General features: G+C 39.5%; 1 protein-coding gene across 1 annotated transcript; it reads left to right on the plus strand.

Annotated features, from left to right (window-relative positions):
• Window positions 1–7,654: 7,654 nt before the first annotated feature.
• Window positions 7,655–218,494, plus strand: RORB (RAR related orphan receptor B). Its single transcript, XM_062207085.1, has 10 exons — window positions 7,655–7,711; window positions 154,954–155,039; window positions 162,086–162,227; window positions 169,704–170,105; window positions 187,760–187,881; window positions 189,167–189,299; window positions 194,793–194,900; window positions 197,616–197,726; window positions 202,402–202,514; window positions 218,267–218,494. The coding sequence occupies exons 1-10, from the start codon at window positions 7,705–7,707 to the stop codon at window positions 218,420–218,422; spliced, it is 1,380 nt and encodes a 459-aa protein (XP_062063069.1). The 5' UTR covers window positions 7,655–7,704; the 3' UTR covers window positions 218,423–218,494.
• Window positions 218,495–261,331: the final 42,837 nt, after the last annotated feature.

Genomic DNA, 261,331 nt, shown 5'->3' on the forward strand with positions numbered 1-261,331 from the left:
CTTCTGTATACAAACAGAATTGAAAATGAATCTTTACATGAATGGAAGGGGAAAGGGAGCGGGAAAGGGGAGGGTTGCGGGCGGGAGGGAAGCTATGGGAGGGGGGAAGCCATTGTAACCCATAAGCTATACTTTGGAAATTTATATTCATTAAATAAAAGTTTAATAAAAAAAAATGTTGGGCATCATATTAAGCATGGACAATGTAATACAAGAGAGAAATGGTTTCTGTATCATAGAACTAATAGTATACGAATTACAAAGTATCTATTTATTTGACTAAATAATAGGAAAGTAAACAAATAAATCATCATAAATTCCATTAGGTACTATAAAGAAAACAAAGGTGCTCTTGTAAAGAATCGCAAATGAAGGCTAGATGGTGTGGTGAGGGATGACTCCCCAAAGAACACAGCATTTAAACCAGCAGGTGTGCCGAATTAGGGTAACTCTGTTAGATGTTACCTAAACTAGATCACATTTGAAATTGAAGTGAGCCCTTTTAATAATTATTCAGGGTTTCAAAAACAATATGTATTCAACCTAATTCTAAGGAAAGGTAGAGAATACAGGTTATTTTACAAATGCAATAGGAACACAGTAAAGTGCTTTGGCAGTGGAATAATTATTATTTGACTGTACTTTTAAAAGTTCTTTATAACTGAGAAAATTGAAGGAATAAGGGTAAAGAATGGAAGTAGAGGGACAAACTAAAAATATTATACCCATCTAGGCAGGACAAGGCAATAGCTTGAATTAATGAGGCAGTGAAAGTAGTGCTAATTAAAAACAAATTGAAGGGGAACTGTGAGTGGCACAGCAGGTGAAACCACTGCTTGGGACATTGGCATCCCATATCATAGTGCAGGTTTGGGTCCTGGCTGCTCAGCTTCCCATCCAGCTTCCTGCTAATGTTCCTGGGATGCAACAGAGCATGACCTAAGTACTTGGGCCCCTGCCACCCATGTGGGAGACTGCCACCCATGTAGGAGATCTGAATGGAATTCCAGGATCCTGGCTTTGGCTTGGCCTAGACTTAGCTGTTGTTGGCCATTTAGGGAGTGGACCAGCTAATGGAAGATATCTCCTTTCTCTCTCTCTGCTTCTCTCTGTCCCTCTCTTCCTTCCTTTCTCATTCTCCCTCTGACATTTTGCCTTTAAATAAATAAATCTTTAAAAAAAAAAAAGTAAATTGGAAAGCATCAACAAAGATTATACTTGCATATCAATTTATATCTTCATCAACATGCAAGGAGTTACTTTAACATTTTCTCAAGTGATCTGGGAAAGAACTTTCTAGCAGCATGACAGAGCTATAAACATGAAGGAGAACTATTCACCAGGAGCAAAAATAATACAGTAAAAAAAAGAATCCACTAAATTATCTCCATTTTATCCCCTACCAATCTACAGTTTTGAGGTTTTTTTCATTTGTCTACTTCTTGTGAATTTAAAAATTTGTATACATTGCTTACAAAAGCTATTAAATTTTTGTCAGTCACACACGCTACAAATAATTTCTTTGGCCTATTGACTGTTTTTGCATCTTCTGCCATTGAAAATGTGTACTTTTAAATTTGTATGTATAAAAAAAATCTAAAATTTTCTTTATGGTGTCTGGATTTCCTGATTAGAAGAGTTTGTCCTTATTAAGGCTATAATATGAATATATACAAACATTTAGTCCTATTATTTTGTAAACTTATTTATTTAGACAAATTTCGTATTACTTCTCTTCTACTTAGTTTTTGAAGATGCCATAAATCATTGCTCTCACTTTTAACTAATTTCCAAATCTGCACCTTTACATAACCATTTGATGCTGTGCTTTGTCATTTATATGCACCAACAAGAAAAACAGATCTCAACCTATCCCGCTATTTGATCTAGAATCTACTCTTCCTTGTGTACTCATGCTTATTAGTGAGATAATCACACCACTAGACTCTGACTCATGAAGCTCCGGTGTTGATGAAGCGCCGTACCTCAGAACCACCATCTAATCATTCAGCAAACATCACAGTTTCTGTCTGCAATGCGTGTCCTGCATGCAATCTCTCCAATTTTTTTTTTTTCATTTTTACTGGTGCAAATTTAATTCTGGCTCACATCATCCCTGGTCTGAAATATTTATTACAAAAGTATTTTCCTAAATTCCATGATGGAGGAAATCAGGCCATCATTGTTTCATAAATTTTTCATGGTATCCTTTTATTTTAAAAGTCAAAATTCATCATTCTTTATTTAATGTCATTTAGCGAACAGAGTGTGAGTATGGAATATTATGCAGTGACTAAGGATTCCAGTATCCATGAATTCATTCTCTATTGTATTCACCAGGCAAGATTCTGGAGTTTGTGAATTCAGCACTGAAAAAATAAAAGCAGGAATGTTCTTACAGCCATAAAACGTACATTTTAGTGGCTGTATCCTGGACAGTGCATTTTTAGATCTGCAATCTCAGAGAAGTTCTTTCTAGACTTTTGTTGCTTTGTCTGAGAAAGAAAAAATGCGTTGAGGGGTAGTGGTAATATAATGTATAACATTTAGGCTCTTTTAAGAAATAGAAATCAGATAGGCTGACAGAACATGTGATTAATCAAATCAATGTTAGCTCTCTCCTGACATGTAGAGGAGATATCTTAACAATGTTCATGGAAAATACATATTATATAAAAAAAGTGCATGGCTTCAAAAAAATTTTAGCACCAAAATAATGTATCTCTTCATTTCATTTTTCCACTTTCCAAACTTTTTAAAATACTTTTGTATTTTGTCTTTTTTCTAAAGCTAGCAATACTAACCTCCATCTTACACATTGGGGTTAATTTATGTTTTGGTCCTTACCACTTTCTTGTCCCAATTTATTGAATAAAGCATTTTTAACATGTTCTTCCATTTTCATTTGAAAAACTTCAACCTGTATCCACACTTTAAAACGAAGCAGAACTTAAAGTAAAAAGAGTATGAAGGTTTTCTGCCAGGGAATAAAATTAAGAAAGTAATAAATACGAAAGTAACTAGGTTTTTCTTTCTTTTATAATTATGTAACAAATCCCAACCAACATTTTTTTTCAAGAATTAAGAGAATTTAAAACTTAGAGTATCTCTCTCTTTCTCTCTCTCTTCCTCCTACTCATTACAAACTAAGAAAAATCTATTTTATCTAATTCTTAACTCATTTTTTGGTTCACATCCAGTAGATAAAAGAGTGGAAGCATTTTTTTCCACCAATAATTACAATTCCCGCATAAAGTACTAGAAGCTTTTCCAAGCCCTAGGGAGACCCTGGATCCTGCTCTCACTGAGCCTGCACTCACTCTCTGGTAGGAAGCAGATCACTTCTGGACAGTAGTAGCTGCCTGTATTTGAATACACTGAGAGCTTCAGTCTCGGAGATAGACTAGGAAATGTTCAACTTGTTATAGAAGTTTTTATACTAGAACCAGGCATTTGACTTGATGGTTAAGACACTTCTTGGGAGGACCACACCCCATATTCCATATTGCAGCTCCTGCATTCAAGTTCTGGCCCTCCTTCCAACTCCAGCTTCCTGCTATTGGGAACCTTAAGAGGCAGCAGGTGTTGGCTCAAGCAGCTGAGTCCTGAGTCTCCACGTGGGAGAACAGGACTGAGTTCCTGGCTTCTGCCTTCAGCCTAGCCAAGCCCCAGTTATTGTGGGCACTCAGGAAGTGAAAAGTGGATTGGGGATCTCTTCCTGTCTCTCTCTGTCTCTGTCTCTCTGCCTTTCAAATGATTTTTTTTTTTTAATCTCTACACTACAGAATCTTTACTGGAAACTTTTATTCAACCTTTTCTTAGATGCCTTCAGCCACAGGGAGCTCAGTACTTCATGCTTACCAGTTTTAATAGGTTCAACTGTTAAGAGTTCTTCTATTTTTTCTAGCTTCTCCAATATTTAGAGGTAGTTTTATGTCTCTTTCTCAACTTTCAGGATCACACAGCCCGTAAACTGGGCTAAATACACCTAGTCTTTCTATCATAATATTGTATCAGTGTTGCCAATGTCCAAGAACCATAACTATGTAAAATACCCTCCATATATTGACTAGCCTGCTCAGAATATAATGAACCATGACTTCCTTTTTCACTTCAAGCGTTTTAGGATTGAAATGATCGCAATCACTCTACCTGGTGTCTCATATGAAAGCTTGGCTTCCTTGAGGTTATTTCACATCACTAATGCTTCATGACCTTACAGCTTACATGTGAGGGAGGCAGGTAAGCAGGGAAATACAAGTGAAATCATATCAGTTCCTGTGGCTGAGTACAGTGCTATATGCTATTTAAGTTAATCAAAATTTAACTGTCAACTTAAAATATCCGTCAGGCCCAGAGCCAAAATCAGAGTTTCAGGATTATAGGAAGCCAGAGAGTTCTATAACCATTCAAAGAAAATTATGAAACCGTAGTTCTTCATGTTATCAAGAACCTTGTATTAACAGTACGCGACATGGAATAAGGATATTTGCTGGCAGATAAATTATAAAATGATAAGACTATATATAAATAGTATGTTGACTTCTTTCATTATGTCCTGAAAATTTATTTTATATAAATGGGTTCCGTTCAGTAGAAATATATGTGTATGTTATTAGAAACACTCAAGGACTCAATTTTTTAAATTTAGGAAGATCCAAAATGACCCAGATCTCTACACTATAACCCAGATCTCTAACAGTATTTATTCCACTCTGAGATAAGTAATATATTTCTGCATCACTGTAAACATATACATTATATATATATATAATTTTGAAAATGAAATAACATAACATTTTTAAGTAACAATTTTTTTTCAAAAATGTCCAGAAGGGAGTAATAAATATGTTCTCAACAAAATTATGCAATTGTGTATTGTTGAATGCACAAAGCAAAGGGCATCTACAACTGTGTAGAATGGGGGAAGTACTTTCCATGTGTGCCCTGACTTTGTCAAGGATTATATATATTATAGCAGTAAAAAGGAACCTCAGAATTCAGTAAATGTTTTAAAACATAAGACCACTAAAAGAGTCAAAATCCTTGAATTTTGAAACTCCTGTTCACTCTAATAGGAATTAGAAATCTAAAACAGTAACAACAGCAATAACAATTACAATGTTTACAAAGGATTTGGAATTCTCAATATTCCTGTCTATGATTGAAGCACATAAAATTAAAATGATGGAGTCACAGTTTGTTTCTTGACTATTTTATATTCAGTAATTTTTAATGAAGCAACTAAATTAGGCATAGCTTAGTGCAGCTTTAATGTAGTTATGATGAATATATTTTACTTGATTAAAAATGATAAAACCAGAGAGCCTTAAATATTATCTTAAAAGATTAACTACTGTGTCAATTACAAATCTAGGAGAAAGGTATTTATAAGGGAATAGCTATTCTGTACAGTAACTTCCTCCTTTTGTTCATTTCACTTAATTAATGACTCCATCAAATTCCACTCTTAATACTGAAATTTCCCTAAAATACACATGGGCTTGCAGGTGGAAGGGCAGACAGCAAGGCTATGCCGATTTAAAAACTGGAGAAGATTCAGCAAGTAACCCATTTTTTATTTAATTGGGGGAGGGGAGAGGGTTACTGGGCAACTTAGAGTAATCTAATTAACTAATCTCCAATTCTGCGTTGTATTTTGTGTTACATGACATTACATGAATAAATGCCAGTAAAAATCAAATTATTTGGGTGCCTAAATGAGGATGAGGCCTGCTCTGCCAACAAGTATGCTAATGAGTTCATCTTCCAGTGCTTCAAGACTGAGTAAATGAGGCAAATTTTTTCACCTCTGTGTCTTTTAGGGAGGCCAATTAACCAAAGCATTTAACAAGATCTCTACTACAGTGAGGGAAGCAAACGTAACCATCTATAGGATGTGTTTATTTTGTCTCCCGAGAGGGAAAAACTTACCAAGGACCAGTTTTGTCAAATGTGTTAGGTTCTTATCATGTAAGCGGGCCCAGAGCAGAGGGATGCAATTCACTTTACCTTGGATTCATTGGCAATCTCCTCTGCACAGGTGAGCGTCTTCCAGGAGCAACTACACATCAAGGGCGCTCCCCTAGAACCCTGCACCTGCACCTTGGGGAGCACCACACCGCCAACAGCGAGGAGGGCCGGCGCCCACTGCGACCACCCTGCCACCTTGGGCTGCCAGCTTGCAGTCCTGGCTCCTAATGCTGATCGAAACCCACCTCCTGGACAAAGGAGCGTGCGCGCACACACACACACACGCACACACGCGGGAGAACCGGAGGTCTGGGAGTGTTTTTGTTTTGTTTTGGTGTTTGCGTCCGTTTTACTCCTGAGGCGCAGGGAGCCTCTGGATGGCGTGGAGGGCCAGGGAGCATCGGAGCGGTGCCGGTACAGCTCCGGGCACGGGACTGCCTTTCACTTTCGCTCAAAGTGACTGAAGTGGGTTTGCATTATTCCACCACCGAAACGGAAGCGTCCCGCCCGCGGAAACCCCTTGCCAAAGACGCGGACTTGACCGAAAAAAAAAAAAAAAAAAAAAAAAGCCTCGGCACAGCACGCTCCGGTGCACAGACCCAGAACTAACTCTGCGCGGCCCGCATGGGTTGCAAGGCAGAGATAGGAACAGGACTAGGGACCCAGGGCGACCCTCGCGCCTCCGGCCCCGCGAAGGGCCGAACCACGCGTCCGCGTCCCTGCGGCCGCAGTGGGGACACGGATGCCGCCCGCGGCGCCGCGCGCCTCCCTCGGGGGCTCGGGCCTCCTCGGCTCGGCCCGGTCGGCACCGGCTCGGATTCCCAGCTGCAGCCCCAGCCGCCGCCGCCGCCGCCGCCGCCGCCGCCGCCGCCGGCTGGGCAGTCCCTCCTCCTCCCCGGAGCCCAGCCTCTCTCGGAGCGCTGCCGGGCGCCGATTGGCCGCAGCGCTGACAGGAGGCGGGGCCTGCAAGTCCCGGCCAAACCCGCCCTCCCGTATAAGCCCCTTCTGGGCTCTGGCTCTCTCCATCTCGGCCCGCTCTCTTTCTCTCTCGCTCCCTTCCCCTCCGTAACTGAACAGTGAAAATTCACGTTGTGGATCTGCTAACAGGCACAGATGTCATGTGAAAACGCACATGCTCTGCCATCCACACCGCCTTTCTGTCTGTTCTTTCTGTTTCCTTTTTCCCCCCGCCTTGCTCCTTCTCCCTCTTCTTTGTAACTAACAAAACCACCAACTCCTCCTCCTGCTGCTGCCCTTCCTCCTCCTCCTCCTCCTCCTCCTCCTCCTCCTCCTCCTCCTCCTCCTCCTCCTCCTCCTCCCCTTCCTCCTCCTCCTCCTCCTTCTCAGTCCAAGTGCTCACAAAAGAAATCTTCTGAGCCGGAGGCGCTGGCATTTTCAAAAAGCAAGCACACTGGAGAGAAAGAAAAACACAAGCAAAACAAAACCCAGGCGCTAGCCAGCCAGGACATTTTCGTTCGCCCTTGCTGAAAACAAACAAACAAACAACCATCCCAACAGTCACCACCAACAGCGTAACTGTTAACCTAGCGGCGGCGGCGGCCAACGGCACCCAGCGGCCACGGCGTCCGCCTAGAGGGATGGTTTCCTGGGCAGAGCGGCTCGTCGTCGCCCGCCGCATCCTTCACGCGTGCTGAGCGGGATTTCTGGGCTCTCCGGGGATCGGGCTGGCGACAGCTTCATGACTACGCGGAGCGGGACAGCGGCCACACCATGCGAGGTAAGCGAGCCCGCGGGCGCCGAGGGTGCCGCGTCCGGCCCGACGGGGAGGTGGGGGAGGGGCGAGAGCCCGGCGAGACCCCCGCGCCCGAGTTCTGGTTGGCAAGGTGGGGCTGCAGATGGCCTGGGCGAAGAAAGTTGTGACAAGGTGGTGCCGCCTCTCTCGGAGTTCTGGAGGGACGCGGGAGGGCGCTTTTTTGGAGAGAGGAGCAACGCTAGCGGCTTCCTCACAGTTCCTGACTGAGTTGCATTGAATCTCTCGCTCGCGCTCCCTCATTTTTTTTTCTTTTTTTTTTTTTTTTTTTTTTATTCTTTTGCGCGTCTCTCGCGAGTGCGGCGGGTCCGGGATAGATGGAGAGCGGAGGGAGACGCGTGCTTTGTGGGCAGAAGCAGCTGGAAGCTCCCCTCAGCCAGTGGTCGCCGGCAGCGGTTGGACGTGCAGGGCGCACCGGCGGGCTGTGGGGCGAACATGAGGGGACACACACACACACTGACCTGGGTAGGAGGCCCACTGCCGTCCCGGGGCCGGACACGTCCCTTCCTGGGAGTGGGAGGCCGAGGGGAGCGTCGCGGGACCGGACGCTGAGGCGGAAGCGGAGACGGGCTCTTTGCGCGCTTTCCCGGGCGCTGAGTCCCGGCGCGGTCCCGTGCTCCGTCCCGCGCGGCTCCGGGACGAGCGCGAACCACAAAAAAAAAAAAAAAAAAAAAGTACGGAGAAAAGTTCCGCAGGCGAAGGGGAGACCACGCTATGCGCGGCAGGGACACCGAGGGCTCTGGCTGTTTTGTCAGAGAAAAAGGCCGCTGCTGGAGTTGCCCCTCGAGCCAGGAGTCTGGTCGCCCGAGGCCGCGGTGGCCGAGGGAGCCCTGGGCGAACCGACGACTGCGGGGCGGCGCGCTGGAGATAGGGGCGAGACACCTGCTCAGGCCGCCCTCCGGGCCTCCTAAGCAGCTGGTTTGCGGCCTTTGCGACCCTCTCCCGCACTACTGTGCTGGGGACTTTGGGTTTCCCGGGCCCTGTGCCCAGGCCCCCTTTCCCTCACTTTCCGGTTGGCCACAACTTCACTCTTCTCTTGAAAAGCCGGAGGAGTGCCTGCCTGTCCCGGAGATCTGCGCGCAGCTCTTCCCCGCAACCCCGCAGTTTTGGGGTGGGAGTGGGGGGCGCTTCTCTCCCGGTCACACATCCCTCAACAGAAAGTTGGAAAAGGCCATCTCAGGGCCTTCCCGCACCCCTGGACCCTGACCCTGAGAGAGAGGTGGTCGAGGCAGGTGGCACTGGGGAGAATATGGGTGCAAACTCTGCTCACCTTCCATTGGGCTGTGTTCCTCTCCCACTGCCCCTAAGACTCTCAGAGATAACTCCCCTTCCCCGGTAGGCACAGGGTCTCTCTCTCTCTCTCTCTCTCTCTCTCCCTCCCTCCCTCTCCAAGCGAGAGGCGAGCCCGAGTCGGGACCCAAGGACAGTCCCTGCTGCTGAGTTGCACACTGCTAGGTGGCCGAAAGGGAAGGAGGAGGAGGGACGTGGATAGGCTGTCCCGGGGCTGTGGCGGTGGGGGGCGGGGGGACTATGGATAAGGGACAGGGATGCCCTGGAGGCACGATCTTGAGGGACTGACTGGTGCGCTGGGAGTGGGGAACCCGTGTGAGTGCGCTGGCTCCAGCTGATTGTCTCCTTCAGGGTTTGGCCGCGCGCTCCACTCTCGCAAGAGGCGAGTATAGAACCTTTACTTACTGAGAGACGCTCATGGCTTTCTACCTTTCCACCCCTTCCACTTTCTAGTTTCCCTTGTTCCTGTCTGGGGCTACGAATTAGTCCTTCCCCTTCTTCTCCCCTTCCAATATCCCTTACAGTGAGTTGAGTTCCTACTTTCTGAAGATCCAAAAGTAGGCACCGCCTCATCTCAGCCCTCCCCCACCCCCGCCCGCGTCAGGGCCTCGGCATAAAAGCCACTCACTACTCCTTTCCAGGTTGGAAATGAGAGTGGCGCGGGGCGCGAGTGGGTTGTTGCCTGATCGCTTTGCGCCTGAAGGAACAGTTTGCAGACCACAATCCAGATGCCCCCACATTGGTCTCTTGGGTTGCTTCAGAGCTTGAGGGTTAAAACCAGGGACGGGTCCTGCGGCTCACACCCCCGCCCCAGAGGGCGCCTGCCTCTCCAGGATGCCAGGACAGCTTACCACTTCCAAGTGGAGGCAGGGGAAGGGGGTAAGGCGCCGGAGAAAAAGTAAGCTTGAGAGGTGGCCAGGTCTCTCCCTCCCTCCCAAGTCCGCTCTTCTTTCCTAACCCTCTCCCGTGTCTCCTCCACCGGTCCTTCTCCCGGCGGACCTTGCCTAGTGGCCTCTTCTGGAGCTGTTCCTTAGGGATCCAGGCTACTCAGATGCCTTGTGGGAGTTGGGGTTGAAGTTGAGAAGTAGAACGGGAAACGAATCAGCTTTCCCTTGGTGCAGGGCTGCTGAGCACCCTATGCTGGGGAAAGGGACAGTTTTTCAACTTGGCTTTACTCCTTTTCTCTTCCCTCCACACAAGCGCCCCCCACCCCCACCCACGCACACGCTCCCCCTCCCCCGGGTGGTTCGGTCCCTGCCTTGGCCCCACAGTTCGCGACTGGCTACTGTCCTGAGTCACAAGGACTCCTTGCCGGAGGCAAATGTGTGCTAGGATGCAGAGGTCTCTCTCCCGGGCCAATCCAGCAAACCCCTACCCACCCCCACTCCATCTCCACCTGCTCTGTGGTAAGAAAGGGGTTCAGGGCTCTGAGCTTTGAGGTCCTCACCGTGGCCCACGGCCGAACTGAGTCACAGCTTGGTGGCTTTCTTTGGCCTGGGGAGGACACGGAAGGTTGTGCTTGGTGGCTAGGACAGTATTCACCCTTTGTCTGCTAGAGGGTGTCACATGAGGTCTAGAGAGGCTTCTTTCCGGGACTGCACGACGGAAAGGACTAACTCTGGAACGCAAAAGGGAGGACTTAATTGAGTCCACCCATAGGTGAGAAGTGAGAGAGCCGAGGTGTTGATTTCAAGACTCCTTCGTGAAAGACCTGTCAGCTGTTGATTGCGGCACCAGCACAGTTGGGTTTTTCAGTCCTGCCTCCGCAGACAACCCTGCTTCCAAAAACAGGAGCACAGATGTCATCGCAATCAATAGGTGATTGTCGCTTGTGCGGATTAGAAATCTGGTTTTATGCTTGCTGTAAACAAGGATGAGGCTTGGCTTTTCTAATGTCCGGTTTTGATCTGTTATTCGCCAGTGGTTAATTTTTATTAACTGCTCGAACTTCAGGAAAAAGACAGCTTACTCTCAGAGGTATAGTAACCTCTCGAAGTATGGAGGTCTGAGAGTGCTGCTGGTGGGGGCCTTGGATTTCCCATGCAAATTCTTGCTGTCAGTGCTCCTACAAGTTTCAGTGAAATACATCAAACCAACTTTCCACTTTCCACAGTTACAAAGCATTGCTGCAAGTGCATCTCTGTCACTAGACCATTAGTAATTGCTCATTACATAGTCATCAGTAATCTGTCATTATTCCAAGAAAATTAATAATTCAAGTAGTTTGAAGAAAAATCCTAGAGCTGTTTTTTCAACTACTTTTGAAACATTATATAGCCAGAAAAACAAAATATTTTCTTAGGTGGATGCATTTAGTGAGACTTGCCTCCTCCCTCCCCCAACACCCTGGGTGAATTTGGAGCAAGTATTGGAACCTGAAAGTGCTTCACAAACTCAGCTTCTGGGATAGGCATTAGAACCACCAGGTATTTTTTTTTTCCTTTTCTGTATTTTCAGATAATCAGGAAATGGTCAACCAGGATGGAAATGTAAAGGAAGAAATTTTGAGCAGCAGATTCACAAACATGAGGGGTACAAGATTAAAACGCTTTTGTTAGCATTCACTAAAGACTTAGAGGTCCGTGGGTTACCCATCAGCAACAGTATAGCTTTTCTCATTAAGCAATCCTTCTTGTAACATTATTAAAGTGGTTTATGTGGTAGTTTATCTTTGGCATAATTAACACATTATTTTATACTCTTAACCAAATAGGTATGTCAAAATTTATTGTGGTAGCAGTTAGTTAAATATTCAACTATTAACAGCCTTAAAAGCAACTCTTTAAGTGTCTATTTGCATATATTATATCTTAAATTTAAATGCTTCCAGTCATGTAGCTTAATTTTATAGGGAAAAAAATAACTTTATAGCATCAAGAAAATATGAAGGTTCAAGGTTGGTCTTCATGAAAATGACATTCAAATTTTGTGAAAAATAACTACTTTTTTTCAAAGTAACATATACACAATTGTCCCCAGGATTTTAAAAGTATTTAACACGGAGGTTTTTCTACATAAAAAGATGAAAATGCTTTTTGGACAATGACTTCATATTTAACAAACTTGTGTACATCTTTTAGGAATATTAAATGGCCTATATAGTTTTAATGCTTTTCACCACCATAGTTCTAAGCAATAGAAGTGTGAACACAGCATAGTAACTAGATTTTTTCACCACATTGAATAATACATATACCTCTAAATTAAACTACATATTATAACCTTTCATTTAAGCAGAATTCAAAATGTCTCTGATAAATTATTGTTTTAAAACAATATAAATAGGTCTACTGGGATTCTGCAAATCCAAATATAAAGTGAGGTTGAAAATTATGAACAGTAACAACAGTGCTACTGTTCACTGGTGAACTCCAAATTTTCCGGATCAACATATTAGCAAATAAGAAAATTAAAGCCAAAATGAAGACTGTCAAGTCCTGAACTAATTGGAACAAATCAAAGGTTCATGAGAACAGATGTAATGACTGCAAAAGCTACTATGGATTGAGATGACATATATTTATATATATTAATCATTCTGGTAATATTAAGAGAATTTCTTAAAGCTTAAATCACTTCCGTGTTTATTCCACAACAGACAAAAAATGATAACTATCTCTAATTACATTGGCATTAGTTTAATTGGCATTAACAAAACATTTTATTTTGATGTGCTGAACTATATAGAAAAGTAGATATTAGAAGATTACAGATTATTTAGTAATTAATATGATTTTTTATTCTAGAATCAGTTCTGATAGTCTGTCTATTCCCATCTAAATGATAGAAATTAAGCAGAGAAATGAAATGTATCCTTTGTGACATAATCAGTGATGACCTTTGGTAACACGAGCACCCTACACAAAAAAGTATTATTCCTGTAATTTTGTAATCGTCTTCCAATTTCAGCTTCTTACAAATATTTATATTACTTTGAATAGACTGTCTGACTTAACAGAATCCTTAGCAGATAATAGCAGTCTTTGGAGGCGTCTGTTGATACACACTGATATGCAATTGTATATGTATATGCCTGTAGCCACCCACTCAATGAATATTTGAGAAAATCATTCTTATCTTTGCTTTCACAATCCACACTTCAAAACTTCGACATATTTAGAGAAACAGAAGCAACTTTCCAGAACATTCAAAGGGAAGACATGAACACACATGGTACTTGAATCACCCAGAAAACAACTGTTAATAGCATCTATTTATAAATAATCCACACAAAACTCTATTATACTACCTAATGATAATTAGAGGGAAAGAGAATCAAAGAATTCAGGACTGCCAAATAAATAAAATATTCCCTCTCAAATTAAGCAACAAATTCATAGATAACAAGGCTTATGCCACGAATTTGAAGGATGTCTCCTTTGTAGCACAAGACAAAGGAAGCATAGAGGAATAAATATTGATTGAACTAATCATCTGATGAATAGAAATGAGATTCACCAGTGCACCAATATAATAGGCAATGTTAACTCGTCCTTTCATAGTGCATATGCTGCCCTTTCAACCCCTGACCCCCACTATTCAGTTCTTAATGAGGGAAACCACAGGTGTTATAACGGTATTTATAGTGAATCAAGCTAAATATAATATGCTTGGGGTTAACTAATGGCATGGGGGGGATTCTTATATTGCAATCATACCGTCACAAAATTATTATGCATTTCAAGTCACTAAGAATTTTGGTTTGCATAGGTAACCTTTAAAATATAACTGTGTGGCCAATGATATTTCAAGTCTGAGATTTGGTGCCTCTACAATAAGTGCAGTTTTATTAATGAATATCTGGGAAGCTAAAAAAATGTTATTCAATATATCTTTCACCCAGATTGTTGTACACTTCCCATGGTAGACATTTAAACATTGTAACATTTAGCAAGTACAATATCTTTTTTACTTAACATGGCATGCATTTTCTTGGTATGCTCTTATTTTATAAGTATTGAAAATATACTATAGCTGTATAATAATTATATGATAAATTTCATCTTAAAATTAAATTAGGATGTTCTTGGCATACGCATGTTCTTACAAAAGCCAAAACGAACATGTTACCTTTGCCAAAAACATAAAGCTAAAAACTTATTCCAAAGCATGCCTTTATAAAAAAGCAAAAGTAATTTGCTTTGATTTAAGAATGTTCACCTGTGTATAATGAGAATTTTATTAATTGGCTGAGTATGCTGACTTTATAAATTACCTTATTCAAATAGGTATTCATTAATGTCTTTTGTGTGATTAGTTGTCTTATCATGCAGTCCTGGGTTATATTTCTCTAATTTAGAAGAATCACAGACATTAGCAAATAAAGAGAAAATTAACCTGATTGTTTAGTAAATTATGCTTTTTGTTACCAGCCTACTTATTACTTTGTGCTAATATAAGCCAAATATTCAGGCACTCCAGAGCCCATGAAAGATGTAGGATACTTATACAAAACTGTTATATAGATTTTTTATTTCATAGGAAAGTTTTTTATAATAAATTTTATAATTTGTTCATTTTAAGTGATATAGATGTATTAAACTTTTGTATGACTGTCAATTGAAGGATCATTCTTTTAAAGACTGCTACACCATTACCTGAAATTCATTAGATTATGTTCTAATCATGTGACAGCGGTAGATACATAATATTCTAATGTTAAATTGGAAGCACAAACCGTACTTTCTGAATTTAGTTACAAAATTATCCTTAATAAAGAAATAGTAAAGCATTTCTAAAGGCTTTGATGTTTATAACCAGAACTGGGAATAAGAGAAAGGAGCATTATCAACTGCAAAAAAAAAAAAAAAAAAGTGAATATTTATTTTAATTTTCTTGCCAATTTTTTATTTTTAAAAACATTTTCAAATACAAATTTCCGTCCTTATTAGGAACTAATTAGGCTTGATTATCACCTGTTCTTAAGACCTTTCAAACTCATTGATCCACTCATTTTTAGAATCACAAATTAATGCACACTCCCAAGTATGAGAATGAGATCACCTTCCCCAAAATGTTTCCATTTCATTTTCCATTAGTACATATACTAATAGAAATGTGTGCTATTCATACATTTAATTATTCAAAATTTAGTAAGCATCTGCCCAAATCAAGGTACAGGACAAAACTGAAGTTGCTGGAGTTGAAAAAGCACAGACAATTGGTGTGGTCAGAGCTGCGATCCAAGTGAGAGCAGAACAGAATACAGCCGAGATGTTCTCAGAAAGTCAGGATGGCTCTCATAGGGGAAGAGATATCTGAGATGGGCCTCAAAGGATGAGTTAAAATCCCTCTTTTGGTTAATTTATTCACCATAAGCAAAGTCCGTTAAACTATTGTTAGTTGTATTCCCAACTGCCTTATAAAGTTGGGACATGGTTGGTACCAGGGTAGAGCTATCCAGAAGAGACTATCACCTGATGCTGAACAAGTAGCAAAATTGTTCTCAAATATATCTTTTACTGTAAAATTATGCTCAAGTAATCATTAAGATTAAAAATGAAAACACAGTGGAGATAAATGTGCTTTTAAAAAGCATAACTTGTTAAAAAATAAGCAAAAAAATTAAAAACATTTTACAACATCCCTATACATTTATTTTTACAAAGGAAATTCTTATTTTTAAAATAAATAATGGCTGACATATATTGAGTTTCATGTTTGTTAATGTTATGTTATCATCTGAAAGTAGTGATATCTGCTCTGGAGAGTGTCTTAGATTTTAGGGAAAATAAAATCAGTTGAAGTAATAGAGTATGTAGGGAATATCTGAGGGCCGCAATGATAATCTTCAAACTCTTCCATCCTAAGAATTTGAATATAAGATTGTACTCTGAAAATGAAACTATGAAGTCAACACATAACATCAATTCATAATGATCTTGCTGACCTTTGAGCTGTTCTCTCAAGAGAGAGAAGAAAATTCTAAGTCTTTAGTAATAACAATAGGAGTCTGTGAGACAAATAGCGGCCAAGTCCATCTCACACTGTCTATGGACAAATCACTGATGAGGCTAAAACAAGAATCTTCTACGCAGTTTGCAGATAAAGGTCTTCATTTTGAAACAATAAGTTGTCATTCTGATCTCGTAAATTAGCTCTTGTGAGCTTAGTTAACTAGCATCTAATCTACTCTAAAGCAGTGGTGAAATCAAGTTTCTGAAGCTACAAACTGACTGACAGACTCTGGGCTGGGGGAATTTACCTAAAGAAGGCATCACTGTTTGAAATTTCTAGGCAGCCAAATTGTCACTCAACCATAACTCATGAATCTTCAAATTTCTGCATGATGAGCAAGACCACGAGTCATACTTTCTCATCCCTAAAAAGCAGATACATTTTTAAACACTGAGTATTAATTAGAATGTGTTACACTAAAGATTAGACTCTTCTGTACAATAAATCTGCATAATATAATGGCTATTGTACTTGATCCGGTTTATTTCTTGAATCTAGAAAAATTCAAGAAGTAGTTGAATGACCACATTTCTTGGGACTTTTCTGAAAAGGTGAAGTGTTAGAAGGCCTAACTGTCAGTAACTTTGACTGAACAGTTATTTAATAAGATAAGCTTTTTCTGGACATCCCTCCCCAACTACACCTTGAAGCTTCTCCCTAATGTTCCTATGTTGTGCGATACTAGAGACATGCAGCCACTTCAAGTTATGTCTGGGCCAGTGTACTGTTCTGGAAGGTAAACGTCAACCAAGCAGTTGGAGAACTGTGGTTCTCCTTGAAGTGTTATATGTAATATGAGGCTGGCTTTCTTACCCTACTTTTATAGAAATATGCCTAGTACCTAGTAAATATTATGCCATTATTTTGATCTTTCCATTCAAATAATTATTTAAAGAAATTCTGTTCAAAAGGATCAGCATTTATTGCCTGTGATTAACTCTGAGAACATGAAATGTAGAAAGTCATACTATTTTTATTTGCCTAAATATTGTAATGAAAAAAAATGAAACTAAATATTTTACAAACAACAAATAGAACATTTCATTTCACGTGTCCAAGAAACGGATCATAAAAGTGCTTCATATGGGTTTTGTAATACTGCAGTAGCAGGAAAATCCATATTGTAAATTTCCCAAGTTAAAAATTTCATTATATAGCTTGAGCCAGAATGAACACTTGAATCATATGCTTCCAACCAACAGCTGTTGGCTTATAGATTCCAGAATCAAATAATAACACACTAGTTTATTAGACATGCTGAGTGTCTAATGAATAATTAGCTATCATTATCATTGTCAGGTCAAATAATAAAATTATTACACAGAGCATTTACTGTTAATTTGTACATAAGTTGTGCCTGGCACATGCAAAGGAATTAAACACTTCTAAAGAAAGGAGAAGAAACCTTGTTCCAAATTTCTACAGTTGTTGAATATGAGCAAATGCCACACAGTCTGGTAGGATAGAGGAACATTTGTTCAGGAAAAACACGTTGTATCATTAAGGTACAGTATGTCTTGGCAATAATTTTTTTTTACAAAAACAAAATATTTTAAATAAATTATTTAGAAATGTTTAAGATTCCAAACTATTAATCCTAAGCCTTTTAATTGCTCTAAAATTAAATTTTAAAAAACAGTCCAAGATTCTGTTTTCCTTTAAATATAGACTATTTTTTAATAGGTTTAATTCTAAGAACTTTTTTCATTGCATATATATTTTCACTCTGGTCATAAAAGACATTGCTAAGCACCAATGGAAAAGAGCTTTTGGCATAAATCTTTCCAAGGACAACTCAGAAATATCAATAATAAGATAAGTAATTAGCATTGTTAGCCTTCCAGTTGTGTTTTTGTTTTGTTTTGTTTACTAATACTACTAAAGATCAGTTCTGGCTGCCACTCAAGTCAGAATAAAGTAATATTGATGTTATTGGCTTTAGAATGTGTTATTTTGCAATGAAATAAATTGATTCTGAATGTCTTTCTACTGAAACTTTGGTTGTATTCTCTTTTTTTGGGAGGGGTGGTTTTCAGAGGTTCTCTTGCATGATTGGCTTGCATGTTGATTTAAAGTCAAAAGAAGACCTTGGTTCTTATAATACAATGATAAAAAAGTAAAATAAAATATATGACTTGGCACCTTTAATGGTGGATCTGATTTAAATGCAAGGTATAAGAATCCGTGTCTTCCAAGTTTCAAACACAACAAAAGTAGATGGTTTCTGGCTTTTGCTTTTTGTAGAAGTTCTAAAAAATTCCTTAGATGAAAATTGTTTCACATGAATGTTCAATGTTGATTATGTCTTTTTATTTATTTAAGGTAAACAAATTTCATGTATTTCACATATACAGATTTGGGAACATAGTGATACTTCACTCCCACCCTCCCTGCCACCTAACTCCCACCCCTCCTCCTCCATCTTACCTATTCCATGAGAAAAGTAGATGATGTCTCTATAGCTATTTTTAAAGAGAAGTTGACACTATAATTTGACTTGAAACAGGGGCTTCTGACTTTAAGTTCAGTTCTACTTTCATTATTCTATGCTTTCCCTCTTAAGCCACATTAACTTTTGACAATCTGGCATGCAAAGTAAGTATCACTAATCAATCATGGCATTAATACTTGTTAAATCCAGATGCAGCCTTCACTACCATTTGGCCAATATAAGACTTTAAGATAAAGCTTTTCCCAAAACTTTCCCTAGTGTTTTGACTCTATAAAGAATAGAGATTAATCTAGTAAAAATATTTATTCAGTCTAAGATTAAAACATTTTCCAATTTCAGGAAAAATCAAAATAAGTGTTATGGGGAAATCTACAGTTCTAAAATTGTCCACTTAAAATAATAGAAATTTCAAAATACAATTTCAGAGAGAGACTTTGCATTTCCAAAAATTTAATGACAAACTCAAATACATCTCCTTTTATGTAGGATTCAAACTTTTGGTAAAATTGCATATTTACAGACTTTTCCACCCCTAAGAATTACATCAACTTTGAGGAAGCAATTTTGGAGGAAAATATTTATGAAGACTTTTGATGACTAAAAATTCTTCATTCAGTAGCAAGGTGTAGTTTTAGTTTATGATATGAAAGCACTCATTTGCCCCTAGCTTATCAATTCTCTCCTTAGTTTCTATGTCTGTCAAGAGGAGAGTTATCTATTTTGGGCCACAAGCATTTCAAATAAAGAAATGGGTTAAATAGCCTAGCATACTACCATTTACTCACCTGAGTTTAATTAATTTTGCCTATTTGACTGGTATTAAAATTCCCATCAACATTTTATTTATATCAAAATTCTATTATCATCCTTCCATGTTTTGTACAAGCATACAATATTTTCTTTAAAAAAAAAAGATTTATTTATTTATTTGAAAGTCAGAGTTACACAGACAGAGGAGAGGCTGGGGGGAGGGGGGGTCTTCCATACAATGGGTCACTCCCCAATTGGCCGCAACAGCTGGAGCTGTGCCCATCTGAAGCCAGGAGCCAGAAACTTCTTCCGAATCTCCCACGTGGGTGCAGGAACCCAAGGACTTGAGCCATCTTCTACTGCTTTCCCAGGCCATAGCAGAGAGCTGGATCTGAAGCGGGACAGCCAGGTCTTGAACCAGCATCCATAAGGGATGCTGGCGCTTTGGGCTAGATATTTTCTTAAGCAAAGAACCTTAACAGCATTAAGAAATTGCCTTGACTAATTGGGTCCAACAATATAAAGGAAAAAAAAAAACAATTAAATACAGCATTAGTACTAAAGAAATGCAGAATTATACTACTCCCTAACAATATCACAATTTAATTTAGTTTACATTTTGGTTGAGATATAGTCTTCTTCCCATTGATCTATCATTTATGTAGTTACGTCTTATGCTTTGAAATTAAATCTATTTGTATTTCTTTAAACACACAATTATTAGTTCATAGTTATTGATTTTTCAAGCCTCTTCAGTATAAATGGTGTTGCAGAAACCATAGCATGAAACAACGACCTTACTGTGTGTTTAGTCTCTAGAACATGAATTGATCTTTTATGTAATGGCCCTGACTCCACGACTTGACAAAATTTGACCTCTACAGGTAGTGTTAGAAAGAAAATGGACTGCATTGGGTTCTCTTCATCTCATATTTAGTATCTTCTGTCTTTAACAATATCAGGCTGCAGAGACTGTAGGCTTTTCTCAGGTTTTCCTGTTAATTTTACTTTATGTAAAATACCTTCTATACTTACTCTGTTTTGAAAATAGTGCTGTTTCCTAATACTCATTCATTCTGTCAGTCTTTGTGCTGCAGCTGCTCTTAAGGAAAATTCTGAAAACATTTAAGAAAGGAGCCATGTAAACCTAAGAGGAGTTGACAGATGCACTCTTATGTCTTTACAAATGGAATAGCAGGTAAAGTTCATAATATCTTCCCTGTGTTTCATGCTCCGTAGATCTCAACAAGCTTTGGCAAACCCTGTCTCAGTGATACACTCAGTCTTCCTGTGAGATATGCAGGACAGGGATGAATAGGAATGTACTTGAGCAAAAGAAACCCCAAAATATACACAAAATGCTTTTAAAACAATTTAAAACCATGGCTTCTACACTTCAAATGGTCTTAGATCAAAGCATAAACATTTTGTTTATAAAAGGAGGAAATATAAATGGCCAATAAGTGTTTTTGAGAAAAAGAGCTCTACTTCACTTATTAAAAAATTACAACAATGGAGTGGTACGCTCACTTGTCATGATAGCAGGTGTGATGAATTGAACACTCTGCTATTTTCTATAGTGACAGTTTATATTGTTACAGTCTTTAAACTTAAACCCTTAAAGTTGTCATACTCTGAGGCACAATAATTCACCTTCTGGGAATCTTTCCAAAGGAAATAAACTGAAGAACCAGCAAGACTGTGTACCAAAGAGTTTGTACCTTTGTACCTCCAAACTTATGCCTAAAGATACATTGTAGCCTCATTATGATATTGTCATTATAATATAGGGACACATTTTTGTAATTCATTTTACAATGCTCTTTTACTCAGTAAGTATGTACTGTCTCTACTATTATGTATTTGCCATGTATTCAATTTATTTCACTAGGATTAAGTGTGTAGGTGTACCTGATAATGTATTTAGATAATGAGGATTAAACAGTGAGCAAAGAAAGACTTCATCCCTGACCTCAACAAGCCAAAAAAATAATTGGTTAAAAGTCACCACTGGATATTATGAATTTAGATTAGTTTGTGACTCATTTTCTTCTCTGTACTTTCAAAATTCCCACACAGTCTGTGCAGATTAGTTTTAAGTGTCAAAGTGAATGCACAATTACTCTGGCATAGTAGTAAGGCTGTACTTTATCTATGACCCATTGTATTTCAGCTTATCCATTTGCCTGAGGTCATCTGTGATGATAGGGTTAAGGTTGAAAGTTTAATATCTCATTGAGAAAATTAACTTATTTGATATTTAAACAACTACTCCTCTCATTCATCACCAAACATTTATCAAGGACCTTTTATGCACTAGGCACTAACCTAAGTGGTGAAGGTACAGGGTGAATAGGATTAGGCCCTGTGCTCTGATGAGTTTGCAGTCTAATCTTCTTGTAAACTCTACCAAGCTCCTCAAAAAGCTAATAGAAAAATGTGTGTTATGAAAAAGCTGTGCATGGATTTCAAAAACTTTTGCACACCGAAGTATGTTTATCTTTTAATTTCATTTTTCCAAGAATATTTTGAAGTACCCTTGTATGCTGTAGTTCACAACAAGTAATAGAAATAGCAATGACAGAAAAGAAGAAAGGAGAGGGGGTGGTGGAGGACAATGAGGAGGACAAAGAAGAGGAAAGAGTTAGAAAAATAAAACTCTTTCTGCAAATTGCACAAAGAAGAAAATTCTACCTTTGTAAGTTTGTATTAAGAGTGTGTTAATACTTCTCTGAGTTTCTGAAGGTTCATATTATTTGAGAAATACATATTTCAAATGCTAGAAGAAAGATCAGGATATTCTGATACCTCTGTTAAACTAGTCCATATCCAGCCCCAACAAAACTGTGAGACTTTGCTACCCTTAGAAATCTTAAAGAAACCCAAAACATATACCAAGGTCTCCACATATAAGAAGCCAGATAACAATTTCTATTGATGGAGTTATGGAAACATTTTAAACATTGCTGTGTTCTGAGGTGAATGAGGAATCTCAATTTGCCCTTAAGATTGTTGGAAACTCATTGATATATAGGACAGAATTCAATATTTTGTTCACTGCTAAGGTAGTCTTCATGCCTCTAGAAGAGTGGTTCAGAACAGGTGGTGATTTTGCACCTAGCCCCTTGGAGATATGTGGCAATGTCTATAGAAACTGTGAGTTGTAACCACTGGGCAGATGTTATTGGCATCCCATAGGTAGAGAGCAAGTGTGCCAATGAAGATCCTATAATGTACAGAACCTTCCCCACCCCACCCCACCCCACTCCACTCCCCAAAACAGGAAATTCATCTGCCTAAAATGCCCATAGTGCTGAGATTGAAAACCTCTGCCTTCGGAGTTTGTGAAAGTTTTCCGAACGCAGTCACTTCCCAGATCTTCAGTTTTCTTGTGTTTTCTCTGAGAAAGATGCTTCCTCCTTTCTACACTCCCTTTCACAACAATACCACTTCCACTTCACAAATGAAAGACTGAATCTTACTTATTTCAAATCTTATTGTGTTCATGGTTTCCAAGATGGAAAAACTATCCATTACAATAAGAAAGGGACAATACTGATTTTGATGCTGGGGAAAAAACATTTATTTTAATGAATGAACAAAACATCCTTTTGCAAGTGAGGTAGTTTACATTTCTTCCCTTTCAACAAAGTTGAAGGAGAGAATCAATTTATAGATCTGAAAAATTTTTTGATAGAGTGTTAGATGATGTGAGAGTTTATAGAAGTAAGTTCAACTGCAGTGGTAAAATTAGTTTGATGTTCATGTACATATATATGTGAATAAGTTTTTCAATATGTATATTTTCAAAAACAAAAGTAAGGATAAAATTAGGCTAAATTCATCACATTCAATAGTCTATAATAATCAAACAAAATCACCACAATTGAACTGAAAGGGGGAAAGCTCCATCGGGCTTATTAGATGAATTACCTTTAAATATCTATTTTTATGTTTAGTAAGTATTAAATTTATAATATATTGGTAATTTTATCAGTTATATTCTAATGATTAAATAATAAGTCAATTCAGAGTAAAATTAACTTGAACATGTGTTAACAGGGAAAATATTAAATTTCAATATATACAGATTTTTATTATATTTTTATTGATTAATAATAGACTTTCAAACATGAAAATTTTGACAGAATAAAATTCTGTGGAGAAAATGAAATTGAAATATGAGTTCAAAGGAAAGTAGATATTGTAAAATCTCAGTTAAAGAAGGCCTTTTTATGCATTTTCTTTTCAATTGTATAACATGGATATCAAAATATTGACATTAGATACCATTGGTATAGAAAACAGTTCATTAATTTTGTTTTATAAAACAGAAAATCTAAAATGCCTTGGAAATGGCATCCTTTGCAGTGGTATTACTGAAAATACTGTGTGGCCTGCTTTTTCCAAAGTTTAGGGGTGAAAAAGAATGCCCTGGGACCCATAATTCCTGTCCTACAGTGGTCTGTACTTTTTTCATGTCCATTTTAACCTAGTATCCTAATTGCTTGGAAACTGTGTTAGTTAAGTACCTGGTCAATAACTATTCAAAATGAGTCCAAGTGTGTTCATGTGGTGGCATTGCCATAAAAAGCCAATATAGTCAATATTTTAGACTTTGAGATGCATATGGTCTCTGTCAACTCTGACCTGGAAGTACAAAAATGCCAGAGTAGTACAAAAATGGCCATAGTTGATGTGTAAATGAATGATCATGGCCGTGCTCCAAGGAAGCTGAGATACAGAAGTGTTAGTTAACTTCCCAAAGTCACACAGGGCTTTAGACACAGGCATCCTAGCTCCTGAGTGTGTTTTCTTTCCAATTGCAAAATGGTGTCACTATTCTTGAGAAATGAATCCCTGAGGTTTCAAAATGACAGATGTAAATTGTTAACTCAGAGTACAACCCAAAATGGCATTTCAAGTGACACCTTTAACTGATAAAAGTTAGAGTAGTTCAGAAAGAAAATCAATGTTACAATGATTAGGAAGAACTTCATGGAATTCACTTGAACCAAATTTTCACATTGTATGAAATTTTACTGGCAAGGAGTCACAGAAAAACTTTTCTAGTGCAAGGACAGTGTGAAAAAAAGCTGGGAGGAAGAAATTGCAGTGTAGACCCAAATGAAGCCAAGTGTAAGAGAAGAAGCTAATTGTTATCTTTACACTGTGTCAGGTATCATTTTGGGTCTTTGATCTCCTAGGGGGCTAGTTACAACCCCAGACACTGAAGTGAAACAGTCCAGGTTCCAGTCCCACCTCTACTACTTGCTGTGTTACTTAACATGCTGGGTCTCTTTTTTCTGGGGAAAAAAGAGGAGGGGGGGAGAATAAAATGAAGATTAAAAAAATACCTGTATCCTAGGACCATTGTAAGAGTTAAATTTCATGACATTATAAAGTGCTCAGCATAGTGCCTCATATTTAGTTCCTCACCAGGTGATATATTATTGCCCTTGAATTTTTATTGTTACACACCAAAAATATGAAGTGTTGAAATTTCCATATTGTAAATCAAGAAGCTAAGGCTCAGAGAGTCACAGAATAGCATCAATAAGATAGATAATAGATAAATGTACATGGTATAGATATAGATAATTTTCCAAGTACAAATATTCAAAGGGAGTTCTCACTGGGAAGCAGAGATCCTCTTAAGTCAAAGAAAGAAGGACTGATGCTGATAATTGAAATAAAATACAATATTGAAGACCCAGTGTTGAACTTGTGGAAGAAGGAAATATATAACTGCTCATGTGTTCAAAATTTAGATTTTAGGATAAAGAAGGGAGTCAAACATAAAGCAGAAAGGAGGTCTTGAGACTTGGTTTGGCACACAGTGTCAGCACGCTTGGTGGACCTATGAGTAGACCCCGGAAACCTGTCTCATAACAAGTGTCCCAACTTACACCTCACATCCCTAAAAATACCTGGTGACTTAATTCAATCTGGCATTTTCTCTTTATATTTTTTACATTTGTTTATTGTAATATGGTTGAAAATATTATAGTTATGACATTTATCAGCAATGTTAAAAAAATTTGCAATGTTTCCCTACATATCGTCTCACTGAATATTGTTAAACCCATTGTGGGTTTTCTTCATAGCCACGAAAGGTGGATTTATTCTTTGGAGGGAGTGTTTTAGGAAAACACTCATCACTTTTTACATGGGAGCCATCCAATATTTTTGTTGTATCATACTTTACATATAACTTTTGAATAACCTGAAATAGTTGGGTCATTCTTCACATTAAATTTTTTGTTTTCTGTTAGAAAAACTCCTCATAATCTTATCTGGGTCTACTTTTAAATACACACCTGCAAAGTGCATGTACTGTCTTTTAAAAAAAACTCAAATTCAAGTCATTTCTTCTTAACACAAGTCAATGTTTTCATTCATTATTTCATTTTTAGGATTCCCTTTATTCCCATGATTTTGATGGTATTTTCTGCTGTAATGAAATGTATAGACATCTTGAGACCGAATTGTGAAATGTATGTAAATCACATGTATTGTGGTCTAATTAAATACAAACAAAGTCAGTGGTTTCAATGGTGTGGTGTGATAGTGCAGGTATTAGCGCCTTGTTAGCAGCTAAAAACCTACTTTCTCAAGCAGAACCTATTTCTGAATGCAAAGTTTTATATAGAAAAAAAGCTATAATGTTTGAAAGGCATTTGATGAACTTGTTTTTATAGCCAGGGAAGAAACATTTTCTTACTAAGCAATTTTAATTTTTAAAAAATGCATAAACTAGCCCCATACTGTTTGTTTGTTTAAGATTTTGGTTATTTATTTGAGAGGTAGAGTTACAGAGAGAGAGAGGGAGAGACAGAGAAAGAGAGATCTTCCATCTGCTGGCTCACTCCCTAGATGAATGGCCACATTGGCTGGAGCTAGGCAGATCTGAAGCTAAGACCCAGGAACTTCTTTCAGGTCTCCTATGCCCAAAGGGGCCCAAAGGAGCCCAAAGACTTGAGTCATCTTCTGCTGCTTTCCCAGGCCATATCAGAGAGCCGTATCAGAAGAGAAGCAGCCGGAATATGAACTGGTGCCCATATGTGCCATAGTGCCAGCCAAAAATCCCCCAATCATTGTTTTATCTTCTGGGATTCAGTTTCTAGAAAAAGAGAAAAAACATATCAAATGTTACTACAAGATAAATGATTTTGTGAAAAATCTCATAACTGGGTAACATAAATAAAAATTATAAGATCCATATTCCCCTACCATTAATCTAAATTTCTTCATCATCGTAATTAATTCTTATTGAACACTTACTATGTAAAAGGCACTGGGTTGAGTACCTTCTATGAATTACTCCCTGTTAATCACAGGAAGAAACCCTTGAAATTAGCAGTGTGTTTGTCTTTGTTTCACAGACGGTGGAAATGAAGCACTGAGGTTAAATAACTCATCCACGCCTACACAGACAGTACCCAGCAGAGCTGGAGTTCAAATCCATGTCTGTAATAACAGTCCCCTCCTTATCCCTCACCTATGGCTGCAGGATGCTTCAAGCTGATCTCCTGTTGCTGTGTCTTGTCTGTCTCAGGTGCTGTTCACGGAATACATGACCTTCAGACAGCTCCCTGACCCTAGCCAAGCTAAACCTGAGGGAACACTCAGGGAGAAATGCTCTGGTTTATCTTCTTTACATCATGTGTGATATCAAAGCTTCCCTCCTCAGTACCATTCATTGAGCATCTGGAATGAAGAGGATAATCATTCAAAATTTTCGAAAGTGTGTATTTCTATTAAATGTGCATTTTTTAAAATTGCCAATGACCACACACTGCACCTGGCCCTGAGACAACCTGTCTTAATGTGAAAAAGTGTGGCTCACACCAAGTGCAAACGCCCCAACACAGTGGTAGTCCACTGTCTCACAAAAGGGATTCAGTGGAATGAGTTCTAGAATTTAAATCAGGATGCATTTTGCTGCCCTTAACCATATACCCTGGGCAAGTCACCTCTTGGATCTTGCCTCCTCATTTCTTTTTTATTTGTTTAAGATTTGTTTATTTATTTGAAAGGCAGAGATACAGAGAGAGAGAGAGAGAGGAAGGGAGAGAGAAAGAGAGATTGTCCATCTGCTAGTTCACTCTCCAAATGGCCACAACAGAACTCCATGCAGATCTGCCACATGGATAGTAGGGACCCCAGCCTTTAGGCTATCTTCTGCTGCTTTCGCAGGCCCATTAGTAATGAGCTGAATTGGAAGTAGAGCAGCTGGGACTTGAACCAGTGCTCATATAGGCTGCTGGCACTGCAAGAGACAGCTTAACACACTGTACCACAATACTGACCCCAGATTCCTCCTTTAAAGGGCAGACAGAACTATAAACAAATTCTGGAAAAATAGTTTGAAAATAAAGCTTGTACCAGGCATTACAGTATCACAGAGAAGAAAAAATAAATGACTCTTATGATTTCATCCTTGAGAGCTTTTGTTAATCTGGCTTACTGTGAAATATCACTTGCTGGATAAAAAAAAAAACAAAGACCATATTTTAAGACTTAAGTATTTGAATAATTTCTATCAGTTTCATTGCTTAGACAATTTCAATTCATTTTGGCAACATCTCAAAGTCTTATAGTGGAAGATAAAACACTGCAGGCCCCAAAAATACATATAACTAATTATTTAAAAGAGCTATAGGGGCAGATTAAGCCTCCAGTTGGGACACCTGTGACCCGTAGGAGTGTGTCTGGTTCATGTCTTGGCTACTCCATGCTTCCTCTTCTTTTTTTTATTTTTTCAGTTTCTTTTTAATATTTCTAAATGAGAATGTGGGATGAGATTGTTACCAGGGTCCCTTCCAGGTTTCAAAGTCCATAGGTTCACACCCTTACAAAAAAATACTTTTGTTGTATTTTTACCAGAATTGGTGTTTAGTTGTTGTCGTTTTTGAGGAGGCAAAGGCTTTTACAGATTGAACAACCTGTTCAAAATCAAACAGGTATAGAATTTGCACAAGTCATTCAAACACCTAAACTGGATTATTCTTTGTGATTCTGAAATCCAATTAATCTGTCCCCTATAATACAGTGAATTTCTACACAGTCCCATAATCTTACAATATAGCAATATTCATTAAAACTATAGTAAGGTCAGGATTGGTCACAGATGTTAAGAGTCTGGTGGTCCTTGATTGCTTCTTCAAGATATATACTACAGAAAAATGTTGCCTTAATATCATATACACCCTGGTAAATGAGGTTACCAAATCCTTCCCCAAGAACACGTTTCCATAGAGATATAAAGGGAAAATTTGAGGGGGTCTGAAAAATTCAAAGAGCCTTCCATCCCCTCTTGACACAGTTAAGATGGGGAGAGCATAGAAAGGTTGGACTGATTTAAGATAAATATTGTACCTACTAGACGATTTTGCTGAGGGCTAGTGGGAGCGTGCGCCTGCATATGCTCACACGGGAAGTATTCAGGGAAGTCGGGGTGGGTATCTTGTGTGGGAGACGGGGATTCAATGGAGTGAGATACTTTAGCCTTTCCTTCAAGTATATCTCCCTCCTGAGTACATTTACTTCCATCACAATGGACTAGAAGAGATCCTTGCTTAGTGGTGCAGAACCCTGGAGACCTAATTTAGCTTTTATAGGAAAATCAAAAAGAGAGAGACGGCACAAGAGCAAGAGAACAGAACAAAGATATGAGTTTGTACAGGGAATATTGATACTTGTGGACTGCTTCTGTAACTCCTTTAAAGAAAATTTTCTAAGTAAATGCTGACTTAGACTTTTCTGTTAGCAGAAGGCTGAGTTCCTCCTGCCCAACAGTGTGCAGTCCGAATCTTCTTCACAATTCCCGACATTCTGTGTTGTCTCCGAAGCTCAGGTTCATTGGTTTTTATTGCTGTGAAGGTCAGGAAACATTTTGGGAAAATAAAGTCTCTCTTTTAATGTCTTAAATGTGTCCCCCCCCAAGGATGCTCAGAAATAGGAGTTACATAAATGCAAATTAAATACATGCCCGACCAAGCTGTGCCCGCTGGTGCCTGGGATCATTTTTTTATTCACATTTCACAGCAGTTTCCTAGAGCATCACCACATGCTTTGTTAACTACATATCAATTAAAATACCTCTGAGAGGCAGGTGCAATCCTTCACTATTTATTGTCCTTCTTGGAAAGTGAAAGGGCGACGTGCATTACAGAGAGACTCTGTAGAGTTGGGGGGATGTGGGGAAGTCTGCCCTTAAGGATTTCACAGATGATGAAGAAAGATGTTTTTTTCCAATGCTGTAAAAAAATCATAAAACAAAAAACAAACAAACAAAAAAACCCGCAATCAGTGGGAAGGATAAGACCTGAACCTGGACATTCTTTTCCTTTCTCATCTATTGCATCTACAAAGTCTAATAAATTGCCACTCACAAACAATTTTGCCACACAAATGTAAAGTTATTAGTGCAAAGAGCACAAATTACTTTTGTGGATGGCTTTAGCGGTATAGTAGTGGACAACAGACTCTAAAAAAAGAAAGAAAGAAAGAAAGAAACTTTGAAAACCTTGAGCTATATAATCATTTGTCTTTCTACGCTACCCACATTCTGAATCAGCTGGGATCATTTACCTGCCCAACTGCATCTCAGTGTGCTCACCTGCACAGGAGGAGAATGAGACCTCCTTCACCAGGTAAATAAATCAATAAACATCAACTCTAATATGTAGTTAGCTTGTTGTGTTATTATCTGTGAGACAACAATGATATATAATATTTGTATTTTCAAAGGTTGCCTTCAAGCAGCTACATTGCATTTAATATGCTATTTGTATTTCTGGCAAAGGCTTCCTTTTCTGCACACGAGGAAGCTGCCTGTGGTTCTGTTGATCTTGCATCTTGCTTGATAACAAGCTGAAGCATGATCACCAACCTCGAGTCTTTCATATCCAATGGTCTATTTGCTAGCTACAGCTCTATGCCATTGCAGGCCTGCTAGATATGAATACAAAATAAATGACAAAATTCTATAATTTGACAGAGTAATTAAGTGGATAGATGTGTTAAATTGAGGCAGTGATGTAACTTTATATTTAGTTTATTGGGTAACTGGATGCTAACTGGCATACCCTATCAGGTAGAAAAATACATAAACAGCTTCTTCCCAGTTTCTAAATCTTGCTGTTAACTAAAACTTGATTGTACCACCACATTAATCACCAAGCTTTAGCTGAAACTCTCATTTTTATTCTGGGAAGATGATTTATTCAAAATACTGTTTCACTTAAGGGTCTAATCATGAGCCCAAGATGATTCAGATGGCGAAGCCCAGCTGTAACAACAGCAGTATCATCCAGAAAAATAACCACATGTATATTGAATCCCTTGGAAGTGTTCCACAACAGATCTAGGAGTGATAAATCATACAAACTCATTCTATAATTAACTAAAGTGTTCCTTTTGCTTCACCATAATCTAAAAGGATTAGCCCATGACCTTTAGTTGGATAAATCAGGGGGCCATAGATTTACTCTGCAGTGCAAAACCAAATTCATATTTTAAAATCTAACCCTAGTAATCCAAACACACATCAAAGCAAGCCTTTTCCAAACTTAAGTAGTTTAAGATTTATTTATCTAGTTGAAAAGCAGAGCAACAGAGGGAGGAGGAGAGACAGGGAAAGAGGGAGGGAAAAATCTTCCATCCATTGGTTCATTCCCTCAAATGGCTGCAATAAGCCACTGTTACATGTTCCCAAGCCGGGAAACAGGAATTCATTCCAGGTCTCCCACACAAGTGGCAGGGGTCCAAAAACTTGAGCCATCATCCATTGCCTTCCCGGGCACATTAAGAGGGAGCTGGATCAGAACTGGAACAGCTGGGATTCGAACAGGTGCTTCAATGGCAGATGCTGGCATTGCAAGCGGCAGTTTAACCTGTTACACCACAGTGTTGGCTCCATCCAAAACTTTACATGTTTATAGCAAATAAAAGTTTAAACAATAAACAATATTTCTGTAGTAAAAAGCACAATTTTCAATAAACTTTTCCATAGGAAACTCTTGAAACCTCCTGATTGTGTCATCTGGGAGAGTTATTGAGCTAGTGAATAAACAAACCAACAGAACCAGTATTCCAGAGTTTATTATTAATCTTAGATGCTCACAAGGCTAATTTTTCACCACTTATCCCTGATGCCCAGTAGAGTACCTGACATCATGAATATTCATAACCAAAGAGATGAAACCATACCTCACTTCATAATCAGTAATAGTATGGAAATACAGTTTCCCTCTTTTGGATGATTTACTCTAAAATTATAAAGACTGGTAAAGCGATATTGGTGCATTTATCCAATCTTTCACAAATACATTGTTGTGTATTATCTTTCGTGACTCACATTCTTGCTCTTGGGTGCAACAAGCCTTGGTTCTGTTCTTGTTGGCTTTTGTTTTCTGTTGTCAAATCACTGATTCATTCAATAAGGATTTGTTGTGCAGTCATTTAAGATCTATTTGTAACCAAGCAAAAGATGAATGATGGATGGATGGATGAATGGACAGATAACATTCTTCAGAGAATGTTGTAATTAGTGAGCATTAGCATAAATTTAGCAAACTTACTGAATTTTAGCATGTCTTCCATTTCAATTTTAGAGTTTTACTCCTCATGAAAAATTGACCTTCTTTGGAGAATTGCATTATCCTGAAGTTACTGATTTCCATTGAGCATGTTGGAAATGCCCACTACTTTAAACATCAATAATATAACAAGCAGTAACAAGATGTTGAGACCCAAAGTCAGTAATATCAAAATTTTATAAACACTAGAAAATTAAATATATAATTCTCCTTCTCTCCAGGAAATACTGCCCAAAATTATTCGATGCAGTGATTTTTAATATAAAACTTTTACTTAATAAATATAAATTTCAAAAGTACAACTTTTGGATTATAGCAGTTCTTCACCCCATAACCATCCTTCCACCCGTAAACCATCCCACCTCCTACTCCCTCTCCCATCCTATTCTTCATTAAGATTCATTTTTAATTATCTTTATATACAGAAGATCAACTCTATACTAAGTAAAGATTTCAACAGACTGTACCCACACAGACACACAAAGCATAAAGTACTGTGTGAAGACAAGTTTTACTGTTAATTCTTATGGTACAACACATTAAAGACAGAAGTCCTACATGGGGAGCAAGTGCTATGCAGTGATTTTATTATATTCTGAGTTATCTATATGTAGGTCAAATAAAGGCTGAGAAATTGAACTCACATTATTAACCCAAGAACTGTTCAAAAACTGGTAATACAGCAGTAGATGGGTGTTTACTTCAGTAAGGAGAGAGCTTAATTCTCTGATTTGGCTAAAATAAATCATTTACAATGTAGTGCATTGTCTGCCACTTGCTTCCCTAGAGGGTGGTATTGATCATCAGGTCTTAAAAATGGTTACCAAAAAGAGGTAAAGCACAAATCAGAATCAGTGTAGGTCATTCTTCACAAGGAACAAACTGTATACTGAAGTCATTATTTTGCTCTCCACTGTACGCAAATAATAAACTAATGAATGGAAGGAAAAGTTTTGATGAATAGGGGCATCACTACAAATTACTATTAACTTTTTTTAAAAAAAGAAGAAACAAAATGTAATATGCATATGTGCACCTCTTTTTTAGCTTCTAGCTCTGTTGAATCCTTATTAACCTGGCACATCACAGATTCATAGGATAGAGTTGGTGCTATTTGAGTTTAGGTTCTTAAGAGGCAGTAAGCATTTGGTAGATATCTCTTGAGACTTGACTCTAGTTGCATATATGCTTCCCTCAAATATTGTTCTCTATATGTCTTTTTTTTTCCACAGGCAGAGTTAGACAGTCAGAGACAGAGAGAAAGGTCTTCCTTCCGTTGGTTCACCCCCCAAATGGCCGCTACGGCCAGCACACTGCGCTGATCCAAAGCCAGGAGCCAGGTGCTTCTCCTGGTCTCCCATGCGGGTACAGGGCCCAAACACTTGGGACATCCTTCACTGCACTCCGGGGCCACAGCAGAGAGCTGGACTGGAAGAGGAGCTACTGGGACAGAACCGGCACCCCAACCGGGACTAGAACCTGGAGTGCCGGTGCCGCAGGCGGAGGATTAGCCAAGTGAGCCACAGTGCCAGCCTATAAATCTTATAATTTGTTACAGTTTTATGCTTTCATCATACATTGCCTTACATATTAACATCTTCTTTTTCATTTTTTATTTCTTAGTTTTTCCATTATCTCCTAGCTCTCCTCCCTGGAATTGATATTTTTTTCTCTTGTTATATGCCTTTCATCTTTTTTCTTGTTTTCTAGTTTCTGTTCATCTTATCCAAATGATTTTAGAGTTTTTTTTTTTCTATTTATTTCTTACAACTTAACTTCTCCTTTCTTTAATCTACCTATTTTCATTCTTTCATTTGAACATCTCCAATTTGGCAAAAGTTTATCAAACCTGAGATTGGATTAGGGAAGTGAAGATTGCAAAACATGCTTCTTGTGCCTTCATAAACTGGGTCAGATGCAAAGCATAAATCTATTTACAGAACATAAATCTGATTTAAAAGTCTGTCCCACATCTGTGTTGTTGTACATATATGAACATTTTACAGCTAGAGAACTCCAGCCAGAGCTTTCAAAATAAAATTACGGGCATGATGGTTAGTACCCCATAACCAGAATGTTTCAAGAAAGAAATCACTTGTGATAATTTCAAATTAGCTATCAAACTAAACTCTTTGTCCAAAGACTATTAAACCAAACATTAAATTCATTTTTTATTTATTTGTTTTAGAGACAGAGAGCAATAGAGATAGAGAGACAGAGAACTCCCATTCATGGATTCATAAAATGGCAGGGGCTGGATTGAACCAAAGCTGGGAGCTAAGAACTCAATCTGGGTCTCCCTCATGGGTAACAGGAACCCAGTCACTTGAGCCATCATTGCTGCCTCCTAGAATTAGCAGGAAGCCAGCGTCAGCAGCCACAGCCAAGGTATTGAACCCACGTTCTCTGATATGCAATGTGTGCATCTCAACCAGAGGCCCAAATGCTAGGCCAAATGCCCTCCTGTAATTGTTTTGAAAACTGAATTCCTTTGATAAAGATAAGTAATCTTTTGTTTTCTGTTGCATCTTTGTTCTATAATCAATACTAACTATGGCCTATTTTGACAAATTGATAATGCAACTGAGGCTGTTTGGATGAAAGGCTCCGTCTTTAGTTTCTGAGCTGTGGATTACTTTAGAGAATGACTCAATAGTACTCTGTTCCAGAGTTTGAAATCTGCATTTGAAAATCATTGCCATAACTTCAATCACTGGATTACCCAAACATTTTTTAGGAAATATTATGTGCCGAGACCTGTGCTAGTTCTGAATGAGGAAGGGGAATATCTCATCATATACAGAAAGCCAGAAATAGGACCAACCAGTAATTCCAGTGCAGTGTGAAATGCTAGTGTCAGGTTTTATGGAAGTTTCTAGGAGGCACCTTCATTGGCTTTGGGTGGCAGGTGAAGCGAAGTTCATGGAAAGCCTGAAGCAATGTGGGATTCCCTTAGAGGAAGGAATAGTAAAGCCAATCTAAATGAGAGCAATGTCCAAAAAGTGATTAAGATATAGTGGATAATAAAGTCAGGAAAACTCTTGTTATGAATGATTGCTACTGCAATTCTATTGTTATCATTTCTTAGATTGTAAGTCTTAAGAGATCTTGAAGGAAATCTGAAGGTTTTGGCTTCTGCTAAAGAGCTAATTAACTATTTTTTGCTGACCTTTTCATTTCCTTCCTATCAGATGAGCTGTTGATTTAAATACATGCATGAAAAGGTTTAACTAATTTCCAAGAGAAGATAATGTTTAAATATTTATCCTGTTGTTTGCTCAAACTACTCCTGTGGTCTCCTCTCTATTTGCATAATGTAGATATCTTTTTTTTTCAGCCACTATTGATTCTTCTCTTGTTTGCTAATCAAAGCTTAGATCAACTATCATAACTCAAACATGAAAAGTCAATTCAAAATTGTATGTTTGTCTTTCTTTTATATTCAACAATGAAAAAGAAAAAAATGCATTATAAAGCCTAGAAAAACCACATCTGGAAACCTAATGATCTTTGTTTAACTTTTTAAAAAAATTGGAATATAAGAGCTGGCTCTGTGGCACAGCTGATTAGGCCACAACCAGCAGCCCCGGCATCCTATGTTGGTGCTGGTTCAAGTCCTGGCTTCTCTACTGCCAATCCAGCTCCCTGCTAATGTGCCTAGGAGGGCAGCAGAGGATTGCCCAGTTCCTTGAGGCCCCACACACATGTGGCAAACCCAGAAGGAGCTCCTATCTCCTGGCTTCAGCATGGCCCAGACTCCAGTCCTTGTGGCCATTTGTGAAGTAAACCAACAGATAGAAAACCTCTCTCTCTCTCTCTCTCTCTCTCTCTCTTTCTCTCTCTTTCTCCACTCCCGTCTCCTTCTCTCTCTAACTCTGCCTCTCAAATAAATAAGTGAATCTGTAAAAGATGGAAAACATATATTTAATTCTAATTACCGAATACCTAAAAATTTAATATTCTAACAGTCTAATAAGGAAGACTTTTAGAAAGGGAAATTATTATTTTCATGTTAGATTTGATATATGTAACACAAAGCTAAGAATATATAAGGTATTTTAAAATTCCATATAGAATTATATTTATTTTCTCTAAAGCTAAATCTACTTAATGATCTGCATGCCTAATGCTATTGAATAAACACAATATATTAACCCAAACCCATATAACTTTAGGTTAAGAATTATGTTAAACTCCTGATTTTCAGAAAGCAAGCAATATTTCATTTTTTCAACTGAATTAAGAAAGATGAGTGTGTTTATGTGCCATGTAACCTACTGTGAATTATGAAATCCTTTGTAAGTAAGATGTATATGTTATATAGAGTTGGAGGTTATATTGGTTTTTCATCACTAGTGAAAGGCTTTCATGCCATATAAAATGGATACCAACATCACAGCAGAGAGAAGTCATGTTTCCAAGTTCCTTTTTTTAAAAGCCAGTAGGAAACCAAATAGTTGTATAGTCTAGTTAATAAAGTTAGGCAGTAGGGTGATATAACTTGATTTTTATTCTTTCTTGGAGAAAGTTACAGTCTTATCTTGAAAACTGGCCAAAATAAGCTACTTCCCATCTTACAGGTTGCAGTTTATTAAAACAGCCAGAATTTTCTTCTGGGTCCCTCTTAAAGGGACAAAAGTATACCAGGTCCACACATCAGAATTTTCCCTCTATGAAAAGTTGGCAGTTAGTGGGAAACCTTACTTAAGTTCAGATGTTCTTACAAGGTGAGTAAATTTTAAAAAATACTTGGCTTCAGTTTTTTAAGTATAGAATTCTGTTTTTGCTTTCCATCTAAATGCAGACATACTGAACTTTTATCTCTACAATTTTTTAAAATAAAGGCCAAAATATTTACAAAGAGACCAGATTAAAAATGTAGGGGTGGAATACAGCAACTTTAAGAAAAATCAAGTTTGCTCCAATAAATTTTATTTATGGCATACTTATACATGTTCCTTTCCACAATAAAAAAAAAAAAAAATGGACCATGAAAGACTCACCTAATTGGTAGTCACTCAAGTTATGGCCTGTACCTGGCTTGCTTCAGAGCCACCAGGGAATTTATTAAAAATGCAGGTAATCAAAATCTCCATCAGAAAGACCCAATACTTTAACAAACATCCACTTTAACAAAGACCCCAAAATAATTCTTCTGCTAAAGTTTAAGATTCATTACTCTAGGCTGACGCTTCGGCTCAATAGGCTAATCCTCCGCCTGCGGCGCCGGCACCCCGGGTTCTAGTCCGGGTTGGGGCGCCTGATTTTGTCCCGGTTGCTCCTCTTCCAGTCCAGCTCTCTGCTGTGGCCCGGGGAGTGCAGTGGAGGATGGCCCAAGTGCCTGGGCCCCGCACCCGCATGGGAGATCAGGAGAAGCACCTGGCTCCTGGCTTCAGATCAGTGCGATGCGGCGGCCATTGAGGGGTGAACCAACGGCAAAGGAAGACCTTTCTCTCTGTCTCTCTCTCTCTCTCCCTGTCCACTCCTCTGCCTGAAAAAAAAAAAAAAAGATTCATTACTCTGGCTCAACTGACACTTCTACTTTAGGAAAACAATGCTTACATTTAACTTTGCACCGCAACAAACCAATGAGAATAAGTCGGAAAAGACTTATCTAGACGCAGTTGGTGATGGTGATTGTGGCTTAGAGCTAAGGTTCCTTCCTCTGTTCAGCACTTCCTCTCTTAGATGTTTCTCCTGTCTACCACCTATGATGCCAGCATTCCATATGAGTGCTGCTTCAAGTCCCAGCTGCTACATTTCTGATCCAGCACTCTGTAAATATATCTGGGAAAGTGGTGGGAAATGGCCCAAGTACTTTGACCCCTGCCACCTACATGAGATACCCAGATGGAGCTCCTTTCTCCTGGCTTCAGTCTGCTCCAGACCCAACTGCTACAGCCATCTGGGGAGTGAAACAGCAGATGAAAGATCTCTCTCACTCTCCCTCTCTGTGTAACTCTGCTTTTCAAAGAAATCAATAAACCATAAAAAAAAGAAAAGAAGAGAAAGGAAAAGAAAAGAAAAGAAAAGAAAAGAAAAGAAAAGAAAAGAAAAGAAAAGAAAAGAAAAGAAAAGAAAAGAAAAGAAAAAGAAAACAGGCTGCTCTTCATACCAAGACTGCTGCAATAGGATGGGTCCATTTTCATCAAATGTATTTTTCGGAATTCCCCACAGCTTTTTCCAACTAATGAAAGTGTTATGTGAGACATCCAATATCAACTTACTGTCCACTACGAAAAAGTGAAGTTTATGCCAGAAATTTGGGCAAGGTATATTTTCTTGGATGCACAATGAATCTCATTTCTGGCCTTGCTGCTATGATTTGTGTGGTTTTTTTAATTACATAAATATAACCCACTTCAGAATGCATTAGGCATCTGCATTCATGTCAAGGAAACACTTAGGGCAAAGGTGAGAGACATCCAAGGCTAATAAGAAGAGAAGGGGGCTAATGTGCTTTTCAGAAATTTACCATAACAGTTAAAAAAAAAAAAAAAAGGAACATAGGGCTCTTCACTGGACAAGCTCCAGAAATAGAAGTTTGGAATTAAAGATATAGATTCCATCCAGTACTAATACTCTATGTTGATATATTTATAGCTAGTCACAAAAGACAATTTAGGGAAGATGTCCTATTAAATTAAAGCTAATCTTAAAACTCATGAAAATTTGGATGTAGAAACTATCAGCATGAGCAAGAAACTATGATTTGTTACTAGACAATAGTAATAGATCTATCAGCATGAGAAGACTTTATCATTCAAATTTTAAATTAGAAATTTATTCTCAAGCATTTGAGGAGAAGCTTTAATTGTCATTTCCTACTCTAAAGACAACATACTCAGTTATGAGCAATTAGAGTTATTCATTCCTGAGCACCTATTGTGTGTCAACCACTATTGTAATATCTGGGAATATAGCAGTGATTAAACAGATGCCAAATAACTACCCTAATTAAAGTTACATACCAGAAGGGAAACAATAAGTTATTTAAAAAGGAAAATGGATAGTATTTTTTGCTAGTGGCAAGTTCTGCAAAGAAACAATAAAGCAAGGAAGAAGATGTAAGCATAAGAAGTTGCAGAGAATTGTTATTTTTTGGTCTATATAATAAAAATAAAACCACATTGATTATTATCAAGAATAATTTTGGAATTCACAGATTTATTGTTATTTAGATCAGCCCTATGGTTTTATGGAAGAGAAAACAAAGGTTCAAGGTTTGTCTAACATGTCCAAATCCTGAGTTCAAGTTCACTCCAGCTAGGGCTATTTGCATTGTGTCACATGCACCATTCAGGCATTCAGAAGTTGTACCTTCAAATCCATTTTGACTCTACAAATGAGTCAGACTTTGACCAAGAATGTTTTCACTCTTCTAAAATATTTCTCCTTGTGTATCTTGCCAGCATCATGTTTATAGGGTAGCAGGTTGACTTTATGCACTTGAGGATAGATGGCTGTTAACACCATGCTGTGAGTGATGGCATGCTTCCACATGATTTCCAAACGGGGTTTCAGAGCTATTCTTTCAAGACAGAGATCTATGTGGACTATCAACAGATGACCATAAACATAGTGTGCTGTGATTTATTTTTTAAACTATCAATGTGCTGTTAAAAGAAACCCCAAATCTGTCTTCTTTTTCCCCAAACTTAGACATAAAACTATAGAAGATCATTTCTATCAGGGCAAGCACCAGAGAGGAAGAGGAGCAAGACCAAAACCTTGTGTAAAAATTTAAGTGGGGGTATTTAGAGTCTGAGTGTTAAAACCTTTGGAAAGTGCAGTTATTACTAGAAGTAACTGAAAATGCTACTCTTTGAGTGCAGCTGCATCCTTCTTACTTGCTTTACTAAAAAAAGAAAAAAAAAATGTTTGTTATGGTTAGTATTGCAAGCCTCAGGCATCAATGTTTCAAATGTCTCCTAATCTTTCCTCACACAGCCACAGCAGTGGGAAAGGAAGCAGCTCTTGATGCTGGGAGCCAGGGTGTAGTGTGTCAAGCCAGTCTCCTTCTCCTTCCCACTGCGAACAAGTAGGGGAAAGACAGGAACACGTTGTAGATGTAGCTAACGAGGTTTTTACACTCTAATTGTGAGTATAATTTGGTTTTTCATACCATTTAGGGACTACCTACATATCATTTCTTTTGAACAAAGTGTGTGCTTCTTTTGTACTATTACCACAATTGCTTTTTCTTTGTGATACTGCAATAGCAGTATATTGAAGAGTCACAAGGTGCTAGTTCTGTGTCTTTTTTAAAGTTATTTATTTATTTTTTAATTTTATTTGAAATCAGAGCAACAGATAGAAAAGGAGGGATAGAGGGAGAATTTTCTATTAGCTGGTTCACTCCCCAAATACCTACAATAGCCAGTTCTGGACCAGACCAAAGCCAGGATCCAGGAACTCCAACCCTGTCTCCCACGTGGGTGGCAGGGTCCCAAATTCTCAGATCATCATCTGCTGCCTTCCCAGGCACCTTAGCAGGAAGCTGGATTGGAAGCATAGTAGCCAGAACTCTAAGTGGCACTGCATATAGGATGGCAGAATCCTAAGTGTTCGCTTAACTTCCTGTACCACAGTGCCTGCCCCTTGTTCTGTGTCTTCTGTTTTAGGTTTTGTTGCTCAGGTGTAAAGAGTGACTAATATTTGTTACTCTATGCCTAAGCATTTTAGCTTTGTTGTCTCACTGAATCCTCATAGCAATACAATATGTAGATAACTGTTATTAAAGCTTTGTTTCAGGTGAGGAGATGAGGCTAAAGGGGGTTAAATAATAACATGGCTCAGGTTAGCCATTTAGTGAGTGTTGAAACTTGGATTTCAAACTAGCAGGATTGAAATTCATGAAGCTCCTTTCAATAATATGCAGACTGAATTCTTTACCACTGTTTCAAGGAAGAATGCAGTGTTTTCAATCCATGAAGATAGTTAAGGAATGTATTATTGAAAAAAGAAAATATTTTATAATTAAGAAAAAGTCCTCATGATTTTCGAGATTTGTAAACATGGACTTTTAGGCGATAATATTTTTTTTCTTGATAAAGGGAAGGGATATGGTAATCCAAAGGGTTCTGAATGTTGAATTCTATTAGAAAATTTGGAAAGAAAGAAAAGAATGATAGTTTGTAGTGGCAAGAGGGTTGACTGAAGAAAAGATAATTAATAAATTAAGAATGGCTAATGCAAAATTAGAAAAATATAGGACTGAGCTCAGATTAACAATGTACTTGTTAACAATTTAAAAGGTCTCCATAATCTCTGCTTCTTGTAGGATCACTACATATATCTCCAATATTTATTGAAAATTTTTATTTTTCTTTTTGTCAATTTATTATCTTAAAATTGGGCATAACAATAGTACTTGATTCAATGACTAGTGAGAATTGAAGTAGTAAGTAGTATTTGTATTGTTTTTAGACATAAATAGTGTGCTTAAAAGAACTAATGCATTTTTAAAGTGCTTCAAACAGTGCCTAATATATAGCAATCAGTGAATAAATCTTGGGCATTATAATTTTAATATGTTGGTGTGCAAAAGAGTAAAACTTGAAATGAAAGCAAATTATCTGATATCTATTTCAAATTATGAAGATTTGTATTTAATCTAGCAACACTCCAAAACCATATCAAATGCATCAGAATCATGGCACACCCAAGCACTGTTGTACAATATAAATATTCTCTCTCCCCAAATGTGTCAGCCCTTCATGTTTCTTTGGAAGATTAGTCTTCCCCTTCTGTTTCTACAAATCTCTGAAATACATTCAAATGCTAGCCCAAGAATTATGCAGTGGTACACATATTAGCAAAATAATTTCCAAATAGAAGTAAAATTGTATTCCCTGTTAGATTTAGGTGATTGGGGAAGAAAATGAGGTTCTGTTTATTCCTTTTGAGAGTTGGCTACAAATTCTCCACCTTTTCTTTAGGTTTAGAAAAATCAAAGCTATCATACTTGTTGCATGCTGAATTAGAAGCCAAATAAAATCATGAGAATTAAAATGAATCAAGTATCTCTAAAGGTGACAGTTACCACATTGCAGATGCTGTTAGGAAATCTCCACATCACCTTCTGCAAGTAAATTAGCCATCTAGCCATCCAGAGCGGAAATTTGGTCTTTCTTATCATATGGATCCAAGGATATTGGCCCCAGCAAAGGAGAAATTGTGAAACTCTGCTACTTTTACTGGTAATCAAATGACACTCATGGACACCCACATACAGATCATACAGGAACACCTATGGCTTGTGGTGAAATTATTCATCTTCCTTTATATCATTCCTCTCTGTGGACGTGAGTTGAGAACATCGGCCCTTCTGTCTGACCTCAAGGTGGCTTTCTGTCTAATTCAGCCTAAGTGTTTGTTTCTCAAAAACTATTTGAGATACTTTAATGGCATTTTCCTTCTTATCATTGCCATTTATTAAATGTTATTGTTGTCTCAGAAATCAATTTACTTACAACTTATTTTCTTTGTTGCTTTATAAGACAGTAGATTATTATACTGTTAATGATAAATCCTGGCCAGCACCGAGGCTCACTAGGCTAATCCTCCGCCTGCGGCACCGGCACCCTGGGTTCTAGTCCCAGTCAGGGTGCTGGATTCTGTCCTGGTTGCTCCTCTTCCAGTCCAGCTCTCTGCTGTGGCCCGGGAGTGCAGTGGAGGATGGCCCAAGTGCTTGGGCCCTGCACCCCATGGGAGACCAGGAGAAGCACCTGGCTCCTGGCTTTGGATCAGCGCGGTGTGCCGGCCACAGCGGCCATTGAGGGGTGAACCAAAGGAAAAGGAAGTCCTTTCTCTCTGTCTCTCTCTCTCACTGTCCACTCTGCCTGTCAAAAAAAAAAAAAATGATAAATCTTGCAATAGGAGACTTGGACTCCCATAATGACACTCCCATAATGACATGAATAATTCATGGTCTCATGAAGAAACCTGTAGTGCACGGGAACACTTTGGGGGAGCAAAACAAGCAACTGCTTGTTTTGAAGCAGTTGTCAGTCAACATAAATGAGCTCACATCTTCTTAAAGATGTACACTAAGACCTAAATACTGGGATGTCACTGACTGTTGTATCAAAGTCACAATGACTGTTCAGGGTCAAATTCCAGTATCCGGTTTTCTGGTTTGTTTTGTTTTGTTTTATTGTTTTCATAAACCATGTATTATTTTTTTTCTTTAAGATTTTATTTATTTGAGAGGTAGAGTTACAGAGAGAGGGAAAGACAGAGAGAAAGGTCTTGCTTCCGCTGGTTCATTCCCCAGATGGCTGCAATGGCTGGAGCTGAGTTGATCCGAAGCCAGGAGCCAGAAGCTTCTTTAGGATATCCCATGTGGGTGTAGAGGCCCAAGTACTTGGATCATCTTCTACTGCTTTCACAGGCCATAGCAGAGAGCTGGATAGGAAAAGGAACAGCTGGGACTAGAACTGGCACCCAAATCGGATACTGGCACCTCAGTTGGAGGATTAACCTACTGAGCCTCAGCACCAGTCCCTGGTTTTCTGTATTTTAAGATGCAGCCATAGCACCAAAGTTGCTCACCCACCATGGGTACATGACTCCACCTTCAGCTTACATCCATGTATGCCACCAAATCCAAAAAGCCCCAAAGCTCCCAGTTTTCTATGTATTATGCCCATGTATGAGATGTTCAAAAAATTCATGAATAATGCACATTATCTTTTAATTCCATTTTTCTATGAACCTTTTAAAAAAATCTCTATAAAGTAAAAAACCAGTAGTACCGGAGAAGCTGAATTTCCTTTGCTAAGTAAATGGCATTCCCATTTCAGAAATACCAAACTTGTAGTTTTTTGACATTTTTTTCACCCTATGAAATGCAACTCTGTAATGAGATCATTTTATAGGGCTCAGACATTTTGGTTCAGACATCTAAGCTTCAGGTATATATGCCCCCTTGAAGTAGAATGACAATCAAGCTTTATTGTGATTTTGACTTTTTTTTAAGAAAACAAATAAACCCTGCATTTTTATGGTATCTTCTTTTGAAAGAAAAAGAAATACAAATGAATTCAGAATAGCTTTTCTCTCTTCATCCTTACTCAGTAAATTTTGAGCATAAACATGCTAAGCCTTCCCTAAGAATTTTTTATAAAGACTGCTAAGTTTTCTTGTAGATGGGGTGCAGCTGACACAGAGGGGTGATGAGTCCCTAGTCTTGAAATTCGGTATCAAAATTATTGCCATTTAAAGTCACGTCTTAAAATTTTTTCAGCAGAATTAATTCTATGTGATGTTTGAAACCCATGAAAAACCTTCAGTGTTTCTGTTCATCTAAGTTGACACATTGTCACTGTGGATAAAAATAAAAAGCATGTAATGCTATGGAATGGTTTGCAATCAGAAATTTTGTCTCAAGCTTGCTTATCCTTAACCTGTTATCCCTGACATTTAAAGTCAGTTTCTAAGAATCAAAACCCGAGTAATATTTGTCTAATTCTTTATAGTGTTATTCTATGTATAAGGGAAATGACCAAATGTAGTGTGATCCTATTTAATAGCATTCATGTTACCTAGATAAGTCTGTCTGTGATGATCAAGCATAACAGAACCTCTGTTCTCCCACCTTTATCTCAGCCATCAGGTCTGATATCCACCCCGAAGTGTCAATCTAAATTTTGGTTTTATTTTTCCTTTTTCACTCTAATTCATTCTTACTGGTCCTTATTCCTCAAAAAGTCTGTTTTACTCTTTTTAAAGTAAAAAAAAGTTAAAATATCTATATTTTTGTTAAAGATAAGAATGAAGACTGCAAAGCTATACCATACATTTGCAGTCCTGTTGGAAACTACTTTCTTTACTTGGGTCAGCTACAGATCACATTCTTTGAGAGTAAAATCCTATCTTTACCACAGCCAACACGTCCTTCAGAGTATCAATATTGAGCTTTGTGTTCACCAAATTCTAAGTAAACGTGGATAGTGTGATAACATACTCCATAAGTTAAAAAATGACAGCTGGAGTGATTAACTCCATACACGAGCTAACTTCAAAAAGGTCATGGAAAAAAGGAAATTAAAAGATAAGTTTATTTTAGATGCAAAATATTTTTGAAATCCATGCATACTATCATTCCTCAGTAATGCTGGAGACTGGTTCCAGGACCTCACCCTACATATACATGCATACACACACACACACACAGATACCAAACTTTGCATATGCTCGTTTCTTATACACACATCATCCTGTATCCATTAAACCATCTTTAAATTGCTTATAATACCTAGAACAGTGCAAATACTGTATGAATGCTTATGCATCATTGTTTATGGAATAATAATAATGAAAAAAGTCTGGAATACTTTCCCCAATGTTGGTTGAATCCACTAATACAGAACCCCTGGGCACTGAGGGCCCACTACATATGGTTAGTTTTTCTTGGACTCATTTTGAGTTAAGTTGCCTTTGTTTCAAAATTAGGAAATGTAAAAATCCATATTTATGGCCGGCACCGTGGCTCAATAGGCTAATCCTCTGCCTGCAGCGCCGGCACCCCAGGTTCTAGTCCCGGTTGCCCCTCTTCCAGTCCAGCTCTCTGCTGTGGCCAGGGAGTGCAGTGGAGGATGGCCCAAGTGCTTGGGCCCTGCACCCCATGGGAGACCAGGAGAAGCACCTGGCTCCTGGCTTCGAATCAGTGCGGTCCGCCAGCCGCAGCACCCATTGGAGGGTGAACCAATGGCAAAAGGAAGACCTTTCTCTCTCTCTCTCTCTCTCTCTCTCTCTCTCTCACTGTCCACTCTGCCTGTAAAAAAAAAAAAATCCATATTTCCAGTTTCTCATTTTAAAGAGTCAGGAGCATTGGGTCCCATTCTAACCCAGCAACAATCCGGGGGCTGAGAAGGGCTTGGATCTTCAGACAGACAGGCACTTTCTCTTCTTTTCCCTTGCCCTCCTCTCATGGCACTTTCTGACCTGGGTCTGCTTCCTCCCCTCCACACGCAAACATTGCCCAAAGACGTTCTAGTCCTTGTTAACGAATGATCTCCCAAACACATTCCCTAGGAGGGGAAATAATAGATGCTTTCCTCGGATAGGATCCAGTGAGTGTCAAAATGTTTTTCCTGTGGCTTTCCTCATATCTATGCAAACAGGACTTTTCTTTGTAGTTCTCCAGGAGCCCTCATTCAGCTGCTGCACTCTGGGAATATGATGAGATCTGCATTTTTGAAACACTCTGCAGAATGTCCTGAAAAATTACTAACTAGCTGCAGTGACAGCAGCGTCCCCAACCTGGAGAAATGCTAATGACAATAAGACAGAAGCAGAATCCCTGCACCAGGCTGTGTTTTTCATCACAGCGCAGTTCTCCAAGGGTTAAAAACCTCCAATGCTTATTATTTGGTTTTGTCTTTTTAAAAATGTACCTCTTTCCACCATTTTTTTAAACCATTAATTTAATCTGGGTGGGCTTGTCAAGCTTACTTACATTGATTGCTGGCATGAACATCAGTCCAGAGAGACAATGACCCCAGTTCTCACAAATTGGGCTTTGTTAGTCTATCCATAAGCTACAGTAATTATGATTCTTTAATTGGAAGGAACCTAGAGTAATGTGTTTAATGTATGCATTGCTGCTAAAAGTTTTGGTTTTCTTATTTTTTTCTCTCTCTTCTTTTTTTTTTAAAGATTTATTTATTTATTTGAAAGGCAGAGGTACAGAGAGGCAGAGGCATAGAGAGAGAGAGAGAGGTCTGCCATCTGCCTGTTCACTCCCCAGATGGCCACAACGGCCAGAGATGAGCTGATCAAGAGCCAGAAGCCAGGAGCTTCCGCAGGGTCTCCCATGGAGTAGAGGGGCCTAAGAACTTGGGGCATCCTCTACTGCCTTCCAGGGCCATAGCAGAGAGCTGGATCAGAAGTGGAGCAGCCGGATCTCAAACTGATGCCCATATGGGATGCTGGCACTGCAGGCAGCGACTCTACCCGCTATGACACAGCACCAGCCCCTGATTTTGTTTTACTAAAAAGTTACAAGCTGCTGACATTCTTGGGGGGAAAATGCCCAATGAGGTTGGTAAGAGCCCTGTGAGTAAAGGACAGTGTACCATTGAGTCATTGATTTCACCACCATGAGCAGAGAAAAAGCCCCCTTCTACCTGATAACTGGCCAGGTGGAGGCCCTCACCCCTCCTGCTTCCTGCCTGATAAATTTTCCACAATCTCCCAGGTGCAGTCCAGTATCTGCATCTCAAACACCCTGCTCCCTTCCTCCTGGTCTGATAACATTTGCATCCATAAAGTCCTTTGTTTCAGACCTTCAAGAGAAGTTTTTCTATTTACATCCAAAAAGCCCTTTGTTCCAAGAGGAGCAGAGGTGGGGAAGCAAGACCCATCTCCTTAAAAACCCCCAGCCTCAACTGGACTGCGCGCTCAGCTCATCTTTGCTGAGCTGCCCGCCTGGCCTGGTCAGGTGTAACCTCTCCACTCAAACCTCCCTCCTTCCTCCCCCCTCACCTCCCAGTCTCTCAGGCTCTGTCTGGAGAGGTGCCCATCCGTCCTTACAGATGTTCCTTCCTAATAAACCTTGCTGTTTTACCTCCCACTAAAAAAAAAAAAAAAAAAAAGAATCCATCCAAATAGCGGACAGCTGCCGTGGACTCACAGAGCTGTTAACATCTGTTCTACAATAGACTGACCCCAAACGTGGTGCTCCTGATGAAGTTCCTTCGGTTTCATCAGCATCACTCCTCTTTGTTTGCTGTTGTTATTTTTCCTGTGGTTAAAATGGACAGTTTCATATAAGAGTAAAGAGTTAGGAAAATGTTTTGTAGCACTCCCTTAGGGAGCTAGGGAGGAAGACAGTTCTAAGCGAGAAGTTCCTTTCAGATGTGAAAAACTGAATGGAAGTTGGTTGTTAAAGGGCACCAGTTAAATATGATTGATAATGGTCTGATATTATTTCTTTGATCTTATTTCTTTTTTCCCTCTTTAATCCACATGAATAGTAATGAACACAGCTGAGCGAATGAACACAAAGGAGATAAGCCACTGGGCACATTTTATACCCTCCAATCTAATGAGCACATTGTCTTTAGCATCATTAATGAGTTTTGCAAAATCTGTAATATTTTCATAGAACACCAATGCAGCTTGTTTAAGGGTTGTCGGACCATATTTTGCCCTTGGCACTAGAGTGATGACTTCATTTTTAATTACAGATGCTAATTCTAATTAGCAGGCCTGGAGAAACCAGACTGAGTGCTGTGTGAACCTGTCCACCCACTTACACCCCAGATGCTAACTTGAACCCCAAAGCCACAATATATAAAAGCTCTCTGTGGTGCCTGAGAAAAGATGGTGAGAAAGCTGCTACACCTTCTGCAGCGGATACAGTCATAGAATATTTTGACATAATGATTACAGTAATATTTTCACTCTGTAGCTACTGTGCCCCAAAGTGGCTATGTCAGGACATCATTTCTTCTTTTTCTGTTTTCTCAACCACAAAACCAGGCTCACAATTGAATTTGGCAGCTGCCGAGCTACCCTAATATAGCAGCAGACGAATTCAGGCAAAGAACAGATCTATCACTGTATCTGACTGATCTTTCTGCTTATGCACAGTGACAAATTCTCACCTCTCCATATAGATCAGCAGGCTCTGTAACCAGTCAGTCACGCATAAGTTGTGACAGCACATCACAAGATTGGCAGTTTGAAGCCCTGGAGAACAAGGTGAAACATGCAGTTGTTTTACATGAAAACTGCAGTCCATTCCAAAGCAACACAGGTGTGTGTGTGTATGTGTGTGTGTGCAAGCGCATGCACCCATCATCTTGCAAAAGAGACATATTCTATTCACTTTATAAAAATACATGGAAAAACCAGATCAAAAAGCAAATCAAATCTGTGCTGTAGCAGAGGAATTTGCATTGCCCATTGGATAAACACTACCCAGACCTCTTGTCCCACTTTTTTCTAAGTTACTCACAATTACTAAAGCAAGGGAGCACCTCACTAATGAAAATAGTGTCTATGTCTCTACAGTTCCAGGCTCTGCTGAGCATGAAAAAATAAAAATGAAATAAAACCCTAGGAATAAATTTTCCAATTGTTCTCCTCCTATTTCTCATAAAATACACTCTCAATAGGCTTGAAGTCAAAACCACCCACATTTATCTTGCAACCGAAGAGCTTTGAGAAGTGGTTTTGGTCTCTGCAAGTGTTTTAGAAACATGTCCTTTGTCATTCTATGGGAAGCATATTCACAAAATAAAATGACTGGCCAGTCAGAATGGTATACGATAGGAAGAAAAAATCATTTCCATAAGTTATCAAAATTCGGAAGAAGGCAGACACTTGATAATAAAAGAAATCTACTAATAATGTGTGTGTTGGAACTTACATATTAGCAGTATATGCCTTAAATGTATTTTAAGATCACTCGTTTATACAGAGTTAAATCTAAGAACAAATGAGAATAAATTAAAGTAGGACTTCAAGGTTGTTGCTTTAGTGGATTTCTATAAATTACAGGTATAAGGGAAAGTGAATCATGGTCTTAGGACAACCTCAGGTCATTGACGCAACAGATACCACCAAATGAACATCTCACAAATATCTCAAAAGTAACTTTATTACAAAGTCTCATATAATGCAGAAAATTCCTCTGCTTACATAAAGTATTAAATTCTTCTGTTAAGTTACCTCTGCTAAGAAAAAACAAGGTCTTAATTAGCTTATGGTTTATTGTGGTTTAGTTAAAATAACCTCTTGTTTTTATGTTTTAAAAAAGACTATCACTAAACTTACTATACTGAAAGGGAACTCAGAAATTACGTTAAAACTGAGTGGAAATTTAACGAGGAAGAAGAGGAGGAAGGAAGAAGATGTAGAAGAGGAAGTGGAGATTAGGAATGTACATGAGTGTAGACAAGTCCCTTCATACAAAGGAAAGAGTGGATCCTATCTCTTAATAAACTAGTTCTTTGAGGTCATCTCAATCTTTGGAAATATGTTGATTGAAATCCTTTAACTTTGGGGAGGATATTAAAATACTGTTTAAAGATTTAATCAATTAAGATTATAAATAACTCTAAGTCTCCCTTTCTCTTTCTGGAGCAAACTCAATTGACTATATTATTCTAAACTGATTCTTCATCCTGATTGTCCTGCAGTAATAAAACCAAGTCAGTCACTTCAAGTTTCCAAAAATGGATTGTGTAGCTGAAGTTATTTATTAGACTGTTCCCATGGCATGAAAAAAAAAAAAAAAAAAACTGAAGGTGTAGAAAGTACAAAGAGGAAACATCAGCTGACTAGCCCAAAGTCACCTGGTGAGACAGTGATAAAGACTGCAGTTTAATAGCTACCACTCAAAAGCCTTTTAACTTGCAGAGAGATTTTTAAACTTTCCTAAAATGTGCTAACCATCTCTATGACCCACATAAGGAAGAATTATCTCCTATGTTGATCTTGAACTTTTATCATTGGCACATGCCACTCACCTGTTTGAATTGATTCCCACAACCATCTGGTGATACATATAAGGCAAGTATAAGATCCGTTTTAGAAATAAGACTGAACCCCAAGTTGTTAAGTGACTGACCTCAAATAGAAATAGAAAGCAGACCATTATTCTGCACATTTAATATTGTTTTCTGGAATATCACACTGCCTTCTTCATCATTGTCTACGCTTCCTGGGACAAAAAAGTCCATTTTTGCTTGGGGACCTGAAGAAGAAAGACTGTGTATTACTCTTATTTGCATATTAAATAGAGGTGAAGGAAGCATTAATGTACACATCTGAGAGCAATACAAACACAGTTTTCTGCACATGGCTTTCTGGTTCCCAGTGCTTTTATTTTCTTTCTCTTACTCACTTTTGTTTACTCAGAAGAAAGTTCACATAGCACCTCTGGAAACTTGAAAAGGCTAATTTTTTTCCTCCACATGAAACCTTTAATTCTGTTAAATATAAAAATCTTCAAGCAGGTGTTTGTTTTCTTAAAAATAAGAGTGACATTTAACTTTATTCATTCTACTTCAAAAGTAAGCATTTTAGTCATTAGTTCAAAATGAAACATTTTCAAAGGGCTACTTTGCTGACTAGTTGTGTGCCATTTGAAGTTATAAACGTCATTTGAGGAGTTGTAGCAGTGCATACACAAAATAATGAAAAGATTTTTGTTAACTGATGAAACACACAACATTCTCATTTTAAAGAAGCACCCTTGCATAATCTTAAAATAGTAAAAAACAAATGTTATCACTAGAGAAATGTATCATATTTGCCTACTGTTCACCCCTTCAATTAAAATATTAAAGATGAATAAAATAAGTAGAACTTCAGGACTCGAGAAACAGGGAAACCTTTGGAAGATATTGTGCATTTGGTACAATTTGTTATAAAAGTGCTTCCTCTGTTAGTGTTTTACTTCAGCAATACTATTATAAATATCATGCACTTCAGTTATTTTCAATTGTTCATTAATAATTATTAAGCAAGCACTTAATACACAAATAAAATTACAGGGCTGTGGGAAGCATTTATATATGTATATTCATATGAAAATACTTCAAAAAGTTCACAGAAATTATATTAGAAAGTAAATTTATTTGTGCAGAAAATTTTCTTTTTTTCTTTCTTTTTCTTTGTAGTTTTTTCATAGTAAGTATTTTCCATAAATTTTTGAAGGCCCCTCATATATATGTATTATACCTGATCTATTTCACAAAATAATTTTGAGTAGTTTACTGCAAAAGATAATAATGCAAAAAACAGAGTTATAAGGAAAAGTTAAATAGTGAAAGGAATATAATCCAGTTATGATGAAGACTATAGTCTATGGAGTCATATAACACTGTGTTTGGATCCAAGCTTATTTAGCTGTGTGGCCGTGGACAATTTACTCAACTTCTCTGATCCCCAGCTCCCTAACTAATAAAACTGAGATAATAATGTCCAGCTCAAAGAGGATAATGGTGGCTTCTACTACAATTAAACACACACACAAAAAAAACAAAATCCCAAACTACATTCATCACATCACTCATGATTAAGTAGAAATAGAAAAACAAATGCGGTATTCAAATTTATTTTCTGTGAGGTCAGAAAGATCAAGACAAATTGTGAAACAAATTTAGTACAGTTATTTATGAACATATCTCACATATTGAGCAACACCTTATAGAAGTAAGCAAGCAATTAAGAACCACAGAGAAAATGGTAAGCAGCCATCATACATTTATTCTTAAATTTCTATGTATGCTTTATACTAGGTTTCATGAGATGTTGTTTCACCCCTCGGAATGCATTGTCTTTAGAGAAACTAATTCTATAATACCTCGTAAATGAGTTATCAGAATTCCAAGACTGGCTGCTGTTTGGATGAGGACAAATAAAAGAAACAGAAAAATATGTTTAAAAAAAAAACTTGCTCTCTTCAAATGTAAACTGAGGCTTTCTATGAATAACTTCCATAAATGCTCACTGAAAGTGGGTCATACTCAAAGCACTGTTTCTAAATATTCAACTGTAGCATTAAGAATCCAGGCACAGGCCAGCGCCGTGGCTCAATAGGCTAATCCTCCGCCTAGCGGCGCCGGCACACCGGGTTCTAGTCCCGGTCGGGGCACCGATCCTGTCCCGGTTGCCCCTCTTCCAGGCCAGCTCTCTGCTGTGGCCCGGGAGTGCAGTGGAGGATGGCCCAAGTGCTTGGGCCCTGCACCCCATGGGAGACCAGGAGAAGCACCTGGCTCCTGGCTTCAGCTCAGCGCGGTGCACCAGCTGCAGCGCGCTACCGCGGTGGCCATTGGAGGGTGAACCAACGGCAAAAGGAAGACCTTTCTCTCTGTCTCTCTCGCACTGTCCACTCTGCCTGTCAAAAAAAAAAAAAAAAAGAAAAAAAAAAAAAAGAATCCAGGCACAGTCCCTGCCCTCATAGAGCTTTTTATTTTCATTAGCTTGGTAGGAGAAACAGACCATGAACAAATTAACATGACAACAAAGATGACACCAAGCGTAGTGATTGGAGTTATTGGTAAATGCCATAAAAAGAAATAAAGCAGAAAAGCCAAGTAGCAGTGGGATGGCACCACTTTTTACCATGAGTACCATGTGTATATAGACTAAATATAATTCTCAAGCACAATCCCAAAAACCTTTAAGTTTGGAAGATAAATTACCATGTACCTGTCTTAATATCCCCCTAAAAAACATTTCCAAAGAAAAACATGTTTTGCTTCCTGATTCAGGTCTAAATCATCTCCCAGATATGAAAGCAATCATCATCTTTAAATGTAAAATGGAAAGGAAAGACTATTTTATTGGTTCACTTGTTTGTTTTGTCAATGTGACAGAAAAAGTAGGCTACAATAAAAAAGATTTGTAGTCAACCCTTTATATCTTCCTCCTCTAGCAATATGGGAAACTAAAGACTTCACATTTAAAACAGTTAAAAATGCTGGATACTTTTTTTAGAAATATCTTTTGGGGGCAAGTGTTTGGTGCTATGGTTAAGCCACTGCTTGGGATGTCCACATCTTACATGGCATGCCTGACCCAAGTCTCACCTACTCCACTTCCAATCCAGCTTCCTGCTTATGGGCACTCTGAGAGTCAGTGGATGATGCCTTAAGTCTTGGGTCCCTACAACTGACATGAGAGACCTGGCTTGGACTCTGGGCTCCTAGCTTTGGCCTGGCCCAGCCCCCAGTGTTGTGGGCATTTGGAGGGTAAACCAACAGAAGATTCTGTGTGTGTGTATGTGTGTGTGTCTGTGTCTGACTCCCTGCCTTCCAAATGAAATGGGAAAATTTTTTTCATTAAAAATACATTTTGTTTATTTGATTAAGTAATTCATCAACATGATTTCAAAATGTGCACACACAAACACATACACACACACACAATAGGGTATATATTGAAGCCTCTGGCTCTCACACTTGCTACATCTTCCTGTGTGCCCCAACCTGACTCTTCTAGTTTACCATTTTCAAAATTTTCTTGTACAGCCATTTACTTCCTGGCCGTGTGACCCTGGACCTATTTTCTTCATGCTTCCATTTCTCCATCTGCAGAGCCAAGGGTAACAGTGTCCACATCAAAGTGTATTGATGAGGATTACTTAGGTTAATTACTCCCTCATAAATTTTATTTTGCAGATTTAACACTATTCTGAAATAAAATGTATAAAAAAGAGAAAGAGTTCCGGACAAGTGAAATGTATAGGGTATGTGTTTGCTAAATAAATAGAAATACATAGAGCAAATCTACAGGTTCCTCCTTTAGTGTACAAAAGGTAAAATACAATATATCTGCTTTGTAATTTGGCATTTTCACTTAAGATATAGTAGAATATTTCATTATTAGCACAGAGATCTTTCTCATTCTTCCTATAGCTGCACAGTATTCACTGAGTGGGTGTATTTCACTCACTGAACTATTTCTTGACTGATGATCTTAGGGATGTTTCCAGTCTTTTGCTTTTATAAACAATGCTTCAGTGAAAAGCCTCACAAATGCAGGTAAATCTGTAGGACAAATTTTCAGAGGTGAGATTGCTTGGTGAAAGGGTAAATGCATTTGTTATTTTACAAATATTCCCAAACTGCTCTCTCTAGTGTTTGTACTAGTTTGTATCTCACTAGCAATCTATGAAAGTGCCCAACGTTAACAAAACATCTTTTAAAAATCCATTATTGAGCAGGTGTTTGGCCTAATGGCTAAGACCATTTTTGTCTTCATATCCCGTATTGAAGTGCTTAGATTCCAGTACCTGCTGCATCAGCTTCCTGCTAATACAGACCCTAGGAGGCTGCAGGTGATGGCTCAAGCGGTTTGGTTCCTACCACCCACATAGGAGACCTGGGTTGAGTTCTCAGCTCCTGGCTTCTGTCTGGCCCAGCTGCTGCTATTGAAGTATATTAGAGAAGTAAACCAGGGTATGGGATCTCTCTCTCTCTCTCTCTCTCTCTCTCTCTCTCTCTCTCTCCCTGCCTTTCAAATAAAATAAATAATGTTTTTAAAAATGTGGCTTAAAAGGCCAGCGCCGCGGCTCAATAGGCTAATCCTCTGCCTACAGCGCCGGCACCCCGGGTTCTAGTCCGGGTCGGGGGCGCCGGATTCTGTCCCGGTTGCTCCTCTTCCAGTCCAGCTCTATGCTGTGGCCCGAGAGTGCAGTGGAGGATGGCCCAAGTGCTTGGGCCCTGCACCCGCATGGGAGACCAGGAGAAGCACCTGACTCCTCGCTTCAGATCAGTGTGGTGCACCGGCCACAGTGGCCATTGGAGGGTGAACCAACAGAAAAGGAAGACCTTTCTCTCTGTCTCTCTCATTGTCCACTCTGCCTGTCAAAAAAAAATGTGTCTTAAAAAATACATTGTTGATTCAGAAAAAACATCTGAGAGCAATTTAAAAAATAATGTTGGCACTAGAATGAACAGGGAAGAGGAGACTGTATCATACTATTATATTTTAGAAGACTATTTAAAATTATAAAATAATTCTTATAATAAAGATGTAAAATTGTGCAATAGTAAAAAAAAAACAATCCTCTGAGAATAAAGCCATCCTATCCTCAAATCTGCCTTCATTTTATCCATGATTAACTCTTTTCTTAAACTGTATTTTGGAGTTTTAAGGATGATGTGGTCCTGGGAAATAGGCTATTTATAGTTTTGACATGTGTTTAAGTTCTGAGACTTTCAAAGTTTAAATACAAAATTTTGTGCAGACAAATAATCTTTCCCTCCAGTAAACTTAATTTACCTAATATAGAAGGAGGAAAGGTAGCATGTAAGCTTTTATCCCCGAACTATCTGCCAAGCCATGAGTTTTCAGTTTGATGAGCTTTGGGGGGTGGAAGTTTAGGAAACAGAATAGCAATCAGAGGACCTTTCCAAAAATGTAGATTCTAATGCAAGAACTCCAAACAAAACTGGGAAATACCATAATATTTTTATCTTGACAACAGAGGGGGGAAAAAGACTTTCTTGAGAATTAATAACTACAAAATAGTCCTCTTAAAGATTTTCAGATCAAGTTTATACAATTTTTATGGAGGGAGGCAGTTCAATTCATTCCAAAATTTTGCTTTAAACATCAGTAGGCTCAGATATATAATAGAAACAAATGCAATCCTCTGAAAAAAGTGAAACTTCAGACCCCAAAGAATTCATACCGATAAAATTATAAAGAACATAAGTTAACAGTCAAAAATGACAAAAACTCTAAGGAAAACAGGATACCCTACCTGAAGCACTACACAGAAAAACTAGATTCACAAACACTTCAGATATTGGAATTACAAGATCTAAATATGATATTAGCATATTTTCTACATGTAAAGAATTTAAAAGTGAGATAATCTGTGAGCAATAAGCAAGAGATAACATATATACCACACGTACTTGAAAAAACAGAAAAAGAAACCTTACATAAATTGAAAACATACTGACTGAGATTAAAATCTCATGGACAAATTAAATTGTAAAATAACCACAACTGAAGAGGAAAGGACTGAAGACATATTTGAAATCATTTCCTGCAGTGCAGCACAGAAAGGCAAAGAACTAGGAAAAAAAAAAAGAGAGAGAAGGAGAAAAATGGAAGGTAACACAGTTCTAAACATAGAGGTAATCGGAAACACAGAAAGGAGAGAGAAAATGAGGCAGAGACAGTATTAAAAAATCTACTGTCTGCAGTTTTTCAGAACTAATAAAAAATGTTCCTCCTCAGATTCAGCAAAATCATCCTTTTCCTGCTTTTTATTCAATATTTTTTCCAAGCACCCTGTGCTTACTCTACTCAAAATGCTCATAATTCTAAAATTAATTATGCAAGAATCTTAGTGTTTCTCCCCAACACCCATTTCTTGATTGAGCATTTGCTTTCTTATGTCTCAGGTAGGAATAATGGAATCTCTCTTAAAAGACAAATTATTAAACTAAATACTGTAGCATAAATGAAATACCTTGCATACTGCTTGGCATATTTCAGATCCTCAGCACATGTTAGTTCCATTTCCACATCATTAATTCTAACAGTGCCTGAACAGAACCTTCTGACAAAAGGGCTGATTGGAGCCCTTGTCAGGGACACTCACACCACTCATTCGTTTGGGCTTTGTAGGGGCCAGAATGATTCTTTCCACTACATGTGGCAAGTTAGTAATACCAACCCACCCACCAGGGAGAGTCCTGGTTAGCAGCCCTTGTGGTGTCTACAGGCTTCAGGTACAGGCAGATAGGAGCAGCAGCAAGGTGTGTCATTCCTCTTTGAAGAAGCTCCCTTTGCTTCATCGCATGTCACTCCTCCAATTCCAGTTCATGTCCTTTGGAAAAGCTACAGGAGTCCACTTGCTCTTCCAAATTCAAAGGACCCCCTTTATTCATTATTCATTCTCTCATTCAACAATGATTGATTGAGCCCATTTTTAAATATGTGCCAGACCATGACATCAGGACCACAGCAGGTCCCAGGAGTTAGGAGGCTATTTCCAAGTGAACACTCCAGGTAAATCAGGAATAGTCCAAGGAATTAAAAATTAAAATTATAAACCATAGCTTAAAAGGAGGTGGGAGGGCATTTGCAAGAAGTAAAGGAGTTGAAACCATGTTGAAATAATGCACATATGTTCAAATGAAAACAAATTGAGTCAGTAAATAATATCTCCCTAATCACTTATATCAAAAACTAATATAATCCTCTATCAGTGATCTTTAAAAGAGAGTTGGGAGATATTTTCCTTTGTAGTAATGCAGAGGAAATTAATATCACTTCATCAGGGTATGAGAGGAAATTACTACAAAACACAGGCTCAGCTAAATGCATATTATATGAAACCTAGTTTCATCTCCTATAGGTATGAACTAGGATGTGATCTGGGCTTGCAATTAAATAGAACAACTTGAAATTTGACTCAAGCTGCTAGAGGGTTTCGTTTTGAGTCCCTTGACCTAGGGTTTAAATTGGATGGAATCTTTCAGGATATTGTAGCAGTGCCTCTCTTTGGTGGAGGAGAGCCAGTGAAATGTGCTGTCAGCAGACACAATACCTTTTCACTTTCTGATTTTTGTCTTCATTACTCTGCCTCTGTCTCCCGCCTCCTCCAAACACTCTCTAGCTTGCCGTTTGCCTTGGTGCCTCTGTTTGCTCCGTTCTCTATCATTATCCTTCTGATTTGAGGACACAGCTATTGATGTTGATTGCTGTCTGGTCACATGGCAATGGCTGAAATGGCCCACACTGGTACAGCAAGCTCTCTTTTCTTCACTCACACACACTCATAGAGACTGTTCTTTAGTTTCCAGCAACAGCAGGACATCTGTGCACACAATTCAAGACTGTAATTCACTGAAACCAAAGGTAGTGAGAGAAGGGATATAGTCAGGTGAATCTCATTTGCAAATAGTGAGAATAATAAATAAATGAATATTTTCTAAGGAATGCAGCCCTATTTAAAGGTCCAGTTCTGTGCTCAGTGGCCATTCATTTCAGAGCCTAAAGGGCTTCTCCCACCTCCCTTCATGCTTATTTTGCTCCTCCAGCCCCTTCTTTGTGAGGCTGCCAGGCAATGCTGGACCTCAGAGACGTCCTTGACCAGGGAACTCTCCTCTGTGATTTTTATATCTGGGCAGAAGTACACAGATTCCTCTCTTCTCTGCCCAACCAGCTCAGCCAGCTAGGTCAACCTGCACCTGGAGAAAGACAACAGGTATCGCAGTAGTCAGCTCCCCATCATACCCAGAGGAATAAACATAAGCTTTGAAAGCAGAGCTTTAGAATTTGCATGAGAGCATCCCAGGAAGCCATTTAACTCCATGGAAGATCACTCACCTCATCATCAATTGGGTTTAGCAGTACAGGGTACTGTGGCAATGATACAATGTGGGAATGAATGAAAGAACTTTGGAAATTTTTATGCACTTTTATACACTTGCAAGTTTTTCTCTCTTCCCTTCTACTTCCATGACTGCAACGATCTTTGCAACAATTATTTTGGTGGAAAGGAGACTTCTGTTTTTCAAAGTGATCACTAACTAGTGTTAAGTTGGATGAAGTTCACTGCTTAATTTAAACAGCCTCTCCTTTCCATTTTCATGCTGCAAAATAGAGGTTCCAGATGTAATGTTGTAACCCAAGAGGTAATTCCAATCATGGGTATTTCTGGCATGTTTGTAGTTCTACTTGAAGTAATGTTGTGGTGCTTTCTTATATCCACCAAAATTCTCCATTATTGTACACAAAGATCTAGCCCAGTGGACTTCTTGAGATTCTCCAAGTCTATATTTATAGAAAGTGTATCCAACAATATCGTGGTTAACTCGTTCCCTATTTTCAGTAAATGGATGAATCCAGTTCTCCATATTTGGTGATCTGAGAAAAGTCTTTGAAACTCAGACAAAGATAGAGAGAAGCTGCAAGGAAAAAGCAGATGAGGGCAAAGACAGAAAGATGAGGAGACTGAAGAGAGATTGTAGACTAATAAGCTGGCTAGGCTTGGCAAGACCTCAGGAGGGAAAAGTTTCCAGATCACTTAAGTTTAAGAACACATCAGTGGCAGATGTTTGGCCTAGTGGGTAAGACACTCATGGACCTTACCAGAGTTTAGTTCCCAGATCTGGCTCCTGACTACAGTTTCTTGCTAATCCAGACCCTGGGAGGCAGCAGTGATGGCTCAAATAATTGGGTCCTTAATACCACATGGGAGAACTGGATTGAGTTTCAGTTCTCTAACTTTGGCCTGGCCCAGTCCTTTCCACTGTGGGCTTTAGGAAGTGAACTAGCTGATGAGAGCATTGTTTCCCTCTCTCCCTGTCTGTCTCTAATTATGTCTCTGCTTCGCAAATAAACAAAACTTAAAAAAAAAAAAAGAAACACTTTAAACACTGCTCTTTGGAGACTTTCAATGTACATTAGAATATTAGCCTATAATTTGGGAATTAGAGTTTAGTTTTTCCTATCTTAACAGAAGATTGTATTTTTCTTCTTTCAGGGAACATATGCCTATTATCATTTGCATGAGCCAATGATAGATCATTGATAGAGCTTTTAAATCAGGTCATTGGCACAATCAACATTTTGTTTCAGACATATTCATCTAAAAAATTAAAAGACATAAAAATAGAAAGAGAGGAATTGGAAGTGGATACTTTTGCATATTTTTGCATATTTTTATATTAGTCCAAGAGACCACTAGTAATGAGACTTTTTAGGGAAAAGGGTACATATGAAGACACGACAAAAGGAAAAAAATGCACTTTGGTCTCTGATCATTAGGCATGATGTAGATAAAGCAGTCTAAAAATGACTTGAAGGTTTCAAACTCAGGAATAGGGAACAATAATCCATTTGATTTAAAATAGAGTGGGATATAGATTCCAGTGGAAAATTTGGGTCTACAAGGAGAAAGGGGAGATATGCCACAAATGTGGAGAATCATCTTCTGAGAGTTCTTCATTGAAATTGCTGATGTAGCTGATATTTCTGACAAAGGTTGTAGTAAGAGAAAAGAGTTGAGGTGAGAATTTTGGGGAATTATCTGCATTTAGAATACAGAAAGGAATACAGGTGCTGCCACAGAATGCCAGAAAGAACTTATGTGGTGATCTGTCACAGAAGCAAATGGAAAAGATCCTAGAAAGAGGACACAAGCAATGCTATCATAAACTTCTGAAGATTTAAGGAAAAAGAAAGACAGGAAAACCACCATGGTCTTTGATACTCAGAAGTTCAATCACTAACAAGCTGAGAGAGAAGAATTCAAAGAGGGGGGTTGCAAACAGACTGCTAGGAGCTAAGGTAATGGTTTGGATGGTTCTCGACCTGGATGGGCATTTGGTGTGGGGGTAGTGGTGGTGGTGGTAGTAGTAGTCACTGTTTAATGAATGTAGTAAGAATCCTCACCTAGGGATTCTAAGGCATGAGGTTTAGGATGGGACCTACATTTCTTACAAGTGAGTTTAATGATAATAAAAAATAAGAGATTATAGAGTTTAATGATGACAGTAAATGGAAGAATATCAGAATCAAAATTTGTTGGGTTGTTCTAGTTTCTTTTGTTTTAAGAAGAGAGTTAAGTACATGTGTAGGTTGGAAGGGAGGATGAAAACTCTAAATGAAAACCCAGGGGAAGCCAGGAAGGGATGGGATCTGAAGTATATGGAACATGGCTTTAGACAAAAGGTTTGATCTTTCTTGGAGGGAAGAGAATAGAAGGAAGATGGGTGGATGAGGCATTAAGATTCAGAGTCAGAGAGGAAGACAGATTGGTAATCCCAGCTTCTATGATTAAAAACTTGTCAGTTAACAAAGGACAAAAGATCTTCTACTAGTAGTGAAAGGATTAGGATTGGGAAACCAAGATCAAAGAAAGTTTGTTATGGCTGATTTGGAAAAATTCTAGTAGTAGACCCAGCAGGATTGCAATTTTAAATAGGGTTGTCAGGTAGTCTTCACTAAGATGAGATTTGTAGCAAGACCTGAAATTAGTGAAGGAGTGAGGCTTGTGGATATCTGTTGAAGAGCATCCAAGACAGAAGAAATAGCAAATGCAAAAGCCCTGAGGTGAGAGAGCACCTGGTGTGTTAAAAGAACAGCAGTGAGCAAGGATGTGAGATCAAAGAAGTGATTTCTATAACTCTTGATTACATTGGATCTCATACACCTTTGTAAGGAATTTAGTTTTTCTTGAGCAACATGAGAATCCAAGACTAGAGCAGAAATGTAAAGTATTTGACTTGAGGTTTAAAAGGATCCTTCTGATTGTAGAGAACAGACTGAGAGGAAGCCAGCAAGGAAGCAGAGACAAGCTAGCAGGATACTGTGGGAGTCCAGGCTAGAAATAAGAGTGATGGGGACCAGAAGTATAGCTTTGAAAATTGTTTAAAATTTTTTCATGCTGAGTTTTCAACATAGTATTAAAAAAAAACCAAAAGGCCAAAGGCCAACAGGATTGCTGGTGGTTTGAATGTGGGGTGTAAGATATCAGTGAATGATAAGTTGCCTTCTTTTTTTGTCTTTGTAAGCATGAGCAGCCAGGGTAATGGTGTTACCAATAGTGAGATGACCATGGAGGAGAAGGTTGGGGAGAGAGGCAGATCAGAAACTAACTTTGAGTTAACTGTGGCTTCTCCTGCAGTATCACCTTTTCTACCCCCTAGATATCACTGTTTGACATTAAATGAGCTTATTTTTACTGAGGTAATAGAGATAACAATTGTGATTGTCTTTTTTTTTTTTTTACAGTGTTTTCAGTTTAGCCTCTCTAAAACAGCAGTTACTATTCCCTAAGAGGTGTATATGTAAAAGAAAAAAAAATCTGAAATAACACAGGGACAAACCCTATACTGGAAATGAGCTTTCTGGTTAGAAAATATTTTCCTTATGCCATAGAATTCATAATTTTTGGTCCAGATTGAGTCTTTTTAGTGTTTCTTATTTTGCAATTTACTTTTCAGAATAAGTGGATTTACAACATAAACTAGACTGCAGCTTAGAGTAGCAAAAGCATCATACTGCACAACTCCATTTACATCTTGGCCTCTTGCTTCCTGGAGTGACATAACACAGCAACCCTGAAAAAAAGCAATGTCAGCTTCGAACTAATAACTGGTCGTTGCAGAGAGTGTGCACATTGAAGAAACATAGAAAGAACAAAATAACAAAACTTAATGAACACTTTTAAATATATCTGTGAATTCTCTTCCAGCCTTTATGTATGTAGAAAGACATACTTCCATTTTACAAATTTGAGATCATATTGTAAACACAGTATCCCACATTTTTCATTTAAAATATTCAGAAGATTTCCCCATGACCTTATTTTTCACAAACTAATATGATAACCCCTAATAGGGATACTGAATATATTATATTTATTCAGTGATTATATCATTATTAGATATTTATATCTTTCAAGTAAAATATATTAAAATAGTGCTGTTGCTAGTCTTTTAGTTGTATTTCCAATCTTAAAATTTTAACCACATGAAAATGGGAATACTGGTTCAAATAGTATTAGATTCTAAAGACTTGAAAAATACTATTCAGTTGCTTTCTGTGAGAGCAGAACCTGTTTACATCTCACTCACATTCTTTGACACTATTGAAGTCATTTCACCCCCTTTATGATTAAGTATTATTTCTAATTTCCTTCCTTCTAGCCATACTAAGTAATTATATTAATTTATATTCTAAACACCAATTCAAAAGCACCTATTTATATTTTTATTAATGTTTTATGTTTTCCTGCTGATATTTTAAAAGTGGAATTTGCTTATGACATCTGCTATTTTTAATTAAAGAAAAATATATTAATCTGTACTTAAATAAAATTAAACAGATGTTCTTTGCCAATACTCATGCAGATAACAGTAAAAAAATAGGACTCACTCTTTTGAGAAAGACATACTTTCCCTTCCTAACTGACTGTGATCGATGGTTCTTAACTTTAACCGCAGAGCAATAACACCTGAAGTCTATTTCCAGAAACTCTCATTTAGCAGATCAGGGGAGGGGCTAGGGTAACTATGCTTCCAAAGCTTCACAAGTGGTCTTATAACCTAGCTAGTGCTGGAAAATAATTTTCTATTAGTTTCTGGTGGAAGAGAAGCCATTTTTATTTCTAGCTCTCTACAACTTCCTCTTAATTGGTCAATGCCAACTTTGGTTGCTTTCACCTTTCAATTACCACTTGACAGTGCATTTGACAGAAGAGGATGTCACTTCAAACCATATTCTCCTACTCTCTCATATAGCTACTCTGGAAGAATGCAACTGTCAGATCAATCCTATATGCTAGTAGTTATAAACAGCAAAATCTAAGGAACAGACCAAAAAATAAATATCTGCTGTGATTTGTCTCTTCTATGAGAAGTAGAGCTGCCTTGTCCAATGTGGCACCATTAGCCACAGGTGGCTACTGAGCAGTTTAAATGTGACCAGTCAAAATTGGCATGCTCTTAAACTGTAAAGTGCACAATGGACTTTGAAGACTGCAAGAAAGTAAAATATTTCATTAATAATTTTGTACTGTGTATATTTTAAAATTATAATATTTTAGATGAAATACATTTTAAAATTTCACCTTCTCCTTTTTAGTTTTTAATGTAACCGCTAGAATATTTTAAAAAGCATAGGAGACTTGGATTGTATTCTATTGAACAGCACTGATCTAGAGATAAAGCGTGCCTATTGAGACAAATTAAATTTGTTGTTTTCATATGATTACAAACTAATTTAGGGGTCTAAAATTATACAAAAAAAAATAAGAGACTTAGAGTATTACTTTAACTTATTTTAATTTTATGTCAATTTATAGGGTAGGTAAAATTCAGAGTAAGTACATCAAAAAATTGTCCTTGAAAAAAATTACAATGGTCATCTTTTGTTTCATTTTCAAAACTTTATTGTACAGTACTTTTCTACCCTTTTTGTTGATCATATCATACCAGAAATACTGTACTCAATGCTGGGTACCAAATTTTTAGAGAATTTAGATTAGCTGGAGCGTGTTCAAAGAAGACAACCAGTAGAGAAAGCTAAAGTATGACTATATGAGACAAGAAACTATTGGAAGAACAAAGGATGTTCACATTAAAGAAAAGACTCTAAAGTGGCAGTACTGCATAGTTTCCACATGTTGTAGGGCTGTCACATGGAAAACAGGTTAACACAGGCCTGAAGAAGAGCTGGGGAACAGCTGTTTGGCACAGAAAATTAAGCCACTACCTGAGAGAACTCATATCCTGTATCAGAGTGTCGGGGTGTGAGTGCTAGCTTAGTTCTCCATTCCAACTTCATGCCAATGTGCATCCTGGAAGGCAACAGGCAATGGTCCAAGTAGTTGTGTTCATAGCACCTACATGGGAGACTCAGATTCAGTTCCAGGATCCGGACAGTGTCTTGGCCCAGCCCTGGCTGTAGCAAGAAATTAGGGAGTAAAGTAGCAGATATGTGATCTGTCTTTGTTTCTCTCTGGTCTCTGTCTCCTTTCTCTCCCTCTCTCTCTCTCTCTCTCTCTCTCACACACACACACACACACACACACAGATGTTAAAATCAGTTAATTTTTAAAAGAAATAGAGCTGGAACTAAAGTATAGAGACAACAGTGAGAGAAATTTGAGATCAGAATAAAGAAGAATTTCTTATTACAGTGTTCACTATTAGGAAACAGGCTGATTGTGAAGTAGTGAGAATCTCAGTGGAAGTGATCAAGAATAAATGGGGGGACATGATTTGTTTTAAAAACTTTATCTTACCATACATAACACAATGGCTTACAGCACACACTTTGAAAATAGACAACCTGAGTTTGAAAACTAGCTTGGACTTATTGGCTTTCTGATTTTAAGCAAATCAAGTTGACTTCTCTCTGCTTCAAATTCCTCATTTTTTAAATGTGGAATATGATGGTGATGAGAATACATTTTAAGTGTGTTATGAGAATTAAATGTAAATATATTAATAAAAATACTTTAAAACGCCTAGCTATAATATGCACTATATTAGTGTTTATCTAGTGTTATGTAGGCTCATGTTCCTCTACATAGCACAAGGACTTTTCCCAGATCATGTTTATAAAATCATTTATTCACTGATTTAACAAATGATATATTGGTTACATATCATGCACCATGTACTCTACGAGGCTCTAAGGATAGGGTGATCAACACAGAGAAGATTCTTGTCTTTGCAAAACATCTTCAGAGAGGTGAGTATAGAGGTGTATAATGAAGATATAAATACAAAATCACAAAATAATAACAAATGCTATACAGTTACCATAAAATCAAGTGATGGAAAATGGTTGGGCAGTCAGATCTCTGTGGATATCTGAATCACAGGGAGGATCAACCAAGGGAGCAACTGATGGAAGATACTTGTTGGTGAAAATGCCATGGAAAAGGACATGAATGTGGAATGTTTCCTCAAGGATCAAAAAGAAGGTTCCTGTTGAGTTTTGAAAGCTGTGGGAAGACTACCCTTGGCCAGTGAGATTGGGAAGGCATCAGAGCTTTGATGCAGAGTTTGGATTTTGTTCTGAGGGCAATGCAAAGCTGTTGAAAGATTTCACACAGAACGGTAGGGGGTAGAAAGGGAAGCAGGAAAATCAATTTTGGGTAGTTCTGGTGAGAACAGATGGATTTCAACAATTATTTTTTTCCCTGAATCTGGAGCTACCAGATGAGACTTACATAGTTTGCTTTTTTTGTTGTTGTTATTGTTTATATTTTGGTTCCGTTTCAGGAATCAAACATTTCATTTACTTACATTTTTGGAAATTCAGCATTGTACATAAATTGTTCATTCTGCGCAAGCATGCTCTTTTTACAGATATGAATTTTGAGACCCAGAATAGTGAATTCCATCAATAACAGAATCATAGCTATCACTGAAAACCCCTAATTTATCAATGACTAGATAGACTACCACCAAAGTACCAATGCTACCACTAATGGTAGCATTCTACAGTAAAGTGAAATGTATGCTGCAAGTGTGATTTAAATGTAAGAAATACATGGATGCAGAGAGAAAGCACTGGTTCCATCCACATAAACTTCACAAATGAATTTCCCATTGTATTGTTGCTGGCCAACGATTGTTCACCTGTTTAAAGAAGTCACTTTACACTTTCAAGCAGACATTTGTCCTCATCTTCCCTTTTAACTATCAAGCAAATGACTTGAAAAAAATTTGGGATCTTGTGATTTCCTAAGAAAATCAGAGAAGGCTACTTATGTCCATTCCTCAGTTCCCTCCATGTAGGTATGAACAATATGCAACAGTCTGGCACTGACATGAAATGACTCGAAGCACTTTGAAACTTAAAGATCTCCTAGAAAACTTCTAGTTCAACAGTTCTCAGTGACTATTTCTCTGACCCACAGCATCAGCACCATCCAGGAATTGTTAGAAATGCAAACCCCTGGGCCCACCCCAGACCTGCTAAATCAGACTTTGCAGATGGGGTGCAGTAATTTGTGACTTAACAGACTTTTTAGGTGATCCAAAGTTTGAGAATCATTGTGCAAATTCTCTGTTGCACTGGAGTGACAACAAGAAACCAAAGAAATTAACGTGATTTGCTCAGGATAAGCCAACTTAGCAACAAACCAAGACTAGAACCCAGGTCTCCTGACCCCTGGGGCCATGCATTTGCGCCATTAACAGGACTCACTTCCTTTGTGATCGCAACTTGAGAAGCCCAGGTTGGTCTCTGTCGTCATCGCCTTTTGTCTGTGCCTTACTATCCTACATCAGGGAAGGGCATGCTTCGCCAGAGCACCTGGACTCCTTTTCTTTTTGGACGGTTGCAGGAGTTTGTTGTTTGCAAGTTGCATAAATAATGAGCAGGCACAGCCAGCCCTGTCTAACTCCACTAAACTTTAGAAGGGAATGTAGAACTACCCAAAGTCCAGTCTCTTCCAGATGCAATTTGAATAACTTTAAAAAAAAAAAAAAACAGAGGTCCACTATCTGTTTTCACAAGCTCTTATCTGATCATAGCTTCAATACAAGCTTTCTGTTTGTTTGTTTGTTGAGGAATGAAAGGTCCCAGTAGAAGTGGAAAGATAGTTGAAATACTAGCCTGAAAATTCAGATGACCAGTGAATATTTTAGCGTCAGGCCATAACAGTGTACCCCTGCTTTCTTTGCTAGTAAGATGGTATTACGAACTCAGCCCCTGCTAAAAAGAGATCTTGTCACCCTAGAACTTCACCTGGCATCTCCTTTCTATAGTTAATATAGCCAAATACGATACAGTTACCCTAAGAGTTGGGTGATGTTTCTGTCGGGTGTGATTGTGAGTGTGTCTGTATGCATGATGGGTGAGCAAAGACTTGGGGGAGCTGGGAGCATAGACGTAAAACCAGCACTGGGAATTGACTATCTTAGACAATCAGTCATTAAAATGAGGCACATGCTAATTGCATGGCCTGGCCCCCTCTCACCTCCCCCATGGCCCTCTCCCAATCCAGTTTATTCTCTTAAGCACAGAGGCTGCAGCCTGGCTGGCCTCTTATGTAAGTCTGAAATCAGATCTGGCATGTGGTTTGTTTTAGCCTGTCACAGACACAGGGCACTGTGCTGCCCTCGACAAGGCTGTTCAGCATAGCATATGACTGTAAATCTTCTTTTTCATGCTCCACAGTGGGGACCTTTGTCCTAGCAGTGATTTAGCAGCTTTTATTAGCCTGAGAAGCAGCTAGTAATCAGGAGACATTTAAAGTGGGACTTTGCTCATTTCGATGAAGAGTCCAGAAACCAATTGCTCTTTAAAAATTACTGTTAATGAAAGAAAAAGAAAGCCTTAATATAAATATATAGTATGTTTCTGTTTTAACTTTATTCCTGCCCAGACGAATCCACACATAATTCAGCAAACACTTGAAGTCACAACTGCAAACTGAAGTATCTTTAAAACTCTGCATCTGTCAAGTCATGAAGTACACGGGTTTATTTAACATAGAGTTTCAGAAGTGCACATTTCAAAAGAATGTAGATCTTGGATGACAGTCTGTGTATGTTATTCAGATCCTGGAGTGTCCACCGCTTTAAATTCACTGTAATTCCAATTAGGGCTTGGGCTCCGGGTTGGCAGCAGCTGCAAATAACAACTAATAATGTTTCATTCCACTACTTATGTATTCTGCAAATGCGTTCTTGACATGGTAGTTTGCATATGATGTCAGCGTGGGAAAATAAGAAGGTATTAGCATCTGTAAGACCAGCAGGAATTTCTCAGAGAAGTCACCTCTTATGTTCATACAGCTGATTCCACAGTTTAGACACTCTTTGTATTTTTTAATGTATTTTGGTGATTTTTATTGATTGAATCATTAAAATACCAATGGTTCTTTATTTGCATGTATTGCAAGGTTTTCATTCACTGTTACTGAGATTAAACTTTTCATTTCAAATTGTTGGACTTATTAGTTTCTGCTATTGTAATTTTTTGCAGATATAAAATAATTATTGTCAGAAACTTAAACAAATATGTACAGCAACAATGCCAAGCCCTTTTGTTGACCTGATTTCTGTTAGGTTCTTGAAACTATTTTGGGGGAAAGTGAAGCATTACCTGAATTCAGTCCATTTATATCTTATACTTATTATTGATATATGGTATTGTAGAAACACAAGAGCCTCTGCTGTAGGTCTTGGGACCCTCTGGGATACTGAAAGAGTGTCATATGACACTAGAAGAGCAAAATGAGCCTTTCAAAAGGAACTCTTGCTTTTAAAATGTGGCATAAATGATCTTATCTCTACAGCAAGGAGTTTGATCCTGATTCACAAAGAGCTGGAGTTATGCAGCCAAAGAAAAGTAGAGCCCTGTCCATTTATCTGAGGATTTGGGGACTATCCACAGCGACCAGGCAGATTGTTCAGGAAACAAAGCCCACCCTTCCCTGCATTATCTGATGCCATAGATGGTCTTATATTTCCCAGATAATTGTACCACACACTGTTTTGCTTTGCTGGGTCATAGCAATTGGCTGATCTGCCTTGAGATAAATGGCACACACACAAAAAAAAGTCACCAGGAAAGTCATTCCTTTTCAAGTATTTACCTATAGGCTGCAGTTGGTGCTTTGTGTGCTGGGGGGCAGGCAAGCCAAAGTGGGGGTGGTTGGAAATGAGTAACAATCTGATAACGAAGCGGAATGGGACCATGAAAATATTTTTACACCACCTTGCCATTGCTGCAAAAGCTAAAACTCAGAATTTTTGTGCCTCTTCACAGTCAAATGATCTGTCAATGCCAAACCTTGGCATAGATTTTGGAAGTCTTGACTCATATATTGACTTTATTTTCCTGCTTAACTGTACTCTAGATACTGTTCCCTGCCCTTAACTAGTACTTAAGGCCTATTTTCTTCTAGAAGAACTCTCACCCCTCTCTTTTCACCCAGGAAAAAACTGTTTCCTCAGGTAGCTCATAAGATTCAGATAGACTTGATCCTATTCCCACTCCCATTATCTAAGTGGATCCCCTTGCCTGGGATTGGTCAGCAAGACAGGTGTATGCCAATCACCACAGGGCATTCTCTAACAGCATTGTTGGCCCAGATAAACTGATGGGAAGGACTTTTATTTCACACACAGAGAAGTCCTTTACTTCTCCACAGGTATGAATAGAGAAGGAGGTGGCCCCGCTGGCTGCTGGCAAATGTCTAGAAGCCATGCAGAAAACCAAGTTGAGGAAAAATCCTTACATACAGAGAACAATCTAAATTGTAATAGTAGTGTACCTTTAACCTTTCTTACCTCTGGATGTTTTAAGTGAGTTAATAACTTTGTTTCAGCCAATTTGAGTTAGAGGTTCTATGACTTGTGATTGAAAGCTTTCCTCCTAAAATGTGTTGAGGTCCGTAAATCTACCTGTATACATGAGTTAGATTAAGAAAAGGATTTTGCCATGACCTAAGATTCGACTATCATTGCTAAGATGGCTTTCCAGAATTTTGACCTTAATTAAGACCGAGAACTCTTGGCGACATCCCTCACAACTTACGTAACCAAGAGAAAACTGTTAAGGGCCTCCGCATTCAAATTGCAACAAATAGGCACATAGAGACTGGAATTTTGTCTTGTTTTATTTTTTGTTTTTATTTCTTAACAAGAAGAAAGCACTTTGATTTCTTTCTGGTATCCCCTATTCTGCACATCTATTAGTTCATGTAGTACTTTTATATAAACCTTGAGATTGTAGAACTTAAGATATGGTAATCAATGACTATATAAAATTGAAAAAATATGTAAATAAGAAAAATTAAAATAACCCTATCCTAGTCCCATCTTCCAGAGCAAACCATTGTCAGCAGATGATTACATACACTCCTACTCTCTTATCAAGGAGTATACATTTTCATTATTATTTACATAAATGCTATTTTTAAACTATTGTATTTTTCACAAACTGTGAACATTCTGATTAATGTTGTGTTTTGTCTGAATTATAACATCTCTCAGAGCTACCCTCCCTGCTATGGCTTCTCCTCAGGTAGCTGCACCCAGCGTGTGTGCCATGGATTTAAAGGATACTCAATTGAGCCAGAGTAGGATGGGGTGACTTCAGAGCTGGAGACTGCTCCTATTCCTCATGGAGGATCTTTTGTCCTTGTGTTGGCACCTCTTTGAGACATACTCGTCACTTCTGCCACTTCTCCCTCTTTTTCTACCTTTTCATTTGTTCTTACTTCTACTTTAAGACAATATTAAGCTTGCCGGCGCTGTGGTTTAGTGGGTAAAGACAATATTAAGCAGACACATAGGTATGCTGACTTCAGAACTCTTATGAACAAAATATCCACTTTTTATCGCACACTACATCATTTACTTATCCATTCACTCAGTCATATTTATTAAACACCCTAGTATGGAGTGAATGGTCCACTGTACCTGACCTTCAGGATTTCCAGTCTATTGAGGGAGACAGAACTGTAAAAATATTATAGTAATACAATGTGTAAAGAATGAAGACATCATACTGGAAAGAAATAGCAGAGAAACAGTGAGTATCTGCAAGCCCCACTTCTTTTCAGGAGCTTTTCCACCTCTGAAATGTAACTTTACACAAGCCTTAGGACTGGCTGTTTGTCAGTTGTCCCAGGACTGTAGCCCTAGAAAGAATCTGAACACTTGTCCTCTATAATAAAAATCTCCCTCAGAGAGAGTTCATTAAAAGGAGACACATGTAAGTGGTCATCGTTAGTAACAATTATGAAATGAAAATTCTAGGGAGACTGTGACTAACCCATTTAATTAAAACTTCAGTCTCTTGAATTGGAGCATGGTTGACAACTTTAAAATGTCATATTTGGTAGCCGTATTTTCCAAACTCAGTGCATAGGATTTGATAACCACCGTGGGCTAGTAAGGCAGAAAAATGAAATGACTACTGCTTTTGAAAAATCCAAGGCACAGGATCTCTATGCCATATCTCTATTTGTATATTTTTAACAAATAATTGTATTTATCTTCTATAGCAGGATGCCATATAGAGGCTTCTAATACCCTGGAAGAGGTACAGTGAGCCTCCATGCTTTCATTCCCCAAGCCCAAGTTATAGAAATTAATGAAAATTAATGGAAGGCTGACACCTCAGAGCAACTGCTCCAGCCAGAATGTGAAAATAAGACCTGTATTGTGTGGAGTTCCAGAGTGACAAAACCCCACACCCAGACCTTGGCCCAGGAAACCCATTCCAAATAACCTTAGCTCCCATGTTTTCCTGCCTACTTTTAAGTCTCTGTGAGTTATTTTTCTTTTTTAATATAGCCACAGCTTCACCTTTGACTTTGCACATTATTGATAGAAGTAGAAATTTGATGAAATTTAAAAACAAATCCAGTTATTTCAGACTACATTTTTAGACACAAAGACAAGAACTTTGGGATTTAAAGTTCACTTAGGCCAGGTAGGATAATAATACAATAATATTCTGGTTTTCTAGATTTGGTAGGGCATCTTCCTACCGAAGAAATGAATGTGCATTGATAGCAATATTGAAATATTCATAACATTCTCATACCATAAATGTAATACTATTATCTTTCTTTGTTTTAGAGGAAATCAAAGCCTGTTTCTTAAAAAGCATTGTTCAAGATCATGCAGAAAGTGGGTATGTTGAGGCTCTCAGGGTCTTTAAAGCAGGGACACTTAGGAGAGATCTAAAAATTCCATGTAAATGTCATAGAACCATGTTGCAAACCATTTTCAAGATCTCAATTAAATGTATTAATATAGAATAGCTCTAGGTCATGAATTCTGCTTGAAATTCACAGCTCAAAAAACCAAAGCAAAGGTATTTGGGAAATGTTAAAAGAACTGGAGCATTTGTTTCCTCTATGGTTCACCCTTTTCTATTCACTGTTCTTCAATGACTCGGGGGAACCTCAAGGTTCTCACACAACATGTTGCTTAAGAGTAAGAATCTATCTCTAGAAACATCCTCCCGCTGTTTTCCATATAGACTAGCCTATAAAGTTCAAATTGGAGGTCACCTCTTCAAGTCTGGATATTTTTAATCTATTGTGTGCTTGTGAGTGTGGTTTAATGAAAGCATTCAGAATCCGAGGTAGGGCAAAAGGCTCATTGAAGTATGACCTGTTAAATTCTCCAGCAATGTAAGAATGTTACCACACAAAGCATGTCAAAGAGCACTGTGGCTCCATGTATCAACAATTGCTATGCCCTCATTCTATCTCTAAACCAGATTATTGAACTGAAAACATCAGGGGGATAAAAGGGTATGATTAGTGATGCTTATTCATAGTTTATATATATATATATATATATATGAAGATTATTTATATATGTGTATATATTCTCATCAGTTTTTAGCTTTGATAAAAACATAAGTTCTTTTCAAAGAAATGCTGAGGGTTGTTAGGTTAAATCTTTTTTTCTTTTACCTAGAAACATTTTATTTAAGGTATACAAACTTCTTGCATTTCATATATACAAATTTAGGAACATAGTGATTCATCCCACCCTACCCTTTCTCCCACCCACACTCCCACCCTTCTTCCTCCTCCCTCTCCTATTCCCATTCTTATTTTTTACTAAGATTCATTTTCAATTAGTTAGGTTAAATCTTCAAGCAAATTAAAAAGATCTTGCTGCATTCTTAAATTTATCTGGTAATAAATTTTTCTAATAATTTGTCTAACAAGATAAAGTAATAAATTTATATAATAGAAACCTAAGCATCTCTCAGTGTCAATAAGACCATATAAATGATTACCAGAATTTATATATATTTTTTTAATTTCCTGATCCATAAAATTCAAAAGTAAAACACTATAAATGGACTTTCCTACAGTATGTTCCTAGCTTTCAGTCCATAGGGGAGATAGGAAATTGTTATCCTCCCTGCTGCAGCTCCTGGGTCAAATTAAAGATGATGTCACCTCGTATACATTCAACTTCCCTTCCATATCTGCTAAAAGAATAAGCCATACTCTTCTACAGACCCCCAGTGGATGGAGTTACAAGAAGAAATACTAGAATCTAATTGCAGCAGAAGAAATCTCCAACTTCCTGGGATGCCTGGCATTCAATCTTGTCCAGAGCTGTGAGGAATTAGTTATTTGGGCTCATCAAACTATATGTTTCTCTGGTTCTTGTTCTAAATGTCAATCAGAAAGAAGATTGAAGAATCAAGAAAAATAATCAATAAAGTATCACATTCCCTTGAAAGTTACTCAAAGTATTTTTTTGTAAATAATATAAACCTGTACAATCATGCTTCAACATTTACCTATATACACCAAATGGACATGAGTTTGAAATTTCAAACCTTTTACATCTATGTAAAAGACATTAAAATTTAAGGTGCCATGTTTGTCCATAAAATGAGACATATTCAAGCTAGAATTTTAGTAGTTTCATTAAGAAGAAGTAATCCCTAGCAATATTATATTTTTTATTTTTAAGTAATGTTAGACTTACAGAAATGTACAAAATTAGTATAGAGTTTACATATACCTTTTATACAACTTACCCAATATTTTATATAACCCAATAATGTATATAACCAGAGCATGAGAAAAGCCAGTAAATCAACATTAGCATAATCAACATTAGTATAGCTAAATTACAGTATTTATTTAAATTTCACCACTTTTTCTTCTACTATTCTTTCAATCTTCCAGAATTCCACTTTGTATTTAGTTGACGATTTATCTCCCTAATCTATGAGAGTCTCTCGGTCTTTCTTGTCTTTCTTGACCGTAGCACTTTTGATGAGTATTGGTCAGGTGTTATGTAGAATGTCGTTCAAATCAATCTGGATTTGTTTGAAGTTTTCTCAATAACATTCCTTTTTAAACAGAATATCAGAAGAGTGATTTCATGTCCTTCTGAGCATTATATAAGATATATTGATATATTGATATATTGATAACAGTGTTTATCATTTGTTTAAGGTAGAGTCTTCCAAATCACTAACAATTTTGATGCTGCTATCCTTAAGCCAGTGAAAACTTTTATACCAAAGTGTGTTGTATATTTGAGTCTACTATCTACTGCACACTCATTATTTGTATATTTGTGTTATTTGTGACTTCATGTCATAACCACAAGGATCTGCTGAAGTATTACTCTCATTATCTCAAAGTTATAACTAAAGGAGAAGAATTCGAGAAAAATATCTAATAATGTACTATGACACCTTCAATCTTGTGTGTGTGCATGTCCCTGTGTTTGTTGTCAAATTATTATGTATGTAATCCCTGATATTGGTGTGAATTTTTCATACCAAGAAGATAAAAAATTATAAATTTACAGTACTTGTAAGAGTCATCTGAGAGCAGAGTTACAACTCTGAAAACTTTAAGAGGCATCTCGCTCACTCTCCTGGTGATTTGCTCTCTATTAGCTACGATGTGCTAAGTGACCATCTCTTCTTCTCTCCACTCTTTCAGCATGATCCAGTGCTAACTCAGGTTGCTCTGCAGCAATGAAAGATTTAAATGGTGGCATCATCATTTCTTAGTAGACATCAGCTAACATAGGAATTAGAATCCATGTCAGTGAAGGACCTGGCAAGAATGACCTAGCTCATTCAGCTAGGATTTTTGAAAACTATTTTCAATAATTTTATTTTGGAATAATTTCAGATTTACAGAAAATTTCCAAGAATTATACAAATTCTATATATACTTCACCCAAAATTCTTGATTGTTTACACTATCACTATTTTCTCACCCTCTGTTCCATCTCTCCCTCTCCTGCCCCACCTGTATGTTATATATTTCTGTAATCAGGTGAAGACATGATATTCCTTTACTTCTCTAGCTACTTCTATGTGCATTCCCTAACAGTAAATACATTCTCTCTTGTAAATAGTGCAATCAGCAAAGTCAAGAAGTTAGCAATAATACATTACCTTTATCTAATATTCAGTCCTTATTTATATTTTACCTGCTTTCTCCATAATGTTCTTTACAGCAAAAGATAAAAATCTAATGTGTAGTCCTGTCCAGGATCATTTGTTTCATTTAGTTGTCAAGTCTCTTTTAGATTCTTTTAATCTAGAATATTTCTTCAATCTGGCTTTTTTTTTTTTCCTTTTATGACATTGACATTTCAAAGTGTAAAGGCCAGTTATTTTGGAGAAAATCCTTCCATTTGGATTTTTCAGATGGCTTCTCATGTTATATTGAACTGGGTCATTTTTTTAAAGATTTATTTATTCATTTGAAAGGCAAAGTTAGAGAGAGTCAGAGGCACAAAGAGCACGAGAGAGAGGTCTTCCATTCGCTGGTTCACTCCCCAGATGGCAGCAACAGCCAGAGCTGCATTCATCTGAAGCCAGGAGCTTCTTCCAGGTCTCCCACTCAGGTGCAGGAGCCCGAGGATTTGGGCCATCTTCTACTGCTCTCCCAGGCCATAGCAGAGAGCTGGATCGGAAGTGAAGCAGCCAGGACTCAAACCAATGCCCATGTGGGATGCCAGCATTGCAGGCGGCGGCTCTACTTGTTACGCCACAGCACCGGCCCCAAACGGGCATTCTTGACAGTGAGGTGCCTTGATTAGACTCTGAATGAAGGGATTGTGTACATAGATACGGGCATGGTTGAGGAAAACAGCAGGGATGCTGAGTCTCTCAGAACCAATAATGGAGAAAGTGACCTAGGGGCACTTGTTCTGAAACTAGAAGCTCAGAGGCATCCCATATGGGCACCGGGGTCTAGTCCTGGCTGCTCCTCTTCCAGTCCAGCTCTCCTCTGTGGCCTGGGAAGGCAGTGGAGGGATGGCCCAGGTGCTTGGGCACCTGCACCCGCATGGGAGACCAGGAGGAAGCACCTGGCTCCTGGGCTTCAGATCCACGCAGCTCGGGCCGTAGCAGCCATTTGGAAGGTGAACCAATAACTCTATCTGTCAAATTAAAAAAAAGAAAGAAAAAAGAAAAGTAATAGTCTCAGAGGGTGCAGACATTGCCAGAGCCTTGCCAAAGCTCAGTGGGAGAGAAAGGGGATGCCTCCCAATGGCTGGATATAATAGGAACCAAAGACCAGAGACAACCAATGATATAGTTCATCAATGCCAGCTTGCTGAGGCCCAAAGCAAAGCAAAAAATGGATCTGGTAGGCAAATAGAGAAGAGCCACTGCAGGCCGGCGCCGTGTCTCAACAGGCTAATCCTCCGCCTTGCGGCGCCGGCACACCGGGTTCTAGTCCCGGTCGGGGCACCGATCCTGTCCCGGTTGCCCCTCTTCCAGCCAGCTCTCTGCTGTGGCCAGGGAGTGCAGTGGAGGATGGCCCAAGTGTTTGGGCTCTGCACCCCATGGGAGACCAGGATAAGCACCTGGCTCCTGCCATCGGATCAGCGCGGTGTGCCGGCCGCAGCATGCTACCGCGGCGGCCATTGGAGGGTGAATCAATGGCAAAAGGAAGACCTTTCTCTCTGTCTCTCTCTCTCACTGTCCACTCTGCCTGTCAAAAATAAAAAAAATAAAAATAAAAAAAAAGAAGAGCCACTGCAGAATTTAATAGTCCTATTTCTCATTCCATTTCTTCTAATTAACATATTCTATCAAGCTATAATATATACTTTCCAAAAGATAAAATACAAAAGATTCTACATTATGAATCAGAAAAACTGGGCTGAAATGCTAGTGTCACTTCTTTTTTGGCCGTGTTACCTTAGAGCAGACATTTAGCCCATCTGGCCTCAGTGAAGACAGTCTCCTAACACCTCTGCATCTCCTTCATGGTGTGGTTGCGGATATTATTGTCCTGTGTGAAAGGTGTGGAGCTATGGAGTTAGTCACAATTCATTAACTTAGAGCAAAAGCAAATGAAGCATGATGATGTGTGTTTATGCTGCATGTTCAGGCGAGGAATGCCTGTACCTCTTCATTAGAACGGTTTTCCAAGAAAATCATTTTCTTGTTCAGTGTGCCTATCTTGCTGCTACCACATTGCTACTTCCTTGTGAGTTGCATAAGTCATAAATTACTGTAACTTGCAAGCCAACCATTTCCTTCCCATTTGAAATGTTACTGAAAATAATTTTAGTTATTTTGGCTGCTCTATCTCTCACTTTCTCTGTTTTCCTTGTCCTATTGTGTTGCAGTCATTATTTTGTGATTGAATAAAGTTCAATAGTTTGCAAATATCCAATTAGATTTTTTGCATAAGTCTCACTTTTAAAACCTGGTATCTGCTAGGACTCAAAAGGACTTAGGAATTAAATAAAGATTTTTAAAAATTAATGGGAGAGGGTAGGCATGTTGTACAGCATTTAAGACATTACTTGGGATACCAACATCCCATATCAGAATGCCTGGGTTGAAGTCTTGACTCTGCTTCCAATTCCAGCATCCTACTAATGCATCCTCCTACTGGGAGGCAGCAGGTGATGACTCAAGTACTAAGGTCCCTACCACCCATGTGGCAGAATCCAGATTATTGGGTTCTGTGCACCTAGCTTCACTCTAGACCAGCCCCAGCTCTTGTGGGCATTTGAGGAGTTAACCAGTATTTGGAGTCACTCCCCACCTCTCTCACTTTCTCTCTCTTTGTCTCTGCCTTTAAAATAAATGAAAATATTTTTAAAAAATAGAGCTCTTCTTTACAAAAAAAAAATGGAATAAGACAAAGCACTGACAGGTTGAGATGTGACAGGATCTAAATTTTAGTACTTTTTTTTTAAGGATGTAAAGAATCCAGGAATAGGCTTGGACTGGTGGTGTTGTGAAAATGTGCCTTTCTGATTGGCAACAAACATTCAGAATATCTTTCTAGTTCCAGCTTCTTAACAGGGGTTGAGTAAATATTGGTTCATTGGCATTTTCAAGCAGCTGTGGCTATCACAAGGAAGATATCTTTAATGTAAAGGGCATCTGTCAGATACAAAAAAAGAAAACAAGCCTTTCTGTAAATGTCCTATTGTATTATTAGGTAAATCTCTTTCCATGTTGATTCCTATTTTGTGCTATCTGAATCTGATATTCAGAAGCTAAATACCATATATCAGGATAACTCTTTGCTAAAAAAAAACAAAACAAAACAAAACAAAACAAAACAAAACACCTCTCTGCCACCTTTGCAAAGATATGCCTTAGTGTACTCATTCAGGGAGAGGTTTTCATACAAAATCTATTCATTCACAAATGTGGACAAATAAAATTACTGTCTGAAAATTGCTAGAGAGACCAATAAGTTGATTTTAATTGTTACTTCTTTGTGACCTTGAATACAAAAAGCATGAAGTTTTGAGACATATCCACATCAAAATCAGTGTGTTGGTTAAAAGCATATACATGAGTTCCATCAATGGCAGTTTTCACTTTACCTGACTATATCAGCCACCAAAATTTCAGGATGCTTATAGGCTTCCTGGGCCTTTGAGATCTGTATGATTTTTGCTTATTTTTAAAGCCCGTCCACTTGATAAGCATACAGAAATATCTCTAGACAGGTTCATTAACAGAATGTGAAGATGAAGATTCTTTATCTTTACATTTATTCAGGAAATACAATGTCAAAAATGTCTTGATAGTTTAAAACATGTCTTTCCTTTAAACAGCGTCTTATTTTTCATACATTGTTATTAAATTTTTTCTGCTCATGTCTTGGCAAAATAAGTCTTTTGGGGGTTATATGCTATTGTCTTGTGGACATTCTGGCCAGTGAGATCCCCTAGTCTCATCATCTGTACTTAGACCAAAGTCACAGCCCCTTTCCTGTCTCTTACGTGAGTATTAGAATTGCCAGATTCAAATGAAACTGCCCTGATTAAGAACAAGTGCTCTTTGAACAAGATGTTCTGATGATCTCTAATCCTAAAATTCCCTGCTATAAAGGTTGTATAAAAAATGCTTCAGACATTGCAATCTTGCTCGAAGGCACTGACAAAGTGTAGGTGAAGTAAAGCATAGTCGTCCACGTGTTTATCTACTGAGGGAGACAGCAAATCTGTGTCCTTCCTCATCTGTGCTTTACCAGCCCTTCTCACCTCAAACAGTGAAAAGAAGAGCGAGGAAATGGTCAAGTCCAAGACCAAGACCAAGGAAATCCATTAACCAAAATGCTTTCTCCATTCATGCCTTTCAGCAAAAGCTTTTACAGCTCTTCAACTTTCTCTAGCTTTGTGAAATCTAAACTTTTAAAGTTAGAGTCTCAGAATAACCCTGCTTCCTATAGATGTGGGGAGGATGTGAGATCATATACACATTTCTTTCCATATCTTGAGAATATATTATTTTTGCCATTTCCTATTATTTTATTAGCAGTATTAATTTTCTTATCTTGTCTCTACTACTGAACAGTTTTATATGCCTGCAGTGGCTCCTTACACCTTCACCATAAATCTTCATCTTTTATAAGATGATCCCCTCCTAAATTAGCTGGAGGTGAAGGATAAGATATAAGACTGGTAACCCCAAAAAATGAAAGCAGTCATCAGTATTCTAGCTATTCAACCACATTAATGTTATCATTTAATATGAATGATTTTCCTATGCAATAACCTAAAATAACCCAGAAGCTTCTGCTTAAAGGAATCTGGTCTGTGAGTTGTTTTGGTTCTCCAAAACATTTAGAGCAAGAAATACTCTATTTGAGACACCCCAGTCCAAGGGAAGGGAGATAGATTCCCAAGGAGGAAGCAGAAATTGACTCAAAACAAAATTAAAACAGACCTTCATATCTTCTTGATTACTGAGCCCACATCAACAAAAGAGGGAAAAGGCAAGGAATTTAGAAGAGGTAAATGCAAAGACAGAAGAGTAAAGTTTTGTAACGTCATGGCTCTCAGGAACAGAGACATGAAAAATGCAAAGGAAATGAACATGAGGTTCTCCACAGAAACTAAAATTTTGGTGGGTACTGTCTTTTCCAAAACAATGATATACATCAAATTTAATTCAGCACCATAATTTCTCTTCAATCTGAAACTTTGCTGCCACTCATGGGAGGTAAAGACTCTTGTCATGCTATTTTCAACTCTCTGAAACATCATATTCCTTTCTCTGAGAGGCTATTTTTCATGTATAGGCATTGCAGATCCTTGTATCTATGCTTCTGTTGGAATGGACATGCCTTGAAAGAAAACACAAGATAACCAATTACAGAACAAACATCAAGCACTGTTAGATGACTGGTCATGGAGCTTTGAAGCCTAGTGTCATTGTGTTTTTACAATCCAGGTTTATAACAACTCAGGAAGTTTTCTGTGTGTTCATTAACATACATCTATGATTTAAATGGATAAATTCTCTAGCTTAATAATCTATCACTCCAAAATCTTTCTGCTCTCAATGTCCCTAATAGAGTCCAAATATTCCAAACTTTTATAATATTTTTGACATTTTTAAAGTGTGCAGTTTTGCTGAACAAAACAAGATAAAATTCAGCACTGGACAGCACACCCAAAAGCTGCTTGATTCAAGTGAAAAGTGTTCTGTTTCCATGTTGCCTTGCAGCAACTATTTATGTAAATTTTCTGAAAATAGAAACCCAACAAAATTATTGTGACTCTTTTTCAGGTCATTACATCAAGAATAGAGAAAGGTCACCTAAAAGGATGAAAATTAGCACAGTGAATGTGACTAGAAGAATGGTAATCACATTTTTTCTCAAGCAAGTTGTCTTCTAAATGTTAGAGTGGTTTGAATTAGCATGAACACCTAGAGTGAAATGAGCATTTAAAATCGAAATCTAAAATTGCATTTATAAGTATCACTATATATTAAAATATTTGCAGTTCCCTCAAGATATTTATAGTGTCAGTTTTGCAGCTACAGAAACCTTCCTTTTTTACCAAATATTAAAAAATTATAACTTCAAAAAAATCCTCACTGCAGGAAATGCTCTTCTAAGAATTTATAAGAGACATACCTGTACATACCTATGTTTTTGTTAGCTAAACAGGTTGTTGCTAGGATAAATATAAACCGTTGAGATGCTATTGTGTAAATAAAACATGTCAATCTCCTTCAATTAAAACACACAAGTGAAAAAAAATTATCAGTGGACCATAGTAAAATGAAATTATTACTGTGTAAGTAAAATTAATTAAGGCAATGACATATTTGGCATTATTTCAAACTTTATCTTCTAAAGCCTGCATTTATGTTTGTTAGATTTTATGAATACATGAGATGCTTCTTTAATATGTTGCTGTTATTAAAAGGAATATATTCAGAATCATTAGCAATGTATAAATATTTAGGTATACAGTATAGCCATAGGCAGGTTTATTGGAAATGTTAATACTGCCTTTTTTTCTATGATTTATTTACTTATTTACTTGAAAGGCAGAGGAGCAGAAAGGAAGGGAGACACAGAGAGATATCTTCCATCTGCTGGCTCACTCCCAAAATGCCCTCAAAAGCAAGGGTTAAGCAAAGCCAAACAGGAGCCAGGAACTATGTCTCCTACAGTGTTGTCAATAGCCTGAGCACTTGGGCCATCATTCCGTGCCTCCCGACCTCATAATCAGGAAACCTGACCAAAAGCGTGAAGTACCCAGGACTCAAACCAGGCACTCTAATGTGAGATGCGGGCAATCTAACCCAGTGTGGCACTGTGCCCGCCCCTAATGCTCTTTTGCTGAAGTTCTTTGTGATATTTAAAAAGTAAAACAAATTCAAGTGTGTTTATTATATACTAAAACAGTAACAAATATCAACATTGTACTTTCGGATATCTGGGGATAGGATTAATTCATAAATGTGATATGTTGTACTACAATAGCAAATATAGGGAGGACCGTATCAGAGTGTCTGGTTCTAATCCTGGCCCCTTCAAGTCTAACTCAGCTTCCAGCCCTGGGTGTTGCCAGTATTTGGATGAAAGCTCCCTCTGTCTCTCTGTCTCTGTCTGGGGATGGGGGTGGCGGTTTTGTCTCAAATAAATGAAAAAAGAAATAAAAATGTTTAAAATGAAACAGGATTAATTCTGGTATTGTATTGCACACAAGGTGACTGCAGTTTACAGCTTGTTTTACATTTTATAAAGAACTAGAAGAAAGGAGTTGGTAGATTCCAAACACAAAAAATGATAAATGTTTAACTAGATGGAAATGATAATGACCTGATTTAATCACTATACATTTTATATGTGTATCAAGTTTTCACACTGTACCCCAGTCAGTATGTGCAATTATTAGGTCAATTAAAAATAAATCTAAAATAAAGCAACACAAGATTTAAATAAATGAAAAAATACCACTCACCCACACACACATAAAATCCAGCCACAGATGTTGTCCTTAAAGGTAAAACTTCTGTTCTTTCTCCCTCTCCTCATCACTAAAGCAACCTTGTGATTTCTAAAATGATCTAGAAAATTAAGACATTTTGGCATTTTTGCTTATAAATAATTTAAACATGCCTCAGGGAGACGATAAAAAGAAAATTAAATTCTGTATTTTCCACAAATATGACTCTCTGACATCTGTAATACAAGGGTACATTTCTCCTTCCTTGGCTGTGTTTCAGTAAGGCCAAACATCCAGCATGTTCAAGCAAAGGTGCAGATGTATGTTTACTCTGCCAAAAGATCAGCTTTCTTATTGGTCCTCTCCCTCCCATACACCTGAAAAAGGAGCAGCATATACATTTAAACAACAGAAAATCTCCAAGGATACCTTTTAGGACTAGTAAAACAGTGTCCCTTTTATTACACTAAAATTCTTCCTTTGAAATATTTTGGAAATGACATAGAGAATAATCAATAAAATAATATTATTCCTTAGAGCTACTGCTAATAGTAAGAATTTCTCCATAAGTGACAAACAGCTTTGTTCTATATCTTCACATTTTTTAATATTTTTATCATTATTTGCCATTGTTTGTTAAATTAATAGAATTCTGCATACAGGCATATATTGCTGAATGTGCAAATGAATATGTATTTGTCATCTTTAATGTATTTGAATTTGGCTGATGCACCCATAAAAAAGCCTCCAGCATATTTGCATAATTAAGCATAATATTATGATAAACCATTTCAAGGGAAAAAGTTGGTCTTACAATCACAATATGTTTATTTTTTAAACCTTGTATATTCAGAATACATCAGTGAAAAGAACTAGAGGTAGAAAAGATTGGCTTTGCCCTCATGAAGAGAAATGGAATGCTATTTTAATTAATCTCGTGTAATGCCAAAAAGAGTAATTATATAACACATAAATGTTAAACATGACTGGTACAATTTCAAGGGGGCAAGAATGTACTGTTCTTTCCTAGTTTCACATAAAAATTATTATAGAAGTAAATATTGATTGGGACTAATGTGTACTACTTCTCATGTATTCATATGTGTGTTATGATTATGAATATTTTTGCAAGTCACCATAAAGAAAATGTGTTCAATATGTACCATTTGATTGAGTCTTATTTGCCCTCTAAATTATATCACGATAGTATATATATGAAGGTTAGTAAACAAATGAATCTTTTAAAAAGATTTTTCAAAAATATTATTAATATTTTCTAAAATAAACATCGAAATTTATAAACTCTACAATCACATTTTAGTTATGAATTAGTACTAAAATAGAGATAAATTAATATTAAATGCTTATTATTTTGGTCGATACAAAGAAATTCGTGAACAGAATAGAAAATAACTTAACCTATGGAGAAATGTGTGCCTGAAAAGTTTCTCCCCCCATGCTGTTTCAAGTCAGTACTGTAGTTATTAGTGACACCATGTGGTTGATGCTGGTAACAGCAGCAAAGTCAGAGTGCGAGAAAATGGGTAAAACACTGTCAGCAAGATAAAATATTTTAAACACGCGTCGTCTGCATTGAATTTTGAACAAAGAATTTCACCCATATCATGACTGACCCTTTGTCCCTCAGATTCTAGACTCCTGTCAGAGAATTGTGACATGCAAACCTTTGTGAGAATTAGTTATACCACATGGCAGGAGTACGCAGGGGCATTGTTCCTTTACCATGGTACTTGCAACTTCCATTAAAAAATAATTTTAGCTATTGGAGTTGGGGAATAGTTATTCCTTTCAAAACATGATGGGATTCTATATTCACTGTCTCACATTTGTAACTGAAAACATTACCTTTGTTAAAAGCATTTTTAAAACTCAATCTCTTCCCAGCTTTTTTTACATAAACTAACTATAATATTTTAATCAAATATTATCATTTCTGGTATTGTGGGTATCATTACTCAAAGTTGGGATTTTTTTCATAATTCCCTTTTCTATTCATAATAGAAGCAAAGTGAACCAATCTATTTTTTAATTTTGAAATTAATTTTTTAAATGAGAGTGCTTGTCTCTGACGAGCTAATTTTCCTCTCTACAATGCTATGATCCTGTAAGTTGATAAAACAGGAGTTTGCAAACATTCACACAGGGGTCCTTCAAAAAGCTTGTGGAAAACAGAATTTAAAAATAAGTTTATTTTGCTGCAAAAAAAAATGGAATCATGCAGTTTTTTTCATAGGACACATTTCTGTGAACTTTCTGGAGATACCTCTAGAAAGCACTATTCTGGAGATCAGGTGAGGTTGACGGGCAGGTTGAAGTATAGGGAAGGCTCACCAAGTCCTCTCCCTCACGGAACAAAGAGGCGATGACTCCTTCATGGTTCACTCCCAGTTAGTATCCATCTCTGCACCTTTCTCTCCTGCCCATGGCTCTTACCTGGTTCCACTTTACATTATATTGTGTAATACAGAGCCCGCTAGAGAACTGTCTTTCCCCACCCAGAGAAGGACTTCTAAACTTTAACATATCTCTAGCTGAGCTATCAATTTGCGACTTTTGCTAGGGTTTAGTGAAAGCAAAGTCCCTGGAGGAAAGCTTATTGTACCGTGCAATACTAAACAAAAGCTCTCTCTTTCTCTCACTCTTTTTAGAATTCAGGCCAATAAATTCAACTGGATGAGGAAGCAGATAACATTTATTTACATAGGCAATGATCACTAGTTTTACAAAGAAATGGGATTGATCAGCACTGGCATTAAAGAAAATACTATGGCCAGTTATGCCTCAAGGCCAAAATCAAAGGAAATATAATCACGATTTGATGTGAACGTGTCCCAAAGAAAACACAAGTATGAGAAAGTTTTTCCTGAGCCTCAGTGACTGGGGAAATCTGGGGTGCCCCTGGCACTGCAGTGCAGGCTATTTTTGGAGACAGCCAAGACTTGCAGCTGTCTCTCATCAAGAGAGATGCCACTCCGTGATAGCCGGTTATTGAACTGGTGGCATTGGCAATTGATGAGGTGATGGTATCGCCACTCGAGTACAGGTCACAGGAGGAAAACAGGGTGCTCTGGAGGGTAATGAGATACAAAACCAGCAGAATCACAGTATGTTGCCCAGAGCTCAGTGAAAACCCCTGAGGAAAAACCCCTCGGAATATTTTTTCTTTCTACACTTGGGGCCAGTCTTGGGACTAATTAGCTAAATTCAGCTGAAATCCCCCTTTTCCTCAGTAGGTTTCACTTAATTACTTCATATGTTTCCTCATCCAGGTGTAGCATGACAATGTTAAGTTAAAATAAGTCCCAGTGCCACCTTGTAAAACATAGTCCCAATTTCCCACCCTTGTGTGTGGCACAAAAGACAAGAATGTGAGACAAAATGACTTATCGAATGACTTCAAAATTTAGCAAATTGTAACTGAATTTGAGAGGGTAATTTTCACCCTTCAGAATCTTTTAATTGTAGAGCACAAAGATCTCATCTCTTTTGTATGACGTTACTTTGGTAATTCATTTTCTCAGCTTATACATGCTTTAACTTGGGGTCGAAGTAACCAAAGTTTCACATGCATTTCCAGCACTAGAAAGACTAGTGAGGTTTGAAGTGTGCTTTTCCCACATCTTAAGTTTGCCGTGCCATTTTGGACATTGAATTAACTGTTACCTCTCATCAGGAATTCAAGTGCGATTTGTAGCTGTTTCAAGAGAGTGACACATCAGACACTGATGAGAAGCCAGTCGACCGCTTGTATGGGTGGATGTTCTCATTCAATGCTGGTTCCACTCTAAATGGACTTCAGTGTTTGGATTTAGTCCATGGAATGCCCGGAAGCAGTGCATTCCCTAAGCTTGATGTGACAGCCTTTATCCAAAGGCGGAGCTTTTGTTGTTAGGAAAACTGGGCCTAATGATGGCAGCAAACAAGGCCGGGATTTTATTGGTGTGCTCTATGTGACTGGGACAGTGTTGACATGAAATCAAATTCAATTAGCATGGGCTTGCTAATGACATACACTGCTTCAGAAACTCACAGAGACAAAGCACTTGGCCAAAAATCTCCCTGTTAGAGTCTGGGTTCCAACTCCTTTTGGTTGTTTTTCAGAGTAGTCGCCAGCTGCCAGATTGTCTCCATAGATTAATGTTAAAGGACCTCACTAATGAAACTCTTGACAACATCTGTGTGTGATCAGAGGCGAGGCGCAGGGAAGGCAGAAGGGCGGCTTTCTGTCCTCAGGTGCTCTTGAAGCAATTTCTAAAACCACAGTGGACACATCGAAAGAAACAGCAGCCGCGTCTCCGGAGGATAACTTGGCTGGACAGGGTATCAAAGCTGCGAGGGGAAATAAGGTCCGTGGTCAGGATAGAGTTTCGGTAAAGCTAGAGGCACCTTCGGAATGCGTGGGAGGCCAGGCCATTATCTGAGCAGCGTTTTAAAGGAACAGAGGCGCCACTATGATGCCCGCACCAGGCCAGCAAGATGAAGACGATGTCCATTCTAGATTTCCCCAGCTTTGATTGACTGCCTCCCCATTGTTTCTTTCCCGATTGTCTGGCTCGTGCTCATCTCCACTCTCTCCTGCCCAACGCAGCAAGGACAGCTTTGATTCAGGGATCCTCCTTCTGCTACGGGGTCAGCAAACAGACCCAGCACTGAGTCAGCTGCTGGACTCTGCAAACACAGTATCAAATAAATAAATAAAGTATGATCATAGTTTAGGGAAAGCGTTTGGGGGAGGAAGAAGAGCCAGTTTGCTGCTGTACTGTTGTGTCATTTTAATACTACAAGACAGTTTCCTTTCAAAATTCACCTTCAAATTATCTTCTCATTTTTACCTCACAGACTTTTCCCTTCTTATCTGTTTCTTTGTTAATTTAAATATACCATAAACACCAATTGAATACAGATGTAGATTAAAAAGCTCCAAAAAGGGAACAAATTAAATCATGAGATGTGTGAAGAACATGCTTATTTCTGTGTTTCTGTGCGCATATATATATATATGTATGTAATATAGCCACACTATATTACGTCCAGATTATTTTAAAACTACGAGTTTCACAAAATAAGAGTTGGGACAAAATGGCAGTGCTCCTCATTCTTATGCAGCATTTGGTGACTTAACCTTGTAAACTTGGAACCTGGAAACACCATGAAGTAAGCCCTAACCTAGCCTTGCAATTGAGCATTGAACCCATATCACACAGTGATGTGATTTTGACATTAATGAGCAAAAAAAAAAAAAATCTTAAAATACAAGTGACTCCGGAGATTATAAACTAACAGAAAAACAGGGAGCACCACCCTAGGAACGGGTATGTAAGGACTAAGGACAGTCCCCTTCCTGTCACCAGGGCAACTCTCACCGCTTCGTGCTGTGCTTGTATGGGACTGAAGCCTGGCACTGGCTGGAGGCAAAGGAGTATTTGCTCAGAAGGCAGATAACTACATGAAACTGGAATTACTTTAAGTGTGTCCTGAACCTTGAAAAACTGTCAGAGATGAGTATGGATGCCCAAGGAATCTGGACAGTGCAGAAAAGATGGACTGCACTGCTAACAACAGCAGCTGCAGAACGGCCTTTATCAAGCCTCAAATCACCATGCGGACTCTAAAACTCCCCTGAACTAGGAGTTACCCCTGTCCCTTTACAAAGGAGCAAATTGAGTCTCTTCCTCACTAATGGCCCCAAAATTGCACCATGGTCCACTTGTAAGACCTTGTAAGTTGTCTAAGGACAAAGGGAAGGTGGAACGCCTGTTTGCATAGCCACCCCGCTCTCTTACTCAAGCCGATTGTTTATTTCACTTGGCTGAGCACTGCCACACTCTTCTCCAGAGAAGTTGAGAAACGTTTCCAAAGTCTGCTTGGAGCACAGTAAATGGTGGAGCTAGAAGATTCGGATCCCTCTGATTGACAGCAAAGCCTGAGCTCTTTCGGCTTGCCTGCACCGTGTCTATCAGTACACGTTGAGCATCACAAATATGAAAATCTGACATCTGAAATGGTCCCAAATGTGAAAGTTTTTGAGCTCTGATATGAGCACCACAAATGGAAAATTCCACACCTGACCTTATGTGTCAAGTCACAGTGCCCTAAATACATTGTATAAAGTTACCTTTAGGCTCCATGTCTAAGGTGTATATGAACCATAAACGAATTTCCTGTTTAGTTTGGTGCCATCCCTAATGTATTTCATTAGATATATGCAAACGTTCCAAATCTAAAAAAAAAAAAAATCTACAATCCAAAATACTTTTGGTCCCAAGCATTTTGGATAAGGAATACTCAGTTTCTAGTAACTTATGCTTACTATGACATTCTTCCAAAACAAGCTGCATGCCTGGACAGTCATCCAGCAATAGACCAATTATTTAAGAAAGATTTTAATTGTTAAAGAATCTAACTGCCATCACTCATCAAGCAGTTGACACAAAAAAGTCACAACTTCCTGTGTACAAGTTAGAGATTTGCCTTCTAAACTTCTGCATAAACTAAAAGTCAGAATAGGGAGAGACAAAGAACAGTCTTATGTCCCTCCAGGGTGGCACAGGGAATATTACATTCCACAGAGTAGGAAGGACAAATTGGACAGAATTTTGTGAGGCTCAAATGAGATCAAGTATGTGAAAGCACTTTGTAAGTGAAAAGCCCTGTGAAATGTAAGCTAACATCATTATTGCTGTTATCACACAGGATTTCTCTGCCCCCATCCTTAATCAAATAATGGTCTTCTTCAAGGTCCCTAGAAGCCAAACCAAAGGCATGTGTTTCCAGAGAAACGAAATGTAACGGTAATTGTGGATGTTCAATAAATATTAAACAGCCTCGCTATTTGTGGGAAGCTTCAAGTGCATGATTAAGTTGCAGGTGATAGTAAAGGAAACCAGCATGATCTTTAATTATAAAATACTTGTTAGGTTTGATTCCAGTAAAATGCAATTACCTGGAGACTTCTGGTTAGAGCTCACAAGAGGTTATGTTCTCAAGATGAAAGCTTTTGTGGACGCATGTGAGACTCCATTGTTTGGGACCATCTACACCCGTCCTGGCTCCTGTCTGCAGCAGCTAATCACCATTAACTTGGCGAGCCTTGCAGGAATTCCCAGTTGTATGCCGGCCATTCTGTGGTCTGCCTTGAAGTGTGGAAACATCACAGAAGTGGGGATAAGGGCAACAGTGGCAGACCATAGCATTAGCTAGGCTTAGGGAGAAAGGGATTTGAAGGGAATTTAAGATTTCAGAGTGGACAAAAGAGAGCTCAGTAGGAGGGAGAAAATGAAATTGTCCTTGTACTTGTCACCATGATTATAATGCAAACATACTTTTTTAAGACTAGCAGGGAAACCTCTGGATTGCACTTTGGAGAACTATCCATCAGTCTGTATAGCTTCATTTTAGATTGAAATTTTTAATCAAGGTATTTTTTTTGAACCTGCCCACTGAAGCCATTGGTGGGCTAAGAAAATGTTATTTTGAAAGTCGTTTTTGGTTTCATGCTGGTACCATTCCAAAAGCCTTTTACAAAGAGCATTCTCGTATAATAATAATAGCTTGCACTTATCTAGTGCACATTAGGTGCCATATGGTGGCAAGTACTTTATCCTAATTAGAACCTATAAAGAGCCCACAAGGAAACTGAGGCACACTAATGCTAATTAACTTGTCTATGATCATTCAACCTGTCATGGGAAGAGTCTGTTTTTGTGTCCAGGTATTCTGGTTACAGACTCCATCCTCCTCTCTACCACACCTTACTACATCCCGGTAGAGGTTGTAGGTATATGTGGGTTATGAGAAGGGCCATGTGTGTGTGTGTGTCCATGTTATGCTTAAGTGGGATGCTCAAAATGAACATATTTACCCCATAAAAATTATATATCTTTTTACTCATTGAAGCAATTGATTTTTTGTTGGGTTCTTTCTATGTCTTCAGTTTCTTTCTGTACAATTTGGTTCTATAAACTGGATTTAGTTTCTACATCAGTGTCAAAATGGTTTTGTAGAGGAGCCCATGCATCCTCCTTTACTAAAGAGTTCACTGGGTGACTTGCCTTTGCCATCCACATTATGACTACCTGAAATCACAGGCAGGAGCTTGAGTGCAGCGGGATCATCAGTCTACTTTTAGGAATCTACTCAGGTTCATTTGCTCCACCACATCCTACAGGATCAGGCATCAGAGGACATGGTTCTTCAAATGGAAAAAGCTGGTCAATAGAAAAAGCAGTGTGTATACTTCCAGTTGAAAGAAGTTATGTGCCATAGAGATAATCACCTTCAACGTACGTGATAGACGAGTTTCAAAACCAAGAGCAAAACACTTCCTCAGAGGAAACTGATAGAGGATGACACCCACTCTGGATGCCAAGTGAAGTCAAGCAGACTCACAGAAACCAAACACAACCTGGGCTTTCCTCAACTCTCCTACTCCCAGTTGTCCAGCTTTGCCGATCCTCAGTTTCCAACCCTGTAAAATGGTGACAACACTCTAGTTCAATGTTAGAGCCAAATGAGAACTTGTTTGAAGTGCCTAACACATGATAGCTGATAAATTAATTGTAATGCCATGCAATAATTGTCCTTGTCCAATGTGTTCCCATAACTAAAAGGAACCTTTTGACCCTCCCTTAGGATAACTCCACTGTTCTCAGTATCCAACTGAAATTATCTTAAGTAATAGAACTAAAAGAAATTGCAAAATCTTATCTGGCCTGACCAGACAAGGTATTAATCCCTATCTACCCTTGCATTATACAGGTAAGTAAGCTGAGGAACAGAGAGGATTAGTCGTTTGCTCAGGATCGTACATCTAGCAAATGATGAAAGTAAAAATGGAACTGATCACTTTGCCTTCTTCTAGGGTATTTCTGATAACACTTGGTTGTAATGAAAAGACTGAAAGTCTTAAGCCAGTAGGGGTCAGCCAAGAACAATCCTATTTCTCAATTTTTAGATTTGTTTTTTCCAATCACCTCCATGTTCATACAATAAAAGTAAAGATTCTAGAGGGGAACTCTTCTACCCTGTTGGTAGGAATATAGATTGCTAAAGCTATTCTGGAAAAACAGTATGGAGGGCCCTAAAAAGCTGAAAGTAGAACTACCCTGTGGTCCAGAAATGCCACTCTTGGGTATATTTCCAAAGGAAATGAATTCAGTCTGTCAAGGAGCTATCTGTACTTTCACATTTACTGCAGCACTATTGCAGTATCCAAGGTTTTTTCAACTGAAGTGTCCATCAGTGGACAAATAGATCAAGTAAACAATGGAATATTATTGAGCCGTAAAAAAGAATGAAATGTTGTTACCTGTAGCAACATGATGAAACTGGTGGACATTATGCAAAGTGAAAAGACCCAGTTACAGAAAGATACATGCCTCATGTTCTCATTCATATGAAGAAGCTAAAAATGTTGATCGCATGGAAGAATAGAACAGAACAGTGGGCCTGCGCCATGGCTCAATAGGCTAATTCTCTGCCTTGCGGCGCCGGCACACCGGGTTCTAGTCCCGGTCGGGGCACCAGATTCTGTCCCGGTTGCCCCTCTTCCAGGCCAGCTCTCTGCTGTGGCCAGGGAGTGCAGTGGAGGATGGCCCAAGTTCTTGGGCCCTGCACCCCATGGGAGACCAGGAGAAGCACCTGGCTCCTGCCTTCAGATCAGCGCGGTGCACCGGCTGCAGCGCGCCAGCCACGGCGGCCATTGGAGGGTGAACCAACGGCAAAGGAAGACCTTTCTCTCTGTCTCTCTCTCTCACTGTCCACTCTGCCTGTCAAAAAAAAAAAAAGAAGAAGAAGAAGAAAAAGATCAGAACAGTGAACGTAGAGGCTGGAAAGGGAAGAAAGCAAGGGAAAGAGGGATATTGGATAATAACTATTAAGATACAGTTACAGTGGGTTAATGCCCTGGCCTGAAGCACCGGCATCCCATATGGGTGCCGGTTCTAGTCCCAGCTGCTCCTCTTCTGATCCAGTTCTCTGCTGTGGCCTGGGAAGGAAGTGGAAGATGGCCCAAGTCCTTGGGCCCCTGCACTCTCTTGGGAGACCCGGAAGAAGCTCCTGGCTCCTGGCTTTGGATTGGGTGCAACTCCAACCATTGCAGGCAATGAGGGAGTGAACCATTGGATGAAAGACCTCTCTCTCTCTCTGTCTCTCTCTCTCTCTCTCTCTCTGCCTCTCCTCTCTCTGTGTAAATCTGACTTTCAAATAAATAAATAAATCTTTTTTAAAAAAGATACAGTTACATAAGAGCAATAATTTCTAGCATTCTGTAGTGCAATAGAGTAACTATACTACGCAATAATTTATTAGGAACTAGAATAGAGGATTTTGAAGACTTCAGCACAAAAAAATGTTAGATGTTTAAGGTGATGGAAATACTAATTACTTTGATTTGATCATTATACATTGTATACATGAATCAAATTATCACACTACACCCTGTAACTATGAATGATTATTATGTGTTAATTATTTTTTTAAATAAGGATTCTAAAAGGACAGAGAAAGTATAGGTTACATTATGTCATCAATGACTCATGTGAGAAAGAAAACGGCAAAGATTTATAGAGTTCATTATAAAGATCCAAACTGAACTTTTTTGGGGGGTGGCTCTTTCACCATAATATTTGGTTTACTATAAAATATGTTCAGGTCAAGGGCAGGAAGGTTTCTGGGAATCCAATTATGACAACTGAGTGACACCGGTGTCTTACAGAATGAATTCTTAAAATTGTCCCCTAAAGTGTTTTTAAAGAAAGATTTTATTTAGGATTTTAAAAGTTTACTTAAGGTAGTATATTCTTTTAGGAAATATTCTTTTAGGGTATCTTATCAATACCATATTCCATAGACTTAGCTAGAATGGTGCATGCTTAGTCTTTCGTTCACCATTTCTATGTAAAGTCTATCATAGTTGAATCATTAGGAGAACCAGCCTTGTGATGCAGTGGGTTAAGCCACGATTTGTAATTCAGTTCATTGCATATCAGAGTACTCTTTGAGTCCCAGCTGCTCTGCTTCAAATTCAGCTTCCTGCTTAATGCACCTAGTAAAGTATGGAAGATGGCCTGAATACTTGCCACCCATGTGGGAGTTCCTGGTTTCTGGCTTCTGCCTGCCCCAGACTTGGCTGTTTCAGCCATTTGGAGACTAAACCAACCAACAGATCGATCTCTTTCTCTCTTGCTCCTCCTTTCAAATAAACGTTGGTTTTTTTAATTGATTATTATTGTATTATCTTTCCTCCAAATGCTACCTAACCTATCTGTACAATTTCAGATTGCCTATCAGGTACTCTGTCAGTTGATGTGTTCCAGCATCTTTGTCCCTTTCCTTCTACTTGTCCTGTCTTCAGCTCAGCACTCAGGAGTTACCAGCATGTGAAAAGAAAGCACTCACTGACCTTGACTTTGTATATATTAGTGGATGGATACTTCTTCCCAATGAACCAGTTTATATAATGGATGCATTATACATACATGTATATTTTTACCTGATAGTTAAGTTCTTACCTTTTGTGATTCACTAATGTTTATGTCATCATTTCCTCATGTAGACTAATCAGTAGTAACACATCTACTGAATAATAATATTTTAGTCTCATAAGAAGTTTCCCATTTTGCAGGACTTTCAGCAAGTAAAGTATATGGTCACAGACATTCAATGCTAGACAATGGCAAAATTATACAGTAACGATTCATACATTACATGTTATTCTTTAATATTTTTGTGCTTCTTTCTTTCTTTCTGTTTTAAGTTTCCGGCAGCATCTTTGAGCATTTTAAATGGGCTGAATTCCCAAAGGATTTCTCTTGACTGGCAGCAGGGCTAAATGAATTCCGAGTGGTCATTCTTTTTTCAGGGTTTATTAAAAGCCACAATGTTACAATATTGATGGTAAATAAAGCTTCCAGATAAGAAACTTTACTCACCTCAAAAATGTAACTTGCGACCTTGAACCTGGGAAGCACTTGCATTGGCTTTGTTTCCTATCCTGTCACACTTTCGGCAATGGAAGGGAGTTGCCTGTGGAGCCCTGAAGGTGAAAAGCCCATTTTGATTTCTGACAGTCAGCCTTGGCTCTCTTCTGTCAGTGCATCCAGTTTCTTCTGGGCAAGCCTTGTTCGACCACAGAACTTCGGGGTGGGGTGCATTTTCAGAACAGCCTCATAAGACTTTCATTTAGGGGAAGTAAAATTTGGAAATGACACAGATAAAATATTCCTCGACAATAGTGTGGCTGGAGGGATGAGGAAGTCATTAGCCAGTTTAAGATAAAGCACGTCTCCAGAATAGGCAGGAAACACACTTGAATCTTTTTCTATGGTAAGTTGCTAAGCCATTATTACCTCTTGCCAAGATCTGTGTAAATATTCAAGGAAGTAAAGCTATTCTGATGGGGCTTGCCCCTTAATTGGGATCCAAAATCATCTTTCCAAGAGTTATTGCTCAGCAAATAGCATCAGACCAAGGTAATGTCTTCTTGGTATACTAATTCATGGTGGTTATCGAAATTAGAGAGAGGGAGTTATGCTGGATTGCTACAGCTCCACCCACCAAAAAAAATCAACAATGTGATTTTTAAGAAGTACGTTATTTTTCCTGAAAAAATAAAGGCCACTAAAATGCATTCCTAGTCTTCCTCAAGTTGCTAGTTCCAAATAGTTCACAGAAATCAACTCAATCAAGCAGCAAGAACACTCTGGTAATGGTTTATAATACCATACTGCCTTGAGGAAGGCACTGAACTATACCGTGTCTCAGTTGCTTTGACTGCATAATGGAATTACTATAACAACATGGGGTGCGTGTCGTAGCACAGCCAGTGAAGCTGCTACTTGGGATGCCTGCATCCCATATAAGAGTGCTACCCTGCTTCTGATCCAACTGCCTGTTAATTTGCCTGGAAAGTAGCAAATGATGGCTAGAGTGCCTGAGCTCTACATGGGAGACCTGAATGGAGTTCCTGTCCTGGCTCAGCTCCAGCTGTTGTTGCCATTGGGAATGAACCAGCAGATGGAAGAACTCACACTCTCTCTCTCTCTCTCTTTCACTCTCTCTCTCTCTCTCTTTCTTTCCCTCTCCTTCTCTCCACCTCTCTTTCTGTCACTCTGCCTTTCAATTAAATAGATAGATCAATCAATTGATCTTTGGAAAATAAACAACAAAAGCAGTAAAGAGGAAAATTTCTCTAGAAAGTCCACAAATAAGTAAAGGAAAGCTCTTTTAGAATAAAGCACTCCACTGAATCTCCCGACAAGAATGACACCTTCTCCCACTATGCTGTGGGGAACAGGGGGAGCCACACTTCAGATGGGGAAGAGGCCTAACATCTTCCCACTGTTTTAACTGCTCTTTCCAGTGTTAACCATAATGCTGGTAGCACAGAATCACAGAGACCTTACCATGTTCTGTTTCTTTAAATTGAAGAAAGGATTTGTTTCACCAACCCCTTGGGAACCTCATCTTATGGCTTCCTAAAGGTCCTAAATGCTGGAGAAAAGGCTCCATGCAGTCTCAGGCACGAAAAGTGTACCCATGTTATAGAAAACCAGTAGTGGTAAAGGGTTAGAGCATGAAAGAGGATCCAGAGGTCTGCTCTTTCTTGAGCTGTAAACAAGCATTTTCTATGTACTCTATTCATACATCAGTTGATTAATAAACTAAGACTAGTTTCAGGGGAAGAGATCATTTACTAAGGAAACCAGGTTTGTTTGGTTTTTCACTTCTTATCCCAGGAACTGAAAACCAAAGGATGGCTTCTATTAGCAAGTGAGACTGCAGAAATACATTGGTTGCCTTTGTAACCTCGCCAAAATGATAGGAATAGCTCCTTTTGCTTAAGAGGGGAAAGTTTGCAAACTTCAAGCCAAAATGCAAAAGAACAAGAGCCATTAACCACAGACTGTGAGCCTAAATTCTCCTCTTCAAATATTCCACTGTCCCTACAAGTATCGAATATCTGCATCAATGCATTCAGAGGCTTCAGACTGTGGAAGCCTGCATTGAAATTCTCTCTTAATGAAGCGATTCCCCCCTGAGAGCCAAACATCATTTGATATTGAATTCATGACTACCAGTAGGCACTAAAACATGGGGCATTCCTCTGATGGATTATTTGATTATATAGTTTATGCCACTATTTCTCTAGAGCTTTAGAAACCCAAAGACACCTGCTGTACACTTTATACATGTGTAGATTGTTATTTTACATTTTTTAAAAAAGCATTGTCATTTTTCTTCTGAAAGTCTGTACTTATGAAGTGAAATAAAGAATTTTCATCTCTATCCATCAGTTCAAAGAAAAATCAGATTCTTTGGATTTGTGCTGACAATATAAATATTCTATCATCTATTCAATGTCTATTTATGTCTCTTCTTGAACTTAGCAGCATGGATGAAATATTGCATTCCATCAGAAAAAAATAACAACCAAAATAGCATTATACTCTAAATGAAATGGGGAAAGTATAAGACTAAACAAGTTTGTTACTACACTTAGGTGGTTAGACTATCAGTACATTTAATAAGACACAGGTATAGAGTTGAAATTATGAACCAGTTAGTTACTCTAGGATAATTACTTCTTGCCTGTCTCTAATATAAATTTCCAGCTGGCTTTTGCTAATGTGTAGAAAAAAGGAGCTAGCCAACAGAGTAAATGGACTAGTAGATGTTTTCATAGATGTTGGGAAAATGTTTCAAAGTCCATGCCCTAGGAATAGCAGACAAAGAGTACCAGTGTCACTCAAAGATGTGTGCAAATTATTAAATTAAAGGAAATCCTACAGAGGCTGCAGACTTCCAGGCTGCATTCCCAACACCGCTCACAATATTGTTTTGTTCAGCCCCTTCATTGTCTTAAAACACATGAATTAGCTACCAACATTAAGAGATTGGAAGATGTCACACGCAAATCTGGATTGCCCCCTGAGTCTGCATTCTTGCTTAGCAACAATCAGCGAGATCGGAGCTGCTGTCACTCCTTGGACAGAGTCCGAGCTCACTGGTTCACCTCAGTGTCCACCACACCCTTCTGCTAGCTCCCTTTCACTGTATACATTACCTATCCAAATCCAAGAAGGCTATCGAGCTTGCAACCTCCTAACGTTCCTGTATGCACAATTTAAACAATTGTAGGATCTAAGAAGTAGATGGTTTGAAAAAGAAAAGGAAAAGATCCACTCATTTGATGGATGTCAAAAATCTACTTCAAAAGAAGAAAAAAAAATGACAGCTGATTTATGTTCAATAGAAGACTCAAGAGCTTGGCCCACTATCATTCTCTTGCTCATGACTCTATAACGGGTTGCATATCCCAAGGGCCGTACCCATGCAAAAGGTAGCTGTGTGGCATGTGGACTGGGCCTAGGTATGCACCACTGGAAGCGTAAGAATGAGTAAATTGCTCCAGGCACCTGCCTTTCTCCCCAAACCTCTGCAAGGTTCACCCCCTCAAAGACACACAAACCCACCTTCCAATATAGGACTCATTTAAATGTTTCCCTTTACAAATTTACTCTCGCCTCAGTAGATGCTTACAAAAGAGCTCCTGAACTAAAGAGAATCTGACATATACACATGGAGGCATTTCTCAAAGCTGCACATGTCCCAGTCATCTTGCCCAAACATCTGGAGTCCTCACAAAATGTTGCATTCATTTTCTGTACACCGTCACAGTCATTTTGCAATGCAGATAGTTTTACCTCTCTTTTCAGGTAATAAATATTTCCAAATATTTATATTATCTATTTTATTTGGCTACTAAATCCACAGGTAATTACTTATTTGCCAAATGATTACTTTGTCCACAGAGTATGGTCTACCAACTAGACTTTCCAAAATTACTCCCAGGTTTATGATCTGTCAGAAGGTAAGCAATTCAGACCGGAAACCAGACCCATCTCTCTGAAGAACACAGGCTGTGTGTCGGCACCTAAATAATCAACATGATTGAGTACTAAGTTCCCAAATTCTTGAGACTCCAGTTGTCAAATCCAAATATACCACCTGTTGGTACTGACAACAAATCTACAACTTAAATATATTTGTTTTTCTCTATAAATCAGAATTCAGCATTCACCCAGCCAGGAAATAGGCCCAGCACTTTGATGGCATTGCTCAAGTTTATGCAAAGGTTGTCTTTGTGTAGAGCTGGTACAAACATGAAACCTGCCAGTGAGGTGACTTTTCAGAAGACTTGGCCTATACTGTCCCTCTGTATGCCAGCCTTGACAGCCATAAACACTTCATCCAACCTTGAAACTTTGATCAGGCTGAAAATTAAAGACACATCATTAAATGGGCTGCTTCTGGTAGGCTTGGTATAGCCAATCATAGAGCATTTTCTTACCATCCCCTGTATAATCTTACCTATTATGTGAATTGTGTCTTATTTTTTACAGTTTTAATTTTTACTTTCCACAAGTGTTTTATACATTTTTATTAACATGTAATGACCATACATATTTATGGGGAACATTGTGGTGTTTCAAGATATTTACACAGCATGTATTGATCAAGTCACAGTAATTAGCATTTCCATCTCCTCATCATGTCTTTATTTATGGCAATTTCCAGTGCCTCTCTTCTACTAATTCATAAGCTTCTTTGTATTGTTTTAAAATCCTGTTGTGTTATTTCAGTAGCACACATGGTAGTATGAAGGAGTTGGAGAGCATTCCTCTACAAGCACTTAGTCTGGGATTGTGCTGGTTCTATGTTCTGAGACCACAAAATAAGAAATACTTACCCTCTCTATGCCTCAGTTCCCTTATGCAAAATGGGTATTCGAATATAATTACTTATAGGACTGTTGTATTAAATGAAATCATACATAAAACAGTACTTACTGCAGTGATTGGTATGTAGGGAGCACTGTTTTAAGTGTCAGCTTCTTTTTATTTCTCTGAGAAGTGTGATATGCTTGGCTCCAAAGAGCAGCCTGCGATTTGCACAGTCCCAGTCACTACCTCAGAGAGGTGACCTGTTGATCCTCAGAGTCAGGAATGTTCTTCACATTAGCTCAGTATCAAAGAGGACAGAAACCCATTAAAGATATCCTCCACCAGACTTTAATTCATTCCATGTGATGTCATTGCTCATTGATAGTGGAGACATGTGGTCTGCAATAGTTTCAGTTCAGACTTCAGTGGCTACTGTCACAGACCTTAGACTAACGGAACTGTCAACAAAAAGGAGGCAAAAGCAATGGAATGAGTCTGGGGGTCGCCTTCATAGGAAATCACCAGTTAGTTAACAAAAGTTTCTGGCACCAGGACTGGCTCTCACTGGCAGGGAAGTTGCATTGTTGGCTATGAAACAACCACACACAAATGAATGCTGTGAATGGTAATGAGACACCCAGGGCCCTAGTGAACCAACTCTCCAGTCTCCCTTTCAATCTCAGTTCTATTACAACAGTTCCAATCAGAAGCCCTCAGGTTAATGGTGGAGCCACAAAACCTAAATATGCACCACACATTGCCTAAAAACTAGATAAATATTATCTCACATGGGTAAATGTCACAATTTTTCAAATATATGCCTTACAGAGTGCATTGGTAGTGATCCATAATTATAAATCTCCTGCATCAGCAGATTCCAGAAACAAAACTTATAATGGCTCTGAAAATTTGTCTACTCTAAACCAGATTTTCACTTTTAATAAAAATTTTGGAAACCACTCTCCCTAGCTGTATTTGACCATTTTTTTGTTACTTTAGGTAAAATAACTGAGAGGAAACTTTTGAGGAAAAATGGCTTATTTCAGTTTACATTTTGCGGTTATCAGATTGGGTGGTCCCATAGTTCAGCATCTGATGGAGGCTGGTGATGGCAGGTGTGGAGGCAGGATCACATGGTAAGCCAGGAAGAAGGAGAATGTGGGTAAACTTGAATTGAAATAGTCAAATCTCTGTTGGAACCACCCACAGAGGGCATGCCTCAAAGGCCTCATAGACCTCCAACTGGCCCCACCTCTCAGACACTATCATTAGATCAAGTCTCCACCCTTGATTAATCAACCACTAACATTAATACATCAGAGTTTAAATAGCCGCACAAGTTTTGGGAAACAAATCCCACTGAACCCATAGGACTGGCTTACTTTAAAAAAAAAAAAATGCTAGGAACCAAAAGAGTGAAAAAACATGGAAAACACAAAAAAGCAAGTGGAGTTTTCCAAAGTTTGAATAACATATTCTATATGTAAATATGTATTTTTGGAAAAATTAAAAGCAGATATCTTCTATCAGCCTTTTCAATCAGATTATTCTAGATTTATAAGTCTGAATATCTATTACTGCCTTCTGATAAGCCTCGTTAAGGCCTCTCTCTTTCTGAACCCTGAGTATAAGAGAGAATGCAGCTAATGGCCATCATCTACTCCTAATCTTGTCTTATGAAGAAAAATAGCCTCATTGATTCCATATCACCTACTAGTCCCTTCTTTATCTCCAATAAAAAGCTGTTCATATGGCTTGTGCTTATTACCATTGAATTCTCATGTTATATGGGTCCTGAAGGCTTAGACTTTTATTAAAAAAAAATCTATGTAGCACTCTTTTTCCAGAGGATATTAGAGCATAAGACACCCCATGGTACACAGACGCCAATGGCATCTGAAATTCCAAAACACTCATACAACTTATAGAGAAATGAAAAATAAAATGGTATGTGAATGAGTATGTGTGTGTGTGTTAGTATGTGTGTGTTTTCAGAGCATTTTGTTTTGGAGATTCTTATTCCTGCTTCTATGTTATACCACTCCACATTGATGTAAAAATATTTTCTCTGAATCTGGCAAATGTCTTTTTCTATGTTTTGCCAAGTGTTTGAATTTAGAGTAGAGAAGAAATTGTGAGGGAAACTCTACTAATGTACATGAGCATCACATAAGAGGTTGGTCAGATCCAACAAAATCTTTAAACTTTAGTTTAATCAGACAATTGACAATTGACAGCATAGCCCTCCCCTGTCTATGTCACTATATATGCCTTGTTCAGTTTCTTTTTTCCGATGCTCTGTGTTAAAAGCCATGGCTGATACACAATGAGATCCTAACTAATCTGTCCATTCTTTTGGTACGGCTATTAGCAGGTAGTACCTTGCAGACCTGATTGTTTAACTTTGAGTTTCAATTTTCTCCATTAGTTAAAAAAAAAGCTTCATCTTAGCTGACAGTGGTGTGATAAATGATAGGAATGCTTATGAATTTATAAAGATCAAATAATGAGTGTCAGCCTAGTTGATCCATAGGGCTCTGAACTGATGGTGTCAGGATTTGGATTTGCATTGTCAGTGCTCTTATCATGTCATCTCTTTACTGACCACCTCCCAGGAGAAAATTGAAATCTATATCAAAAGTTACTGTGCCATGAGAACTTCTAGCATCTCTAAACATGGGGACAGACATTTGCCACAGTGGTTATAATGCCACTTAGGATGCTCATATCTCTTATCAGAGTGTCTGAGTTCAAGTTCCAGCTCTGCTACCATTTCCAGCTTCCTGCTAATGTCCACCATGGAATGCAGTGGATGGCAGTTCAGGTAGTTGAGTCCCTGCCACCCACTTGGGAGACCCAGACTGAGGTCCTGGCCCAGCACTGGTTGTTGCAGGCATTTGGGGAGTGAATTAGCAGATAAAAGATTCATTCTCCCTCTTTCTCCCTCTCTCTCTCTCTTTCAAATAAATAAAATATTTTAATTTCTAAAAACGGTAAAATAAAGATGAAAGAATTTTGAAGGTTTTTACTTTTGAAATTATTTAAGAATTACCAGATCACATGGATTAGCCTGGAATTACTCTCTTGCTTATTTTATGGGTTCCCTATGTTTTTCAGTCAAATGCTTTAACTTCATCATAAAGTATGGTCAAGTATATCAGTTAGCCTTATTGGCTGACAAACTGCCCTAAAACTTAGTGACTTACAAAAACCAACATGTATCACAACTTGTAATTCTCTTGGTCAGCTGGGTGGTTCTTCTTGTCTTAGCTTGGTTAGCTGATCTCTGAGGTCAGCTGAAGACTCAGCTATTCCTGGGCTTTCAGGACGGCTTTACTCACACGCTGAGGGATTGGGAAGATGAACATTCAAGGAAACTTCAACAGGCATGGCTTATCCTACAAAGGCTAGCCTGGGCTCCCTCACAAATAGTCATGGGGTTCCCACGAGCGACAAGTGATAACAAACCCTAAAGTGTACACACATCAAGCTCTGCCAGTCCAGGTTTGCTTTTGTCCCATTGGCCACAGCAAGTCATGTGGCCAAGTCTAAAGTGAGTGGGAGGCATCACTGGAAAGTATGAACATTGGGAGATATGCAGCGTTACTAGCCATTACTGCATCCATCTACCAGACGTGCTACCAGGAAATGTCGATGTGGTTGCTGGGCATTCTCTTTTGGTATTTCAGTGAAACATCATTCCAATATAAACCTACATAATTTGTCACCACATGTTTAAAAAAAGTCACTTATTTATTTGAAAGACAGAGACAAAGGGAGAGAAAAAGAGTTGCCATGTTGCTGGTTCACTTTTCAAATACCCACAATGGCCAGGGGTAGGGTAAGGCCAAAGCTAGAAGCCAGGAGCATAATAAAGGTTTCCCTCATAGGTGTAAGGAAGTCATCTACTTGAACCATCACCTTCTGTCTTCGGTCTCACCTCCTTCATTTAGCAGAAAGCTAGAGTCAGGAGCCAGAGCCAGGACTTGAACTCAGGTACTGTGGGAGATACAGGCATCCCAATCATTGTGCTGGCTAAATGCAACCTCTTGTTACTAGATTTTGACCATTTCTCCCCTTTTATGAATCGCTGCTGGGTTTGCAGGATTCTATGTTGCTCACAGAAATTTTTTAGAAAAACCTTGCCTTGGTTTAGATTACAAGATTAAAAATACTTAATGAAGACAAGGGGATATTTTGGCAGGAACAGTCAAGGTTTTCCACCTGCATAAAGTAGGCAAGTGGAATATTTAGGACAAATCCCTCACTTTCAGTGAAACTGTTTCCTCGGCTGAAAATGAAGGGATTTGGGGTTGAACCTTCTCCTGCCTCTCACGTTCTGTGACTATAAGACTGTGTAACAATACCAAAATGGATGCTTTAGCTTGGTAAATATACAGATATATAGCCCTTTGAGGAAAATACTGACCTTGACAAATTCAGATGAATAAGTTTTAATGTTTGCTTCAAATGAAATCAATATCTACCTTTTTATCTATACATAAAATAATGCTTTTAAGAGCCAAGGAGAGTGATGGAAATGAGCCTACCTCTTGTCCTATTAAATGCCATTATATACATTGTAATATTATTATAGATCATCATTCATTATAGTTGGATATCTTTGATTTAGAACAAGAGTATGATACTCTTAATTCATCATCCAGTTAACTTTCCTTCTGCAGGAAAGATAAAAAACATTTCTCATTCTTTTCAGGCCATTAGTACATGAAATAGTATATTCATTACATAAGAACTGAAGCTTTTAAGCTATCAATGGAATCTTGTTTAGTCAGCTGAAGTGCATGTATTACCTTGTTGTATGGGTACAAAGTGATTCAAAGCAAGATATCTTTTAATCCTCTGAGGAAAACAGTTGTATATTTCTCTGGCCTGCTTTCACTGCTAAAGTTTCTTATTTCTTTTTGCTTTCCTCTGGATTTGGCTCTGTTAGATGAGATTAAAAAGGCGGGGAGAACTCAGAAAGAAGTGAAGGCTTTATGTGAATGCTTGGCAAAAGAATGATTCTAACTATAATTTTCCTAAATGAAACATGGTGTTAACATTCACAGAGTACAAGAAGGACTTATTGGACATCCAATTATAGAGCACCTCAGAAACACCACTTCAGAAAAATTGCCTATGTTTGAGGTCAGAATATTCCTTAGAATCATCTGTCCACAATTAGATTCCGTCTAAGGATTTAGTAATTTTGCAAGTCACCAGGAAAGACAGAAAGTGGAATGAAGGAAGTAAGAAACTTTGGGGGTCATACAAAATAATTTGTGACCCCTAAGGAACATTAGCTAAATTTCTATATCTCTCTTTAATTTTTCATTATTGGAATATGACTACAAGTGTTCCCTCCTTCCAAACGTAAGGATATGCACACACACACACATCATGGCTTAGAATTTTCTCCTTAAGTATTAAGTCCCCCGAGTTAGTGATAATAGCCCATAACAAGACTTGATTCACTCGCTGTGAGATTTTGGGCAAGTCACTTTGTAAGCCTCAATCTTCTCATTCTTAAAATGGTATCAAGGTCAGCACCGCGGCTCACTTGGCTAGTCCTCCGCCTGCGGTGCCAGTACCCCAAGTTCTGGTCCCGATTGGGGCGCCAGATTCTGTCCCTGTTGCTCCTCTTCCAGTCCAGCTCTCTGCTGAGGCCAGGGAGTGCAGTGGAGGATGGCCCAAGTGCTTGGGCCCTGCACCTGCATGGGAGACCAGGGGAAGGCACCTGGCTCCTGGCTCGGAATGGCGCAGCACACCAGACACAAGCACCAGCCTTGGCGGCCATTTGGGGAGTGAACCAACGGAGGGAAGACCTTTCTCTCTGTCTCTCTCTCTCTCACTAACTCTGCCTGTCCAAAAAAAAAAAAAAAAAATGGTGTCAAGAGTGATCTCATAGGACATTTGTAAAAATCAAATCATTTGTGGTATAGAATGCATCCAGCAAAATGCCTAGTATTCAATAAGTAATAGTTTTTTTTCTAACTCATTACTTCCTTGTATCTATGTCCATGAAAACCAGATTTTTAAAAGAAAAGCCCATAGGATGAGAGCGTCACAGTACAATCTTCGTGTGCCTGCTTCCACACTCCACCCACAAACCACAAACTGCAGGCCTTCCTCAGAGAGGTGCTTTCTAACCACAAACACCAGCCTGCTCTCCACTCACACACTTCCTATCTTTCACCACAATTTGCCACGTTATTGCTTAATTCATTTGTAAGTATGAGCCTTCTGTGGTAGATAAGAACATGCACTTTAATTCTAGGCTACTTAGATTTGAATTCAACCTTCTTCATTAACTACTCTTGTGACCTTGAGCACACGACTTATTACTGGTGTGCTTCAGTTCCTCATCTGTAACATGAAGATAACAAAAGTGTTTACTCCGATGAGTAAATAAATAGGAAGTATTGAAAATCTTAGAGGGCATATGATAAGCTCCAAGAACTAATTATAGTTGTGGTGGTGGTGGTGGTAGTAGCAGTACTAGTACTGGTACTAAGAGTACTAGAAGTATTAAGGGCCCTGGGAGTAGCATTACTCCCTGTTGAACTGAAATGGCCATCTCTTTTGTTTATTACTCCATTTCTAGTGCCTAGGTTTGTGCATGACATGCAGTATGCACTCAGAAACATTAGATGACCAAATAATTACTGTGGGATAAATTATAGGTCCTTCTAGAATGTAATACAAATCATTGCATTGGTTATATTTGTTATATATTCTACAGTCTGGCTTCAAGTCCAAGATCTTTAATGGTTAAGATTCAGTACTCTGATCTCAATCAGACTTTGATCATACAACATACATGTTGTGTAATTGTGGAAAAATTTTCTTAGCCTCCATACTCTATTTCTTCACCTGGAAATGGGAAATTGTCATGAGGATTAAATTTGACAATAGTTATAAAATATTAAGCATGCAAACTTGCACACAATCAGTTCATCAGTGATTTGCTGTCATACGAAGTGAGATTTCTGGCCCATACAGCTTGGCATGTTTTCAGGAATATACTATTTCCCATTAGGGATTTATATTTTTCACTTTGAGATATTCCTTATCTGAACAATTTGGTTACTTTTATGGGAATCTTAGAGCCAGCTGAACAGCAGTGAAAAAGGGTGAGATGAAAACCCTTCTACCACACATGATAAAGCACTGAGATTTCAAGTTGAATTAATTTTTATACAGTGTACCTTAACATAGACTGAACTTCTAAAATCCAACTAACTTTATGTTGCTCTTTAAACATGTCCCCAGTCTTGAATTGGAACCATGATATCTTATGCATGTGAATGAACCGCTCTCTATTGTATGAGCCCATGTCTTTCAGCATGCAAAAAATCGTGGTCCCCTCATTAACTGGCTCTTTAAGATGGAGTCCCCTAGCTTTGAAAATATTTTAGGAGAAAACAGAAGTTACACACTCTAGTTACAAAGAGAGAAAATTTCCAGATTTATGGCAAATAATGTAAGTAAAACAAAGTCATAAACATTCTATCTATCATGGATAGCTAATACTAAGTGGGCATAGATCACAATGTCCTGGTGACTAGTCTGATTATTCATTTTACTGCCTTTAGTATGGTGTGATTGAAATAATAAGTAGTTGCTTTCATAAAATTTGAAATTGTTTTTCATATAAAGCATTTTCTCTAAGTTGGATTTACCTAGATTTACTGACAGCTGAAGGCCAAATGTATTCACATTAAATTGTTTACAATGCAGGAATGCCAGTAGATGGATTAAGTACATTTCAATTATTAATATATAAGAAGTAGAAAAGACCTTGATTCCCATGTTTAACCAAAGTTGTTTCTCATTATTTCTAATGCTTAGAATGTTACAGTGAGAGGAAAAGCAGGGATTGTGTGTGGTATAATATTTGATTATTTGTTTTGAGGGTGCATCACTTTTATGTTTGGGGGGAGGTGATCAAAATAGAATGTGGATTATTATCCACAATGGCCCAAATTTTAAATGTTCAGAAACTGACTGTAGACATCCATATCTACTTTCTGTGAACCCCTCAGTCTCCTGCTTCCAGCATCCACAAATATGCATAGGAAATAAGCAGTGGAAACAAAAAGCTTGAGGATTGTCAGGACACCTTCTTTCTAGAGAAAATGTGGAGTATCACAAATGCTTACTCTCAGGCCTCTTCCTGGACCAACTGAACCAGAATCTTCCTTTTAGACAGTGATTTGAATGTACATTAAGGTTTGAAAAGCAGTGCTCTGTAAGATTTCCCAACACCAGGTTCATTGGCGTATCCCCATGACATTGCTGTAGAAATCAGTGGTAGCAAAGAGCCAATGGTGTAGAGAAAACCTTCCTCTTTTACAACTTATTGTGGCAAAATCAAGTTTTCAGGAACATATGACCTCAGTGCTGATAGAAAGTAGATCTCAAGAAGAAAACAGATACTAACTGTACATGATCTGAGAAGCCAGGCCCATGCTAGATAGAAATGGTCCTTGACAAGTCTTAAAACCTTCAGGAGATGAAAAGGAAGCACTGTGTGCCTGTCAAGAAAGTTCTATAAGCCATAATTCAGCAGCAAAGAGACATAGGAAAGCGGAATGCTACCAGAGACCAGTCTGTAAAGAGCTTTCTTTGTGTCTTTAGATTATTTCTTAGGTTGAAGAAGTCACAGTAGTTTTGTACTCAAGCTATCTTCAAGTACAGTCCTTTGTTCATTTACCATTCAACCACCTGGCAATGCCATTCCCCAGAGGCACTCCAGAAAATTCAGTTGATGAAATTCAACAGTATTTATTGATTTCATATGGCAGGTACCATAACCATGACTTGATCTGGGAGGAGGAGGAAGAGAGGGGGAGGACAAAAGGAAGGAGAGTAGGAACGGTAGCAGTGCCAAATAGCCAAAACAGGGGACAAAGTTCATTACTGGAACTCATCATTCTTTTGTGTGGAATCAGCCGGGTCTAACGCTGATCTTATTTGTGGCTATGTTTTATTTTACTTTGTACACAATTGCAGCAAGTTTTGTTATCTGATTTACAAGTGTTCCCTAAAAAGGAATGAATTGGAGTAGATGGAGAGAAAGAGACAGGACAATAAATGCTTTCCTTCAGGAAAATGCAGCCAGAAGAGCAGTGATTTTCAGAATAGAGACCAACCAACAGAAGACACAAAAGCCCCAGAAGCACAACCATCTGGAGTCATTTTTCTTTAGATCATAAGACCTGTGCCTTGGTATATTACATCAGTGCTATGGAGCCTTAAAAGAGAGTTGATTCTTCACAAAAAGCTAACTCATGTTCAGAATACTATATTCCAGGAAAAAATAGAAATTATGTAATGTATTTTAGAAAGCTCTCCACGCAAAAAGTTTACAGCAGAAAAATTATGGTGCTTGAAATAGCAACCACAGTGCTTTTGGGAAATTTGCAAAGGCTCAACATATGAAATTCTGGATAGCTGAAACCTGTTTTTAAAAGGATAAAACCTATGTAGCGTATTATAGATAGACTGAAATAAGGGACACTCACTCTGATTGATGCTAATTTATCTATATGCCTCTTGCATGAATGAGACTTGTGCATTGTATGCACCAGCTGTGCATTTATGAACACAGCAGAGCATATTCCCAGGATGTATCTGAGATCTCAGAGCTGTCAGCAAACCCTTCTCATACCTTGGTGGCTAATTCAATCAAGCCAGGATGCTGCAAACAAAAGAACCACAATCCTTACTCTTCTTTCTTAACAAGTATTCAAAAATGAGGCTATCCAAGTAGAAAGCACAATTAAAATCATATATGTAATCTAAATATAGTATGTATATTGATATACTATATTTAAAACAAATACATAGTTTATTATATTATCACACACATATGAAAGAGAAAGAATTGGGGAAATGCATTGGTAAAATATCATAAAAACACACTCAACTCTTAATCATGTTTTTTCTCTAAGAAATAGTATTATTTACAGTCATACTTTTTCTTTTACATCTCTGAATTCTATAAAGTTTTTGTGAAAAGCATACATATATAAATAATATCAATATTGTTATTTAGGAAGAAAGGAAGGAAGAAATCAGAAGGAAGGGAGGGAGGGAGAGAGAGAAGGAAGAATTGAAAGTATGAAAGATGTTGGTTCATTCATCTCCCAACTGACTATCCTGGCACCCTCTCCTTCATTTTTATCCAAAACAGAATATCCTATCTTTTAAATTTGTGTGGGGATTCCTTATGCTTACCATTGATTATACCACACACCCAGTGCCTGAAAAATGTCCCCTTTTAGTGGATCAAAAACCCAGGCACTAAGAATGAAAACCATCCTGAAGCCACAAAGTCAGCCTTGGGTACAGCCAAAGATTAGAGATCTTCCACCAATTGGGTCACTCTCCCAGCAACCAGAGTGCTCGGTAACTCTTTTTCATTGGTTCAGAATGGCAATCACCCTGTCACAGGTTGGTGCAAATTAGGACAGGCAGCAGAAAGCAAAGATATTGGATACAGGTTGGCTCTCACTGAAGAAACTTTCCTTGGAGCTCCCTAAAGTTAGCAAGAAATAGTCATCTAAAGAAGTAGTCATTTTTTTCCTCTCCCAAACATGCTCCCTCTTTGTATGCTGCTTAAGACTAAATGGTATAAAACGGGATTGACATTATGTAATTACTTTCCTCTTTCACTGTGCTAACTTAATTTGCTTTTCATTCTCAGGTATTTAAGAGGCCATTATTTTCCCATCAGACTTTACTGTCTGCCAATTAAAGTATTAGATCGATGAGGTAAATACAGAACACTGCTCAGGAAGATTTCAGGTGGACATATTGAAAACAACAGCTTTGTTTCATTTTCCTTTTGTCAAAGACAGGATTATTTTGCCAAATCATCAGTTTATAAGATACCCTCTATCCATATTATGCTGCTTATTAGACTTCACTTGCAAATAAAAATGGCTTGGCCATCATATAAATTTCACAGTTAAGTGCAAACTATTTCCTCTGTGAGAAGGGTAAGTTTATGGGTAAGTTAGGGAGCTACAGTTGTTCTGAGATCACATTTCTCTTGGGGCACCCAAATAATAATTCATTTTGTGGATGTGCTTCCCAGAGGTCCCATGGGGCTCTGGAGTTCCTCTGTTTTACCAGGTAAATTTCATCAAGAACTATGTCCCATCTTCATAGCACCCACTTCAAACTACAATCAAGTATGATTTGTGTCCAGGGAAACTCAGGGTTGAACTGGTTTAAGTAAGGTGTGATGACCTGAACCAAAAATGCAAGTCACTCTCCTTCTTATTCACTCTCATTTTAGCTAATAAGAGCTGTAGCACTGAGGGCTTTCTATCTCATCTCTTGAAACCCAGTCATTTTATGTTTTCTCTGTCATTATGGAAAACACCTGTACTTTGGAAATGCAGTAAATCATAGTAATTGCCCAAAAACAGTGGAGGGAGAAAGGGTCTGGGACAAAGGTAGAGAAATTTGTCAGCTCCAGAAAGCATTTTTTAGAAAAGTAAATTAACAAATAACAAAGGGTCACTATAAGCACACATCTGTACCATTAAAAAATGAATAGACTTCCAGTTCTGATAACTCAGGGGCCAAAGGAAGAGAACAGCTTGTGCAATCATTAATTTCAAAATATGATTACCGTACTTTGTGGCTTCCTTATCAGACTTGAAGGTTCTACTTCTGACCTGAAAAAGTAAGTCCATGGGTCTTAATCAGGCAATGGGCTACAGGTTGTTTTGATTACCCTAATCCTGGGTTTAAAACACACACTGGTTCAGTGAATCCATCTCCTTTCCATTCCGAGAGTAGCCCTGAAGAGGTCAAAGTTGTTGCCTAACAGATTATGCCCTGGAGTTAGCCCTGAATTCCCTCCAAGTTTAAATCAATGGTCTCTCTCATAATCATTGAACTCTATGCTTGTTTGTAATGAGAAGTTCATTAAACAGCCACTAGCCATGTGTGGCTATCTAAATTTATATTTAAGCTAATTGAAATTTAACAGAATTTGGGCTTTGCAATAGCCACATTTAAAGTGGCCAACAGTCGTGTAGCCAATGCTTACCTTATTGGAAGAGCAGATTTAGAGCATTTCCATTGTTGCAGAAAGTCCTCTTGGACAGTCCTTTTGGAATTCCTACTGGAATTCTGAGCTCTTACTGTCTTGGCATCCCTTCACTCCAAGGAAAACCCATCAGGAAACAGAAATCCTTCAGATCTGCAGCAGTGGCTCTTAATCTTGAACATGCATCACAATCACCTGTACTTGTTAAAACACAGATTTCTGGGACCCTCTCCTAAAGTTTTTGACTAAGTATATCTTGAATGGGATCCCATGGATTTGTATCTCTAACGAGTTCCCGAGTGACACAGATACTTCCAGTCAGGGGACCACACTTTAAGAATCACTAAGAGTAGTATCAGGAACTTAACTGGCAACTGCTGTATCCCACTAATGAATTAGAATACCCAAGTTACAGTCTCAAATCAGTCAACATTTGCTGAGCACCCTCTGTGTGCCAAGCACTCAGTTAAGAACAAGGCTACAGGGGCTGGCACTGTGTTTTACTGGACCAAGCCTCTGCCTGAAGCACCAACATCCCATATGGGCATCAGTTCTAGTCCCGGCTGCTCCTCTTCCCATCCAGCTCTCTGCTATGGCCTGGGAAAACAGTGGAAGATGGTCCAAGTGATTGGGCCCCTGTGCCTGCATGGGATACCTAGAAGAAGCTCCTGGCTCCTGGCTTCAGATTGGCTCCACTCTAGTGGGTGCAAGCCATTTGGGGAATGAACCATCAGATGAAAGACCCTTGTCTCTGTCTCTCCCTCTCTGTGTCTGTAACTCTGCCTCTCAAATAAATAATAAATAAATAATCTTTAAAAAAAAGCGGGGTGCAAATTCCAAGACTTGATTCCATAACTAAAAAAAAGCCTAGAGCTGCTCAGTCCAAGACAGCAGCTCCTGGCCACCAGCAATTCAGAGGCACTTGGGTACACAGAAGGATCTGAATTTTTTTTTTTTTTTGACAGGCAGAGTGGACAGTGAGAGAGAGAGACAGAGAGAAAGGTCTTCCTTTTGCCGTTGGTTCACCCTCCAATGGCCGCCGCGGTAGGCGCGCTGCGGCCGGCGCACCGCGCTGATCCGATGGCAGGAGCCAGGTGCTTCTCCTGGACTCCCATGGGGTGCAGGGCCCAAGCACTTGGGCCATCCTCCACTGCACTCCCTGGCCACAGCAGAGAGCTGTCCTGGAAGAGGGGCAACCGGGACAGGATCGGTGCCCCGACCGGGACTAGAACCCGGTGTGCCGGCGCCGCAAGGCGGAGGATTAGCCTATTGAGCCGCGGCGCCGGCCCTGAATTTTCAATATTGTCTAATTTTAATGAATTATAATTTAAATTTAATGATTTATAGTGGTATAAAGCATGTTTCTATTAAGGACAAATATATCATTTTTACAGGACCATATGGCACTTAAACCATTGAAAATTTAGTATTAGAACCAATTGAAACAATTCAGATTAAATCAAATTGAGATGTGGTCCAAGTATAAAATACATATGGAAGACTTAGCAAGAAAAAAGAAGATCAAATATCTCATTAATAATTTTAGTGATTCCATGCTGAAAAGATAATATTTAGCATATAAATATTCATTTCAATAAAATATATTATTGAAATTATTTTCACCTGTTTCTTGTTATGTTTTAAGATGGTCACTAGAAGAAAATTCAGTTATATATTTGGTTTGTGTTACATTTCTATTGGACCATGCTGATCTAGAGCTTAACCTTCCTCTCTCAGCCAATCAATTTCCCATCAATCAATGAGGACCCTTGGGTGTTGGAAAGTAGGAGTAGTAGATTAGTGATTTCTAAGGTGCCTTACAGCTCTAAAAGTCTGGGATTCCTGTGAGACAACCTGCAAGGAGATAATCATTTTTTCTTCTCTATTTTCTCTCCAAACACTGGGCAAATCTGCCAGTTATTCCCCTCTGGATATCATGACAACCCACTCTCCATCTGCAGTTCAGACAAGGGAGAGGATGATTGACTCTCCTTCAGTCACAGAGGGCCGCGTGTCAGGCCCACACACACCTTTCCAGCTCGGCTTAAAAATACATCTACATGGCTGAATGACAATGTGCTTGTGTCTCTTGTGTATAAGGGATGTCCAAAAGATTCATGGAAAATGTGTACTATAAAAATTATGCATAAATTTCAAAATTTTATTGCACCAAAATAAATTTGCCTTTTAATTATGTTTCTACGTGAACTTTTTGAAGTACCTCTGTATAAAAATTACTGGAATCCCAGTTTCCAGCATTCTTTTCTCCAGACCAAAAAAAAAAAAATGCTATGAACTGAAGTACCAACTAAAAGCTATCAAACCAAAAAATATAGAATCTACTTTAAAAATGTACAAATGACATAGGCAAAGAAATCTTTTCCTCCACTATCCCTGAAGATTGCCAAATTCTAGAGAATCATTAGTAATAATAATAATACTGATAGGGGCCGGCGCTGTGACGCAGTGGGTTAATGCCCTGGCCTGAAGCGCCAGCATCCCATATGGGTGCCAGTAGGGACTCAGCTGCTCCACTTTCCAATCCAGCTCTTTGCTATGGCCTGGGAAAGCAGTACAAGATGGCCCAAGTCCTCGGGCCCCTGCACCCACGTGGGAGACCTGGAAGAGGCTTCTGGCTCCTGGCTACGGATCGGTGCAGCTCTGGCCATGGCAGCCAATTGGGGAGTGAACCATCAGATGGAAGACCGCTCTCTCTCTCTCTACCTCTCCTCTCTCTGTGTAACTCTGACTTTCAAATAAATAAAACAAATAAATCTTTAAAAATAATAATTATACTCACAGTTATAGTCATTCTGTAATTCAGAACATTTTAGTACTTATAAAACATTTTTAAACATTGTATTTCATTTTGTACTGCCAACTCTGTTATGAGTCCCTTATATAATTGGTTACATTGAGGAGTAATTTCAAGGACATGCCACCATCATAGAGCTGAATCATGCCTGAGCTAGGAGTCTCCGTGCTCTGGTTCTTTCACCTGCCCCATGTCTGGTCCTCATCTGGGATCTAATGACTAAGCCAGACCACGGGCAAATTTTCAAACATCCACAAAATCTCTGGCTATTTTAGAAACTACAAGTTATAGAGCTGCCCAGAGCCTAGCAATAAACTTAAAAATAATTCACACTTGACAAATTGTGAAGTTGAACTTTTTCTCTAGCAAATTTCTAATTTCCCTTCAAATATTGCCATCTCCTGCCTGGTCTTCCGTCATCATCAGATAAACTCTTCATGAAGATGAGTTTCCAGCTCTGGCACTCAAGACAGCTCTCGACATAGCCCTTCCTTCTTCTCCATTAAAAACTCACCCATTCTGGGTCTCTTTCACCTAAGCTTTGCTAAGCTCCAAACCCCTAAGAAATTGATTCACATTTGGAGTAGCATTAGTTCCTTTAGTCTTTTGAGTAATTCCTTAGAACTAGCAACATCTTAAACAAAGGAATAAATGATCAACAGAGAAAGACCCAACATCAGACAGAAGAAAAATGAGATATTTTCAGACTCAATGTTGTCCTTTATCAACTCACAGAAACAATTATTTATAGGTGAAGGTCATATTCAAAGTGAATTAAAGCAAACCTCCCTCTTCACCATTGGAGTGTTTTGGCCACCCAACTGAAAGTTTATCAGGAATTAGAAAACTTCATGAAGCCCTTTGGAGGGTAGTGAATGTCCCTGTAATCGCAAATGGTCTACACAGGCTGTCTTCCCTAGTCATCATTTCAGATCATCTTCGAAGTCATGGCTAGTCCCACCACAAACCAAGTTTAGAGTCTCATGCTGGCATTGGCATAGTTTTCTTCCTGAGATAGACTTAAATAACAAGATATTAAAAGATTCTAAAGGGAAATTACAGTTCTAAAAATATCAGAACATTGAAATCTTTTGTTAAAATATAAATCCTAGTTTATCAGAACAATGTTTTGATCATTGGCCATGAGCTCTGCTCTCCACCCAGTAAAAAATTAAAACTGTACTGATTTTACCAAAATTGTGGAAAATCTAGAGACTACTTCTGTCTAGATTTGAGTAGATTTACCATTAAAATTATAAATTGGCTGGACTGTTGCCTTGGTAATTTGCATTCCATTGATATGAAACAGATAAGTACCAAAAATTCTCTCCTTCCTTCAGAAAAAGGTACCTCCTTCTTTGATGGCCTGTTCTTTCCACTGGGATTTCACTCACAGAGATCTTTCATTTAGGTCATTTTTTTTTTTGCCAGAGTGTCTTGGCTTTCCATGCCTGAAATACTCTCATGGGCTTTTTAGTAATCTTTTAACTATTATTTCTGTTTTAAATTTTAATTTTATTTGATTTTGTATAGTGAATATTTGAATATGTATGGTACAGAAGGTCTTCAACCACATGTTCTCCTCATATGTTTAATCATCTGCCCAGAAACAGTGTTACTAATGTCTTGTTTATCATGTCAGAGGTATTTTATTCAAACATAAGTTCTTACACACACAAATAAAATGGTATTTTCCATAAAAGATACCATCTTAAATTTGGAGCTTTAAATTATATTACTACTCAGTTCTATCTGAAGTCACTTTAAAAAAACTTCTTTGAGATTTGTAAATTTTTCAGTGTAGAGAAACTTCATGCCTTATGACATTGTTAGAAATCATCTGTCAATCTGTTCACAGGGAACTTCAGACCAGGAGCAAAAGAAATAAGGAATTGTAGTCATGTGGGCACTTGCCCTCTGAACTCCTAGGAGCTAATTCTGCGTTGTTGGGTGGATGGCAATAAAATAATGTTTCTCTCTCTAAACCTTGATGAGAACCACTCACTCACTAGAAAAGATGTAAACAAGCCCCTAGCTCCCTTGCAACCATGGTTACAGGAAACTTTATAAGCTGTGGAGAGTAACTCTCACCTGTGGTCTCTCTGGGCAAAATACCTGTCTTCCACAGTGACCTTTTTGCTAGCACTTTGTGCTTTTTCCCAAGATTAAAATTATAAATGTGGGCAGGCATTTACCCTAGTAATAAGACAGTGGTTAAAATACCTGTGTCCTGTATCTGAGTGCATGGGTTCAAGTCCCAGCTCCAGCTCCCAATTCCAGCTTCCTGCCAATGCAGACTGAGAGGCAGAAGGTAATGGCTGAAGTACTTAGATTACTGCCACCTGCCTGGATTGGGTTCCTGTCTCTTGGCTCAGTCCAACCCAGTCCTTGTCATTGCGTGCATTTGGGGAGTGAACTAGCAGATGGGAGCTCTGCCTGCCTGTCTCTCTCTCACTCTCTCTCCCTCCCTCTCTTTTCTCTCTCTCTCCTTCTCTCTGCTCTTGAATAATAAAAAAAAGTGAATCATGAAATATAAAATTCATCATTTTAACTATTTATTGAATTTTCGGACCTGACATATAATCAGTAACTCATAATTTTAAAGAGATGCCTAAATCAATGAATTTTGTATTATTTTCCCAAAAAAGATATTTTAAAGATGTGTGCATGATACCTTTCAGCACTGCACAACATATTAAATCAAAACAGCACAGATGGAAGTTTTGGGGAAGAGAAAAGCAGGACCTCAGGACTGGTGTTTGAGGAAGGCTTACAGCAGTGTTTTATTCTGAAACACTAATGTTAGCAAGAGACACAAAAAGTGCTTGTCTGTACAGCTGACCATACTCATACTGCTGTGCCCCTAAGCTATTTCTCTTGATTGCACCACACATGCAGACAGTGGAGCAAAATTAACAATCCTTGAAATATGTAGCATCTTTTTTTTGCCCCAAAGAATTCCAGTTGTTATTTGCCATTCCTATCCTCCTACCTGCTTTCCTTCTATTCTATCAAAAATTATTCACTGTGTATATTGCTTTCATTTATAAATGGTGAAAATTTTCACATTAAAATCTACAGTGTCAGTATTATTATTTATGATAACTATTACTACTGTTATAATTAGTAGAAGAATGATAATGTTTGTAATGTTCTCCCCAAATAGCAGGCAACTTGTTAGCTAGATACCTAGCGAGTGTAAATGAGTATGCGCTGGGGCAGTTAGTATGCATCTGATAAGAATTTATTGCTGAATCAATCCTTGGGTGTAATTTTCTCTATCATAGAATTACAGTGAATAAGAACTACCGTGGGTCCTTTTGGGGAAGGAATACATAGTCTTTGCAGCAGCTCTATCTGATGCATCATTAGTCAAATCATAAGTTTCAGTAGTTCAATTCACACCCACTCACCACCATCCCCCAAAACCTACACTGCCCCAAGAGCAGCTCCTGGGAGAACTCAGCTTCCAGGGATGAGGAAAGCATAGGCACTCAGCATGTCTGGAGCTGTGGCTCCTCTCTGATGCATGGCAGTGAGCTCAGCGTTTTTGTGCTTGATAATGACAACGTTCTGCTGTCCTCTACGTGCCAAGTATGAGCCAATTACCTTACAACTGGAGTTTATTTCATTCATTCAGCAGCCCTCTGAAGTACGAATCAACACATCTATTTGATAAGTGGGGAAATGTAGATGCAGAAAGATTGGTCTTCTTGTCTCTGGATGCTTCTCAGTGGTCTCGTCACAACACCAGCATGGCTCCAAAGCCCATGACACAAGTCAGCATTTCTCAACGTTTGAGTCTCCGTCCCCTGGGAGCAGCATGCATTCATTCCTCTAGTCCAGCCTATAACTAAACAGTACAAGCACTCTTTTAGTGCCTTATAATTGGCAGATGACAAGCCCACAGAGTTTCATTTTTACCTAAGAACCAATTGACTAATAAGTTACTGAGCTCATCACTAGGAGTTATCAAGATGTTGGTATTCACAGACTGAAATTAATATGTTATTAGATAGTTTATGGTTGGCTCTAATTCATTACGGAAAACTCAGGTTAATGTATCACATTGTCAAGTTGCTGTTTTACATAATTGAATACCCAGATAATTGGAAATCCATTAGAATAGGAAGGGTAGGAGGACTGTGAGGGCTTTCCCTTGCTTGAGTGTGATGCAATAATTTTTTTAAAGGTTGAAATGAGAACAGTTTTCCTAACCATTTTGTTAAAATGAGAGAGGAGAGAGGAGTGTGTTGCCTTGCATGAGAATGGAGCAGAGAATGCTGCTATTGTTTCCTGTACCTGGAAAGGGAACTTAAGCACAAAATATTACTTTGTTGTTATCATATCTCTTTAATTTACATTGGATCAGATCCTTTAAAATGTCCTATTGTTATTTTATTAACTAATGATCTGAAATCTAAAGTAAAGCAGGACACATCTAGTGCTGATAAACTCTGTTTCAATTCTCATGTTGATTCATTTTTTGAGTAAATGTTTTAATCCTTGACTATTTTAAGACATCCTAATGATACTATCTTTTTCATACCCTAAGCAATATAAACTCCTCAGCAAAGCCATTCTGCTTCTCTTCAGAAAATCAGAATAAGCACTTTCCTGAAACACACCTAAGGCGCATGCTCCTTCAACACATCACCCATCAAGTGCCTTTAGCAAACAAAAGATAATTTTTAGATTCCAAGTACTATTTTTGGACCTTTTAGTTGCAAGGGTATAAGGCAGATTGGATTTTTCACTCTATGAGCATTTTTGTTACAGAGTCAAAGATGTGTGTTGTCCTTTATTTATTGAAATGTTCCTGTAGCTGCCATGCCTTACTCATCCGAAAGATTCTCTAGCCATTGGGATATAGCTCTTAATTTTCAACCACAACTATAATTCAACATTTATTCCTCTCAATCACCCAATTATTATTTGTTAGTAAATGTAGTGATGTTAAATAGCAATTATTTCTACTTGGTGATTTTTATCTCAGCTCAAGGAAAAAAATTGTCTAAACAAAGTAGGAAAGTCTTTTAAGTCTTTCATATGACATTAATCACTGAAAATTCCCCAGGCTTTGTTGACCCCCAAAGCAGCAATATTTTGATAATGCTTTTTAAGCAGTTTGAAAATAACTTTAATTTACCATTTAACAGTGCTTAAGACAGCAACTTGGATATCTAATAAGTATTAAGGAGAAGAAAGAAAATATAAATAAAATGGAAATGTAAATGCTATTATATTCACATAATTGTATCCACATTAAGTATTTTCCCTTTGTTCTGAAAAAAAAAATAGGGTAACCCTCCAAATCTTATACAGTAACCCCTTAACTAGAAAGAAAAGGAGAGAGCATGTATATATTTGTTCCTTCTTTGTTTCTTCAGAGAGAACAATTTAAATCATTCATGGTGTCCTGAAGTAACATTCAGCATGAAGTATAGTGAAGACAGTCATGATCAATAGAACTAGAAATGATAAAAATGTGAACTCAGCCTAATGTCCATGGTTGAAAGGTAGAAAGAGAAAGCAAGTGGTGGTTTTCTTTCAGGTTCACAGACTTATTGTAAGGGGTCCAAGTTCACAAGGGTTAGTTCAGACAAACTTTGGAAACCTTGTGTTCCAAACCTCATGGTCCTGTGGGTCAGTGATCTGGGAGTGATCAGTCATCTCCCAAGAGAGACATTTTAGGAATTTTTAAGTTCAACATGACATACTCTCAATTCCCCAAGGATTGGCAACCTGCCCACCATGGCAGCCACTGCATTGTCCGTAACAAGGAGATGGTCCAGTTATGCTCTGCTCCTTACATTAAAAAGGCTTGTGCAGTTTGTCCTCATTTTAATCGATCACACAGCTCTGTAGAAATTATGGGAGTTGGAAATACAATTGGCCAAGATTGCTTCCAATAGAATAGATAACAATACTTAGTACTTTAACAAGAAAAAATATGTCTTTCTTGAAACATTCCTAAATATCTTTTATATTTGTGAATGAATCTGTATATCTGCACATGTGATTTAGAAAGTGGGCTTAAATACCAAAACAGACTTGGCGCCACCATTGTCTTTAGTTTGTTTGAGTTTTTTGTTTGTTTTTGGCAAGCAGAGAAGCAAAGTTTATTAAGCAAGAGAAAGCTCTCATGGAAGAAAGGGATTCCAAAAGAGGATTGCCACTAGTGGAATCTGTCTATGAGTTTTTATGCACTATAATGGGAAAGTTCTCATGACTGGTCTAGAAGAGATGCAAATGAAGCATTCAGCAGCAACTGTTTTGATTGGTTCTTGGCTATGGTAATTGGATGATGGTTAAGTCGCCAATCATAAAACTGGTTGCCTGACTTCATTCAGGTCCTTTGAAACTCATCTCCAGATAGTGGAGAGAGGCCCACCCAGGTTCCTGCCTACCTAGCCACGTGTCTATCTTTCAATCTCCCCATCTGAAGAGGAAACCCTAACTGCTGTCAGGGAGAAGCAGGTGTCAACCACTCCAGCTACTTCAAGCTGGAGAGGGGCAAAACTGGGGACAGCAGTCAGGGTTCCTCCTCCAGAGGCCTATACAGGGATCCCTGAAGGTAGGCCTGTATCTGTGGTTCCATCTGCAGAACCATCTGGCATTTGATAGCATCTAGATGAGAAGAGTCTTACAAACCTCCTTGACAGTGAGGACATCTTATGCCCAATGGTTTTGCAAGACCGTTGAACCCAGTGAGCTGACAGAGGTTTCTGGAGCCTCCTCAATGGTATCCACCACAACTTCCCATCCTGTACGTGGGTCCTTTTTCCTTTAACACCTCACTAGCCTCATAGAGTAGTCTCTATTCTCTAAAGATGTTGGAGCCATCCTCCAAGGTTCAGTCTAAAGTCAGTTTTGAAGCACAGGCTTTTACTCAAGAGTGGTGGATCCAGGAGTCGAGTCCAGACACCTTTACTGTAGTGGGAGCAGAGGCTTCCCTCATAGGCTTCTTCCCATACTTCCCTTAAGGAGGGGAGAAGTGAGGGAAAACATAATCAACACCAGGTCACCTGCACAGAAGGAGGACCCAACTCACAAATACAGGTTTCTGAAATCTGTCTTATTGTCTGCTGAAATTGGACAAGTGCTGTGATGGGTCTTATCATGGCTGAGGTTCCCTCATGTAGAAAAAAATCATCAGTAAGGAAGGGGCATCTGTACCGTATCTCAAAAATACTCAGGTCTAGTTTTAAGGGGGGTGTTTTTAATGCATAGTAAAGCCATGGGTAAAAGGGAGGTCATCTTGTTCTTAGAGTGTGGTGGGCATTCAAATCAGCTGAAAGACTTCTTAAAATACAGATTCTTATAATATTCACTCCTTGAGTTTCTGTACCACATCTCAGTATGTCTGGGGCAGGCCAATAAATTTGCATTTCTAACAATTACACAGAGGTACAAAGAGGTGCTGACGACTTTTTGAGTGGACCTCACTACAAGAACCACCTCCTTAAGGTTCTATTTCTTTCTTTTTTTTTTTTTTTTTTTTGCCAGGCAGAGTTAGACAGTGAGAAAGAGACAGAGATTGTAGGCAGAGAGAGACAGAGAGAAAGGTCTTCCTTCCATTGGTTCACTCCCCTAATGGCCATTAAGGCCCGTGCTACCCCAATCCAAAGCCAGGAGCTGGGTACTTCCTCCCAGTCTCCCATGCAGGTGCAGGGCCCAAGCACTTGGGCCATCCTCCGCTGCCCTCCCCGGGCCACAGCAGAGAGCTGGACTGGAAGAGGAGCAACTGGGACTAGTACCCGGCGCCCCAACTGGGACTAGAACCCGGGGTGCCAGGGCCATAGGTGGAGGATTAGCCTGGTGAGCCATGGCGCCAGCCATAAGGTTTTATTTCTTAGTCCTGCTGTGCCTTAGTTTCCTTACCAGTTACTAAAGAGTACTGTCATCTACTTCCCAGAGTTGTTGTGATAAATTAATAAGATAATGCATTGAAAGCTCTTAGCACAATACCTGGAACAAATTAAGTTCTCAATCCATTTTAGCTGTTAATACTGTTTAATTTTATTGACCCTGGAGATGTCTAAGATCCATCAAGGATACTAAATATACATTTAGTTTGGCAACATGTCATTTGCTTATATGATTTTATATTATTCATTTCTTTCTTGCCCTATTTAGTAAAATATGCATGATTTGGGTTGGCTGTAAGATGCTATAAAATTCGCTAGGATGGGTGAGAAAAGAACCAGGCACGGTTCTACAATGCAAGGTACTTCAGGGACAAATTTCTTACTGTTAATGCAAACTTAGGCTACACACAGAGATAATGTTACCATTCTTGGACTTCTCTGCATTTTTAAGTACGTTCACGCTATCTGCTTGTTATCTCTTAGGGAATATGTTCGTTAGAAGATATAAGATGAGAAATTCAGCTCTTTTGCTGGTTTTTGAAAAAAGCTGAGCTGGTTTAGCACTAGCGACTCTACCTTAATTCCTTCTGACAGGATTGCCTGGCTCTTGTGTAAATGAAGATATGTTGTTGGTGCCTTTGCACAGAATGAGGGAAACAGAGAATAGATTCAGAGTGATAGCAAGCCTAGAATTTCAGGGTTAAAAATCACTAATATTTAATTTTTTGAAAGATTTTACTTATTTATTTGAGAGGTAGAGTCACAGACCAAGACAGGGAGAGACAGAGAGAAAAGTCTTCCATCTGCCAGTTCACTCCCCAAAGGGCCACAACAGCTGGAACTGAGCCAATCCAAAGCCAGGAGCCAGGAGATTCTTCTAGGTCTCCCACGGGGGTGCAGGGGCCCAAGCACTTGGGGCAACTTCCACTGCTTTCCCAGGCCATTAACAGAGAACTGGATTGGAAATGGAGCAGATAGGACTTGAGCAAGTGCCCATCTGGGATGCTGACACTTTAGGTGGAAACTTAGCCTGCCTCACCATAGCACCAGCTCCCAAATCACTGTTTATAAAGGAAGAAGCTATTTGTATTTGATTGATTGATTGATGCCCACGAGGGAAGTCCAGATTCTTGATAGGTGGGAATGGTTTTGTTAGGAAAATCTGAGCTATCATGGGTGAAGATCATGCAAGAGTGTATAACAGAATCAGTCTGAGATGTGCATAGCGGCATAGCAAGGAAGTAAGCCACCACTTGAGACACCCACATCCCATATCAGAGTGTCTGTTACAAACTCTGGCTGCTTAGCACTTTCCATCCAGCTTCCTGCTAATTTGCCTGGGAGTCAGGAGATGATGGCCCAACTACTTTGGTTCCTTGTCACCATGTGAGAGACCCAGATGGAGATCTTGGCTCCTGTCATCAGCCTGTCCCAGTCCCGACTATTATGGGCATTTGGAAAGTCAATGAAAAGATAGAAGACCTCTCTCTCCCTCTGTCACTCTGCCTTTTAAATAAATAAATAAATCTTAAAATATATATGTATATGTATTCATATATATATACACACATACATATATATCATATACATATACATAAATATCAGTCCCAGATGCAGCCATTTATAGCCACGTCTCCTGGATTAAAACAGTAAGAGTTTTACCATGATGTTGCATATTCAGTAAAATGCAAAATCACTGCTGCTGTACATGACATCATATAATACAGTTATGTATCAGTTAATAATAGGGATATGATTTGAGAAACTTTTCAATGATTTTTCCATTGTGGGAATATCAAAGACTGTGGATACACAAATTAAGATGACCATGATGTCACTATGGGACCATCATTGCATAGGAGATATATCTCAGACAAAAAAAACACAATTAAGCAGCATATGAATATAGTAGTCTTCACTATATATGGGTTTCTGAAGGAACTTACATGAAGTGAACTTGCAAATCAAGACCCTATTGGGCACAGCAGACTCATAAAATGACAATTGCTTCAAGTAATACTCTGACCTCAGAATCTGTCCTTGAGGCTTCCTGGTCTGGCTGAAAAGCCCATAAGAGCATGACAGACATGGAAAACCAAGACATTGTGGTAAAAAATGTTCTACATGAAGGACTCTGTGAGACCCCCAGAGGAAAGAAGTGGCTCTCAAAGAAGGATGCATTTTTTTAAAGAGAGGAGAGAACTCCCACTTTGCTTATGGCCTTGTCTAAATACTGACATAGTTTGTGGCTTCCATAACCTAGACAGTCATGTCAAGAGCCTCTGCTGGTCACTGATATCATACACAAGAGTATTAATTGTTGAATTAACAACTGGAGTCATTGTGCACTAACTCCCCATGCAGGACCTCTGTCCTCAATGAGTTGTATTAGGAGACTTAACTGTAAAACTAGTTTTCAACCATTTTGTGTGTGTGTGCATGTGTGTGCAAATTGTTAAAATATTTACTTAGTATAGAGTTGGTCTTCTATGTACAAAGTTAATTGAAAATGAATCTTGGCCGGCGCCGTGGCTTAACAGGCTAATCCTCCGCCTTGTGGCGCCGGCACACCGGGTTCTAGTCCCGGTTGGGGCGCTGGATTCTATCCCGGTTGCCCCTCTTCCAGGCCAGCTCTCTGCTATGGCCCGGGAAGGCAGTGGAGGATGGCCCATGTCCTTGGGCCCTGCACCCGCATGGGAGACCAGGAGAAGCACCTGGCTCCTGGCTTCGGATCAGCACGATGCGCAGGCCGCAGCAGCCATTGGAGGGTGAACCAACGGCAAAAAGGAAGACCTTTCTCTCTGTCTCTCTCTCACTATCCAAAAAAAAAAAAAAAATCTCAATGGAGAATGGGACTGGGAAGCAGAGAGAAAGAAGGAAGAGGGTGGGAGTGTGGGTGGGAGGGTGGATGTGGTGGGAAGAATAACTATATTCCTTTTTTTTACAGTCATTAATAAATTTTTTAACTTTTATTTAATAAATATAAATTTCCAAAGTACAACTTTTGGATTATAGTGGCTTTTTCCCCCCATAACCTCCTTCCCACCCGCAACCATCCCATCTCCCTCTCCCTCTCCCACCCCATTCATAGCAAGATTCATTTTCAATTATCTTTATAGACAGAAGATCAATTGGAAATTCTCTCCTTCCTTCAGAAAAAGGTACCTCCTTCTTTGATGGCCCATTCTTTCCACTGGGATCTCACTCACAGAGATAACTAAAATGAGTCACATTCAAAAGCAGATCAATATGTTACATGTAGACATAAGTTTATACTACATATAGTACATATATACATATATATAATAAGTAAATACGTATACACACAAATACATTGCTATACATATAAGTGTACTTCAAAGAGTTTGAGGGAAATAGGGTCAAAAGTTAAATTTATTTTATTAAAAAAAATTGAAATCAGTAAGTAGTTTCTTCATGAGACACATTACCACAAATGTTTTGGAGACTCTTCATATGCACAAACTTCAAAAATGTTTTGCAACAAAACTAATGCTTCTTTTAACTTTACTTTTTTGTAGAATTCTTGTACTTCTCTTCCTACATAGTAAACTTATTAGCTGAAAGTTCCATGAAGAAAAGTAACTCAATTACCAGATACGTGCTCCACAAATAAGCACTGGTATTTACTAAATAAATAAATGTCAAATTTTAATAAGCGATTAAGTTTAAGCCATTCCCTAGTATTCAGATCTCTATTCCTAAATAGCTTGAATTTCTACAGAGTTAAAAAGTGGTTGCTTAATATAAGAAGCATTCAGCATTTTCTAAGCAAATAAAAATTATTCCCTCAAATCTACCTTATGCATTAAATTCATACAATAATTCATCTAATGAAAGAACACTGTTTTACATGATACTATGAAGTTATCCCAGTTAATTTTTTTAAGGTTTAAAATAAAGAAAATGTTGAAAAAAAGCTGAGGGGTGTTAGTAAATGAGCAGTCAGAGCTCAGATTTTCTGGTACTAATGTCATCCAATAAGAAAACTGCTAGTCTGCTTTCTACTCTATTATCTATGTAAGTTTCCCTCATATGGAAATAAACAGCAGCACTGCAGGGAAAATTTTTGGAAATGTGGAACTTTTTTTATAATAAGAGTTGGAACCAAATTTAAATACTTGCAATCTTTGTCACTAGAAGAATTTAGCTACTGGTTAAAGCAATAGTTGCTACACAGCACCAAAATTAAACTGCTAACATTTCTTAGTGGATTGTATAAGATTAGTGCTCAATAGCACAAATGATGCATCATGAAATTCTAAATAGATTAAACCATTCTTTTAGCATTCTGGAGAATATATAATTTGACTACACTAAAATATGTATTTAATTTTACTAAGTACACTTCAGATACTTCATTTTATAGAGGCAGTTATGACTGCATTTAATCTCACAACTCATGATAGGAGAAATGCTTCTGGCTGCTTCCTTATCACTTTGGGTGAACAATGTCATGAAAAGGAGAAGTCATGAAGGTCTACCCTATTTCCTGTTCTGATCTAAGGGAATGAAATGTATATTGAGTGCTTAGTACAAGGGTGAAGAAGCACCCAACACAGACCCCCAAAGCCCATACAAGGCCTTGAAATCACTGGTCTGGCAGGGTCTGGCTCTGTCAGGACAACTGCAGATGGAACTCAAAATTTAATAAATCTACAGCAGGATAATTTTCCCCAGAAACCTTTTATTTAAGGTATACAAATTTCATGAATTTCATAAAAACAAATTTAGGAACACAGTGATTCTTCCCATCCCCCCATCCCGCTAACCCACACTCCCACCCTCTTCTTCCTTCCTCTCCTGTTTCCACTCTTATTTTTCACTGAGATCTATTTCCAATTAACTTTATACATAGAGGACTAACCCTACACTAAGTAAAAAGTTCAACAAATAGTATGAAACAAAAAATTTTGTTCCTCAACAGAGGAGATGAGGGCTGTTCAAAGTCATTGCATCTCAAAGTGTCAATTTCACTTCTATAGGTTACATTTTAGGTGGTCTATCAATTACTACAGAGCAGGGAGAACACATGTTATTTGTCTTTTTGGGACTGGCTTATTTCACTAAGTATAATGTTTTCCAGTTGCATCCATTTTGTTGCAAACAACAGAATTTCATTTTTTCTACTGTGTAGTATTCCATGGTGTACATATCCCATAATTTCTTTAGCTAGTCTTCAGTTGATAGACATCTTGGTTGATTCCACATCTTAGCTATTGTGAATTGAGCTGCAATAAACATGGGGATACAGATAACTCTTTCATATGCAGCTTTCATTTCCTTTGGGTAAATTTCCAGGAGTGTGATGGGTGAGTTATATTGTAGGTCTATATTCAGATCTGTGAGGTATCTCCATACTGTCTTCCACAGTGGCTGTACCAGTTTACATTCCCACCAACAGTGGATTAGGGAACTTTTCCCCCCATACCCTCACCAGCATTTGTTGTTTGTTGATTTCTATATGAAAGCTATTGTAACAGAGGTGAGGTAAAACTTCAGTGTGGTTGTGATTTATTTCCCTGATGCCTAGCAAATGATCCTGAGTATTTTTTCATATGTCTCTTGGCCATTTGGATTTCCTCTTTTGAAAAATCCTGTTCAAGTCCTATGCCCATTTCTTAACAGGAGTGTTTCTTTTGTTGTTGTTGAGTTTCTTGAGATCTTTATAGATTATGGTTATGAATTCTTTATCAGTTGTATAATTTGAAAATAATTTCTCCCATTCTGACAGTTGCCTCTTCACTTAGACGAGTGTTTCTTTTACAGTGCAAAAGCTTCTCAATTTGATGTAATCCCATTTATTAATTTTGGCTTTGACTGCTTGTGCCTCTGGGGTCTTCCAAGAAATTTTGTCTACACCAATGTCTTGCAGGGTTTCTCCAATATACTCTAATAATTTGATGCTATCAGGCCATAGATTTAGGTCTTTGATGCATTTTGAGTTGATTTTTGTGTAAGCTGTAAGATAGGAATCTTGCTTCATACTTCTGCATGTGGATATTCAGTTTTCACAGCTCCATTTACTGAAAGACTGTCCTTGCTCCAGGGATTGATTTTAGTTCCTTTGTCAAAGATAAATTGGTTGTTATTCATGGATTGATTTCTAGAGTTTCTATTCTGTTCCATTGGTCTATCCATCTGCTTTTGTAACAGTACCAGGCTGTTTTGATTGTAACTGCCCTGGCGTATGTCTTGAAATCTAGCATTGTGATACCTCTGGCTTTGTTTTTGTTGTATAGGATTGCTTTAGCTTCTTCAGGTCCCCTGTGTTTCCATGTGAATTTCAGCATCATTTTTTCTATATCTGAGTAGAATGTCCTTGGTATTTTGATTGGTATCCCATTGAATCTGTAAATTGCTTTCAGTTGTATGGGCATTTTGATGATAGTGATTCTTCCAATCTATGAACGTGGAAGATTTTTCCATTTTTTGGTGTCTTCTTCTATTTCTTTCTTTAATATCTTATAATTTTAATTCTAGAGATTTGATGTCCTTGGTTAAATTTATTCCAAGGTATTTAATTATTTGTTGCTATTGTAAATGGGATTCATCTTAGAAGTTCTTTCTCAGCCCTGGCATTGTCTGTGTATACAAAGACTATTGACTTTTGTATGTGGATTTTTATATCCTGCCACTTTATCAAACTCTTTTATGAATTCCAATAGTCTCATAGTGAACTCCCTATAAATAGGATCACGTCATATGCAAATAGAGATATTTTGACTTCCTCCTTCTTCTCTAATTTTAATTACTTCTTTCCTTCTATTCATTAGGGTTTTGGCTTGCAGTTGTTTTTGTAGGTCCTTGAGATGCATTGATAGCTTGTTCATTTGGTGTTTTTGCAATTTCTTGATGTAGGCACTGATTCCTATAGACTTTCCTTTTTTTTTTTTTTTTAATTTGACAAGTAGAGTCATAGACAGTGTGAGAGAGAGAGAGACAGAGAGAAAAGTCTTCCTTCCATTGATTCACTCCCCAAATGGCCGCTACGGCCAGCGCTGCACCGATCCGAAGCCAGGAGCCAGGTGCTTCCTCCTGGTCTCCCATGCAGGTACTGGGGCCCAAGCACTTGGGTCATCCTCCATGGCCCTCCTGGGCCACAGCAGAGAGCTGAACTGGAAGAGGAGCAACCAGGACTAGAACCTGGTGCCTATATGGGATGCTGGCGCCACAGGCAGGGGATTAACCAAGTGAGCCACGGCACCGGCCTAGACTTTCCTCTTAATACTGTTTTTGCTGTATCCCATAAGTTTTGCTACATTGTATTGTCATGCACATTTGTTTCTAGAAATAATTTTATTTCTCTTTTGATATCTTCTATGACCCACTGTTCATTCAGGAACATGTTATTTAGTCTCCATGTGCTTTGCATATGTTCTAGAGATTTTTGAGTTGTTGATTTCCAGCCTCATTCCATTGTGGTCAGAGACAATGCCTGGTGTCATTTCATTTTTTTTTTTTTGAATTTGCTGAGACTTGCTTTATGGCCTAGCATGTGGTTTATCCTAGAGAAAGTTCCATGCACTGGTGAGAAGGATGTGTATTCTGCAACCATAGGATAAAAAGTTCTATAGATACCTGTTAGGTCCATTTGGTCCATAGTGTTGATTATCTCTGTTGCATCCTTGCTGATTTTCTGTCTGGTTGAACTGTTCATTGCTAAAAGTGGGGTACGGGAAGTCCTCCATTACTATTATATTGAAGTCTATGTCTCCCTTTAGATACATTGACATTTCTTTTAAATAGCCAGATGCCCCGTAATTGAGTGCATATTCATTTATTATAGTCACATTTTCCTGTTGAATTGATCCCTTGGTCATTACATAGTGCCCTTCTTTGTCTCTTTTAACAGTTTTTGTGCTAATGTCTATTTTGTCTGATATTAGAAGGCTACACCAGCCATTTTTTGGTTTCTATTACCATGGAATATCTTTTTACATCCTTTCACTTTCAGTCTGCATGTATCTTTGCTGGTGATATATGTTTCTTATAGGCAGCAAATAGATGGGTCTTGTTTTTTAATCCAGCCAGCCAGTTTCTATCTTTTAACTAGAGAGTTGAGGCCATTTATGATCAAGGTGACTATTGATAAGTAATGACTTGGCCCTGCCATTTTCCCATAAATATTCCTATTGTTTACTCTGGATGTCCTTTGTACTTTTACTGGCAGATTTTCTGCCTTCACATTCCTTCATAGTGATGACCATGTTTCTGCGTTTCAATGTGTAGCACATCCTGAGGCATATTTTCTAAGGCTGGACGAGTGGTGACAAGTTCTTTGAATTTCTATTTTTTATGGAAGGTCTTTATTTCACCTTCATTCATATATGAGAGCTTTACAGGGTATGGTGTTCCAGGTTGACAGTTTTTTTCTCTTAAGACTTGGAATATATCTCACCATTCCTCCTAGGCTGTAGGGTTTCTGATGAGAAGTCACCTGTGAGTCTAATTGGGTATCCTCTGAAAGTAATATGGCATTTCTCTTGTGCACATTGCAGAATATTTTCTTTATGTTTTACTATGGAGAGTTTGACTACAATGTGTCGTGGGGAAGATCTTTTATGGTCATGTCTATTAGGAGTTCTATGTGTTCCTGTGCTTGGACATTCCTTTCTATTTCTAAATTGGGGAAGTTTTCTGTAATTATTTTACTAAAAAGGCCTTCTAATCTATTCTCTCTTTTTTCATACCTTCAGGAACTCCTAAGATCATTTGTTGGGTCATTTGATGGTATCCCATAAATCTCCAATACACTTTTTAAGTTTTCTAATTCCTTTTTTTTTTGCCCAGCTGTGAAATTTCCAGATTTTTCTTCTAACTCAGATATTCTTTCTTCTGTTTCACTGAGTCTGCTGTTAAGGCTTTCTGCTACATTTTTTATTTGATCTATTGAATTCTTCATTTCTAATATTTCATTTTGATTTCTCTTTAAAATCTCAATTTCATAGGAAAATTTTTCATTCATGTCATGTATGGACATCTTTAATTCATGGATTTCCTTCTGATTGTTTCTAAGTAATTCTATGATCAATTTTTTCAGTTCCATTTCCAGCATTTCATTAATCTCTTCCTCTTCACATTCTAGTATTGAAGTGTTGTTATGTTCCTTTGAGGGTGTCATGTTGTCATCCTTATTCTTGTCTCTTGAATTTCTGCATTTATTTTTAGCCATTTGTGGAGACACTTGGTCTTTTCCTCTGATGGCTTTTTATCTTTTGCCTTTGTGGCCTAGGGGAGCATCTGTTCTTTCAATGTATACCCAGAAGCATTTGCTGGGTGTGGCCAGGAAGCTCTGTTAAGTGCTCCAGAGTGAGGGGAGTGTCCAAGGTGACACCCAAGTTGGACATGGTAAATCTCTTTTTTTTTTTCATCAGAAGGGAGGGTTTGTTAGTATAGTCTCACACTCACACTTGTCTCATGCTCACTTCTTGTCCTCCAAGCGACTAATACCCAGTTGCTAGCCACAGTGGGTGCACCTATTCATCCATGCTGCCACACAAACCACAGAAAGAATCTGTGCAGTCCTTAATGTGAGTATGGATCCCACAGCAATATCCTTCCCAGGATATCAGGGAGCCTCGAGTGTTTGGAGCCACCCACAGTGACTGCCCAGAGACCCAGCTACACCCTGGACCCTCCCACACAGCCACAGTTTTTTCACAGTCCCAGTACACAAGGCCCCTATAGTCACAGATGCCCAGTCTCCTATCAATCCTCCCATCAATGTCTTCTATCCCTCCTAACAATGTCTCCTCTTGGCTGGTTGCTGGGTGCACAGACACGAGCTGGTAGAGCTGTTACGTTATATCCAAAATGGTGCCTGCCTTCTCTCAGCTAGTTACAGGATGCCATTGTTGGATGGTCAGGGAGAGATAAACCTGCCCCGCTTTTTTCCCCTTAGGTTGGCGGTTACACTGTCCCCCACAGGGCTCTACGCTGGATTGACATCAGGCTCTCCCTGCAGCTTTATCACTAGTAGCTTGGGCAGCTGCAGTCTGCTCTCACCTCACTCTCCAAGGCTGGCGCTGAGGCTGTCATTTGCTGGGATCCTGTGTTGTGTCCATGTTCATGTTGTGCATCCATACCCTCCAGGTAGACCCACAGCTTCCTTATAACTTGTGTGGAGTTTCCACTGCAGCTTTCTCTGTAACTCTTCCCTGAGAATCCGTTTTCTCTACTTTTTTAAAAACTATCTTCCCATAGACTAGAGCAGTAAGCTCCCTCTCTATTCTGCCATATTGGAATCTCCAGGATAATTTTTAAGTTGACAATTTTGTATGGCCTGCAAATAATGTTATAAATACACAAATGGCCCTTGTCAGAAAATCCTCCCCACCCCTGATTTCATTTCTACCAGGATTCTGGCTTAAATGTTTTCATATATGTTATCTGATTTAATGCTAAAAAACAAATACATGAAATAATAATTATTTTCCCTGGTTTACAACAGAGGAAACAGTGGTTCTAAGAGATTAAGTCATTTCCAAAAATGATGTAACTAGAAAACTGTGGGGGCTGACTCTGTGGTGTAATGGATAAAGCCACCACCTGCAGCGCTGGCATCCCATACAGGGGCACTAGTTTGAGTCCTGGTAGCTCCACTTCAAATCCAGCTCTCTGCCAATGCACCCAGGAAAGTAGCAAAAGATGGCCCAATGGTTGGGTTCAAGCATCCATATGGGAGACCTGGAAGAAGCACCTAGCTCCTGGCTTCAGATAGGCTCAGCTCCAGCCATTGTGGCTATTTGTGGAGTGTTCAATGGATGGATGATCTATCTCTCTCTCTCTCCCTCTCTCTCTCTCTCTCTCTCCCTCTCTCTCTCTCTCTCACCCTCTCTCTGTAACTCTGCCTTTCTAATGAAATAAATGAATATTTTTTAAAAAAGAAAAAATTGTGGAAACAGAAACCTCTTCTCATTGAGACATCCTTGCTCTTTTGTCTGTCTCATCTGCCAGCTGTGTAGATCCTAAGATGCATTGGAGAACTGAGTCATTCTGATTCTCCACTCAAAGGATAAATTGATGAATGGGTACACAACTCATATGTAAAGACATTAGAAGGTTTTTCCAGTGGCTTGGAAATATGAGACCATCAATACCTAAGTAAATGATAGCTAAAATTTTCTGAATATTCACCATGTTGCACACATCTATTTTCTAATGTACAAATTTTCTAGTGGATGGAAGATACACACACACTCTCACTCTTCACCCCCTCTCCCTCTATCTCCTCTCTCTCTCCGTCACTCTGCCTTTCAAATAAATAAATAAGTCTTTTTAAAAAATTCCTTTTAAAGCATCAGTAGTGAAAAGGGTGAGAAATCCTTCTCTATAACCTACCTTTTAGCATTTCTCTGGACTTCTCTGCCACTGCATGTGGGCAAAACCATGGAAATAATGAATATGACATCTCACATCACTGATGATTAATTCTTAATCTGCATTTAGTCTCACAACTCTTTCTCCTGGCAATATGGACTACAATACATTACAACAATGTATTATACTATACTTTAGAATGGTATCTTCTGTAAAATATAAATACCTGCTCTCACTCCTCAAATTTCTTACTGAAATAGTCTGGTGCAAGTTTCTTGGGAATCAGATTATTTTTAAAATGCTCCCCAAGTAATTTTAATGAGGAACCATGTTTTGAAAATCATGCAGATAAAAAATAGGAGAGATTTTAAAAGCATGGGACACTTTTTATCCTGCTCTGAAGTAATTCCGTAGTAATGGCTCACAATTATTGAATGCTTATTAATGCCCAAGACCACACTGAATACTCTGCAGGAATCATCTCACTTTATATCAGCAGCTCTACAAGGTAAGTATTAGTACAGCCTGGGTTAGTTCATCTGGGCTGATATAACAAAATACTATAGACTGAGCAGCTTGTAAAAAGAAATTTACCTATTGGAGTTGTAGGGGCTGGGAGGTCCAAGATCAAGGCTCCTGCATTGCCCATGCTCTGATTCTCAGTTGGCACCTTCTTACAACATCCTCACTTGGTAGAAGGGACAAGGCAACTCCTTGGGCCTCTTTTTAAGGTCACTAATCTCATTCATGAATGCTGTACTTTTGCTAATTGTCTCTTGAAGACCTCACATCGTAATACCATTGTCTTGGGGGTTAGGATATCAACATATAAATCTTGGGGGGGACACAAGTATCCAGATCATTGCATCACCATTTCACAGGTAATAAAACTGAAACATCAGAAGATTAACTCACCAGACCACACAGCTAGTGTGGCATAGCTGTGAATTAAATCCATCTCCTTCTGACTGGAAAACCCAAGCTGTAAACCAGTAGCTGTGAAACGTAAGCATGCCTCAGAACTGTCTGGGCAGTTTGTGGCAACACAGATTGCTGGGCACCACCCCAGAGCTTCTGATTCAGGATTTGGAATGAGGTCCCAGGAATCTGCATTTCTAACAAGTCCTCAGTGAAGCAGCTGCCTGTGCTTATCTGGGGACCCTTCTGGGAACCCTGTGCTAAAATGCAAGACTTTCCTAGAGAGTCAATTTCTTTTTTATGACGTTTCTTTTGTTTGAGTAGATTCATGTCTCATTTCCCTCTGAATCTGGAGAAAGGGTGGCGGTTGTAGAATTTTTCTGTCCTGCTGGTTTAATGTCTTGTGATACCAGGGACAGTCCTATGCTCTGTGCTGGTGTGAAAAGAGCTGCTGCCTATGGTTGGATGGGGTCAAGAGAGAGCCATCAGGGGAGAGATCAGCTCCTTCCCACCTCTGACGATAACAGTCCTATTCACAGGGAAAAAAAATAAAAGAGTCTACCAACAGGACAGAGGAAAGACCTAAACCAAAGGGACAAAAATACAAAGTGACAAAATTAAATGCCACAAAAAGGAAATGAAGGAAATGTAGAGTATTAAGGAAAATCAGGAAATCCAGAGTTTTCTTTTCCAAACTCCTTTTTCCTACCCTAAAGCTGAGCTATCAAAAATTTGAGTTAGATAAAATTGTAGGAGGAGGCAATAGGACTTCTATAGTGTACCCTACAGGTGCAGTTGATCAGCAAGTGTACACTCACCCACTGAGCGTCTACTGGTATACCATTCATACACTTTTAGTGAATCCTTATGCTAGATATTGGGAGACATACAAAGAAGGGATTTTTATCCCTAAGAAGCTTATACTCAAGGTGAAGGTAAGCATATAAACAGGATTAATGAAGAACACCAAGGCCAAATGAGTAGTGGAGACATAGAGCCTGGGATAAGTTGAAATCACTGTAGGTGGATGGCCAGGGAATGCTTGCAGAAGTGCCCAGGGTTGAGCTGGATCTTCAAGAATAGGTTGGATGTAGGTAGTTGGAGCACTATGAAGAGAGGTCTTCAAAAGGTTCAGGTAGGAGAGAGAAGTGATATTAAAAAGGCAAAGAAGAAAGATAAGTTGGTAGCAGCAAAGAAGAAGGAATCAATTTGGCCTAGGATTGTACCAGAATGGCTGAAGACAAAGATGGCCAAGTGGCTCAAAGCCAAGCCAAGGAGGAGCTTGTGCTTTTCCTGTGGACCTTGGAGGGCTGAGAAGTTTTTGATAAATAAAGTGATATGATAAAACTCTAACTCCATACAAATACCAACCATTTCCTCCTTTCCTGAACACAGGCTGCATTCTCCCCTTACACATGAGATTCCGTCTCCAACCCTACCCTTTGTTTCCAGGGGGACAAGCATGCTCTGTGCCTGAAGATACTGCTCAATTCTATGTTGATGCTTGGTGCTCTCTTGTATCCACTGTCGGGTTGGCCAGGGTATGAGCTGTATTTTGTTTTCAAGCCACAGGAGGTGTGGGGAGACATAAGTTTCTTCTGATATTTGACTTCTAGCCCCCTGTGAGTAGTACCTATAAATTTCATTCCAGGCCAGTTAGGATTTAATATCCATTGAATAGTTAACAGGAACCAATTATGTTTTCATATTTAACCTCTAATACATGAAATATTTGGAATCCCCAACTGTGTTTGCTTTTTGGCAAAAGTTGGGGTGGGAGGAGGCAGTTTCTAAATGGCTTTCTTACTTCTCTGCATTACCTCCAAGTCTTATAAGAATATTATTACTAGTATTACACAGAAAACTAACAATGATAATAAAAGGAGTTAAATAGGATTGCATCCATAGATGTTAAATACATAGTGGGCTATAACTTTGCTTCCCAGTGCCTTAGTATAAACAGTATTAATTCTAGGTATTGAATGAATGAATAATGAATGAATGAAAATGCATACCCCTGTAATAAACAAAGATGGACAGATTCACATTCAACTATATTTATGGAGTTTCCAATATATTCCAGATTCTCAGTAGTTGGTGAGGGTCAGAAATCTGTAACTCTTTGGTGATTCCCAGGAACATTCCAGGGGTTATCAATATTGCCTACCTGTTAGAAAAACTTTGGAAGTTTTTCTTTTTAAAAAAAGATTTATTTATTTATTTGAAGGTCAGAACTATTTCAGAGAGGGTGAGAGACACGCAGAGAGATCTTCCATCTGCTGGTTCACTTCCCAAATGGCCGCAAGCCAGGAGGCAGGAGCTTCTTCTGAGTCTCCCATGTGTGTGACAAGAGCCCAGGCATTTGAGTCATCTTTCACTGCTTTTCTCAGGCCATGAGGACACATTAGGATCAGAAGTGGAGCAGCTGGGACTTGAATGGGCACCCATAGGAGACGTGGACATCTCAGGCAGTGGCCTTACTCACTACGCCACATTCTGGCCCCATTTTGGAAGTATTTAAAACTACAGATGCCTGTCTAACACCAAACAAATCAATGGAGTGTAAGAGGGGAAATCGTGGGTGGGCCTTTGGCCACAGGTTACAGCTCCCACATCCCACATCCCAAACCCATAAATAGATTTGATTCCTGGCTCCTGCTCCTGAATCAAGCTTCCTGTTAATGCAGACAATGGGGGGCAATGTTGATGGCTCAAGTAATTGAATCCTTGCCACCTATGTGGATGATCTGGATTGAGTAACCTGCTCCCAGCTTTAGCTTCAGCTCAGCCAAGTCCCAGCCATCGGACGCATTTGGAGAGTGAACCAGCAAATGGAAACTATCTCTCTCTCTCTCTCTCTCCTGCTAGGATTTTTTTTTTAATTAGAGGAAACCCAGGCATCAATATTTTTAAGATCGCCAGGTATTCTAATGGCATCCAGTGCTGAGCACCACTGGGCCCAGCTATGTTATGCCGACAGTAACACTGAATGGATTTGCTGAGCCTCACCACATTTTGCCTGTCTTTCTATGGAAAAGATCTGTACTATAAAGCCCAGGAAAAAAAGCAGAGATGTTTAAAAGAAGAGAGGAAGGGAGAAGAAAAAAATTAAAAAACAATTTGTAATAAGATATTAGTAAAAAGAAAATGAGAACTGTCAAAGGCAGTATGGCGAAGTAAAGGGTGGAGAGAAAGATTTGAGATTCATCACTGAAGCAATTTAGCAACTTTAAGCTGAAGTTAAATAAAGCTGATACTTACATAAGCATTTTGTTCTCATATAAAAAAGGTTTTTTTTTTTGTTTTTTTTTTTGTTTTTTTTTTTTTTTTTGCTTTGGGAGCCAAAGCTTTGAAAAGTTCATGGAAGAATGGAATGAAAATATAAGTTCATTTGGGTACAAAAACAAATTTTTGAAATCTTTGCAATTTTTTCATAATATGCATTTTCCATGAGTGTTTTGAAGACCTCTCATATTTATGTATTTACCCTTCCTAGCAAAACATGTAGAAAATCAGAAATGTGTCTGTGTATCTTCTTTGTGCTTATTTTGCAAGTGGGAGCCCAGAGGTTTGCTGGAGAATGAAGATACCTTGGACATCAAGGTTGGGACATTGTCACCTTCCTAGCGTTAAATCCCCTAACTGGCTCCCAGGCTTTGTGGTCACCACAGCCGTTCGGTGTGCATGTTTCCTTTGACTTTAAAACGCTCATGTCCTCTATTAATGACCTCACAGACAACTGTGATCCAGCACTAGGCAGGACAGGAACATGGCAATAGCTTTATGCAGTCCTTCAACGCTGCACCTCAGAGGGTCCAAAATCAAAATCTACGTCATACTCCTGTCATCACAGGGATGACTCTTTGTTACTCAGCATATGTGTGTTGGATCTGTTTCCAACAGGATAACAACAAAGGGGAATTCCAGTGCAGAAATTATTTGTATTCACACAATTCTAGTGGGGATGGAGGATGATGTTTTTCAACTGCCAATGGCAATTTATCAAATACTGCCTTCTTGAGTGAATATAGAGTATCAAAAAAGAAAAAGCAAGCTTCTCCCGCCTGCCTTCCTCGCCCGAGCAGCCCTTCACCCTTACTTAATGAAAGGGAACAGTTGATGCCTCTAACTCCTCTTTCATTTAATCTCATTAATGCAGTCTGCTGGGATTCTAGTTGTGGGATAACATAGAGGCAGCCGTCAGACCTCAAGTGAAAAGTGTAATATTTTTCAGTTAGACTTTTAATTGCTACGTCAAAATGTGTGAGAACCAGCTCAAAACTAAAGCTGACGCCACGGGTGAGTTTTACATTTTCTTCTCTCTTCTGACACTTAGCTGTGTGAGCCGTCCTCCAGGCAAGAACATAAGCATTTGTGTGCTCTCAGCAAAATAAATTGATGGCTAGGTGTGGGGACAGAAAAAAAAAATTTTTGACTCAAGGATGTATGTAATAAACAAGTCACTCAGGCTTAATTCTCCACTGGAAAGATATTTATATGTAAATATTGCCATATCCAGAAGTGAATTACCAAATGCATATTGAGATTAAATTCAAGTAGTCATCTGCCACATTACGCTAACATTAGCTTAGCTGTCTGAACATCTCTGTCACAATTTCATAGACTTGATTTTAGTCATTATGATTATTATACTTTTCTAACTATCAAAAACATCCATTATTTTTATGTATGTTATGCCTCCCCATTTATAAGGAGTCTATTTTTTTTAAATCTGTTTGGTTGAATGATTATTAACAATAAGATGAATTATGTTTGAGCTCTTCTCTTAAATTTCTTATCAGTAAGCAATGTGTGTTTCCCTGAACACACATTACCTCATAACAGATGCAGAGTGGAGTGTTAGTTTTAAAAATATATAAGAATAAAATAATTTATTATCATATCTTCGCCAGTACTACATAGCAATGAACTAGCACTAGAAATATTGAAATGTAAATTGTTATAATGTGTGCTTCAAATAATGTAAACCTTTCAGTTGTTTTAACATGTTACGAACCAAACTAAAACTTTTAATATTGCATAAACTCAGAATTTCATCTTTCCACAATGCTTAGAGCTTCCTGGTGCTAGTACTTTTATAAAATACATTGGTTTCTATGAAATTACTCACCAATTTCAAACTACATGTATATAAAGGTTTTATTGTTGAAATAAACCATTACCAGCAGACCACAGTCCGACAACAATGAAGTATTCAAACAACTATTTATCCTTACTATTGACAGTCTTAGGATATTGTTGTTATTGTTGTTTAGAAATTAATAACACTGGACGTATTAACGTCCAGGTACTTAATCCTCTTTGGGTCTGAATCATAATTAGCAGAGTCACACAAGAGAATGGAAATTTTCTTTTTCTCCTAATTTGGGGTAAAAACACCAAACAAGAAGTTATCTTCCATTGTAAAATTACAAAAAACACAGTGTTCAACTTTAGAGATTTACATGCATGCACATACATACATACACAATTTGTTTTTAAGTGAACTATATGAACCAGTGCGCTTTTGTGTTTTGGAAAGAGAGACATATTTTTTTTTTCTTCTTGTGGAATTAGAAGGGATATCCTAAATTAAACTTATAGTGCAAGTAACTGCAGGAAACTTAGTGCTATGCTTAGTAATTTCTAGGTTTCACTAATGCCCTTTTCTTCCAGTACAGGAGATCTTCCAAAAGATCAGGGTAAATTCATATTATGAAAATACCATACATGAGTTTTGAAATGTTCTTCCACTAGAATAAACTTGTTCATATTTCCAGTTGTCTATGAACTTTTTGAAATATCTTCATATTTTCTCTAAAAAATAAATGTTTACTCTTTTAGAAGTAGATAAAACTTCTAAACAAATAAGGAAAAATATTTTCCTGCCTATTTAAGCCTCCTTGTAGCATAAAAACACCATTGGTACAAATTAATATATAAGAAACACAGCAAACAGGATGAACATGAACATTTCCACTCAGATATCATTATAGACTATCAAACAATGGATATGAAAGTTCTGCTTATAGAAAAAACAGCTCAAAGGAGGACATTTGTTACAATGGAGGTTGAAATTTACTCTATCTATTCTTACTACTTTTTGTGAGCAGTGTCTCTAGGAATAAAAAGGAGTGGTCCTCATATTCATGCAACTTCCCCAGCTTACATAAACACTGAACAAAGCTTTTGGGGATTACGTGCAGGAGGCTGGATCTGATGAGCTCAAAAATAAGATAGCTCGGGCCCTATAATATTTAGGATTATGCTGGTAATCTCTTTAGAGGAAGTGTGCAGTATCAGCAGAACAGGCACATCAGTCTTTGAGGGAGCTGCAGCTCATTCTACATTTGTGCCGGTGACTAGGCCTTTGCCTCAGTCTCACCTTAACAACAGGCTTGGTGGTGTGTAGCAAGAGGGAAATTAACAAGACAGAGCTTCTGGAGTGACTCCTAAATGATCATTTTACCCCTGAGATAATTTCTGGGACTATGTGCCGATGAGAATACTTTCTTTTAAATTCTGTATGTCTCCTTTTTCAAACAAGAACGTATTTGTAAAGATGAATGACACCCAACGCCTGTCTTTCTCTAATTTCTGAAGTCATTCTTGTCTCTAAAGATGAAATGAGAATTAAAATTGTCTCTTCAGTTCTATGACTTCTTCTCATTTCAAAATTCAATGCTGAAGCAATGGAGGCTGAATTGCAAGTTTGCTAGAATATAAATGATATAATAATGTGATTCTCAAGACAGAAATTTGCAATATCTTTAGCTATTGTACCATTATCTATGTCAAAGACAATCAAAGCTCTTGCAGATAATCCAAAAAATGAGTTCTTAAAGTCTGAGTTCTTGTGCAAAGATCATTACTGTCGTTTTCTCTTTCCCTCTCTCCCTCCCTCCCTCCCTCTCCCTCTCCCTCTCCCTCTCCTCTCTTCTTTCTCTCTCTCTCTCTCTCTCTCTCTCTCTCCCTCCCTCCCTCCTTCTACTCCTAGCTCTTTCTCTCACATGCACTCACACACACACATACACATACACACAAACAGATGTAAATATCTTACTATGTTCCAGTTTGTTTATATACTTATTTGCTATGGCAATGGCTAAGGCCATGTTGTATTTGTTAAAGTGACAAATAATACTACTATTTCAATTTCAGCCACCCAGGCAAATTGTATGATGTTCTGGGCCAGTTAAAGTTACTATTAGATTGCAAAATTTCATATGATGCTAATATTCTGATCTTACATAGACATTTTCCTGATGTGAAGTGATGACCCACCCACATACCACATGAAACACTGTGTTGTCACTTTTATTTTACAGGATTTCTCTTTTCAAGAACAAAGGCATTGAAGTTAAATTTTGATCACTTCCTTTTAGAATATATTCTTTTCCCTTTTCCAATGGTCCTGACTTGTCTCTTGTCTAAACACACTTTAAGAGATTTAGTCTCTCATTGGCATCAACCAGACATGTTGTACTTGTTGCCAAATTCTCTGACCAGATGCTGAGAACCTCAGAACAGTGTCCCTAGCTTCTGTCAGTGAAAAGAAAGGGAAATACTATTGAGTGCTTTCCCCTCTAGATTTTAGTTACTTGACATTTTTTATTTGAGTTTTTAGCTAATGGTCTAACCTTTGTGTGGACCTAACTTTTCAACTCAGTTAGTGGATACCTAGGGGCACAATGTCTGGGTCATATGAGAAAATTATGTTTAGCATTGTAAAAAAACACTGGCAACCTGCCTTCTAAAGTGGATGTACAATTTACATACCCACCAGCAACATATGAGCACCGCTGGTTGTTCTGTATCCTCTCTACATTTGGTATTGTCAGTTGTTTAGAATATAGACATTCTAACAGGCATGGGGTAGCATCATATCGTTGCTTTAATTTCTCTGAAAATACATGATATTCAGCATCTTTCAATATTCTTATTATCAATGGCTATGCCTTCTTTGATGAGGTGTGTGCTCCCAACTTTCACCATTTTTAAAAATCACCTATTGAGGCCGGCGCTGCAGCTCAATAGGCTAATCCTCCGCCTGCGGCGCCGGCACACCGGATTCTAGTCCCGATCGGGACGCCGGATTCTGTCCCGGTTGCTCCTCTTCCAGTCCAGGGAGACCAGGAGAAGCACCTGGCTCCTGGTTTCGGATCAACGCAGTGCGCCAGCCACAGCGCGCCGGCCGCGGTGGCCATTGGAGGGTGAACCAACGGCAAAGGAAGACCTTTCTCTCTGTCTCTCTCTCTCTCTCTCTCACTGTCCACTCTGCCTGTCAAAAAAAAAATCATCTATTGAGGGGGGAGAGAAAAAGGGAGAAAGAGAGAGAGATCACATATGATATTTTACTCCCCCAAATGCCTGTAACAGTCCACCGCAGGTTGGGGCCAAAGTTAGGAGACAGAAACTCAATCCCAGCCTCCCATATGAGTAGCAGGAACCCAGTTCCTCCCAGGAACAAGTATTTTATCAGATATGTGTTCACAATATTTTCTTTTAGTTTCTGATTCATGTCTTCATTCTCTTAATGTAATTTGATTTTTAACATAGAAAAGCTTTTTGTCTTTTTCATTTTCTGAAAGAAGGTTTTTTTTTTTTTCACTTTTTAAATTACCTTTCTTCATTTTTTTAATTACTCCTCAGGCAGTAGGCTGAGTTCTCCCAGCCCCCTCTCCCTCAGTGATGTTTCTGCATAAACATGAACTTCCTATGGAAGCTTTCAACTAAGTGGAGCCTGCATAAAGCGTTCAGAAAATTTTAAGAAAGACAAGTTTTTTCCACTGAAGCAAAACTATTTCTGTTTTCTTCTGTTTATAGCCAGAAAAATTAGGTATCAAGTATCGTACTATCAACTTTCCTTCACAGATTGCTGAGGTTTGGAGCCAGGCATCCTGAGAGGTCAATTATAGGATGTCTTTCCTTTCTCCCTTCCAGAACATCTCATACTTTACTGCATATATGACTCACAGAGACGTTGTTGCAATGCAGATTCTGATTATATAGGTCCAGGGCAAGACCTAAGCTTCTACTTTCCTATCAAGCACTCAGGTAAAGCCAGTTTTGCTGACCAGGGTCCACACCTTGAGTGATAAAGTGTCAGGAAAACATTAGAACAGATGAAAGGAAGACCATGGGTGTCCATCATGGCTATGAAATTCTGTCCTGAGTAACCAGCCTCAATGAAATGCAACAGCTTTCTAAATGTTGCATTTCCAGAACTACCATAAATCATTGAAATTAGTTTATTTTCTGGGTTTCACAAATTGCTTGACCATCCTATCTCTACCAAAAGAAGTAATCTTTGTGAATTTTATTTTTAAAATAGAAAAACTATCCTTTTTGTAAAAGATTTCTTTATTTATTTAAAAGTCAGAGTTACACACAGAGAGGAAAGACAGAGAACGAAAGAGGGGTCTTCCATTCACTGGTTCATTCCTCAATTGGCCACAACAGTGGGAGCTGCACCAATCAGAAACCAAGAGCCAGGAGCTTCCTCCGGGTCTCCCACGTGGGTGCAGGGACCCAAGGACTTGGGCCATCTTCCACTGCCTTCCCAGGCCATAGCAGAGAGCCAGGTTGGAAGTGGAGCAGCCGGGTCTCGAACCCGGTGCCCACATGGAATGCCGGTGCTTCCAGCCATAGCGTTAACCCGCTGCACCACAGCGCCAGCCCCAACTATCTTTTTTTTTTTTTAATGTTCTCAAGAGAGCTTATTTACTCATTGGATATCCAGAGGGTGAACAGCAGCCATAACCCAAGAATAAGTACATAGGAGAGGGGGGAGCCACTGCCAAGCAGGGATAGAATGAGAAGATGAAGGTGCAACTAACAATGGCTAAACCTGCAAAGGAAACTGTGTGTGCTGGGTGTTAATTAGAGAAATGCAAGATCACCATGGAATGTGCTGACTTCTCTTTCTCCTGCCTTGTCAGTGATTAGAGTAGTTAGATGGGTTTTGTTCCCTAACATTTGAATTGTCCCAATGCCTTTATGGACAAAAGGAAACACCTAAAAAGCAACCACAAAAGTGGTTTGTCCAGAGTCCTGTGAAGGTTTTATCTTACTGCCTGCTAAATTAAAAATCCTGTCACTTCTCATTGTAGCTACAACTGTTACTACCTAGACATCATAGAACTGAGCTGTCAAACTCAAATGCTGGCCTAGGATGCTTGTTAAAAAGCAAATTCTGATTCCACTGGTCTTCAGTGAGTGTTAATAGTCTGCAGGGTTTTTTTTTGTTATTGTTGTTGTTGTTGTTTATTGATTTGAAAGGCAAAGAGACAGAGACACACAGAGATTTCCTATGCACTGTTTCACTCTATCTGGGTCTCCCATGTGGGTGGCAGGGACCCAATTACTTGAGCCATCACCACTGCCTTCCAAGGTTTGCATGAGCAGGAAGTTGGGATAGGAAGCAGAGCTGGAATTTGAACCTAGACACTCCAATATGGGATGCAAGGCTTCTAAACTGTATCTTAATAATTCTGAGTTTTTATCATGCTTCTAGATTATGCCAAAACCACTGGTCTGCAAACCACATTGTAACAGTCATGTAAGACATTAACTACTCTTAGCCTGAATGATGTCAGATCCCACACATATTATCTCATTATAATTAAAATATTGATGAGGCAAGATGTGTTTAATGGGGATTGGTTCATAAATTATGAGTTTAAAACCCCTGTGGCTTGTGGCCGGAACTGTGGCGTAGTGGGTAAAGCTGCTGCATTCCATGTGGGCACTGTTTCGTGCCTCAGCAGCTCCACTTCCAATCCAGCTCTCTGCTGTGGCCTAGGAAAGAAGTAGAAGATGGCCGAAGCCCTTGACTCCTGCACCCCCAAGGGAGACCTGGAAGAAGCTCCTGGCTCCTGGCTTCAGATCAGCCCAGCTCTGGCCATTGCAGCCATTTGGGGAGTTAACCAACGGATAGAAGACCTCTCTCTGTCTCTGCCTCTGCCTCTCTGTAACTCTACCTTTCAAATAAATAAATAAATCTTTAAAACCAGTGTGGCTTATAAAAATGATTTACCTTGCTTACAAGGGAAATACTTATTGTCATTAATTGCTTTTAATGATTATACTAATTGCTGTTATTACTATTTATTGGTCTTATTTTCTGTTGTTTCAGTCCACAGTGAATCAGAGTGGGCAAGCAACTTTTGGAGTAAATGTTCCTGTGTCAAAGATAAATCAGCTTCTTTTTGATAATCCTACAAATTATGTTTTTGGGGCATAAAATCATCTTTTTGCCATTATTCCATGGTAACAAGTTTTTAATCTAATTTTCAATAATATGTAGTTTAGGAAATTACAGTGATAAAAAAATAAGTATATGTTTAAGTCATTTAGGAGCCATCTATCATCAGAATGGAAAAGAAAACTCAAATCCTGTGACACCCAAGAGTTAGTGGGAAGAGTTCAAGAAGAGAGGTAGATTCCAGATGTGTACAGATGTGAGTATGATATGAGAAATTAGGGTGCACTGAATTTCATGCTCTCTACTGGATGTTTAGACTGGAAACTGGCATTAACATGTACTCTTTACTGATAACATCTCTCTGGGCACAAGCCTAATCCAATTTTTTTAGAATCATCAGGTAGAATGCTACAGAGGTCAAGGCTCAGAACTTTTCCTTTCTCCACAAGGATCTGTTTTCCACGCTACCATCCCACCTCAGCCTTCAGGCTGTTGTCTGATGAATCATTTAGAGTGGACTTGGGTACCAGGAATACCTGCTTCCTCCCAGACCTTTGGGTTTGTTGTTATGTGACACCATAAAATTTTATACCTAATGGAGGTAGATGCTTATCAGTCACCCGGTGAGATAAGGGAGGAATGCAAACTAAGATTTTTAACTTGAATTTGTCACAGATGATATATAAGATACAATTTGGGGGGACAGTGCTGTGGTGTAGTAAGCTAAGCCTCCACCTGTGGCACCAGCATCCTACATGAACATGGATTCGTGTCTTGGCTGCTCCTCTTCTAATCCAGCTCTCTGCTATGGCCTGGGGAACAGTGGAGGATGGTCCAAGTGCTTGGGCCCATGCACCCCCATGGGAGACCTGGAGGAAGCTCCTGGCTCCTGGCTTCAGATCAGCCCAGCTTCAGCCATTGGGGCCATCTGGGGAGTGAACCAGTGCATGGAAGACCTTTCTGCCTCTCCCTCTCTCTGTCTGTAACTCTATCTCTCAAATAAAAATAAATAAATCTTAAAAGAAACAAAAGATAAAATTTGGGCACATTGAAATACAACTTGAGCTATTGAGAATATCTGCAAAAGAATTCCTAACCAAAATACTCATCTTTATTGGGAATTTTCTACATGTATAAATTGTGTTTCACTCGGTTATTAAGAGATTTAACTGCCCTGTCCAGTTTAGCATAACTGCAAGTTATAGGAAATCGAGTTAACAGGCAAACTCAGGATCCAGGAAGGTAGCCTGTGCTTGTCCAGGAACACAGTGTTCCATGTCTGAGAATCGCAGCCTGGGAAGATGCTTCTCATTTCCCAGATGGAAAAAAAACTCAAAGATGCTGCAATATAGCCCCAAACCAAAAGTTAGGAAATAAGGATTAGGCTACAACTTGAATGTCAACATGCCATACAGGAGCACATGTTCAAATCCCAGCTGCTCTGCTTCTGACCCAGTTTCCTGATAATGTGCCTGGGAAAGCAGTAGATGATGGCCTGAATCATTGTCCCCCTGCCACCCATGTGGGAGACCTGGATGGAGTTCCTGGCTCTTGGACTCATTCTCACCAGCCCTAGCTGTGGAGGCCATTTGGGAAATTAACTGGCAGATGCTGTCTGTGTGTGTGTGTGTGTTTGGGGGGGGGGGGGGAGAGGCACTCTGCCTTTCAAATAAATAAATACATAAATTTTTATTTAAAAAAATAGGGAAATGGAGAGAATAACTCGTTCATACTTTCAGATCTGGCCTATCTGGGTATTTCCTCCTCTGCAGATGGTTTACATAGTAGAGACAAGTCTCAGTAACTTGATTCATTTAATTCCAAATGGGAGCCTTATCATATCATATCAGAATCACCTGGTAATCTTGTCCAAAATATATACACCCCAGCAGTCTCAAGATTCATATTTCTTCTTGCAACACCAAATACGAAAACAGTATTGCTTAAAGTCTCTTTCGTTAAAGAAAGAATGTCAACTCATTGGTTGCATTGGAAGAAAACATGGTTAGGACCATTGCTTTAGGGAGTTTTAAAATTCTGCTTTAGGGCCGGCGCCACGGCTCACTAGGCTAATCCTCCGCCTTGCGGCGCCAGCACACCGGGTTCTAGTCCCGGTCGGGGCGCCGGTTCTGTCCCGGTTGCCCCTCTTCCAGGCCAGCTCTCTGCTGTGGCCAGGGAGTGCAGTGGAGGATGGCCCAAGTGCTTGGGCCCTGCACCCCATGGGAGACCAGGAGAAGCACCTGGCTCCTGGCTTCGGATCAGCGCGGTGCGCCGGCCGCATTGCGCCAGCCGCGGCGGCCATTGGAGGGTGAACCAACGGCAAAAGGAAGACCTTTCTCTCTGTCTCTCTCTCTCACTGTCCACTCTGCCTGTCAAAAAAAATTTTTTTTAAATTAAAAAAAAATAGAAAAATTTCTGCTTTAGGCACCATAGAAAACAAACAAATAAAAAAAGCAATGCCTCTGTCCTCAATGGACTTAAAATGGCCAAAATATAAAAATGGCCAGGTCAGGTCCCCAAGGCTCATGCTCAACCTCAGGAGACCTAATCAGGGAAGGCTGGAGACCAATAAGCCACAACCCTGTCCCCCAGTTATCCATCACTGCCAAAAGGGAAGCAGCAGAATATGGAGGGAAAACCATGTATCAGGGGGCCTGATGATGTCATTATCCCTTGCTAACATGTAAAACCTGAACCCCAGTTCTCGCACCTGTCTCTCCCTGGCTGGGGGCTTGTGAGGATTAAATAAAAGTATGGAAATTAAAAAAAAAATGGCCAGGTTAAATTTTCAGAGTTGGAATGGTGGAAATTGAGAGCCACAGGAGTGTACATGGTAAGATGTTTCCTTCCAACAGAGAACACCTGAAAGATCCATTCCCACCATCACACCTGACCGATGCTTTTAAGAATGATGCATTTTCTGCTGGTGAGGGTATGGAGACAAGGAAACTCTCACACACTGTTACTGGGGATGTAGATTAGTACAGCAATTAAGGAAAACAGTATGGAAATTCCTCAAAAAAGCTAAAAATAGAACTACCATATGTTCCAGCATTCCCCCTTATTGGGTATATATCCAAAGGGATGGAAATCAGTATGTTGAACAGACATCTGTACTCACACATTTATTGCAGCACTATTCACAGTAACCAAGACATGGAATGAACCTAGGCATTCATCAGTGTATGAGTGGATAAAGAAAATGTGGCATATGTACACAATGGAATGTTACTCAGCCATCTAAAAATCTGAAATTCTGTCATTTGTACCAGCATAGATGAAACTAGATTACATTATGTTAAGTGAAATAAAGACAAATATTGAATGTTCTCCCTTGTATGTGGCAGCTAAAGTTGATCTCAAAGAAGTAGAGAATAGAACATTGGTTACCAGAGCCTGGGAAGGGTGTGAGAAAGTGGGGATGGATAAAGAACTGTTAATGGCTGTAAGGGTGCAGCTTCAGAGCAGGAATAACTTCTAATGTTGTAGAGAACAGTAGTACAACTGTAATGGAAACAATTAATTGAATATTTAAAATAGCTAACAGAATTTTAAATGTTCTCAAAGTACAGGAATGATAAATGTCTGAAGTGACATATATGCCAATAATTCTGATCTGATCATTGTACACTGTACATGTATTGAAACACTACACTAAAAAAAAAGGAACACTATACTGTACCATGTAAGTATGTGTAATCAGTATGTGTTTACTTAATATATATATTTTAAAATTGAAAAAGTGATGCATTTTCTTTTTTAGTTTTTTAAAATTTATTTATATAAATGGAGCAGAGGTCATGCATTTCATATATATGAATACTTACCACCATTCCTCCCTCACTCTGCCCCTTCCTCCTCCTCCCTTTCTTGTTTTTCTTTTAAGTTTTTGCAATGACATTATTTCCATTTACTTTATAAACACAAGCTTAATCCCCCACTAAATGAAGAACTCAACAAGTAGTAAGTAGAGACTACTATTCCTCAAGAGTATAGACAAAGGCTGTAATCAATAATCTCAAAATGTCAACTTTGCTCATATACACTACCTTTTTTGTACTTTATACATTAGTTCCCACAAATCAAAAAAAATGATACTTGTTTTTTAGGGACTAGCATATTTCACTAAACATAATGGTCTCTAGTTGTATCCATTTTGTTGAGAAAGACAGGATTCCTTTTTTTTAATAGCTGACTAGCATTCCATGGTGTATATATTCTATATTTTCTTTATCCAGTCATCATCTGATGGACATCTGGGTTGATTCCATATCTTAACCATTGTGAATTGAACTGCTATAAACATGGGAGTACAGTTCGTTCATATGCTAATTTCATTTCTCTTGGGTAAATTTCCAGGAGTGGAATGGCTGGGTCATATGGTAGATCTACAGATTTCTGAGAAATCTCCATGCTGTCTTCCATAACTGTTGTATGAGTTTACATTCCCATCAACAAAATGTTAGGGCATCTTTCCCACATCCTCACCAACATTTGTTGTTTTTTAATTTTTGGATGTCAGCCATTTGTTTTTAAAGATTTTGTTTATTTATTTGGCAAGTAGAGTTACAGACAGTGAGGGAGAGAGAGAGAGAGAGAGAGAGAGAGAGAGAGAGAGAGAAAGAGAAAGGTCTTCCTTCCATTGGTTCACACCCCAAATGGCCGCAACAGCCAGAGCTGCGCCGATCTGAAGCCAGGAGCCAGGTGCTTCTTCCTGGTCTCCCATGCGGGTGCAGGGGCCCCAGACTTGAGCCATCTTCTACTGCTTTCCCAGGCCACAGCAGAGAGCTGGACTGGAGCATCTTTTCATGTGTCTGTTAGCCATTTGCATTTCATCCTTTGAAAAATGCCTGTTCATACCCTTGGCCCATTTGTTAACTAGATTGTTTTGTTTCTGTTGAGTTTCTTGAGCCCCTTATATATTCAAGATATTAATCCTTTATCAGATGTATGCATTTTCTATTCATTATTGTGGGCATTCTGAGGGGGCAGAAGTAAAAGCATGCAAATTTTATTTAGCAAGAAGAATTGAAATTTGGGGGCTTTGTTCCAAGTTGTAGAAAGAATTTAAGCAATTAAAGGGCCTTTAGAGGATTCTGGGAGTACAGAATGGGCATCTTTGAAGAGGAAGAGGAAGATAAATTTTCAGTACTCTGTAACTGTTGAATAAGACCTTCCTACCAAATCATGAGATCTTAAATTAATTGTACTTCATTAATTGTACTTGCTCTACCATAGGTAAATCATCAAATTATTCATATCAGTCTTTTACTTAAATCTTTGATATTGTGAAAATATTGTTTCAAAAAAACCCTATATATCATTACTTTTATAATATAATTATTTTTATAATTGGTAAGTAAAATTTTAGCTATAACCCCCCAAAAATTACCAATAACAAATATTAGTGAGTGGAATATATAAGAAGTTGAAGGTATGAAAAACACAAATCTTGAGCTATCATTGAAGACATTTTGGCTCCTATAAGTTTGTCTCTCAAGGAATGCTGCTGTTGAAGAAAAATCATGTGTCACATAAAAGTACAAAAGTTGAACCCTCTCCTCAGTTTCCTTCTATTACCTGCATTGTCACAGCTGGTGAGGTCCAAGTCATAAAATCCTCCCAGGATGTTCAATTTGAAGCCATGATAAACAGCATGTCACAGGATCTGTATTCACTGTGAGGCAATTGCACAGGAGGCTATGCTTGGCATAATGGCAAAAGAGTTAGAAATGACAAACGCTGGAACAATGACGTGATCCGTTGTCCTGATCAGTGTCTGAAATACTCTGTCTTGAAGATGTGCTTTGTAAAAAACATTGTATGAACTGTACAATTGTAGCTCAGAAGCATTTTAAGTGGGAGAAAAAGGAAAAAATTAGTAGTTCACATTATTTTAATGTATCTCCATCTGTAATAAACCTCAGACTCATTCTGAGTCTGTAATGACTCATTCTGTTGCAGTAAGTAAAAATGCTCAAAGGGGTTCTGAACTGAATACCCCACCCCAAGTGGAGCAACACACACACACATTTAAGTTCCTTCTTTCTCTTTTAAAAAAATGCTGTTAGAATGTTTATAGTTCTTCAGGCTGACGTGTTAAGCCAAGATTATAAATATGCATAAATATGCAGATGTTGTAGTGAATGTCCCATGTCTCATTTGTATTTCTGAAGTTGTATAAGATAACCTTTGTGGCTTTCAAAAACATCTTCTTGCACCCCAGGGGGCAAATTACCTCTATTTTCATTTTCTTTAAAGTTAGATCATTTTATAATTAAGAACTTATTGAAGCAGACTCTCCCAACATGTAAGCTACTCCCTGGGGAGAAATTTATGCAGAGAGCCTCTGACTTAACATCATATATGCTACAAACTATACAATGAATACGTGACATTCTTAGTCAATTTTGTAATCATTATAAACAAGCCACTGTTTGAAAGGTTATCACTAAAAAAAAAAGTACAAATAATTTATAGTGTCATTCATTAGGTTATGTTTAAAAGACAAGGTCTTTAATAAAGAGATAATAATGTGGCTTGTCATATTATTTGTTTCAAAAATCAGTTGATGATGATGATGAAATGATGATGATGAAAACTGACATTTTGTGGCTCTACACTATTTACAAGGTACTTCTGAATAACATATCCATTTAATCCTCACAAATCTATGAAGTTTACCATATTTATAAGTCAGAAAGCAGAAGGTCAGAGATTTTTTAACTTGGTCACTGCTAACAGATTAAGGACTGGAATTCAGGAGAACAGAGAATGACATAAAATCTCATATTTTTCCACATCAAAAAATCTTGAATAGTAGTTCAATAATCTGAAAGCTAAAAGAAACAGAAACAAATAAAAACATGTAGTCTATTAAGTATTTTAATTAACTTTGTCTCTTTTGATGTCTATAACTGACTTGATTGGCACATATAGGAACTTAAAATTGTATTCTGAATGTGCAGTTGTGGGGGGGGGTCAGAGAATGAGCTACATAGTATCAGAAAATTTGCCTCATTTCTGGTTATCCTTCTCAAGTCAACTCAAAAGCTTTATTAACAAGCTGAATCTTCATTTTGCTTATAGGAAAAATGGAAATTTTTGCTTACAAAGATAACTTGAAGTTCCTGTGAAACATTTAATTTTGAAAAATTCAGTCTACTACCCTGAAGTGAAGTATTTCATTTTCATAAAATATAAAGCAATAAGAAATAGAGGGTAATGTCTTTATTTGCTTTGTATATTCAAGAATTAGAAAAGCTACAAAATCATGCAAGTGGCAAACTGATATACAATGCATTTTGAAGTATATTTTGCATAATTATCGTAAATGGGGAAGGAAATAGAAGATCTTCTTAGTGTGCATAATTTTAACAACTCAGAATGCTATCAAAGACATAGAATTATTACATTCTTCTGTGTGATCCAGCAGTTCCACTACTGGATATATATCCAAAGGATATATACCTTCATTCCCAAGTTTACTACAATATTATTCACAATAGCTAAAAAAGGAAACCACATAAGTGTCCGTCAATTGATAAATGGATAGAGAAAAAATATCCACATCTGTATATTTTCTTTCATCATGTAATCTCACTTTTGCCATTGAATCACGTTTCTATCTTTTCTCCATTTGTCTTCCAACAAGTAATCCAGGTTTTCAGTTTCCAATACCCTAATTAGGAGAATAACCTTTGGTTAGCTATTAGACAAGCTTACCTTTCTAAAGTACCTGAACCACCACTTTCATAGTTTCTGTACTCTGTTCACTACATCAACTCCTTATGTCCTGTGAGATCAGGTAAAAACTCCTCTGCCTGACCCAAGAGCTCCAGAACCTAACATCCAACCACAGGACCCAAGTTTCCATCTAGCCCAGCTGCTATCTTAGTGATTTCAAGTCACAACCATCCTAGACCGCCAATCCTTTCTTCATCTAATGCTTCTCCTTTCAGCCTAACCAAATCCTACATGATCTTCAAAATCAACAAGTATGTCTTTATCCCCAATGAAACGATTTCAGTTCCTATTGAATTCTCATTCAGTGACCACATACTTGATTAATTTTTCTTTAATTTCTCTATGTTAATTATGCTAGTAGCCACTATTAGCATAATCTTGTCCTGTGTGAACAGTTTTCTTCATCTTAGTGAACATGTACAGTATGATCAGTATTGAACTGCTTGATTATTGGCATTTTCACAAGTAAACATCCAGCCACGTAATATATTAAGTAACCATATACTCTGCCCAACTCCTACCTGCTCCTCCCTGACCCAGTTTTGCTTTATTTACTTATTTAAAATATTACTGAGGTAAGACCATGTGAAAGCTGTGTGTGCAAATTTTCAAGTACAAGTAAGAAAACTAAAGCCAATACTTCAAGGAATCTTTGAGTCAAACAATTTAAGATCAAGTGTGGGGCTGGCACTGTGGCCTAGTAGGCTAAGCTTACACCGAAGGTGCCAGCATCCCATATGGGTGCCGGTTTTTGTCTCAGTTGCACCTCTTCTGATCCAGCTCTGTGCTATGGCCTGGGAAAGCAGTAAAAGATGGCCCATGTGCTTGGACCCCTGCACCCTCAGGGAGACCTGGAAGAAGCTTCTGGATCAGCCCAGCTGCAGCTAATGTGGCCACTTGGGGAATGAACCAGCAAATGGAAGACCTTTCTCTTTGTGCATGCCCCTGTAACTCTACTTCTCAAATAAATAAATAAAAATATTTAAAAAAAATCAAGTGTAAGAAAGAGAAAACTGTAAAGGCAAGAGTTTTGAAAACCTCTAGTCTCCGGTTATACTAGTTTAGTTTGAGAAAAAACAATGTAGCAATGGTAGATGGGTGTCCTTTGACATAGAAGCTTAGGAGGGCCATTGACATAGTAATGCAACCACACCCTCCTCCTCCGTGTCTTCAAACTCAAATCTCACAGCAGGGATGGTGGGAAGGGAGACAGGAAGCAAGAAAGGAAGACAACCACTTTGTAAGCTCAAATGTCTGCTTTCCCCTTTCAGCACAAATTGAAGTGATACCATGCAAAATTTGTGGCGATAAGTCCTCCGGGATCCACTACGGAGTCATCACGTGTGAAGGCTGCAAGGTATGGGACTTTAACCCCACGCAGTTCCATGTTTGTCTCAAGCACATGTGTACCCCACAGCACACGTCCTGCCTTCTTGAAGGAAGGCCTGCCAGCTGCCAACACTGGCATTGGGTGGGTGGGAGGCTCTTCTGTTTGTTATGGTCTAACTGGTCAGGAGCTCCTTAAAAGTAGAGTCTTACTTAGGAACTTCAGTTGTTCACATTTACAGAGAAGTACATCCAGACTTAGGCAACGCTTTTGCCGCATTGTCCTCCAGTGTTGTCTGTAAGACACTTAACCGAAGGTTAAAATAATGATTGTAAACTAAGGGGCATACATTTACCTGCTGGAGAAAGAGGAACCCAGGATAACAGTTGCAGTGTGCATATGCCTACTTTTTAGTCTCCCAGAGCAAGAAGCAAAAACTGGAATCTTGGGAAGGTAGAAGTAGACCAGATGATTCCCAATTCCATTAAAAATCATCTGGCTCAATCTCTTCGTTAGTCCACGAGTTCCTGAAGAATAAAGCAAGATTATGTCATCTCCCCTACCTCACTGATCCAGGCAGCGAAGAACTGACCAAAACTGTGGGTCTCTTCACCCCCAGTCCAGTGTCTCCCTCCCAGAAAGATCTCACCAATCCTTCCAATAAAAACTCCAATCCTGTGAGCAAGTTCCTTCCCGAATAGCAGGCAACATAGTCTGAAATAAGAGAAATTTGAAATTTAACAGTAAGTTTTTAAAAATTAATCCTTAAGAGGGCCGGCACCGTGACTCAACATACTAATCCTCCGCCTAGCAGCGCCGGCACACCAGGTTCTAGTTCCGGTTGGACACCAGATTCTGTCCCAGTTGCCCGTCTTCCAGGCCAACTCTCTGCTGTGGCCCAGGAAGGCAGTGGAGGATGGCCCAGGTGCTTGGGCCCTGCACCCCATGGGAGACCAGGATAAGCACCTGCCTTCGGTTCAGCACGGTACCCCGGCTGCGGCAGCCGTTGGAGGGTGAACCAACGGCAAAGGAAGACCTTTCTCTCTGTCTCTCTCTCTCACTGTCCACTCTGCCTGTAAAAAAAAAAAAAAAAAAAGAAAGAAAGAAAGAAAGAAAGAAAGAAAGAAAGAAAGAAAGAAAGAAAGAAAGAAAGAAAGAAAGAAAAGAAAATTAATCCTTAGGAACAAATATTGAGAGAATAAATGGAGATTCCACAAAGAGAATGGAATCAAAACATTTCTATACTGGGGCTGGCGCTGTGGTGCAGCGTGTTAATGCCCTGGCCTGAAGTGCCATCATCCTATATGGATGGCAGTTCAAGACCCGGCTGCTCCACTTCCAATCCAGCTCTCTGCTGTGGCCTAGCAAAGCAGTAGAGGATGATCCAAGTCCTTGGGCCCCTGCACTTGTGTGGGAGACCAGGAAGAAGCTCCTGGCTTCGGATCGGTGCAGCTCTGGCCATTGCGGCCAATTGGGGAGTGAACCATCGGATGGAAGACCTCTCTCTCTCTCTCTAGGTAACTCTGACTTTCAAATAAATAAATAAAATCTTAAAAAGACATTTCTATACTAACTTTAAAGACAACAAGTAAAATTCAATTGCAATCTTACAGGGAACAGGTGATACGACGTCTAATTTATTGGCAAGAATAAATCTATTTTGGATCAAAGATCCAAAATAAATGAATCATAACATCCTGGATTCTAAGATCCAATGTTAATCTTAAGAGGTCTGTAGGCCGGCGCTGCAGCTCAATAGGCTAAACCTCCGCCTTGCGGCGCCGGCACACCAGGTTCTAGTCCCAGTCGAGGCTCCGGATTCTATCCCGGTTGCCCCTCTTCCAGGCCAGCTCTCTGCTATGGCCCGGGAGTGCAGTGGAGGATAGCCCAAGTGCTTGGGCCCTACACCTGCACAGGAGACCAAGATAAGCCCCTGGCTCCTGCCTTTGGATCAGCGCGGTGCGCCCGCCACAGCGCGCCAGCCCTGGCAGCCATTGGAGAGTGAACCAACGGCAAAGGAAGACCTTTCTCTCTGTCTGTCTCTCTCTCTCTCTGTCCACTCTGCCTGTCAAAAATAAATTAATTAATTAATTAATTTCAAAAAAAAAAGAGGTCTGTAAACATAAAAGGGGAAAAAAAGCATCATGTAACTGCCAAATAGTGGTGCTGGGTGAGAAACTGAGTCTTTATAGTAGTCTCAAAAAGGTATGATTCCTCAAATTGAAAACAAAAAGTAATTAATGAGAATAAAAAGGGAGAGGGAAGAAGAGGGAGAACAATATCAATGTACCCACCTGTCAATATCCTAATCTGAATTATCATCACCCCGACCTGCGTTCCAAATGATTAGAGATAATCCATGAATGAACTCCTAGAGATATCCTTTGTACTCTGTCTCTCTGCAAACATATGATTAAGAATTGTTTTAAATGTTTTATTTATTTTCATTTATTATTATTTATTTATTTATTTGAAAGGAAGAGTAACAGATGGGGGGAAAAACAGAGACAGAGGGAGGGAGAGATATTCCATCTGCTGATTTATTCCACAAGTGCCCACAACAGCTGAGGCTCGGCTGGGCCAAAGCCAGGTGCCTGAGACTCTATCCAGATCTCCCATGTGCGTGGCAAAAACCCAAATACTGGAGCCATCAGCTGCTGCTTTCCCAGGACCCAATAACAGGAAGGTGGGTGATAAGCAGAGCAGGAGGACTCAGACCAGTCATTCTAATTTGGGATATAGGTTTCCCAAGCAGAAACTTAACTGCTGCAGAAGAGTACCTGACCCAAGAATTGCATGTTATCCACCTTGGTGAATTGTTTTTCAATTCTTCAAGAAGAAACAATACAGAAAAAGTATAAGTGAGCAATGTTTTACCTTTCTTGGAGAAATTATTGCTTTCTTGGGACAGGTAGACAGTTTTCTTCATAAATACTCATAATTTTTGAATCAAAACATTTCCATTGACAGCATTTCTAAATGATTTTTTGGCTCATTATGCTGTTTAAGAGCTCTACTCTAGTTTACTTCATATCCATTGAAATTTTTTTTTAATTGTCAAAGTAGGGATATTTGGTATTTGTGGTATAAGCACTATTTGGAAAACATCTGATTTCAAAATATAAGGATATGTTCATGTCTAGGAGCAAAGCATTTAAACAATAATTTTTAAAAATTTTAATGACCATACAAATACAATTCTGCAATTAAATTATGAGGAACTAATATTTAAGTTCCTGTCATCTTTTTTATTTAAAGAAGAAATTACAAAAAAATTATACTATTGATTTTATACTGTTGAAGCACGCTCTGAAGTCTTAGTCAAGATGACTTTGTACACCATGCTGTTTTATTTATTTCATGGAAAACCCTACATTTGTAAATATGAGGAGGCTACATTTTTCTTAAAATAGAAAACTTAAGAAGCTCTATTCACAGTGAACATGCCAATGTCAGCACATTCAGTTATCAACCTCTGAATTTTCAGTGTACTGTTTTCAAATCAACCCATTTTATTTTTTTAATTAATTAATTTTTTAAGGAATACAAATTTCATAAGTACAACTTTAGGAATATAGTTATTCTTCCCACCATACTCACCCTCCCCCCACTCCTTCCCAGGCCCATTCTCCATTAAGATTCATTTTCAATTAACTTTATACACAGAAGACCAACTCTATGCTAAGTAAAGATTTCAACAATTTGCACACGCACACGTACACACAAAAAACTGCTTGAGAACTAGTTTTACAGTTAACTCTCATAATACAACTCTTTGAGGATAGAGATCTTGCATGGAAAGTAAATGCACAGTGACTCCTGTTGTTAATTTAACAATTAACACTCTTATTTATGACGTCAGTGACCACCAAAGGCTCTTGACATGAACTGACTAGGCTATGGAAGCCTTTTGAATCCACAAACTACATCAGTATTTAGACAAGGCCATAAGCAAAGTGGAAGTTCTCTCCTCACTTTAGAGAAAAGTACATCCTTCTTTGATGGCCACTTCTTTCTGCTGGGGTCTCATTCAGAGATCCTTCGTGTAGAACATTTTTTGCCACAGTATCTTGGCTGTCCATGCCTGAAATGCTCTCATGGGCTTTTCAGCCAGACTAGGAAGCCTTAAGGGCTGATTCTGAGGTCAGAGTGTTACTTAAAGCAATTGTCATTCTATGAGTCTTCTGTGTAAACCACCCATTTTAAATAGTACCCATTCAGCTCATGCACTTATTGAATTTCCTATTCATTCAATGTAATTTGAAACATAATCTCTTGCTCATGTCAAAAACCTCATTTACAAAAATGAGCAACAGGTAAGCAAGAAATGTCTCACAATTAATGTCAGATTGGTCTTAAATTAGGGCTGTAGCTGTGACTTCAGGAAATTCTTTTCTGTCATCTTTTGCTAAGTGGTACTAGAGTAATCAAAGATTTTTAAAAAACTCAAAATTCTTACTTAAAATGTAAATTTTAAATAATTTTTAATAAAGACCAGTAGTCTGAGATCATGCTTTGTGACAGTTTTCATGGTATATGAAAGATATCATTTCTTTTTTTTTTAGAGATTTATTTATTTATTTATTTGAAAGGCAGGAATACAGTGAGGGAAAGGGAGGGGAGATACAGGGAGATTTTCCATCTGCTGATTTACTCCCCAGATAGCTACAACAGCTGGGGCTGGGCTACGCTTCAGTCAGGAGCCTGGAGCTCCATCTGGGTCTCCCATGTGAACACAGGCGCCCAAGGACTCAGGCCATCTCCCACTACTTTCCCAGGTGCATTAGCAGAGAGTTGGATTGGAATTGGAGCAGCCAGGACTTGAACTAGAGCCCATATAGGATGCAGGCATTGCATGTGACAGCTTAACAATGCCAGCACCAAAGGATATCATTTTGATCCCTATGGACTTATGTGTGATTTCTAATTTAAGGAGTTCTATGAATTCCATAGAACTTGGCAATCAGATGTCTCATTCTGATGTCACTGGTTCATTAAATAAATAATACACATGAATATATAAAGATAAAACTACTCCTATTGTTGAATGCCTTTGAGCACTCTTTCCCTCTAAGGAGATCCTTGGCCACACATCCCTTTCCTTACAGATTGACCAAGCTGTTGTCACAGTTTTATGTTAGCCATAGTGCAGCCCATGACAAAAGGAAAACTCATGTAGATTCTGTCTTTCTTAAACCATTGGGTTTTATTTTGTTGATTTAACACTTTGTTGTTAAAATATTGTTTTTCTTGATTGCCAATGTTTTTGTTGGCCTTAAGTCTATGGCCAAGGTAATTGCTTCTCAGTGTCACCTAGTCCCATCCCTACTCTATTCTCCTTTGAATAGTTGAGGAAACACAGAAGTTATTTGAAGGAAGTTGGAAGACCTATTCTAGGCCTCTCAGAAAGGTGTGTACTGAACTTAATCCTTCTTGGCCTAGCATTTAAAATGTATTGAAATGCCTGGGTTCAAGTCCCAGCTCCTCTCCCAGTTCCAGGTCCCCACAATGCATATCTTACACTGCAGCAGCTGATGGCTCAAGCAGTTGGGTCCCTGCCACCCACATGGAAGACCTAGATTAAGTTCCCCACTCCTGACTCTTGCCTGGCTCAGTCCCTAACTGCTGCAAGGAAGTAAATTGGTGGATAGATGATATCTCCCCTGCCTCTCTCTCTATGTATATATATATAAATATATATCTCTATCTCTCTTTCTCTCTTACCCTCTCTCCATTCCATCTCTCTGCCTTTTGAATAAATTAAAATGTTTTAAAAAAGAAAAGATGATGCCGTGAGCTGTCTTTTCCTAAAATTTCTCTTGCTGTGTCTATTGTAGACCGTCATTTTGCACAGGGCATTTTGCACTTTGGCCGCTTTGCTCTAGACAGTCCAAGAGCAAAGAGTGATTAGAGAAACTGATTGTGGAGGTGGATAAACAGAAGCGTGATAACTTTCATATCTCTAGCGAAAATGCTTGTTTTCTCCAATAGAATTTTTTCATAAGATAGCTAAAGGAGTTGGTATTCAAGGAATTTTCTTAAAATAAACTCAGCTGTGCATTTATTTAAAGGAGTAGTATACAGTCCCTGGCAGTTCATTTTGTACTAGAAGGACCCAAACAGGCTTTTATGAAGGCTTTCAATATTGCCAGAGCAGAGATAATTTGTTCTATTTTTTACTTATTACTTACTTCTTTTTTAAGATTTATTTTTCATTTATTTGAAAGGCAGAGTTACAGAGAGGCAGAGAGAGAGAGAAGTCTTCCATCCACTGTTTCACCCCCCAGATAGCCGCAATGGCCGGAGTTCTACCGATCCAAAGCCAGGAGCCAGGAGCCTTTTCTGAACCTCCCTTGCAGGTGTAGGGGCCAAAACACTTGGGCTGTCTTCCACTGCTTTCCCAGGCCACAGCGGAGAGCTAGATGAGAAGTGGAGCAGCCAGGACTCGAAACAGCGCCCATATGGGATGCCAGCACTGCAGGCCACAGCTTTATCTGCTATAGCACAGCTCCAGCCCCCGTAATGGTTTTAAGCAAACATTCATTAAATGAATGAATGAATGAATGAATGACACTTTCATATATATACTGATAACATATATTTTCCCCAGCAAAAACCTGTGCAAGCTATCCAAGGAGCAGTATCCAAAGAATTTTAAAAATTAAGCTTTTGGAAACCAGGTGGCCATATGGCCCAACCACCTGTGTCAAGCTCCACCCCCATCCTAATGGGATTCGCTGCTCCTACTTCCCTGCCCACACCCCCAGCAAGGTTTTAAAAGGACCTGTTCCTGAAACACCTGGCTCTCTTTCTTTTTCTCTGTCTCCTGACCCCTGTCTCTATGTCTGTCTCTCTCTCTTTCTCTCTCTCTCTCTTACACTCTCCTTCTCCCTCTTTTCCTTCTTTGCCCCTTCCCTCCAGTCTATCGGGTTTCCCCCAATAAACTCTTTCCCTTAAAAAAAATTAAGCTGTTAACATTCACTGTAGAAAATGTGCCAAATGTAATATATGTTAATGTTCACTGCATTCTCTTTCCTATAATACTGTTTCTCTCCCCCTTCTCTTTCTCCCTTTAGGGTTTCTTTAGGAGGAGCCAGCAGAACAATGCCTCTTACTCCTGCCCAAGGCAGAGAAACTGTTTAATTGACAGAACCAACAGAAACCGTTGCCAACACTGCCGACTACAGAAGTGTCTTGCCCTAGGAATGTCGAGAGATGGTAAGGCATCACCTTCCTCTTTCTCACTTAAGAACTTTCAAATGGAAGTTTTGCTGGAATCTATTTAAGCTACTGGAAAAGCTCTAGATTAAGAAATTTGGGATAATAGGGAAAGAAAACTATAGTGCTAGTAGTGCATTAAGAGGTAAGTAAGAACATATAAAATATAGTATTGCCTATAAAGTAGGAAAACAGGGAGGACTACCATAGTTCATGGAGCAGCCTGTGCTAACTAGGTTACGTGAAAACCACATGAGCCGAGGTTGAAGGTGAGCACCCCTCTGAGGATGCCTGTGAATGAGCAGTTTTCTGGGACAGGACACTTTCAGAGCCAGAACTAGAAGGTCTCAGACAAACCAGTGTCATCTGATCACTAGGTAGGCCTCACTGATGTACAGATTTCTTTGTGTGTGGAAATGCTAAGGAGGAGAATACGCTTCTATAAGGAAGCTCAAAAGCTTTGCTGACGTCATAACCACCCAGTTAAGGACCAATAGTGTATTGAGCCGTGATGAAGTTCAAGTCCAAAACTGTGTAGGTGTCCTACTCAGAATGGAATTCAAGTGCACACTGCACCTTCACACCCAACCAAATGGGTGCTTGACTCCCCAGATGAGCCTTTTGATTAATGAAAGAGAACAAATTAACTCAAACAAGATTATCAATGAATTTTACTAATTGTATGTCCATTTTTAGGCATACCTGTACATTAACTCATCCCTTACTGACATTGGCCACAGCTCTCCTGTCTCAGATTTTAAATGTCCCTGTGTACAGGAGCCATTTCTGGCTTGTTCTTACTGTATGTTCAATGTCTGATTTAAAGCAAGTAACCAGGTGAATGATTCATTGAATTCTTTTCTGCCTGGAGCCTGAAAAACAGGCAGTATCCTTGATACTTGACTCTCTCTATGGATTCTGTGCCTCTGATCATGTTCCCTTCAGTGATGTTCAAGGTGGTATGGATCAAAACAAAACAAAACACAAAAGAAACTTCCTTAAGTTTCCAAGAATAGTAGATAATTGTAGGTACTGTACCTTATTATATAGGGGTGTTGTGAGCTGTTCATTTATTTACCTTTTCATTAAGTCCCAAGCCATTTATACTTGTCTTGCACAAGTGGCACCTATAAGACAAATTTGACAAAAAATTTGAACTTGAACCCTTCAATTTATTCAGTACTTCTAAATCACCAGTGATGAAGTTTCCAAAACTTTCCTATTAACCCACTTATTTTGTGTTTGTTTGTTTTATTTGTTTTTGTTATATCTTGTTTACTTCTGATTTTCTCCTGTTTGGAGGCAGCATATTAATTGACAGTCTCTTAAAAGCCCCATTAATAACTGCAAAGAGATAAGCCATGTATTTGTGCTACTTCTTCCTACAACAAAAGAGAATATCTCTTCTAGAAAGGCTGATCTTGTGGGTCTGTGCTGGTGAAGAGAATCATGGGGAATGGATGAACATAGGGTCCATGCAGACTGAACAGTCTCGGTGCCATCAATCCACAAGATCTGGGAGACTGAATGAATCCTACAACATTTAAAAAAAAAAAAGTGTTGGAAAGGTAGGAGGCTATTTAATGGATAGAGCCACAATCTGTTCTCAAGGGGGAAGTAATATACTGTAGCACACAAACCTCTGTGTGAATGAAAGAAGGTAGTGTACAAGGACACTGAGTAGTCAGTGTAAGGGTCAGTTTTGACTCTAGGTCCAAAGGCTTCCTGACACTGCCAGGGACATCTTCCCAAATGCCTCGCAAGCATGTCTCATGCAAGCTAATCAGGAGGGGAAATGACCCAGGAGAGGAGTGGTGGTTGGGAATGTGGAGAAAGGGCTTAAGAAGGGGGGAAAAAATGTGATTCTAAGGGAAAAAAAAGAAGCCTTCTTTACGTCATATGTGCTGAATCTTGGTTACAAAAAGTAACTTCTACCTAATAAATTAGGCAACTACCAGTAAAATTGGTTAGGTTTTATCTTCTATTGATAAATAATGTCTTGAATGTGGTATTGAAGAAATCAAAAATTCATAAGTTGTGGTTGATTAGCTATGTCTAGTAAGGGCTCTAGAATGAGAGGTAGGGCTTCTACTGACACTTATATCCTTACCTCCTACTGACTAAGCAATTATTTCCAAAGTGCTTCAGCATGGTACCATTAGTTGAGGTAAGATGTCCTACCACTTACCTTCTTTCTAAACCCCTTGGCTCCCCTCAAAGATAAAGTGGTATTTTCATGTGGGCATATGCACTGGCTCTCTGTCAGTTAAGCTTGGCTCCAACAAGAGTTGATTCACCATATCTGGTCACTGAAACAGCATGGCTACTAGTAGCTAGCTTAATAAAACTATTGAGATCACTAGATTTTCATTCTCTCATGAATTTCTACTTTTATACTGGTTAATTAGCCAGGGCATATATATGTGTAGTCATCAAAGTCAACAATAACGGATTTGTTCAAATTTAGCTCTAAGAGTCACAAACCAAATCCTCTTGAAATACATACACCTGAGTGTTCATATTTATTAAAAGGTAAGTATATGTGTATGTATGTGTGTATGAAATGATATCATGAATGTACCCACTGATTCTTCTCCACCATCTTTCTGTCTTTTATGTAGACCTTTCATAAATGTTATTTTAATTGAAGCTTTAACAAAGGAATCTTAAGTTGTAAATAGTGCAACCTGAAAAACAAAAAACAGAAAATATGTTTGATATCATTAGAAAGAAACCAAGTCTAAAAGAGAAAATACGATATTCACCTTGCAAAAATCTGGAATGTATCCTACTAAATGGCATGCCTCTATGAGAAAACAAAACATCCCTAGAAGGAGATGTTTCAAAGATTGAGTTTCTTCTATTCAGAGCTGTATTGTCCAACCCACATGTCAATGCAATGTTCAAATCATCAAAGTAAAATTAAATTTAAAATTCAGTTCTCCAGCCACACTATCTATATTTAAAAGGCTCAATAGACACATGTAAGTTATGGCTACCATAGTGGAATAAATAAAGAATGTTCCATCAGCTCAGGAACTTCTGCAAAGAAAAGAAAGGAGGAGAGATGGAAGGAAATAAGGAAGGGAAGGAGGGAGGCAGTGAAGGAAAAGAAAGAAGAAAAGAAGGAAGGAAGAAGAAAAAGAAAAGAAAAATGGGAAGGGGAAGGTGAGGAAGAGGAGGATGAAGAAGAAGAGAAAGAAAAGATGGAAGAGGAGGACAAGGAAGAAAATGAGAAGGGGTTAGTTAGATTGGAACACATTTCTAATGCGAAGCTTAGAGCGCTAATAAAACAAACACATTTCTGAAGCTGAAGAGTTAAATTAAGACCAGTTTCATCATTAAACAAGAACTTTACAACCAGAGATGGATTAAACAATTTTCAAAGTTACTATAGGAAGTCATAGATGATAGTTGTACAGTTGGATTCTTTTAAACAAAAGCAGGCATCCAAGTGTGAAGTAGTACTAAGTAGAAATCTTTGAAGGAGTAGCAATTTTATCCTGGAATCACTACAAAAATTTCTATTCCATTTAGAATCCCACAATCCAAATAAACATAAAATGATTTCTGATACTTTTTGCATAAAATTATTCCTAACTAGCATGCAATCAAAATGAAGGTTAAGAGCATATCTTGAGCAAACACCATCACCATCAAATATGTATAAAGCAGTTGCACTGTATATGGAATTGTGCTGGCTTCTGTAAGTGGTAGCAGTCTAACAAGAGGCTGCCTCTATCCTCAAGTGAATGTCAGTATAGAATAATTCAAGACTGAGAGGGACAAATGCTCAAAATATGTGCCATTCTTGTTAATGAATAATGACCAGAAGACTGCTAATATTTGGATATATAATAGTATCACAGCCTTTGTTAAAATAGACTTATGAATACAACAAATATGTTTATAAATAATGACAAGGAGTTATCGATATGCCAGAGAAGCTCAATAGTTGTATTTTTGCCATGTACTGTAATTTTTTCCAAATATGTCACCACTGTTATTGCATGAAGGAAGTATAAAACTAAAGCACACATCATTTCTGAAATGAATGGAAAATTAGTTCTAGAAAATTATTACGGTCATTGTCAGTGAACTTCTCAATTTAGGATGAAACCTGATAACTCTGAACTGTAGTAGAGCTTTAAGTTGTTTCTTTGAAAATATTCCAGTCACTTAGTGATCTAAATTGATTTCTTTAAAAAGATCTATCTTTCCCTTCTTGCATTTTCAGGTGTTTTCCAGGGCAGAGGTTTTGGTTGTATGCTTTTTTGACATTGTTCATGTTGATTAGATGGTCCATAGTTAACAGCAGAATTCTGCACACCTCAGCTACAGGTCATTTCTGTGGCTCTGAGGGTCACAGATAGCCTTGCCTTGGATAACAGCAGAGGCTTGGCTCTGCTTCTCATATCTGATTCTTCAGCAAGATAGCTCAGGCGTGTCCTTGTTACGGTGAGATGCCCAATCATTTAAGCCCCTTTCAAGCCTCTGTGTTGCATTTGTAAATATCACATGTGCCAGGACAGGTCACGTGACCCTGAGTCAAAGAGTAGAGAGGACATCTGTCTGAATGTCTGTGGCGCTGTGGGTTAAGTCTCCACCTGAAATGCCAGCATCCCATATGAGCACCAGTTCTAGTCCTGGCTGCTCCTCTTCCAATCCAGCTCTCTGCTGTGGCCTGGGAAGGCAGTAGGAGATGCCCCAGGAGCTTGGCCCTGTGTGGGAGACCAGAAAGAATCTCCTGGCTCCTGACTTCAGATCGACACAGCTCCAGCCATTGCAGCCATTTGGGGAGTGAACCAACGAATGGAAGACTTTTCTGTCTCTCCCTCTCACTCTCTGTAACTCTACCCCTCAAATAAATACATCTTTTTTTAAAAAAAATGACAGAGCACTGCAAATTGAAGAATATCATGTAAATAAGCAAAAGGAATCAGGTTCATTAATGTAATCAACCTGCCACAAAGTACATTTTACCTAAATTTAAAGAACATAGAAACCTAAAGCAATGATTACTATATTTCTGTCTCCACATTGAAGAGTTTTTCATTCTCAATTTTTAATTTCCCTTAAAATTTAAACAAATCAGTGCCAAACTATTTTTTAAATGTTAACTTATTTTCACTTTAGTTGGAAGGCAAAGAGACAGAGGAGACAGATATCCTCCATCAGCTGATTCCTTCTCCAAATGCCTGCTACAGTCAGGGGCTGGGCCATGCAGAAGCCAGAAGCCAGAAACTCAATCCAGGTCCCCCCACCATGGGTGGCAGTCACCTGCTGCCTCCCAGGGTGCACATTAGCAGGAATCCGGAGTCAGAAGCAGAGCTGTGACTTAAATCCAGGCACTTGGACATGGGATGTGGTCATCCTTAGTGATGTTGTGCCAAATGTCCATCCCAATTCAAACTCGTGTGCTAAAATAAGTCAGAAAGTAGATCTACCGAGGTGAAAACAAAGTCTAATTCTATAGCGAGAGATACAGATCTTGTCACATGCATAGCTCTGCAGCAAAGAGCTGTTCTGAATTTCCATGAATACTTGCAAAGGAAGATCTGCAAACAGAAACACAGCACATTACTTTCCTGGGGAAAGGGCAAGTGTCCTTTCTCAATCAATATTTATAATTTTTATTTTCTCCTAAATAAAAATGTTTTTCTCTAGACAATAATATAGAGTAAATTGTTTGGAAAGATGTAAAAGAAAGGTACATAGAAAACTTTCCCAAAAAGTTACTGTTGAATTTTGTCCACAGAGAAACTGAAAATGTCACTGTGATTAGTAAGCAAACAACTTTGTCTCTGAGAAACAGAATCTAATCACAGCAACGTCTCTACAAACAAAGTTAAACACAATGATATAAATGATTCAAGATTCTATAAGAGCAACAACTGAGGTGGAAAGGGGAGCTTGGTATGAATTAATCAGTTTGCTTGTCTTCGCTGAGAAGAATTACTGGATAATTACCACTTTATTTTCCTACTTAGTCAGCATAGAAGGCCAGAATGTAGATTTTTTAAGAAAGATTAAGGAGAAATAGTTTAAACCCAGCAGGCATGGAAGAAAGCAAAGAGCCATGCCCCAATCCCTGGAAGCATGTACAACACTTCCATTTACTTCTTGTTCATCAGAACTTAATCTCATAGCCACACCTATCAGTGAGGGGGCGCATAGACCACTGATCAGTGGTCTCCCTTTTGAACAGCCTATACTCAGATAAAATCTGGTAGCCTGTACCTACTGGAAATAGGAAATTAATTTCGGAGGAATATTATAAGGGCAAACAGCAGCTCTCTCACAGCTGTGGATCCTTTGTGCTAGAGTTCTTAAGCACTTCACCATTTACTTATTCTCAAAAAAGCCCCAGCCTTAGTGACTACATCCAGGAATTCAATTTGTTTCTACCCTCCACTTCCTTCTTCCTATATTCTCAGAGCTCTCTACACCAAGTGATATGAACACTATCACAAAAGAAAAACACAACCAGAACTCAGATGGGAGCCTCCAAGGTTGCCGTGACTGTTAGTCCCCCCACTGACACGTGCGAACCAGTGCTTGCAGATTCCAACAAGGTAGCCCCACGACTCGGGATATTCATCCCATAGAGGGAGTGGATAACATGTGAAGGGAAATGTCAAAATCTCTAAGAGTTCAGGAGGTGGAGTTCCATAAGTTAAGAAACAACGCATTCAAATGAAATCATCGACTTGTTACTCCTCTGTTCTCCCAGAACCTCTGCCTCAATTTTTCCCAGAATTACTGAGGATGTTTCTGGTAGAGAGAAACAAAATAGCTAGGTTTATGCTAGGCAAATGTGCTGAAATATTACACTATGTCCCATAAAAGTGAACAAGTATTCACATGTTAACACAAATTTTTGAAGAAAAAAATTGCAGGTGATAGAATGAGGAAAAGTAGCTGCTGTTGACTTACTTTCTGGGCATTGGAAGCACAAAATTGCTATTTTTTTCAAAGATTCTTATTATTCAATCTCAAAAGCCAAATGAAGACAAATGATGGGTTGACTTAAAATTATATTTATCCCCTAGCCCCACATCTTTGGTCTTACTCAATATGCTATTTAAAAAACAGGCCTGCAAGTGGAATAGTAGGGTCCTATCTGGTAATCTAGTAATATTAATACTTTGAGTAAGATTAATAATGAATTTTAGTTGATATTTTAATTGCAGATACTATGGGTGTTTCATAGTTTTGTTTTTTGTTTTTTGTTACATACTTTTTACATTTCTTCTTAGCTTGAGTTTAGTTCTCACCATGGGCAGAAGCCGGTACAAGCAACTTCTGAATCTACTTTTCACCAAACATGGAGTGCAGAAGAATGGACTCCGAGGTTACGGCACAAAGGAGTTGTGTGTTTGATGTTGAGGGGACAACCATCGGTGACCACCTGGGTCTCAGTTGGCTAACGAGAATGATAACAAGTGCTGTTCTCTGTTTTTCTCTCTGCCCCAGCTGTGAAATTTGGGAGGATGTCTAAGAAGCAAAGGGACAGCCTGTATGCTGAGGTGCAGAAGCACCAGCAGCGGCTGCAGGAGCAGCGGCAGCAGCAGAGTGGGGAGGCGGAGGCCCTGGCCAGGGTGTACAGCAGCAGCATCAGCAACGGCCTGAGCAGCCTGAACAACGAAACCAGCGGCACTTATGCCAATGGGCACGTCATTGACCTGCCCAAGTCCGAGGGGTATTACAATGTAGATTCTGGCCAGCCATCCCCTGATCAGTCAGGACTTGACATGACTGGAATCAAACAAATAAAGCAAGAACCCATCTATGACCTCACATCTGTACCCAACTTGTTTACCTATAGCTCCTTCAACAATGGACAGTTAGCTCCAGGAATAACCATGACTGAAATTGGTAAGTGGAATCTCCTGCAAGCTCATTTGTGGAAATACTTCTTGGATGTTGTGTTGGTTGTATTAAGGAGGGCTGTTTTCTTAGATCTAAACTGAACTCCTGGCATCTGCTGAGGAAATAAATAGGTTTTAAAATATATTCTAATAAATGTCATTGTTCCTGTGCCCCATAAAAGTTTATTTCAAGTAAAGGAAGAAAGAAGAAATTATAAATAGTAAGATGAGATCTATAAAGAACAGCTGCTATCTGTTGAATTTGGGTTCTCACTGAAGGGAAAATGTTATTGGTATAAACACAGAAATCCCATCAAATATTCAAAGTGATGCTATTCGAAGTAAAATAGCTAAGGGATAGAGAAACAGTGTGAAATGATCAAATTAACAGGGCTCCAACTCTCCCTGGAAGATAACTGGGGTAAAATTTAAGCAAATTGTGCCTAAGTTCCCTTCTTTATAAACACAAGGGCTGGGTAAACCTGAAGATTATGAAGGCTTTTGTAAATCTAAATTCAAGAATTCCATATGGGATTCTGGATTACAGCAAAGAAAAAGAGTGTGGTCCGTAATGTTACAGAACACTAGAGCCACAAATAAGCTTGTCACAGGCATGATTGCATCAGCAACCTGATCCTCTTTTGGGTACAGCGTCATTCAATTCCTAAAGGATCTTCAAGAAGACTCTATCCTAAGCAAGCTCTCTTCTACACTGTCCTTGCAACTTTCTTTTACCTGTTAAGAGTCCATTAAAGGTTTAACCAGTTAATCTCATTGACTAACTAACTGCCATAAAAAATGTGAGTGTAGGTTTAACACGTGACCCTCCTGTGAAGCACAGTACCATGTCAGCAATCGCCTAAAAGTAAACAAACAGTAGCTTCCCTGGTGTCATGGTAGTTCAGTGTACAGGGGAAAGCAGCCTGGAGCTCAGGAGCCTTTGGAATCACCCTCACATACCACCCCAGGAGGTGGTAGACCAGGGTGGCTAAGAACCACAACTGGAGTTCAACAGCTTTTTATTTAAATTGTAGCAAGTTTCTCAAGCCCAGTTTTCTCATATTTAAAAAGGGAGAAGTATGAGCTTGTAGTTCACAGGATATTGTAAGAATTAAAATTGAGTTAGTGCTTGTAAAACATAGCCACGTTTGGCCCTCAGCAAACGCTCCCTGGCTCTTAGTGATTATTATTTGTATGCTGCGTGCTTAGTTCACCTTCCCTGTTGTTTAACCTGCGAATGGGAGCCTAAAGCCTACAAGTGCTTTAAATTAAGTTTCTGGGTACACATAATGAAATATACAGCCATATTCTTAGCTACTTGTGCCAGGGGGTTGATGAAACGGGATGTTCCACAGTTAGAAGCCTGAAATGCTACATTTCCTTCTTTTGGCAATTCTGCATGAGACAGTGAGTAAAGCTGACCTTCACAACTGAGAAATGCAGAAAACTCAACGTCAACTGTACTAACAAAAACGTTCAGTTAATTTTGATAACTTTAACCTTGTTTTTACTGTCTCACAGGCACTGCACACATTTACTTTTCACAAACACCTTAAAAGATACGTAGAAATATCACTCCCATTTCACAGATGCAGAAACAAAAGTTTAGCAAAGCCTCACAGCTTCCTGGTGTCCTGTAGTTATTAAACGATACAGCCAAGAATCTGACTCTAGAGTCCTTGTACTCACCTGCTACCTGGCTTGAGCTCATTAATCAAAACTACATTGTCTACTAATAGAGACAGTCTGTTTAAGTAGAGTTACTCAATCTTTCCAGGAGGGCATGTTAAAAAAAAAATAAAGGAAAAGGTAGCAATTTTTAAATTTATATTACTTAGTGTCTAAGCTCCTGAGTCTGTTACTGATTTGGAACATGTGTTTCAATCCTAATGAAACAAAACCTCCCAATTTTCCGGCTCTCTTCTGCCCTGTATCCAAAAGGAAAATATTCTAAGAGTTAAAATCAGTTTTTTTTGTAATTTAGCATCAGTAGGAAGTACTATGGAAAGGGACCATAGCCACAAATTTCAGGTCTAGTTTACCTTAGACAAGTCACTTTTCCTCTCTGTCCCTCAATCTATTCTCCTAAAACTGGTAAAACCAGACTAGATAATCTCAAAATTCATCCAGATTTCCTGTACAGATATTGACATGCAAAATGAATTTTCACATTTTGGTCTTAGTTATTTCAAGACACCATTCGTCTTGGAGGTGTCTTCCTTCAGAAAAGCACTGTGAGTGCTTTCAACTTAGCGAACTCCCAAGCCTAAATATGGTCTTGGTTCACATTTTGTTGAAACAGCAATGCCACCTAGTGGACACAAACTCATTCTGTGAGACTTGAATACTGGTTACTTATTTGGAGCCACCTTAGGGTGACTCACTGTCTCCTGAACCATCCAAACAAGTGCCACTCATTTTGTTGAGACACTAGGTCCATAAAAGTATCCTGGGGCAGGGTCATTAGTGGTATAATGTGGTTGTTAAAGCTGGCTCTAGAATCAGACTGTTTGCATTCAAAACCTGGCTATGCCATTTCCCATAGGTATAATTTACTTGTGAGTATCAGTTGTAAACCTGTGCCAACACAGTCTTTATCAGTGCATGTGGATTAAATGAGTTAATATTTATGAATTCTTAGGACAGCACCTGTCATGTGCAAACATCATCACTAGTAATAATATGATTGATATTATAATTTATTATTATATAATATTATCACAGCAAATATAATTACCTTCTGTTGAACACCTAATTGTACTGAGTAATGTCCTATGTTTAATTCTCATAACCATTTTATTACGTCTCTTATGAAAGTATTTGTATGCCCATCTCTTTTTTTAAAAGATTTATTTTATTTATTTGAAAGGCAGAGGGGCCAGCACTGTGTTGTAGCTGGTAAAGCCGCTGCCTGCAAGACCAGCATCCCATATGGGTGCCAGTTCAAGTCCCAGCTGCTCCACTTCTGATCCAGCTCTCTGCTATGGCCTGGGAAGGCAGAGGAAGATGGCCCAAGTCCTTGGGCCCCTGCACCCACGTGGGAGACCCAGAAGAAGCTCCTGGCTCCTGGCTTTGGATCATCACAGTTCTGACCATTGCAGCCACCTGAGGAGTGAACCAGCAAATGGAAGGCTTCTCTTTCTGCCTCTGTCTTTGCCTCTCTATAACTCTGCTTTTCAAGCAAATAAATAAATCTTAGAGAAAAAAAAAAAAGAAAGGCAGAGTTACAGAGAGAGGTAGAGACAGAGAGAGGTCTTCCATCTGCTGTTTCACTCCCCCAAATGGCCACAATGACCAGAGCTGGGCCCGTCCGAAACCAGGAGTCAGGAGCTTCTTCCAGGTCTCCCATGTTGGTACAGGGGCCCATGGACTTGGGCCATCCTCCACTGCTTTCCCGGGTGCATTAGCAGGGAAATTTGAGCCCCATACCAGTGCCTTTAGGTCAGCAGTAAAGAAGCAATCCCACTGTACAGATGAAGAAATTAAGGGTCAGAAAGAGTAAGTGATTTTTCCTAGAACACAGTTAGATCATGGTAAACCTTAATTCTAACTTAAGTTAGAATACCTTAGAATGCTAGGCATTATGCCAGTAATCTATCTTTTGAATTGTGCCAAGCACTTAAGACAATCAGAACATGGTTCCTACCCTCACCATGTAGGAGACACACAGGAAAACAAGTGATTGCAAGGCACAGTGTCATACACGATGAACCCTGGGCGTCGTGGTAACACATGTTCATGCAGGTGGTGTGGGACGTGGCAGCTATCAGTCACTCTGAGCCACATACCTTATCATGAATGTTGCATTATCATAGTTTTTAGAATACAAAACAAAATGTGGGTAAGTGAAGAGAAGGAAACATGAAACATTTCAGGACGTACTTCCTTGAGTTTCCCAAAACCCCAAAGGAGGAAGAAGCCATGAAATAAGAGATGGGCAGAAGTAAGCTGCAAATTAATATTTAGGCAGCAGTCATAACTCGGCTTAGCTGAAAATATATTTTCAGCTGGCTTGACAGACCTGTTGTAGTTTGGAAAATAAAGTTCTGCAGTGGTCGATAGCAGGGAGAGGAACCTAACTAAAGAATATTCAGCAAACAAGCAGAAAACTACAGTGGAATCTCTTATTTTTGATCCCCAATTGTAGCTCTCAAATGGTTTGGGGGATTCTGCGGACTGATGCTCTTTTTTATGACTGAATGATTGATGATTTGATTTGATTTGATTTGATTTGATTTGATTTGATTTGATTTGAAAGGCAAAGTGACAGAGAGAAAGGGAGAAACGGAGAGAGATTTCAACAGCTGGTTCACTTCCCAAATGCCCACAACTGCCAGGTCTGGGCCAGTCCAAAACCAGTAGCCTGGAATTCCATCCAGGTCTCCCACATGGCTGACAGGGACGCAAGTTCTTGAGCCAACATCTGCTGCCTATCAGGCACGTTAGCAGGACATCTGGTTTGCAGTGGCCAGGATTGATCTCAGCCACTCGGATATAGGATGCAATTACTCCAAGCAGCTGTTTAACCTGTTGCACCACAACACCCACCTTAGGACTAACACTCTTAATGAAAGCTCATTTAACCTCATAGGTGATTGATAAGTGATCCACAGGTACCATGCAACAAGGCAATTCAAACAAACATGCTTCCAAAACCAAATCCGTCAAATCAGATTTAAGACTATGGAGATAATGTGCCTTTTACATAGAGCTACTAAATTTGCTGAATTATTCAGTCATATGTGAATTCATTGGTCCCTTCCTATATAGTCTGAAACATAAATTTGTTTTCATATTCCTTTTGTGTTCTGTTTATGGAGCCTGGAATTTTAAGCACCAAAAATACAATTAGACCTCTTCTTTAAATTCACCTATTACAGAAGCTGAATGCTGATAGTTAGAGGAGATGACAAAAAGGAGTTGGCCTAAGAGTGACCTAGTCCCTTTAATATATTACTTCATTCTATCAAGTCTTTGTAGAAATGCACAAGATGTTACTTGTGCAGTTTCTTATTTTGTGTAATTCCATAAAAGTTTGTGATGGTTCAATTGTTGCTTATTGAGAACCCCAAAAGCAGGGGCTATAGTCCTAGAGCAGCACCTTCAATGAATATCCTTTTATAGGCAACTGTGTCTAACAGCTTAAAATTATGCATATTTAACTACTCATGAAGAAATGGCACAGGGAGTATAGTCTAACTCTGGTCATATATATCATGCATTTTACATATATGTTATATGTTCTCTGAAAGTACCTGTATCGGCCGGCGCCGTGGCTCAACAGGCTAATCCTCCGCCTTGCGGCGCCGGCACACCGGGTTCTAGTCCCGGTCGGGGCGCCAGATTCTGTCCCGGTTGCCCCTCTTCCAGTCCAGCTCTTTGCTGTGGCCAGGGAGTGCAGTGGAGGATGGCCCAAGTGCTTGGGCCCTGCACCCCATGGGAGACCAGGAGAAGCACCTGGCTCCTGGCTTCGGATCAGCTCGGTGCGCTGGCCACAGCGGCCATTGGAGGGTGAACCAACGGTAAAGGAAGACCTTTCTCTCTGTCTCTCTCACTGTCCACTCTGCCTGTCAAAAAAAAAAGAAAGAAAGTACCTGTATCAAACACAAGTAGACATTCAATTTAGGAGTAATTATCTAGTAGGTCATTTAAACAAATAGACTAAACTCACAAGAAAAATCGTTCAAACACTACAGGGGAAAGAAAATGTACTGTCTTTAGTTTTTCGTTTCTTATTTTGAAAGAACATATCTTAGGAATGTCTGTTGTCGTTTATCCCCTTCTTACCCTCACTGCAATCACACACCCTTCACGGGCAGTTTAGGGAAAGCGCATTGAAATGGGGTGTCCCGACTTTGCACACTAGCCACGTGGGCTTGCTGAAAATTCGCTCAGCTTTCAGAGGTGCAGTCTCATCATCTGGATTAAATTGCTTTGAAGGATTATGATTTTCTCACCTCCCAGACACCTTTGATCCTAGGCTCAAACGTTTCCCTTGTGCCAACAACTTCATGAGGCGAATAGAAGAGTGGAGAGGGGATACTTATAAGCAACTAGGCAACCCTTTATGTTACCAAAGAAGTTGCCTACTCCTCCCTCCCCAAGAGCCACACAACACTTGATGCTCTCACTGGCTGGAATGACCCTGCCAACTACACAGTCAATAACCACTAGCAAATCAGAATAGTGTGTTCTCTCCAACCACCCTCTAGGTGGAAAAAATCAAATTAAAATAAACATATGGACTGCTCAAGAGGGTGGTGGTGGCCAGTTCCACATCCCAGTAATTTCAGATAAAAACAAAGAATGGACTGCTGCACAGATACAACCTCAGGGCAAATGGATCAGTTCATTCTGATCCACTGTAACTGATCACCTCAGAGACAAATCAAAGTCACCTTGGCCACTGCAAAGGAACTTATTTGACTCCTCAAAATGTTAGTATGACCTTGTTCTACCCACAGAATATCTCCTAAAGGCTGCTTTCTCCAAATCCCTGGCTTTTATCTGTAAAGGGAATTCTCTAATATGGGGCAATGTACCACATTCCTGGGATCTCAACCATAGTTATAAGTATGGTATTGCCCAATCCATAAGCACACATTATTCTAGAGGAGACCAAGGACAAAAGAATCTATGATTCTTCCCTAAGATCGTTCAAACCCATATCTTCCCAAGTAGCCTTTAATAACCCCCCAAAGACAGTCTATCATTGCCTAGTAATATCTGCAATGATTGCCCATAACAGCAATGACTGACATAATATATACAAGGCACTTTATAACCAGCAAGGTTTTAAACAAATACAAATATAATTTACATCACAGGCAGCACATGTATTTGCCCAATTCAAGTCCTTATAAACATGTATCTATCTACAGTACATGTATGCATGTCGCTATATATTATCCTTCTGTCAATACAACTTTCTTAATGTGCTAACATTTACTAGATCAATCTTTTAAAGCACCTTTTCTGTTTTGAGTTAAAATCATGCAACATCTTCAGTGGACTTCTCCTGAAGATTCTAGGTAGGGGCCAATTTTTGACTTAGTGTTCAGAACTTTATCAGAAGATTCTAAATTCTGGCAGCAAAATGAAAGTCACTGGGAATCTGCCGAGAATCCAATGCCATTTGATGCACTAACTTCATATGCACTAAATTTCATATGCACTAAAATGCATATGAAATATTCTGCAGTAAGGAAAGAGAAAGATTTCCAGAAGTTCTGCCTGTGATTTGTGGGGGCTGGGGGAGAGTTTGTTATAAGGACATAGAGACCACTAGAAGGTTCCACATTGAATAGCATTGCAAGATGTTATATGACAGGCAAGTCATACTTTTAGGGCATTGCAAGTTTGACACTGACTCTCAGAGATCTGAATTGCTTTCCCACTGGTTGGAATGATAATGTACTGCTTTAGTTGCATTTCAAGAACTCATTTCTGGGGAACTTGTTTAGCATGAAAATACCATATGAGCCATGGCTCACATAAATGCCAATTATTCTCCAGACTGATGGAGATCAGTACACTTTGGCTTCCTTAGCATGACACATAACCATCTTAACAGGCTTTCTCTGCTAACCAGTGTAAGATTTATTTCTATGATGCATGCAAACTCAAGAAAACCTATTGGAAACAGTACCAACTGGAAAAACTTTTTACTTTATTTTATTTTTGGATATAAGGTTTCCTTTGACAATCTACCCACAATACTTAAGGAAAATTACCTTACTATTTAAACTTGATCCATATTTATAAGACTTAATGGGGAACTGCTACTCGGTTTTCAGATAGGTTTGTTCTGGAACAATTTAGTGCTAGATCATTCAGAAAACACTTATTTTAGGCCGGCACCACAGCTCACTAGGCTAATCCTCCACCTGTGGCGCCGGCACCCCGGGTTCTGGTCCCGGTTGGGGCACCGGATTCTGTCCCAGTTGCCCCTCTTCCAGGCCAGCTCTCTGCTGTGGCCCGGGAGTGCAGTGGAGGATGGCCCAAGTCCTTGGGCCCTGCACCCACTTGGGAGACCGGGAGGAGGCACCTGGCTCCTGGCTTTGGATCGGCGCAGCACGCCGGCCGTAGCGACAATTTGGGGGGTGGACCAACGGAAGGAAGACCTTTCTCTCTGTCTCTGTCTCTGCCTCTCTCTCTCACTGTCTAGCTCTGCCTGTCAAAAAAAAAAAAGAAAAGAAAAGAAAAAAGAAAATGTAGAAATAGCCTCTAAAGATTACCTTTACATTAATTCTCTTTTTTAAAGATTTATTGATTTATTTATTTGCAAGAAAGAGAGAGACAGAGAGACAGAGAGAAAGGTCTTACCTCTGTTGGTTCACTCCCCAAATGACCACGATGGCCAGACCTGAGCCAGTCCGAAGCCAGGAGCCAGGTGCTACTTCCTGGTATCCCATGCAGGTGCAGGGGCCCAAACACCTGGGCCATCCTCCACTGCCCTCCTGGACCACAGCAGAGAGCTGGACTGGAAGAGGAGCAACTGGGACTAGAACCCGGTGCCCATATGGGATGCCGGCACCGCAGGCAGAGGATTAACCTAGTGTGCCACAGCGCCGGCCCCTTAAATTAATTCTTATAGGTCAGAAATTCAGAGATGCTTTGACTAAAGTTCCAAAAGGGTGGTAAGGAGGGGGGGGGGGACCTCTTCTGTTAAATAAACAATCAATCCAGATGTCAACAAAATTCAGATAGTTAAAATCAATTCTAATGATGGCCCTGAGCAAGTTTTATAATTAGGTTCCATCATCTGTGACCCACTAATTGTCCTTTGGGCAGCATGTGGAGGTGCAGATTTTAAAGGAGCGTAACGAGAGATTTTAACTGGCTCTAGATTACACCGTTTTTGTTTGTCCTACGTGAAGCTCTTCAAGTGACTTCAAAACTGAGCTGTACTCTCCTCTAATTTTGCAAGACTTCTCCCTCATGACTCAAAACAAGAGAAGTTCTACCATAGCCTTTTTTTTTTTTTTTTTTTTGGACAGGCAGAGTGGACAGTGAGAGAGACAGAGAGAAACGTCTTCCTTTGCCATTGGTTCACCCTCCAATGGCTGCTGAGGCCAGCGCACCGGGCTGATCCGAAGCCAGGAGCCAGGTGCTTCTCCTGGTCTCCCATAGGGGTGCAGGGCCCAAAGACTTGGGCCATCCTACCATAGCCTCTTAAACTTGAATTGCCATGCCTCACACAGCCCTCAGAAAATGTCACTGCCGCCAAAACACTGAGACTCAAAGAGGTTATGTGGTTTCTCCAAGGGCACAAGCCAATAGGCTAAAGGGGCCATGTTGGGTCTCCTCTGTTTGACCCTGCAGCTCCCTTAGAACTCATCAGTTCCAGGACATCTAAGTAAGTTCATCCTTCCAACTGTTCTGTGGAGGAGGTCTTTTACTATGAAAGTTAACTTTGAAATGCTATGTTTTCATAGTGGATTCTTTCTCAATTTTGTCAACTAGTTTCAAGAAAGGAAACTGTAATTTCCCCAAAATTAGACATGCACTATTGCAATAAAACAGAACACTTGTGATCCATAACAGCTTTCCATTAGTAAATAATTAAGAAGGCACCCTCTCAGAGAGTTAATTTGTTTTTGCTGTTTGTGATATTTTTTTCCCTTTTGGATATATTCTACGCAAATACAATTGCTATATAGGATCTTTCAGTTCTTTCTCTTCTTGCCTGATTTCTTACCTTTTATTGAATAGCAGAAAAAAAAATTTTTGACAGGCAGAGTTAGACAGTGAGAGAGAGAGAGAAAGGTCTTCCTTTCCATTGGTTCACCCCCCAAATGGCCGCCACGGCCGGCGCCACGCCGATGAAGCCAGGAGCCAGGTGCCTCCTCCTGGACTCCCATGCGGGTGCAGGGCCCAAGCACTTGGGCCATCCTCCACGAATGACAGAAAATGTTAACCATCCTATTGTCCTGCTCAGTCTTTGCCCAGATGTTATTATTACTTGCTTTAATTTGATTCTTCCATTTCTATTCTTTGTTACATTCTACAGAATCATGTTTTATCTTTTAATAGTTTTAAAAATATAATCATATTTTTGTGATTTTCTTTCTGAGAAACTCTAACATTTTGGTATAAGTCTCCATGAAGTAAAAATCAAGTATCCCATTCTCTAAGATTTGCCAATAAAATTTCATGTAACAGAGACTGGATGATATCCTGATTCATTAGGGAGCGTAATGAGTGGTTGAACCATGGACTCAGCCAATAAATAAATTATAGACTACTGATTCCCCCATTTCCTACTTAACGAATTTAAAGAATGTAAATGCTAAATCTGCTACTCTTCTTTTAGGGTTAGTAGATCACTAATACAAAAAGTTTGTGGGAATGTGGGTTTAAAGAATAAGTTTATTTTGGTGCAAAAAAAATTTGAGATCCATGCATAGGCTTTCACAATATGTATTTTTCATGAACTTTTTGAAGACCCTTCATAAATTGCTCTTCTAAGCTTAACTGGTATTGTTGTTTTTATTTTAATAACAAAATTCTACTTATAACTAAATAGAGAATAGAAAAATCAGAAAGACCTTTAAATGATGTGGGCATCTACAGAAAACCTACAAAACTGGGTAACTATTGTCAGAGACAAAATCTGTGTTTGGTCAAATATTTTGCCATTCAATCAATTGTCTTAACATGTTATAATTACTGCCTTCGAGCAAGGATTCTGAGAAATATTGATATCATAAAAACCTAATGCAGGCACTTAAAACATGCCTTAAGCCAGTCCGTAGAGATATCCTGGCATTAATTCAAAGGCAATCCCCTAAGAATTTCACTTGCACACCAGTAGTATAAACTAAACAGAGAATTCAGCGGTTCTGTAGGTCCTTGAGGCAAGTGACAAATTAAAAATTCATTAATCACTTTGATTGAGGCTGAGATATAGCATTTCAAAAAGAATACTTCCAATTTAAAAAAAAATGAAAATCCCTTGTGGGGGAAAATGCATAGAGGGTATGGTTCACCAAGAAGAACCCATCCTTTCTCATGAGAAATAAAAGTAGGAAGGGGTGGTATTGCTGGGGACAGAATTACGAAGTTCCAACCAAAGACCCTCCAGCACTATGTATAGCTCTGAATCTCAGCTTTCTTGCCTGGGTACAGTTGGGCTACGGGTGCTCTTGCTAATAACACTGAAAGCGGCAGTTTTTAAAGATATACTCAACTTTTCCGACTCCCAGGATGTGGGATTCAAATGAAACCACCATGCAATCTGTGTCTGACACTGTGGCCTTTGGAGAGCGCTCTTTGCTGAAATGTCTAGTGAGAGCTAAAATAAGCCACTTTGGTGGAAAAAACCCGCTGACTGGTTGAAATCAGAGCTGCAGAAGGTCACTTGCTATTTTAGGAGCTGCAAGCTGGTCTTCATTTTATAACATCACAGTTATAAACAAGAAATTGTCACCTTGCTTGTCAGTTTATCTCTTTCTCACTGAAATAAGCAGATGTCGCCTTTTTCTATATAAAATTAGGTAATGTGGGTGACTTGTTTGCAAACTTCGTTTCACTGTGTGATTTGGTGTGTAATAAAGTTATTTTTCATGTATTTATTAAACTTTGATTCCCAACTATTATTCTTACATCTTTTTGCACCATTTGTGGTTGATCTTTAAAACTCTACCTGTGGCAATTTTATCACAGGGGGTCTTCAAGAAGTTCATGCAAATGCATATTATGAAAAAGCTAAGCATAGATTTCAAAAATGTTTGCACCAAAGTAAACTTAGCTTTTAATTCCATTTTTCCATGAGCTTTTTGAAGTCTCCTCGTACATGTCTACCATGCTGTGAATGCCTTAAGGTGAGACTGCTTTCTTACTTGTTTGATTTACATAATAAATCACCAAGAAGAATGTTGAGGATGGGGTAGGAAATGTAGAAGTTCTTTACAATCTCAGAGATAGAGACACAGACAGAAAGAGGGAGACTGAGGGAGGGAAGGAGAGAGAGAGAGAAAAAGAGAGAGACAGCGAGAGAGAGATCCAACAAACTTCTAGGCTTATTTAGATATAGCCCATCTGGAAATGGAAGAAGGAGGTTAGTTCCAGCCCCAGGGTTCTATAATTACTGCACACACTGTTGAGAATTAGCCATCAATTTTATTCATTTTCCCTTCAAAAATTTAATTTCTTTCTTCTTATCCTCTCTTCTAATCTTATTAAGATTACCCCTAAGACTTCTAGGGAAATGTGACAATTTTAACAATATTTCTTTACCTTTTTTTCACCAAAAAATGATAAGGAAGTATATTTGCCTATATCAATTATTTTATAAAGCTCTCTAGGATTACTATTTCATTTTACTAATACATTGTGATTTCTATCCCATAAAGCTACTTAATATTTGAAGTTACAAATGTTATTAATGGGATATAAATATTGAGTTCCAATCAGTTTTCCTCCAAGAAAAGTATCAGGGTCAAAGTCTAAAACCAAACAAATTTTATGACAAAAATGTTTTATATGTTTATATACATGGGGATACAGAAGAGGAAAGAAGAGAAAGAAAGAAAGCTATTTTGCATGAAAAGAACAAATAGAAAATAAGGAAAGTGTCCTTAATATTAACCTATGATTACACACCCGATATTCCCTTGCCTGCATCAATATTAACATTTTATCTTATCATGATTTAAAATGAATTAGACCAAGCATACAAAGTTATTATTCTCAATCCTCAACATCATTTTATTAATTATCGAAGCAGCCCACACACTCTTAGTGAATTGATCACACATTTGAGTCTCTGAATATATGTACAGAATCCTAACTACTGATGAGGTGTAGGCACATTTTCATAACAGATGCCTTTCCCATCCACTTAGGAAGTCATCCGCCTCCTCCCTGGGCTCAGGAAGGGCAGAGGGCAGAGTCCATGGGCATCACCTCTGACAGTGGTGAAGTTTCCCAGGAGTTAGTTATCTGAGCCATATTCCTGATGGACCCGTTATCCCAGCACAGAGTCTCCTGCCTCCTTCTTCAGCTTGTCCCATCTGCAGCCCAAGCTAAAGAATCTAACAAAAACTGAGCTCTGAGAAACAGCTGCAATCCAAGTCAGGGTAACGGATGAAGAGTGTGTGATTGCCCAGAAAGATTCCATACCCTCTGCTCTTTCGCCTCAGTCTCTTTTGTCTGGACTTTCTCATGTGGTTGGTCCCTGGAGAGGACCGCGTTTACTATTACCTTTTCTATTTTTCCAGGTAAGGACTCTTGAAAGTTCCTTTGGCTCCCAGCAAGAACTTTGCATACTGTATTCATTGTCTCTCCCTTTGTCCTTTCGTTTTAAATTCTTCTCTCCTTTTCACAACTGCAGACTCTCAGTCCAAGAAAACTATCTCCTCTGATGTTCAAGCATCTCTCTAATTGACAGAGTGAGCCCTCCGACCTTGCTCCCGTGAGATCACGTCTAGCTTTACCATGTGCTTTTCCAACCTGAGCCTTGAGAGGGTCAAGCTGGTTTTTCCACATGGCTCACCTCTGCACAGCAGAACAGTGGGAGAAGGCAGAGCAAGAAAGCAGCGACAATGCCTTGCCTTCCTTGCCATTTACAAACCTATGTCCAAGAGACAATTTGACTTTTATTTCTCACCACAGCATGGGAAATAATTGTGCACGCTTGATGTTTGATTTCAAAGCCATTCTGAGTACTCAGGCTTTAAAATCATCAAACAAAGGGTCGATGTTAGCTTTCTCAGATCCTTTGTGAGCTAAGGGAGATGGAAGGATGGATGGATGACTGGGTGGATGGAAGATGGATACAGGGACATTTTCAATATTATCTTTAGTATCTCAGCATTAGTCCAATGTCTACTATGTTATTGTTTCCTCCTTTTTATTGCCACACGTGCTTGTCCTGTGCATTCTCCTTCAAAATTCTCTTGAATCTGACCCCTCCACCCATCTCTGACATTATCATCTACTCTAGACTCTGCTGAATTTTACACCAAACCTGATTAATCTCATATGTATGCTAATGCCATCTCATTTTTATTTGCAATGGCTAGGATCACCTTTCTAAACCCAAAAACAGACCATGTCACTCCCTTGCTTCACAGCTTCCATTGGCCCCAACTGCCTACAAGATAAGACCCCAAGATCCCAAGCTAAAATCTCAAAGCCCTCCATGATTAAATTCCTTAGCCAGCTTATGCAGCTGTTCATGCCCCACCCACTCTCTCAGACTCTTTTCTCCCCTTCTCCCCCATGCAGCCTATGCTGCAAACAAACCACACTTATTGCAAGAAAAGATGGACCAGGTTTCAGAATGCTATTTGCTAGGTCTGTAGAAATCAGTCTAGAGTCACTCTCTATTTCTGTACCTTAATTCTTTCCCCAATAAAGAAGCAAGAATTATAAAGAAATAAGAGATATGACCAGAAATTACTTAGCCTGTGCTAGTTTTCTATTTATGCCTTCATAATATTATTCCCTCCAGCTGAGGCCCATCTTTCTCTTCTCCCTGAGACAAATTCAGGCTCATCCTTTGAGACTGAGGTCATCTCCTCTGTGGTTCCTTTCCTGCCTCTGCCAGACTGAGTCAGACTCTTTTTTCTTTGGGTCTCTACCTACCTCGTTGAGGGTGTTTACCACATCAAGATATGAAATTGTAAAATCCTTTCTTTCAAGAGCACTATCTTTTCTTTCTTATCTGTCACTTGACCTGATCTAGAGTAGTTTCTCAATATCATTTGTTGAATGAACATACGAAGGCTGTGTGCTGCACTTTGCTGTTGAGGTCCTGAAGAGCTCACAATCTTAAAGAAAGAAACAGATTTGCATAGATGACCACAGTATGAGCCTCATGAGAATAAGGGCTCAGTGGGATGCAGAATTGAAGTGTGGTAGCAGCCAGTCCTTCTTCATGAGACAAGAGAGGCAGGAGAGCTTTAACCGGAGTGGAAGTCTGAGCTGAGTCCTGACTCACACGTGTGGCTCTGACTTCCAATTTTACTTCACTTGCCCATGTATTTATTATGCCTACCCCTCCTAATACTTCCATGGAACACTAAGTTTTGGTGGCAGAAGGCCAGAGAATTCTGCAGCTGTGACAAGCAGTTCCTGAGGAGGGCAGTCTCTGTGGCGTATTCGAGTCCCCGCTGCTCCAGTTCCGATCCAGCTCCCTGCTAATGGCCTGGAAAAAGCAGTAAAGGATACCCCAAGTGCTTGGGCTTCTGTACCCATCTGAGAGACCCAGAAGAAGCTCCTGCCTTCAATTTGGCCCAGCCCTGGCTTTTGCAGCCATTTGGGGAGTAAACCAATGGTTGGAAGATTCTCTCTCTCTCTCTCTCTCTCTCTATCTCTCTCACTTTCTCTCACTCTAATTCTGTGTTTCAAATAAATAAATAAATATTAAAAAAAAAAAGTTCCTGAGAGCCAAAAATAAACAAATAGCTTTCTATAAAACAATGTAATTTTGGGTGGCAAATTGCAGTTCTGCTTATAAACCTCGAAGACTATAAATTATCAATAAATCTTTGGAGGTGAAAAAACAAACTATCCCAAGCAATTACAGATTTGAGAACTATGGAGCTCTAAAATCTTATGTTTTCATTATATACCGACCAGAGAGCAGATTCAGATTCTAAGTATTTAGACTGTCCAAGTTAAATTGAAAAATGATGAACCATGACATCAGTCTATTTTAATATGATGTGTATGATGATCTTTATCTTCTTTTATTATAATACAAGAGGATATTCAATAAAACTTTGAATATAAATTTTTTTTAAAAAAGGATTTTGTAATATTATAAGCAATATAAGTCTATAAATGCTCAATGATGGAACCAATAGAGTACAATTATACCATTAGGTAGCATTTTGTAGCATCTTCTACCTCTATCACATTGGAGTTCTGATTGAAAAACTCTAATATTGAATTATCTTCCCTCAGTGGCACTGATCACAAAACCGTATGTCTCAGTTTTTTTCTGCATTAGAGTCACCACATTACTTTGCTGTTAACAAACCATAAGAATTTCCTAGTAATGAAAATTGTGGCTACCTTTCATCCAGTATTTATAATGTGCCAGGCAACTGCTGTAGGAGAGTTTTGTTTGGTAAGTTTATTAGAAGTTAAAGTTTACATCACTGAAACTCAATCTAATTCACACCATGACTATACGAAGCTTAGTGAGATAAAAAGAAGGCACCCAAGTATTGTTTTGAGAGCTATCTTTAAAAAATTAAATATGACAAAGAACAGAAATTTGAAATGGCACAACTTGAAACACAAGAAAAATTCCACTGCTGTATGAGCCAAGAACAGTTATCAGGCAGAAGATCTGGTCACCGTCACTCCACTCACACCCCACATACCAAATTCCTATGTATTTTGGTTTCTCAAGCTGTCACCTTTTCTATGTGTTCAAATAGCAGATGGAATTACAAGCAACCTCCTACCAGATCTATCCAACTTTAGAGGCCTCATAACAAGTTTTCAAGTAAAGCTCTTCCATCCGGTTCTATCACTCCCCTCTCATACCTCCAAAAGCAAAATATTTGGTATTTAAGATACAATGTAAATTACAACTCTTTGGGGAGAAACTACTCTAAAAGACAAATTGTGTTTGTTACTACTTTTATGAATACAATATTTTCTTCTATAACTTTTTTAAAGGAAATTTTACCAGATAAAGAGCTAGAAAAGAGAATGCAATGGCATCTGTTACTCAACTTTATTTTTTAAAGACAGATTTATTTATTTATTTAAGAGGCAGAGTAACAGACAGCAAGGGAGAGACAGACAGAAAGGTCCCCCACCCACTGGGTCACTCCCCAGTTGGCCGCAAAAGCCGGAGCTGGGCTGATCCGAAACAGGGAACCAGGAGCATCTTTCAGGTCTTCCACATGGGTATAGGGGCAAGCACTTGGGCCATCTTCCACTGCTTTCTCGGGCCATAGCAGAGAAGTTGAGAAGCTAGGACACGAACTGGCACCCATATACAATGCTAAGCCTACTACACCAGAGCGCTGGCCCCATTACCCACTTTTGATAATTATCAATGCATGGGCCAATAATATTTCATCTGTATCCCCTTTACCATTATTAAATATGTTATATGTGTACATGCTTAAAATGTCAAATCTACAAAAAAAATATTAACAGATAATCTAGCTTCTATCCATGTTCTTCTATTTTATTCCCTGTATAGATAACCTTTTCTTTTTAATTTATTATGTAAACTTCCTTTTCTAAAAATGTGAACAAGTACATTTATATGTTGGTGCCCCATTTTCTGAAATAAGTAACAGATTAATAGAATTTTAGTAATTTTCAAAACATTTTAAAATATTTGGTGTATATTTGTTGAGACTATCAGTGACTTTTGGGTCAAAAAGTAAGAAATATAGTAACTTTGTAAGTATTTTTAAAATAAGTAATTATTTCAATGCTTTACAACTTGTAAGATCTCAAAATTGCGATGGATGGGGGGGATGATAAATTTTGACTAAAAGGCTAAAAATTCAAAAAGGCAATGAAGACTGAGGATTTTAATATGGACAGTAGTGCTCAAGATATTCTAAAACAATTAGGGTATCTCCAAAAGCCACTTTTAAAGTAAATATATTAAAAACAAGTTTCTCTGAGCAGAATGATTTTGCTCACAAGCCCTCAAATTGATATTCTTCCTTCTAGATCGAATTGCACAGAACATCATCAAGTCCCACTTGGAGACGTGTCAGTACACCATGGAAGAGCTGCACCAGCTGGCGTGGCAGACTCATACCTATGAAGAAATTAAAGCGTATCAAAGCAAGGTACTCTGGGAAACTGTGGGGAAGGTTTTCCATCATTACTCTATTTTTGGCTTTCTCACCATCAGCTCTGTTGACATTCTAGGCCAAACAGTTCTTTGCTGTAGGAACTGTCCTATGCATTGAGGGATGTTTAGCAGCATCTCTGGGATCTATCTACCAGATGCCAATAGGTAACAACACCTTCACAACCAAACCTGCCTCCAGGTATTGCCAATATACTCAGAGAGGAAAAATGATTGAAAACCACTGCCCTATTCAAGTGCCTGGAGAGAATGTGCCTTCATCAAACTATTTTAGGATGTTTCATAATGATTTCTTGGGTCCAGCAAATAGCAGAAGCTATGGAGTATTCACAACAATAGTGATCTCAAAGTTGCACACCAGAGGTAGGGAACAAGACACTGTAAATGCTTTCCCTTATTCTACATGTTTAATAAGAAGGATTCAGGCGAAAAAATGAAACTCCAGCATTATTGCCATTGTTATTAACATCTTCTTGTGTCCAATGGAAAAGATTTTAAGGGAAGGGTTTTCTTGTTGTTCAGTATTCACATTACTTTAAAAATAAAATCCTATTTAGAAGGTTGATCAGCTGATAAAATTTTAATAAAGATAAATAGCTGTATAGCTAAATGGATGAATACAACATACTAATTTTTCTCTAACAGAAATGTTTATATAAATAAGAAAACCAAGGCACAGGTATTACTATTGTCAATAAAAAGCAGTATTAACATACATGGGTTGTTATTTCATTTCAAAAAAATAACCAAAAAGCATAAATATATTAAATATAGATTTGATGCCTTTTGCTAGAAACTCTTTGTATGCCAAAAAATCAGTCTCCATAAGTTCTGGAAAAAGAACATAATGTAAAAATATCATGTGTTCAGTGTCCATCAGGTACCAATGAAAATGACATCATGAAAGCCTGTGAATGAAATCCCTATTCCTCAACACCAGGGTTTGTTTTTACATAATGGACTAAGACCTTACATTTGTTCAGGTGCAGAAAAAACAATTCAACTGTCTTTTTATTATAGGCAGTGTTTCTATTATTTTAGCCTCAGTACTTTGACAATAGTGGCATATTGAGGTACAAACAGGTCAAAACATTTTCTTAAGAACAAAAAAGAAAATATTCCCTCCACTTTGATAGGAACGGTGCAAGTTCCCACCGTGGGCCCCACGTGGTGAGTAAGCACTGGCAGGGCAACCCTCAGTGTTCTGTGACTCTCCCAGGAACTCTTCGCCCCACTGACATTCTGTGTTTTCCCTCCTGAAGTCCAGGGAAGCCCTGTGGCAGCAGTGTGCCATCCAGATCACGCACGCCATCCAGTACGTGGTGGAGTTTGCAAAGCGGATAACAGGCTTCATGGAGCTCTGTCAAAATGATCAAATTCTACTTCTGAAATCAGGTGAGCAAGGAGAACATTTGTGGGGGGCCTATTTCAGTCCAGAATGCTGCAGACCCTTCGCTCTGTGATGATGATTCTAGAAAATCCTCCTTCCGTTATGTGGCTCAATGTTACCACCCACATTGTCAGCCAACTCCCAAAGGAAACTCAGTCATAAAAATGCCCTGATACTCGTTCAGTTCCCCCTTTGAAGTCAAATACAATTTTGCTTATTGAAAGTAGAGCTATTAATTTCGGAGGTTGAGATACCAAGCTTGACAGGCAGTGCAAGTAATTAGTGTGTCAAGGTGGCTGAACTGCTGAGCTGGCGCTGAAACAAATTCCTTGCCTTCTATGGGGGAAAAAAATGAAGGCTAGCTGAGCTCTGCCTCTGTGGTCATTTCCAATCATTTTAATGAGGATAGCCTGCAGCCAGTACACACTGGGAGAAACTCCACAGTGCTCTAATCTTTCCCTCCCCTCCTCTCATACACACACACACACACACACGCACGCACAATCACTTAGGAAGTAGCTCAAGAAACTCTCCCAATAACTGACTGCAGATGCTGTCATCGAACAAGAAAAAAATTACTTGTGTCTCCCTTGGCCCCCTTTGAAAATCTTCATGATCCTAGGCCATTATAGTAGTAATTTTTATGTATGTAAATATACCAGAGTATTTTTATGTATGTAATAATATACTTTTATGTATGTAATAATATACCAGAGTATTTCAATCTGGTGGGAAAATGGGATTAAAATATGTTTATTTGGTGAAAAAAATCTTGAAAGCCACACATGATTTTGTCATAATACACATTTTTCATGAACTTTTTGAAAATTCCTTGCATGTATAGATTTCAAAATTTTTTACTAAATATTTTTAAATCAATTTTTCACAAACATTTTTAAAATTTATTTCCTTATTCAAGAGGCAGAGACAGACAGGCATAGAGATGGGTAGACAAAGATCTACCATCTGGTGCTTCACTCCCCAAATGTATGCAATGGCCAGAGCTGAGCCAGGACCAAAACTAGAAGCTGGGAACTCAATCCAGGTCTCTCATGTGGTGGCAGAAATCCAATTACCTGAACTATCATCACTGCCTCCCGGAGTCTGCACCAGCAGTAAGCTGTAGTCAGGAACTGGAATCAAGAATCAAACTCAGGAGCCAGTGCTGGTGCATAGTAGGTTAAGCCTCCTACAGTGCATCCCATATGGGCACCAGTTCAAATCCCAGCTGCTCCACTTCCAATCTGGCCCCCTGCTAATGACCTGGGAAAGCAATGAAAGATGGCCCAACTTCTTGGACCTCTGCACCCATGTGGGAAACCAGGAAGAAGCTCCTGGCTCCTGGCTTTGGATTGGCCCAGCCTCCTACTGTTGCAGCCATTAGGAGAGTGAACCAGCAGATGGAAGACCCTCTCTCTGTCTCTTCCTCTCTGTCTGTAACTTTGCCTCTCAAATAAGTAAATAAATCTTTAAAAAAATTCACAGAATATCTTTTTTTAAAAAAAAAAAAAGGAATCAAACCCAGGTATACGGTGAGGACACAGTCATCTTAACCACCAAGTAAAACACCTACCCCTGCACAAACATTTTGAAGTACCCTCATAGTTCACACTAACCTATGACATCTCATTTAACCTGATTAGATCAGTATTGCTATTCTTATCTTAAAGTGGAAGGGTTGAAAATTCAGAGAAGTGAGGGACTGTGTTCAGTGTCATAAGGCCAAAAAACTGATGGATGTATGGCAAAGTTGGCCTGTGGCTGTAAAGCTAAATGTAATTATTATTCTAAGATGTTGCTGCTTCTTTACAAAATGGTGTAAATTGATGAACATCTGGAGTCAAGTAATCATTTGATTAATCAACTATGTAACAACCCCCAAAACTAGTTAAAATAACAATAATAATGTTGCTTTCAACCCTAAAATTTGAGCAGGGCTAAGTGGAGATGGCTTTTCTCTACTACATGTGGTGCTCACTTTGGAAAGTTGACTGCGATTGGGATCATCCACTTTCAATTTGGACCACTCAGCAAGTTATTCTGGTTAACACACAGGAGTTTGGCCAAGGCTCTGGACTGGGGACCTCAGTTCCTCACCACGTGAACTTCTCTACAAAGTGCTTAGACATCAGAGTATAGTCACAACATTCCAAAAGCTAGCATTCCGGGAGAATAAAGCAGAGCAATTTAATCTTAAAAATCACATGGTGTTCCGCAACTCTCCATCAGTCAAAAAGGCCCATCTGGGTTCAAGAGACATGGATTCTATTTGATGAGGGAATGGGTAAGGGCCTAGAAATGCATATGAAATAGAATATATTCTTGTTGACTCTTTGAAAAATGAAGTCTGCCACATTTGATATGTGACCTTTAGCTAAGTTTTTTTTTTTTAAGATTTATTTATTTATTTGAAAGTCAGCATTACACGAGAGAGGAGAGGCAGAGAGATAGAGAGGTCTTCCATACAATGGTTCACTCCCCAATTAACCACAACAGCCGGAGCTGCACCGATCCGAAGCCAGGAGCCAGGAGCTTCTGCCAGGTCTCCCTTGCAGGTGCGGGGGCCGAAGGACTTGGGCCATCTTCTACTGCTTTCCCAGGCCATAGCAGAGAGCTAGATGGGAAGTGAGATGCCTGCGCTTCAGGCTAAGGCGTTAACCCATCACCTTGAGCTAACTTCTTAAGATGGAAATGTCCTCATTTGGAAAGTAAAGAGGTGAACTAGAAACAATGAATTCCAAACTTGGAATTGCATCAGGAGTGTCAAAGGAGCTTATGCACAGTTCAGAAACAGACACAAGCCTTGGCCCAAGGACTCAGAATCTCCTAGAGGGGAACCCAGTTCATTCATTTCCAAGTAAGGTTCAAATATCATCAACTCATAGACTGACATTTGGGAACTGTTGAATTATATAATCTTTAACATCGCTGCCTGCTATAAAAATGTTGACTCTAGCATCAAAGGCAAGGTACTAAATCTTGATAAGCTCCTTAGACTCATCATAAGATAGGGCTAATAAAATTTGCCTAAATAGTTATTGCAAGGAGCAAATATGACAATAAATGTAAAGAACCAGAGAAAGTGCTTTCCATAGTATAGCTATTCAATAAATGTTAGATATTCCTCTCATGTCAGAAGAGTACTGGGGTCTGGTGTGGTGGCGTAGCAAGTAAAGCCGCTGCCTGCAGTGCCGGCATCCCATTGGGTGCCTGTTCAAGTCCTGGCTGCTCCACTTCCAATCCAGCTCTCTGCTATGGCCTAGGAAAGCAGTGGAAGTTGGCTCAAGTGCTTGGGCCCTTGCATCCACATGGGAGACCCGGAAATAGCTCCTGGCTTCTGGCTTTGGATCGGCCCAGCTCCAGCCATTGTGGCGATTTGGGGAGTGAGTCAGCTCATGGAAGATCTCTCTCTCTACCTCTGCCTCTGCCTTTCTGTAATTTTGCTTTTCAAATAAATAAATAAATCTTTAAAAATAGAATTTGTTGCAAATTTCCTTCTATGTATAATCCCTTATGAAAGCAAAAGCAAAGAGAAATCAGCAAGCAAAAATACAGCAAGGTTTACAAAACACAAACACAAATAAAAAGTGATAGCATAAGAAAGGCATCAAAGAAATAGCCAAGTCAAAAGTCTGATGCTCTCACACAAAACAGTATTCTGAGTCTGGTTGTCACCTTCCAATATCCTTTGGGGAAAAATTTTGTTTCTCAAAAATGTGAAAAAATTTTGCAGCTGTAATTCCTCAGGATATCAGTAAATATTCTTAGGAAAATTCCTGGGAATTTACCCAAACAAAATGGAATCAGCATATGAATTATTTGTACCCCCATGTTTATTGCAGCTCAATTCACAATGACTAAGACATAGATTCAACTCAGATGTACATCAACTGATGACTGGATAAAGAAAATATGGTATACGTACATTATGGAATACTATTCAGCCATAAAGAATAAAATTCTATATTTTGCAACAAAATAGATGCAACTGGAGACCATTATGCTTTGTGAATAAGACAGTCCCAAAAAGACAAATATCATATATTTTCTCTGATATATGGTGGTTAATACAGAACACAAAAATATGTAGAAGAATAAATTGGACATCTTGTGATTTGATTCCTGTTTCTAGCCCCTGCTTATACTTCTGTGGAACTGTGATCTTTCTACTTTTTACTTGTTGAATATCATGGTTAGTGGTGCATTAAGCCTGAGACTAAAGAGTGGATTGAAATTATGTTTTGGCAAAAATTAAAGAAAAAAAATAAGGAGGCCATAACTGAGGAAAGGAGAAAAAGAAGGAAGGAAAAATGGATATCTTCTTAGACTTGTACCTATGAAATACATTAAATCTGTTCTCTTTATAGTAATAAAATTTTAAAATGTATATATTTGTAGAGGAAAAGCAACAGTCATAAACAAATTCATTCAATAACTATTTTTAAGCACCTACCATGTGCCAAAGACCTGGAGATACAAAAGTGAATATAATGATCACACAACTGCCTATCACTGCAGTCAAGATTCCTGCCCTCATTGAGCTGATAGTGAACTCAGAAGAATGCTAGGGCCATGATTAAAAAACTCCTCAGGTCAGGGCTTCTCAGAACCTTTGGTCTGTGAGCATTGATTATAATTTCCTAGAGTAAGAAAATACAGCATTTTGCAAAAACTTATTTGACCAAGAAACCCTAATTCAAGAGCATAAGATGCAAGAGTGCCCCCCAAAAGAACAATCACAGAAACCCTTCTTAAAACCACTATGTGCTTAAACTTACATGGAGTAGTTCAGGAACTCCATGCAACAGATGAAGCAGAGAGCAAGTTTTCCCAATAGGTTAACAGACTGGACTCACTCAAAGCTCCTTTCTGGGCCATCTGTCATTAATTGTGAACTTAAGAATTGAAACTAACTGTAATTTTAATAAAAAAAAAAAAGTTGTTGCTACCTTCCAATTTATCCATGTTTAAAGTATATTTTCTCTTTAATTTCTCACATAAGTATCAAGAGAGCTTTATAGGGGCCAGCACCATGGCTCACTTGGTTAATCCTCCGCCTGCAGCGCCGGCATCCCATATGGGCACTGGGTTCTAGTGCCAGTTGCTCCTCTTCCAGTCCAGCTCTCTGCTGTGGCCCAGGAAGGCAGTGGAGGATGGCCCAGTGCTTGGGTCCCTGCACCCGCATGGGAGACCAGGAAGAGGCACCTGGCTCCTGGCTTCGGATTCCCAGGCTTAGAGGCCGTTTGGGGGGTGAACCAACAGAAGGAAGACCTTTCTCTCTGTCTCTATCTCTCTCATTGTCTAACTCTGTCAAAAAAAAAAAAAAGGAGAGCTTTATAATTAATACAGTTATTTGGAGGGAAGAAATGTTGGGTTTCTGTTACATGTTTCTCTGTGTGTTCATGTGTTAAAGTTGTTGAAAATATCTTGATCCAAATGCAGTAAACCATTTATTATTGGATATGTATGCATATTTTTACATTTTTTTGAATTCCTAGGTTGCTTGGAAGTAGTTTTGGTGAGAATGTGCCGTGCCTTCAATCCATTAAACAACACTGTTCTGTTTGAAGGAAAATATGGAGGAATGCAGATGTTCAAAGCCTTAGGTGAGCTTCCCATGGATGACAGCATAATTTATCAGCCACAGTCTTTTTCCCACTTAGATCAAAATTGGTCAGTGAACTGCCATGATTCTTTGACATGAACTAGGATCTCATTATTCCATAAGAGATAGACCAGGTGAGCCTCCAGTGTCTCCTATAACTCTCCTGATCCTACAGTGTAGGAAAGGAATGAGGGAACTGTGGACTGCTGAGATTGACCCTATTGTGACCTCATTCAAGAATAAATGAAAACTGATTCTGAAAGAGCTGCCATACACTATAGGTCATTCTTTGTAAATCTGGCTAATTTTTTTAACCTTCTAGTTTACTGTTTCACCAAAAAGGGGGGGGGGGGGTCTTAAAAGAATTCATGGAAACTGTATATTATAATAAAAATTTTTTGTGCATTTTTTAAAAATTCTGAGCCAAAATAAATATATCTTTTAATTCCATTTTGCCAGGAAATTTTTGAAGTCCCCTTGATATCATTGGACTACTGGTGATCTATCAGGGTGAATTTTTAACTTTCTCATGTAAATTCTTTATTAAAAAAAGATCCATTTCCTTTATTTGAAAGGCAGAGTTACAGAAAGAAAAGGAGAGAGAAATCTTCCATCAGCTGGTTCACTCCCCAAATGGCAGCAACAGCCAGGGCTGGGCCAGACCAAAGCCAGAAGCCAGGAGCCAGAAGCTTCTTCCAGGTCTCCCACATGGGTACAAGTGCTGCACCACTTGGGACATCTTCCCCTGCCTTCCCAGGCACATTAACAAGAAGCTGGATTGGAAGCAGAGTAGCAGGGCTTGAATTGGAGGCCATATGGGATGCTGGCACCTCAGGCGGTGGCTTTAGCCTCTATGCAACAATGCTGGCCCTTGATGTAAATTCTTAAGAATTTCAGGGTAGTTAATTAAAAGAGGAGCAATGTGGGCCTTTGGTGCAGTGGTAGGATGCCTCTTCGAACACTTGCATCCTATATCTGAGTGCCTTGATTTGAGTCCAGGCTCTGATATAGATTCCAGCGTCCTGCTATTGCACACCACAGGAGATAGCAGGTGATCTCACAGGTAGCCGGGTACCTGCCACCCACATGGGAGATGTGGACTGAGTTCCTGGCTATGGCCTGGCCCAGCCCCAGCTGTTGAGAGTATTTGGGGAATGCACCTGTGGATGAGAGATCTCTTTCTGTCTCTTTCTCCTTCTCTTTCCATCTCTCTGCTTTTCAAATAAAATAAATTTAAAATTTTAAGAGAAAAGCTACTGGGGCTAGTGCTGTGGCACAGCTGGTTAATCCATCATCTGTATCACCAGCATCCCATATAGGCACCAGTTTGAGTCCCAGCTGCTGCACTTCCAATCCCACTCCCCGCTAATGTGGCCTGGGAAAGCAGCAGAAGATGATCCAAATTCTTGGGCCCCTGCACCCGCTTGGGTGACCTGTAAAAAGCTCCTGTCTTCAGTTTGGCCCAGTCCCAACTGTTGGAGCCATTTAGGGAGTGAACCAGTGGATGGATGATCTGGGGGGGGGGGGGGGGGATGTGTCCCTCTCTGAATTCTTACTTATAAATAAATAAAATAAATCTTTTAAAAAGAGAAAGCAAGAAAGCTACTTAACTTGCTTGTTACTCAAAGTGGCTTCCTCCCTATTAATTCATGAAGATCTGGGAGCACAGGGTTGGTGCTGATGCTAGCCAAACTAGAATCCAGACCATTCTTGCAAGAAGGCACTGACAGAGTCCATTTTTATTGGAAGTGTTGTGTATCATCACATCCAGTCGTCAGTTTACACATGGATAAGCAGAACATTAGTAAAGATGGGCTGATGCCAGGAAAGATTCTAACAATTGATAGTGCCATTTGTTCCATATCCTGCCCATGGACACCAAAGAAGGCCACTGCCCTTTTGCCCCAAGTGCTGTTAGTTGATATGGCAGCCAATAGCAAGCCCATCAGGCTTCGATGTTTTCCTTCTGCAGTTGATACTTATCCATGTTGTCTCCAAGGCTAGATTTTCAAGAAAGGAGGAAAAGCCTTGGCAAGCAGCTTCAGTATATTTCCAGCTTCATCAAATAAACATTTACCAGAGATCAGGGTTGAGATGTAACATTATTTTGCCAAAATTCACTATGAGTAAACAAGTGACTCATCATTCACTATAAGACAAAAAATAAATAAACTCTAGCTCCTAAATCTAATCTCCAGGTGATTTACCAGATTGAAAGATATGTCATCTCTCTCCTATTAGAAGTTCCTAACATAGGAGTTTGAAGCTCCTGGACACCCTATCTTGCTAGATTTAACTGCCACTGACACTTAGAGTCCTTAGCCCAAATATGTAATGTTTTAGGTTTTTTGTGAAAGCCATTTCTATTCTAAAGTATCTTCACATTGCTTATTTAAAATTATTTCGGCTGGAAATAATTTTGGATATATAGGATCAGATTCAGGTTCTTTATTCCGAGCCATATGTTACACTGAACATATACCATGCTTAGTTGCTCCTCGTTGTTTAATTTCCATTGCTTAATCAAGATGCTGCCTGGGTTCCTCATTCTATGCTTAATATCAACAAACTTTCTATTGGTTAGGAATTTAGAACTGTCTTTTCTACTTGTCTACTATGCAAATCTTTAAATAACTTCTTGATTATAAGACTTTCCTTACTCTTACCACCTTCCAAGTTCAAGTATTTTCATTTAATTTTTCTTCTTTCTTTATAGGTTCTGATGACCTAGTGAATGAAGCATTTGACTTTGCAAAGAATTTGTGTTCCTTGCAGCTGACTGAGGAGGAAATTGCTTTGTTCTCATCTGCTGTTCTGATATCTCCAGGTAAGGAGGTCTCGGGCCCCTTACCTTTCTTTTAAACCTAGGTTTCTATTTTTAACATCAGTTATATCCACTTAAGTGAAAGTGTTCAGGAAAATTTTTAAAAGAAATGTATTTTCCTTAGCAAAGTTTTTATATTTTTGGATAATTCAAAGGAGAGTAACCTCAAGTTTATTAAAATTACCAATTTTGTCCCAAAAGCATGAATGGGCCACATAGTAGGAGTCACTCTGTAATCAGGTAAACAAAATTGTTCTTTAACAGAAATAAATGAAGACAATTAGTGGCTGAGTTACAGCTAAGTTCTATTTTGACTTTAAGAATAAAAGACCTAAAGGAAATATCTTTGTGTGGGACCTCAAATAAGTAAAAGGGACACCCTGTTCTCTTCAAACACCTCTCTCACTGGCTATTCCACCCAGTTTAACATTGGCATACCTACTTGAGGCAAATGCTTGTGCCTCTTTACTTAGCAATATTAGAAGTTTTGAAAAAGAGGAGAAACTCAGTGGGGGAAATGGCTGCTATTTCCCAGCAGAATTTCAGACATGGATGTTGAGATTTTATTACCAGCTGTCACCAGCCATCTCTGTGATCTTAAATATTTAACCCGCCAGCCTCAGTTTCCTCTTCTATAAATTAAAAGTTGAGCTCCATAAAATAAAGACCATTCTAACTCCAAAATACAATAAAATGCCAACAAATTTTCAAAAACAGTAGTTGTACAGCATTTATGGTTCAGCTAGAACTGTAGCAATTGAAATACTTTTTTTAAAAAAATGCCAGTTTGAAAGGTAATAAGTAATGTAATAATCGACGATCATCATATTGTAATAATAACAAGGCGATAAATATGTGATTCCCTCTTCAACCTGAATGAAAATTCAGAGTCACTTACTCAGCTGTCTATTCAGGTAGATTCAGGGTAAAGGGATAAAAGCATCACTGACAACTCTCTGTTGAAGAAAAAACACATTCCTACTTAATTTTTTAAGATCAAGAGACTCATTCTTTCTGTAACCCACTTATCTATACAGTCTTTACATCTTTTCTTATACCCTAACATAATTTTCAGTGTGATTGGAAGAAATTAATCCTACCCATGATGTAAGATTACATCTTTTACTTTGATATAGCATTCTAATTATGCATACCAATAATACCAACACCTATACTTTTTATCTGTTAGAATTTATTATTCCTAATATGACCCTTGGTAATCCTATCTATCATGGAATTTCAAACTTTGCTTCTGCTTTTTTCCTATCGCATGGAGTGTTTTTTTCCTCTTAAGTTGAATTTTTTTATTTTTTAGTTCACACATAGAGTGCACATATTTATGGGATGTCATGTGATAGTTTAATACATGTATACATCATATAATGTTCAATTCAGGATAAACATTTTTCTCTTTTCAAGCATTATTACTTCTTTGTGGTAAATACATTCAAAATCCTTTCTCCTAGCTAAAATTACAATATATTATCATTACTATACTCACCTTACCATGCAATGGGACACCAGAACTTATTTCTCCTTTTTAAACTATACTTAGAACTATATTTAGTAGTCATTGATCAACCTATCTTCCCAGGCTCTGGTGACCACTCTTATAGAAATATTTGTTTAGCTTCCACTTGCAAGTGACGTCATGCAATATTTGTCTTCGTGTGCTTGGCACAGTAACTCCCATGTCCATCCAGGTTGTCACCAGTGACAGGATGCCATTCTTTTTCTTGTGGCCGAATAGTATTCAGTGTGTATATATACCACATTTTCTTTATCGATTCACCAGTTGATGGATAAGAGAGGTTGATTCCTTATCATAGCTATTACAAATAGTGCTGCAATAAATATACAAGTATTTATGTCTTTTTGACACAGTGATTTCATTTCCTTTAGGTTTGTACCCGAAGGTGATGTTGCTGGGTCTTATGGTTGCTTTGCTTTTAATTTTGTGAGGAATTTCTATGTTATTTTCTGCAATGGCTATACTGATTTACATTACCACTGACAGTGTACAAGAGTTCCCATTTTTTCCACATCCACACCAGTACTTGTCATTTTTGCATTTTGATAGTAGCCAATCTAAGTGGAGTGAGGTGCTATCTCTTGTGGTTTTGATTTGCATTTCCCTAATTATTTGTGATGTTGAACATTTTTCATATGCTTGCTGGCCATTTGCATGTTTCTTTTGAGAGATGTCTATGTAGGTCTATTGGTCATTTTTTAATTTGATTATTTAATTATTATTTGGCTTGTGGATTGTTTTTGTTTTGTTTTGTTTTTGCCGTTTAGTTGTTTGAGTTCCTTATGTATTCTGGATGTTAAGCCTTTGTCTTATGCATAATTTACAGACATTTTCTCCCCATTCTATTTGTTGCCTCCTCATTCTGTTGATTGTTTCCTTTTCTGTCTAGAGGTTTTGAGTTTGATAAGATTTCATTTGTATATTTTTACTTTTATTTTCTTTGCTTTGGGATCTTCTTCAAATAAGTCCTTATTAATTCTGCGGTCCTGAAATGTTTCCTCTAGGATTTCTTCTGGTAGCTTCAGTTCTTACATTTAGATCTTCAACCCATTTTGAGTTGATTTTTGTATATAGGGAGAGGTAGGATGTAGGTTGGTTTAGTTTCATTCTTCTGCATGTGGATATCCAATTTTCTCAGCACCATTTATTGAACAGACTGTCACACTTGGAGTGCTTTTACTAACTTTTTTTTGTGTGTGTGCCTCTGTCTAAAATCAAGCTGTTCCTCTGGGCCTCTTTTTTCTTTCTTTTTTTTTTTTTTTTAATAATAAACCCTAGAAGCACAAAGATAGATAGAAGAAGTGACAAGAAGTATTTATTTCTGATAGCAACCACATGCCAAATAATTTTCCTCCTACTCTTTCCTCATTGTGTTTGATTGTTCCTACTGTGCATAGTCAAAAGAAGTCTGGATCTAAGCCTGTGGGTCTGTGGAATGGAGAGGTGGTTTTACACTGGCTCCTGCTTATTCAAAAGAGACATTACAAAGAATCACTCTCCTTGGATATGTTTGTGTCAAGTCAGTAAATTTCTAGCAGCCAGTATTCAGGATGTGACATATCAAACCAGAATGATCTATGAAAATGGTGACCCAGAAGGATGGCTGCTAGCCTGTTCTTATAAGTTAGAAATCAGCTGACAGCTGAGCTCTTGAGCCGCTTTCTGAAAACAGCATGTTATTGCCATCAAATTCTGAAGTTTGCAAGCCTGGGATTTGCCTGACTGTTCTAGCTGGAATCTTCCAGCCCTGGTTGGAGGCTTTACATCCGCAAATGCCTTGTTTTCCACCCTGGCTACCTGCCATGTTCAAAACAGGGAAGACAGATTTCCAGCCCAAGTTGGCTGCATCTTGTGCCAGACCCCACCCTTTCCCCAAGTTCTTGACTTGATAGCCACTCTCTATTCAACTCCAAAGACTGACAATCATCACTGGAGTCTTTTGTGTTCAGTTACATAAGGGTTTGTTTAACTGTTGGCTATACTTGTCTGTGCCCTATCTAGAATTACAGAATCAGGTTTCTCACCTGACCTGAACTGTGTTCAAGAGGATCATGTCCAAGTTCTTTTCCATGAGTATTTGTTCAGTGTTTGGAGATTCTAGGTGGCTCTTCATTGAAGGCTCAACCTAAAGCATTGATACTGAGCTGAATGCTGTTACCCTGGCTTATAAATCTTTTAGTGGGAAAGAAAGGAGTAGGGAATGGGAAAGGGAGAGGGACAGAAACAAGAATATGAGAGAGAGGGAGAGAGGAAAGTAAAGATTATCCAACCCATGACTGAAAATTCAATATAGAAAAATAGGACTCAGGAGTAAATTTTTACATTGACTCATGTTTCTGCTACATAAATTACAGTATAACTTCACCTGTGTATATAATGAAAGAATAAGCTGGAGAAAAGGAAAGAGATACTGAAGACCAAATATATTTCTCTACAATAGGTTCTCTTTTTTTAAGATTTATTTTATTTATTTGAAAGACAGAGTTACAGAGAGAGGAAGAGACAGAGAGAGAAAGAGAGGTCTTTGATCCCTGGTTCACTCTCCAAATGGCCGCAACAGCTGAAGCTGAGCCAATCAGAAGCCAGGAGCCAGGAGCTTCTTCCGGGTCTCCCATGGGGGGACAGGGTCCCAAGGACTTGGGCCATCTTTTACTGCTTTCCCAGGCCATACCTGAGAATTGGATCAGAAGTGGAGCAGCTGGAACTTGAACTGGTGCCTGTATGGGACGCCGATGTTGCTAGGCGAGGGCTTTAACCCGCTGCGCCACAGTGCTGGCTCCTACAATAGGTTTTCTTCATGCTATAGTCTATTTTTTTCACAAGTCAATAAATTGTACTTTGAAAGAAAGTCTTAGCATATGTCCTAAGAAAGAGGGAGAAATGGAAATTGTCCCAGACGGCAAGAAACATTAACGAGTTTGTTCGAACTCTTGTGTCCCTTCCACCAAAATTATTCTCTCTAGATTTTCATGTGGTGTATTCCTGGCATGGTGGTATTATTCTAAAATATTTATATATTTGTGTCTTATAATTACATGTCTTCAGAAGGAACTTAGGACTGTTTGAAATAGCACTTCTACAAGTAGGTGAAATAAAACAAAGTTTATGTTTCCTCCCCTGTCTTACCTGCTCATTTTCCTTTGTTAGACCGAGCTTGGCTGATAGAACCACGGAAGGTCCAGAAGCTTCAGGAAAAAATTTATTTTGCACTTCAACATGTGATTCAGAAGAATCACCTGGATGATGAGATCTTGGCAAAGGTAGGTCAGCAGATCACAGTCCCCTTTTGCCAAAAGAGAGAACGGAGGGCAATAACTTCTCAGCAGCAACAGTTTCTGAAAGTTGCCAAAAGCTGCATAATTTCTGAAATATACATTTTAAGGAGATTAATAAACTAGGGCAGATTGAGAGGAGAATGGCCTTCTTGGAGGAAGATGGCATTGACAGATCTGAATCCAAGGCACAGGAGGACACATTAAAGGAACCAGAGTGTTCCAACAGAACAAAGGCTGGAAGCAGGAGAACAAGTCTTCAAAATTCATCTGTGAATAAGAGAATACTTTGTGCCATTTCAGAAGTCAGGTGCAGACTGAAGTTAAGAATAGGCAGATTTTTATTCAAAATAAGGGAGAGGGATCCAATGATGAAAACTGGTGAACAGAGGAGTGTACTACTGTGTGAAGTAATGAACTCCACCATTGGTCATCTTCTAGTAGGTACTTCCTGGTTACCTCTCAGTTAATGTTGTAGATGACAATGAGAGATTAGATGGATGACTTGTAAATTTCCCTTCAACTCTGATTTTATCATGCACAATTTGCCCTGGGGTTTTTTCAATATGGTGAAGTATCCCAGAAGCAAAATGCCTGCAACATGCCCTGGCTTTCTTGGTTTGGCTTAATTAACAAGGATGATTTTAAGAGTACTGAGAAAAGCTGTTTACAAAACCAAACTGATTACAAAAGGAAGACTTAATTCTCAATGATTGATATTCAGCATTATTCTAAGTATTCAAACACCTTTTATTTATAAGAACTAGAATTTTTTAGAGAGATAAAATTATTTCCAGTTCTAAAAGTACCTCTGATTTCTTAAGAACTGGGAATTTTTAGTGGGTAAGAAACTAGGAAATTGAGTTTATTCTTGGGTAAAGTTAATAGGAATCCTACTCTTTATATTTTTGTCAGTAAAACCCTCCCATTCTGCCCTTGAAGTTCTTTATTTAAAAAGGAGGAGGGTAGAGACTATTTGGAGACATCATCAGATTTTACTTTACACATGCAGGATACTGCTATAAAAAGCCTCTATGAGTTAAATATGCTGCCTCATTATGGTAGCATTTTGTTAAAATTAAGGCCCCACTAGGAAGCACATTTCCACACTGTGGAACACTCGTTCTCGTCCGTGTAACTCTTCACCTGTTATGTGGCTAAGGAAAAATCACCTGCTTTCTGCACCTCACTTTTCTGCAGTCAAGAGCAAAACTTCAACTCGCTTTCAGATTCACTGGGCAGAAAAGATAATAATGTGAATGCATGCATGCATATCTGGTCAGTACCAGATATGTACAAACATACCTGATTGATGTGGAGGTGTCGCGAGCGCCTACTGTCACGCAGCTCGACAGTAGCAAGTGCTTGTCAGTCATGGGGAAGAAAGGAATACAAGGACACAAGATTGTCTTTCCAATGAGAAATTTTATTGCCTACACACTAGGGGTTTTTTATCACACTACTCATCAGCATGCTCATTGAGGTCAATACACTTATCAGTATCAATATACTTATCAATCTATACTATTTAATACACTTATCAATAAACCTAACACCACTACTTAATCATGACTTAACTACTTAACAGCTACATAGCTTATAACTACTTATCTTCTACTTAACTTACTTACTATAATACTTAACTATCAGAGTAACACTATTTCCTTAATGACTAGAGGGCTACTGGAATCAATGCCATTACTATCAATAACAATAATACTACTTGAACTTATTCATTAATCCACACATCACAGTATACAGTGTTAAAGTAATTTTGAGGGCTATCCAATCATAATAGTATATGTACATCAAGGTCTCCAGCATTATTTGCAGATACCTTGCATAGGGTCAAAACATAGGGTCAAAGCATAGTTATATTATATTACACATGACTGACATTCTTTGTAAAAGCTGCGTTTTCAAGGCTCGTATCAGGGTCACGAAAAAGAGTGTCACTGTTCAAGGTCCAGAGCTCCATGTCTTGGCAGAGATGGATCTCGGATCAGTCACTTACAGGCAGGAAGTCATGGGAAGGCTATCACTCTGGGCAGTAGGCTCAAAGTTCCCAGGCGGACTGCCAGGTGAGAAGTTGGAGAGGTCCCCTGCTGAGAGGCCTGGGCTGGCTTTGTGGTCAGGTCTGGCAGTAAGCTGATAAGGGGTCCAGGCAAGGCGGTTAGGCAGCATCTTGGCTGATCAGGCACAGCGGCAGGGCAGCAACTCAGCAGCTCCACTGGCCTCTAGATCCTGTCGTCCTTGTGCCATGTAGCAAAAGCTAGCAGGCTGGCTCTTCGACTACAAGTGCGAGGAGATCCAGAGGTTCGCACGCATTGGACCCATGCACACACACACACACACTCAGACAGTGGGGTATTACAGCTCAGGGACAGCTCTGCAGGTCGGCTTGTGCTGCTATCTGCTCCGTGCAGAGTAGCGGGCTGCCTCTTCAGCTCCACATATGTGGAGATCCAGAGGTTCACACACACCAGGCCATGATCCCCGAGAGGATGGAGAGCAGTGCAAAGGCTCCCCTTTGTATCCTCATTTTCCGGCAGTCCTCCAGCTTGCCATCCTCCGACTTGTTGTCCAATCAATGCTGTTTTCTCCTTGCTTGCAGTTGAACAGTTCAGTCAATACTGTTCCCACCTTACTTATGTTTGAACGGTCCAGTCAGCGTGAGTAGGAGGGTATTGTCCATAGCACACTGTTATCTGACTGACCAGAGATGTCTGCTTGGTGTAATTAGGAGTGTCTCCCTAACAGCCATTAGAAATTGTATCAGCTCCTGACTTATAACTCCACTTTACTTTTATTTTGTGGCTAGTGGTAGCTTTTTAATGCAATGTTTTACTGTGTTTCCACAGTTCATCTCCTTTCCAGGTAAGCGGTGATCCATGACTCTTTTTGAGACTCCTGTGGGATTCTCCACAGGAGGGATATTCCCTACGTCTGGGTTCTCCCAAAGACTTTGGTTTCCATATTTCCCATCCTGACATCAAACCCTTAAGAAACTCCAGAATTAAGCAGAAGTCCATGCTATTCTGCTTACGGGGATTGTTTGCTTGCCCAAAACCTTTATCTGATCATCTATAAAATGAAGATTACAGTGTTTTGCTCCTATAAAGATGTGTTGTGATGATTACTTTCCTAGGAGGGTAAAATACCCGTGCTTACACTACTTTGTACCTTCCTATGTCCTGGTGATGATTTGAAGTATTGGAGGTTAAAAAGAAGACAGAGAAATTTAAGAATGAAAAGTATTTGATGGCTAGGAAATAATTACAAGGTCCACTATAAAACATCTGAACTCTCCTTTCTCAATCTTTAGTGGGAAAAACACATAATTCTACTCATACTTTTATAAAGAGAGAACACGGCAAAGTGGAACCAGAGAAGACAGGATTCGCATTTCTCCCAGCTCTGAACTGTGTGGTCTCATATAAGTCACTCCCTGCCTTTCAGGCTCAGATTTTCTTTATCAAGTAGGGGTGAATCTTTTGAGTTCCTGACTGCTTCAACTCCCTGAGAACAAGCAAACGATCAGTGTGCAGGTCCTAAGGAGCAGTTTGATTCATATCCAAGAGAAACTGTTCCCCTCGCCAGATTCTAAACATCTCAGAAATACTCCTTGTGTCTCCACGGGGAACTCTTCTGCCTCTATAATATCTCTAAAATGAGCACTGCCATTCTTGATATTTGTTATTCATAGTCCCCTAAGGAATCTGGCGAACATTATAAAAGCTATCTCTAGGAAAATGTGCATATACCCCAACTGTTGTCTTCATGACTGGAGACTCAGGTTAAAACCCCAGGAGGTAGGTAGCCGATTTGCCTTCTGTGTCATGTGCAAAAGAGCATCTGTACCTCCTCCCAGTTTGACCCTGAACAGTTGTAAGAGAAATCAGGTCAGAAGTACAGAGCTTATACCGTCTTTGAACTTCACCCTCAAAGAGCAACCTCCAACACACCTGCATGCCTACTGCCTGAAATTAAAGCTCAGGCAGCTCTGCCTTAAACTGTTGGCCAAACTTTAAGCTCAGGAAAGTTTGAAAATTTGAGGATTCTGGCCGGCGCCGTGGCTTAACAGGCTAATCCTCCACCTTGCGGCGCTGGCACACCGGGTTCTAGTCCCAGTCAGGGCGCCGGATTCTATCCTGGTTGCTCCTCTTCCAGGCCAGCTCTCTGCTATGTTCCGGGAAGGCAGTGGAGGATGGCCCAGGTTCTTGGGCCCTGCACCTGCGTGGGAGACCAGGAGAAGCACCTGGCTCCTGGCTTCGGATCAGCGAGATGCGCCGGCCGCAGTGGCCACTGGAGGGTGAACCAACGGCAAAAGGGAAGACCTTTCTCTCTGTCTCTCTCTCACTATCCACTCTGCCTCTCAAAAAATAAAAATAAAAAAAAATAAAAAAAATAAAAAATTTGAGGATTCTATGTCCACTAACCAAGCTTCAATACCAATACATTAATTAGTTTTTGGTAACTTGAAGTTCCTTTGATTAGGAAAAAACCTCTATGGAAGAATCTAGTTTTCTGTCCTCACCAGTGTAATGATGAGATGCAGCATATTTATAATAAACCATCGCTGCCACTTGCTGAGTAACCCTGGACTGGTGACTTCAACGCTCTGTGCCTCGGTTTCCTCATTTGTACAGTGTGACTAAAGATAGTGTCAGTGTCATACTGAGATCAAATATAAGTAATATGGCCAGTCTAGAATAGGGAATATGTAAACACTATTGTGGAAAGAAACTTTATTTCAGCCAGAAAATTTTTATCCAAGGGACAGTATATTTGGGCCAATCACTGATGGGTAAAAACCATCTTAAGCAGTGGAAGTTGGAGCTTGGGGAAGTAGAGAGTGGCATGGCTAGTGATGGGGGTGCTGTGGAGGTAGGGAAGGGTAAGGTATTTTCAGGCTATAAATAAGAGTCAAATTTGGCTGGATCCTGCATTTGAGAAGCCAGGAAATGAGATAACATTGGTCACTTTCACTAAAGCTCATGAAAAGAAAATAAATATACATATATATTTTTAAGCCCCATATGACTAGAGGAGGCAGCCCATCTGTTCCCTGGGCTTCACTTTTCTTGTCTGGGAAATGAGTAGGTTGGGCTGCATGGTCTTTAAGGTCCCTTCACTTTAATATTCTATGACTCCCAAAAGAGAAAACACGGGTCCCTGCTGACATCTTCTTTTGCCCTCCAGTGCTCAGTCCCCTGTGATTAAGGACTCTTGAGATGTTTGACCATTGCAATCAGTGAGGAAAGTACTGATTTCACCAGCTTTTGTGGGTTTAAATTAGTGCTTTCTGCACTATGGTCATTCAGTTCAGGATATTCTTCCTGGCCCAAAGCTGCAAAGTCTACAGTGTTTATAAGGCCTGTGTGCAGAGCTCAGCATTCCTGTGGGGCTTCCAGGAGGGGCGGCAGCACCTTTTGCTTTGGCTGCACCACGATGCACGTTGATGGATTTACCTCCAGGTGAGGGCCACTGTGGGGGTTAGGAACCTGTGTTGCTCCTTCTCAATATTAGAACTGCAAAGACAGTTGACATTTCCCCTATTGCAAATTGCAAATCACTAAATCTGCTCTTCTTTTTGCCCTGACCGAAGGAGAAGGAGGGGTCAATCCAAGCAGGGCCAGGTTGTGGCAGGGAAGCCACAGCCAAGGGCAAAGCTTGAATCTGTATGTCTCGCTCACATCATGTCCTTGGATGCAAAATCCTAGTTCTTCTCTAGACACATGCTGTGGGTCAGGTCCAAAGCTGGCAGCATGTTTGATATAGGCCTTCTCCAGTTCAAGCCTTCCTTTTAAGCCTCTTGGGTAATTAGAGTCAGGAAATATTGTTAGGTAGCATGTTTATTTTTCCCAGTACTCCTGCAAATAGATACAACACTTTTGGAGGTGTGTCCTTGCCCATAACTGTACTGAGAAGTTTAAAAATACCAACCTCTATAATATTCCAAGGTGAAAGCATGGAGAACTCCTGGTATACCTGGTATACCTCAAACCCCACAGCTGTCCTTGTTCAGACCTAGAAGGAAGGTGGCCTTTGATTTTGCCACCACTGTACCACTTCAGTGAGTACCATGCTTTCCATTCACTTCTCAAAACACACTCAGATGCCTGTGCCTTACTCTATGCCGTAGCTACTAGGAGCCCAGCACTCCTCTGAGTGGTTCTAGACCCACAATTCCATGCGGATAAACCTTTCTGATTCCTCTGGCATGTGGTGGAATGCATCATTATTTTTCTGAAAGTCAGAACATAATTCTTCTCTTTCCTCCTCTTCTGGGCTGGCCAGGGAGTCTGACCTGTCCCCTGATGGGCTCTCTCTTTCCCAGTTGGTTTTGCTGACATCTTGCTGCCCATGAAAATGCCTCAGCCACATCCTTTGGTCCACAAGGCATTAGTCAGTTATGCTCATAAGGCACTGGGGATCCCAGGTTAGCTGTGGTTGAGAACGCCTGGACAATGCAGTGACAACCCTGTTTGGATTTGAAGGTGCACCTTGTCAAATCCTTTGCTTGATTCATAGCCATTGCCACACGGGCCCCAGAGGAGGCAGAGTCTCCTCTCTTGCAGCATACCGCTGGGTAAACACGAAGCCTCTCTCCTAGTTCCCTGCAGCACCACTGAGAAAAAGCTGCACTCTTCACAAAGAAAATCCTTACAGGCCGTGACAGAGGAGAGATCGACCTAAATCCCAACGCTCAGGTCTTAAAGGGCCAGCTTTCCCCAGCACACCCACGTCACAGTCCAATGAAACCTCAGGAAGATGAGAGAGACAGACTACCTTTCATTTCCTGGCTTCTGGCCCTTTTTGGCATGGCCAGCACTACCTCAACCTACTGTGCTTCCTCACCTTGCCCTCTAGTCCTGGATATGCTGATTTCAAAGACCTACTATTTAAAAATAATGTAAAGTGACTCATTCATACTTTTTATGATTATATGTTGGTATAAAAATAATTTTGATATTTTGAGTTAAATAGATTATAAAATGAATTTTACCTATTTTTAAATTTTGCATTTATTTATTTGTGAGTCACAGAGAGAAAGATAGAGAACTTCCATTTGCTGGTTCATTCTCCAAATGCCCACACTGGTCAGGTCTGGACTGGAGTCAGAGCTCAGAGTAAGGAACCCATTCAAGTTCTCCCACATCCGTGACAGGAACCTAATTACATCAGCCATCACCATGCCTCCCATGATCTGCATTAGCAGAAAGCTGGGATCAAGAGCTGGGTAGCAGTCCCAGGCACTTAGATAGATAGTCCCAGGCATCTTAACCATTAGGCCAAAGAGCTGCCCCTTACCTGTTTCTTTTTAGCTTTTCTAACGTGGCTAATAGAAAATTTTAGACTACATCTATAGCATATGTTTTATTTCATTCAGACATCACTGATCTAGACTTCTTGAAGTTCGGACAAGAGGCATTATATCCTGCCTAACTTTGCAGGATTTAATGCACTATCTTCATGTAGAATTCTCATACTGCAAATGAAACAGTGACATGGAAATAGTGTGAGATAGGAAGTGGTTTTAAGTTTCACCATTTTCATTCACTCAACAACTGTTTATTGCAGGTCATTATGCAAGATATATAAACATACGTAAATGAGATTTGAGTTCACATGATATGGAGGAAAAAACAAATCCCTCAAAGTGATGTATAATCACCCTGCATGATCAGAATCACAGGACTGATCAAATGAATGATGAAACTTGGGAAGGTCTGGGAATGTACTGTGTGCCAGGAACTTGGTGATAGATTCTAAACAGATTGACATTTAGTTCTCAAAACTGCTGAAGTTAGAAACTTTAAGTGATCATGTATTATGCCCAAGGTTAACCAGCTTGCAAGTGGGAGAGCCAGCACATGAATACAGTCTGAGACAACTATTCTTAAATGTTTGAGAGACTCAGAAAGAAGCTACCTCTAGCTCAGGTGCCTGGACAGCTCCCACTTTTGAGGGAGAATTGACATAGATTAAGCTGGGAGAACTACTTGCCAACAGGTTCACTAGGGCTTTTAATTTGTAAATCTTTCTGTTATAAAATACCAAGTCACTAAAAAAAAAAAAGCTTAAAAGATGGAAGTCTTGAACATCTTTATTTTACATGTTAACTGAAATTATGCTTGTATTTTTATTCCTGTCCGTTCTCACATTAGTGGGGCTATTATGACACACAATGCCAAGAAACAGCTATATTGATTCATAGAGTCTTTGGAGAAAACACTGATTGAGAGCTCATTGAAAACTGCATTGATTTTCATTGCTTTCTCAATGAGGTCAAAATAGACTACACTATTATTAATAATGAAATGTTTATACCTAAATCTCATTTATTCTTCTTACCAAAAACCAGATATTATGCAAAGGTACTTCAAAAAAATTCATATCAAATAGAATTAAAGGATAAGTTTATTTCAGCTCAAAAGGTTTTTGAAGTTAATTGAAAATGTATATTATGAAAAAGCTACACATGGATTTCAAGATGTTTTGCACCAAAAATAAACGTATCTTTTACTTTTATTTTTACTTAAGCTTGTTGTTTAACTTGTACTCTTTTATTAGAATTTCTAGAAGGTGGAACTAGGAATTTGCACTCCATATTGAAGAGTTTTGTCTAATCAGCACTTAAAGAGCCCCTCATAAGAAGATGTGACTTGTTGATTTCAGAGCTCCTTCCAATTTCTATTTGGTTAGGAACTTGTTTTGTACTTTAAAATGTCTACACTTTTTAAAAACATAATATACATACAGAAAAGCTTTTAAATCATAAGTGTACAACTTAGTGAATTATCACCAAGTTAACACACCCATGTAGCCACTGCCCAGGTAAAATCACCACTCCAGAAACTCCCCTCAGGCTTCCTCTCAATGGAAAATACACTTTAGAATAACGCAAGAATAGGCAAAAATGATTTAAAAAAAAAAAACACAGTTCAACAGATCTCTCGAGTTTTTAAATTTCAAATGCATGCTCAAGGAGCATAGCATCCTCCTGGGATCATTTTGGACATTTAGCTGTGTTTACTATGAATGTATGCTGTTGCCAGATGCAAGGAGAGAATGGTAAATAACACCTGGTCATTTCCTTGAGGAATTCTGGGGGAGACCGGACTATTACAACCTAGTTCAGCTGTGTATTGTTTGGTATCACACATTATAAGTCCAACACCTAGACATTCCAATAGTAAATTCTAAAGGTTGTCCATCAGATTAATGGTCTATGGATGAGAAGAGAGGTTTTCATTTGACTCCTTACTTATCAAGTTACAAGCTGATATATCTGTTAGAACTCTTTGATTACAAGTAACACGGAAAAAAAAACTCCAGCTAGCTTAAGAAATAAGTAAATAAATGAGTAAATGAATGAATGTATAATTTAGCCACCATTCAAGAGGGTACAGGGACAAGGAATTAAAAAGCCTTCAGAATTCTCCACCTTACATATTTATTTTTCTTTTTTATCTACTTCAATATTCTCCTTCTCTAAACTCCAGACTCTCTGCTTCCCTGGTCTACCTGGTGAAATACTAAAGTATTTTTTAAAATTCATGGAAAGTAGAATTAAAGAATACATTTATTTTAGAAATGTATATTATGAAAAAAACTATTCATGAATTTAAATTGGTTTTTGCACCAAACATAAACATCTTTTAATTCCATTTTTCCATGAGCTTTTGAAGTGTCCTCAACAGTTAAGAGGGTGGAAATTTAATCCAACTGTGGTGTTTAACAGGTGGACCTCCTAAATGGTACATAGTGCATTGGGGATACATCCTTAGACCATAATGCTTGGAAGAGACTGTTATAAAAGCTGAATGGAACCCAGACTCTCTCTGTCTCTCTACAATTCCTGACCCACCATCTGACCCCTCTTCTACGTGTTCTCCACCATTGCATCCATCACATTCTGAGAGGCAAACCAATGGGGCCACCCAATCTTAGACTGTTAGCCTCCAGAACTATGAGACAAAATAAGCCTCTTTTCTTCACAAGCAGTTTGTCTCATAGTAGTAACTAAGAGCTGACGTATACATGCACCTAGTTTTTATCAGTGCCTCTCGCATTTCTTCCACTTTGATCAGACCATTGCTGGATTCCTGCTTAGGCTGAAGGCCGTCCTGATATCCTGGAAGCCTGCATGAACAAGTTCACTAGTTTTACCCTCTGTGTGTTCTATATTTCCCACATCAGATGTACTGGTTATAAAATTGTGAATTTTCTCATAAAACTGCCATCTGGAGAGAAACCTAGAATTATGATCTCTTCTCTAACAGCTGCTTTTTCTTCCTGTAGACCCCATAGGGATAAGCTAAAGCTTCCTTCTTATAAGAAATGCTTGTCAGAAGGAATAGATGAGTGTGAAAATGCCTTTTACAGACCCTCTGTCTACTTCTGCAATAGGGATTATTTAAACATGAATGAGTTTCATGATTATTTGAAATTGACCACCCCCTCCGTCTCCAAGTGCTTCTGGATCACCTCCCCAGCTGTTTAGAAATTTGTTGAGCCATTAACTGCTGCTGAGGCTGCTCTGAGCTCCCTTTGAAATGGTGGTCCCCCAGCTGCAGTACATGATATTAATGAGCAAAAACTGACTGCCTGCTGCGTCCTCTGCCGGGCCCTTCTGGGCTCTGACAAGTGCTGCCACTGCCTCTGCACGGCCTCCTGGCCCATCAGGCCTCCAGAGTGATGGGTGCCCCTGTAAGCACTTCTGTTTCCACAGCAGATTGGCTGTCTTTCAATCAGCTCTTCCAAGAATACAGAGGTTGGGAAAGTTCTGTTTTTCTCAGTGTTCTTTTCATTGTTTTCGGCCCATTCTACAGATGAACAACAAGGACTACATGCAAATCCCATAAAAGAGAGCAGAATTGGATCTTTAACCAAACTCTTCTTAAATGCCAGTTTGTGTCAAGAAAGGAGCAAAAGTCCATATTCACTTTAGATACATAGATAAATAGTTAACTATTTCCAATACAAATGAGCAACTATTGGAGGAATTTGGCCATCCCTTTATACAAATGGCTGACTGTCCCATACTTATCAAACAGTATACAGAGACTGTAATTTTGGTGTTCAGTTAACAGCTAAGCATACCTCCTGCCCACTCTAGCATTTGATTGAAATGCATGCCCTTGGTTCTGTCCTTGAAGGACATGTCATGCGGGAATGGAAGCATGAAAGCCATCACATGTATCACCATTTTGAAGTAGGCACCATGGTAAAAATATTTGTAATGATCCATTTAATCCTCACAGCCTCCCTTTGAGGCAGGGCTGATATCGACACCTCTTCATGGATAAAGAAGCTGAGAAATTAAGTCACTTGCCTAAGATCACAGAGCTTTAAGTGACAAAGCTAGATTCAAACCCAGGCAGGCAGACACCCCACTACGTGTTCTTTATCATTCTTGTTTCACAAGAAACTCAGCAATGTCTTTAATTGTCCCTCCACAAACAGAGCTAAGCTACTGGAACCTTCCCTCTCTGGATTTAACTTCCTTCTCAGGCTCCTGAAAAAGAACTTTATACTCGGCTCACAGGACTACTTCAAATACAAAATAGAATGTACTTTTCAGCTTTGAAAACCAGTAGTAAATTGATATGATTTGAGCTTCTGAAGCAGTGTTTCTCCAAGACAATTCCATGGACCTCTAACATCAGTATCTGCAGAGCATGTCTGTTTCAAAAGAGCCTAAACTCAACCACAACTCACTGAAACTCCATCTCCAGAAGTAGGTCCCAGTGACCTGCATTTTTACAAAGCACCCTAGTAGTGATCTTTATGCACACTAATGATTGACAATCATTACAAAGTTGCTTCTGGAAGTTTCAGGAGCTCTGCACATGATCAATTCAACTGCAGATGATTGTAGAAAGCTTTCAAAGCCTCTTGGCATTCAATAGCTATTTGGGGACAGGACAGGATGGGGGAAATTGTAATGTGCAAGAAGTGTTTCTAATGTGAGCCAGCTGGCCAAAAGAGTTTGCATAATTTCCCAAAAGACTCCAGTTAAGTGGGCACTTGTATATTATTTACCTATGAAATATAGAGAAGACAATTTTAAACTCTGGAACCAAATTGAAGAGTGAGATTCTGAAGATCTTTCTCTGTCGGAGATTTTTATCATCTTTCTTTTTTGCTCAAAACCCTTCCAAGTGTCATACCATGGACTACAATGGTTCATATAATCTGGCTATGCACACCTCTCCCAAACACACTCACCCACTGCTCTGGTCCCCCTGAACTGCCTTCACTTCTTCTGGTGCATGGAACACCACATGTCTTTGCAAATGATCCAAGGACATAGGGAGCTCCTGTCCCAGAACCTAGTTAGCTCTCACGCTTCCCTCAGAGCCCAGCTCAGATTCTGCTTTCTCAGGGAAGACTTCATGGACCTACCACAAGAAGTCAGTGTTCCATTTTGTGCCCCACTCTTCTATGGCACTCACCAGTGTCTCCATCTGCTTTTGAGCATACAGCAACTTTATTCCCATCTGTCTTCTGAAGCAAACTCCAAACAAGAACCACAGCTGTCTTGTGAGTTCTGGTGTCTAGCCAAGTGCCTGCTACACAGGAAGCATGCAACGAATCACTGTAGAGTATCATGAATGAAAAAATTAATTTGTGATGTCGTAGAGAAAGTATTGGTTCTCAGTCAAAAATTTAACATTCATTCTACAGAGATTCCACATTTTTTCATTTCTATTCCTGTCTCTAAAAAGCAGTGGAGACAGAAAATCTGAACCCCCAAAGTTCTCCATGTGTTCTAGGTTTCCTTAATAAATGTGTCAACAGCTCTTATCCTGATCTTATTTTTAAATTGCTCATCCTATGACTAAATAGTCAACAGTTGTTAAAAGGAAAGTTAATGAAAGAGTGGAAATTTCTGATTTTGAAAAACTACAAAGTAACTAATTATCTGCTTCCTCCATTACTTCAAAGGCTAACATGTATTCTTGTTATTGACAGAGTAGCAAGCATGATGAACTAATTGGTCAAGACAGACTTTACTTAATTGGATTTCGTCACCACTTTTAAATGTAGCTTTATGAATAATGCTATGACTAATAATACCAATTATCATACCTACCTTTCCTAAGTGTGTTACCTATAGATGTATCTTAGTCCTCACAGTAATATGATTATCATATTTGTTTAAGCTAATTTTGACACCAAGTGAGGGATTCAAAAATTTATAAGAGTGGGAATAAGAGAGGGAGGAGATGTACAATTTGAGACATGCTCAATCGGACTTGTCCCAAATGGTGGAGTTAGAAATGTGCCAGGGGATTCCAATACAATCCCATCAAGGTGGCATGTACCAATGACATCTCACTAGTCCAAGTGATCAATTTCAATTCACAATTGATCACGCTGATAGGTCTAAGAGTCAAAGGGATCACACAAACAAGACTAGTGTCTGCTAATACTAACTGATAGAACCAAAAAGGGAGAGAACGATCCATCATGGGAAGTGGGAGACACAGCAGACTCATAGAATGGCAGATGTCCTAAACAGCACTCTGGCCTCAGAATCAGTCCTTAAGGCACTCAGATCTGGCTGAAAAGCCCATGAGAGTATTTTAGGCATGGAAAGCCAAGATACTCTGGAAAAAAAAAAAAAAAAAAAAAAAAAAAAAGGACCTAAATGAAAGGTCTCTGCGAGTGAGATCCCAGTAGAAAGAATGGGTCATCAAAGAAGGAGGTACCTTTCTCTGAAGGGAGGAGAGAACTTCCACTTTGACTATGACCTTGTCTAAATAAGATCAAAGTCAGCGAACTCAAGAGGCTTCCATAGCCTTGGCAACTCATGACTAGAGCCTAGGGAGATTACTGACGCCATAAACAAGAGTGTCAAATTGTTAAGTCAACAACAGGAGTCACTGTGTAATTACTCCACATGTGGGATCTGTCCTTAATGTGTTGTTCAATGTGAAGTAATGCTATAACTAGTACTGAAACAGTATTTTACACTTTGTGTTTCTGTGTGGGTGCAAACTGATGAAATCTTTACTTAGTATATACTGAATTGATCTTCGTGGGAGATGGGAGGGGTGCAGGTGGGAGGGAAGTTACAGGGGGAAAAAGCCATTGTAATCCATAAACTGTACTTTGGAAAATTATATTTACTAAATAAAAGTTAAAAAAAAAAGAAAAAGAAATGCCAAAATAAGACTGCAGTTCAGAAGCCTATAGTTGTAGTATGAATGCAGACCACTTGCAATTTTAATCATTAAAAAAAAACTTGTTGCAAAATTTAAAAAAAATTTAAGTTCCAAGCATGTCAAAAGCTGAAAGTGCTCATGTCTTAAGACATATATAGCATTTAGCAAACTGTGTACATTTAAAGTTATTATAGACTGTTCTCTCTGTGCATGGGGAGGTAGCCTGTCAGGTTTCCCCCACCTGACAATAAACCTTTACCCTTAACAACAAAAAAAAAGTTATTATAAAGTACAATCTTAGTATTAACTCAAAAATTGCATTCTACACAACAGATATATATCAAAACCTAGGAATGATAAGAGAATATCCTCCACTCATTCTTAAAATACTGCCCTAAGGAAGCTATGTGCCAGTAGCCTCCCATATTCTCTCTTGATTAAATAGACCTCTATATTCTCTCTTGATTAAATAGAAGTTTCATCTTACCCATTACAATGGAAAGGGATTGGAGAGTCACAGGTGGGTTTAGTGAAATTGACAGCCAAGCAACACAGAAAATTAAACACAATGCTGCCATTTGGTTAGATAAGGGTATTTCAAAATGCTCATGGAAAAATTGGAGTTAACAGATAAGTGTGATACAAAACACCCTGGAATCCATGCATAATTTCTTCATAATAAGATCCCTCATACTTTCCAAACATTATCACCTTCCAAACCCAAAATTCTAACATTCATGTCATAAAAATCTGTGAGAAATGGTAAATAAGAATACAGGTTGAGCGTTCCTTATCCAAAATGCTTGGGACCAGAAGTGCTTTGAATTTTGGATTTTTTCAGAATTTGTAATATGTATTGGTGAACGTGTCTTGGAGATGGGCCCCACATGTAAAGGCAATGTTATATGAAATGTCAGTGTACCTTCATTTGGACTATGACCCATAACATAAGGTCAGGTGTGAAATTTTCCATTTGTGACCTTGTGTTGGCACCTAAAGAGTTTCAATTTGGGGCATTTCACCTTTTGGATTTTGGATTAGAGATGCCTAATCTGTAATATTAGTGAACAACTATGCTTCATGCCTACAGCGTTCTTGACACTTTTCAAACTTCACTCAGTCCACACATCTATTACTTACTAATAGTAGGCACAATTACTAATCCCATTTTACATATTAGAAAACTGAGTCAGAGAGTATATCACAGCCATCCCATCACTAATCTTTTTTGGAACCAAGATTCTGTCTCAGGTAGTGGAGCGTCCACTTCTAGCTAGCTGTTAAATTTGACTACCTCCCATACACACTTTGTTTAAGAAGAATGCATCAGGAAACTTGGTCCTGCTTGCTTCTTTCTCTTTCCATTTTCCTTAGGGGATGCGGTGGGAGATGCCTTTTGCTTTGGTGTGCTGTGTTGTGTTCCAAAAGAGAAACTGAAAGTGAGCCTTCTTTCTCCAAAGCAATCTGTTATTCTGTGGGACCAGGAAGGACACTGATTCAGAAGACAAAGCACTAATGAGCATCCCTCTCTATCTCCCTCCCTGTCTCTTGGTTCTGCAGTTAATAGCCAAGATACCAACCATCACTGCAGTCTGCAACTTGCACGGGGAGAAGCTTCAGGTATTTAAGCAATCTCATCCAGACATAGTGAATACACTGTTTCCTCCGTTATACAAGGAGCTCTTTAACCCTGACTGTGCCACCGTCTGCAAATGAAGGAGACCAGAGAACTGTCTCATAGTCAAGGAATGCATCACCATTAAGACAAAAGCAATGTGTTCATGGAGACTTAAGGAAAATGTCACTACTGCAACATTAGGAATGTCCTGCACTTAACAGAGTTATTTTTCACCGCTACAGTTTGAAGAATGTAAATATGCACCTGAGTGGGGCTCTTTTATTTGTTTGTTTGTTTTTGAAATGACCATAAATATACAAATATAGGACACTGGGTGTTATCTTTTTTTAATTTTATTCGGGTATGTTTTGGGAGACAACTGTTTATAGAATTTTATTGTAGATATATTCGAGAACAGAGCGGTACTTTACATGATTACTTTTCCTGTTGATTATTCAAATATAATTTAAGAAATTCCACTTAATAGGCTTACCTATTTCTATGTTTTTAGATAGTTGATGCATGTGTAACTTTGTAGCTGTCTTGGAACGTATTGTGCATGTATGTAATAAGTATATAATATGTGAAAATATTATATATGACTATTACTTATACATGCACACGCACTGTGGCTTAAAATATCATCCCTACTAGCAGTGGAGGTTCAGTCAGGCTCTCTTAAATGATTTATCTTCTGTGTTGTATGTTACCTTTTTGTTAGACAATCAGGATTTTGTTTTCCTAGCCAGAGATGTTTTCATCTCTAATCAAAGGCAGGGCAGTATCAATTCAGAAACACATCTGTGAAGGAATAAATAGAATGCATGGCCTCTGTGTAGAAACTTTTTCTATCAGTGACATCAAAGCCTTGTCAAGATGGTACTTATTGGGGTTGGGAGAGAAGGAAGTATCTGGAGCCATTTTCCTGTTTTAAGAATTCAGCTTTAGATAATATTGTAAGGTCTGAGACTTTCTTGACCAAATGATAGGTATTTACTATTTTTCATCAAAATACAGAAAACACTTTTTTCTTTGGGTTTCCAGTTGTGAAAGAAACTTGACTTTGGTGCTTACTGAAAAATACTGTCTGTGGATTATGACCACCAGCAATTCTTTTCTAGAAAAATGAAAGAGTAAATCAGAACACAGGGCCCCAAGGCCATTTCATGAAAACAGTTTCCCTCTAGTCATTTTGGGAAAGAAAATGTAGAGAGAGGACATACAAAGTAAAGAAATAATTATTTATATTAATTCTCATTAATACATTTGTTGGGAAAAGTGGCCACAGAGAGGGAGGCAGGACTCTCTATGTTTTAGTCCGGGACCTAGAATTTTTTTCAACTCTGAAATGTTATATTATAAAAATATAACAAAAGCTTGACAGACTAAGAAAAAATAGCTGTGTTATGCTAAGGAATTACTATATCCCAACATCATAACTATTTCCTATGGAGTTTGAAATTACATCATCTATCCAGCCTAGGATTATTTAATAGCTCTTGAAAGTACACAATGCAAGAGTGACATCCGAATCAGAGAATTTAAACTTCCTTGTACAAGTTTTCAGTTCTCCACATTTCTGCAGTAAAATTAATAATCAAAGTATAAATTATAAGGCACTAGTTATGCCTCTGTCCTGAAACCTGTGCCTTTGTTATTATCTGATTCAAAATAAGGTATTTAAAAAGGAATCTAGGGGAGAAGCTTGTGTATAAGACAGTGAAAATTGTGGTCTCCAATAGAGTTAGCCAGCCCCCTACTTATGAAGGTCTGCCCTCCTTTTCTCCTTCTCTCTCTCTCTCTCTCTCTCTCACACACACACACACACCTGATCTGTACATTTTTGTCAGTGGAGATGTTCATTTTTTGCATCTCTTAGGCTCTCCTGAAGTTCCTGGTTGAGAACCATCTCCAAGATGCCTCAGAACTCCTGACTGACGATCAAAACATTAGAGTTAGTCTTTTCCTTTTAGAAAACGGAGCTATTTCTCACCTCATGATTGATGAATTCCAAACCAATGGGGAAAAACAAAAAGGCTTTAAAATAATGAATCTCTTTCTCAACTACTGTTATATTCAATTAATTTAACTACATTGAACCAAATTACCTTTGGTTCTGAGAAGACAGCTGTAGACTGCTTATTATGCTGCTACAGGGACTCAATTCTTTTTGGTGTAAATGTCACTCCTGCTAGCGCTTTGTATAAAGAATTAATTCCAAGAGTCATATTTCCTTCTAATGGAAAGATTACTTTACTGATTGCTAGGAAAACAGGGTAATGGAAGGCACTCAATTAAACCAAGCCGTTTCCAAATGCAATGTATGTTTTATGATTGGCTTGTGATAGGCGATGCTTAATGTGTCTACTTGGTGTTTCCCTTTGAGCTTTGAACTTATGTCAAACTTTGTTTTCATTGTTCTGTTGGCCTAGTGTTTCCCATCGCCAGCCTGTAATTCCCGCCCAGCTGTAAAGGGAATCATTTGTTGCCTCCAATTTACCTTAGAGAATTTAAATTGGCTCAATTGATGAAGTGGCTGAGAGTTTTTTCCTCCCTTGTCCCATGAGTGATGTAGGAAAAAGATTGTTCCCCACATTTGCCTCAGGAGGTACTGGTTTTGAATTTGTGTCATTTCCACTAGCGCAAGCATTTCACTGGGACGGCATGAACCTTTTGAAGCTAGGGGACAGGAAACAGGGCTCGCAATTGAACCAGAACAAAACAATGGAAACCAGTATATGCTCAGCCCATTTCAGTTGAGAGAAGAGATTTCCAGTTTTGGCCACAGTTGCCCATTTTCCCTTAAAAGAGAATCAAGTCTGTTTTCAATGGTAGCAAAGCTTTTGAACATCTCCTGTGACTACATGTCAAGATATTTTGTGATTTTGGTAAGAACAACTTTCTTTACAAGGTGTAACCCCAGAACTTTGTTCCTTCCCCATGAGAGCTCACGTGCTCAAAACACACTCATGTTAAAGTGTGCACTGGAAGAAAGAATCCATGATCTGTCTTTCTCATTTCATGCTTTGTAAATGACAATCACTGTTTGATGCAGATGTTGCACTGTATCCACTCAGGGATGTTTCCATTTTTAAACAAGGAGGGGGGAAAAACAGGAAAATGACCACAAAATGTAAATGGTATAAATTGAATATGACAATAAGAAAACCTCTGACAAGGCTTTCAGACCAGCTAACTTCATGTCATAAACTGAATTTACTTTTATTATATGGAGTTGCCTAAAAGTTGCACATGAGTAAGGACAACTTAGTCTTGTTGTCTGTGATCTGTTCAGAGCCAAATAATCTAGACACCCCGTTCATAGTTCTCCTAGTAAATCCAAGCTTCTGCCTATACAAGTCCAGAGCAAGGGAAACATAGAACTCCAACTGGCATTAGACAAACTTGACAAAGGAGACGAAGTTGTATAAAGTCACACTCTAGTGTATAGCTGTGGTCTGTGCAAGGAAAGACAATTTTTGGAGGAAAAATAAGAGAACGAGGGAGTCCAAAAATGGTTGACACTCCACATACGTCCCTACGTATCAATTTTTTTGTGTCTTTTTCCCCCCTAAAGACTGAAGGTGGAGGGTGGAGATGTACTCAACACACTTACCCCTCCAGGATTTGACTTGTTTTTGTGAGATCGTCAGGGTTCTGGCTAAAGCACCTCTGAGTACATAAAAACAGAGAATGCAATGGTCTCTCAGATAATTAGATTTCTTTGGCAGAATCCAAGAAAGCCTACATCATAATGAACTCCGAATCACACAAGCTGCCAGGGAGGCATTGGAACATTTCCTATCATAGCTGCATTGTTCGACACATAACTTCACAGCAGTCAAGCTCAACAGTTTGTAGAAAGGCTTACAGATGGATAGTCAACTCAAGCTCACTCATTGTGATGCTATATGTACCAGGCTTGAACGTCCCAAGAATAATCTGAAACTTACCAGCTTTTTCTCAAATCCATCAGTCAGATGCAAACAATGTCAGTGCTGTTCCATATTCTTTGTTTCTGTTTATTACAGCAACAAGGAAAATTTCTACTGTTACTGGAACTTAGAAGAAATAATTTCTCCCCGACTCTTCTTTTATCCATAAATGTCTGTGTCCGATGAAGTTGGACAATAAATCCAAGCAAGTTCATTGTAACCTGACAGGACCCCCATTCAGTAGGACAGCAATAACTTTAAAGTGTGTATCTGTAGTGAAACTTTGCACAAAATCCCCTTTATAAAGAAGAGAGAATAGCCCACGATCTGCCTCAGACAAACTATTCGATTTTCTGTTTCCAATTGCTGGTACAAGCAGAAAGGAGGGTAAAGGCCTGGTATGGAAAATCATGGGAATCTTTCAGAAAAGAGCCAGCACCCTTTTTTTTTCTGGAGGATTCTTAGGACCAGTGGCATGGGTCCATTAAAAGCAGGGGTTAACATTTCAAAGATCTAAGAGGGCCAGGGAGTGGACACAAGAGAGTGAAACAGCCTAGTGGGCAACTGGCCAGGAGACACCCTATCTAAAATGGGACATCCCCTATTCCGCTGACTATTGCTAGAGCTTCGGCATTTTTATGAAATCTCTTGAGTTATAAATGATGGGAGTTAATTCACAGCTTAATGCAGACCAACAGTGCATCTCCAGCAGAAGAGGGCCCAGAGACAACTAGCTCACAACCTTTGGTTGAAACCAAAATTGCACCTAGGGGCCTGCTCAGCTGGAGCATCTGACCTTACTGAACCCCAGATGATACTAGAATGGTATTAGCATAGGAGGAAGGGGCAGGGAAGAGATCTTGCCCTTCTGATACTCAATTTAATTTCTATATTTAACTATCACTACTCAAGGATATAGGAAGAGGTCAGTTTAAAAAAAAAAAGCCAATGGTCAATAAGTGAAAGCAATTCAGTTTAAGGAAGGCAGAAACAAGACTCTTGTATTTGTCTTTCCAGAATGCCCATCTTCACAGAGCCAGGGGGCTAGGTTTCTTGCTACTTTTTCTAAAAGTCAAACCCAGGACTTTGATGCCTCTGAGTTTCAATGTGTTTCCTTTAAATGTGTGGCTTCACTATCTGCAACAAGGTTTTGTTTTCCCTTCCTCATATGTATCTGAAGAATTCTATCTGCAGTCCTGATCACTCAGTCCTCCCTGAATGAAGTGCAGACCGTGGGTTCTTACGTAGCAGAGGGAGGTTGTCTGTCTGTGCACTTTTTCCTAAGCGCTGGAATTGCTCCCATGGGAACTGGCCATAGTAATCTTTGCCTCCTGCATGACTCCAGTGGATCAGAGAAAGCAGCTGTGTGATTGTTCTCATGGTCAAAAACAAAGCACAAGGGTTACCGGAATTTAATGAGCCCAGTTCAGGGAAACACAGGGTAGTTGCTTTCCAACTGGGCGGCATGATCCTTATATTCCACCACTCTGCTGGCTGTGGCTGACGGCGAGCATTCGCAGGCCTCCGTCACAACCATATGCAGGCACACATGAGGTATGTCTGCAAAGCTACAAATCCCACATCCAAGCACAGTACCATCTGCTTCATCGGATTCACACACACACAAGAATGAAAACTACACCCACAGAAAACTGAGTACGTATTGTAGAAATGTAGAGGAAAAATAAAAATATTTTTTCAAATGTAATTACTTTTAATATATGCTTGTGGAAGGTCTAATACAATGTATGCTGTCTCTGCAATTTTTGCTGTAAATAACCAGAGACAGTGAATACACTGATTTTTCTATGTCTGTTTAAGCATAAGACTTTGTAACAATTTTTTAGAGGGGGAAAAAACAACAAAGAGCAAATATGCACTTGCTTCCTTTCTGCGTGTTATGTACTTCTCGGTTTTTTAATGGAAACTGCTCATAACAGTTTAAGCATCTTGACGGGTCATTGGTGTTCAGTGTTTGCTTCTTTTTGTAACACAACTGAGAAAGGGACAGGGCTGTCAATTAAATCTGCTCCAAAGAATTTGTACTGAAGATTGGCCTAAGACTTGCAAACGCTGTCTGAAGGAGACAATATGAAAAAGGAAATTCAAAAAACAAAACATTGTGTGAGTTAAGTCATCCTTCCTTGTAAGTAAATGGCTTTGGCTGGATCCTTTCTGCATGGGATAGCTTAAGGAAAACAAACTCCGCTTTCTGATGAACAAAATATTTTTGTACACGTTTATTTCTTATAATTAATAACCTGAGGTCAGACCACTCATTCGCTGAAGCCATAACTGACCTTCACCAAATAAATGTTGTAAAGAACCTGGGGGAGGGTTGGGGAGCAACCGAGAGGGAGGAAAACTTGAGGTGTCATGAACTATAGCAACCCAGGCAGGAGCAAGTCTGTGGAAGCTGATGCTTTTCCTGCATCCCAAATATGACTGTAAAAGGCTAGTATTTTATGATGATCAATTTATAAGAAAAAAAGATATTTAGATTTAAATGAGACTTTCCAATATTTTTTAAATCCCTGACAATGCTTCCTTGCTTTTAGGATTGAGAGAAATGATTTTCATATCATTCCATCATTCAGAGGTTTGTTTTTTTTTTTTTTTTTTTTTTTTTTTTACTTTAGCTCCAGCTTACACTTGCAAAGTGAAGTGACTCTAAGCCTTTCAGCACTTGAAACCAAGGGCTGTCTGGGGCTTGGCTGCACCCCCTAACCACCACTGCGCCTGGGGGAGCAAGCGTGGAAGGGGTACATTTCATCTCATTAGCATGCACACCACTGTTGGCAATGCACAAAAGTTGCACTGCCGCATCTGTGTAAAATAAAAGTATGCACTCTAAAATAATTCTACTTTTAAAAATAATGCCTCTTATAGTCACCACTGGAGCTTCATTACATTATTACCATGTATTCTTCTCAGCCTATAGAGGCAAAAGGCAAACTGCAGATAAACCCAGTGACATATATAGTTTTAAAATCTACAATTTGCTGATCTCTCTCTCTCTCCTTGTTTAATATATAAGCCCTAATTTCTGTGTATGTCAGTAAACCTGCAGCCTGAGTCATTTAGGAAGTAATCATTGAGGTTTTTTTTTTTTTTAAGTATAAATATACTAGAATAAAACAGCACTCCCTAACAATTAAAAGAGAGTTTTATATTACTTTAGAATGTAATAGGTTTTTGTCCTTATTTTATGTCCTGTAAATTATTAGTTGAATACTGTTAGCATTCCTGGATAATGCACACATGATTTCTGAATGTTTTCTGTAAATGACAATCAATGTTTATGAAGTTCCCTCCTTTAATGCTGGACAAAATTAAAAGAAGAAAAAGAAAAAAATCTTGCCTGATGCTTTTCTTAATCACCAAGAAACAAGGAGGAGGTAAATTTGGCATTGTAAACACCATTTCATGGGTTCTTACCAGTTGTGCTTTTCCTGTTAAATAATGGGTAAGTTTTCTTTTCTGGAAATTCTTGTGTCTGCTGGACCTGGCCCGAGTTAGAAGCGTTCATTGAGGAAAGACCCAGACTTCATTCATACCAAGTTGCAATTAAAATGAGAGCAGCATCTCTCGAAGATAATAGCTCCCTTTTTCTCAGCACTTCCATAAAAGCCCTAGCTTACAGAGCCACAAACAACTCTCCCTGCAAACACTTTGTTGAAATAAGAGGCAAAAAGTTTGAAATGGGTGGGACAATCCCCACATCTGATGAAATCTTTCAGGTAATAATTATTGATGAAGCCTCTAGACCTGATTTTATTTTTTAACAATTCATCACCAAGCTGCTCCATTGGCAAAATCAATGTCCACCTAATGGGGATGCTAGGAATCTTATTTGAAGCTATTGTAGGAAGCAGCTGAGGTTAATCACACACTCACAGTGATGTTAAACAAAGCAGTTCTAAGAGAGCCCAGTGATTTCTAAGGTGCTAGGAAGTTGCTACAGGTTGAGTTCCCTAGAAGGGAAATGGTCTAAGAATAGCAGCTTTAAACAATATTTAATAGGTTTCAAAAGTAGAAGCATGGCCGGCACTGTGGCTTAACAGGCTAATCCTCCGCCTTGCGGCTCCGGCACACCAGGTTCTAGTCCTAGTTGGGGTGCTGGATTCTATCCCGGTTGCCCCTCTTCCAGGCCAGCTCTCTGCTATGGCCCGGGAAGGCAGTAGAGGATGGCCCAAGTCCTTGGGCCCTGCACCCTCATGGGAGACCAGGAGAAGTACCTGGCTCCTGGCTTCAGATCAGCACAATGCGCCTGCCACAGCGGCCATTGGAGGGTGAACCAACGGCAAAAAGGAAGACCTTTCTCTCTGTCTCTCTCTCTCTCACTATCCACTCTGCCTGTCCAAAAAAAAAAGTAGAAGCATTATGGCCTGGGAAATCAGTAGAAGATGGCCCAAGTCTTTGGGCCCCTGCACCTGTGTGGGAAACCCAGAAGAAGCTCCTGGATCCTGGCTTTGGATCGGCGCAGCTCTGGCTGTTGCAGCTATCTGGGGAGTGAACCAGTGGATGAAAGACCTCTCTCTCTCTCTCTCTCTCTCTCTCTCTGAAGAGTGAAGCAGTGGATGGAAGACCTCTCTCTCTTTCTCTCTCTCTCTCTCTCTCTCTCTCTCTCTCTCTCTGCCTCTCCTTCTCTCTGTGTAACTCTGACATTCAAATAAATACATCTTCAAAAAAAAAAAAAAGTAGAAGCATTGACTCAAACAACAGGATGAACTTTAGTAAGCCTTCTATAAAGTTTCTCCCAACTCATTTGTGGAGTCAGTGAAAGCCCTTGCAGAGTATTTCAATGAGCATCTATATTCAAAACATCCAGACCCCACATGGCCCTGCTCAGAAGACACAGAAACAGCAGACTGCACTGATGTCTCAGAGAGCATCACTGATGTACCCTTTACGGCCCTTGGTTTCTAATCAAGTCTGCAAGTGACTCATCAGAGAAGGCAAACATATTATGACAACCTAATCCAGACAACCTAATCATGTCACCAACAATTGTTCATGGAATTTTTTTAAGCTTTACTTATTTATTTATTTGGAAGGCGGAGTTAGGGAGAGAGGAAGAGACAGAGATCTTGTATCTACTGGTACACCCCTCAAGTGGCCACCACAGCTGGGGCTGAGCCAGGCTGAAGCAAGGAGCCTGAAACTCCATCTGGGTCTTCCACATGATGGAAGGGCCTGAAGTACTTGGGCCATCTTCTCCTGCTTTCCCAAGTGCATTAGCAGGGAGCTCGATCAGAAGTGGAGCGGCCAGGACTTGATCCAGTACCCAAATGGAATGCCAGCATTTCAGGCAGCAGCTTAACCTGCTGCAGCACAATACAGGTCCCATCCAGGAATTCTTTCCTATAAAGTCAGCTACACTTGGTAGCATTGAAATACAAGATGAAACTCAGCAGTTTTAAATTCAACTTCAACCATATAACATGGAAATTATGAACCTTTGATAGACTATTAATAAATATGAATTAAACATTTTTTGTGCACAAAGCTTGGCTCCATTCATAGATCCTATTTTTTATATAAGGGCAAGAGCTGGCATAAACACACCAGGCTAGTGTGCATGAGGCCTGTCAGGTATGAAAGAGGTATACTTGTGTTTGATCCCATATTCCAAGTACTGGCAGCTCCTTGATCCAGACAGAGAAGAAAACCTTCTAATGCCATCTTGACATGCAGTGGGGTGGGGAAGAGTGTGTCTTAGATTACAAAGCCACTGTGTTGCAAAAGTTTCCCCTTGTTGCATTCCTAAATTGAACTTACAAAGTTTAAGTTGAATAAATGTTCTTGTAAAACACTGTAAAATTCCTGACATCTGGCGCTCACAGACCTTTCCTTAAACCACCCAAGTTCACGGTGCAGGGCAAGGCGTAGTGAAAGACTTCAGTACCTCTCTCAACTACATATACGGGGATTCATCCTCCTTTTCTAATTTTACCTGCCTGACTCTCTGCCGTCATTCTACTGGCTTTGCCCTTCAGAAAATCATGCCCCAGCAGAGGCACCAGGCATAGATATGCTTTTCACCATAAGCCTCATTGGCCACATTCATTGAAAAACTCTCTCTTTACTTTCCTCTCTCTAAAGATCTAACCAAAAGCAGTAAGAGAAGGAGCCAGAATGGCAGTTAGAGGGCACTACCTATTAGCCACATGTTTTGAGATTTCCACAGGAGACTAAAAAAAGAGGAACCAGAGAGGCTAATCTGTGAAAACAAAATCGACATAAAAGCCTGATTTTTGGCATAGCCATCTCAGATCCCCTAGTTTGGTTTGATTAAATCATAAAATCCCAAATCAGAAGAGAAGAAAGAGGTGGGTGTTTGGCCCAGCAATTAAGATGCCACTCAGGACAACCATAACTCAGATCAGAGCGCCTGGGTTTGAGTCCCTGCTCTGCTCCTGATTCCAGCTTCCTGCTAATCTGCACTTTGGGAGGAGCAGGTGATGGTTCAATCACTTGAGTCCCTGCAGCCCACATGGGATATAGGCACTGAGTTCCCAAATCACAGTTTCTGCTCTGGGCTCAGCTAAAACTGTTGCAGAATTTTAGGGAGTGAACCAGCTGATAGAAGCCTGTTTCTCTCTGTCTCTGTATCTATCTATCTAAGTGTGTTTCTCTCTGTCTCTGTATCTATCTATCTATCTATCATCTATCTATCTATCGTCATCATCATCATCTATCTCTATCTCTATGTCTCTCTTCCATTCCCTCTCCCTCTCAAATAAATAAATAATAACAAAATTCTTTTTTCTTAAAAAGGAGAATCTGGAGAACTGATGACTTTTTGAACTATATTACTACACAAGAAATCGTAGAGAAGATCCTGCGTTTTAGAGATAGGAACTGTTATGCCTGCAATCATGAGTTCCTGTCAGAGCAGTCAAAATAGGTCAAATGTCATCTTTGTCCCTGTGTGCCCTCCAAGTGGCTGGGAGTCCACGGGAGCACTATAAAGCATGCAGGATTATACCATAGGTTTGCATGGACTTGGCCTACCCACATCCCACCTGTCAGAATTTGTCCCATGGTGCCACATAATATTAGAGGTAGTCTAGCTGTGCGTACCCACAGAGACAAGGAAGCAGGACTTTGGATACAAGAGTGAGCAAAATGTAGGGACTCTCTAATTCCACTTCTCACCAGATACTTCAACAGACATTTGCCCAACTTACTTATTCAGCAGATATGCACTGATCTACTAATGCAAGCTAGTCACTGTTCCCTGGGATTACAACAGTACATGCTCAGCCCTCACAGAATCTAGGTTGTACGTCCAGGAAATGTTGGTACACGAGAGGGCAAAGACCTAATATAAATAATTATAAAACATAAATTGTTTTGCAACTGCAGTACTACCTACAAAAAAATTATAAGTTGTCCCTGTGGTTAGTTATACATTCTTTATTCAACTTTACTCATGGACTCATTATTACCAATCACAGCCAATTTGGGATTACTTTTAAATAATACTAATTGTTTAATTAATTTATTAATAATGACCTAGAGAGCTTCCTTCCTTTGACCTCCATTTACAGCTAGTTCTGCTCACTGAAGCAAAGCAGAGCAAGTGGAAGTTCAAATCCTTCTTTGCCATGTTAACACTTCCAACAAAAAATATATTTTTCAGTCCTCAGTCTCAGTCTACTGTTTTGCACACTGAAATTCTTAGCTATCCCAAATATTTCTCACAATTTAATCTGCTCATAAGGAAAAGTTTTGTTCATTTGAAAAATGCCTTCAGAACAACCTGTTGTACAAATCAGCAACAAGGGAACCAATCTAGAATGCCGTCAGTGTCAATGCTATCAGTCACACATGCATTTAGGACAAGGATTTTGCAGGTTCACATGTAAATTTTTACTTATTGTCAATTTATTTGCAAGGCAGGCAGACAGAGGGAGAGAAACACAGATAAACAGAGATATCTCCCACCTGCTGGATCACTCACAAAACTGCCCAATAGTTCAGACTGAACTTCAACCAGGTCTCCCACATAAGTGGCAGGGGAACAAGCACTTTTCCCAGGCCATTACCAAGGAGCTGGATTGGAAGTGGAGTAGCCAGGAGATGAACTGACACCTGTATGGGATACCAGCACCACAGGCAACAGCCTTACCCACTATGCCACACCAACCCCAGACACATGTGTTTTAAAATGTAGATTTACAGTGGCCAGGGTTGTGGTATAGCAGGTAAAGCCACTGTCTGCAGTGCCGGCGCCCTATATGGGTGCCGGTTCAAGTCCCAGCTGCTCCACTTCTGATCCAGCTCTCTGCTATGGCCTGGGAAAGCAGTAGAAGATGGCCCAAATCCTAGGGTCCCTGTACCCACGTGGGAGACCTGTAAGAAGCTCCTGGCTCCTAGCTTCGGATCGGCGCAGCTCTAGCCATTGTGGCCATCTGGGGAATGAACCAGCGGATCTAAGACCTTTCTCTCTCTCTCTCTTTCTCTCTCTCTCTCTCTTTGCCTCTCTGTAACTCTGCTTTTCAAATAAATAAATAAAATCTTTATAGAAAAATGTAGATTTACTATTTTTCAGGTATGGTGAAAATCAAGAAATTAGGAGACAATTACTGTTGCAAAGCCAGTTCCTCCCTCACAGTTCCTGAGAGGAGTGGGGCCAGCCACAGCCACACAGGGAAAGCACCAGTGTTGATAAGGAAGGGACAGCAAGGGGAAATGTAGGCGAGAGCCTTTATTGTTCCTCCCACCAGAAGGAACAAATGGCAGGGGAAGTAGGGTAGGGTTGGCTAGTTTGAACATCTTCAACAGGCTCTGAAGTGTAAGGGCTGTCTAGTTGTCTAGTACTTGGCCATTAGTCCAGGAGGCTCGTGACAGGGCATGGGCTGTGGACTGATTGGTTGGCATATGATAGCCAGACTCATAGGCAAGTCATTTACCATCTCGGAATGGGTTGGCCCTGGGAGGGGCAGTCTTTTCCAGGCCAGCAAAGCTCAGATGTCAAGCTGCAGGATAAAAACACATGTTTAATACAAAATGATTTGTGTGTGTTTATCCAGAGTGGACAAATATCTGATCCCAAACCTCATGCATGAAAAACAGAGCAATATCTGTCCCTCCCAGAAGAAAAAATTTTTGATAGTCATCTGTATTAACAATCCTCCTCTGGCCCCAGTGGCAGCAGAAGAAAGGTAGCAAAGGGCGGATGAGTGTCAGGCAGGCGATAGGTAGGGTCAGGGGGAAACAGAAAAATTCATTAAAAAAAAAAAAAAACTAAAGCTGCTGTTTTACTCAGTTAAACTGAAATTACCTGTTTTACTTGCTTAAAAATGCCTATTTACAAAGCAAGTGGCTCAAAGACAGTCTGCATGCTTGCATGAATTACTAGCCAACCCAGGCTAGAAAATCCAAACCCTAACAGCCAAACCCAGGGAGGCAACAACTGGAGTTCATCTTGTAAAACACATGTTGGCAGGAACCTTGCATGAGGGGTCTAGTAATGGATGACCAGTGGCCAAATAGGGGACCCTAATGGAAGTCTCCCCAGCAGCACCCATGAGAGTGGCCCAGCACCACTCCTTCACCCAGGACCCCTGCTCGAGTCCCCAGCAATATCTTCTCTGCCCAGGACATCTGGCAAAAGTCTCCTTGGTAATGACGAAAAATCTGCCTAAAAATTCATAGCCCAAAAATCCGTGTAGGCCATGGGAGGAGGTGCTGAGCTGTCTTTCTCAGACTCTAAGCTGGGACCTGTCCAGGGGCTGGCTCGTGCTCACCTTGTAGTGTGTACTTTGCTTGCTATAATAAATCTTGGCTGCTGGATACTTGCTGTCTGTGTGAGCCTCGTTCAATTTGTTATCTGAGGTTTGAAGAACTTGTCCCCCACACCCACAATAATCCCCAGCTACCACCTGCAATCTCGACTTTGTCACAACTTGCTCCTTGGTACTTCATCCATCCTTATCACATTTAAAGTCCAAATTCCTGCAGTCCTCATATACACTGGCATAGAATGCCTTTGAGTTTTCCCTCTTCAGGGAAAATGAAATATCACTTTAAGGAGGCATGGGCTGATGGCTGAGGGTTGGGGGGCAGGTGAGTGGGGCGTGCATAGTCAGGAAGGACTTTCTGCCTCTCAGGGAGCAAAAACTTCAGCTCCTCCTTGAAATGCCCTGCACACATACTAGATAAGTTAAAACATGACGTGCATAATGTTTGATTGTTCTCATCGTATGCTTAAAGTCATGGAACTCTAATCACAGGTGAGAGGAAGCAGGTAATGGCTCATGTACTTGGCCCTTACCACACATGTGGGAAACCCAGGTTGAGTTCCTGGCTCCTGGCTTCTGACTGGCCCAGCCATGGCACTTGCAGGCATTTGGGCAGTGAATCAGTAGATAAAAGGTCTCCATCTGTCTCTTTCTCCACCTTTAAAATAAAATGAAAATAAATAAAATTTTTTAAAAGAACAAAACATTGAGAAATAGCTTGTCTTAAACATAAAGATAAATAATCCATTGATATACATCTTAATTCTATAGCATTCAAATAAAAGAAAACCTTTACCTTTATTGACTTCTTTAATCAAAACTAATTATTCTAGGTTACTCTGGGGCCAGAGATGGTGGGACAGGTTTTCCAGTTTTTGCTCCCTAAATTCTCCTTTCCAAAATGCCATTCTGCTCTGAAATTTGGCTTTACACTTCTGAAAGTAATTTTATCTGAATTAGTAGACTTCAACTCTGAGAGAGTTAAACGGCAGCATATTTGGAAGTAACTCATCTGTTTCTTAGGAGAATTTAAGTCCCTTATCCAGACAGGTCCAAGGAAGCCACCCAACTGTTCTTTCTAATTCACATTCCAGAGAGGAGTCTCAGATATTCTCTAGGTAGTTCCATCCAATGCCCAGCTTCTACCTCATTCACATATTTCCCTCCTCCTGGTGAGAAGACATGCCTACTCCAGTGCTCCCAACAGATTACACAGTTACACGCCCTGATCCAAGTCTCAGCTGCTCCACTTCCAATCCAGAACCCTGCTAATTTGCCTGGGAAAGCAAGCCCAAGTACTTGCTACCCATGTAGATGTGGATAGAGTTCTGGGCTACTGGACCAGCCTTGGTCTTTGTAGCCATTTGGGGAGACAACCAGCAGATATAAAATTCTCTTCTCTCTCCACCACCACTTTTTCTCGCTTCTTCCTCCCCCTCCCTTTTAAAAAAATTTTTTAAATATTTTTTTAAAAAATAAGCTCTTCTGCAGCCGGTGTGGTGGCACAGCTGGTTAAAGCCCCAGCCTGTGGCACCAGCATCCAATATGGGTGTCCGTTCAAGGCCCAGATGCTCCACTTCCAATCCAGCTCCCTGCAAATGGCCTGGGAAAGCAGTAGAAGATGGCCCAAGTCCTTGGGCCCCTGCACCCACATGAGAGACCAGGAAGAAGCTCCTGGCTCCTGGCTTCAGATCGGCTCAGCTCCGGCTGTTGTAGCCATTTGGTGAGTGAACCAGCAGATGGAAGACCTGTCTGTCTGTCTCTACCTCTCTCTGTAACTCTGTCTTTCAAACAAATAAATATTAAAAAAAAAAATAAGTCCTTCAAAGAGTGAGCCCAGACATTTGTTCAAAACAGTGAAATTTTCTTCACATAAGTTTTTCACATAGATTGTATCAGCTACTTTTCCACTTGTCCACAAAGTTCAGGGCTAACCCTTTTGACAAGAATCTGGGAGGTGAAGCAGCAGGGAGATCTGAACTCAAGCCTCATTCACATCCCAGAACTGTATCTATGTCCCCCATCCAATCAACAAACATTAACTTAGCACATTCTGTGTGCCAAGCATTATACCAGGTGCTGAAGGTAAACGATGGCTAATGTGGTTCCTGTCTTTGAGATTTTCATACTGTAGCAAGGCTGGTAGACCAGCAAGTAAAGACAGTGACACATTATGAAAGAGGCATGTGGAAAATGTAAAGAAGGAGTGCTGAAATCTATTTGGAATAGCAATGGGAGAGAATGGGGAAATAGAGAATGACTGCCATCCAGACTGAGCCCTGAACTTGACATGCTGTTAATCAGGACACTGAGTGGAAGAAGCACGTTCAAGAAAGAGAGAGGTCTAGAGAGTGGAGCATCCGGCAGTATTTGCCTTCAAAGTATTACCCCAGACATGTTTTGTTTGTCTTATGCCTAATTAGGAAATTTTACATAAAATCAAAATTTCCAGATTCTTTTATAAACAACAAAAGATCTGGCAACATTGTCCCCACATGGAAAAAATTGACTGTGCACAGTCAAGGCTGCTCCATTTATTTATTATTTTTTTTACTTTATTTTTTAAGGAATACAAATCCCATTTAGACAGAACAGAGAGAGTATCTACTATTTGTATTCACAAAGACCACTAGGGAAGATCGTTTGTATTAAGTAGAAAACACTCATTCTGTTGACACTTGTTGGCTTTGGAATTATAAGTTTTGGAGAAGAATTCAGAGTTTTCAAGACTCTTGAAGAAGGAAGAACGGAAAGATGACACCAAGGAAGGAGCCCATGAGATCCTAAAACTAGGGGGCAGATAGGTCAAAGGGTCAATGAGAAACCCAATGGCAGGATGGCCCATTGGATTTGAAGAACAGGAATTGCTTAATGTGTGGTTTTGGATAGCTTATTGCTCAGTGAACAGTGTGGTGACCCTCTGTAGTCCCAGATTTTCAGTCAAGTCAAGCTCCAAGTGGTTTATGAAATGCGGATTTAAATATTTAATTACTATCTGGATTTAAACACTACCTGGAAACTCACACAAGTCTCTCAGAAAGGTTTAGGTGCCCACAGGGCATGGAATTACGTGTTTAAGTTGGATCCCCCAGGACTGGGAAACCTTGGCTAATATTACATTTGTACTAGAATTTAATCACTGATGAAATAATAATTAGAATAAAACTTTATTAAATTAATTTGTTGTATTATTATTTGATAATAATGTATCATTTATTTATAAGCAGCAACAATGACCCCCAGGAGCTCTGATACCTGAACACATCTGATGACCACAAAGCAGACCTTCTGAGGGTCTCAAGTTCTCCACTTGGGAAATGACTTGTGAAATCCAACCTAAGAGAAATAGGGCATATTGTCTCCAAGTCTCTACTTGTCTCTTGGAAAGATACTTTCCTTGTAGGTAAAGATGCTGGCAAAGTCTAAGCCAGCTTGCCTGATTGCCCTGTTAATGAGTGCAGCCCTACCTGCTCTGGAATTGAATCATGAAGTCTCACCAGCTGGCGAAACAGCTTTGGTCTGTAATTCACCTCCTGGTCCCTGGTCCTTGTGCCTGATGGATGCAAATCCCCAAGTTTCCCATTCCATTCTGAATGGTGCCTCTGGTAAGCCTGGGTCTCACAGTAAATCATCAGCTCGTAATCTTGTCTTCATCTGGAATGAAATGTGCTCCTCCAATTTCCCAGTCTGGAGACCCTCGCCAAGTCAACAAAGGCCTGCCAGGTGGCTGGGGCTTGCTAAGCATCCGCTCAGCTTCACGTTTGACCAAAACGACCACTGGGAAGCATCTTTTCCACAGATGTCTTGTCGGAATCGGCAGCGAAAAAAGACTCCAAATTCTGCCATTGAGAAGAGGCAGTATGTTATAATTCATTTCCCAATAAATAATGCACACATATCCACTGTGTCCCTGGGCACAGAGTCTCATATCCCTTTTTAAAAGGGCACGGATAATTGAAGAGGGAAATATGCAGCGAGGGTGGCCAAGTCAGGTATCCAATTGGATGAACATGCACTGATTAAGCACCTACCATAATAACAGGGCCTCAACGGTGCAAAATTGTTTGCATCTTTTCACATATATTCTTCATTTGAGCATCACAACAGCCCATTACGGGAAAGATGGGTATGACCAAGGAAATTAGTATTTGTAGGCAGTATTTCAAAAATCAACTGTGGAGTACAATTTCTCACCATAAAAAGAAGTACAGTGTAACTGAGAAAAAAACCTCTTCAGAATTCGATATTACTTGAAACTTAAGATGAAAGCCATTTAGAAAGTTATTAAAATACATTCTACCACTAAAATAAATTATATGTCATACTGCATCATTACTGTAGTTATACTGCCCCTTTATTATCTGCATATGCTGATAATAAAGAAAAATGCTCTTTAATAGCTATAAATTAAACTTCCCATCTAATATGTTTGGGTTCAGATAAGTGTTATATAACAATAGCTTATATAAGAGCTTACAGTTTTACTCATGAATACCAAAAAGACATTCTTATTCAAAACTATTATTGATATATGAATAGATAGGAATAGAAAACACCATATAGTATACTTAAAAGAATTAGAAAGGGGCCGGCGCTGTTATACAGCAGGTTAATCCTCCGCCTGCGGCGCCGGCATCCTCTATGGGCGCCATTTCGAGTCCCAGCTGCTCCACTACTGATACAGATCTCTGCTGTGGCCTGGGAAAGCAGTGGAGGGTGGCCCAAGCACTTGGGCCCCTGCATCCACATGGGAGACCTGGAAGAAGCTCCTGGCTTCGAATCAGTTCAGCTCCAGCCATTGCGGCCATTTGGGGAGTGAACCAGCAGATGGACGACCTTTCTCTCTGTCTCTGCCTCTCACTGTCTGTAAATCTACCTCTCAAATAAATCAATAATTAAAAAAAAAATTAGAAAATCAGAATGAATATTTTAAAAAGGGAAACAAAGTAATTCTTATTTTGTTAACATCATTGTTTAGAAAACAAAGGCAACTTTTCAAAATATATTAAAATTAAAAAGCTTGGGGCCTGCGCCGTGGTTCACTTGGTTAATCCTCTGCCTGTGGCACAGACATCCCATATGGGCGTCAGGTTCTAGTCCCAGTTGCTCCTCTTCCAGTCCAGCTCTCTGTTGTGGCCCGGGAGGGCAGTGGAGGATGGCCCAGGCGCTTGGGCCCTGCACCCGCGCATGAGCCCAGGAGGAAGCACCTGGCTCCTGGCTTCGGATCGGCGCAGCACCGGACGTAGCAGCCATTTGGGGGGTGAACCAATGGAAGGAAGACCTTCCTCTCTGTCCCTCTCTCTCACTCTCTAACTCTGTCAAATAAAATTTTTAAAAAATTAAAAAAAAAACCTAAAAAACCAATTTCATTAGATGGCTGCATGGATGATGCAAAGTATGCAAAAATTTACATGTCTTTTTTAAAATTTTTATGTTTTGGGCCGGCGCCGCGGCTCAACAGGCTAATCCTCCGCCTTGCGGCGCCGGCACACCGGTTCTAGTCCCGGTCGGGGAGCCGGATTCTGTCCCGGTTGCCCCTCTTCCAGGCCAGCTCTCTGCTGTGGCCCGGGGAAGGCAGTGGAGGATGGCCCAAGTGCTTGGACCCTGCACCTGCATGGGAGACCAGGAGAAGCACCTGGCTCCTGGCTTCGGATCAGCGAGATGCGCCGGCTGCAGCGGCCATTGGAGGGTGAACCAGCGGCAAAAAGGAAGACCTTTCTCTCTGTCTCTCTCTCTCTCACTATCCACTCTGTCTGTCAAAAATAAAAATAAAAAATAAAAAAATTTTATGTTTTAAAATTTGTTGGTTAACATATAATACTTAGACATTTTTAAGGAGTACAGCACAATATTTCAACACATATATACAATACAAAACAAACCAGGCAACCAGGCCTTATAACTTGGTACATCCATCTGATTATTTTGGTACCTACTATTCAACCTCCAGTTATCTTTCTCCCTCCCCACATTCTTCTCAGCCTCTAGTAGTCAACTGTTCTAGGTTCATACCCACTATTTAATTTTGATTTATTTATTTGAGAAGAAGAGAAAGAAACAGACAAAGAGAGCTCTCATCCTCTGATTCACACTCCTAAATGCCCTCAACAGCTGCGGAGGACAGAAACTGGGAGCTGGGAATTCAACTCAGGTCTCCCACCTCAGTGGCAAGAACCCAATTACTTAATCCATAAGCGCTGCCTCTCGAGGTCTGGAATCAGGAGCTGTAACTGGGGATCAAAACCAGGCACCCTGACGTGGGATGCAGGTGTCTTTTTTTTTTTTTTTTTTAAGATTTACTTTATTTATTTGAAAGAGTTACAGAGAGAGGTAGAGACAGAGAGAGAGGCCTTCCATCTGCTGGTTCACTCCCCAGATGGCTGCAATGGCCAGAGCTGCACCGATCTGAAGCCAGGAGCCAGGAGCTTCCTCCAGGTCTCCCACGTGGGTGCAGGGGCCCAAGGACTTGGGCCATCTTCTACTACTTTCCCAGGCCATAGCAGAGAGGTGGATCAGAAGTGGAGCAGCCAGGTCTCGAACCAGAGCCCATATGGGATGCCGGTGCTTCAGGCCAGGGCTTTAACCCACTGAGCTACAGCGCCAGCCCCATGTAGGTGTCTTAATTGCTAGGTCAAATGCCTACCCCGTTTTTGTTTTAATTTTCACATATTAAAGAGAGCATACAGCACTATATCAGTAAGGAATAAAATAGAAAAAACTCATTCATAGGGCTCACACTGTGGCATAGTAGGTTAAGCATCTGCCTGCCTGCTGGCCTCCCATATGGGTGCTGGTTCAAGTCCTGGCTGCTCCACTTCCAATCCAGCCTTCTACTATGGCCTGGGAAAGCAGTGGAAGATGACCCAAGCCCTTGGGTCCCTGCACCCACGTGGCTCTGGCTCCTGGCTCCTGGCTCCTGGCTTTAGATCAGCCCAGCTCCAGCCATTGCGGCCATATAGGGAGTGAACCAGACTATGGAACACCTCTCTGTCTCTCCGTCTTTCAGTCTGTAACTCTGCCTCTCAAATAAATAAATAAACCCTTTTAAAAAAAGAAATAAAGAAAAACTCATTTGTTACAGTAATAAATGCTATAAGGTGCCAGTAAGTTCAACAATAAAAGTACAGAATCTATATAAACAAAACTATCAAGTCTTATTTTAGGGCAGAACAAGAGTCACATAGAAGAGCACATTCCACTCCCAGAGGGAAAGCAAGAGAAGAAACGACAGCATGATAGGAAGAGAATACATAATAAAATGACACACAAATGTGTACATATTAACAATTTACAGCAGATGTCTGATTCCTTTTTTAAAGATAGAGTCACAAGTCAGATTTTTAAAATTATTTATTTATGTAGTGTTTTGAAAATGAAACAAAACAAATTGACACTGGGAGGTTGAAAATAAAGTAGTGGAAAAAAAGTGACCTAAATAAATGCCCATAAAAAGATTATTTTTAAAGATGTAGAAGTAGTAATCAGACAAAATAGATTGCAAGAAAATTATAATATAGTCCGACTATTAAGTATTTTAAAAAGTCACAAATACATCTAAAAGATTCAATAGTCATATACTGTTTTTATGTTTCCAGTTATGTGCTTTTGAAATATGAGTACACAAAGCAAAGTTTAGTGGAGTTTTAAGGAGACATTTAAAAAGCCACAGGAGACAAAAAGCACAAAAGCCTCAGATCCTGAAATATAAATAGAGTGGGTCTTTTTTTGCAAGAAAATTTGGGGTGGATTTTAATAACACAGTTAACAATTTGATCTAATAGATAAATATTTAATCCTGTACCCAATAAACAACAAAAAAAATGCACATTGTTCTCAAACACATGGAACATTCATAAAAACTGACTGGGGATTAGGTCACAAAGAAATTCTCAATAAATTCCAAAAATAAGAAATTACTCACCACAATGGAAAAATTAGAAGTTAAACAACAAAATGCCCCACCACTACCCCCCCCAAAAAAAAGCACCTAAAAGTTTAAAAATAATCTCCCAAATAATTCTTGGATTAAAGAAGAAGTTAAAAATTTCTTGGGCCATCTTCCACTGCTTTCCCAGGCCACAGCAGAGAGCCAGATCGAAAGAGGAGCAGCCAGGACTAGAACCAGTGCCCAGATGGGATGCCAGCGCCTCAGGCCAGGGCTATAACCTGCTGCATACGAGCCCTGGTATGAGAATTTAATTACTTTATGTATCTGAGGTCTCAGTTTTATCAACTTCCGTATTTGTCTTTTGATAGAGGAAATTTTAGAACACACTAATTACAATCCATTTCTCTGTCTCTATGGATCTTGGTACCAACGGCTGAGTCTGCTTGAACCCTGTTTGTTGACTCAAAGGGATCATCTAGAGAACCACACATGACTTTTCCAGGTGGGCATGAACTCTGCTTGCTGATGTCATGGTCCCTTCTGCCAGCATCCCTAAGACTAAGTGTCCTCATGTAGGCAAGTGTGGAGCCCCATGTTGCCCAGCTCCCTCCCTGCCTCCAGCCACAAGACTGTAGTGGAACCTGACTTGGAAGGGACCACCAACCTGACAGTCTCCCCCTGGACGGCCCCCTTGAGACAGAAAAAAAAACCTAAATCCCTGATTGACAAAGCATACAAAGAAAAGACACTCCTGAGATGCACTTAGATCAGGCAAGGAAGAGAATGAAGAGATCACAATGACTTGAGAAAATACCAAGTAGACACAAAGAGTAAATCAGAAAGATCTGGCCAGTGAAAGAAGAAAATAGAACAAATGGTATCTGAGGAATAAAGAAGGATGCCCCTGATGCATGTGGGAAGACTGCGAGAAGTCACTGTGCCCCAGGCGATTTACTAGAAAGAGATCTAGCCTAAAGGAGATAAATGCTTACATTTGAAACCAAACAATTTTTGGGCACCCAATCTATCAGCAGATCCTGGTTGTTCCTCCTTTCAACTATGGCAGACCCACTACCCGCCCACTGCCCGGATGCCGCCTCGCCCCTGCCCAGGGACTATCACTTCCGCCCTTCACTGATGCAGTAGCTGCCTCCCTGAGCTCCCTGCTCCTCACAGACTCTTCTCCACGCAGAGCTCAGAACAAACCTTTTGCATCTCCAGTCAGAGCATGTCTTCCCTCTGTTCAGACCTTTCCAGTGTCTTCACATCCTTGAGAGGGTGAACGCTCAAACATCCAAGCCCAAGGTCCTGCAGATCAGCCTTTCCCCCAGCTCCAAGCTCCGCTCACCTTCTCTCCTGCTGCCAGCACCTCCCTCAGCTGCTCCCCCTGCTCCCCCTCCTTAGCTGATCTTTCCCCTACCCGGCTTCACCTTAGTGCCTCTTGAAAGGAAAGGCCACCACAAAACACACCAAACACCCGAGTAAGGGAAAAGGTTTATTGTCGAGTGGGGGAACCCGGCAGGCTGCCTCCCGGGCACAGAGAGCACAGCAGCCTGTACTGGGAGAGCAGGTCTTACATAGCTTTGCAGAGGTAAGGAAGTGGGAGCGGCAGATCCCGTTAGGGTGGGGATGAAACTGATGCTTGTGATTGGGCTATTGGGTCACCTGATGTCTGGTGAGCCAGGCTGGGCTTGGGAAGATGGCGCCATTTTACTAACACCTCTGATCTTGCAGGGTCCTCTGCCTGAAATATTCTCCTCAAATGTCTACATGACTGACATCTTCTCTTCCTTGTCTGTCTACAAGAGGAACCACCCTCATTTTCCTCCCTGTCTCCTTACCCTGTGTTTATTGTACATGTATGGGTGTGTCCTGGAGAAATAATCTTACCCAAATATAGGACTGGATTCTTCCCTTGGCTGATGGAAGGTAGTCAGTTCCCAGGCCCCAGGCATGTCCTGGTTAAGGTAGGGTCTTTGGAGACTTTGGCCACTGGACAATCTAACAATGTGTTTGTTGTTGGGGCTTTCAGTCATGTCACATCAGTTCCAAACTCTAAAATACTGATGACTGGGGCCAGCGCCGTGGCACAGTAGGTTAATCCTGCGGCGGCCGGCATCCCATGTGGGTGCCAGTTCGAGTTCGGCTGCTCCACTTCCTATCCAGCTCTCTGCTATGGCCTGGGAAAGCAGTGGAAGATGGCCCAGGTCCTTGGGCCCCTGCACGCATGTGGGAGACCCGGAAGAAGCTCCTGGCTGCTGGCTTTAGATCGGTTCAGCTCTGGCCGTTGCGGCCATCTGGGGAGTGAACCATCGGAAGGAAGACCTCTCTCTCTCTCTCTCTCTCTTTCTCTCTCCCACTGTCTGTAACTCTACCTCTCAAATAAATAAATAAATTCTAAAAAAAAAAAAAAAATACTGACAACTAAGGTGTTAGTCCAAACTGCAAGAAGAGCTAGAGACTAAAAGGTCTGCAGGTAGTACATTTGGATGAACGCACCAATATAAGCTCTGGACACTAAAGGCTCGGGCAAGCTTCCCTGGTTGGCAATACTCCACACATCCCAGTCAGGAGGAGGTAATGCTACCACATGATTCAATGTGGAGAGCACGACCTGAGATTCCTGTTTGGACCGCTCCTAGATTCTGCCTTATGCATCCTTTCCTTTGGCTGCAGTAGACCCTATCAGTGAGTGAAACGTCCAGCAGTGAGTTCTGCGAGTCCTTCCAGCAAATGACCACCTGAGGGTAATTTGGGGACGCCGCCAAACGTGCAGCTGCTATCACAAATGAGCAGTCTTGTAGGAACTGTTCCCTCAGACCCTGAAGTTCAGCTAACTCTGAGTAATGGGGTTATTGTCTTCCCCCACCCCCACCCCAATTAAGTTGCCAGCTTCACAAAGTTTCACCTTACACCTAGAGCATAGAACTGTGTCTTACACATAGAATCACACAATAAATATCTTAAGACCTTTACTACCTGGTTCCTTTTTCAATGATCCATGCCCTTTTCAAAAGTGTTGTAAGATCCTGTGCCCAGGAAAGCACCTGGTTGTGTGGAAGCTACTGATTTGGTTATCTGGTGGGACTGTTTAAAAAAAAAAAAAAAATTCAGTCTCTGATGACTTGTAATGGAGGAATTTAAACTCATTATATTTATTAGCATAAATAATTGTTATATTGACTGATTTTGCTTTTTTTTCTTTCTATTTCATTCTACATGGCCGTCTCCTGGTTCCATTTATCCGAACTCATAATTTGTTAGCCAGACATTTTTAAATTTCATCTTATGTCTTTATCCAGTATCTACAGATACTCTTTTTAAAAGATGTATTTATTTTAAAGGCAGAGTAACAGAGAGAAAGAGATAAAAAGAGGGAAGAGATGGGTTCTATCCACTGGTCCACTCCCTAAATGGCCACAATGGCCATAGTTGGTTCAGGCCAAAGCCAGGAGCCAAGAACACTATCCTGGTCTCTCACATAGTTGGCAGGGGCCCAAGTACTTGGGAAATCTTCTGATGCTTTCCCAGGCACATAAACAGGTAGTTGGATCAGAAGCAGAGCAGCCAGGTCTCAAACTAGCACTCAGATAAAGGATGCTGGCATGGCTAGCAGCATCTTAACCTGCTGCACCACAGCCCCACACCTTTATGGATACTTTTCACAGAACTTTGATCTGAATCATAGCTAGACATTCTCTTAAATACCTCAGGAGTTGTTACAATAAAGTTTGCTTTTTCCCTTTGAGAACATGCTTAAGCCAAATTTTATCTAATCATCAATATCAACATCAAAAGATCTCTCTCGCTCTGTCTCTCCCTCTCTCTCTCTCTCTCTGTAGCTCTGATTTTCAAATAAGTAAATAAAAAATCTTTTTAAAAATGTGTTACAGTATACTTGTTTGTATTACCTTTTTGGTGGTTCTGCATGACATCATTTGAAACAAAAATTCTTTTCTCTTTTTTTAATATTCCTTTTTTTTTGACAGGCAGTTAGAGAGAGAGACAGAGAGAAAGCTCTTCCTTCCATTGGTTCACCCTCAAAATGGCCATCACTTCCGGTGCGCTGCACCAATCCGAAGCCAGGAGCCAGGTGCTTCCTCCTGGTCTCCCATGCAGGTGCAGGGGCCCCAGCACTTGGGCCATCCTCCACTGCACTCCTGGGCCACAGCAGAGAGCTGGACTGGAAGAGGAGTGACCAGGACTAGAACCAGAGCCCATATGGGATGCCAGTGACGCAGGCGGAGTACTAACCAAGTAAGCCACTGCACTGCCCCCCTTAGTATTCAATTTTATAAATAATAAGTGGAGTATTCATTTAAAATCAGTAAATTATGTGACTATGTCTAAAGACATATTAGAAATAGTAGTGCATAAGAGCGAAAAGTATAAAAATCAGAACCCAAGTGCAGGAACTCAAGCCCCAGAACCTCCTCGTATTGGCTATATGATTTCAAGCAGGAAAAACGAACCTCTTTCCGTCTCCACTTCCTCACTGAAGTAGGGAATCATAGTAGTAGCTAGATCATCAGTTTGCATGAAAAGAATTAAATGAATTAATATATGCACCCAGAAGAGCACCTAGCCCATAGCCAACATTATTATTGCTGTTGTTGTTGTTATAATTAATATTAATTATTGTAATTGCCTTTCTTTTGCTTTTAATTATCAGTGTTCTGGTAAATGTCTCTTAAAGGTGTCTGTTTTTTTATCCAAGAAACATATTTGGCTACTATTTTTGCTAATTTTATTTATTTATCTAAAAGGCAGAGTGACAGAGAGGGAGAGACAAAAAGAGAAAAAAGGAGAGAGATCTTTCATCTGTTAGTCCATACCCTGCAATAGCCAAATCTGGACCAGGCAGAAGCCAGGAGCCAGGAACTTCATCTGGGTCTTCAACATGGGTAGCAGGGCCCCAAGCATTTTGATCGTCACTCACTGCTTTCCCAGGCACATTAGAAGAATCTGGATCAGAAGCCCAGCAGCCAGGACTTGAACTGGCACTGTGATATAGGACTCCAGTGTCATAAGCAGCAGTTTAACCTGTTGTGCCACAACGCTGGTCCCAGTTACTATTCTTTTTAAATTTTAGGCATTTGAATATTTATTTTATTTTTTTGCATTTTCACACAGGAACAAGAAATCGGAGCATAGTATTCTTGAATAATAAATTTTAATTTTTCCCTGGAACTGGTAAATAGCATTTACTTGCCTTCCAGTAAAATCAACATCATTTTTGGCCTTTGAAAGGGAATTATTTTCTCTTTGTAGATTAATGAATGAATCAAAAAATAATTATTTGCTGATTCTTCGTGTAAGGCAGTCTGAGCCCTTCACGAAGCCAGCATCTGTGTGTGTTACGTATGTAAGCTCCTATGAGTGTAGAGTCTGCAATCTCTATCAGAACTTGGCAGGTGCCTTCCACATCAGTGCTATAAGACTCCTTGTGAGAGAACTCTGCCTTTTAATGAGTTTACCATTAAAAAAAAAAAAATGGGACACTGCCTGGTTTCACAGTGTTAAATGAAAATAACGCTCAGAGTTGAATTAATCTGATTGCATGGGATCTATTTTCCCCCTTGCTGCAAATCAGAGCAGTTTTCAGCTAACAAGAATGGGTGCCCTACTTGAACGGACAGCAAGCATTGCTGCTAGTCAGAGCGGCACTTAACATGGCATTGCCATCATTACATCCCCAGGTCCGCGGCAATGAAACTCCAGGAGTGGCAAAGTCAAATCAGTTCAATTGTCTGATTGTTCAGACTCATAAAGTGGGGAAGCTGGCAGGGGTCCGGCATAAAACTTGGAGTTCTGCAGTGGAGCTCCTTTAAGGTAATTCATTGCCCTCTGCAGTAGCTTAAATCAGAGGGGCCAGCATGGTCACAGTAAAGGCAGCTCCCCATCCTGCTCGAGAGCAATATCGCAGATAGCTGGCTGCTATGCCAGATGTCAAAGGTGCACTAAAAGCACTTATTTTTGATCTACCCCATTCCCGAGAAGTACAATGGATGGGCCTTTAAGCACTGCCATAAAAAAAGATTGTGATTAACGAAGCAGCACAACTTAATAAACCAAGTTGACTCCCGCTTCCTTCTCCTAGGCGTTTTCACTGTCCACAAAGCAGTTCTTTTACTTAGCAGCAGGGACATGTAAAATGTTAATCATCAATCTGTGGGCCATTAAAGAAGTTGCTTTCCCTTTCTCAAGTTGAAAACCAAGGGGGAAAGATAATAGGTTTGGTTAACAGAGCTGTTCACATAATGGAGATGTGTGGAGGAAAGCTTTGATGGAGTCAGCGTGGGAGCCCTTGAGCACTAATACATCCTGCTCTCGGGACCATGAGTTCAAATTCTAGCTGGGGCTGGAAGGCTCAGATTGGAGGCGGAGGTGAGTGTCTCGCTCAAGGCTGGACCAGCGGGAGGTTACTGCACCTCAGTGAGGCCAAAAATAAGATGAGAAGACCCAGAAGCTTTCTGTGTCAGGAGGCAGGAGCAAGGGCTTGCTGGTACTGCCCGGCCTTCTACGGCCTTCTTCCTCCCAAAGAGCACCAAAGCATCCTTCACAGGTAGGCCACAAGGGGAGCCCTTGGCAGTGGAGTTCTCTTTCACCTGGAGAACAGCACAGAATTTTCAGCTAATTCTCCAAGGCCTAAGGAAATACCTTCTCTAGGGACTCCAAAGTACGTAAGTCAGAGGCATACGATTTAAAAATTTGTCAGTGACATATGTAGGCATTGCTTTGGGCAGACAAGGGGTTAGGGATCAGAGACAAGGGGATCAAGCAAATGGCCCTCAGGTATTCAGTCCATCAGTTGACACTGGCAGAACAGACACTGCTGAAAGACAGCGTCACGTTAAGTAGGACATTCTGAACTGTTCATAGTTAAGAAAGCCACACTAAGATTAGGAACAGGACGTCATGTCTCTTTTCACTACCTTAGGTAAACTTTTAGACTTGTCTTGCCTTAGACAAGAAAATTTACACTACACCATGGCCAGACCAAGTGGGAGATGCCTCCCACTCCCACAGACAGGGTGTGTCTGAAGACCCCAATGAGAGAAAGGCCACCGTCTGTGGAATCCTGAGAAAACCTACCATCCAGCTGAAAGGCCACTTAACTGCTAGAACTTTTACTCTTCTCTTTTTCTTTTGCTTTACCTAAAAATTAAATAAGGGCAAGTCTATTTCACCTTAAAATCATGCACACCTACAGACTTTTTTTTGTTTTTTTCTGACAGGCAGAGTGGACAGTAAGAGAGAGAGACAGAGAGAAAGGTCTTCTTTTGCCGTTGGTTCACCCTCCAATGGCCGCTGCGGCCGGCGCATCTCACTGATCCGAAGCCAGGAGCCAGGTGCTTCTCCTGGTCTCCCATGCGGGTGCAGGGCCCAAGCACTTGGGCCATCCTCCACTGCACTCCCGGGCCACAGCAGAGAGCTGGCCTGGAAGAGGGGCAACCGGGACAGAATCCGGCGCCCCAACCAGGACTAGAACCCGGTGTGCCGGCGCCGCAAGGTGGAGGATTAGCCTATTGAGCCACGGCGCCGGCCTACAGACTTTTTAATGTGTATTTTCTCAACATGCTTCTCCTACATCCCCAGGTCCAGACCCTGTAGTCCAACAAAAAGCAAGCTGTTACTAATCCAGGTGATCCATCCAGTCCAAGGAAAATCAAGAAGGCTCAAATAAAAAACACTCAGCTTCCCAGACAGGGAACACAGGTCATAAAAAACGATGATAATATTCTTTAAAAGCAGACTATAGCAGAAGAAATATTTGGCAGTAGTCTTAGTCCATTGTCTGTTGAGACTTGGTAGTTTATAAAGAATAGAAGTTTATTTGGTTCACATTTCTAGAGGCTTAAAGTATAAGGGAACTGCATGGGCATTTGCTCAGCCTCTGCTAAGGGACTTCTTGTTTCATCACAGGGAAGAGCATCCCATGGTGAGACAGAGCAAGCATGCCAGCTTGGATCTTTCTTCTTCTTCTAAACCACTATTGCCACCATGAGACCCCATCCTTATAACCTCAGGACCTCATCTAATTCTTTTTTGTTGTTGTTGTTGTTGTTGGTTTTTTTTGTTTTGTTTTGTTTTGTTTTGTTTTTTGACAGGCAGAGTGGATAGTGAGAGCGAGAGACAGAGAGAAAGTTCTTCCTTTTTGCCGTTGGTTCACCTTCCAATGGCCGCTGCGGCCAGTGCACCGCGCTGATCTGAAGCCAGGAGCCAGGTGCTTCTCCTGGTCTCCCATGCGGGTGCAGGGCCCAAGCACTTGGGCCATCCTCCACTGCACTCCTGGGCCACAGCAGAGAGCTGGCCTGGAAGAGGGGCAACTGGTATAGAATCCGGCTCCCCAACCGGGACTAGAACCTGGTGTGCCGGCGCCACAAGGCAGAGGATTAGCCTGTTAAGCCATGGCGCCGGCCAACCTCATCTAATTCTAATTATCTCCCAAAGACCCCATCTCCAAATACCATTAACATATGAACCTGAGGGCTAGATTTCTAACACATGAACTTTTGGGGGAGTGGCACATGTGAACCACAGCAGCCATTTATACTGGAGCCATTATTTTTACTATTTCATGAGATTTCTTGGAGCAAGAGCATGAACTATGGGAGAGGTCCACTGAGTTAATAAAAAGCGGGCTTCCTTTCTCCCCCTCAAAACTCACTTGAACCTCCTTCATAGTTATACAGGAATAGATATTGGTCAAATGAACCTACATACTGTGTTCAAAACTTTTATTCAGGGGCCTGGTGTTGTGGCATAGTAGGTAAAGGCACCGCCTATGACACCAGCATCCCATATGGGCATAGGTCCCAGCTGCTCCACTTCTGATCAAGCTCCCTGCTGATGCATCTGGGAAAAACAGCAGAAGATGGCCCAAGTGCTTGGGCCCCTGCACTCACATGGGAGCAGAAGCAGCTTCTGGCTCCTGGATTTGGCCTAACCCAGACCTGACCTTTGCAGCCTTTTGGGGAGTAAACCAGTGGTGGAAGCTCTCTCTCTCTCCCCCTGCCCACCCTCCATAGCTCTTTTGGGTAAATAAATAAATCTAAAAAAAAAAAAAAAAAAAGTGGGGGGGGTTGGTGAGTGTTGGATGCAGCATTTAAGTTGCTGCTTGAGCTACCCAAATCCCACATTGGAGGGCCTTGTTGGAGCTCCGCTCACATTCCCTATCCTGCTTCCTGATAATGTGCACACTGGATAGCAGCAGAAGATGGCTCAAGTCTGTGCCACCTATGTGGGAGACCTGAGCTGAGTTCCAGGACCCTGGCTTCTGCCTGGCCCAGCCCCAGCTGTTGCATGCATTTGAGGACTGAAACGGCAGATGGAAGTTCTCTGTCTGGGTCTCTGTCTCTGGGTTTTAAAATAAAGGGAAAATAAATAAATATTTTGAAAACATGTATTCATCAGGATGACCATACCCTTCTCCCAGTCTCAGCCTCCAAGAGCAGTCAGGGTAGTCATTCTGAAATACTTGAGGCTCCAGCCAAACCAAACCACTTGTGAAATGCCCTATGTTAGCCAGCTTTTCATTATTATGATGAAATATCCAAGGCAGCCTGACTTTATAAATAAAAGGAGTATACTTGGGCTCATAGTTCTGGAGATTAACCATCCATAATCAGGCAGGCCCCATGGGTTCAGCCTCTGCTGACATGTTTTTGCTAGCGGTCCCTGAGGTGGTTCATGACGTCAGGTGGTAAGAGGGAGTGGATGTGTCTGTCTAGGTCTATGTGGTCTCTTATAAGGCCATCAGGATCCAATCATGGCAGTGACTGAATCACTTCCTAGAGTCCCCACCTCCAAACACCATAACTGGATTAAATTTTAACACTCCTGGTACCATTATCATAATGCTTTGGGGACTAAATTCTTGAATTTGAAAGGACAAGTATTTAAACCATAACATACCTTTTCCTCACTCATTTCTTCAGAATCTTCTCCAGGAATCTTTCTACCACCACCACACACTAAGAGCCCAGAGGAGAGTTTATGCATATAACTGTCTCTTTCTCTCTGCTCGTACCACCTTTTGATGTATCAATGAATTTGAGAAGTGCATCCCTCATTATATACATAGTGGAGCAACTGGTCCCAGCATCCAGTACAATTTGGGACTGAGAGAGCACTCCCATCTGCTGTTCACTCATCAAATGCCCACAATGGACACACAGAAGATGGAATTTGCAGCTGGAGTCAGAAATCAAATCCAGGCATTCCAGTGTGGGACACGGTGTCTTAACCACTTGGTCCAAGGCTCACTCCCTCAATGTTACCCTGTATACTTCTCATGTTATATAATTGGCATTCAGTGAATGAATAATGTTTGCTGCATCAGTTGTTTGCTTAATTGACCATTTCTTCATTTCCCTAACCTGCACGATAAAACTTAACATTCTTCCCAGCTTCATTTCTTGCTAGCTCCTCCCTTACCCCTATTTGTGCCCTATGAACTCATCACACAACTACTGACCATTCCCCAGACATCTTCCCCAGATGCTGTTCCCTCCACCACATAAACTGCTTCTGGTCATATTCCGTGCAGCTTTCTGTTCCATCTCCACAGAGGAAGTCTCTCCTTCACTTATCTCCCAAAGCATTTTGTAAAAGATTCATTCATAGCTCTCAGTGCATGGAAGTTTTTTTTCCAAGTCTTCTCACTAGCATGTGAGTACCAACTTTATATTCTTGGCATAGTCCCAGGAAAATAGTAGGAACAATATTAATCTTCATTAACTCAATAAATCAATGACTGAACCAATAAAGGAATCAAGCAGCCACTGAGGAGTTATAAAAAGATCGCATGCTCTGTCTTATCAATGTCCTACCAGTCATGGTTCTTAGGGGCTTAAAAAACATAGATCATAAATTTTCACAGTGGTGCTCTAAATATAGAACTCCAGGAATTTTTAAATTTGATAAATTAAGGGGGCTGGCTTGGTGGCATTGTAGGGAAAGCCGCTGCCTGCGTCTCTGCAATCCTATGTGGGTGCCAGTTCAAGTCCCAGCTGTTCCACTTCCTATCCAGCTCCCTGCTAATGCACCTGGGAAAGCAGCAGATGATCCAAGTGCTTGGGCCCCTGCATCAATGTAGGAGACCTAGAGGAAGCTCCTGGATCCTGGCTTCAGACTGGCCCAGCTCCAGCCACTGTGGCCATCTTGGTAGTGAACCAGTGGTTGGAAGATATCTCTCTCTGTCTCTCCCCTTTTCCTGTCTGTAATACTGCCTTTCAAATAAATAAATAAATCTTTTTAAAAATTTTGATAAATTAAAACATTTCATTCAAATTTTTTCAATTTTTTAAAAAAGATTTTATTTATTTATTTGAGAGGTAGAGTTACAGACAGGGAGAGACAGAGAGAGGTCTTTTTTAAAAAAGATTTATTTATCTACTTGAAAGGCAGTTATGGAGAAAGACAGAGAGAGAGAGGTCTTCCAACCACTGGTTCATTCCCCAAATGGCCGCAATGGCTAGCACTGGGCCCATCCAAAGCCAGAAGCCAGGAACTTCTTCCAGGTCTCCCACATGGGTGCAGGGGCCCAAGCACTTGGGCCATCTTCTAATATTTTCCCAGGCCATAGCAGAGAGCTGGATCAGAAGAGGAGCAGCTAGGACTAGAACCAGTACCCATATGGGATGCTGGCACTACAGGCAGAGGCTTAGCCCACTAAGCCACAGTGCCAGCCCCGCAAGATGACTCCTTTTCCTTTCAAATTTGTGAATCCAAACTTTGAAGTTGGAGCGTATTTTAAGATCTTCTACATGTGGACTGGCACGTGACAATGAACTCTCTTCATAAAATTTAGTCAATTCCTACCTACTACATATATCCAAGCTTCCCATTTGCATCTTAGCCCTTGCCATGGTGAAAATTTACAGTGATCATGGCTATTCAGTGTAGGAGATGAATTAACATTCTCCACAGGATTCTCATTTGTATAGCATATTAACAGACTCCTTATGTAAATTTCTACCCTTACCTCACTGCTTGTTTGCCTGCTAGCTGGTTGTATGCAATTTAGAAAGGAGGGCAAGAAATGTCTGATTCCACATGATGCTGCTTAGAGGTACAGAGAGGAGGGAACGGACAGAAGTCAAGCAGTGAGAGGAGAGTTACAATGGACATATTTTATAGCTGTCACCAAACTAACTGTGCTCAGTAAAGCCAACTCTCAGTCCAAATAGATTTTACTTCTTGTGTCTAACAGATTTTGTCACTGTAAGTAAATTATGGAAAAGTAAGAGATAATATATATGATAGCATGAGGATATCTGATGCAAAAAGATGTGGAAAGTTAGTCAAACATATTTCATGTTCTGGAGGAGAATTTAGTATTAAGCATTAGCCTACTAAGAAACAAGAAAAAAGGACCCACTCTTAAAAGACATACCAAGTAATAATCCAGCTTCAGAGCCATAGTCAGTCCAATGAAGAACTGGACTGGAATAGGTAATTCCTAATTTAACAGAGGTGGATAACTGTTCATAAAAATCCTGTTTCTTTTTCTAGGACACTTTGCTATGTTTCATTTTCTAGCCTCCCTTGCAGGTGGTTGTGGCCATGTAGGAGAATTCTAGCTAATGGTACGTGCCACTTCTAAGAGTGGCCCACAAAATCAGTGTGTGCTCCTCCAAGTCCTTTTCCTATCTGATGACTGGGCTGGGAAGCCTCCAGGGCTACCTTGGGACTGATCAGCCTTGGGTACGAGAAAGATCATGTGGATCAGATAAACCAACTGCTCACCACAGACTGTCCTAGACTTTTAAATAAGCAAGAAATAAATATCTACTGTGCTAAATCACCACATTTTGCTGTCTATTACTGCTGCTTAGCCAGCCTTATTATAGGACCCTATGCTGTGAATTATTGGGTCTTTCATTTGAAAAGAGAAGCAGCAGGGCTGGCGCTGTGGCATAGCAGGTGAAGCCGCCACCTGCAATGCTAGCATCCCACATGGGCACCAGTTCAAGTACCTGCTGCTCCACTTCCAACCCAGCTCTCTGCTATGGCCTGGGAAAGCAGTAGAAAATGGCCCAAGTTCTTGGGCTCCTGTACCTGCGTGGAAGACCTGGAGGAAGCTCCTGACTCCTGGCTTCAGATCGGCGCAGCTCCAGCCATTGTGGCCAATTGGGGAGTGAATCAGCAGATAGAAAACCTCTCTCTCTCTCTCTCTCTCTCTCTCTCTCTCTGCCTCTCCTTTCTCTGTGTAACTCTGACTTTCAAGTAAATAAATAAATCTTTAAAGAAAAGAAAAGAGAAGCAGTTCCAGCTCTATCTCCAAGCTTGGAAATAAATCTTGGCTTGGTGATAAAGCAAAAGTAACTTAAATAATCATTATAAATTTCTCATTATATTTATTGTGTGCCAGACAATGAACTAAGTTTTCTATGTTTATTTTCTGTAATTCTAAGAGTAACCCTGCTTTATAGACATTTGGTTACAGAGATGCAACTGCTCTACAACAATCAGGTATAAGAAATGACATATTACCATTTTTTTTCTAAATCTAGATATAGATCCCCTCTCTCTAAAATGATAAAAGAGTCAATAACAGTCATATTATGAGATTCTAAAACATGAGAATAAAAATAGCTTACAGGGACTTGAAAATCAAGGAGGGACTTAAAATTTTTAGGCACTCAGGTTCCTAGTACAGGCCCATGTGGTCCATGCACAGCAGGTGGCTCCCTTTGCTCTATGTCCATCCTTGATCCAAATTGTTGCCTGTGAATTTTTCAGGTCACAGCTCTTCATTATTCCTCATGAGAGCAATGAAGTATCCCTGCCCTGTCTCCAGAAATGAAGCCTCTATTTCCCAGGGTAGACTTACTCTATGCCATCAACTCCAATTTTTCAGGTCTTGAGGCCTCACAGTTTCTCCATATCGTGAATGTCCTCAGGCACCAGCATCCACCTGTCTGTTTTTGGATGAAAAACAGCAAGAAAAAACATAAGTAATCTCATTAATAGATTATCTTGTCATGATAAGTTGAGATTCAGAGAAGTCAAACAAATTGCCCAAGGCCACAAACCATTCAGCGCCAGAGCTCTAGGTCAAACCCAAATCCATCTGTCTTAGAGGCCTAGAGAATTTTCTGATCTTCCATAAGGCCTCTTAGAGGAAAACTCAAAAGGCACCACTGACCTAAGAAGTTTTTTATGACAATGGGAAGTAAGTATAAGTTGTCCCAAATAAATGAAACATTTGAAACACTCGCTGAAATACCAATGATTACAGAATCTTTTTCACTTGATATTTTCCATGGTCACTCAGTTAGCTACTCTCTATATAAATACACATACACATATCTACATATAAGTAAGAAAAAAATTGCTAAAGTAATTAATTTGCAATATCATCTTGCAAGTCATATATCTTACGAATTATCCTCAATTTTTTTAAAATTTATTTGACAGGTAGAGTTATAGACAGTGAGAGAGAGAGAGAGAAAGGTCTTCCTTCCGTTGGTTCACTCCCGAAATGGCACTGCACCAAGCTGAAGCCAGGAGACAGGTGCTTCTTCCTGGTCTCCCATGCAGGTACAGGCGCCCAAGCACCTGGGCCATCCTCCACTGCCCTCCCAGGCCACAGCAGAGAGCTGGACTGGAAGAGGAGCAACTGGGACTAGAACCCGGCGCCCATATGGGATGCCAGTGCTGCAGGTGGAGGATTAACCAAGTGAGCCATGGCGCCTGCCCCGTCTCAATTTTTTTAAATTAAATTTTCATTTGACCCACCCTAATGAATTTTTTTAAAAGATGTATTTATTAATTTGAAAGACAGCATTACAGAGAAGCAGAGGCAAAGAGAGAGAGAGATCTTCCATCTGCTGGTTCACTCCCCAGATGGCTGCAATGGCCACAGCTGGGCCTTTTCCGAAGCCAGGAGCCAGGAGCTTATTCCAGGTCTCCCACGAGAGTTCAGGGGCCCAAAGACTTGGACCATCTTCCATTGCTTTCCCAGGCTATAGCAGAGAGCTGGATCGGAAGTAGAGCAGCTGGGACTCAAACTAGTGCCTTCTGGCACCTTTACCCACTATGCCATAGCACCAACTCCTTTTAATGATATTCTTATAAAGATTTCTAAGCTACAAATTTTTTTTCTTTTTTTGATTTTTGTGTCTTTTAGAAAAATAAAATGATTCTAATACAAGAGTACACTGCTTTAACATACAAATGTGTTCATTATTCAATCATTTTTAGCCTAAATAATGGTGATTTAAGAGGTCTGGGTTCTAGTCTCTCTTCTAACAAATTTGAACACTTGACGAAGCACAAGTTCTTTGGGTCTCATTGCTCTTATCTATCCTTTTAGCTCTGACATTGTCTAATGACGTATTTCTGGGAAAACTGGTGCTTCACTTGTAAAATTAATGTTTCTTGGTCCAATTCTGTAGCCAGTGTAGTGTAAAAACATGTAAGAGAAAGAGGGCATTAGAGAAAGAAAGGAGAATGGTAAGTGAGATAGGAACAAGAAGGCAGAAGAAGGGAAGGAGGAAGGAAGAGAGAAGTGGAGGAAAGAAGAAATAAAGATAAAAAATACAGAGAGAGAGAAGGAGAGATGTGGAGATGGAAGAATGGAAAAAGGAAGAAGAAATCATTTCTCATTATGGTTCATAATTCTCAAGGCTCATCTAAGAGTTGCTTGAAATTGGAATCAGGCTGAAGTAGTTCAGACTTTGGGTTTTCTACTCCCATTGGTAAGCCTGTCCCTCCAGAGAGGATGAGATGAAACAGAATGTCTTAGCCTGACACCATTAAACATTTGATTTATCTACCTCTCTTTGTTCTGATTCCATGCACTTCAAGCAACCTTATGATTACAATTCAGCTTCCAAGACCTCCAGAGACACAGTGTGATGGTCAGGCTGATAAAAGCTTTGTAGCTTACATAGGTTCTATTTTTCACTATAAATTAATAAACTGACATGTCACCAGATGTTATCAAATGGTAAGTATTGTTGCATTGACCAACAAACATCTAATTGGCTAGGAAGACAAAAGAAGAGAAAGAGAGATAGGAATACAAGTACAAACTGAAAATTCCACTGGCAGAATCAGTGCCAGTCTCAAAACAACCCACTTATCATCCTGTACCTAGCTCAGAACACGTCAAGAGGGAGAGCCCTTCCCAGGTACTCAGAGGATCCACGATGGTCATTCACTGTGCAAGAAGATTTCCATGATATGACATAAGTAGACAGGACACCAGAAAACATTCCACAGACCCCAATTTGTGTATTCTCATCTGATGGCCTAAGTTAGGTCCTGATCCTCAAATCTACATTTCAAACCATCAGAGGAATTCACACTTGGGGAAATTTTAAGCATGTTGGCTATTATCACATAGTCTTTGTGTCATTAATTTGCTTTAGTTTAAAATTTTAGCTCCCCCTTTTGCAGCTGACTTAATCAAGTCACTTATATGCAAACTTTTCAAATCTTCAGAATCAGCCTACTACACCTAGCTCAGTAAGACATTGTTCAGATTAAATTAAATTATGTACAGTGGACATTTAGCACAATGTCTAGGATACAATGAGTACACCATACATGTTAACTAAAATAATAATAATCTGATCATTATAATTATTATTGCTGAGCAATGATGCATCAGTATATTATAAACTTTAATAAGTCTAATCTTAGTGTCAGGTTTACGAATAGGATATACACTGAACAACTGCACAGGACTAAGGACTAAACCATAAATCAGCACCACACCTCTCTTCCTACCCTGTCCTCTAAGATAGCCCCAGAAACCCTTTAGCAACAAGCAAACATCCCTCCCCAGAAGCCCAGCCTATGTTTGTTGTCATCTTCAATATACATGTGGTCTTCCAGAACACACTATCCCCTATTCCCTCAGTAAAATAATTCACTAACCTTGTAACTGTCCATGACATTCTCCAACCTCAACCATAGTGGTTGTTTCTCCTCCATGCCATTGTTGTTACCAGCACCTCTGTTTCCCAACTCCTTATCTACAGCATTTCAAGAGGCAACTCCTAAACATGACAACACACCAAGAATTTCTTTTGGTTATCCAAGCATCTTGAAGCTCCATGACCTGTTGGTTGCTGATCAATGGAAAACAAAGCAAAAGATTCATTAGAGGCCAAAATACAAACACATGATGTTAAGGAAGAGTCCCCCAAATCCCTCAAACAAAAGGCAATTGTTAGGATCACATTTGGGCAGTCATTAGCACAAGAGTTTGTATCATCATATTGGTGAGAACTTTGTGGCTAATTTAGTACATAAATTTTCTAAAGGCTCACAATGAAAATATGCACTAAGAGAAGATGAGAATTTTAAAGGAAATTAGTTGCTAAAAGAAGATGTTGCCAAGATGTAGGCAGAATTTTCTTATTACTAGAAAGACCCAAATGGACAAAATTTAAATCACCATTAATTAAAATTGTTTTTGAAACATCAAGTTTTACAAATATCAAGATTCTAAACCTACTCTCCTTTATTGATCCAAAAATGTCATCAATAATGGTGTCAATTCTAAGGTTTACTCCTCCTGGAAGGTTACCTTTGGGAAGAGGGATGGCAAAAGAAATCAGTTGAGTAATGTTAAATCCACTCAAAATCAAACTAAATAGTAAATAATATGAAATGGTGAATTTCCTGATTTTGAACTATTTTACTCAGCTTTAAAACTCAGAGAGAGGAATGAACTACTCCCCTTAGGGAAGGGGAAATAGCAGAAAGCACTTTGTGTTTACACTGAAACAGGTCCACTGAGCATCCTCTATAAACATTAAATAATGATCACATAGTATCAGAAATGAAAACCCCTTATTATTTATTGAAGTGGATCCCATGCTCACAAGAAGCCTTTAAAATGAGGTTCTCAAGGGACTTCATGAATGTTTTCTCATTATCATCCACCTTCGTTTGAAAAGTTAAGAATCTTCATCTCCATTTGCTAGTTAGGGGTTAACAGAGAGGTTAAACAAATTATATAAAGTTATATTAAAAGTCTGAAAATGATAGAGACAAAGGCTTGTTGTCCCTTGAGCACTAAACGTCTTTCTTTGAAAAATTAAGCAACTCAACTAATTATTTTAGGAAGACATTTCACAGAAAACACAATATTTTATCTGTACATCATTGTCTAGAAAGAAAACTCACAAAACAATAACTGTGACAAATAAAAAATCAGTGTGGTTTCCAGAATCCTTTCTATTCTGTGTACCCACCCATGTGGCTAGAGATTTGAAATGCTATTTAAGTCTCATTTTCCTTCAGAAGCTAACCTCTGCGGAATAAAATGCTGTTAAGGGGGGAAAATCTTTTCTGTCATTTGACTTTAACTTATGATAAATTAGCTTCAACTAGTTTCTTAGAAAATTGCCCAAGAAATGACTACAGAAAATTAAATACCAAGACTTCAAAGAGGCAAACACACAGCCTTCAAATTCCGACCTCAGAGAATAATCCTCCCTTTCTCCTCGTTGGAGAGATGTGAGTAAAGAAATCGTACTAGGGCATGGTAATGAGCCATCTTTCAAATGACTTTTCTATCAATCTTCTTTTCAAAGGGTAATAAAGTGATGATTATTTCTAGGCAGTCTCTGAGAAGTTATCCTCTCAGTTCAATAGTCACCAGTGCAGGACTGCACTCTGGCGTTATCACCAATGGTGATGGGGGCAAGAGCTGGTTGAGAATTCAATAGACAAGGTGTAGGTTGTTAAAAGCTATTTCCTTGAAAATTAAAACAGAGAGAGATCAAAAGAATTGTGTTGGGTCTTAAGGAATTGGTAATCATTTCCTTCTAGATTAAAAATGCAAATCTGATGTATCACCTAGTGAATGAAATCCACTGTCATATGAAAGTTCTATTATTTTTTAAGAAATATTGCTGAAAGCATATTGCATGACATTTTTTGTGCTAGGTACTGGTGTCCAGTTGAGAAGGACAGCACATCAGAACAGGGATGTGTCCATCGTGACTTCTAAAGCCAAAATGTTTGGTCTCATTTAAAACAACAAGCATAAACAACAGTAAAAAACTAATTTTTTAAAAAAAGAGTTACTTATTTATTTGAAACTCAGAGTTACAGAGCCAAGGGGAGAGACAGAGAGATCTTCCACTGGCTAGTTAACTCCCCAAATGGCCACAACAACTCTGACTGGGACAGGCCAAAGCCAGGAGCCAGGAGCTTCCTCGGGGTCTCCCACTTGGGTGGCAATAGCCCAAGAGCTAGGGCATCCTCTGCTGCTTCCCCAGGCCATTAGCAGGGAGCCGCTTTGGAAGTGGAGCATCCAGGACAAGAACTGATACCCGTATAGGATGTCAGCATTGCAGGAACTACTATGCCACAATGCCAGTCCCAACAAATTTTTTTTTCAGTGTTGAGAAAATGGCTGTGTGAAGTATCAGTTCTTGCTCTGCAGAGCCACAGAAAACAACAGGATGAGAAACACCCAAACTATCTGATTTCATTCCCCAGAACTGTAAGAAGCACTAAGAAAGCACCTGGCATAAGACACTGCAGAAATATTCAGCCTCATGGAAAGAAAATCTTGGGCAATGGATGCCTTCAGGGGAGGACCCCCTGCAACCTGGCCACTTCTCTGCTTCCCTCATTCAAGTCTCATCTGAGATACTGGCTTTGTGTTCAAGAAAGGATTGTGTAGTCTGTTTTTCCTCAATGGCTCTCAAAAACATCCCTAGATACGTCTTTCTATTTGACCTAATTCTCTTATCCCAGCCTGAGTCTTTTTTTTTTTTTTTTTTTTTTTTGACAGGCAGAGTGGATAGTGAGAGAGAGACAGAGAGAAAAGTCTTCCTTTTTGCCATTGGTTCACCCTCCAATGGCCTCTGCGGCCGGCACTTCTCGCTGATCCGAAGCCAGGAGCCAGGTACTTCTCCTGGTCTCCCATGTGGGTGCAGGGCCCAAGCACTTGGGCCATCCTCCACTGCCTTCCCAGGCCATAGCAGAGAGCTGGCCTGGAAGAGGGGCAACCGGGATAGAATCCGGCACCCCGACTGGGACTAGAACCCAGTGTGCCGGCGCTGCAAGGCGGAGGATTAGCCTGTTAAGCCACGGTGCCAACCCCCAGCCTGAATCTAACATCCTAGCACGTAAAAGTATGGAACACAGACTTGATAATGCCCAGAAATCACATTTCTTAGCACTTACAAGGACTTGAAGCAAACAAACAAAAAGAAACAACACACATGAAACCTTCTTAGGACAAAGAAATGCTATGTTCACCATGGCATTCTCATCACTAATGCAGTACAGAAAAGGCACTTAATAAATATCAGATTGATTAAACTGACTGAATGAATGAATACTCCACCCTTTTGTGGTCATGAATCACTCAAAGTCAAAACTGCCACGCCGGCATTCGCGTGCAAGCAATCCCACAGTGACCTTTGCACAAGAGTGCATCTTTTTAAAATGTCATTTTCCTCATTTTTCTTCTTAAGAAAAGCACAGGGGCAGCCATTTGGCCTATTGTTCAAGACACTGGCAACCCATATGTCCAAGTTCCATTCTCATCTCCAGCTCCCGACTCCAGCATCCTTTGAATAAAGACACTGGGAGGCAGGAGTGATGGTTTCAGTAACCAGGTCCCTGCCACCTAGGTGGGAAACCCAGCCCCCAGCTTCAGCCTGGCCTAGCCCCAGACCTTGTGGGTATTTAGGGAGTCAATTGGAGGATGGGAGCTTTTACTCTCTTACTCTCTCTCAAACAAAAAATAAAACAGAAAAAAAATAGAAAAGGACACCACAGAAATTTGAAACCAAAATGTATTTGCTTTCAAGTTCCATTCCAGATGACAATGATTTGAGCAATGAACTAATTGATGCCTTTAGTTTGCCTTTGGACAGGCAAATTCCCCCTTTCCATCATTGAACACGGCACTGGAGTGAGTACCAATGGATCCCTTTTTGATTCATAGAGTAGGATAAAGCCACTAAGCTCCTCAAAAAATGTATTAGCATTTTATCCTCATTGTCAGTCAAGAAATCAACCAAATTTCCCACCTGCCACCACTCTAAGACCTAAAAAAAAGTGATATAAATTAACCTTTGTGCAACTCTAACAAGAATCAGACACAATCACCGGCAAATGAAAATCTTGGCTTTCCAGCCCTGTAGACACCATTTCCCCTGAAGGAGAACCTAAGAATGCAGGAATGTAGATGCTAAAAGCAGGTTCAGAAGCAAGTCAGCTGATACAATTATAAAGATAACGATACGTTGAGAGTTTTCAAACCCAACATTGGAACACTAGATAATAAGAAAGGAGATGCAGAGGAAAGTAGCTAAAGTTGGCGCTTATCTTGATGTAGCACAACCCAGCCAGCATGCAAGAGGGACCGATCCCCCACACATGCCACACAGGACAGCTTCCAGGGGTCCTTCGCTTCAGCCCTCAGAAGACAGTGTCGTT

This window comes from Lepus europaeus, chromosome 12 (genome assembly GCF_033115175.1).
Source record: "Lepus europaeus isolate LE1 chromosome 12, mLepTim1.pri, whole genome shotgun sequence".
NCBI classification, from domain to species: Eukaryota; Metazoa; Chordata; class Mammalia; order Lagomorpha; family Leporidae; genus Lepus; species Lepus europaeus.

Coding starts and splice junctions, on each gene's coding strand:
- RORB (XM_062207085.1), top strand. Junction 162,228..169,703: donor CCTAGGAATGTCGAGAGATG/GTAAGGCATCAC, acceptor TCTCTGCCCCAG/CTGTGAAATTTGGGAGGATG. Junction 189,300..194,792: donor AATTCTACTTCTGAAATCAG/GTGAGCAAGGAG, acceptor TTGAATTCCTAG/GTTGCTTGGAAGTAGTTTTG.